Genomic DNA, 288,358 nt, shown 5'->3' with positions numbered 1-288,358 from the left:
AGGAACTAAGAGTTATCTGACAAACTGAGGGACAAGGAAAACAAATATAAAAAATGGAAACTGGGTCATTACTAAAACAGAATACCAGTAAATAGCCTTACTCTGCAGAGATGGAGTCAGGAAAGCTAAGGCTCATAATGAACTAAGACCTGCAACCAAATAAAACAATCAATATGTAAGGAACAAGAAAAAAGTCAAGGAAATGACAGGTCCACTAATGGTGGAAGATGGCAAGAAGATGATGAGCAGCAGGAAGAAAACAGAGTTGTTTAATTCCTTCCTTGTATGTGTCTTTATGCAAAAGGAAAAAAATAGCCCAACTTATGAAAAACAAAATAGTGGGAGACAAAACAGGAATGCAAGTCAAAATAGGTAAGAAATTGGTTTAAAAAACCACCTATCCACTTTAGATGAATTCAAATCACAGGACCAGTTGGTTTACATCCCAGGGTACTAGAAGGTTTGGCAGATGTGGTCTTGGAATTGGAATACCAGAGGACTAGAAAAGAGCTAATCTAATATTTAAATGAGGGTGGGGGAATGGATCTAGGAAACTATAGACCAATCAGCTTGACATCAATGTCTGTAAAAATCCTGGAAAATATAATCAAACACCGGATTTGTGAGAATCTAGAAATAAACAAAGTGATCACTAGAAGGCAGCAAGGGTTTGTTAAAAACAGATCATGCCAGATAAACCTTATTGTCCTTCTTTGATTCTTCTTTACTACCTGTTTTTTTTTTTTTACTGCTTTGTGTAGTGAGAAGCCTTTCTTTAACAAAGTAACTAAATTAGTGGATGAGAAAATGCTGTGGTTATAGTTATTTGGACTTCAATTTCACAAAGTAGACCACAGTTTATTTTGAACAATGTGGGATAAATAGTTTACCATCAGATGGATTCTCACTAGCTGGCCAATCGCATTTGGCATGTAATCCTTAATGGAACTACATCTTCATAGAGGGAAGTGGGATACCTCAAGGTTCTGACTTGAGCTTAGTACCCTTCAACATCTTCATAAATGATCTAGGTAAGAGGATAGAAGGAGAAGTCATCTAATTTACAAATAATACCAAACTGGGGACAATTGCTATCACTTTGGAAGACAGACTCAAGATTCAGAAGGATCTTGACAAACTTGAGTATTGGGCCCTATCCAACAAGACGCAGTGCAGTGGTCGGAAAAGCACTTAGGCAGGGAAAACTGAATGCATAGGTACAGAATAGGTGATACCAGGCTCAACAGTAGTAACTGTGAGAGGGATCTTGATGTCCTAGTGGATGTTCACTTAAATATGAGCCTGCAGTGTGCTGCAGCTGCCAAGAACAACAACAATGCCCTCCTAGGCTGCATCAACAGAGGGATATCATCAAGATCCCAAGAAGTGACAGTACTGCACTATGCTGCATTCAGTTCTGGTTGCCATGATGCAAAAAAGATGCTGGGTCCTAGAAAGAGTGCAGAGAAGAGCAAGAAGATGATGCGGGATCTAAAAAGCTAAACTGTATGATAAATGATTAAAGGAACTAACCTAAGGAAGATTAGGATTAGAAGGAAAATGGTAGTTATCTAGTACTTGAGGGAGTGTCAGAGAGAAGAAAAGCTTGACTTAGTTTCCAAAGCAAGACAAGAAGCAATGGGTAAAAGCTCGTTAAAGAAAAACCCAACCTGGAACTAAAGGAAGCTTACTGACAGTAAAAACAATTAATCAATGGAACAGCTTGCCTCTCTTGAGTTGTAAGTACTCCATCACTGGAAGTCTTCAAGAAAAAATGAGCAGACATTTCTCCAGGATGTAGTAAAGTTCCTTGCCTTGGGCAGGAGTTTGGACTACAAGACCTCTAAGGTTCCTTCCAGCCCTATGATTCTGTGATTCAAAACCTTCAGGGCCAAAAGTTGTTTTGTGAAATACAAGGAAGTAAAAAAAAAAGTGACAAACTAATACCTTTAATCTTGGTGGTTGAACATGGTCAAAATGGATGAAAGAGGTTAAAGCTGAAAACCATGCCAAGCACACCCAAGATCAAGTGGTATGACGACTGCATAAAATATTGTACATTTAATCATCTTATCTGTGCTGGATGTATAACTTAGCCTTGTGATCCAGCTTTTTTATTGTTTGAAAGAAACTAATTATAATAATGCAGGCAATGTTGGAGCCTGAACATTTCAGTTTGAGCTCCAAATACATGTTGTTTCTTTTGTTTGTTGCTGAAGGACCCTTTAAAATTACCAGTGATGTGTTATTCTGGCACCAAAACTTTTTGCCCTTTCTCTCAATTCTGGTCTCTCATAACGTTCTGTGCACATGGGTGTAGAGGTGAAACTCGAAAAATTAGAATATCATGCAAAAGTTCCTTTATTTCAATAATGCAACTTAAAAGGTGAACCTAATATATGAGATAGACTCATTACATGCAAAGCAAGATAGTTCAAGCCATGAAGTGTCATAATTGAGATGATTATGGCTTACAGCTCATGAAAACCCCAAATCTATAATCTCAGAAAATTAGAATATTGTGAAAAGGTTCAATATTCTAGGCTGAAAGTGTCCCACTCTAATCAGCTAATTAAGCCATAACACCTGCAAAGGGTTCCTGAGCCTTTAAATGGTCTCTCAGTCTGGTTTAGTAGGAATCACAATCATGGGAAAGACTGTTGAACTGACAGTTGTGCAGAAAACCATCATTGACATCCTCCATAAGGAGGGTGTTGCGTCACAGGAAAAGAGACTCGAGACCCAGTTGACCTTTTTTCTCTCTTTATTTCCTTCTAGAATCTGAACACAGAGAAACCGTGGCAGCCTTTTTTATAGCCAGCTGCTTGCGGCTTGGGCCAATGATGGCTCTTCAAATCTCCCGCTGCCATGGACCAACCCATCATAGGTAAGTATGCAAATATATAACACCCCTCCCCATGTGGTCCAGTCTAACCAATACAGGCCCTGCCTATATTACATAGTCACATAGGTAGGCGGGGCTCTTATGGTTCCGCCTGCGCAACTGAGTCGTGAGTTTGCCTCTGACCTGTTCGGACGGGGTTGCTGTTTCTCCCGTCCTTTTCTGTGGAGCCTCTTGGAAGGTAGAGTCAGCCATGCTGCTCCCGCCAGGACTTTCCTGGCTGGTTGAGTCAGCTTGGCCGCTCCCACCAGGAGTGGCTTCCTGATGGTTCTTCAAAGCCTGCTCCAGTCTCCCCAAGTTGTTTTCTTCTTCTATGGTTTCAGGTACGTGTTTGCGACTTCCGATCGGGGCTAATGTTAGTATTGGTTGTTGTGTAGTTGTTAGGGTTTGTTTTGTCTATTCTTTTACTTGTGGAGGGTCTCCCCCTCCCCTTCTGTTTGTATCTGAGGGGTCTCCCCCCTCTCTGGTTGGGTTGTTTTTGCAGAGGGTCTCCCCCCCTTCTGTTTGTATCTGAGGGTTCTCCTTCTTCTTCCTGATTGTGTTTGTCAGTGTGGTTCTCGATCTGATTTGGTCTCTGTGTCTCCTCCACTTTTTCCCATCTTCTGTGTCTACCCTGTATGACCAGGGCCCCTTTATTTGGGTTATTTTTGCCAGTATCCACAACGGTTCCCCCGTGAGGTTCTTTGCATATACTAGGTCCCCTGTTTTGAATGTGCGGCACTTACTGGAGGAGTCTGATGGCTTTTCTGGGCTATATGTGGGGTGTAATCTATCTAGGTTTGATCTTAGTTTCCTTCCCCTTAATAATTCTGCTTTATTTGTTGTGGTGTTGGGTGTCATGTGTTGTATACTTAGTAGTTTGTCTATTTTTTCTTGTATATCTCCAGGTCCCAATTTGTGTAGTGTTTCCTTTGTGTAACGAACTATGCATTCTGCCCGTCCATTCGTAGACGGATGTCCCAGCACTGTTAGTGCATGCCTTATCCCTTGTTCTGCCAGGAACCCCTTGAATGTTATTGCCATGAATTGTGGTCCGTTGTTGGATACAACTAAATCCGGCAATCCATGTGTCGTAAAAAGTTTCCTTAGCTGTCTAATAACAGTTTCTGTTGTGGTTGAGTGCATGATGCTTACCTCTAGCCAATTTGAGTAAACATCTATGACTATTAAGAATGTGTGTCCTTTAGTTGGTCCTGCAAAATCAATGTGTATACTAGACCATGGTCCCCTAGGTGTTTCCCATTCGTGTATAGGTGCAGAAGGGGGTGTAGGTCTAGATTTCTGGCATCGTTTACACGTTGCTACGCAGTCTCCTATGTCTTTATCCATCCCTGTCCACCATACATAACTCCTAGCCAGGGATTTCATTCTGACAATACCTGGGTGACTCTCATGTAATAATTCAAGTATTCATTTCCTTAATATGTTTGGTATGACCACCCTATCCCTTTAAGATTGATAGTTCTGTTTGTCTATTTCAAAACGGTTTAACTTAATTGCAAGTCTTGTCACTTGCAATCTCTGGCCACCCTTTATCTACCCAATTTAAAATCCGTGCCAGGTTACTGTCTCTCGCGGTTTCCACAGCAATGTCTGTTGCTGTTATGGGTAGGTTTGCCAACATCTCGATCTGAAGGGTTGATGTGGTTGGTGCAGGATCATCATCTAAGTCGGGTAGGGGGGAACGGCTCAGGGTGTCAGCGTGTGTTATGTTCTTTCCTGGTCGGTAGATCAAGTTGTAGTTATAGGCAGCTAGGAATTCGGACCACCTCGTCATTCGCAGTGACAGTATGTTGGGTGTAGCTTTGTTTCCTGCGAGGATTCCTAGGAGAGGTTTATGATCTGTGACAAGTGAAAAGGGTCTGCCATAGATATACTCGTGGAAGCATTTTATTCCTGTTATTACAGCCGATGCTTCTCTGTCAAGTTGGCTGTAATTCCGCTCCGGTTTAGATAGAGTCTTTGAATAGAATGCGATAGGTACTTCTCTTCTATCAGGTAATACGTGGCTGAGTATGACACCAGTGCCGAATGGTGATGCATCACATATTAGTGTTATTGGAAGGGTCTCGCTGTATTGTATTAGCACACAGTCTGATGTAAGTAAGTTTTTTATTTCCTGGAATGCTATTTCTTATTGTCGTCCCCAGGTCCAGGTAGCTTTCCTGTTAAGCAACCTGTGCAGTGGTTCTGCTATTGTTGCTTTCTGTGGCAAGAATACATTGTAAAAATTAATAAGTCCCAAGAAGGCTTGCAAGTCTGTTTTATTTTGGGGTCTGGGAGCTTCCTTTATTGCTCTGATTTTTTTTCAGTGGGGTGGATCCCTTCTTTGTTATAAGGTATCCCAGGAATTCGAATTTGTCAGTGTCTAATTGGCACTTCTCTTTTTTTACTTTAAGTCCTGTCTCTTTAAACTTTTTAAAGACCTCCCTTAGGCAGTCTTTCAGTTGTTCTTTATCCTTGGCTGATACTAATGCATTGTCAAAGTATGGTACCACCCCCTTTATTCCTTGAAATAGGCATTCCATTAAACTCTGGAATACCCCTGGGGCCACACTAACTCTGAATTGCAGTCTCTTGCATTTGAATGCCCCCCTGTGTGTCACAATTGTTTGTGCTTCTGCTGTTTCTGGGTCAACTGGTAATTGTTGGTATGCTTGCGCAAGGTCCAATTTCGCAAAGATTTTACCTCACCCTATAGAATGTAATAGGTGCTGTACCACTGGGTATGCGCTTTGCTGTAGCACGTGGTTAAGGGTTGCTTTGTAGTCCCCGCACATACATACTGACCCATCTGGTTTAATAGGGGTAACAACTGGAGTTTCCCACCTTGCGTGGTCTGTTGGTTCTAAGGCCCCCTGTGCAAAAAGTTTATCTAATTGTTCATCAATTTTTGGTTTTAATGAGAAAGGGACTCGCCTTGCCTTTAGTCTTATAGGGGCTATATTTGGATTTAAATTAAATGAGATAGGGGACCCCCAGTACTTGCCCAGTTCTCTGTTGAAGATGTCCTGGAATTCTTTCATCAGGTCCTCTTCCCAATCTATCTCAGTAATGCTGTTTATTCTGGTTACTTTGATTCCTAATGGTGAAAACCATTCGAGTCCCAATAGGCTGGGTCAATCCCAGCCGACTATTGTTAATGTGAGGACTTTAGTGTGTTTTTTGAATTTAACTTTGAAGTGTCTGGTACCTACTACAGGAATTCTGTTTTCCTGGTAGTCCTTTAGTGTGAGCATTTGTATTTCGAGTTCGCCCTTGTTTATATCAGGTATTAATCCTTTTAGGGTATTCCACGATACCATTGATAAATACGAGCCTGAGTCCCCCTCCATCTTGCATGGCTGGCCTTCTATGGTGACTTGTACATGTACCTTTTTTGCATTGGTTGAGTTTGAGTGCCCAATTGTTATTGTTTGATGTGTTTCCTCTTTTCTGTTTGCTTCTTTTCCTCGCTTGTTTCTGTTCTCTTGACTCCAACGGCTCCTTATTTGCTTTTCCCTCTCCCTGGGGGTGTTTTCCATCTTTGTCTAGGGCCATAGCTATTTCTTGTTCGGCATGCCCTAGCTATGTGTCCCCGCCATTCACAATATCTGCAAATAGCATCGAAGAAACAGCATTCAGAACATGGATGGTTTCCTCCACATCTGGCACAATGAAATTCTGACCTTCTTTCATTTCACTCCCGTCTACCTTTTTCCGACCGGAGTTGATTTACCTCTTCTTCTTCCTTTTCGTCTTCTGATAGGGATTCAATGTCCTCGTGGTGTGTTGTGGTGGTGAGTTCTTGAGTTTCCTCTAGTGTTTTATTGTGCATTTGATCAGTGGCTCTTTTGGTTTCCTTTGGTATTTTATTCCTTTGTCACATTGTAGCTGCCGATTTCTGTGTGGCTTCAGCTGCGGTGGCTTCTTCTATCGCCTCTTTCTTAGGGCTTAGGGCTTAGGTCTTGTTAGTAGTCAGCCCTGTGGTGTACAGTCCTTTAATCCGAGGAGGGCATGGTCCCTCATGGCTTCATCCATGCTTAAAATTCGCATGCTCCGCCAATGTCTCTTAGTGCTGCAACAAAATCTCCAATACTCTCATCTTCCTTTTGATGGTGCAGATAAAATTCATGTCTTTTGATGAGGCATGAAACGATTGGTGTGTAGTGGGCTCGCAGTAATTTCTCTAGGTCTGTCCATGCCATTGTCTTTACATCAGTGCGTGCCGCTAACGCCTTTGCCATTTTGAATACTGCGGGACCGCAATGGGTGAGGAAAACAGCTCTCTTTCTATTCTCAGATATTTCGTGGAGGTCATGAATGGTTGACGTATGATTCCCAGTCCTCGGTTGTTGGGTTGAATGGTGTGGGTGGAGAGTTGTTCCCAGCCATTTCATCTTGCTTGGTCCTCATTGCCAAGTGCTCAACTGGGCTCCTTTGTCTCAGTATGCCACCTTCGTCGCCAGTGTTGCATTGCGGGAAAAGAGACTCGAGACCCAGTTGACCTTTTTTCTCTCTTTATTTCCTTCTAGAATCTGAAAATGGAGAAACCGCGGCAGCCTTTTTTATAGCCAGCTGCTTGCTGCTCGTGGCCAATGATGGCTCTTCAAATCTCCTGCCACCATGGACAAACCCATCATAGGTAAGTATGCAAATATACAACAGAGGGAAAGCCTCAAAAGGTAATTGCAAAAGAAGTTGGATGTTCCCAAAGTGCTGAATCAAAGCACATTAATAGAAAGTTATGTGGAAGGGAAAAGTGTGGAAGAAAAAGGTGCACAAGCAGCAGGGATGACTACAGCCTGGAGAGGATTGTCAGGAAAAGGCCATTCAAAAGTGTTGGGGACTTTCACAAGGAGTGGACTGAGGTTGGAGTCAGTGCATCAAGAGCCACCACACACAGACGGATCCTGGACATGGGCTTCAAATGTCGTATTCCTCTTGTCAAGCTGCTCCTGAACAACAAACAACATCAGAAGCATCTTACCTGGGCTAAAGAAAAACAGAACTGGTCTGTTGCTCAATGGTCCAAAGTCCTCTTTTCTGATGAGAGCAACTTTTGCATCTGATTTGGAAACCAAGGACCCAGAGTCTGGAGGAAGAATGGAGAGACACACACTGCAAGATGCTTGAAGTCCAGTGTGAAATTTCCACAGTCTGTGTTGATTTGGGGAGCCATGTCATCTGCTGGTGTTGGTCCACTGTGCTTCATTAAGTCCAGGGTCAATGCAGCTGTCTATCAGGATATTTTGGAGCACTTCATGCTTCCTTCCACAGACAAGCTTTATGGGGATGCTGAGTTCATTTTCCAGCAGGACTTGGCACCTGCCCACACTGCTAAAAGCACCAAAACCTGGTTCAATGACCATGGGATTACTGTGCTTGATTGGCCAGCAAACTCGCCTGACCTGAAGCCCATAGAGAATCTATGGGGCATTTCCAAGGGAAAGATGAGAGACATGAGACCGAACAATGCAGAAGAGCTGAAGGCTGCTATTGAAGCATCCTGGTCTTCCATAACACCTCAGCAGTGCCACAGGCTGATAGCTTCCATGCCACACTGCATTGAGGCAGTCATTGCTGCAAAAGGGGCCCAATCCAAGTACTGCATGCTTATACTTTTCAGAGGTCCGATATTGTTCTATGTACAATCCTTGTTTTATTGATTGCATGTAATATTCTAATTTTCTGAGATTGTGGATTTGGGGTTTTCATGAGCTGTAAGCCATAATCATCACAATTATGCCAAATCACGGCTTGAGCTATCTTGCTTTGCATGTAATGAGTCTATCTCATATATTAATTTCACCTTTTAAGTTGCATTATTGAAATAAATGAACTTTTGCATGATATTCTAACTTTTCAAGTTTCACCTGTATTATGTGTTGGTTTTAAAAAAACATATGTTGACATGAGCTTACCACAACATTTAAGCTAGTAAATGCATGTATTCTGTGGTGTTCGAAAAAGACTGAGCTGAAGTCTTCAGTCCGGTCCGTGTTTCCAGCGGGAACACAGACCGTTCCTATTGGCTGATGCCGTTTGACAGTTGGCTATAAAAAGGAGCTGTCAAATGGCATCAGCTGTTGTCCATCAGCTGGCTGCCTTGTTAGTGCGGCAGCCACGGCAACCCTTTATTGTTACAATAAAGTAAAAGCTGAAGTTCGCTCCGTGTTTGCCTCAGGTTGTTCAATCACTTCACAACACTGGCGACGAGGGCAGGATACATATAAGAGGCAACCGGGCAAAGAATCGCTGAGCAAAGTTACTACAAAAAGACTCAAAGTCACTACCAAGCTGTATGTCACTTTAAGAGCTACTGTCACTATTCACGAGCGCGAATTTCAACTTTCCTCAAAAGATCCGGCACTGCTGAGTCGAGATGACTTCGAACCCTGCATTCCTGCCTTTCAGACCGACAGTGGAAACATGGGAATCCTGCAGAAACTGATTTGACTGTTTCCTAGATGCCATAGACTTTGCTGACATTTCCGACCATAGGAAAAAGTCCTACTTTTTAAGTTTTTGTGGAGCCACAGTGTTTGACACTGCTACAGCATTATTGGCTCCACGTTCAATTAAGACTGTTCCATGGGAAGAGTTGCAGGAAATTCTTTCCAACCACTATTTCCCTAAGCCATCCCAAATTGCCAGGCGTCATGCTTTAGGAGATGGATTCAGGCTGAGGGAGAGACTATTAGTGGGTACATAGCCGCCCTACGAACAGCTGCCTTGCATTGTGGGTTTAGAGACTATCTGGAAGACACGTTATTAGACCAACTAGTTTGTGGAGTCAGGGATTTAAGGCTACAAAGGTGTCTATTGGCTAAAGGGGATTTAACCCTTAAATTAGCAATTGAAGAGTCTCAAGCTGCTGAACTATCAGCACTTTCAGCAGCAGAAATTCAGGGAAATCCAATTAACCAGAGTAGCTCAACCATCCATTACAATGAAGCCTCCACAGAAGAAGGCTATGTAGAGGCTAATGATGTAAATAATCTCAGGCAGCAAAAAAACCAGTCAAAGGGAGAACAGGCCAAACCCCAATCTACCTCCATGGCCTCAGCCCATTTGTCTAAGCTGTGGGGGAAACCACCTCAGGGCATCCTGCAAGTTCAGGAATGCCATTTGTCTAAAATGCCAGAGGAAGGGTCATTTAGCCAGGATCTGTCAAGCAGGAAAGACTTTCACCCAAAAGCCTCAGACAACCCAACATTTCCAAAAACAAGTTGAAGACTGTTTTACCTGCTATCAAGCCAAGCTGACTTACAAAGGCTCTAACAAAATCAGTGTTTTTGTTTCTATAGAAGGGAAACCTTGCAGGATGGAGGTTGACCCAGGTTCAGCACTGTCCATCATCTCATGGAGCACCTTGAGACAACTACTTCCCAGAATGGCTAAGAAGAAGCTTCATGGCTGCCAATTAACCCTATGTGACTACCAAGTCATCAGAAAAGTCATCAGAAAAGGCAAGTTTTTCGTTCAATTTCAAAATTTTAAAGGTCACTTGCCTTTAGTGGTAGTGGATGGTGCCCTCCCTAGCCTGTTGGGGTTAAACTGGTTCCCTGCCCTTGGCCTCCATATAAGCAGAATCCACTCTATTACAAATGCTGAAGTGGACACCTAGTTTAATGACTATGCTGATGTGTTCAGCGAGGGGCTGGGCTGTTATTCAGGAACCCCAATATCTTTCAGCTTGGACCCTCAGGCAGTACCAATCTGTTTAAAGCCTCGAAGGGTACCTTTTGCAATCCGGCCCAAATTAGACATGGAGCTTGACAAATTAATTAAACAGGGTGTATTAGAGCCTGTGGACTTCGCAAAATGGAAAACCCCAATAGTGACACCCCTGAAGAAAGATGGTAGTGTAAGAATCTGCGCAGATTACAAGACGTCATTGAATAAATATTTACAAATCAGTGCTTATTCAGTCCCTGTTATCCAGCACCTACTACATTCTTTTGAGCCAGGAACCATTTTCGTGAAATTAGACATGTCACAGGCCTATCAACAGTTCCCTGTTGATGACACAGCCACTGAACAACAAACTATTGTAACGCACAGGGGCACTTTCAAATGTAGGCGCCTCCAATTTGGCGCAAGTGTGGCCCCAGGAATTTTCCAATCCTTAATGGAAAGACTTCTTCAAGGATTACCGGGCATAATTCCGTATTTTGATGACATTTTAATATCTGCCCCTGACAAGTCTCAGTTACTGCAAAGAGTCAGAGGAGTCCTCGATCGTTTCAGAAAGCATGGTCTTAAGTTAAAGAAAGACAAGTGCACAATTGCCACCCCACAGGTAGAATTTTTGGGATACAGAATTGACACCTCTGGTATTCACCCAATCGAATCCAAAGTAAGGGCTATTCACGAGGCACCCACGCCAACTAACAAAACTGAGTTCCAGGCCTTTTTAGGACTTCTTAACTTTTACACTTCATTTTTGCCACATAAAGCTTCCGTTGCAGAACCTCTGCACAGACTCTTGGATAAGCAATCCTCCTGGCACTGGGGACCTAGGGAAGCCCATGCCTTCCATGCTGTCAAATCATTACTTACATCTGATGCTGTCCTGATCCAATTTAATGAGCATTTAACTTTAGTTTTAGCAGCAGATGCTTCTCCTTTTGGCATAGGTGCTGTTTTAAGTCATAGACTGCCTAACGGTTCTGAGGCACCCATTGCCTTTTTCTCCAGAACTTTTTCCTCAGCTGAGCGCAACTACAGCCAAATTGACAAGGAGGGTTTGGCTGCAGTTGCTTCTGTTAAAAAAATCCATGAGTTTCTATATGGACACTATTTCGAGTTGATTACGGATCACAAGCCTATGTTAGGCCTTCTGTCAGGCAAAAGACAAACTCCTCAGATTTTGTCTCCAAGGATGACCAGGTGGACCTTATTTCTGGCTGCCTATTCCTATACACTGGTTTATCGACTTGGCAAAAGTCTATGCCACGCTGATGCTCTTCATCGTTGCCCCCTGCCTGTTCCTGTGGAGGATCCTGCACCAGCTAATGCTGTTTTCCAGATCAACGATCTCAAACTTTCCATCACTGCCCTTGATATTGCTGCCCACTCTGCCAGGGACAAGGTAATCATCCAAGTTCTTGACTGGGTGGGAAGGGGGTGGCTGGCAATTCCTTATGCCCCCGAATTCGTGCCTTTCAAAACTCGCCAGCAAGAACTGTCTTCTTTGCAAGGCTGTTTACTTTGGGGAACTAGGTAGTTATCCCTTCCAAATTGCAAGACTCAGTTTTAAAAGTCCTGCATGAGGGCCATCCCGGCATTGTCAGGATGAAGGCTCTAGCTCGCAGTTATGTATGGTGGCCGGGCATGGATGCTCAGATTACAAGTTGTGTGAATGCTTGTCAGCCATGCCAAGCTACCAGACCTGCTCCACCCACATCCACTCCAGGCAGGTGGGAAGATTCCATGGCCCCTTGGTCCAGGGTGCATATTGATCTGGCTGGCCCCATTCATGGCCGTACATTCCTGGTGATGGTTGATTCTTTTTCTAAATGGTAGAGCTGACCGTGATGACCACAACTTCAGAAGCTGTCACTAAGGCTCTATCAAGCATATTCGCTACCCATGGCCTCTCTGACACCATCGTGTCTGATAATGGCCCCCAGTTTACTTCCTGTAAGTTTGAGGTCTTCCTAGCCAACCTAGGAATAAGGCACACACTTACAGCACCTTTTCATCCTGCCAGTAATGGCCTGGCTGAAAGGGCAGTCAGATCGGTTAAGGAGGCCCTGGCAAGGTTTGGGCCCATAAGTATCTCCTGACCCAGCACACAACTCCCTCTGCCACCGCTAATAGGTCTCTGGCTGAAGTTCTCATGGGTAGACGTTTGAGGACCACCCTAGACAGACTCCATCTGCATTATGCCCCAGTCACGCTCCTCAGGTCAAATAGCCAGGGAAGGGAGTTTGCTGAGAATGACCAGGTCTCTGCCTGGAACTATGTGGGATACCCTTTGTGGATGCCTGGGCAGATTGTGGCGGTAACCAGTCCTAAATCTTACAGGGTCCAACTGCAAGACAGGCGCATCTGGCGCTGCCATATCGATCAACTTAGAAGGCGTTGGAGTTCATCTGCAGATGGCCCTCAAGACATTCCTGCAACAGAGAAACTGCTGGCGCCCAAAGAAACTTCCCACGAATCTGACAGGAATGCAAGCCTACCTGAACAGCCATCTGTCCCTCGCCTAGAGACGCCTGAAGCCAAGACACCAGCTTCATCAGCACCAGAAGTTGCCCAACAAGCAGAAAAGTTCCTTCCAGCAGCAGCTGCATCAGAACTTAGAAGATCTGGCCGCCTGCGCAAGCGCCCGAGCTATCTGAAGGACTATGCATGCTCTGTTCTGGGGGAAAGGAGTGTGGCATTCAGAAAAGACTGAGCTGAAGTCTTCACTCCGGTCTGTGTTTCCAGTGGGAACACAGACCGTTCCTATTGGCTGATGCCGTTTGACAGCCAGCTATAAAAGGGAACTGTCAAACGGCATCAGCTGTTGTCCGCCAGCTGGCTGCCTTGTTAGCGCGGCAGCCCTTTATTGTTACAATAAAGTAAAAGCTGAAGTTTGCTCTGTGTTTGCCTCAGGTTATTCCACTGCTTCACAACATATTCTGTACAAAATGTACTAAGTCCTTAGCGTAAAGGTAGGTTGGATCTGTGGAGGTTATTATTTTAAGGCCCCATGGAATTTTATTATTATATAGTTTTAAGCTTGTATGCCACCCAGAGTCACTGCTGTGAGATTAGTGGTTCTATAAAATGTTTAAATAAATAAACAAAATGTAAGTTGCATGTATGAATTACATGGCAACTAGCTGATACTGTTTTGCTTACAGTGACTCATTGGTGACTCTTTTCTCTATCCCAGCAGGATATACGTCAATGTTTCTTTTCAGCTCCTAAATCTTTATCATGACAAGCTGGCACTTCAAGCCTTAATAATTCTTACTGTTTTTCACTACATGGCTTTATCTCAAAGGGTCTCATTCTCACAAACTCTCCTATTAAAGATTGTTTGGGTTAGGCTTTTGTTTTATAAAGGTCACCCTAAACTCTATGGCTGGAAACACCAATTACTTGTGAGACATGTTGTTGCCTTTACAAAGTCATTTTGTAAAGAAATAATATCAAAACAATGAAAGAGCAGAGATTTTCTAAGGAGATATTCAGGAGGGGGTGGGGAGAAAGCCTCTGGGCCCATGAGTAGGAAACCCGAAAAGCTCTTATAAATATCACTACAAAATGGCTTCCGTAGAACCATTTTATCCATAGTTCACTGAGAATACAATTAAGCCTTCAAAAAGAAAACCAAATGTTTAATCTCTAAATGATTTTGGGCCCTAGAACCGCACCCTGCACTTGCCATTATTAAAGTACTCACTTCTGAATGTGATGATATTCTGAAATAAATCTTTTCCCTAAGCATCCCACCTCTACAAATTAGTTCCTAAGTATGATTGTTGAAATGAGGATTGAGTGGGATGTAAATGTTAGTTTCTTTGTGGGGAGCCATTGTCTTGAATTGACAGCCTTTCTCCAACTCTCCCAGGTTTACAACCAGTTGCGTGTCTCCTTTTTCTTCTAATTTTAAAGGCAATTTCTCTGGAAACAAAGCCTGCTCTCTCCTTCCTTTTTCTTACCATCATTGTGAACTTCTCTGGGTCAATAGATTGGGATCCAAGAAACATTCTGGGGGAAAAAAGAGATAATTAGTGGTTGGAATCCAGGGTCTGTCTCTCAAGTATTAAAAAACAAAGTGATAAAGTCCGAAAGGGCAGGAGGCTTCTGACCTGATGAGGGGGGTGCTGAGGGAGTTGCTAGGGTGCCTGTGTAGGTTTGTCATGGCAGGTCAGGCGAAGCAAACAGAAAGACTGCCCAACTTTGCTACAATCTGGAATTTTCAGGACAGGATACAACTTTGCAAGAGCAGAGACAGCAAATCAGTGCATCATTGGCCAGGGTGTTCGTTTAAGGCTGGCTAAAGCCGTGTTGCTCCTGAATGCAATAAACTCTTACTTAGGATATACAGTATATTGGGATAGTATATATACTATCCCAAGTTTTTTAGACAGCTCAGACAGAAAGTCTCACAAATATTTTTCCTGTTCTTTTGCTGAAAACATCAGTAAGAATCCCTATGCAATGTTTGAAATACGGCCTTTTTGTAGCACCACAGTCCAGGTAGGCATCTTATTTTGCCTAGTCAGCAAGTCAGCTGTGCAACCCTAGTAAGGCATCTGTTCTCAGTTGTGGATTTGCAAAGATGTGCTATTAAAAGGTAGCAATCAAGCAAAATACTGCAAAGTACCCTAAGAAGGAGAAAAAGGACATTTTAATCTCCTGCTTCCTATGTGAGCGTTGCTAATGTTCAGACTGAACATTTAAATATATCACTGGAAATGGCATGCAATCAGAATTGCATGATCCTTCTGACTTTTACCATTATAAAATAACAGTGTATAGCAAGAGAATTGTTTTTCTTCAAGCATGTTGTAGAAATACAATAATTGTCCCATCATAATAATTATTGGAGCTTAATTTCTCCTTACAATCAGAGATGATTCCTCAAAATTAAGTCCCATTAGCTCCAATACCATTTCAGAAAGTATGTTCAGGATTACTGCTTTCAGCAACTATAGTTCAGCAACTGAAAATATTCCAGTGGATTCCTGGGATTATGAAAATAGTGACCTTTTCATACTTTCCTGAATTAGTTTCCTCCTGGCTACCAGCATCCTGTACCTTAATTACTTTTAGTTTCTCACAGTTTCCTTCTGAGTCTTTTACATAATTTATTTCTGCACATCCAGAGAACTGGAAATAAAACACTATTTTAAAAATAATAAATCAAGTCCTTGTTGCCAAGTCTTCTGCTTAAACCTCTAATGGGGAAAAGTGCCTTCTACTATTTAGATTGATACTTGAAAGTCACCTTCTTTTTCTTAGTCATTAAAAGCATTTCTGCTGTCATGATCTCATATAAGCATGATTGTCTAGATGTGTTCCATGCTTTTATTATAGACATTAAGAACAATAATCTGCATAAGTATGGCCAGCAATTATCATGGGTAAGCATAAGAAATTCCTCTGTATACAACTACCTCCTATTTAGAATGCCAATAACTGAACTTTATTACTCATCAGGGAAAATGAATTTAATCTATTGATCTGATGGTAATGACTGACAGTATTCTTCAAGTCTTCCAAAATAGCCATGTGTTGGTTCTTTAATTTGCCTTCTGACCAAGAGCTTGCACCTATTCAAACCTGCCAACCAATTTTCAGCACCATCTTTGTTCCAACATTACATCGGAAACAAATTTCTTGCCCTGTGTATGGTTGCATTAATTGGTAATGCCAATTATTTTTGCAGTAGGTTTTCAAGCTGCCAGGTTTCATTGAGACATTCATGGGGATCATTTCTTGTTTTTCTCCTTAGCAGATTTTCCCCAGTAAAAAAAAGGATCAAAGACAAAAGTAGGAAAATTGGAATGGGTACAATTGGAAGATGGCATTGTCTAGGGCTCTTCTCTTACACAGAAAGAATCACACAGAAAGAAAGAAAAAAACCTCACCTGGAAACACATAAGAATGAAAGGAAGTTTCCAAATAAAGGATTTTAATAGTTGTGTCTGATTAAATTCTATGTTCTAAGTTATATCTCTTAATAGACTATTGCATGCAGGACTATTATCAGAAACACCAATGAACAAAGATATTAGGAAGTATTTCACATTGATACACGTTTCTGTTAATGCAAATAAATGATTTCTGGCAATAATCAGACAATGATAAAAAGATAGGAAATATATTTCTGTACTATTTCAAAATTTTGAAATAAAATAGAAATGGGGAATATGTTACAATAGAACAATAATGAGTATTACTTTAGTGAAAATAGTTAGACATATGGCAATAAAGAAAAATACTAAATATCTCATTAATATTTTATAAAAGGTTTATAATATGAGTTCTGATCAATGTCAGCTACAGCAAGAGCTGGAAGTGAAAAACTTTCTTGTTTATTTAGGCAGTGTCAAGTTATTGGAATTTGCTAAGGAAAGAAAAGTTTTAGATAAGATCAAGGAAATAGCAGGGATAAGAAGGATTTCTTTTAGGCAATGAAGGTTGTCATACATGTTTATTTTGGCTTTGGCTGGAATTGCTCTAAGTGTGCCTTGCAAATCAACAACTACAGCATCCTTGACAGACTGGAACAGCAAAGTTTTATTTAACAAATGGAGAAACCACGGGACAATAATTGTTGCTTTCCCTGGTATATTGTTTTCTAGTGTTAATTAATGTTGCCTACTGCCCATAGTCTTTATGGCATTGGACAACCTTATACATTTGACTAATAAATAAAATAAAAAAGATAGAAGGACAATAGATAAGTATTTATTTACAAAAGTCTAGCATGGATTTCTAAGTTTATAAATACCTGTATTATAATGTTATGAATTCAATTTTTATTTTTTATTTTTATTTATTTATTTGTCAATTGCTTACAAGATAATAGATATAAGTAAAAACATAGTTATGAATACATGGATACATATAAGAAAAATAAAAAATAAAAGAAACAATAGGACAGGGATGGTAGGCACGTTGGTGCGCTTATGCATGCCCCCTACATTTTGCATTAAATTCTAAATTCTGCACAGTTGCAGTAGATTAAAATCTATTTTCTTTTTCAATCACCACAAAACAGATCTGAAAAGCCTAGAAAGACACCTTAGAACAAACTGAATGCACAGTTTGGAAAATTATGTTGTTGATTACTCCATGCAAAAATGAGCATTTTGGATGGCAGATATAAAGGAATACCAGTGGCACCTAGGAAATGCCCTTGTGCCTCTGATGAATGTAACATGTTTTCCCCAAGGTGTAAATTCTATGCAGAGCTGTGCTGTCAGTGCATTTGCTCTCTAATTACACGACTGCCTGGTTACCATATACCTGGATATTTTCTGACAGTATCCTAAAGCCATCTTTTAAATTGCTGAGCTTTTTGCCTTAGGCCTATGGCTACATTGCATCCATATTTATCCAGAAAGGCATCCCATCTATTAAACAGTTATAATGCTATTATATTTTTGGATTGTGCTTGGATTAACTAGAGAAAATGGTCCATGGAAGAATAGTTACTCCTGAGCCAGAGTTCTCAACCCATATGCTCACTCTCACCCACCTTCCCACAATCATTTTTGGTTGCTAAACAGCAAGAGAACAATCTAATCACAGATTTTAGTAATTGTGTTTAATGGCTCTCACAGAAATCTAACCATTAAATGTGAAAGAACTTACTTCCTTTGCTTGAACTTTCATAATACAGTACATTCTTGACAGTCCCAAGGCACATATGGAAGGCTGACAGGAAAGGACATAACTCTTTCCTGATTTTTTTTCCCCCCTCACAGAAACACACATATTTGTGAACCTTGTTTTGTGACCTCAAGAAACTACTACACAGAAAACCTTAAAATCTTGTTTCCGGTTTGCTTGAAGTATAAATTAAGTTCTATTGTATAAGCTTTGTTTCTGATCCAGATTGCATGTATGTCTGCAGGTATCCACGCATACCACATAGTCGGATGTCCCTGGCCAGTTCTTCCGTCCTCTTTTGTACATCCACTGAATGAGAAAAAGAGAATGGAAACTGAGTGTGAAATCCTACCATTGCTGCATTTTTAGTATTATTATTCTTATATTTCACCATTATCTTTTGCACCTCCAGACTGCATCTACAATGCTCCTGCCTCCTTCTTTTGCTTCAACATCAGTCCTGCAAGGTGAGTTGGGCTGAAAGACAGCGACTTGCCAAAAGTCATCCAGCTGGCTTTCATTCCTAAGAGAGGATTAAACCGTATACAATAGCACGTTGTTCAGCACCTTAACCACTGTGCTAAACTTATTTATAATTTAGTTCTTTATAAAACTGGGCTCTCTTATAAGAATCTGGGTAGGCTTCACAATTCTACAGAATTGTGGAATCACAGTCTATAAAATTATGCTGCTGTTCTTTCAAGAAACCTATTTATAGCAGCCTGGGCAGGTGGAATTAGATATTTCTTATCAGCATTATCAATCTTATATATCTAGAGCCATCATACAGGGATGCAGGTACCCATACAGGTGGAGGTAAAAGTGATTCGCTTTTTGAACCCTTTGGTCCTCATGCATCAGAATGCCTTTTCTCTGCCCATAGTTAGGGTAAAGCATGCAAGGTTTATAAAAAAAAAATGCTTATAAAAATGAAGTTAGAAAATTTTAAAACCTTACCTCTAATTCCTAATTAAAATGAAGTACATTTGAAGTGGACTTCCTTCCTTCCTTCATGGTCCTTCTTTCACAATTAAAGTGCTTCTTTTAGTAAAAAAAAAAAAGTATCTCACTTTTAAATATTTATTTAATTAAAAGGTGAATAATTTGTTCTCTGTGAAATGAAATGTGGCTTATCATTGCAATAAGAGTGCAATCACCTGTGTGTCAATTGAGATTACTTCCATGGAATACAAGTTGTTGTCGGGGGAACATAGAAGGAGGAAGGAGTATTATGTATCTTTGCCACCTTGAGTTATTTATAAAAAATAATTAAGGCAAGATAAAAAAATACATAAATTAATAGGCTATTCCCTTCTAGAGACTGATGAGCAGTACTCTTGCAGAGCCTGCAAAGAGTGATAGGCACAGTTGTTGTACACAAGCCTGTCTATTTTTTTCACAGAAAAACAATGATCACTAACATTACAAATCTATTATAAAGATACTGGTCATTCTTCCTGTACTTCAGTCCCAACCTAGCATTTGTCTTGTTAGAATGACCCTGACTGGAAACTTTATCAACCAAAGCCAGATGTAAAAATTAAGCATTTGTCATATGTTTTGACTTATGTTTTACTTTTAGTTATATTAATCATAAAGAAGGCAGGTACTAAATGACCAATTTCATCCTTGTGTTACGATATATTTAGAGTAACCATACTTCCTTAGAAAAAATAAAGGACAAACCTGAAGAAAGAGAAAATCTGAAAGAGATTCATATGAAAAGAAATCTCAAATGTTTAGGTTTATAACTTTGCTTTACAAAGCAAAATTCAAGAAAAAAAACCAAGAAAATCTTTACAAAAATGTATATTTAAATAAAAACATCTAAATCAAGCTTTGTATATTAATATATTTTTAAAAGATAATTCAATCTTTTTTCATGAATGTGAAAGATTGTGATTGAATGATACCATTTATATGATACAAGTTAAATGACTAAAAGAAAAAATGAAAAATGTAAAGAATAAATAAATCTAAAGGACAGCTTTCTGAAAAAAAGGACTATCTTTTAAAATAAAGGAGGTGTAGTCATTGTGGACCAGTGTTTCTCAAATATGGCAACTTGAAAAGGTGTGAACTTCAATTCCCAAAATTCTCAAGCCAGAAGCTGTCTGGAAAATGCAAGTTGTCAAGGTTAGGAAACACTGCTGTAGACATAGTACAGCGTCTGTATTTCTATTGTTTGAGAGCTTAGGAGAAGGTGGGCTGTATGTAACATTCTGATAAATTATATATATATTTCTTCCTGCAGCAATTGAGCACCAGGATCTGGATAAAGCAAATGCGCCGTAATCAATAGAATACAATATAATATGTGCTGTATAAAATCTAAAGTGCAAAGTTCTGTGTGTTCAATTCCTGGTAGAGGGCTTCAACCCTATTGAATAACATTTGACCTCCTCCTTTAAGTCCCAATAAAGATTATTCCTGATAAAAAAAAAACACCACACAGATTATAAATCTGTTTCTAGGAAGGATGTTGGTAGAAGAAATATGTTTAATTTTAACATTATTGTTGTCAGGGACATTGACAATCCAGGCATTATCAGTGTATTGATGATTTCCAATTAACATCTATAATCTCCTTTTAATGTGACTTTCAGCAGAGATGAAATGCCTAAACAAAAATCAAAAGCAGAGCAATTAATTTTATATCCTCTGCTAGTTTATGGCTTCTATTCTATTTCTGAAGTAAGAACAATAGAAAAGGGATAATTGTCTTTACCTCATTTATACATTTTAGAGGCAATGCCAGTGGGTAGGATCCATTATCACTTCAGATGAACTGAAATATTTTGATCTACTGCTGGGAAGGGCAGATTCTTGCTGGTGGAAATGGCATCAGGAAACTAAGTGTTCTTGCTTTAGGGACAGTGACATTCAGTTTCTTCCATTGTTTAGATTTGTTGTCTAAGCAGCAACGCCCCTTTCAGTTTCACGAACAGGGTATATTTGATGTAACTTCCTTTGAATCTGCAGCAAAACAAGGATCACAGCAGTGAACAGGAGAAGGAATATACAACCACCCCAGCATTGTTTAGAAGAATTATCCAGGACAAGCTGGCAGGTAAGAAATGTAAGTCTAGAATTTGTGTATATACTTAATTTGTGAAGAAGTGAAATTTAAAATGGACTGTTCTTGCTGTACCCTTGCTCAGGTTAATACAGACAAGAATGTGACAAGTCTGAGCAGAAAATAAAGAATGGATTAGGGATTTGTGGGAGGTTTAGAGGTTTAGAGCGAAGACATTTAGAGTCTTCACTCAGGAAATCAAGTTTGCAGGTAGCTAAGTGGCTGACATTTGAGGACAAATCAGTAGAGCACATCTCTTCAAAGGCATCCAAAAATCAAAGTTACATGGAAATCAGTCATCTGATATAGATACTTAAAAAAAAAAGAGCTAGATTAGGAACAGAGTAATATTTTTGAGCCTTTCTTTGAATCTGAAACTTGATTGCAACTTTTGTTTTTTGTTTTAAAAAGGGGAGTCTGTGTGCGCATGTGTTTTAAAACTCCAAAATATTTGCAAGTTTTACTTTACTTGGTAATGCCTTTGAAATTATTGCTTTGATTGCATTGATCTCTAAAAATATTCTTATCTTGTAGAATGTTCTTCCAGAATGTTGCAATCTAATTTACTCATAGGTAATATTGGAATTTCCTCCCAATTAGTAGTGCAGTTTTATGTAATTTTACTCAGATTACAGATTGACAGAGTTGGAAGGGACCTTGTAATATAAGCTTCTTTGGTTTTAATGGGTTAACTATGCTTCAAAATGCAGCTGGAGTAATGCGTACAACTGTAGATGAAATAACTAAAATTTAAATGGTGACTTTAAAAAAGTTCATCCTAAGCATCAAAGATTTAGATATTGTTAGAGAAATCCAGATGCTTTGCACTGAGTATGTTGATTGACAGGCAGATAGATAAATGGACAGCATGATTCTTCTTGTCTCTGTGAGTCAAAGATAGACTTTTGTTGATGTTCAATGATCATTGTTTCTAATCATATTTTGATGGCCATAGTTGCCCTTCCTCCATCCCTGTAAAATAATTCATTTGCACAGGCCTGGATTCTATATGAAAATTATTTGTGTTTTAATTGCAGAAAAAAAAATGAAAACAATGACTGGGACGGGAAACTCAGTTATTACTTTCATAGTTTACTGACCATCCATTCAGTTGCATAATTGTTTAACAACTGGGTAAAGATATATGACTATTTGGATTAAAAGGTTAACATTGTGTGAGACACTGGGAAGTTAGCCAGGTAAAACCAGAGGAATTGTGACTTATCACAAAAATTTCCTATTTCCTTTTGAGAAGCATGCCTTTCATTTTAGATGCGTAAAGCCTAAATGTAATAGCTTTGCAGCTCTCAGTCTGCTTCCTGAGGATTTGAGGTAAATAGCTTTTTACTATTTTGGATACTAAACTGAAGGTGCTTCTCAGTACAAGATGTGAAAAATCATGGAAATAGGAATAAATATAAGACTCTGAGGTGGTAACTTTTGACAATACCAGGGACAGAACAGTATTAAGCATATCTCTGAATTAGCTTTCTCCTTCCAGAATGTCAAATCAGAAGCCTATGTGAAGGCTACAAGACCAATCACATTCTCCTATTCCTGAACTAATGGAAAGCCGAAGTTTACTAATTTCAGTACTGGGGTTCGTAGTTAAAAAAAATCATGAATTTATTTGTGTTTGAAAGCCACTTTAAGTAAAGTCCTAGATTCTGTAAACACTTACGGAAGAACAAGTATGTGACCAGACTCTTCCTCATTTCACCTCATTCATCTGAGACACAAGGAACCTTGGTGGCCCACTGGGAATCATGCAGCCTGTTGCAACTAATTTATCAGCTTCATACCTTTCCTGAACAGGGTGGCCTGGCTATAGTGGTTGTGCTCTGTCAATGTTTAGCATATCAGCCTTTTGGGCACCAGGGACTGGTTCCGTGGAAAGAGGTTTTTCTGTGGACTGGAGGAGGCATGGTTTAATGTGCTTCCTGCATCATATGGACGGGACTTCGCTTGTTTGCATGGCCTAGTTACTGGCATGCTCCTGTTGTATATATTTCTGCAAGGACTTTATCGTCTGTTCCTGAAGATGATATAGAGGCTGGACTGATGTTTGAAGGATCCTTTAGATGGTTTTGGACTTTCATACTTAAGTAACATTTTTTCTGCTCTAATATTAAGGTCTACGATGTGGGCAGGAAACTCACCTCAAGGCCTCATAACTGAGCAAAACTCATTATCTGGAAAGGGGAACAAAGCTTTCTCTTTTGAAATACAATGGTTTGAGAATGCCCTTCCTCTTAGCACCAGACTGGCCCCACACCGTTGTTCAACAGTCCCAGATGAATACTTGGTTTTCTGTTTGAGCATTTGTTGAATGTCTCTTGGGAAAATATTTGTGTTTGTGTTGTACTAACTGTTTTACTCCTGGACAGTTTTCCACCCAATCTTTATTGTGTTTGTAAGTACACAAATCTCACCCCATCTCCAAAAGCTCCCATGCTTTGATTACAATGGTTTTCCTTTTTTGCAACATTTTCTGGTTCATAATGCAGTTTCCAACAGACAACAGATCAGGACATAGTCAAAAATCAGTTTGCTCCTAACTTATCTAAGATGATGCAAGAGGGTAGGGGGTCTATGGGGCGATGCTCTGTTTTCTATAAAGGCTAAACATTTGCATGGTCAGCTTCTCTGTGCATGGCTCCCATCTGTTCCTGCATGGACAAAGGCAGTCTACCCAAAATGAAGTAGAAAGCCATTGCTTCCTGACTTGCTCCAATTCTCCATGTGGATTTGCCACCCTGCTTTTTTTCCTTGTTGTAACTGAAAACAAAAGTAGGATAATTGAAAAGGTTGAATATTATTCTCTGAGAGAGCACATTTTATATCAAAATATTTCCCAGTCCCAAAGAAATCCAAACAGCTCTTCTGTATCTTGTGTCTTGCCCTTTTATTGCTTGATCCTCACCTTTCTTTATCTGACTAACTGCATTTGGAGCAGATGCCATTGAAGAGGAAACTATATCCGTCATCCACTTCCTCACAATTGCATCTTCTCATATCACTATGATTTCTTAAGTTAAGTCATCACTGTTTTGTAAATGAACTAAACCCACCTATTCAATATTCCTATAGCACTCTTGAGATTGTTGTTGTAAGCCACTTAGAGTTATGATCTAAGGTGGGAAGCCATACAAAACTATAAAGAAACAAGCAAACAAACAAAAGTGGTCTCCAAACTTTGCCTAGAGGTGGAGCTCATCAATCAGGAGGCTGTGAGTTCCATCCTATGTAGAGGCTAATATTTGGAATAGACCTGTGATGGCGAACCTATGGCATGCGTGCCACAGGTGGCATGCAGAGTCATTTGTGCAGGCATGTGAGCCCCAGCCAAACTTACCTGCACTGCGCATGCACGTGCCTCCCAGCTGGTTTTTGGCCTCCCAGAGGTTCAAGGGAAGCCTCTGCAGCCTTTGGATGCCAAAAAAACAGGCCCGTTTCATCACTTCCAGTATTGGAGGCCAAAAAATGGGCCCGTTTCATCACTTCTGGTATTTGGAGGCCTCAAACGGGCCAAAAATCAGCTGGGAGGCGTGCGCATGCGCAGTGCAGGTAAGGAGGCGGCAGTGTGTGTGTGTGTGTTTCATGGGGGGGCAGGACATATTGCATTGTGGGGGCTGGCACACACGCGCTTTTGGCACACCACAACGAAAAGGTTCGCCATCACTAGAATAGATTCTCCTGCTTGAGAAGGGGGTTGGACTAGATGACTTCCAGGGTCCCTTCCAATTTTGTTATTCTAGAAGCCCGTTGGGAATATGCTACGTATCATTTTCCTCTTGAAGATGGAAATGAAAAGAGGAGCAGACGTCAACTGCATTTTAGTTTAAAGCTCTGGGTGGCTTTTTCTAGGAGTCTATCTTAACAAGCATGGGAATAAGATAGGATGCTTAGGCATCCAACATGGCTACAAGGAAACTTTCTGTTTTAAGTTCTTAAGCACCACTTCCTTCCAGGAAGAAGACAAACTATGAAAAACATCCTTCTGAGGCTTATCCAGACAAAACTACTTATTAATTCTCTGTGACTTGTAAGCCATAGCGCAGCAGTAAAGCCATGAAGTGACTTGTCTGATCCCTGAGCATAAACAACTTTGAAGGGCAGAAATTTATATCAATTTAAGAGATTAAAGAAGCAATTAAGGAACAGATTAAAGAAGAAAATTATAATTGATAGGGTGACTGGCACAGATAGGCTAAAAAATACATAGAAAAGAAACTAGCAGTAACACGATTGAAGATGAAAGAAATTAAAACCACAAAAATAATACCAAATATATGGGAGGAGGAATCTATAATAATACAAAAAGGGAATGGCCTGAAGAAACCTCAAACCTATAAACCAATTTCTTTTTGAGTATTGATTACAAGATGTGCACCGTTGTATTAGCTGAATGTATGAGGAAATACATTCCCCAAGTTATACACAGGGATCCAGTTGTTTATAAAAAGGAAAACAGGGCCTTTTTCATAAATGCACTAGAATTTATCAACATTTTGGGAGAGAAAAAAAAACTGCAGTACTATTTCTGCAGAAAAAAACTTTTGACAATTTGGAATGACTTCTTTTTTTTTAATTGGAGGTTATATATATCCCGGGAAAGAATTCAAAACTTGGAAAGAGAGTACATGCCAACAATAAACCACAAAGATTACAGTGAACAAGAACCTCTATGAAAACTTTTCAATTAGCAGAGTCATAAGGCTAAAGTGTCCACTTGTATTTGGATTTGTAATTGTTCTGGGAGTGTTGGTGAGCACAATCTGGAAAGATAAATATGCAATTTGGATCAAAATTCAAGGACAGGAATAAAGGATGAAATGTTATACAGATGATGTGGTATTAACAATTGTAAAACCACAAAGCTCTATACAATAAAATTACTCAAATAGTTTGTTTGCTTTTCCAGATGAAAAGTCAATGAAAAAAAAAAAAGCCCACAACAAAATAATAAAGCATCTAACTTCCAAAGCGGGGAAAATGTGAAAAAAGTGACCAGCTGTGGGAGAACAAAAAATAATAATAACGGTGAAATGTGTAGAACGTTACATGATTTAAAAAATTGAAAGATTAGCAAAGAACAATTAATATATTTACATGGAATTTGGGGTGGGGGGGTGGGGGGGAGGACCAGGAGTAAATTTCAAAATTTTGCAAGACTTAAAAGAGAGATGGTATAGCTTTTCCCAATCTCAGATTATACAATACAGTAAACTGTCTATAATTAGTAACCGAATGAATAAATATTCCTAAAAACAGAATATCAACTATAAAAGGAGCAGGTTTTGATGATGTATGCATGTATGTATATACATATGTATGTATGTAAAAGAAAGTCTGTTAAAATTTGGAATTCCTTTAAGGTTAGGATAGATATTACCATTTCCCCATTAGCATCACCATCAAATCCTTCTTATTTCAAAGACAATAAGAAGTATTTGGTAACATATGGCAATATGACCCATCTTCTAATTTATCTTATATTACTCCACAAACTTTCTGTCCAATATTTATGTTTATAATTTCAACATATCTTTCTTTCAATGGTGGAATTCAAATTTTGCTACTACCAGTTCTGTGGGTGTGGCTTGGTGAGCGTGACAGTGGAAGGTTACTGCAAAATCCCCATTCCCTCAGCCCACTAACCTGCTTTCCAGCTCCGTTCTCCTGTGCAGGGCAACTAAAGAAGACTCAGCCGATCAGGTGGGACTCAGGAGGCAGAGAATAGATGGGGGCAGGGCCGGTTAGAGGTGGTATTTGCCAGTTCTCTGAACTACTCAAAATTTCTGCTATTGGTTCTCCAGAACTGGTCAGAACCTACTGAATATCACCTCTGCTTTCTTTTTTCTCTTTTTTCTTTTTTTATGTGAATACTATTTTAAAAGAAAGAAAGAAACTGGAATAGCCAAATAACGTAATCTCAGTCTCAGGCAGAAATGTACATGTCGCTCTTGACTTACAACCATTAATTTAGTAATATTCCAAGTTATACCAGTGCTGGAAAAAAAGTGACACAATCATGCATTTTTCATACTTACGACCATTGCAGGATTCCCATGGTCATGTGATCAAAATTCAGACACTTGGCAACTGACGTGTATTTATGACGTTGCAGTGTCCTGAGGTCATGTGATCACTTTTGGTGACCCTCTGCAAGCAAAGTCAATGGGGAAACCAGATTCACTTCATAATTGTGTTATTAACTTCACAACTGCAATGATTCACTTAACGACTGTGGCAAGAAAAGTTGTAAAATGGGGGGGAACTCACTTAACAACTGTTGCTTAGCAACAGAAATTTTGGGCATAATTGTGGTCGTAGGTTGAGGACTACCTGTAATTTGAATAAGTGTCTCTGCCTTGTTCAGTAATCTGATCGTAGAAGTATTATTAGCATTCATAATTCTGGCATACTAGTCTGATCTATCTTGAAGAGCTTATATCAATCATGCAAGTTTGAATGTGCTTTCCCCTTCAGCATCAAGGCAGAACCTCCATAGCTTCATTTAGTAGGCCAAGGGTGGATATATAAAGCTAGGTATCATCAGTGTACTCACCCATTCTCTCACTCAGCAGCTTTACCCGGATGTTAAACCAGAGAGGGAAAAAATAACAAACTGTAAGGCGCTCTACAAAGTAAAGGCCCTCCTCTCCCAGCCAATCAACCATGCCTGGAAGCGCCCCAGCTGAAGGAAGAGGACCAGCACAATAAAGTATCACCCACATCCTATTGGGTGATACACACCCAAACTCACATTGCTGCTAGGTCAGGAAAGCAGATAATAGCAGACAAAGAAAAAAAATGCAATCAACAAAGTCTCTTGGAAAGAAAACTTTCCTGAGTGGTTTTGCTTTCCAAAGAAGCACATTGAAAAGTAGTCAAATTCAGAGAGCCATGTCAGATTTGTCAGCCAGGCCAAGGTCAGAGATTCAAAGAATGACACACCGGAGCAGGAAATCAGACAGTTGTTTCCAATGGAGAAATGTGCTGGTGTTGTGTCTGAAATTAAGCTGCAAGCCAGCCCTCTTTGATTAAGAAAATTACTCCCTTGCTTGGCAAGGAACCTCATTGAGCTTCTTTGCTCGGCTGTCTCCTCTACTTGCCAACTCTGCAAGTTTGGAGACCATACTTCATCAACTGACTGCTCCTGATGGTGCTCAGATATGTTTTATTGTGTTTATTTTGTTTTATTTGGTTTGTCAATTGCTTACAAGATAATAAATAGGTATAAGTAAAAATATAGTTATGAATACATGGATACATATAAGAAAAATAAAAGAAACAATAGGACAGGGATGGTAGGCACGTTGGTACTTTTATGCACACTCCCTACAGACCTCTTAGGAAAGGGGTGAGGTCAATAGTAGACAGTCTAAGGTTAAAGTTTTTGGGGTTTGGGGAAGAAACCACAGAGTCAGGTAGAGTATTCCAGACATTGACCACTCTGTTGCTGAAGTCGTATTTCCTGCAATCAAGTTTGGTGAGGTTAACCTTGAGTTTGTATCTATTGTGTGCTCTTGTGTTGTTATGGTTGAAGCTGAAGTATTCATTGACAGGTAGGACATTGCAATGTATGATTTTATATACTATACTTAGATCGGACCGAAGGCCACGTAGTTCTAGGTTTTCTAGGTCTAGAATTTCAAGTCTGGTGGCATAAAGTATTCTGCAAGGAGTAGAGGAGTGGAGAACTCTTCTTGTGAAATATTCTGAAAGATTCTGGACTTTCTCAACTGTGTTAATATCAGATACGTAATATGGGTTCCAGGCTGATGAGCTGTATTTGAATATTGGTCTAGCAAATGTTTTGTCTGCTCTAGTTATTAGTGTAATATTACCAGAGAAAAAGCTATGTAAGATTAGGTTAACAACTCTTAGTGCCTTTTTGGCTATGTAGTTACAGTGGGCTCTAGCACTTAGGTCATTAGAGATGAGTACTCCAAGGTCCTTGACAGAGTTTGGATCCTCAACAAGGTCTTGACTATTTTATTTTCTGATTTTTTTTGCCAATAGGTAAGACAGAGCATTTATTTGTTGAGATTTGAAGTTGCCATTTGTTTGACCAATCTGATACATAGTCGATGTCTTTTTGAAGAGTAGCAGTATTGTCTGTGCTGTTGAATAGCTTTACCTCGTCAGCAAAGAGAACGCAGTTGCTCTTAATATGATCCCAGAGGTCATTTATGTAGAGTATGAAAAGAGTTGGTCCTAGAACACTGCCTTTGGGGACACCACTGTTGACAGGTACAGGATTTGATAGGACGCTCCCAACTTTGACCATTTGTTGCCTGTTTGACAGAAATGCTTCTATCCAGTTATGCAGGTGTCCAGAGGTACCGTAAGATTTTCGTTTTAGTAGTAGTTTGTCGTGTACCACTGAATCAAAGGCTTTACAGAAGTCTATGTAGATTGCGTCTATTGCTTTGCCCTGATTGAGTTGTGTAGTCCATATTTTTTTTGCAGAGTAAGAGTTGCAGTTTGCAGGATAGTTTTTTTCTTTAACCAAATTGTTTATTAGAGAGTAGGATGTTTGTCTCTAAGTGGAGGATGATGGATTGGATAATAATTGATTCCATGACTTTACAGGTGACGCAGCATAAAGAGATTGGTCTGTAATTTTCAACTAGGCTGGGGTCTCCCTTTTTGAAGATGGGGATGACTATGGCTTGAGACCATAGGTTTGGCAAGGAGCTGGTCCTGAAAGATTTTTCAAAGATTATGCTTAGAGGTTCTGCTATGGCAGTGGGTAGCTTTTTTAAGAAGTAGGCACATATTCCGTCCAGTCCAATAGATAGAGATGGTTTTAGATTGAATAGTGCTTTTTCAACATTGTCTTCTGTAAAATCAATAAGTATTAAATCATTGTTGTTGTCTATGGTTCGACTAGGATATACTGGGCATGATCCATTGCTGTTTACAAATACTGAGCCAAAGAATGTCTTAAAGACGTTGGCTTTAATGATCAGCCTCAGGTGATTCCTGGCTTAGTGTCTCCTGAGGATTCACAAGAAGAGTTCTCCACTCCTCTACTCGTTGTAGAATACCTTATGCCACCAGACTCGAAATTCTAGACCTAGAAAACCTAGAACTACATGGCCTTCGGTCCGATCTAAGTATTGTATATAAAATCATACATTGCAATGTCCTACCTGTCAATGAATACTTCAGCTTCAACCATAACAACACAAGAGCACACAATAGATACAAACTCAAGGTTAACCTCACCAAACTTGATTGCAGGAAATACGACTTCAGCAACAGAGCGGTCAATGTCTGGAATACTCTACCTGACTCTGTGGTTTCTTCCCCAAACCCCAAAAACTTTAACCTTAGACTGTCTACTATTGACCTCACCCCTTTCCTAAGAGGTCTGTAGGGGGCGTGCATAAGTGCACCAACATGCCTACCATCCCTGTCCTGTTGTTTCTTTTGTTTTTTCTTATATGTGCCCATTTCATATATTCATAACTATGTATATACTTATACCTATTATCTTGTAAGCAATTGACAAATCAAAATAAATAAATAAATAAAAATAACATCCCACTGGTTCAGCTGGAATACTTTCTTCAGAGTCTGAGTCCTGGGCCATGACAAGAACTGATCCAGAAGAATACCATGGTTGATGGCATTGAAAACCACTGGGATGTCAAGGATGTATACACTACTTTCAATTTTGTCTACCATCCAAAAATTTGACCTATGCTCTTCCTTTCCATACTCAGGCCTGGATCCAGATTGAAAAGAGTCCAGAAAATTTCTTCATTCAGAATCCTCTGAAGTTGCTGTGCAACCAACTTCTCAGCAACCAACTTCTCAGCAACCTTTCCTAAAAAGGAAAGGAAGGAGGACAAAAATGTGCAAAACAGTCTAGCATTGACTTCTTAAGGGCTGAACCACTGCCTGTTTAAAAGGAAGAGGAATCAGCCCCTTCACTCATGGAAGAATTCACCCTTGCCCACTGTCGACCACATATCACATCCCGAGTGGCCTCAGGTTGTGCATCTAATATGTGGCTCCTAGGCATGAGGTTCCCATCTGCTTCCTCAGTTCCAAAAGAAATCAATTCCTCCTGGATAACTAAGCAAGACTCTAACTAACTAAGCAAGAGGTATCTCCACAGAACCCACTCCAAGACGGGAATCTAAGTGGGAGTAGATCTGAGTGATTTTGTCCAACAGATGCCCAGCATATTCTTAGCCATAAAAAGCCACTAGTTGACCTTTGCTACCATATTCTCTTCAAATAATTGTTTGATGGAGGGGGGAAAAAAGAGGATCAATATTGTGCATTGAGTTCCAATGGCCAAAGCAGGCAATAATAAACAATAATATATAGTAAACACAGGGTGTTTCAAAAGGACAAAGGAGAGTTTCCCATCTTGTAGAAAATAGGGACTGGTGCTGATTCTTAGGAACTTACTTAGGAACTTAGGCCAGTAGTTTACTAATTAACTTTCCCAGCAGGGTTGTTCCGAGAGTAAAAGGTTATAAATTGGAAAATGGTGTGTACTGTATTATTCAGTTTCCCTAAACTTGAAAGGTTTGGGTAAAACAAAAAGTTATTTAAAAAGTGGTTGTATTCATGCTCTTATCTAAGCCAGAATTTGCTTTATTTGGTTTTGCTTTATTGTGTTGCATGCAAGATATGAATAGTTGAAATATAGAGGTTCTTGCAGTTTAATAATCACAGAAAAATGTTTGACTATTGAATAAATCTGAAACATGCATGTAGATGGTGCTATGGAAGGCAACTGAGAATTCTTTTTCTGTGAATAAAAAAACTTGTCAGGAAGCTTCAGAGGCAATCTGGTAGTATTTTTCAAGAGTAATACATTCATGGTAAGGCACAAGCTTTCAAGAGCTACAGCTCAGTTCATCACATGCATGGAGTGGCTTAAATAAGGTAGGATTTAAATATATTGGGATGGAGTGGAGTGGGAAGAGAGAAGAGTTATGCAGATGAAGGTTTCATGACAGATTTCATGTTCCTTATCAATTAACAAATATAATGTGCTACAACTCTTATGTATGTATTTGTTGGGGCCCGTGATGGTGTTGTCGATATATAGTAGATGGGGAGGCAGAATAGACATTTGGGTTTTTACCAATGAAGTTTTATTCCTCATGTTGGTGGTCTATCTTCTATCTAAAAAGTCCTTCCTGAGACTCAGCCTGTATTTGCTGATTTGTTCAGGAAGAGTATATATTTTCGGATACTTAAGCAGTCAGTCAGTTAGTTTAGTTGACCAGCAAAGCAGACCTAATCTATATACCTGGCAGCATGAGTTTATTAAAAAGATATTTGGGCACAAGATTACTAAACTAACACAAGGCAATAAAATTTTAAGCAGAAAAAGCTTCAAGGAAAAGGCACTCAGATACTAAAGGGAAGCTGGCATCAGCTGAATAGGACAAATTTATTTGAGGGATTGATTTCTGATCTGGTCAGTTCCCAGGCCACCTTCAGTTAGGAATCCAGAAAAATGCTAGATTGGATACAGGAGGCGGAAGATGATTTCATATTTAGATATGCTGAAAGAAACACTAGAGGACAAAATGTTATGCTTTCTGGGATCAGAAGGAATTTATTTGCAGACCAATAATTGCTATGCATTGTGAACTGAACAACGTGTACAAGTGGCCTTCAACTTACAACCACAATTATGCCCAACATTTCTGGTGCTAAGCAACAGTTGTTAAGTGAGTTTTCCTCCATTTTACGACTTTTTTTTTGCAACAATCATTAAGCGAATCACTGCAGTTGTTATTATGTTCTTAATCTGGCTCCTTCATTGACATTGCTTGTCAGAAGATCGCAAAAGGTGATCACATGTCCTCAGGACATTACAACCGTCATCAATACAGACCAGCTGCCAAGCATTCAAACTTTGATCATGTGACTTACTTTCAAAAAGTAAGCTTAATTTCTCTGGGTTGACTTTGAGTAAAGAACACAGTGTTTCTTTTTTTTTTTATATAAACATAAATAAAACTTGTTTTCCTTTGGTGCAGCAACAAAACACAGGAAATAATGTTCTTTTGGAGGATAGCCATGTTCAGCGCTCTCATGAGGGTGCACACCTCTTCCCAGATTTCATGGAACTTCATCTTGGACACCTTCATCTATTCATCTGTGAGTACCTATAATGTTCATACTTGCTCTGGCAGAGGATCAGATCTTACACATGACGTAGTAACTTGGAATTCTGAGAATCTATAGTTCTAATTATCTAGAGCAGTGGTGGCTAACCTTTTTGGGCTCCTGTGCCAAAATTTGTGTGTGCACTTGTGCTTGCGCACTCGTGTGCCAGCACCTAGGAAGCAATGTGCGTCCCCCCCCACGCCCCCGGTGCATATCTGTGCAATCCCCCCGCCACCTTCTTACCTGCACTTCGCCTCACAGCTGATTTTTGGATTGGTTTGAGTCCTTTTCGGCCTCCCAGAGGCTTGAAAAAAGCCTCTGCAGGCTTTGCAGGCCGAATAATAGGCCCGTTCCATCACTTCTGGTATTACAGGAAGTGATGAAACAGACCTATTATTCATCCTGCAAAGCCTGCAGAGGTTTTTTTCAAGCCTCTGGGAGGCCGAAAAAGGACTCAAACCAACCCCCAAATCAGCTGTGAGGTGCACGTATGCGCAGTGAGGTAAGTTTGCCTGCGGCTCTCATGCCAGCAGAAATGGCTCTGTGTGCCACCTGTGGCACACGTGCCGTAGGTTCACCATCATGGATCTAGAGGCTACAATAAAAGAAGGTGTCATGTGTCACTGAGCCTCCAAGAAGCAGTTCAGCAGCATCTTGACTTTATGTCTTTCTAAACTGTGTGGCGATTACATTGTCAATATCTTCTCCCGCATAATAGGGAATGCTAGAAGCTCTAACTGCTTGAGGTAGCAAATTCTCAAAAATGGAACAGTCTTTTGAGAATTTGCTACCTTCAACAAGTATAGCTTTGTAGGATCCAATCTGGGTCAGACACTGGGACCAGAGGTTTTATCTTCTGAGCTTTTTGACTCATGATGAAGCCCATCTTCAGGGAACTCATCTCTAGTCTAGGGTGTGGGGGGAGAGAGAGAGAAGTTCCCCAAGGCTGGGCTTGGAAGACAAAACCTCTGGTCCTGTTGACCAACTCAGATTGGGTCCTGCAACTTTATCCTGGGACATGTATGTATATTCACCTTCATTCATGAACTATTATGTAAGTGTTGTCTCCAGAAAGTTGAGTCATCGGGTGGTTGAAATTCCTGGTGGTTGATACACCAGGAATGAATATTTATGGTTCTTCTTGAAAACCCTCCCCCAATGCATAATTATTTTCTTATAAAGAGGAAACTGCCTGTCTTTCAGATTCACAGCAAGTGGGGCAAAATAGAGGAGAACACCACACAATTGGAGTTACACAGACAAAAGCGCCAAGGTGGGTGGATGTCTTTTAACATCTTTTGCTTACCAACAGTAGCTTCAGCTTCAGATACACATCAATTTGTACAATCACTTTGCTTTGGTAAATGATCTGATTTCTGCCTTGCTTGCCAGCTTGCCACAACTGGACTAGACAATTCCATTGTTAACAGAGTGATCATAAAGTAAAATGTCACTTGACCATGCCTGACTTATGACATCAGTTCCAGCTGCAGTTGTGAAGCAAATAAGGTGCAATTGTTAAGCAGAATGTTATAAATACTGATAGAGACTGTTTGTAACCCAGGGTTGAAATGAGTAGTTCTGAGCCAGCTTGTTTTCTTGCAGATATTTTCTTAATAGGTAGAGATGGAGCTTGCCCATTCACAAAAGGATGGCAGTAGTGCATGGTCAATCTCAAGCAAACTGGGCAGAGCATCCCAAAGTCATCAAGGAATGTGTCATTGGGATCCCTGGGCATCACACTGGGAGATGCAGAGATAGGATACAGGGCAGCTCAAAAGCACCAATGCTTGTTGTGGTAAACATACAGTATAACATGTTAAATGGAGTTTAATTCCAAGTTACAGTTGCAATTGGGATCAGTTGCAATTGGGACCAGGACTGCCATCACTAAGTAAGGGGGTCATAAAGTGAAATGTCACATGACCACATTGGTTAGCAAAACCAATCCAGGCAGTCCTGGTTGTTGTTGCAACCCAAGATGTGTGAGTCATTAAGTGGGGAGTGGAGTGAGTCCCAGGTAAGGAATGTTGGGGAAGGGGTAGGGAGGTCCTGAGAGATGATGCAATGTCAGGTCAGGAAGGCCGGGAAAGGAGGGAGCTGATGTGTGTGTTCATGTGTGCAATTGTATGGAAGCTGTTGGAAAAAAAGGACCTGAAGTGCTTGTGATTGCAAGGTGGCCATGGAGAAGGTGCTGGGTGAATGCATTTGTGCGATTGCCAGGAGACCAGGGTGCATGTGTGTGTATGTGTGTGTGTGTGTGTGTGTGCATGTGCTTGCACAATCACAGGAAGACCAAGGAAAGAGGGCAAAAGAAGAATTTGCAGCCAATCTAATCTTTTGGGTGCGTGGGGGGGATGATGTTCCAAAGGATCTGAACCATGATAGAAAAGGCTCTCTTCTTGGCTCTTGGATAAGACCCATAACACGTCAACCTTGATGGGATGGGTAGATGTAACCAGTGAGGGGCAGTCCCTCAAATAACCCAGCCTCATGCCATGAATGGCTTCATAAGTTATTACCACCACCTTGAATTGAACCTGGAAGCAAGCATATTGGCAACCAATGCAGCTGCTGGAACAGAGGTACAACATGCACTGATTGAAAAATGCACATATTTGCTTACATTGCTGCATTCTGTACTAGATGAAACTCGCAAGTTAGTTGACAAGATACGCTCATTGTGAGAGATTTTCTGACTCCTGGGCCTGGGATTTTCTGGCATGGACCGTCATTGAGAAGAAAATAGCAGAACATGGCTGAATCACTCTTATGACATAATTAATCATGACAGATAATTTTTTCTCCCTTGTTAGACATGTTGCCAGAATACACGATTGCTGTGGAGATAAACTTTGTAGACATCTCACTCCGGGAGGACCTCAGAAAATTTTTAAAAAACCTTAGTCTCCCAGTTTCAGTAAACGTCTCTGATTCAGATATAAGCATTTCACAAATTAATATTACTACCAGTAAGTAATCTTTCACCATTTACTATCAACATTTGCTTTTTCTATGTTCAATTTAATTTTGGGGTATTTTGGTGTGTGTGTGTGTTAAAAATAAATAGCTGGATCAAATCTGTGGTACATTCTTAATTGTTTAATTTCAGTACTCCTTTACATTCTTAAAAATTATTGAGGACACTAAACAGTTTTGGTTTGTTGGGTTTATTTATTCATTTAAAAATAACAATAACAAACCCCAAAAACTTTAACCTTAGACTGTCTACTATTGACCTCACCCCTTTCCTAAAAGGTCTGTAGGGGGCGTGCATACGTGCACCAACCTGCCTACCGTTCCTGTCCTATTGTTTCTTTTATATTTTTATTTCTTTTAATTTTCTTATATGTATCCATTTCATGTATCCATAACTATGTTTATACTTATACCTGTTATCTTATCATTGCTTGACAAAATAAATAAATAAAATAAAGAAATAAATAGTAAACCCATTACATGATCACTAACTTTAACCCTAAAACTGAGTTATTCTGAAAACAAACATATTTATATCCTAAACTTGCTACCTTAAAAAATCCTAACAAATATAAGAAAACACAAGCACATATGTTCAGGGTTGGGATCCTACCGTCATAACAACTGCTTCACTTGATGTGCATGCACGCCAAATGCACACTGTGCATGTGTGTGCATTACACTCCCATGCACATTACTTACAAATCACCAGGTCCGGCAAGCATTCAGCTGCTCCAGCTGACGAGTGGCACAGCTGTGCCGCTCAAAGCAGCTGAGGAGGAAAAAGCAGAGAATAAAGGACAGCATAGAGCCCAGGCAGGTGAGTGGGCCAAACAGACAACTAGAAAATTGTTGCAGTGAACCAGTTTGATATCAGCTGCTCTTTGGAGCTACCGGTTCTATAGAACCGGGTCGAACCAGTAACATCCCACCCCTGCATATGTTATTACCCATCAGAGTGATGACTTCACCACTTGTCATGTAGTCCCTAAAAAACTACAGTCTACCTTTATGAGAATAGGAATGGAAAACTTAAATAATATTTTAGTATCGTTATAAAAATAGTTTTATAGACTTTTCAGACTTCCCCCCTTGAAAAGGTCCCAGAGTCCCAGAGTCCACAGAGAACCATTGCTTTAAATAATCACTAAATGTTAGATCATATTACCTTTGCTGGCACCTCACACTTTTGACAGGCCTTGTCCAGGAGCCAAAGGAATAGCTACCAAGAGACTCATCCATTATTTCAAAATGAAACAAAACACATTATATTAATATTTGCTAACACCTGACAGCTCTTCTAATATGAAGAGAAGGGAAGTCTTCTGGGAACACAAGAGCCTCTTTGCGGTATAGGGTGGCTCTTTGCGATTCAACCCAATGGAATTAACTGTTCTCATGTTCCAGGAAGTTAGAAGCACATTTCGTTCACTTAGTTCCTTTCTCCTTTAATGTCCTGATCAGAGGTTGGAGGGTGAATTTCTTTTGGAAGCCATAAAAGGACTCAGAACTAAAAAGTATTTGGGAGAATTAAGATAGGCAGGAAACACTAAAATATTTATAAAAGATTAGCAATACTTCCTGCAATAGATAAAATTCTGTAAAACAATCTGATTTATCAAAACAGTATATTAATCTGTTTAATGTACTTAAACATTTGTCCTCCCTGTTTCTTGACATATTGCTTCAATCCAGTGGAGAAATGTGGGCACTGGATCAATCATATTTGGGTTGTAAAATCTGTAGTTTGACAGTTCAGATTGGATAGTTCTTTTACTGGTTTAAAAATGGTGTAGATTGTTCAGAAAAAATTCACACAACCCTTCCTTGTTCTAAAAAATGACATTTATAGTGGAATCTCTACTTGGGAAGGAGGACTGTAGTGAGTGTTCAGCTCAGCTTAGTCTGAGTGGACAATCATTTAAATATGATCCAGCAGTTCTAGGCTGCATTAACCGAGGGATAGAATCACGATCACATGAAATGTTAATACCACTCTATAACACCTTGGTAAGGCCACACTTAGAATACTGCAGCCAGTTTTGGTCACTATAATGTAAAAAGATTTTGAGACTCTAGAAAGACTGCAGTGAAGAGCAACAAAGATGATTAGGGGACTAGAGGCTAAAGAATGGTTCTGAAATTGGGTATATCTAGAAAAGGACTAGAAATGACATGATAGCAGTGGTCCAATATCTAAGGGGCAGCCACAAAAAAGAGGGAGTCAAACTATTCTCCAAAGCACCTGAGGGCAGGACAAGAAGTAATGGATGGAAACTAATCAAGGAGAGAAGCAACTTAGAACTAAGGAGAAATTTCCTGACAGTTAGAACAATTGGAATGGGATGACTTGCCTCCAGAAATTGTGGGTGCTCCAACACAGGAGGTTTAAAAAAGAAATTAGGCAACAATTTGTCTGAAATGGTATAGGATTTCCTTCTTGTGCAAGGGGTTGGATTAAAAGACCTCCATGGTCCCTTTCAACTCTGTTACTTTGTTTTTTGGTTAGGTTGTTGGCCTCTGTTAAACTCTTTACTTGCAGATATTTATTTATTTGTATCCCACCTTTATTATTTTTACAAATAATTCAAAACATCAAACATATTCAACATACCTTCCTCTCCTATTTTGGTAAGAATCACGTTATACCTGAAACAACTGGAAGCCCTTGGTCTGAAGGTCAACGTTCCTCTTGACATTTGATGTTCTACAAAGTACTCTGTAGGGTTTGAAGGTCACACCCTGAAGTCAATATTATCCAATGTAATGATTTAACTGATTAATATATTCATACATGAACAGATTAACCATACTTAATGTTTGCTAGAGAAATTGAGACTAAGAGACCCAACGCATTACCTTACCTTTGTTACTGCAGATCTGATCCAATATTTTTAATATGGCATGAATCAACCTGTGAGGCTAAAAAAGTGATTTTTAAAATATATTATTAATTTACAATTAACCAATATTCACAGTGTGTTTAGGGTTTAACCTAAAACACTTTTGAAAAGCCAGAACTAAAAAAAATTAAACCCAACCTGGCTAGCTGGGGAATTCTGGGAGCTGAAGTCCATACATGTTCAAGTGGCCAAAGTTGAGAAACACCGGTTTAGGATCTTGGATATTCAACCCTCCAAGTTTGTGTAAGGTTTGAATCATGCATACAGAGTAACCATAATCAATGAGATGAATAACATCAACAAGATACTATGATTTAAGTCTTTTTTTTTTCCCCTCTTTCTCTTTTCTTACATTAGTATGCAACTCAGCTGGCACTAATCATTCTCATTGTTTCTGTGAACCTGATTATGGATGGTCTGCCAAGATCTGTAAAGCATATCCTGTCTGCCCTAATACTACAATGGCAGCGGGAAAGAGCTGCAACTGTATCGCGCAGATTCCTCCTCAAGGGACTTTTTGTGAACTTCAGTCAGAAGGTAAGAGGAGGTGGCACATGAGGATGAGTGGTGACTTAGGGGCAACAGCAAGTCATTCATGAAAAAAATAACTTTTCATGGTAATCTGCCAAAATGGAAGCTTAACGTATTTTCAAATTAGAAAGTTCTGATATATACTCTAGGATAGCAGCTCACAGCCTTTTCAGCCTACATTTTACACCATTGCTATTTGCCAATTCTTCACTTCCTGGAATCTGTCAAATGTCATCTGAATAATGTTTGACTTCTATAATCTATGCAATCAAACACAATCAGAAATCCGTTGTAGATCTTTATCGTCATCCTATGATTTGCAAAATTTGAAAAGCCTCCTACATTTTGCAACTGCATTGATTATATTTTTATTCCACTTATCCTAAATCCCCAATATGGGGTGACCATGGTGCTTCCTGAGTTCTCTGCTACATCTAATTGCATTGGTTTAGAATACTTTGATTTTGAAAATTGAGTGGGAAGCTATCATGTAGAAAATCAAAGCATGGATCTCAAGCATTACCTGCATTTCTCATGGCTATGCCCCCAGCACATAAACTGGAAGCATTCTTAGAAAATAAGAGGATAGGTGGCTGCAACCTTCTGGTAAATGGGTCCTTTATGACTAGCCATATCCACCACTGCAACAATTGTGGGAAAGTGTCTATGGCATTTAATCAACATTCTAAATATGTCAGTTGATCTCGAAGAATGGCTTGGTTTCTCTTGTACACTAGTATACATATAATGGGCATTACCTAAAAATTATCTTTTCACAAAAGAGCCCCTTCTCAGTCATTTCATATTGTTTGTGCTCTGTTCCCATCCTCCATATTTATTAGTTATTTTCTATTTAATTTCTTGTTTTCAAGACAATTTCTTGTTTTTGTTATATTACTGCTCCTACGCCAGCCCTACGATTTTAATCCCTCTATTGTAGGCATTGTTCCATTTGTTCCCATTGCCATATTTCAGATTATTATTTTCATCTTCTCCATGTTGTCATGCAAGCTCCGGTAAAAGAATACATAACTAAATTAATGTGAATTTTAAATGAATGGACTATTAAGCATTTAGCCAAGACTGAGTTTTATGATTAAATGAGGCTTTATTTTCAGATCTTTATTTCAGCTAATAAGAATATTTTTCTTCTTCTTTTTTTTTTTTACCACAGATATGCCTTCAGTGCTCATAACAAAAATGTCTGTCCGACTTGATATACCCTTCAAGGATGCTCTATGGGATTCATCCTCTGTGTTGTTCAAACAATACAAACATGATCTTGAGAAAGCAGTAAGTCTGAGCTGGTTCTTCAGCTAAAACATGGCCAAGATATTTTAAAACTCTTATTACTTAGCTGAAGAGGATTTTTTTTCAAGGTGTCTAGATATTTTGGGTGATAAAAACAAATGCAAGTCCCATTTTGTAGTCTTTTTAGTACCTCAACTAAACTCTTAACTTAAGCCATCCAAATAAGTCCTCCATAGGCCTTTCATATTGCACAGTTTTCACTCCATGTCCATTTACAAGCTGTTACAAAAGAATTTGAAACTGACCTTGGATTATCTTCATTTCTGGTGGCTCAGAACAGGCAATAAGCCAATGTGTTCTCTTTCCAGATGACCAATAGGAGGATTTAAAATTGTTATTGAAATAGCCCCTGAACTGCCACAGCTCCTGGAGCAACAAACATTGGCTTTCTCCCACAACACTGTTGGTTATTGGGTTTTTATTATTGTAAGTGTATATAACTATACTGAAAGTGTGAACATGGTCTCTAGTTGTCTATGGAGAGTCATGTTTGTCCCAAAGCCACTTTTCAAAAGGCAACTGGACTGTCTCAGTTTTTTTCCTTGAAAATGTTTTGTTTCTCATCCATGAAGCATCTTGAATGAGAAGCAAAATGTTTTCAAGGTTAAAAAAGCTGAGACAGTCCAGTTGCATTTTCTGTATAGTTGGGAATGGAACTGATACTTTAAGTGGTCTATGAACAATGCTGCATTTTTATGGGACTGATAGTGGCAAACTTACACAAACAGAAACATATTTTTAATTGAAACACCTATATAACAGAAAGTAATAAATGCTTGCTGATGTATGTGGGTCCCAAGTTCCTAAAATGGAAGATAATCCATACATATATTCAACTAGAGATTATCTGGTGATAGCATAGTGGAAGAGTAGAAGAAGCATTCTATATATATACAGCCTTTAATGTAATAAAGGAAAATATTTGTAGCTCAGAGATGAAATGAGGGCTCCTTGGTGCTCTTTGAGATTGGTTGATTTCTTGCAGATGTTTCATTACCCAAACTACATAACAGCATCACTGCTAGTAGGGAGTTTGTGTCAAGTTATAGTCTAGTGGCTTGCCCTCTCAGTGTTGGTGGGTCTTGGAGGTTCTTTGGATGAGATGTTTACTGTTAGCTTGTTTGGCAAGGAACTGCCAAAGCCTGGGAAACTATTAAGCCTGGGAAAGTATTTATTGAATGGACTTACTTTGATTAAACTCTTTGAATTAAAATTCAGGTTATACTAACCTTCTATCTAATACCTTTCAGATGTTTTAGAACAGCATTCCCCATTTTTTTCAGCTTGGCACTCAATAGAGGTGGCGGGGGTGGGGAGAAAGGATGGCTTTGCATGTGCATGCTCGCCGCTTTCACAAATGAAGCTTCGTGCTCACCCACCACTTCCATGGCCTGGTTCCAAACAGTTTGGGAGCCCTGTTTTACATAACAGTGTTCTTAATTGATAAGTATGCTGATTGGGTGTTATGGGTATTGTAATCCAACGTATCTCTTTGTCCACTTTTAGTATATTATTTCTATATTAGATTCAGCAAAGAATCCTTAGCCCATGAGACCAGGACTGTGAAAATCATATTTACTTGATGTTTCATGAAAGTATGTAAGATGTCTGTAATAGTAAGTGAAATAATGTGGCCTTAATTAATAATAAATACTCTGCAAAATGTATTGCTTTCTTTCAGTTTATTGAGGGCTATTCAGTTTTACCCGGTTTCATAAATGCAACAGTTACAAGATTCAGGTATGAAAACCGTTTTTGTTTCATTTGAAAAAAATATAGGAAAAATGATTTGTTTCAACTTCACATAATGATCCAATTGATAAATGCTAAGCATAAAATGAAAACTAGCTTCAAGTAATGCAAACTTATAATGCAGAGAAAAGCCTTTTTGCAGTAAAATCAGCAAAAAAGCATAATCTATAGATAATACAACCTATATAAATATAATATACAGATAATTGAAAAACAAGTTTGTCATAGTTAAAGATATTGTATTAAGAACAGGAAGCCCCTCGGCATGGAACCCAAATAGGTCAGGGTGGTATTCAGCAGGTTCTGACCAGTTCTGGAGAACCAGTAGCAGAAATTTTGAGTAGTTTGGAGAACCGGCCAATACCCCCTCTGACTGGCTCCACTCCCATCTATTCTCTGCCTCCCGAGTCCCAGCTGATTGGCTGGGTCTTGTTTGGTTGCTCTGCACAGGAGAACAGAGCTGGAAAACAGGCCAGTGGGGTGGAGAGGGAATGGGGATTTTGTAGTATTCTTTCTCTGCCATGCCCACCAAGCCACACCGTGCCCACCAAGCCACGCCCACAGAACCGGTAGTAAAAAAATTTGAATCCCACCACTGAAATGGGTGACTTTGGACTAATCACTGGGTCACCCTGAATTAGGAAGTACCATCCATGAACAAGGTACTAACCAATCACTCTTGAAAAAAATGTTGCCAAGAAAACTGTATAGATCTGTTCATATAGTCACCTGGAGAGTCAAAACTCATTCAAAGAATCATAACACCTGCATGGATATTTGAAGAAAGCAAAATAAAATATATTGGCCATGATAAAAATCCTCAAATCTATTCTAGAGCTATATCTTTGTAGTCATAATGTTGTAATACCTATTTTAAATTTAAGAGATTGTTCCCATCATGATCACCCATCAAGGATTACTTTTTGGCTCCTATACAATTTCTTTTCCTCAATCCTAATCTCCAACTAGCAAAAGATCTCTCAGGGCATTTTCAGTATATTCTGGAGTGTCCATAAGAAAAAGAAATCTTTCTTCCAGTTTTGAAATTTTCATTGTTCTTTTTTTTATAAAAAAGTTTTTTATTTTTATAACAACAACAAACAAGTAAAACCTTTCTGTTCAATAGTGTGTCAGTTGGGTACATATATCTTTGTGCACATAGTAACATTCTCATACATATTTTACTTATATATACTTATAATCGTTCTAATCAATATTTTATATCACATGTATCACTTGTTATATTATCCTTAACATTGTAATTATTGACTTTCAATGATATATTTCACATTCATTTTCTTACTCTATCTAACTCATTTGTTTATCGGTAATGATATATTATACTATACTTACATATTTCAATTTCTTACTCTTTTTTCCAACCATTCATAAAATAAATTCCAAATTTTATAATAATCTTTTTCTTCTTGTTCTCTAATTGCCATTGTCAATCTACTCATTTCTGCACATTCCATTGTTTTCTTATTTCCTCATCCATCGGAATTTTGTCATTTTTCCAATTTTGTGCAAATACAATCCTAGCTGCTGTTAAAACATTGATAATCAAATATGTTAACTCTTTATTGTAACCCTCAGGCAAAATTCCCAATTAAAATGTCTCTGGTTTTAAATCTATATGCTGTTTTATCATTTTCCCCAGCTGCATGTATATTCTAGTCCAATACTTTTTAGCTTCTGTACATGTCCACCACATATGGTAGTATGATCCTGGTGACTTCTGACATTTCCAGCACTTCGCCGACTTATCTTTAAACATCTTGGCAATTCTTGTTGGGGGTAGATGCCACCTGTAAAACATCTTATACAAATTCTCTTTATAGGGTGTTGACATAGTTAATTTATAGCTTCTAGACCATAATATCTGCCATTTATCCAAATCTATTCCATATCTAAAATTTCTCCCCCATGCAATCATTGATTCTTTTACTTGTTTTTCCTCTAATTTCACTCCAAATAAATAACTATATAATTTGTTGATCAACTTCTCTTCAGTGCCTGTTAGGATTTTATCCAATTCAGTCAATTCCTTATAAAACCCAGCCATCTTAATATCTTTTTCATACCTTGTATGTATTTGCAAATACAAATACCAATTTATATTTATCCCTTGTAACCCTAATTCTTGCTTTGTTTTGAGTTCACTCTTTTCATTTAAAATTTCTTCATATCTAATAATGTATTCCTTTCTAAAAAGCTGTGGATATGTAAAAGCTTCTAATGTTGATAACCAGACTGGTATTTTCATATAATGATAGTCTCTTATTTTTTTCTGATACTGTTAATAAAGCATCCCTAATGCAGTGTCTCCTAAAGTATCCATGTACCTTACTTTCTTTGTACCATAAAAATGCATGCCGCCCCAATTGTAAATCATGGCCTTCTAGTGTTTATAATCTGGCATTTTTCAATACAATCCATTCCTTCATCCACTTCAATATTGTTACCTGGTAATATAGTTCCCAATAGGGTAATCCAAACCCCCCTCTCAACCTTGCATCTGGTAGTAATTTTATCTTAAATCTAGTCTTTTTCCCCTGCCAGATAAATTTCAACATCATTTTATTTAAATCTTCAAAGTATTTTTTTTTCAATCTTATTAGAATTGCCTGGAATAAGTATAATATTTCTGGCAATATATTCATTTTAATTGTCACTATTCTACCAATTAAAGATAGTTGTAAATTTTTCCATGAAATTTTCATTGTTCTGATTGTATCATTGAGAAATTTAGCATACAGACACATAGATGCTGTAATATAGGGACAGTAATTGAATTCAATGGGGATATTATATTTCTCTTCATTATAGAATTGCAGAGGTAAACATGCAAACACAATTTAAACACTTAAAACAAAGCAGTGAATATTTTAATTCATCTTTAGAGTCCATTATACAATTCTAGCACTTAAGATACTTTGGGTTTCCCTCAGTAAGGGTATTTTGGTGGGGAGAGGTTCAAGGACAGCATTTACTAGAAAAAACAAGCAAACAAAGAAACAATTGTCAGGAAGATTGGTGGGCCATCTGAAGTAGATTCTGGAGACCTAGGAAGATGGAAAATCTACTGCAGAAGCAGGAGTTCACTGCTGAATAGCCCTTTGTCCTGTTAGCTATAAGCCATCACATTGGACTGTACTGCTATCAGGGTTCCAGAAAAACTGGAAATGCTTTTGAGTAGATAAGGCAGAATTGTAGACAAGAATGATGAAAAAAGTCCACATCTAGTTTTCTTTTCTTTCAGCTACCATGAAAATATAGCTTTAAAAGCCATTTAAAAAAATTAAGGTTTTCTCTATCCAGTCATGTCAAATCCAAGGGAGGTAATGCTCATTTCTGATTCCTAGCCAAGGGAACCAGCATTGTCTGAAGATGCTTTCATGATCATGTGGTCGATATGACTATATGCTGAAGGTGCACAGAATGTTATTACCTTCTCACGAAAGTGGTACCTATTTATCTACTTGCATTGCATGCTTTCAAACTACTAGATTGGCAGAAGAACGATATTGTGTATAATTTATTACATAATGAGCTTGACCTTACTGGACAATATTCTTTTTACATAGGCCTGGAAGCATCGTAGTTAGCTATGAAATAACCTCAGCAAAGCAGATCCCGCTTGAAAATGCACATCCTGATATAGCAGCTCTCTTACGTTACCCCTATCACTTAGCATCCTCCACTTTTTCAACAGAAGTCTTTGGTAATGTTTTTTAATGCCTTTTATTTAAAATGTGTGTCTCTGTTTTGGTGAATACAGTTGCTGTCCTTGGTGGTGAGAAAATATCTTTAGAGTTTTAATTTAATTTTACAACCACAGGCCAAGCTATGATAGTGAAGAATCAATCTTGGAGATTCAGCCTTTAACATGGATTTGTGAAAAGGTGGCCATTGATTGGCACCACTTTGTTTGAAAATGATGTTTGTATTCATTAAGCTAAATTATTGTTAATCACCTTGGAAAATCCCTCATGCAAAATTATCTCACCTCCTGAACCAGAGCTCCTTTGAACTGAATGTTTAAGGCAATTAAGATATCCATTTCAATGTCTTCATTTTGCTAGGTAGTTTCACTGTATTATTTTGTACTCTTTTGAACAAAGCATATTCAGAAGAGTACAAAATAATACTATGAAGTAGCTGATCATTATACAAGCAATACTCTGTATCATATGTTGGTTCACATATGAATATGAATTTTAGAATTCATATTTTGGAAAATTATTAGTTTTTCAGGTTGAAACAGTGTGTCGTCTACGTGTGTGTGATATGTGTATAGATGTATATGTATATGTGGCTTGCTGGATATTTAGAATGAAAGATTAACTATGTATTGAATTATAGGACTATGTAGAGCTTCATTTTCACTCCCCAAAAGAGTCCAAGAGAGTATAAATATAGCATCTGTGTCTTATATCTTAAAATAGCAATTTTCCCTAGACTGAACAGCAATCATTAAATTGTACATTTTACTAAATTATACATGGTAATAATAAATATTTCAGTTCCACCAGTTTTGAAGAATTCTCTTTATGCCATGCTAGGTAAAGTAAATATCTCTACTTCTCCTGAACACATTTTCGAGGGAGATACAGTAAAAATAACCTGCACAACAGAATACATTTCAAGAAAGGTGACCTGGAGTTATAATGTCATCAAGGCTGACAGGCTTATATTTACAGACGAGGTTAAAGATGGAAGCAAGATAGCAACCCTGACAATAACAGACATCAAGTTGAACGAAGCAGGTAATTCTGAATTCCAAATAGAAGGGTGCTGGAGCTGTTGTTTGTGTTGCCCGATAATCAGCAGTCAAAGGGTCTGAACCAATTCTTATAAACACTCCCACCAACATTAGCAGGGTAAGCCATTGTATATAAACAGGGAACAAGCCCCACACTTCCTAGCACTGGTGATATTTCCTAGCCAGGGAACAAAATGTCTGCAAGCAAACAATCAAGTTCAGAGAGCATCAAGAATTCCACAATTCACCCCGAGCTACAGATATTCTCTTCTTATAAACAGTGCTGTAGAAAGGCAGAAAATAGATCCAAAAATTTGTGGCCCTTGCAGTCCATTGTTGGAGCCAACAATGTCCCTTTTTAAACTGGGATTGTTTGAAAATAATATTCCTCGTCGATCTAAAATTTGGCCAAGTATAACCAAACATACTCATTCTATTATGCTGGGAAAACAACATGCCACCACTGTCAAAGTTACTGAAGTAACTAGTTACTGAAGTATGGCATAAAACGTTACTCTTACTTGAACACTGCTGGCCTCCCAACTGTAGACAGAATATACTTAAAGATTGGATCAATGCTGACAAACACCATGGAGCCTGCTCCGATGCATTCCCAATAATAAACTTTCTTCCACCTTCAGCAAATTTCCCTCCATCAGTGGTGAGATTAGCAGTAGGTCTTCTGTGCTCAGAGCTTCAGCTAGTCTCATGTCAGAATATCAGCCCAAACTGTGTGCCAAAATGAAATCAACAAGCAGGAATTCAGTGCAGTGTGTGTTCTGGTCACTATTCCAGGCATCCCTATCCTCCTCTAGTCATTTCCATTTCCACCAGGATCTCCGTTTTTTCCTATCAATCGTTAGTCGGATTCCATGCCTTCAGCAATTCCTCCTTGAATCCCATTTTCCCTTTCCCAAATATATTTTGCCCTTCTGCAAACTTTGAAGGCTGCTGAGATGTTGTTTGTATAGCAGACACACAGCATTGATTGTATTATGCTGGCAAAAGTCAGAAAACAGCTGTCTGGAGGCAGAGGAGGCAGATGGGTGAAGATGACCTTGGTAATGGTCTAGGGTGTGGCTGAAGATTATTTTATGAGTTTCGGTCATCAAAAAACAGTGAATGAGCCATCCTTGTGCCAGGGCAAGCAGCATGTATGGATGAGCTGATAGCTACCTAATAGCATTAGCATGTCCTCTCTCCATTATATCAAAGATCTTGGTCAGCTATTCCAGCAAATGTCTCCAGGTTGTGGTAGGAGACTGTGGAGGTTTTGTTGGGAAACATTATTAACTTTAACGTGAGTCCTTTTGTTTATGGAACCAGCAAAGACCAGAAAGAAATGCATTATGGATAACTCCCTTCTCAGAGCAGGAGATTTAGAACTTAGACCATTCCCAACAAATAGCTGGGGAATCTCTATTTGGGTTTCCAGTGAGGAAAGTGTACCACCCTTCTGGTTAATTGGCTCCATCTACACTTATTGTTAAAAGGTGCTTCCTCATTTTATCTCACAAATTTCATTGTAACTTAAGTCCATCAAATCTAGCCCTGCTCTTCAATATTATTGGTTATATTTATGAAGCAGTTCTTCAGATAACCTATAAAGTGTTGATACATTCTCTCTCAACCTTCTCCTGTCCAGTGTCAATAGACTCGGTCATAAGCACCACACCAGTGTGAGGTTAGTTCAAAATGACAGCAGGCACATAATGAAGACATGTGGAATTTGCCCTTACATATTTGTTTCTCAGCAGTGAATACAAATGTGTGGGTCATAGGCTTTGTGTGCTCTGACATTTGTCTGCCCACTGTGGTTGCCTATGGATCCTGTTTCTGACCAGCTTTCCTCATGCCACCTATTTGATTGATCATTTGGTGGCCTTCTTTGAACCAATGCTAATTTTCCTATCTCATTCTTAAGGTGTGGTGCCTGAAATGATGAAGGCAGGCTATGTTTTGTCACTGTTACATAATTTTTATTGAATAACTTTTTACCAAAACTACCAAAAATTACCCTGCTAGCCTATATTATTGCTGCACTCACAAGTTTGAACAAGATGGTTGGGAAACTCTCAAGAGCACATTTAGGATGGAAAACAAATTCCTGTTGCACAACTAGAGGTATGCTGGCTGGTATGATGTTAGCTGAACTAGTTATTCTATTAAAGCAAAATAATACTGCATTGTAAGTTTTTAACTCACCCTTCTGGTTCATACTCAGTTTGGGACGGACTATTTCTCTGAGATATAGCCTCATGTATTAGAACTGCAGCATACATTTCTTTTATTAGAGAACTGTGATAAGCTTGTTATATTTCAAAAGTGGCTTTTGTTAATGTGTTAAGTGTTAAAAGTATGTTATTTTAGGAAACTATGTTTGCCCATAACATATTTGTCTTTTTGCAGATAATTTTACTTGCAATTTTAAAGATGACACAGGGAAATTGTCCTCAACATACATAGGTGAAGTTAATATAGTGGTCTCTCAAATTAAACTTGTGCCATCAGAAAATGTTTCTATTGTCTGTGATGGTACAGATAGAAGAGAACTAAGCTGCTGCACAGATAGAGACATACAACTTTTCTCTCCTTATTGGAGACCCAATGGAGCAATAAATATTTCAGGTATGTAGCAATATCATCTATACTAAGAGCTGATTATAGCTGATCACTTTACTCTTTCCAGTGCTCTTTATATAGAAAGTGTAGTTGTCTCTCAACATTTGTGTTATTTTATGGATCACAGAATATTGGACACGAATATGGGCCCAGATTCTGACTTTCATACATTTCTCCATCAAAGCAAAATCAAGACCAGAACCTGAAATTGTGTTACTTTCGCTTGCTCCACCATTGTCTAACTTGAACTGGCCTATGTGTTAAGCAAATTCACTGTTTGCTCCCTTCCTAGACCAAAAAGATAATAATCTTTGGTCCTGGAGAGCTCCAATCTCTTGATGTCAGTTGGAAATGTGGGGCAGAAAGCTAAATGCTTTCCTATTTCTGCTTTCTCTTCTCCTTCACAAAACCTAGACTTCCAGATTTGCCTGCAAAGGGGAGAATGAAAGTAATTGACCCGTCAATGGGAAATGTAGCATTCATCAGAAAAATTGAGATCGAAAAATTGACAGGCTGCCACAAAGAAGAGGGAGGGGGATCAACTTATTTTCCAAAGCACCAGAGGGTAGGCCGATGTGTCTCCACTTGGACCCGATCCAGAACTGCAATTGCGAGGCTAAAAAAAGGATCCCCTGCCTACTGTCCCACAGCTTGGCAACACCCAGCAGCCTTTGTTGCTACAGTCATGAGCCCACAGTATATTGATTTAATTATTATATTTATATGCTGGCCATCCCACTATCTAAAGCAACAATGTTTTAGGATGTCTAATTTTTTTACTATTATTTTGAGTAACTTAGGTTGGTTAACTATTATTTTGCATGTACTCAGCCTTTTACTGTGTGTGCAATGAATTCTCAGCTCAACTCATCTCACAGGTTTTTATTGGGGGGAAAATGGAGGGCTGAGCACTATGTACACTTCCTTGAGCTCCTGTAAGAAAGGTGGGATATAAATTTAACAACAACATACAAATTCCTCTTCATTCTTCTTCATAATTCCACTGTGTTGTGGAGCAGCGGACATACGAGGCAGACTCAGAGCGGACAGTTAAAAGCTTTATTCAATGAATAAAGGGTTGCTGCGGTTGCCGAGGCTAACAGGGCAGATCAGCTGGTGGCAAAAGCTGATGCCGTTTGACAGCTCCTTTTATAGCTGGCTGTCAAACGGCATCAGCCAATGGGAGCAATTGGCGCTCCCGCCAGAACTGCGGACCTGAGTAGAGACTGCTGTCAGTTCTGTGAATACCACACTCCTTTCCCCTGGCCAGGAGCATGCATAGTCCTGTAAACAGGCCGGCCTCCTGTGCTGGCGGTTGGACTGCCTGAGTCCCAGAGGATCTCTGGCTTGGGCAGAGTCCTTCGCCCCTTGGATCACCTTGGAAGCTGCAGGAGTGCAAGTTCAATTGTCAGGGACCTTAGTCTGAGTGCCTGGCAGTGTTCCAGGTAGGTTTCTCCATTCGGCATGCTTCGGGCGCATCTTTTGGCTGGGTGGGTAGACCGGGTCATCTGGCTGGGAGTCCTCAGCATTCCCTGGGTAGACTGGGTCGTCTGGTTGGGAGACTTCGGCATTGGCTGGGTAGACCGGACCCTCGCCGTTTGCTGGGTAGACCGTCTGGTTGGGAACCTTCGGCGTTAGCTGGGTAGACCGGACCCTCAGTGTTTGCTGGGTAGACTGGACTCTCGGCGTTCCCTGGGTAGACCGGCCCCTTGGCATTTGATGGGTAGACCAGTTCCTTGGCATTTGACAGGTAGACCGGTTCGCCTGGGTGGGGACTGTTGGTGTCTGCTGGGTAGACCGGGTCACTTGGCTGGATGCGGGAGTCATCAGTAGTCTTTCTCCTATGCCTCCTCAGCTGGTCTACGTGTCGGCGCCACATATGACCGTCGTCCGGGAGGACCCTGTAGGACCTTGGCCTTATAACTGATATAACCTGTCCTGGAACCCATAATGGGTCCCCTGCATAATTCCTGGCATAGACCAGGTCATGCAGGGCGAATTCCCTGGTAAGGCTGTCAGAACCCAAGGGGCTGCCAGGGGTGTAATGGGGGTGCAATCTATCCAAGGTGGTCCTAAGGCGCTGCCCATTAGCAATTCTGCAGGTGATTCGTTAGTCATGGTACAGGGGGTTGTATGCTGGGTCAGAAGGTATCTGGACAGTTTGGAGTGCCAGTCTATCTGGCCAAACCTCGCCAATGCTTCTTTTACTGACCTAATTGCCCTCTCAGCCATCCCGTTGCTTGCAGGGTGAAAAGGGGCTGTGAGGATGTGCCTGATGCCCAGATTGGCTGCGAAAACCTCAAACTCACAAGAGGTGAACTGGGGGCCATTGTTGGATACCAGTGTGTCAGGGAGGCCATGGGTGACAAATACTCTGGTCAGGGCTCTTGTGATGGCCAGTGTGGTTGTGGAAGGAAGAAGAGCCAGGTCAATCCATTTAGAGAAAGAGTACACTAGGACTAGGAAAGTCCGCCCATGCACTGGGCCTGCCAGGTCGATGTGTAGCCGAGACCAAGGGGCTCCAGCATCCTCCCACCGGGTAGGAGTGGCTGCAGGTGTGGCTGGTCTGGTAGCTTGGCATGGCTGGCATGAGCTTACCCAGCTGGAGATCTGGGCATCGATGCCTGGCCACCACACATAGCTGTGGGCCAGGGCCTTCATCCTCACGATGCCCAGGTGGCCTTCATGTAGGACCTTTAAGACTGGCTCTTGTAGTGTGGCAGGGATGACCACCCTTGTCCCCCACAACAAACAACCCTGTAGGAATGACAACTCTTGCCTGTGAATCTTGAATGGTAAAAATTCAGGAGTGTGTTGAATTGCAGGCCACCCCCTTCCCACCCAGTCCAGGACTTGGGCAATTACCTTGTCCCTTTAGGAGTGAGTGGCAATTTCTTCAGCTGTAATAGGCAAGTTGAGTTCATTGACCTCAAAAATGGCATGTATGGGTGCGGGGTCTTCGACTGGCACTGGTAGGGGGCAATGACTGAGGGCATCTGCGTGGCACATGTTCTTTCCCGGGTGATGCACTAGTTTGTATGAATAGGCGGCCAGGAACAGAGTCCACCTGGTCATCCTTGGTGATAGGACCTGTGGGGTTTGCTTGTCCCCTGACAAAAGGCCTAAAAGTGGTTTATGATCTGTTATAAGTTCAAAGTAGTGACCATAAAGGAATTCGTGAAACTTTTTTTAACAGCAGCAACTGCAGCCAAAGCCTCTTTATCAATTTGGCTGTAGTTTCTTTCTGCAGCAGAGAAGGTTCTTGAGAAGAAGGCAATTGGTGCCTCAGAGCCATTAGGGACCCTGTGGGTCAGAACTGCCCCTACACCAAAGGGGGAAGCATCTGCTGCCAGGACTAGGGGCAGCTGCTGATTGAATTGAATTAAAACTGCATTAGATGTGAGCAAGGACTTGACGGATTTGAAGGCATGGGCTTCCCTAGGTCCCCAATGCCAGGGGGATTGTTTATCTAAAAGTCTGTGCAGAGGTTCTGCTATAGATGCTTTATGTGGGAGGAATGCAGCATAGAAATTCAGAAGCCCTAAGAAGGCTTGGAGTTCAGTCTTGTTGGAAGGTGTGGGTGCCTCGTGGATAGTCCTGACTTTGGACTCAATTGGGTGAATACCAGAGGCGTCAATTCTGTAGCCTAGAAAGTCCACTTGCTTAGTGGCGATGGTGTACTTCTCCCTCTTAAGTTTGAGGCCATGCTGCCTAAACCGCTCAAGGACTGTTCTGACCCTCTGTATTAGTTGTGTCTTATCCATAGCTGAAACCAAAATGTAGTCAAAATAGGGGACTACGCCTGGAAGTCCTTGGAGAAGCCTCACCATTAGAGATTGAAAAATTCCAGGGGCTACACTAACACCAAATTGGAGACGTTTGCACTTAAATGCACCCCTATGTGTGACTATGGTTTGTAATTCTGCAGTCTGTTTGTCAACAGGAAACTGTTGGTAGGCCTGGGACATATCTAATTTTGCAAAGATAGTCCCAGGCTCAAAGGTGTGTAAAAGATGTTGGATGACAGGGACAGGGTATGCGCTGACTTGCAGGAAACGATTGAGGGAAGTTTTGTAATCAGTGCAGATTCTCATGCTGCCATCTTTTTTAAGTGGGGTGACTATGGGGGTCTCCCATCTTGCAAAATCTACCGGTTCTAACACCCCTTGCTTTAATAATTTATCTAGCTCTATGTCTAACTTGGGGTGAATAGCAAAAGGTACTCTGCATGGTTTAAGGCGAATGGGAGTTGCCTGTGGGTCTACATTGAATGAAATAGGGGTACCAGAGTAACACCCTAAATCTTTGCTAAATACATCAGAGTAGTCTCTGAATAGGGTGACTACTTCAGAGGTTGAAACAGCGTGGATACCAGTTATGCTGAGGCCAAGAGCAGGGAACCAATCTAGTCCCAGTAAACTAGGGAGGGCACCATCTACTACCACCAAAGGCAAGTGGCCTTTGAAGTTTTGGAATTGGACTAAAAACTTGCCTTTCCCAAGGACAGGGATATTCTTGCCTTGGTAATCACACAGAGTCAGGTGGCAGTTCAGGAACTTCTTCTTGGACATTCTGGGATGCATCTTCTTCAGGGTTTCCCAGGAGATGATTGAAAGTGCAGATCCCATGTCCACCTCCATCCTGCAAGGCTTACCTTCTAAAAAAGCAAAGATACTTATTTTGTTAGAGCCTTTTGAAGTGTGATCTGAGTGGTAGCAGGTATAGCAATCCTCAACTTGCCTTTGAAAATTAGCAGTAGGTTGAGGTCTCTGTGGAAAAGTTATCCCTGCTTGGCAGACTCTAACTAGGTGGCCTTTCTTTTGACAGTTCAGGCAGATTGCATTCCTGAACCTGCAGGATGCCCTAAGATGGGTACCTCCACAGCTCAGGCAGATAGGTTGCTGCCTGGGGGTGAGGTTGGTTTTTTGCCTAGGTCCTTCTAGTGAGGGCTTCTGTTGTCTAAGGCGGTTTACCTCCATTGTGTCTTCAGGATTTTCATCTAGGGAAACTTCCTCAGAGCGAACAGTTGAGCTGCCTTGCCTGATAGGGGTCCCTTGTATTTCAGCTGCTGACAGAGCAGATAGCTCAGCAGCTTGGGCTTCCTCTATAGCTATAGCTAAGGTCAGGTCTCTTTTAGCTAGCAAACATCTTTGAAGCCTCAGGTCCTTGACCCCACAGACAATCTGATCTAGGAGCATGTCTTCTAGGTAATCTCTGAACCCACATTGTAGGGCAGCTGATCGTAAAGCTGCCATATACTCACTAACTGACTCCCCCTCAGACTGCTTCCTCATCCTAAAGGCATGTTGGGAAGGCTTAGGGGAGTAGTGGTTGGAGAGGATCTCTTGAAGCTCCTCCCAGGGGATAGTTCTAATAGAACAAAGAGCAACCAGTGCTGTAGCAGTGTCAAAAACCGCGGCCCCGCAAAAACTAAGGAAGTATGATTTTTTTTGGTGGTCTGTGGTGTCTGTGAGGTCTATCGCATCTAGGAAGCAGAAGAAACGATTTTTGTATGATTCCCACGTCTCAGCAGTCGGCTTGAAAGGTGGGAATGCCGGGCTGGAAGTCATTGTGAGGCAGCAGCATCTGTCTTTTCAGCAAGGGAAGGTTTTGAAAATCGCATTCTTAAAAGAGTGATTGCGGCTGCGCCTGTCAGGCGGCGTCTGTCTCCTCAGCTGTGGAGGCTTTTAAACTTCGTGCTTGTGGAGAGCATCAGCGTCTGCGGCTGTCAGCTCTCGGTGGCTCCGGCTCTTTTTAAGGGACTTAGCTCAGCTTGTTGAACGTCTGGTTGCCTCTTATTGCATCCCACCCTCGTCGCCAGTGTTGTGGAGCGGCGGAGATACGAGGCAGACTCAGAGTGGACAGTTAAAAGCTTTATTCAATGAATAAAGGGTTGCCGCAGCTGCCGAGGCTAACAGGGCAGATCAACTGGTGGCAAAAGCTGATGCCGTTTGACAGCTCCTTTTATAGCCGGCTGTCAAAAGGCATCAGCCAATGGGAGCGATTGGCACTCCCACCAGAACTGCAGACCTTAGTGGGGACTGCCGTCAGTTCTGTGAATACCACACACTGCATGCAATGTGCTATAGGAAGCAGAAACTCAGATATTACATAGCTTTATTTCAAACATTGGCCTTTCTTCAATCTTTTTTCTTCAAATTGATTGCTTTTCTTTGCAGGAAGCACTACATCTATGAACAACTGTACCATCTACTCGCTACAGGCTAGTGAATCTCAGTGCCCAGTAGACAAGTCTGGTACCAGCACTGATTATACATGTGAACTAAACACCACCTATGGTGCTCGTGCCAATAAAATACTCAAAGTGACATATTTTTGTGTGGGTAAGCATCTTTTTGGATACAGTGCCCGTTTTCTGATTGTTGTGGATGGATTCAGTAATCACCTGAGAAAATCTGTAGTACTAGATTTAGAATACAGTATTGAAGCTAGCACTTTTGTGTAAATGCTTCTAGCTAGGCTGCAGTTTAAGGGATGGACTATCAATGAATGTGGACAAAATGAAACTGTACAAAGTTTGTGGCAAAAGACCAGGATCCCAGGAAAGCAAGAAGGGGAGTAGTGTCAGACTTTGATCCATGGAAAGTTTGTTCAGTTCCTCCACTGGGTTCTAAAAGTTCTTCAAACTTTAACTGTTCATTTTAAACTTTGCTGTTAAATTTTGGATATAGGCTTGACTCAAACAATTCTCCATATAGCCTTTCATCTTGTCTCACATTGCTGGCCACACATTGTTTGTAAATATGTGTTGTATCCTCTTTGTCCTTCTGATATTATAGAATGGAGAGTGGGTTTTTTTTCTGCTTTAAAAAAAGGAGATAGAGATAGATAGATAGATAGATAGATAGATAGATAGATAGATAGATAGATAGATAGATAGATAGAGATGAAGGGTGGGGCAATTGCCAATTTTTCTGCTATTGAATCCTTATTAGAGCATGCCTGCCAACTAATGGGCAATCTTCACAGAGTATGGCAAAATTTTCTGGACTGTAGACATCAAAAACCACCCACAGCCATTAACAAGATGGTGTAAACAAATCCAGCTGTTTTAAAAAATACAAGAGGAAATACTTTATTAAACCATGCTAAGGAACACAGCAAATGATGGAAGCAAAACATTTTATGATTGAGAACTACAATGATCAATAAAAGATTAGAACAAGTGTTGTAAGGTAGAACTAATGTCTTGATACATGAGAACTAATCTTTGTATTAAGAAGGCAAATCACACAATTCTCCAATAAGTCTCGTTTGTAATGCTGGTCTCATAATGAAATACTAAATAATGTCTCTTTATTTTGTGTTTCACCAGCAAAAATAACCCTTTCTAGTTCAAAGGACATTGTTTCTGAGGGAGATGCTTTCTTTTTAACATGCCAGAGTGATGTCAGCAATTATGACACGGTCATTTGGAAAATTCAGAATGGCAGGAGTATTAAGCAAATAGATAGTAGGTGGTACACCACCACGAAGACCTTCACAGGTGCCACGTCTGTGCTGAGTGTACCTAGAGCAAACCAGGACTGGACTGGTGAGTCAAGGCATGAATAATTTCACTCAGCCATCCCATTCATGAGAAAAATAATTTTATCAATGAAATAACGTGTTCACTAAAGTGGCTTTTCAATGTTTCTACTTTTTTATTTATTTATTTATTTATTTTTGTCAATTGCTTACAAGATAATAGGTATAAGTAAAAACATAGTTATGAATACATGGATACATATAAGAAAAATAAAAGAAACAATAGGACTGGGACGGTAGGCACGTTGGTGCACTTATGCATATCCCCTACAGACTTCTTAGGAAAGGGGTGAGGTCAATAGTAGACAGTCTAAGGTTAAAGTTTTTGGGGTTTGGGGAAGAAACCACAGAGTCAGGTAGAGTATTCCAAACATTGACCCCTCTGTTGCTGAAGTCGTATTTCCTGCAATCCAGTTTGGTGTGGTTAACCTTGAGTTTGTATCTATTGTGTGCTCTTGTATTGTTATGACTGAAGCTGAAGTATTCATTGATAGGTAGGACATTGCAATGTATGATTTTATATACTATACTTAGATTGGACCGAAGGCAGTATAGTGCTAGGTTTTCTAGGTGTAGAGTTTCAAGTCCGGTGGCATAAGGTATTCTGCAAGGAGTAGAGGAGCGGAAAACTCTTCTTGTGAAATATTTCTGGACTTTCTCAATTGTGTTAATATCAGATACATGATATGGGTTCCAGACTGATGAGCTGTATTCAAGTATAGGTCTTGCAAATGTTTTGTATGCTCTAGTTAGTAGTGTGATATTACCAGAGAAGAAGCTATGTAGGATTAGATTAACAAGTCTTAATGCCTTTTTGGCTATGTAGTTACAGTGGGCTCTAGCACTTAGATCATTAGAGATGAGTACTCCAAGGTCCTTGACAGAGTTTGGATCCTCAACAAGGTCTTGACTATTTTATTTTCTTTCCAATAGGTAAGAGAGAGCATTTATTTCTTGAGATTTGAAGTTGCCATTTGATTGACCATTCTGATACATAGTCAAGGTCTTTTTGAAGGGTAGTAGTATTGTCTATGGTGTTGAATAGCTTTACATCATCAGCAAAGAGAACACAGTTGCTCTTAATATGATCACTGAGGTTATTTATGTAGAGTATGAAAAGAGTTGGTCCTAGAACACTGCCTTGGGGGACACCACTGTTGACAGGTACAGAATTTGATAGGACGCTCCCAATTTTGACCATTTGTTGCCTGTTTGACAGGAATGCTTCTATCCAGTTATGCAGGTGTCCAGAGGTACCATAAGATTTTAGTTTTAGTAGTAGTTTGTCGTGTACCACTGAATCAAAGGCATTACAGAAGTCTATGTAGATTGCGTCTATTGCTTTGCCCTGATCGAGTTGTGTAGTCCATATGTTTTTGCAGTGTAAGAGTTGCAGTTTGCAGGATAGTTTTTTTCTGAAACCAAATTGTTTATTGGAGAGTAGGTTGTTTGTGGAGGATAATGGATTGGTTAATAATTGATTTCATGACTTTATGGGTGACGCAACATAAGGAGATTGGTCTGTAATTTTCAGCAAGGCTGAAGAGGAAGATGGGGATGACCATGGTTTTTTTATTTTAGAGGATTTTAATAGTAGTTGTTGCTGCTTTAAACCTGTCTGTTGTTAATTTCTTTAGAATTGCATTTGTTAAACCTGTTGTTTTATTTTTCTAGGCATCTATACATGCAACTTTTCCCAAAGTTTTTTGAGCAGCTTTGGAAATATAACAATTAAAGTTATTCCTTTGCTCCGGCCTCAAGAGATCATAAGAGATCCCATAGAGACTGTCATTTCTTGTCCATCAACAAGAATTCTAGAATGCTGTACACGACGGATGGAAAATTACATTGTTTATTTGTTTTCTCATGATCACAATATGCCTTTACGCATTAGGGCAGGTAAGTAATCATAGGCTGGATGGAAGAAGAGCTGTTGATGAAAAGCTAGATATCCATTTCTCTTGAAACCTTAATGGGGTTTGGCAAGGTCAAATGCAACCATGAAAATCACAGTTTGCTTCTATATCAGTGTTTCTCAACCTCTGCAGATTTCAGATGTGCAAATCTCAATTCATGCTGGCTGAGAAATTCTGGGAGTTGATGTCCACACATCTTAAAGGGTGAGAAACACTGTACCAGAGCTTTGTAGCAGGGGTTGAATAATCTGAGATTCAGCACCAGTTCCCTTAGTGATCCCCACATTCTTAATTCCCTAATGTTGATTAGTATTGAAGGAATAACCTGTATCAGGTGTCTATGTGAAGGGCTCCTAGGTACTCTCTGAGCTTGGTTGTTTTCTTGCAGATGTTTCATTATCCAAACTAAGTAACATCATCTGTGCTAGTAATCATTCCCATTCCTAACTCGCACCGATGATGTTACCTACTTGGATAATGAAATGTCTGCAAGAAAACAACCAAGCTCAGAGAGCACCAAGGACCCCTCATTTCAACCCAGCTACAAATATTCTCCATTATCAGGAGTCTAAGTTGTAGAAGACAACTGGATAAAAACAGGGTCTAAGCTCTCAGGGTCTCAACTGAAGCTGTCAAGCTATTTACAAACAGTTAAAAAGTTGTTTTCTCAGAGATTTAACACAAAATGTTTTTACCTAACTAGATATGAATACATCTATTTTAATAAACCTGACTAGGATCTAGGTTAAGAATAGGAGCCTAGCTTCTTATTCTGGAGGTTAAAACCTTAACCCCACATTAAATAATTTGTTCCTTTACAGAAAGAAGGGAAAGAAATAATCTCAATTGCTACTATTCCATACAAAGTTTCACAGACATACACTGCAGTTCCAAAGAATATGATCTCCAGGTATATTGTATGTTTATGAATCAGATCAATCATAATGTGACAAGTCCAGCTATGGTCCTACATTTTGTACCAGGTAAGAGAGAATGCCATTGCATAAATCAGTCACTAAATGCATGCAAGTCAATCTTATTATCTCTAGTATGAACAAGTTTGCTTGAAAAATAACTGGAGAACAATAACAGATAATTTGTTCATGCTGGGTCTTTTACATTTTGCATTTTTCTCTGAAGATTGATTTTCACATTATAGAAAAATGGGAGAGATATTTTTTCTGTTCCAAAAATATCTTGTTCTGCACTTCCTCACTGGAAAACAGGAAGTTTAATATGAAGACATACTTACTTCCCTTTTCCTTCCAAATTTGAAGCCCTACATAATTGTGTCCTTAGAAAAGCCTTTAACATCTAAAAGTTTCCATCTGATAAGCACAAATTTCATTAAAATAATGAAGTCATATACTGCAGACTAGGGAACCTGGCAAATATTCATGAGTCCTAAGATAAGACAAAGTGTTATTGTGTGTGTGTGTGTGTGGGATTCTCCGTGATCAACTCTTCACACACTTTAATTGGAATAGATTACAGGATTTTTCAGTTAAAAACAATTTCTTTGTAATGTAGTAAGAAGCAGATGTTTTGTTCATATGTGCAATGGAAGATTTCTTATTCCTGACAAACTGTACCTAGCTTTATAAATATGTAAGTAGACATCTGACTCAGAAAGCAAGATGTAACTTTTAAAAATCTTTTTTTTCCCACAGCAAAAAATGTGGTGTGCAATTCCTCAGACATTGGTGTGGGAGCAAATGAAGCGCAGATCATAAAACCTTGCTTAAATTTCCATGGGACAAGTAACTCTGTGAGAGGAAACATCACTTATAGATGTGATCGTACAAAATGGACTGTTCATAGAAACAACTGCCTGGCTGGTCCCATCAATAACCTTTTGGATTCTGCTGAGGTAATCGTGCTCCAGTCTCCACAGTGAGCCCAGGCCAAGTAGGGGATTTGAGGTCTATTGAAACAAAATGCTCTGAGAATTGAGGTCAATGGATGAGGCCTGAGTGACCTTCCCTTTAGTTCTTCAACCTGGTTGTTAGAACCAAGTGTTTTCTGCCTCATAGGGAGGACTGATTATCTCTTTTACTGATGTTGTCTAGGAAGTGCGAAGTCCCAGTAGCTTTGATTAATGGTCAAGAACATAGATTCATTTTTCCATCTCATTCCACAGTCTTCGAACAGCTGGACAGCACAAGTGGTCCTTGGTTTCTGAATGAGACTGACATTGCCATCACTAACAACATGGCCATAAAGTGTCACATCGCATATGCTGCAACATTTTATATGTTTCTTTGTTCAACAATGTTGTAACTTCGAATGACCACTAAATGAAAGGTCGTAATTCAAGGACTACCTATACTTCAGCAAACTACACAGCAAACTACCTGTGTGTGTGTGTGTGTGTGTGTGTGTGTGTGTGTGTGTGTGTGGATATAGATATAACTACCTATTTCATTAATTTGACTTTAAAATATACACACACACACACATAAGCATACATATACATGCATACATATAAATCAGTAATATATTTACATATATTTGCATATGTCAAGAAATATCACCACTCTCTGGAAGGATATGTAAGAATTCTGTCCTAGATTAGACTATTGTCCAGGTCAGGTTGACAGTCTGGTTCATCAGGTGAGCTCAGCTTTTTCCTTCTGACTCTCTGTAGAATCATTAAAGTTAAAAAGCAGAGTTCCATTATCACACTCTCTCTAGAGGTTAATTAACATGTCATTTTTATTTATTTACATAACTTATATAGCTGCCTATCTTATTAAATGATTCTAGATGTCTCAAAACAAGAAAATAAATATTAAAAACAAAAGCACCCTTCTCTGCAGATGACAGACCAAACCAACCCCCCGGGTTAACCCTCATCCTAACTCAATGATAGAGGAAGGCTAAAAGGATAGGGATCCCTCAGATTGTAGCCACTAACCTTTTAGGATTGGGGTGACCATTGAGAAGGCATGCCGTATCAGATACAACATTTAAGGACTTGAAGCATGCCCTTCCTACCTAATGTAATATGATAGATATATACCTTCAGGATGAGGTACTCCCACAAATAATCTGGCCCTATGTCATGTAAGGCTTTAAAGATGATAACCAGCACTTTGAATTGCACCCGGAAGCAACTGAGAGTCAGTGAAGCTCACACAGCACTGGTGAATTCAGGTGATCTATCAGGCATCCAAAACTATGTGCTGCTACATTCTGGATCTGTTGCAAGTTCTGGATAGTCCTCAAGGGCAATCCCGTGTAGAATGCATTGCAATAAACAAATGGGAGAAGACTAAGGCAGAAATGACCATGAGCAAAACCTCCCAGTCCAGGAATGGGTGAAATTGGTAGGCAATATGAATTTGTTTAAGGGTTTCCCTGGCCCCAACTGCCACCTGCTCTTCTAGCAGAAGCCACAAGACTAGGAAGGCCCCAAAATTGCATATCAGATTCGGGGGGCGTATTACTCCATCCAGAGTCAGAGATACCAATTGTCCTGACTTTAAGGGGCCCAAACTATGTGACCATTCCATCTTTCTGGGATTGAGTTGCAGCCAGTTTCTCTCTTCTCCTCTCAGATTTTTACACAGGCATTGAGCCAGCATCTGAACAGTATTGTCAGGGGGTGGGTGGGGGACGGACCTAATTATTGAGCATAGCTGCACTTAATAACAGTTGAACAGACAGCATACCACAAAAAGTCTCACTTTAGGATTCAGAGGTTTATTAGAATTTAAAGCATAGCAAACACCAAAGACTTACATTAATCATATTGCAATGAAGGTCAATCAGACAAGCAGTCAAATGGGTCAGCTTGAAGCTGATTGGCAGCTTCCTATTTTTCATCTTTGTCTTTTATATCTTAAAACCACAAACCATGTGAGTTTTGGGATCTATCCCTGATGTCATCAAAACCGAGTCAGTTTCTCCTTAATCATGCAATGTTGTTTTACTGCTAACCTCAATCTTATACTGTTGCTCTTTTGCCAACTACAATCTTGCAATGTTATCAGTTGCCTAGTTCCCTATTCCCTAGAACCTCAGTTCCTCATATTCAGTAGAACAGGAACCAAAGGTGCGGGTAAAGAGGAACGATACCTTAAGACATACTTTACAAAGGAAATCACATATTAAGACATGATTCTAAGTGTGCAGATTATTATTCAAGTTTAGTTTTCTTGTAAGTACTCAAGGTTAAATATTCTGTCTTTCTACCCACACTTGTTTTACAAAATGGTCTTTTCATGTTAGCCTATGCTCATGTTGATAAACTAGCAACCCGTGAGACTCCTTAGTCAGGCTCCATAGAAATACCTCAGATTCCATAAACTCTGACCAAAAAGCACCCCCAGGCCCATGACCTCCCATCAGAGACCCATTTTCCTTTTTCAGTATCTTTTGCCTGGCATCAGCACACTGATGATACCAAATTCCAAACTGCCAGATGACCTTTCCTGATGGCTTCATATAGATAAATAGGAGGGGAGAGAAACCCAAGACCTGAGTCACCTCACATAGCAGGAATCTGGGACTGGATCTCTCCTTCACCACCAATACTGTCTGGTACCAGCCACATGGAAAAGGGTACCATTGCCAAGCAGTGCCTCTTACTCCTAATCCCCAGAGCCAGTTAAACAAGATTCTATGTGTTCCGGACTAGCAGGCTCGAAAGCCTGCAACTCTGATTGGCCTGCGAATAGCAGATCATGATTGGTAGCCACAGACTGATCCGATTGGCTAGTAAACGGGCTGCCGCGATTGGCCCAGCCAAGAGCGGCAAACTCAAATCGCCTTCTTTGGCTGCCTAGCCACAGCCAGCCCTATATAAGGGGCTGCTGCGGCTGGGATAGCTTTGCTCAGATCTGAAGTCACTAATAAAGAGCTTTAGTTACTATCTGAGTCTTGCCTCCGTTCTTGAACCATCCTCCCAGATCTAACACTGGCAACGAAGGTGGGATGCGGAGGCAACGAAGTCTATTGAACACAAGCTAATTGAAGGAGCACGTGGCTGACAGAGCGCAACATTGGCGACATGGCCAGCAGCGCTATACCACCCGCCCCATTCAATCCAGCTAGCGAGGACTGGGACTCATATATGGACAGGTTTCAAATGTTCCTAGAGTCCAACAACCTCAAGGATGCCACGCCCAGGAAGAAACGAGCCGTTTTTCTAACGCATTGCGGACCTGCCTTTTTAAAATGGCTAAAGCACTAGCGAAACCAGCTGAAGTTAAAACGATGGACTGGGACACCCTTGTTCCCATCCTTCGCAACCACTATGCCCCAGCAGTACCGACTCTCATTCGCAGGCATGAGTTCTATCAGAGGGACCAGCGTGAAGGTGAGAGCGTCGGGGATTTTGTGGCAGACCTGAGAAACCTGGGTGGTTTATGTGGCTTCGCTAATCTCGAAGAAGCCATGAGAGACAGAATCGTCCTTGGCCTTAGAGATCCAACTGTTCAAAGCAAGATCATGGCCAAAGGAGACATCTCACTTGCAGATTCCATAGAGACGCTACTGCGGCTGAAGCCAGGTGAAAATCAGCAGCACGAATGCGCCGAACCAGCGGGACCAATTGCCAACCCACCAACGATGCTGGGAAACCTTCAGACAAGTACACATCGGCCACCCATCATGATGATATCAAGTCATCCTCAGACAGTGAGGAGGAAGAAGTCCACAGACTCCGGTCAGAACGTGAGCAACGGGACCAGCGGGGTTGTAAATTGAACTACCAATGTGCCGGATGCGGTGGGAACCATCCACGATCCAAGTGCAGATTCCTAGATGCCATTTGTCGTTTTTGCGAAAAACGTGGGCATATTGCTAAAGTATGCAGAAACAAAAGAAGTTCCAGCCCCAGACGGAGAGGGAGCAGTCTGAAAAGAACCGAGGGCAACCCCACCACACAGAGGGACCACCCTAGCAACCAGTGGAACCAGTACAACAGACCCCGAAGGTTTAATGGTATGCCCAGACAAGAAGAGGCTCATCAAACATCACCATTGGCCACGCTTCATCTCTTGACACAAAGAAAATTCGTGTAGAAGTCACCATTGAGAATAAACCGTGCATCATGGAAGTAGACTCCGGGTCTTCCCTATCTATGGTATCCTGGAAAACACTCAAGCAGCTGATTCCCAACATCCGACGCCAAGACCTCAGCAGTCAGAGACTAAAAGATTACCAGGGCAACCGGATTCCAGTTGCAGGTACCAGGCATTTCCAGGTCTCTTTCAAAGGACATACTGCAATACTACCACTCACCATTGTCGATAGAGACCGGCCAAGTCTACTGGGCCTTCAGTGGTTTGCGCCATTAGGAATTGGAATGGCTGGCATCCATCATACTGAAGACGATGACTGGGAAGCGGCCCTCGTCCACAATTTCCAAGAAGTTTTCAGCGAAAACTTAGGCAAGTACAAGGGGTCCCCTATTTCGTTTAATCTTCGCCCTGACATTGCGCCTATTCACCTAAAACCACGCCGAGTTCCTTTTGCTCTCAAACCCAAAATTGATGAGCAACTGAACAAATTAATTGCGCAAGGCGTGTTAGAGCCCATTGACCACGCCCGATGGGAGACACCAATTGTAACCCACATAAAGCCTGACGGGTCCTTGAGAATCTGTGGAGACTACAAGGCCACCCTCAATCACGCACTGCAACAGAGCGCCTAGTTGTTCAGCATCTCCTGCATTCACTTGGGCGTAGCAAAATATTCGCAAAACTAGATCTGGCCCAAGCGTATCAACAGCTGCCAGTTGATCCCGAGACTGCAGAAGCCCAAACTATAGTTACACATCGTGGCGCATTCAAATGTAACAGGCTCCAGTTTGGAGTAAGCATAGCACCAGACATCTTTCAAAGCCTGATGGAGAGACTATTGCAAGGCATAAAAGGGGTTGTGCCCTATTTTGATGACGTAGTAATAGCAGCCCCAATGAAAAGTCAATTAGAGAAATGCCTCAGAACAGTCCTACAAAGGTTCAAAGATGCTGGCCTCAAGGTTAAGAAGGAAAAGTGCCAGTTATGCACAGAAAGGGTAGAATTTCTTGGCTACCTTCTTGATAAACAAGGAATCCACCCTACAGAAAAGAAATTGGCAGCCATCAAAAATGCCCCAAGACCCAAAAACAAAACTGACCTTCAAGCCTTCCTGGGACTCATTAACTTTTATAACATTTTCCTACCCCAGAAGGCAACTGTTGCTGAACCCCTTCATAGACTCCTCGATAAAAGGGCCTCCTAGATTTGGGGACGACAGGAGGAACATGCATTCCAGCAAGTGAAGGACCTTCTCACTTCTGATGCAGTGCTAATACAATATAACGAGACACTTCCATTGACTGTTACTTGTAACACCTCACCTTTTGGGGTGGGGGACATTCTGAGCCACGTCCTACCAAACGGGTCCGAAGCACCAATTGCATTTTTTTCGAGAACTTTGTCAAAGACAGAAAGAAACTATAGCCACCTCGATAAGAAAGCCCTTGCAATTGTTTCTGCGATCAAAAGGTTTCATGAATATGTATATGGGAGATCATTCTCCATTATCACGGATCATAAGCCATTACTTGGCATTCTGGCAGGCGACAAACCTACCCCACACATTCTTTCCCCCAGAATGAAGCAGTGGTCAGAATTCCTAGCTGCCTACGACTATCAACTAAAACATCGCCCTGGAAAATCTATTCCTCACACTGATGCCTTGAGCCACTCTCCACTACCCCAACTGCAAGATGACCCAGCTCCCAATACTACAAATCGAGACAATTCCCTCACCTCCACTAACGGCCCAGGACATCGCCTTTGAAACCAAAAAAGACTCATGTTTGGCACGAGTTCTTGGCTGGGTGGAGAGGGGATGGCCAGAAAACGAGTCCAAGGAAACCTTTAAACCATTTAAAAATAGACAGACAGAGCTTTTCTCGCAAAGAGGGTGCGTATTATGGGGAGACCGAGTCATCATACCAACTAAACTACAAAAAAAAGTCCTTCAAATGTTACACGATGGACACCCGGGCATCGTGCGTATGAAAGCGCTGGCAAGGAGCTATGCCTGGTGGCCAGGTATGGACAAACAAATTGAAACCTGGGTCGCCTCCTGTAACAGATGCCAGGAAAACCACTCAGCCCCACCAAAAGCTCCACCAGCAGAATGGGAAACACCCAGAGGTCCCTGGTCGCGTATTCATATTGACTTTGCGGGAACTACTAAAGGCCACACTTTCTTAATAACTGTAGATGCATATTCTAACTAGCTCGAGGTAAATAAAATGAAAACAACCACTACAGATGCAGTCATCCAGAAATTAAACAGACTCTTTGCCACACACGGCCTACCCGATCTCCTGGTATCCGACAATGGGCCCCAATTTACTGCCTTAGCCTTCGAACAATACCTAGCTGAACAGGGCATCCGACATGCGCTCACATCGCTGGCTCATCCAGTGGCGAATGGTAGAGCTGAATGAATGGTTCAGTTCACAAAGAAAACCCTACAAAAAATGGAACAAGGTAACATCCACGATAAAGTCACTAGGATGCTCCTTCTCCAGCACATCACACCTAACAGCATGACTAACAAGAGCCCAGCTGATTTCCTGATGGCCAGGAAACTCAGATCGCCTCTAGACCGCTTGCACCCTGCCTACACCCTGGAAAAGCTGCTGGGTTCCAGCAGCAACCATCGCGCCTTTAAGGTAGGAGACCTTGTATTTGCAAAAAATTTTTCGGGGGATCCCCTCTGGATTCCTGCTCAAATAACTCAAGTCACGGGCCCCCGCTCCTACCATCTACTAACCACTGATGGCAGAGCATGGAAACACCACATTGACCAGCTATGCTCCAGACTGACCACAACTTCCATCCCTGACCCCAGCCAAGACACCAGAGGGGGAGGGGAAACCGTGAGCCCAGAAATAGAACCAACACCTGTTCCTTCAGAACGAACCCCGAGATCACCACACCATAGCTTGCAATACTCACCAGCTGTAGTTGAACCTGGGCAGATGAACACTTCACCAAGAAGCAGCAGCCAAACAAGTCCAGCGAGCCCGGGGAGCCATAGCAGTAGCAACAAAGCTGAGGACTCAATCACCCCGAGGACATCAGAGGAGAGTCCCAACTATGGCACCGGTTCACCGTTCCAGCTAGATCCAGTAAGCAGTCCATCTGAACCCAAATTTGAACATGGACAATTGGAATTACGTAAGTTGGGTAGACAGGTACAAAGACCTGCCTACCTGCGAGACTATATAACTCCACCCCTTAAATGGAACCGAGAGGGGAGGGGTGTTCCGGACTAGCAGGCTCAAAAGCCTGCAACTCTGATTGGCCCGCGAATAGCAGGTTGTGATTGGTCGCCGCAGACTGATCCGATTGGCTAGTAAACGGGCTGCTGCGATTGGCCCAGCCAAGAGCAGCAAACTCAAATCGCCTTCATTGGCTGCCTAGCTGCAGCCAGCCCTATATAAGGGGCTGCTGTGGACGGGATAGCTTTGCTCAGATCTGAAGTCACTAATAAAGAGCTGTTGTTATCTGAGTCTTGCCTCCGTTCTTGAACCATCCTCCCATGGTTGATGGTATCAAAATCTGCTGAGAGACTCAGGAAAGTCAAGCTAGAGGCACCAGCCCTATCCTGAGTCACAAACACATGTTCTTTTCTCTGTCTTACTTATACTGTAGCCACTCTGGGCAGAAAAGGACTGGACATTATGAGTTATCACTCTCAGTGTTATTACCAACCTGCTTTAGCCAACTCCACCTCCCACCTCCAGCGGTCTCCAAAAGGAAAAACAGTAAATAACTATGGTATCTTCTTCAAAGTTGATTGTCTCTTTAGCTGTGGCAATTGGACATTGTTAACTTGTGAAGACTTAAGGGAATGTGCCTTCATTGTCAGGTCACAAGCAGGGTTCCCAAAATTCAGTACTTTTATTTTCAAGCAGCCAAAGCTGTTTAGTTTAGCTAATGATCCAGCCGTGTCATCTAATTTGTCTTTAACATGTTTAATTCTAATTCTAGTCTTTAGCTTCCAGTCCAGATTCCCAGAAGAAGTTGCCCGCATTCCTTAAAGAACTGAAAGAAACCACCAAGCAGACACAGGAGAAAATAAACAAGTCTGCTGCAAACTTAAATGCTGTTCTTGAAACTCTGACTTTGGTATCAGTAATACCAGTAGAGGCGAATGAAGAGAATATGGCAGTAAGTGGCAAACGGCTTGGGGGTACTTTACTTGTTATATACTTGAAGGGAGTTAATATCAATATCGAAAGCAGAATAAGAAACACAATAGCATTTTTTTTAAACTTGAAAAGTCTTAAGTGTCTACAGAAGGAGTCAATCCTTATGACCTTTTAAACCAACTTTCCCCATCCAGAACTCCTGGACTTCTTTTCAGTATCTTTTTTTTTTTAACAAATTTTATTAATTTTCAAAGACAATACACAGACAAACAAAACATAAAACATAAGAACATAGAACATCTTTTCTAAAAACTGCTTAACAAAACAAATAAAACATCTTATTTAACATAATTCTAAATTATCACGTTTCCATACAAACACAATTTAATACGCATCTTATATATTCAACTTCATATCTTATTACTCTTTTTCCAACTTCTCACTGTTTCTTCCTTTATTTCTGTTCAATTGTATTCATTAAACTTATACTTTCATCTATTTCATATTACTATATTTCGTATTATTACTGTTTCATATGTTCTTATCCAACATCATTAATCCTCAATAAACAAACATAAACAAACAAAATACATAACATAAAGACATAAAACTTCTTTTTAGAAAGCGGCTTAACCCCGGGTTACAACTTTTTGTACAGACATAAATCAAATTCATGCTCACCTTATATACTATTTCATATCTTATTTAACGTTCTATATTTTCCATATGTCTTCTCCCCTCGTTTCACTCTCTTAATTCTATTTTATTTATTTAATCTCAATTTAAATCATTATACTTGTATCTTTTGTCCGTTCTTTTTCAATTATCTATTTATCTTTTCTCTTTAGCACAAACTTTTTCCTGTAATCACTGGTTGAAGTATGACACCTTTCTATCTTTCCCCCAAATTTAACACTTAAAATAATACATAGTTTCTATTCTGATTCGGCTTAGTACATTCTACATAACATTTTAAAATATAAAACATAATGAGCTTATAGTATATTAAAAATAATGTTCCATAACAAATTAATTAATTAAACTCTATTAATTAAATCTTAGACATTTTACACATTCCCTACAATATTCCATTAACACATATGTTATTCCAATTTTCTAACTCTATTTCATATACAAATACTACAAAACAATCTTATATATTTTTGCAGAATCTCTTTTTAGATTATATTTTACCCTTTATCTCTGAAAAAAACCTGTTTATTAACATCTTGTTTTAAGCCTTTATAACTTCCCTTCACTCTTTCCCTTCCTTCCTTGTCAAATCTAGCCTTTTTACCCCCCCCCCCAATCTCCAGCCTTTTAGTTTCCCTCTCTGTTGTATTCCTCTTTTCTGTTGCTTTCTGACATCATATCGATTTTTCACCTTATTTTTTCCTTTCTTGGTTGTTTTTTTAGAACTTAAATTCTCCATTTTCTTTTCCTTTTTACCCTTTTCTTTCTCAATTAAAATCATATGTCCATTAAAGATGGCTTCTTCTTCATCATCCCAGCCTTCTTGTTGTTGCATTTCCTGATAAGTAGAAATCGCCATTTCTAAGAAGCGAAAATAGATCCAAAGGAGCCCTTGCCTTTTTCTTCCTCTTCTTTTAACTTTTCAAATTGCATTTTCAGTTCTTCAACAGATACCATTATGAAAAAATGTTTAAACAATCCAAATGTTTTCTTAGTCTTTCCAAAGATAGTTCACAAAAGTCCCAAAGTCATCAAACAATCAAAGTCAGCACAATCAGCACAGTCTGTTTCATTTAGCACTTTCTTCTACTTTCTCTTCCTGGGGTAGAATTCAATTACACAATTCCAAGGTATTTTGGGGGAGTTTTATTGCAATTTAATCTCTGATCTTATAAAACTCCAAGCAATCTCTTTCAACAAATCTTGGTTTAAATCATTTACCTCTCTTCCTTCCCACTTAAAGCACAAAGATTTTAATTTTTAAATGTCAGTGTTTAGAAATCTAATGTCCCCTTGGCTTTAATTTTCAAAGTTAGTACCTTCTGCTGCCAAAGCGGGTATTTCCGATTTCCATCTGCTGTCTCCGTAGGGAAGGAAAGTGAGGAGAAAAAAAACCCTTTCCCTTTCACTTTCAACTGTAGCTTTACGATCATCTGGGAAACAATGTATCACTTAAAGAGCCAAAGTTCCAGGGTATACAGATGTTGATTGTCATCCCGGTTCAGCCAAAAGCTTTCACTTTCTTCACTTCCTCCTGCACAAAACTTGTCCAGCTGAGAGGTTCTTTGTGGCGGCCATTGCTGACCACCGCTCCACCACCTTCGGAAAAGGGAGTTAAGCCGGCTGGGGAAGGGGGTTGCGATATCCCCAGACCCCTGCCTGGATCTCCCCTCTCTTCAGTTATCCCTACAGGATAACTATAGCCTCCCAATCCAATTGGATCGAAGGCACTCCGGCAGCGAGCGCGGCAGGGATCGCGCACAAACGTGAATTCCTGCCGCCTCCGAAGCCTGACAAACCGGAACTCCTCTTTTCAGTATCTTTGTTCTAACCCAAACCTTGTTCCAAAGAAACAAACACCAGAGGTAAAAGCAAAACATTTTAATGCTTCTCTGCGAATTCCGTTCATTCACAGTTAAAAGGCTATGAAAACTAATTGTCTCTGATAAGAACGAGCCTTGTCAAGGTTGTGCAAGGCTGCCAAGAACACTAGATTAAGTTGCCAGAAAATATTCAAAACAAAAAGTCTCCAAACACAAACCAGGATAGTCCGAACATCCACAAGGCTTGAAGTGCAAGAACATCTTTGCTTCCTGCAAAGAATTCCAGTTTCTCAGGCTGGCTTTTATCTCTTAAGGGAAGGGCCATTACCTTGCAGCCTTATTCCCAAGTCGCCCGTACTTCTGCAGCTGCTTTTTTCTTTGAGCAGCCCTGCGCGCATGCGCACTGGGCACAGGGTCCTCAGGGTCCTCTGCATCACTGCTGCCAGCCTCCACAATCTCCAAAGGCAGCATTCCACTCTCTGATAGTCCTGGCCCCATCCCTGCATTACACACAGACTCCTTATTCAAGCCCTCACTCTCCGAGGCCTCAGCATTCGCATCTGCTGCCGGCGAACCACAACAATTTTCTCCAAAATTTCCTAACTGCTCAGTTGGTCTCTGCCAACACTACTGAAACCCCAACTGATTCCTGGCCAAGCTCTCTTTTGGAGCATTATTTCTGATGATTACATCTGAATGCATATACGTTCATAGAGATACACAAATGGGCCATGCACAAACACATTTTCTTGGGTGGGTCAAAGCTCCCTGACTGGGACTGACTGATGACAAAGTGAGAGCACTGTATAGGATTTTTGTGTTCATACAGTAATTGTTTTCTATTTAATGTTCCTTTTTGAAATACTGTAGGATATTTGAAATTACAATAACTATGACATGATGGTAATTTGGGGAGGATCTTGTTAAATTCATGATAAGCTTGGTGATAACCTTAAAATCAGAGCAAAGTTCCAATTTTGATGGAGAAATGATTAAATATTATTAGGGATCTTACGTGGACCCTTACTCGTAGATGCCCAGCTGCTGCTAATAGAGGTTAATGACTAATCCTTTGTATAATTCGCCACTGTTATAATATACTATCATGTCTGAACTTAATTACATATTTCAAGCGTGAGAGGAATTTTAGACTTCAGCACTAGGATTTTTGTGTGGAAGTTGGTAATTGGATTGATATACACTGACAGGAAGAGGATTTTCCTTTAAAAAAAATTATTATTCTCCCCTCCTCCTTTTTTTTTTTTTTTTTTTTTGCAGAACTTTGGATCTACTGTCGAAACTATTATCACCAGTCCAACAGAAACTTGGAAACATGTGCAGAATGGGAGCTCTCAATTACTTGGCTCAGTAGAACAATTTATAGGATCACTCCAACCAATTAATCAATCTGTTCCTTCAATCATACATGACAGTCTTCAAATCAAAGGAACTGTTCTTGGGGAAAGTAGTCCCTCCATTTATAACAGCAGCTTTGCTTTTCTCCAGTCTGCAGGCCTCCGGGGAAGTGTGCTGATTGAGGATGTAAAATGTGATACTGAGAAATCAATCATGATAGTCAGTGTGGCTTATTCAACACTTCAACGTATCATTCCACAGTATAGAAAGGAAATGGTAAATAGTTTGGTAATGACAACAGTAATAAGTCCCCGAATAAATGAGGATTTCCAGATCAAAATGGCTTTTGCAAAGCGTGAAAAGGCTATGAGCAATCCACAATGTGTCTTCTGGAATTTCAGTTTGGCAGAAGGAGGAAACTGGGATAACACAGGCTGTGAAACTGAAGATGATGGGGACAGTGTCATTTGCTCTTGCAATCATACAACATCCTTTGCCATGCTCATGTCTCCCTATCAGGAAACTTCACTGGATGAATTGACTTATCTCACTTACATTGGCCTGAGCCTTTCTATAGTGAGCCTGATGATTTGCCTTGGAATAGAACTGCTTGTGTGGAAATCAGTCACGAAAACAAGAATTGCATACTTGCGCCATGTTTGTATTCTGAACATTGCAGTTTCTCTCTTGAGTGCAGATATCTGCTTCATTGTTGTTGCTGCAACACATGACCAAAATTATGAAGTGGAGGGGAATCTTTGCATAGTAGCAACTTATTTCATTCACTATTTCTACCTCTGTGTCTTCTTTTGGATGTTCGCTTTGGGACTGATGCTCTTCTATCACTTGGTCTTTCTTCTACACAATGCAAGCAAGACCATCATGAAAACCATTGGCTTCTGCTTGGGATACATCTGTCCTCTAATAATATCAGTCATCACACTAGCCAGCACCCTTCCATATTCCTCTTACACAAGGAAAAAGAGTTGCTTTCTCAACTGGGAGGAAAGCAAAGCCCTCTTGGCCTTAGTGATTCCTGCCATGATCATTGTTGCTATTAATGCTATTGTTACTGCTGTGGTTATAGCAAAAATATCAAGACGTTCAATTGGGGAAAAGTCCATCAATGAAGAAAAAAGTTCTTTGTACCGAATTGCCAAGAGCATTGGTGTATTGACACCGCTATTAGGTCTTACTTGGGGATTTGGACTGGCCACCGTTGTTCCAGGAAGTCCCAAAATATTCCAGATGTTATTTACGATTTTCAATGCCTTTCAGGTAAGCGGATTGATAATATCAGATGTTTGGAATAGTTAGATATCAAAAACGTCATTGACATTTTCTTTGGGTATCTCATTGTGTTATAATACATACTTAATCTAAACTGAGGGGTGATGCAAGCTGCTCTTTCAATAACATGAAATCTAATGATGTCATTGATATCAGCATCCTAGATGAAGATTGTTTTCAAGAACAATCACATTGTTCTTGAAAATGGCAAAGCTAATACCGTGTTTCTCACAAAATAAGGCTGGGCCTTATTTTTTTTTACCCCCGAAAAAACAGCTAGGCCATCTTTTCGGGGTTGACTTAATCCCCCCCACCTTTGCATCCTCAGGTGGGCAGGTGGCGACAGCTTGGATGTTCGGGAGACCTTCCACCACCGTTGCTTTCCCTTCTCCCTTGCTGACACGGCTTCAGGCGCTCCTGTCGCTGTCTTCCCTTAACCTTCGAAGGCAAAGCCAATTCTTTTAAAAATGACACCCTACTACAACAAAGCCTCCCCTGCCCGAGAGGGGAGCCCAACCCCACGTGGGGAGGTGAATCTCCCGGGGCCGCAGCGCAGGATTGGCCCACCTCGGGAGAAGCGCCCAGCCGCCATCCCTGCCTGGCGCTGGGCAGACCGTGAAGAACTCTGCCTCGGGTGCCCAGTGCAGCTGACAGACAGGCCCTCCTTCCTGGTGGCAGAGCTCTCACCAAGGCAGCGAGCGCCTCCCCGCCGGGCCCTCCGCTCATCCCACCAGGGCCGCACCAGAGCTGTGCGGGCTGGGCAGAGCCAGGAAAGTGAGCTGCGAGCGAGGCGCTCGCTGCCTTGGTGAGAGCTCTGCTGCCGGGAAGGAGGTCCCACCTGTCAGCTGCACTGGGTGCCCCAGGCGGAGCTCTTCGCTCTCTGCCCGGTGCCAGGCAGGGATGGCATCTGGGCGCTTCTCCTGAGGTGGGCCGATCCTGTGCTGTGGCCCCGGGAGATTCGCCTCCCCACGTGGGGTTGGGCTGCCCTCTTGGGCAGGGGAGTCTTTGTCGTACCAGTAGTAGGGCGTCATTTTTAAAAGACTTGGCTTTGCCTTCGAAGGTTAAGGGAAGACAGCGACAGGAGCGCCTGAAGCCGAGTGTCTCCTCAGGGCTCCGGTTGCAGGGAGGAGCCCTGGCTGGCCGCACGTTGCTGCACCAAACGCCATGGCATTGCTCTAACGCCTTGGCAGCAAGGGAGAAGGGAAAGCAACGGTGGCGGAAGGTGGAAGGTCTCCCGGTATGAAGTGCCCCACCAATGCAGGCAGCACCATATCCGGGCATGCAACAAAGTACTTCCTAACGGCAAGCCCTCCCTGCCATTCCCCCCCCTCCCCATTTTGCATGTTTAATATGGGCCTTAATTTGGGAGAAGGGGCTTAATTTGATTTTATGCCAATAAAACATGGTGGGGCTTCCTATTGGTGGAGGCCGTATTGTTGGAGAAACACGGTAGTAGTTTTTGCCACCCAGGGATGCTGTATCAGAGAAATAGGTGGCATAAAATTTTAATAATGTTAATAAATCAATAGATTGAATGCATGAATGAGTTCAGTTACCCACTTCTAGAACTTTGGTTTGGCATAGAAATAAGCCAAACTACCTTATGCAGAATAAATAATCATAATTATCTCTGTGGATTTTAATTGGCGTATACTGTTCTAGTCTAAGACCAAATTAAACAAATCACTGAGGGAACTATATGGTATCCAGAATGTATCAAATTAAATAAACAAATAAAGAAGCAATTCTGATCTCTGTCTTGAGAACTGTGGGGAATGCAGGCAGATCTAAGTTACTGTCTCTCCTTGAAACAGACCCTTCTAGACCCAGTGTTAGTAATTTGTTCTTATATTGTCTAGGGGATGGCTCCTCATACATCACTTCTCAGGTTTCCAAATTTTTTTAAAGAGCTGCAACCATCAGAGGAGAACACTGTAATTCCCCTTAGTGAAGTTTTTGGAGACCAAATGTTCATGATTAATTTTCCTATGTTCTTCTTTTGTTGTACTTGTCTGTGACCGCAAATAAAGTATTATTATAAATAAAGAAGCAATTCTGATCTCTGAGTCTTGAGAACTGTGGGGAATTATGTTCTCTTTCCTGATTCCTAGCAACCTGTCCTGAGTCAGTTAGTTGTTTCTGAATATTCCAGACCAGAGAGTGATCAGAACATCCATTTTTTTTTGAAAATTTGAAAATTTATTTCTTGTATGGACCAATGTTTTGTTTATCAGCCCTTTTAAATTTTGTCTTAGATTGCTTGCAATTTCTCTACATTGAAATGGGCTATTTTTCTTCATACTCTTCATATTTCATACTTTTTCCTCTGTAATAATACTAGTTGGAAATCAGACATAGTATATACTTTGTATAGTAGTGTAAGAACTGAAATATGTAATTTCAATCTTTGCATATTTTTCAGGGATTATTCATTCTGTTGGGTGGAACTCTCTGGGATAGGAAGGTAGGAACACAATTTTAGGATATTTACTGTTTTGTATTTATTGTTTTATTTCATAATAAAATTATATGCATACAATTACACGCAACTACAGACATGATTAAATATTAGTATTCATTTTCTTTGAAACACACAGGTACGAGAAGCTCTACTGAATAAATATTCTTGCTCAAGATGGAGTTCACAACACTCAAAGGTAATATTCTTTCTAAATAAAGGACTGGATTTAAACACATCCTTCTAAATGGAGGAAATGACTTGTGTCAATAAAAGGGCCATTCTATGCAGTATCTGGCTTTAGCTAGAGCAGTGCATGGTAGATTTAGATTCAAAGATACCATTCCACCTCTGCAAGTGAATCATGAGAAGAATTTGACACTTTATTTCTGCAATTGGGAGATGAAGAAAACTAATTAATCCATGCTGATTTGAAAATAAAAGCAAGTGTTTTGAGAGAGATTTATTTCTAATTGTGTACATTGTTGGCAAAATGAAAATGTACAAGCATATGTTTTGATAAAACCTCACTACATCTTTTTTATTAATATGTGTTTCCTTTTTGCAGTCAACATCGCAAGGCTTGTCGGCTCCTATGCTTTCCATCAATTCACCTTTTTCAAGAACTTTAAATAATTTGTTTGGTAAAGCAGGTATGTGGTGAAAAAATAGGACAGCAACATTTCCCATTGTTGCTGTTCTGTATTTTTTTTCATCCTCTCAATCCCCAAATATATATTTTATAGGCCAGTCAAATTCCTAACTCTTATACTGTTAAAGAATTCTTAGTTTGTTTATAGAATTGCCTTTAGAAAGATAAAAACTTCATTAAATCATTAAAGATCCAATTAGTCCAACTTTTAAGCTTGGTAACTTTGAAATGTGCATACAATTTGTCTTCTCAGTTATTTATGTAAATACATTCAACATAAATGTTCCTTTTAAATGAACAATCCATTCAGGATCTCTGAGACTTCATTGTCTTATGACTGCAGTCTTCATGTCTGGAAAACAGCTAAAGATGATAAAAATGATTCTCTGGTTTGACTCCTTGGCATGAGGGGCCCTTGGTGCTCTCTGAACTTAGTTGTTTGCTTGCAATATATGTTTTGCTACCCAATTAGGTAACTTCTTCAATGCTAACTCTTCCATTGGTCCTGACGTGCAGCGCATCAGGCCAAATTGTGTGGGTATTTTCATTATCTTTGGGTATTTTCTAAATATGATTGAAAGGCAGGCAATGACACAGGAAAGCAATTTGTAAAAGACTGTTGATTACAGCTGACAGGTTGAGAATTGAAGAGGACTATGCAGAATTTAGAATTTATTTATAAACCTACATATTTTAATTTTGATGGTCTTATGCAGGCTTATTCTTGTTTGCTTTGATTTCCTCTTAAGCTCAGCTAATGTTGAAAGGCAACTAGGCTTAGGAACTATTTTGTGCTTTATACCATAACTAATAATTAAGCAAGACTTTTACCATCTTACTTCTCTACTCTACAGGAAAATACCAAGTCTCTTCTACGGAATCATCAACTGTATTGTCTGAAAGCACTTCGAAGGCACATACTGTACTGACATGAGTTCTTAAATACCTGCATTTTTGAAAGAGCTCAAGTATTTTTCAAATAATAACTACAGAATAAATAGTGAATAATAGAATGTTGACTTTACAGATTGTGGAAAAGAAATGGCTTTTTAATTAACTTTTTTTTTCTGGTATACCAAATAATGAACAGACAAATAATTGAAATCTTTTAAGCTAGACATTCTGTGACTCAGGTTCTAATGCTATTTTACAGCATTATTTATTTTACAGTATCTTTCAATGTAGCCATGTTTGTTCCAATCCAGTGTTAAAAATGGACCGGTGGGAAAGACATATCACAGCCAAGAGCAAACGGTGTGTGTGCTCGTATAAATTGTAGGAGCAATTTATATGAAACAAATTTTCACTGAAGGTGAAAAAATTGCTAGTGCAATCCTAGAGATGTCAGTTCAGAAGTAAATATAATTTTCAGTGGTTCTCTTCATTTCCTGGTACATCCTTTTCTGGGGCAAACTCCAGTATAAACTCACCTGGGAAGAACTCCATTGAATTTAGCAAGACTGGCTTCTGAGTTAGAGCAATGAAATTGCACTGATCATCTTGTAAATAAACTGGAACATTTGTGTTATCAGCCTCTCCAGAAAGAGAAGCACTTTATTTTTATATTATAGAAACATGTCCAGTTCTGCTACTTGTTTTGCTGAGGAAAAACAAAGGGGACCTTTTTTTGTAAATATATATTTATGAGGATATGACTTAATAAAACCTGCTTGTCCAGAATTTTTTAAAGTGTCTTGCTATTCTTTCATGATTATCTTTATGGGCTTCTGCAAGAATTTTCTAGAGAGAGGAAGAGGGGGAAAACTGCAACATAGGATATAATTATAATGTGTGTGTCGGGGGACGGGGGGGCAGGAAGGGTGGCCAATTTTTCTTCTGGGCATGCTTTGTTAGTGTTATATTCCATGATGAGACAAATACAATACAGCAGATGAGGGTGAAGGCTTTTTTCTCCGAGCTTGTGGGTTGGTTTCCGTATGTTTCGTTACCAGGCTAGGTAACATCTTCCATGGAGTTTAGGGGATGTCAGTGTTGGTGTTCCTCTGTCAGGTGAGGGCCTAGTGATGGGTCAGCTGTGAGTCAGCTTGAATGAACCTTCACCCTCATCCTACACCTGAGCTACAGATATTCACCATTATAGCACAGTACAGAAGAATTAGGGAATGCTGGGCATTTTTTTAATGTCCACTATCTTCATAAATCTGACAATTCACCTGTTTTGTCAAAAAAAAGGGGAGGGGGTTTCCATGGTGTCTTTCTCAGTCCCATTTGGAGTGGCTGGAACTTAAGCTCACACTTTTTATATGCAAGGAGAATCTTTCTAAGGTGAGTTTCAGAAACTTGACCTTGAAGCATTGGAGAGCATTCTAGAGAATCTGTGGCAACTGCCTTTGGCAACAAGGATGAGGCCAGGATTTGGAGGTAACCCTGTGCAAATTTCCCAAGTTACAAAAGAGCATTCATATTTTAAATTAATAATATCTCTACACTTGCTCGCTAGTGAAAAGAAGCAAACAAATTCATTTTCAGAATATTAAAAAAACTAAAGAGCATATTTTAAAAAGCTCAATTTTGTGACAGCACCTAGTAAACGTTGTTTGATCTCAAAAAGCTAAGTAAAGTCAGGCCAGTTTAATCTTTGAATGGGGTGTCAGCAGCAGTGGGCTTCAAAAATTTTAGAAAGGGTTCTCTGCTCGGTTGCTGGGTGGGCGTGGCCATGGTGGGAGTGGCTTAGTCGGCCTCCTGCACCATGTCAGGAGAGGCATTTTTGCCCACTCTGGGCTTTGGAGGCTTTTCTCGAGCCTCCGGGAGGCCAAAAACAGCATCCCCGGGCTCTGGAGGCTCTTTGGAAGCTGGAAACGGGCCTATTTCTGGCCTTCCCAAATGTCCAGGAGTCCCGTTTTTCACCCTCTCCAAGCCTTCACACAGACCCTGCATTTACCTGCATCCAAAATGGATTGTGTGGTGAGTCCTGGGAGGGGAGGGGAGGGGTGGACCAGCCAGGAGTGGGATTTGGAGGATCTCCAAACTGCACATAAACTTAGGTAGGGGCTCTCCCAAACTCCTGCAAACCCTCAGCAGCCCACCCCTGGATGTCAGCAGGGCTGTCGGCTAATCTGAAAAGTTGAAAATAAATGTCCCAGAAGAAGGCAATGTCAGTTCATTAGAGATGCATGTCTATGAAGTCTACAGGTGTTGAGCTCACTGTGAAGGATACTTTATCTGTATATTTAAGAAAAGAAAGGACTTATATAACCCATTTTTTTCTCCATGCCTTCATCTAAATAATTTAGATGTTGTGAGATGAGATTAAAAGAAAAATTATTTATTGTACCTATTCTAACCCCTTGCCAGAAAAGACCACAGCAGATCTAGAGGCTTCTTATACAGCAAACAACCCACTGATTATTATATAACTCAGCCTCTTGATTTTTGTGCAAGCCTATGTGCTAGCTATTAATAATGCATCTTCCTGCTCTTTGTTGGCGAGAATGTTTCACCTCCAAGGAACAGCAGCAAAATGATGAACTAGGAAGGATACTCACTGAAATAACACAGCAGCCTGCTCTCTGGAACACAACTAAGCAGAGAAAGTAGCACTGCACTTAATGCCAGGGAAGTAGGCCCTGGGAAAGGAAATTAAATATAATTTATTCTCCACATCCATAGGACTGCAGGCAGCAAATGAGGGATGGAGGTGGACAGGATAGTATAGGAATGGTAGACCAGATACCACCCATCCATCAAAAGGAATATGAAACAGACCCACCAGGCCCATACTATATATTGATGAGGTGATATATGAGGTGATATATGATGACAGTCCCAAAATGTTTCTTGGAGGGGCATTTCTGCCAGCTACTATAGAAACGACTATGATGGTTATTGTAAGATTTCCAGAAACTCCACAGCCAGCAGAAGATTCCAATGGATGGGTACTTCCACACTGTCTAGAGGAAGATTTTGCTTGGGGTGCATTTGGATAAAAATATTTTTAAAAAGGAAGAGAGACATAATTTACAAGAAAACCTGAATATCTGGTCAATGGATTGCTTTTTATTGCAAGTACTGCTCAACATCTTCCTCTACCTTTCCCTTACCATTTTTAAAAAGGGAGTAAGATAAAGATTATGTTTATAGACACAGCACACACTGTTCCTTCACAGAAACACAAAATTAAAACTTGCACTTGTAAACAAACTGGGAAAAAAGTTAATATTTCACATGTCATGAGCACGCATTATATCTGTAATCTATTTTATGGCACATACTTAACTTTATAGCAGCATATTAAACAATTCTTTCTGTTTGCAATTCAGACCTCTATCTAATCAAACAAAAAATCATATCTTGTCATTCTGGGCCTACCAACATAGTATATGCAATAAATTTCCCTGGTAATTGAAAGGTACACTCAGGGGAAAGAAAATAAAAGCAGAAGTGAAAAGCTGAAGGTGCCTAATTTCATAACATTCAGAATATTATTAAAATTGTCAGAGTGACTCTCTAATCCATCACAGCTGCAAGGAAGGCGAAATGCAGCTATTTGTACAGTTGCTGTGTGGTTGCCATTACCTGGCTATGTTTCTCACATCTGATTTTTTTAAAAAAGCTTCATAGTAAATATAATGGTCAATGAATAACACAGTATTGCATGTGCCTGTGTTTAAGATGATGTATTAATCTATTTATTTCACTGGACCATGTCCCTGTAAAAGTATCACATCTAAGAGTAAACATGTAGAGTAAAAGTGCTACAAAATATCCTAAACATGCCATGTCTCAAAGTAGCTTATTGAATTGTTCTTGCAAGAGGATTCTCATAGAAATTCAAAATGAGAAATTTAAAAATGGCATGACCCAAGAGAAAATATCTTGCGTGCTTGCAATTAATTTCCCTTTGATGTTTTCAAAGATGTCATCATTCTCACAGGGATTTGGGTTCAACTCATTTGCTGGTTGGATTACCAGCCTTCTGAGGTGCAGAGTGGGGGGGAATCTCCTCTTTTATTCCAGAGGATTATTTTCACATTTGACAAATACTGGTAGTGTAAAACCAAGTATCAAATGTTGAGTTTATAAAATGGAAGTTGTTTCATTCCTTGCATTTGTGGGTGCATTTGGAGAGATACACTGTATTTTTTTCTTCTTAGGTAGCAACAGAAATCATAGCTTAATTATGTTAAATAGGTACTCAATGAATAGATATTCAGGAATTTCTTTGGTTCCTAAATTCTGATTACCTAGAGAGTTATCTGATGGCTAAATTTTGTGGCAACATCTTTTGTTTTTACAACCTGGCTTTGAGGTGTCTGCCCACTCTGGAAAAGCATGGAATTACATTTCTGCTTTGGAAGAATATAGTGAAACAAAAGCAGTTTTTTTTCTCCGCCACAGCAGCAGCGAAATGTGTAATAGCTATAATTTAATAATTTAATATGTGCTGATAAAAGCATATAACCACTCAACTCACATAACTAAATCAAATCTCTTGTATTTTTAAAGAAATGACTGCACAAAGTTACTCTAGTAATCTTAGATTGATTTGCATAATTACCATGCAAAGTTTCGACTTCCATCAATATTTTTCATCCCCAACCACCACTGGTGACTTCATATTATTTTAAAGAAGAATAGGAGACACTGACATTTGCACTTTGGTTAGAAAATCCAGGACACAAGACATCCACTTCTCTCCCCCACCCCCCAAGCACTGATATTAACATAAATGAAATGGCCAGGTCTGTAGATAAAAATTTTGTCCTACTGAATAACACCTGTACTGTACCTCTTAGATTTGAACGTTACCATTTTTTCACCCTGGGGGTGCCTGCATAGATCTAAGACTCAGGAACCATAATGTTTGCCATCATTAAAATGGATGAATGAATACTATACTTTCTCTCCTTCCATGATGTAAGCTTAACAGGCTTTTGTGCCTATTTAAAGCACTGTAGTCCTTTGTGTTCTTTAGAGAAAATGTTCCTGAATCAAAACGATTAAGCACAATTAATCTGTAAATATTTGTGAACTGCCTCAGTAAAAATTAGGTGAGAATGAAATTCATAACAGATGTTGAAAGTCCTCTATTACCACAGGGATCACAGATCATATTGTATATTACTGAAATATGGCAGTTTTTACTGCATCAGCTTTTTAAAGTGATAATAATTCCTAGGAATCGATAGCTCCAGTCCAGCTCTTTTATTGCTGTTCTGAAGACTGGGTGAGGGAACTGGCACTGACACATACTAACTGGAATTCTCCTGGATTTGGCATTCTCTGTTCATTTTCCTCTCTGGGGTTTCTGTTCAATTTGGTCTCGAAGAGTGTACTTTATGTTGAATTCTCAGGACATACTACAGATGCTTTTATATTCAGCCCACTCTGCTGCCATTTAGTCAGTCTCTTTTTGCTGAAGATGTGGCTCTCATTTAAATGATGAGGACTCTTTACAGATTAACAGAGTTGGAAGGGACCTTGTAAGTCATCTAGTCCAACCCCCTGCCCAAGCAGGAGACCCTACACCATTTCTGACCAATGGCAGTCCAATCTCTTCTTGAAAGTCTCAAGCGATGAAGCTCCCACAACTTCCAAGGGCAAGCTGTTTCATTGGTTGATTGTTCTCACTGTCAGAAAGTTTCTCCTTATTTCCAGGTTAAATCTCTCCTTGTTCAGTTTCCATCTATTGTTCCTTGTCTGGCCTACAGGCGCTTTAGAAAATAGTTTGACCCCTTCCTTTCTGTGGCAGCCCCTCAAATATTGGAAGACTACCATCATGTCTTCCCTGGTCCTTCTCTTCACTAGACTAGCCATGCCCAGTTCCTGTAACCATTCTTCATATGTTTTAGTCTCCAGTCCCCTAATCATCCTGGTTGCTCTTGTCTGCACTTTTTCTAGATGCAGTACTCTAGCTGTGCAATTACTAAGGCTTTATAGAGTAGTATTAGTACCTCGATCTTGATTGTATCCCTCTGTTAATGCACTTTAGGATTGCATTGGCTTTTTTGGCTGCTGCTGCACACTACTGGCTCATATTTAGCTGGTTGTCCACTAAGACTCCAAAATCCCTCTCACAGTTACTGTTTTTAAGCCTGGTTTTACCCAGTCTATATGTGTACTTTTGGTACTCCCAGAATAATTCTTCTAGAAAACCTTATGCATCACACAAACGGCTATTTTCTACTTTGCAGGTGTTCAGTATACTTCTGGACTGTTAATAACTTCTTCTAAAGCTGTTGTCCTTTAATCAACAGAATATTTGGTTTCTAAATTGGTGGAAATGTGGACCTACAAACTAAATGAATACAGCATGGAAGGCAGGGCAGTTAATTAGCTATACCCAAGAATGAAGATGTAACTTTTTTTTAATTTGGCTCCTTAAATGTTGAAAAATAACCTGAACTATGTAAAATACCTTAACTTGCCTAATGACAATAAATTCATTAGCTTCATTGCATCTGACAAACACTGGCCATTGCTTGGCAAGAAGGGCGAAATGATGACAGTGAATATTCATTCATTCTTTTGACTTTATTAGTTTTGTTTTTTTATTAATTAGAATTAAAATTCTTTTATTGGCCAAGTGTGATTGGACACACAAAGAATTTGTCTTGGAGAAAATGCTCTAAGTATACATAAAAGAAAAGATACATTCACCAAGAGTCAAGAATCATAAGGTACAACACTTAATAATAGTCATAGGATACAATAAGCAATCAAATCATACTAGGAAACAGTCAATATAAATCGTAAGGATACAAGCAACAAAGTTACATTCATGCAGTCACAAGTGGGAGGAGATGGGTGATAAGGAATGATAAGAAGATTAATAGTGCAGACTTTGTAAATAAGAGAGAAATGTAGCACGGCTGGCTAGGGGATTCTGGGAGTTATAATCCACATATCCTAAAGTCGCTGAATTTGAGAAGCACTGTTCTAGACTCTTTGGTAGCTAAAATGGTTCTGTTCAAGGCTGGGCTAGCTGCAGAGAGAGCTTTATTGACACTTGGCAGTTAAGTGGTGACTCACAAGTTATCTTTTTGCCCTTATCTTTACTAAAATCTTTGAGTGCAGTCATCACAGGCTTTATGTTGATCTGTCCACTTTATCACATAGAGTCTTGAAGTGGACAGTATTGTCCTGAAAGAGAATTGTACATCCATTCATACTTGAGGATGGTGAGGAAGAGAATTGTAAAAAACAACCCATGAACCCTGAATTTACAGAAATACAGCTTTAATCAGATACCATATGTGGGAAAGATTCTTTTCCAGGATTTCTCCCAAGTGGTGAAATGAATTCTCTTCTGAAACTGAAATTGTCTACACTGGCTGCTTACAAAAGGATGTCAACCCACATCCTTTAAAACTAATTTTTAGCAGTTGTTATTGCTGTGTTTATTACTTCATTAAGTATATTATGGACATAAAGTCGGATGATGAACATGGAGTTTGTCAACATTTCTGCTTTTTATATCTTGGAAAATTTTCTCTTTCTCTCTTTCTTTTTTTATAATAATAAAGGCAACAAACATACATAGTACTGCTTCCTCTTCTTATTTTCTTCACAACAACAACTTTGTGAGATGGGTTGGACTGAGACAGACTATTTGATTTCTAAATATTTTTGAATGTTTAGTTATGCATATGTCATCAGTAGTTATCACAGCTGCACAGGCATATCCTTTAGCCAGATGTACCACTGTACCATTGTTAGAACAAAAATGGGCTTATTAATCTTCTTGTTTATATTTAATTATTAGAAAATCCATCCACATTGTCAAGGAATGACTCTTTTTTCAAAAGCATTAGGAAGGGGAAAATATGTCTGTGGGTTATCTGTAAGCGCAACATAAACTCTCACCACACCAATGTTTTCAATGTTGTTCAAATAGTGGGAGTTACTATTCCATGCTCCAGAAATTCATAGCAATAGATTTGGAACCTCTTTTAATAATTTTAATAAAAGAGGAGAAAAATGTCAACTTGGCACCAAGGTGTTGAGTTTACTATTACAGTGAGAGAATGATCTTGTTCCGGAAGACTGTTTTTTTTAAAGAATTCAGACAGGTCATCTCTTTTTTCCTGAACAAACTCACATATGCTAACTCAAAAAGGCATTGGCCCAAAACAGTAACAGATATTGCTAGGAAAATAATAAAATAAACACTATATTTATCTCCTCTATTTTTAATTTAATAGTTCTATATAAGACTGAATACATGGCTCACGACTGACAGAATAGAAGGAATATTCTTCCTATGTTTGCTTCAGGTTTTCTTCCATCTTTCCTTTATCATTTTCCTACCATAGATTATAGCAGGAGTTAAAACATAGTTAAACATAATTTAACTTCAGGGAAGTGGGATATGTTTTCTCCAAATCTGAAATGTGCCCATGGATTGAGAAGCCAACTAAACTGAAGCCTCTTATCAACCTCTCCTGGATATAATCATGTCTTCTCCCAATCTGGAAATTTGTCAAAGCGGCAAGAGATGTGGGTTGTTTTTTTTTACTAGGGATGTTATCAACTAACCTCTGGACCTGAGAAGAAAGAACCAATAAATACTATGGTTTGGGGATTCTTTAAAGGGTTTATTAGATTGCAATCTTAAATTTATTTAAACATTATATACTACTTAATTTAAATTTATTATGTGAGTGAAGACTTAGGGGCAGTTGCCTAAGCAGTTTCATTTTTCTAGATTAGAAATGCATTTTGGCAGTAATCGTTGTTAAATGTGAGGTTTTAACTGTACTGTATGAAAATGAACCATAGTGAATGATTGATTCATAATCATAGGGAATATATTCAAGTCAGTTTGTTACATATTTCTCAAAGTTGTGCATTTGTTCTGTAAAATGAATAAATACATTATTTCCTGAAATAATATTTTCAAATGAATTCTTGTTCATATAAGACTTGTTCATATAAGACCATTAAGACCAGATCTATTGGTAATGTAAAATTTGATCTAATCATATTTTGTTCATCTTTGTGAACTAATTGATATGAAATTTGTATTGCTTAAATCAAAGATGCAAAAGCATTAAGAGCATGACTATATGCTTGAAGGACCAGTTAAAAGTATTCTGCCTCATTTATTTTGATTTTTCTGAAAAAAAGTAATTGATTAATATATATGAATCTGAATGGGCTAGCTACACAACATAGCTAAGGTACAACTTTAATTAAAAAGCCAAAGTGCGATTGGGCTTTCTACTGATCAATACACTGAAACAATGACTACCCCAACTGTGCTTTTAGTCTGAAATGCAATGTTTAGCAACAACATTTCATTTAAATCTCTTAACGGAAGAATAAATCCTGAATTAATATTTTTCAGTTCCAAAGGAAAACTCATAAAATTGTTTTATCACTGTCAGAATATGTGGGCATGGATTTTGCAAGAAATATTGAGCATGCATCAATCTGAAGTCTGAAAACTTACTGTTTAATTGCTGCCTCACCCACATGAAAAGATATTGACTGACACGCTTCCCTACCTCCTTCAGATTGGTTACAAAATAAGTATATCAGGAGATAAAACCTGCTTGAGTAAGCTTTTCTACTAGGTTAAAACTCACAGAGCCAAGAAAATCAAGTTCATATAAAAGAAGACATTGCAATTTATTTACAATCATTTTAACTGTGGGAAAAGAAATGGTACTTTCCTCTATTACATTCTTGCTAGGCTTTTCCCAAAATAGATATATTCTTATGACATATGAAAATAAGAGCTAAAGGCATCAGTGTTCTACCAATGTTCTATAAACCTGAATCTGAATCTTGGTAAAATGTTGAACTACACTGAACATTTTTTTCATGGCATTCATCTCAACTAAGTATTAGCCAAGCTAAATATAAGCTGTATGATCTCTCCTTACAATATATTTTCCCACTCCAATCCTCTTGTGTTAATATGCCCTCCTCCACTTATTAGAACTTACACTGGGTCATAATTTGCTTCTTGAGAATTGGCAAATAATAAGCAAGAAGTTGAAAAGTCTCTTGTCTACTTGTTCTGTACATATCTCTTCATTCTGCAACTTCTTTGGTTGCCCATGCTTTCTGAGCTAAAAAAAAAAGGCCTCTTTCTTTATGTTTTAATGAAATATTTTCAAATTATTAGAACAGCCACATCTTTTCCAAGTTTGTATTGCTGCTTTATAAATTGGCCTTAGCTGAAAGATTTGAACAGTGCCACAAGATTATTTATGCCGGTGTTTTTCAAACTTGGCAACTTTAAGGTGTGTAGACTTCAACTCCCATGCTGGCTGGGGAATTCTTAAAGTCTCAAGTTTGAAAAACCATGCTGTATGCTATAGCATAATTAGTCCAACTATACTATTAGATAAGCCAAAGTAACCCAAAATTCGGTGCTTCGAACATGGATGCATGGATGGATGTAGAGAGAGAGAGACAGACAGATAGACAGACAGGCAAGTAGGTAGGCAGGAAGGCAGGCAGGCAAACAGACAGACCTTTTGGATGGATGGATGGATGGATGGATGGATGGACGGACAGACAGATAGACAGAATGCGGACAGCGGTGGCACTTTGGGAAAGCGGTGGCAGCGGCTTTTCCCAACGTGCTGCTGCATTCAAGGCACTGGTTCTGGAGCATTACTACAGTCAATGTGTGAACCTGCAGGGCCGGTCCTCGAACGCCCCCCCGCCACCTCTTAGCATCCCCAAGGGGGCCGGAAGAGGGGGGCTAAGAGGCAGCAGGGGGGCGTTGCAGTTTCACCCATTGACTAGCACTGCTCCAATGTGTAAGCGGTGGCATGTTACATGTCGCCACAGCCGCGTTTGATGCGCTGCCCCCCTGCCGCCTCTAAGTGCCCTTCTGCTGGCCCCCTTGGGGATGCTAAGAGGTGGCAGGGGGACGTTCGAGCCGTCGGCCCTGCAGGTTCACCCATTGACTGTAGCACCGCTCTGGACCCTCCTCCTCAATGGGTGAACCTGCAGGGCCGGCTGGCACCTCGAATGTCCCCCTGCTGCCTCTTAGCACCTCTCTGTTGGCCCCCTTGGGGACACTAAGAGGTGGCAGGGGGACAGTACATTGAACACTGCTACGGCGGCACGTAACATGCCACCGCTTCCACATTGGAGGCACCGGCTCTGGAGCAGTGCTACAGTCAATGGGTGAATCTGCAGGACCGGTGCCTTGAACGCCCCCCTGACACCTCTTAGCATTCCCAAGGGGGCCAGCAGAGGGCACTAAGAGGAGGCAGGGGGCAGCACATCGAACGTGGCTGTGGTGGCACGTCACGTGCCACCGCTTCCGCATTGGAGGTGCCGGCTCTGGAGCAGTGCTATAGTCAATGAGTGAACCTGCAGGGCCAGAGCCTTGAACGCCCCCCTGCCGCCTTTTAGCACCCCCCCCTGCCAGCCCCCTTGCCTCTTAGCTCCCCCCTAAGGCATCCCACCACCCCCGGGGGTGGTACCGCCCACTTTGGGAACCACTGGACTAGACTATAGATTCTACAGGCAGGCGGTTGGGCAGCTAAAGCTTGCAAAGACCCAGCTTCCTCCATGTTGTTGCAGAAGTTTATATAGCAGTGGACTAACTTTTGAAGGTGATTTTCTTTCCAGTTCAAGGGAAAAAGTTGCAGAAAGATTTTCATTCCTTCTTGCTCCTATCCTTCTACTCTTCAGCCTGTAGTTGGGGCAAGGTTTTTAAAAAGGGGTAGAGATTGGAGGGTTTAGTTTTAGTGCTTCATTGGCGCTAATTGAAGCTGCCACCTTTTAGGCAAGTGTCGGCTAGCCTCTAGCAAGAGGCAGGAGAGCTTTGCAGAAAGCTCTGAAAGGCTAGGATATTGGCTCTTTTTCCGTTTTTAAACCAGGGGCAGAATTAGGAAAGGCAGCCGTGGCCAGGGTCTTCCTTCCTCATTGTTTTTCTCTCTTTGGCCAGACAGTCAGCTGTGTAGTGGCTGGCATGCCAGGCACCCAAGGGACTAGGTTTTCTTTTACTTGTTGAATATATTCACAGCCGTTCAAAAGATGGGACCTCATAGCTTATGCTAACATTGAAGGAACAGAGGTGTAGAGACAGAGAAAGATGATCTTACAGAAATATGCAGGAAATGTTACTTAGGCAAAAGGGATTGAAGTTTAAATACAGAATGATATATAACATTTGAAAGTGACTAAGGCAAATGCCTGTCCAATTCACTGAACTATAAGGAGGAGGAGGGAAAGCACAATCAGACTTGCAAAGGTTCTGCTATTTTGGCCAGTTTCAATAAAATTATTTATTTTATTTTTATTTATTTTATTTGTTTGTCAATCACTTACAAGATAATAGGTATAAGTATAAACATGAGTAAGAATACAGGAAATAGGCATGAATAAATGGGGACAATAGGACAGGGATGGTCGGCATGGTTGTGCACTTATGCACGCCCCTTACAGGCCTCTTAGGAATGGGGTGAGGTCAATAGTGGTTAGTTTGAGGTTAAAGGAATGGGGGTTAGAGGATATAACAATAACATTCCAGGCATTGAGCACTGTTGCTGAAGTCGTACTTTCTGCAATCAAGTTTGGAGCTGTTTACATTGAGTTTGTATCTGTTGTGTGCTCTTGTATTGTTGTGGTTGAAGCTGAAGTAGTCATTGACTGGTAGGACAGATAATTTAGCAGATAATTTTGGGTGCTATGCTTAAGTCCAACCGTAGGTGACATAGTTCAAGATTGTCCAAGCCCAAAATCTCAAGCCTAGTGATATACGGTATTCTGTTGCAAGCAGAAGAGTGTAGTACTCTTCTCGTGAAATACTGCTGGACTCACTCAATTGTATTAATGTCTGATATTCAGTGCAGATTCCAGACAGATGAGCTGTATTCAAGTATTGGTCTAGCAAAGCTTTTGTATGCCCTAGTTAGCAATTCAGTATTACTAGAGGAGAAGCTTCGTAAGTTTAGATTTACAGCTCTTAATGCCTTTTTGGCAATACCGTTACAGTGAGCTCTGGCGCTTAGGTCGGTTGATATGAGTACTCCAAGGTCCTTGACAGAGGATCGTCAATGAGGTCATATCTGCCTAGTTTGTATTTGGTGTACTGATTTTTTTTACCAATGTGTAGGACAGAACATTTGTTAGTTGAGATTTGGAATTGCCAATTGTTTGACCATTGAGACACATAATCAAGGTCGCTTTGAAGGACAGAAAGATTTTATTTCATGTGGATTAGATTTCATGTGGTCTTGATTTCTTGTTCTGGTCTACCTAATGAGGCTACAGGAGGCAAGTGATAAGCAACTGAGTTGGGACCATAGAATAGCAGAGCTATGCTAGGACTACAAGCACAGCTATGAAACCTTAGATAACTGTTTGATGAATTGAATTGGTCTGTTCAGGTGGCGTCTTTCCTCGCCCCTCATAAAACCCGTGCCACTGGCTGCTTTCTGGGAAGAGTGTATATGGTGACAAAGTCAAAGCTGGGGGAAAAAACCACGCTTAAAGCCTTAAGTCTTCCCTTTACTACCTCTATGACCATTTCCACCCACTGCCTTATTAAAAAGTTTCTAGCTGTTGGTGCTGTTCCTTCGCACCCTTACTGCCCAAAATAGCTTTAGGTTTCATAGTGATTGATGTTACTTGCAAACTGCCATGGTATTATTAGTATCCTGAAAGATGGCATATAAGGAATAGTGATCAATGATAAATAGTTCCCTCTCTTTCAGCTTAGTTTTTCTCTTTGTCTCCCTCTAGCTCCCATGAATACCTTCTGGTCAGAAGGAACTGAATATCCATATATATGCCACTTTTATTTAAACATTTGCTCAGTTATAAAGTGACTAAAATAAGTATAATCTCAATTTCAACAGAATTCTCAGCATTTCTAAAACGAATAAACCAAGTGGCATTGTTTCAACAAGTGACTTAAAAGGGGGATTCCAACTATTTGAATAAATCAGGGATATTGGTGCATCTGCTGCTGAGATAATTGGATATGTTATTTATTGTATTCTTATTTCATCCCCCTTCTCAGCAACTCTGGACTATGTAATGGTTTTGGGGTTTTTTTTAATTCCACAAGCCATCATGAATTCAAGGGGAACACTCATTATAATACCTTCCTGAAATTCCGAATTACATTTCTGAAAGAACAGCTTGTCCCAATCTAGTAGAAGGCGAGGGGAAAGAGAGAATGGAAAGGAAGTATTTTAAGAGGGCAAAAAGGAAAGGAGAAGGATTCCTGAAAGAGAAAGATGTTGCCCTGTCTAAGACTTGCTCCAGTACAATCTGTCACCAGCATATGTTTACTTTCCAAAAACGTTTGAAAACAAAGTTAATTCTTGCTCTCTATATTACAGCAGATTAGTTTATCCTATTACACAGTACTGCAGACTGCTGGCTAGATGCACACTCCCCTCCTGAAGAAAATATGCCTTTTTCAGACACATGTGGAATAATATACCACAGCTGCTTTCTCAGGAGTAAAAAGAAAAGGACTGGTCCTTTCAAAACTAGAAACTTAAGAGAAGTTGTACTATAAAGCAGGGGACACAGCCATGTTCCTTATATCATCTGAATAATATTCAGAAGTTCTAAGACGCTGAGATAGTTAACTGAACCATAGAACATTTGTTCAAAACATGCTATTTCTTTAAAATTAGGTAGGGCAATTAACTAGGAATCATGGAGTTTCATTTTTATATTCTGTGTATTTTATATTCTGTGTATTCTATATTGTTCTGGTGAACTAGGAATATATCTAACTCTATCCAAATTTAAGGCTAGACTTGAAGATATTTTTTATTTTTGTGATCTGAAATAATTTGAACTCTGCTGCAATCTCTTTATAGACATTATAGACAAAATAGTGCAGCAGATCATTGCCATCTTGTGGTCTTAACAAAACACTGCAGTTTTATTTTGGATTTCCTTTCAACTAATTTGCAGAGGTGCATGGGGTACTTTGATATGAATAGCCCTGCAATTTATCTCCTTCAACACAGAAGATTTTTGATTACTTGAAATTAAGGTTTACATTTTTATTTCTTTTTAATTTCTCCATAGTTGGAATATTTTTACAAGCAATAAATAAAACCAATCTTCCAAAACGGAAAAGAAGGGTTGAATCCTCTACCCATATGTCTATAAAGTGAGATAGAACTTTATAGAGCTTTTTTTCAACTTCCATATACTGATTTCCTAATTGTCAGAAAGGCAACACCTGTTGTGACCATCTCTCTCATACATCAAGGCGTCTCATGGAAGACACCTTGGGGCAAAATAGGAGGAGGGAAGGTTTGAAACCTCCATTCTTACATCATATGGAGTCAGCTATATTACACTGACAAAGATGCATTGTGATTGACCTGGGATACTTTAATAATGAGAAGAACACTCTGAAAATAAAATATTTTGAAGAGTTGAGTTTCCACTTTTGAACAACTGGTTGGGTTGTGAAAAATAATAATAACATTAAGAAAATGTTCTTTAGTCTGAAGAAGAGACTGAATAAACAAAAGTTAATATGAAGTAAGCTTCTTTGTTGCTCTAGAGCATGGGTGACAAGCTCACAGTGCCATTTTGTGCCATTTTTCCCATTTGTGGAGGTGGGGTGGGCATGACCTGCACATGATGCATCTGGCCCATAGGCCGCCAGTTTGACACCCGTGTGTCTAGAACAGGGGTGTCAAACTCAAGTTCATTGAGGGCAGGATCAGGGCTGTGGTTGACCTCAGAGGGCTGGGCGGGTGTGGCCGACTGAATGGGCATGGCCAGCTTGATGAAACTCCCCAAACTGATGGTATGTTTCCTCTTTGCGTTGGGTAGACTGGGTCAAAGCTATGCTGGCCCAATCTTTCCGCTTCGCACTGGGTAGACCAGGATGGTCCTGTGGGCCAAATCCAGCCTTTGGGCCTTGAGTTTGACACCCCTGGTCTAGAGCAATTCTCAATTGCATTATAGCAGTAGTAGTCCACTCTATCAAAGAACCTAAAGCTTACTCTAGTACAAAAATATCATTTGTATAATATATCTAATATTTAAATAAATTTAGAAGTGACTATGCTATACTTTACCTGGACTATAAATCCAATCTATGGTATGCATGCAACTGTTTGTGAGCCACTGTTCTAGAGTGTATAGCTAGAACTGGGTAGATATTGGAAGAAGCTAAGAAAGTCGTTGATGTAATAGGCTGCCTTGGTAATAACCAGATTCTTAACGAGATGGAGAGATTTCTGTCAGGGACACTGTTAGAACATCTTGCATTGGTTTGGTTTAGTTAATCCCCAGCATGTCTGGAGATCTTCCAAGCACCTCCCAAAATATTTTTGAACTAACATTTAATGGATTATAAAAAATGTATTAGATACTTATTAACTGGGTTTAGTTAATTAAATTAAGAGCGAAGTTTATGTTTAACATGCCGCTAAAATGTTAAGTGTGATCCTGAGTTCAAGAACAGTCGGCTATCCTGATCTACAGTCCTAAAGGTGCTTTCTCAGCTCAAGCTGAAGAAGCTTCTTGGATGAGAAGTGAAATGTCTTCAAAGAAAAACAAGAAAGTCCAGTTGCCTCTTGAAAAAGCACCTTTGAGACAACTGTGACCTGGATGACTAAGAATCTCCATAGACACCTGATTGACAGAATTACAATGGAAACATAGAATCTGCCATCTGAGATAACATCTAGCAGGCAAAAATCCTGATCTTATGTTTGATACTAAATGGAGGGCATTACTTCAGTAAATCTCTAGATGTACCTTTGTTTTTCTTCAGACGTCTCCTTCTTTCATGCCTGCATGTTTGTTCATTGAATTTATTTTTATTTAGGGATCTGCAAAAACAGCTGACCCCAAATAAAACTTATTTTAATTCCAACATAAGTCTATACTATCTTCAGAAATACTTAATGAAGAACTGAATTGCTAATGTAATGTAATTATAATAATTTTCTCTATTAGATATTTCAACTGTTAGTTGTTTGCAGGTTATATGATTTAAAATACACTATTCTATTTTTGACACATACAACGTGTGGACTAGGACAGTTATAAACAACATTTGAAGAATTGTAGACTGAGATATATCCTTGTCTCCTTTTGACAAAAGATATTAAGACCAACACATGAAACAGTGCATTTTATTTTTTATTATTATATTTTCCACCTCGGTTTTCAAGAGAGCAGGGCCAGTAAATGTGAATCCACAGGAAATTAGTTGGGATAACTGATGGAAGCAGAGGAGACGTACATTTCTTTGTCAAGAATTCCAAGGATTTATAAAACATTACCTGGATCATGAATAACTGTAGATATGACCAGAAGGGGGGGAAAAGAAAAAGAACAAAGCTTTTAATTATAATTGTCAGCAAGAAGCAGAAAGATAAATTACATAATCTTTGAACTTGAGAAATAAAGCTGATAAAGTTTTTCTGCCCAATAGGAGGAACTTTCATGTAAAAATAGAAGTTTAATCATGCAACTGACCCAGATGCAGATGTACACCCAGAGAGCTACAAGGTTACCATAGTCTATATTTTATCTTACAATGAAACCCAAATAGTTCCCAGATTTTTTTCTGCATGCATCCAAATAAAATAAGTTTAAATGTGTGTGGTCATCACAAGGCCAGCATAACATATATAGTTCCTGTATGCATCTCACTTGATCACGGCAACTATGACATTTTATCCACATTGTCTGTTGTTTGTTGTTGAGTTAATAGTCAGACTGGCAAATTATCCTGACTAACTTTCTTGTCCTCTCACCCTAGCATTTCCCTTGATCTTTGATTTTGCACTGAGGACTCCACACATTGTGCTGAGCACTTTTTGAGCTTGTCTTTAGCAAGAACACAGTTCTTTGTGAGATTCCCTTCACCCCTCATATTAGTTACATCAAAAATGTATGCAATTCATCCTCCTCCTATTCTGCCTCTTGTTCCGATTTGCTCCTTCGCATCTGATACCTACTGTATCTGAGTTATATAACAATCTGATTACATAAAACCTAAAAATGACAACAGGGTTCTTATCTACTCTTTCTGCTTAAAACACCTGCCAAACCACCATAGGAACCTACCTTCAAAATTTGAAAAAATGATGAGATTGTCATTTTTAACAAAATTTCTCCGGTACATTTCACTATATGGCAAGATGTAATGCCATCCCCATCCTGGGCCTATATGGGTGTTATAGGAAGGATCAAAAGTTCCAGTAATGTCAGCCTTATCCCAAAAAGGTTTCCCATCTGTCAAGCAAAATAAAAAAAATAACCATTAAAAAATGAGGTGGATCAACATTTTATATGTATAGCTGCCAACATTTTTAGTAGCTATATAAGATTCAAATAATCAGACAACATTTCCATCCAACATTTTTTACAGAAAAAGTATTTAGAATATAAGATAATTTTGCCTTGGTAGTGAGGATGGTTGGGGAAGGGAATGTTGTCCTCCCTACATTATTTTATAAAATCTGTGTTAATAAGCTTTCTCATTCTCCAGGAGAATTCCTGCAAAAAAAATCTAATTAACATAACTTTCATTATAATTAGCTTCACATGTCTCAGAGTATCTGAAAAATGGAGACTTGGCTTAGATACATCTTGCTTATGACTGTTTCTGCATTATATTTTGCCAATGAATACAGATGTAGTTAGATGCTTTCAGAGACATACTGTAATTTAAAATGCTACTGATAAACTTTAGAGAATCATGTTATGAATGCATCTGCTCTCCCGAATGGGGCAGCTGGGGGAATTATCCAAGTAGCCTTGACTTCTGGAATATTATTTGTAGATACATTTCCAGGTCCCTAACATTTTGTTTTCTTTTCAGCTGCAAACTACAAATACTTTTATGCCTGATTTTTGTTTATACTTTATTATCACCTGAATTTGTCATAGGTTCTAGAGATTGTCTCAAATTTAACACCAAACCAAGAATTTTTAGCACTTCCAGATTGGATTTCACTAAGTCACTTAGAAATGGGGGGAAAGGTATAAAATAAATAGTTAATTCAATTCTGCAAAAAATTAGACCTGCTTCTTGATGCTAACCTAACCTTCCAAAACTAAAAGTTCTGTCCTATTGATGCTACACTATCTTCAACAATTCTATGATTTTTAACATATAAAATTTGATTCTAATCTATCCAGTCATAGGGAGTATTTCAGATCAATTTTTTTAGCAGCTGTAGAATTATGTTTCTAAACAAGAAAGGAAGCTGTCAGTTCTGCACAACCCAAACCCCCTTTAGACTTACTGTAACGCTGGTTGGGGTCTGTAACAAAACTTCGGCTTGCTGACATCCTTTGGGTGATGTCAGGATCTTGATCCACTATGGTGAATGTCACTTGCCTGTTCACAGCTGGCCATTCTAATGCTCCATCATTCTGGCCACTACACAAAGAAAACATGATTCCTAGGTAATCTCCATTTGAGTTGGCTGGACCCCGGGGATAGAGACTGAGCACAAAGCAGTAGCCTTCAGAGTTATAAAAGATAGGGCTTGCCAGATAATCTCCTTTTGAGGTACTCTTTAAAATGGAAGTGAAGTTTCTTATCTGCCAAACACTGGTAGGACATTCCGTTTCAGTCAGAGTGATATCATCAAGGTGAATTCCACCTTTGGAATTCTGTGGGTCTCCTTTAAGGCCATGAAAAACATAGCGGAATTTGGTCCGGGTGTTGAAAGGAATGTTTGCAAAGTTCCACTGCTTCTCTCCATCACCTGAAAGGGGAGAGGGAGAAATCTAATATTTGATTCATTTACATATTCAACCCATTTTATGCCGCTTTCCCTGCGAGGATCTGAAAGCTATATTTAGCAGACGCTAAGTGAGGAAGACATGAGGATGAAATTACTTCTTTTGAAAGAAGATTGGCTTGTGCTCATTCTTTAGATTTATTCTTTCTGATCTCATATATGAAAGACTAACCTGAGATGTATTTTAACAGAGCAGGATTTCTCAACTTTGGTAACTGTCAGTTATGTGGATTACAATCCAGGGGTGGGATTCTACCGGTCTGGACAGGTTGTAATGATTCTGCACAGTTTGGAGAACCGGCAAATCATGCCCATGGCTGGCCACACCTCTCTCCGCACGCCCCTCCCCTCCCTACCCAGTCAGTCTTTATTGTGCATGTGCAACATCATGCCCATGGCCGACATCGCTGACTGCATTCTATCTGGCCCAGTCACTCCTTAAGATATGATCAGCTGTGCCGGGATCCCCCTCACTGTCTTACTGCTTCACCCAGGAGGCTTCTCTGAGGCCCAGGAGGCCCCAAAATGGAGTGCTGGGGGGTGCTGCGAGCACCCCCTGCGCTCTGTTTTTTGCCTTCCTAAGCCCCAGGGAAGCTTCCTGGAAGCAAAAAATGCCCCCCCCCCGAGGCCCAGGAGGCCAGAAAATCAGGTGAGGGGGTTGCTAAAAAAAAAAAAGAGAAGTCACGCCCACCCAGCTATACGGCCATGCCCATCTAGCCACACCTTCAGAACCGTTGTTAAAAAATTTGAATCTCACCCCTGCTTCAATCCCAGAATTGGAGTGGCTCTCTGACTGGGGAATTCTGGGAACTGAATTCTACACATCTTAAAAGTCCACACACCCATACACACCCACAGCCTTAACAGAATCCCCAAAAGAGGAGAGCTGTGTGGCTTGGTCTGTCTCAGGAGAAAGCTTCTGAGTTAGTTAGCTGGACGAGGGGGAAGGCTTGTCTCAAAATGTGGAAGCTCACAGATGCTGCACCAATAGACTTTCAGCGTGGCATGAAAGGAGAAACCAGAGCGATTCTTATTCCCTCTATACAAATGGCTGCAAAGTTTTTCTGGGTTTATTACACACCCCAATTAGGTATTGGATATGAGAAGGCAAAGATAACTGATGCTCTCTTTAGGAGATAAAGTATAATCCTGCATGCCTCATTGTAATTAAATCCTCAAGGGTTACCTGAGAACTCACCACGGATGCTCTTCACTTTTATTGACTTCCTAATGTTTCCAGTACCATCATCAGTTTTAAGCCACACAATCAGCTCATCTTTTGGACTGCCATCAAATTTGTAAAAAAATTGTAGGCACTTCTCATTTCTTCTTGGATAAAGAATGCGGGACTCCAAAATGGCTGTTTCACCTGAAAGGCCTTTGGTGGTATCGAAGCTCATAATGTATCCTTTCTCTGTAAAGTAGATGAAGATGATTTAATGTCCTATGAAGCATGGTTCACTTGGGACAATTGTGCAGGATTTCACTGGGCACTCATGAAAATGTGCTACTGTAATCTTATAATAAAAGTAATATTAGCATTCATAACTGGTTTTCTAGCCCTGTCTACTTCAAAGGGCTGGCATCAGTTTTGCAGGTCTGGATATGCTTCCCTCTCCTTCCCTCTTCCCATTATCTTTCTGAAACCTGGGAAGTGTCAATTCTGAGACACTTTCTCAAATTACTTTTGTGGCACAGACCAGATTTCTTTTGTTTGACCATTGCCTCGGTTGTGGGTCTTCCTCCTGATCTTCAAGGCTTTTCCTTCTGCCCACAACACACTCACAGACACACACACACACACACTATATAGATATAGATATAATCATTAGGAGATTTTAATTGCTGATTATTTGTCACATATTGACACTTCGGGTACAATTAACATTACAATTAATTCTCTCTTTTTTCATATGCTATATCCTTCCTATTGGCTTTGATTACTAAATGATTTCCAGTTGTATAGCCACTTTCTCAACCATTTAAATTACACGTTAATATGTTACCTAAGCAGCGGTTGTTGTTATCCCTGGTTGTAGTCAAGGTATGTTCCCAGTCCTTGTCGTCTCTTCCATTTTGCACCATGCCACAGATATTGATGGACTCAAATGAACATTGGTCAAGGATAGTAAGACTGGAAGCTGCAGGAAATACCCCCCACACACACACACATTTCAGATTAAAGTAATCTAAATAGAAATTAGACAGATCTCTTCCTAAATTAATGACAGGTGCTGTTCTCTTCCCAAATTAATGTTGTGCTCCTTCGGAGAATTAAAACATCATCAAAACTACCTTGTTAAGGCAAAGACAGTTTGAGAACCATTCCCAGCTCCATATGAGTATTAGTGTAGCATGATGTCCTATAAGTGTTCTGAATGAATAGTTGAGTCAATTTTACACAATATTTTATAGACCAAGAGATGCAATGAAGTAGCTGGGAGGCCATAAATGATCAGAGGGTGCTGACGGCAATTAGTGGGGACTAGTAGCTCCATGTGTGCCTCAGATTTGGATTGATCCCTCCTATTGTATGGTCTTGGGAAAAGACATGCAAGATATGCAAGACATGCAAGGCTCAAGAAGTTGCAATTGGGTATGTGTGCATTCTGATGGACCCCCAAAACACCTTTGTGCTTTCAGTTCTGTAGTTTCCATAGAGATATTCCTAATGATAGACTAAGTTGTTAAGGAATATTTAAGATGTAAGTCCCAAAGTTGAGCTGAAGAAGCTTCTTGGATGAAAAGTGAAATGTCTTCAAAAAAAATAAGGAAGTCCAATTGCCTCTTGAAAAAGCTCCTTTGGGACAACAATGACCTGAATGACTGAGACTCTCCATAGACATTTTAAGATGTAAGGTTACTATTACTATAGCATGAAAATTGAGTAAAATAGAATAAACTTACCACAATGGTACATGCGGTTAAGCCTTTCTAGATCTATCTTGCTCATGTCCTGGCTTTGCCCAATGACATTGTTGAACTCTGGAATTTTTGTTGTAATTGAAGGGACGGAACTGTTCTTATTGAATGAATAAGGTCCATAATGCAAGACAGATTCATAATCATATGGGGTGTTTAAATCAGAAATGAAACTGTCATCATATTTGTCAAAGTTATATGCCTGACCTAGGAAAGAAAATACCCAAGTTTTTAGGCTAATTTGAAAATTAATGATTTAATATTTTATTAAACAATTAGATAAGACAATCAATTATAACAGATCTAATTTGTACAATTTGCATAGTCCCTAATACATTACTTAATACATTATTTACTTTGTAACATATTTTCTGTCCTTTCCACTTACCATCAATGATTGCATTCCACCAAATCTTAACATAGTCATCTCGATCAGTGCGTGACTGTTCATGGTAAAATCCAAGGGCATGCAAGAGTTCATGCTCCACAGTGTCTTTATATTCACAACGTGATCCAATAGAAACGACTTGGCCATTCTGAAGATCTCCCACATAAGACCAGCATCTGTTATACCATGATATGTTCATTCATTCAAAATAGATGATTTAATATCACATCTAATATAAATACATAACCATTTAGTCTAGAAGAGCCAAATGAGAGCAGAATGAGAGCTTCCCATCTACCACATAGGATACCATCTTATTTTTCTAAGCTACCCATTTATATTATATAACGTCACTACAACTTTAAAAGCACAACTATAATGATGTGGGAAAATACCCAACACACACACACACACACACACACACACATGCACATGCACACTGATGCTGTTTTATATCATACAAATGCAAATCTTGGATGATACCTATTCTCATACTTCTTAATAGACAAAAGATCATAGGGCTATTCAGATCTTAATAAACAGGCCTTATATCAAACGTTCATGAATTTTGCAAAAATGCACAAAGGTACTGAAGAATGTGTAGAAATCGTACAGAGGGGAAAATGTAGTCACGTACAGAAAATCTGTCTACATTTTTTCAGAAAGAAGGCCGGTCGATGGAGAAACTGTCTACTTTGTGCTTTATACAAGGTTTCAATAAAGAACAAGGGAAGGAATACAGTATCGTTTTGTGCATTTGAACTATGGGCAATAATTATCTAAATGCAACAGCTTTCTATCATAGCGTTAGCTTGTCTGTTTGAATAAATTTACCCATCCAGCTTTTCAAATTGGAGGTAGGACTTCTCTCCTTCATAGGGTTTAAAGTCAATGCAAGATTTGAGTCGAAACATCTCAAATGCTTGAAATATGACACCCTTGGTATTCAGGTCTGAAAGAAAAGAATGCGTATTTTATATTCTTATCCAGTCTGTAGACAAATGAGAGATTCACAACTTGCTCTTAAATAAAGCATGTCAGATATTTTTACATGGCTTTGAGGATACCATAGTCACCTACAAAAGCATTATATACTTCGTCAACAATATCAGAAGTAATAAATTAGATAAAAATGGAGTGCTACTAGAAGGATTCTCCCAGTAGTCATTTGCTTTTTGTACCCATCACTGAATCAACCAATGATCTGGAGCAGGGATAAAGAAAATGGCTTGCAAAGCTACTTCCTTGAGTAGTTATTATTGGAGCAGTATATTACTTAGTCCTTGAATAAAAGTGTTTGGTTCTCAACAGTACTGCCTCTTGACAATGATTTAGCACTCCATTGTGACTCATAACTTACAGTGGGGAAGGCGGGGGGAAGGAAACCTATGGAAATCTCTTTAAATCAGAAGTAATATTTTTAAAAATGACTTCCTAAAAATGTGTTTCATTACCAGAACCCTTGTTCTGACTCAGTGTTCCTTCCTCTCTATCAGGGCTTGACTAGAAACATCCTGGAAGAAAGCAAACCACTTTCATTACGTCAGGAAAGTTACATGGAGGGAGCTAATGGGTCAAACTCAAGGAGAGTTTGTCTTTACTAAAAACCCTGAAATCTGGAAGAGCTGGCTGGAAACATTGAAACTGAAGCCCAAGAGGAAGTGAGCACTCAGTTAAGGAAGGGAACTCTGAAGGAACATTTTAAGGGAGTTGAAAGGGGAAGAGGGCAGATGATCCACTCAATTTGCCTTCTACTGGAATTTACTGCTTAATCCATTGTATCCATCAAACTAATGATCAATCTAGTGTTCTAGAGCAGAAAATGTCTTCTTACCTATACTGGCACCCATTTTGTACGGAATTGGCAGTTTCCATCTATAGGAGTCATTTCTCAGTGCATTCCTTTCATGCTGTTAAAAAAATTAAACTATGTTTTTTAAAAAGTTCATTTTGTAACTTCTTTATAAATAAATAGATCAACTTTACATACCGGCATGATAATGTCGCCTTCAAAGAACTTCTTTCCTGTTGCTAAATTTGGAATGAACAATAGTTAAGGGCAAAGCATTATTTAAGAAATTATTATAGGTTTTTGTTCTCAAAATCTTAGACATATAGATAAAAAACAACATTTGATATATTTTTCCTGTTTACTATTTAACCTGTCCATATCAAGGTCTGGGAGTCAGTCTGGATTTTTGCTGCATTGTTATGCACATTTAGCTTGAACATTTTTTTTACTGGACACAACAGAGTGAATAGCATGTACTGGATGTCATTAGATATACACCAATGTAGGTACTTTATTTTAAATGGTCTTTGTTTTCCTTCATACCCACTACCTTAGTAAAATAATTGTGATTATGAGGGAGATATGGTCAGTGGAGAAGGGAGAGAAGAAATAAAGGAAGCAAGTCAATTTTTGTTTGTTTCTCCAAAATTGTCCTCAGAGAACAAATCAGATCTTCATCTATGTGACATCCCTTCATAAACTTGAAGAATGCAGTCATAGGTCCTTTAAAGTTTTCTTCTCCAAACTAAACATTTCCAATATTCTCATTCTCTTATACAGCTTCGATTTTATTTTATTTTTTTGGCAGTAGTGGAACTTACTCAGATTCAGTGCTGTAGTACTCAAAGCTTCCAATCAAACCAGATAGTCTTTCCAGGCCTCACCACCAAGAATGGCTGAAGCCAACATGCTATCTTGATTGGTTCTTTGTTTTGATGTTCTGTAGCCCTACTCTTTTCTATTGATATCAGTGGATCTCAAGTAAATATCTTTTTTCAATTTATATTCATAAATATACAATAGAATATTGTTCTCCAATGGATTTGCTTACCTGCATTGATTTCAGGGATGCCTTGCCTAGGTTTTCCTTCATCTAAGGAGTTCCCTTCAGGATAAATGAATACATACATTAGTATCAAATATGTACTTCTTTACAGATAATTACTTCAGACTATATGCTCCCACTTTAAAAAAAGATACTTCTTTCATTTTGAGTTCTTTTGATTTACCTTCATGTTGTGCTGTTCTCCTGATCTGCAATGACAATTGGACAATTTTAGAAACTGAAGCAAAGAAAATAAATTAGTGTTGTATCAAATCTAGAAGCATCTAGGAAAGTATCATACCGTAAAGGTGGAAGAGACAGTCAGGAGTGCTGCCAGGCACAGGAGCCGAGGTGAAGACATTTTGGAGTGCCCGTGAATGACTGATGGCGTGGCATAAATAATGTTTAAACATTCTGGACTTTGTATTCAGTGTCAGAGAAATTTATTAATAATTAGGCAATCACAAGCTAATATTTAAGCCATCTTATTATTTCCTAATTATACCCTAAGGATCAATAAACTCATTTTTTCTCTATATAGTTTTCCCTTCTTTCTCTAGAGACATCAGAAATAATGATATTGACATTGTTGCTTATTTAGATGCTTAAAGAACATTCCATAAATTCCATGAACAAAACACCCATGTATATGAAACCATGTAAGTATTAATAAATAAGAGAATGATCTGGCCATTCTCTCATTTATTAATAAATAATACATATTATTTTTTGTATTATTTATATATTAGGTATTTATCCATAGAAAACAGATGAAGGACCAAATGAATGAAATGAATGAAATGAATGGAATAGGCAAATATCCCTAGGGATTTGAAATATCCCTTTCAAAAGAGGAGGAAATAAGAACTAAGGAATTACAGGCTGTCAATCTAGCAGTTATATTTGTGTCAATTCTAGAACAAATCATAAAGATATCCATCAGTAAGCACCTTGAAAATAATATGACAGTTACCAGAAGTGAACATGAATTTGTCAAGAACATATATTTCCAGATTAACTGTACCCCATTTTTGACCAGATAATTTACTTAGTAGATTGATGATATATTGTATTTGATTTGACAAAGTATCCAGTGACATTAACAAACTCGCTAGTCTGGAAATTGCTGGAACGTATGTGTCCGGCCAAAAACCAAAGAGAACAGACAAGTGGCTATCTGATGAAACCATCAAAATAGCTGATCAGTATAGGGCAGCCAAAGCCAAAGCTAAGAAGGATGAAGTTAACAGGCTGAATGTGATTTTCCAATATAATGCCAGGAAAGACAAAAAGAGGCAGTGGGACAAGTAGTGTCAACAACTGGAAGCAGCTAACAGGACAGGACATACCAAGGTCATGTTTGCCTTAGTGAAAATGATGCGATCCAGCTTTTCAGAAGATTGGAGGAAGAACCATAAATAATTCAAAGTAGATGATATACTTTGGCTGAAAAATAAGGAAGATCCTGAAAAAGATCTTGAATTTTTTTGGCAACAGCTGCATATGGACATGAGATGTTTAAAATCAGCAAGGAGAAAATTGAAGTAGTTTGAGAATTTATCAACGGATCAAGAATTGTTCAAGATGTCAATTTTACTCTGAAATCAAACACAGGATAATTTTAGGCAATGGTTAACATGAATAAGATCTGAAAAAGCAGAGGTATTGATATAAATACAGGAAAATTACTTAGAGCAATAGTGTTCCTTATAATGATGTATTGGTGTGAGAGTTGGACACTGTTCAATGGCTGTTCAAAGAAGAATTCATGCCTTTGAACTGTGGTGCTGGCATAAATTATTGTGGATAGCCAAATGGATAGCCAAAACAACCAAAAGAGAGGCACTGAATCCTATAAAACCAGAAACACCACTAGAAGCCAAAAATCACAAGACTACATTTGATTTTCTTTGGCCATGTCATACAAATTCATTGGAAAAGCAAGGATGCTAGGAATGATTAGTGGATCAAAAAGAATGGGCAAACAAATAATTTTCTGGCTTGATATCATTAAAGCTGATACAAAGATTGAACACCCAACTACCAAAAGAAGCTGTGCTTGACCGGGTAGCACGGAAAGTACTTGCCTATAAAGTCATCAAAAGTCGGACCAACTGAAAGATTAAGACTAATTATAGAATGGATATGGATATAGAATAGAGGTTACCTGGCTTGGCAAGTATTAAGATACTGGGACAATTATTAATTAAAAGTGAATATAAGTCTGCTATGTGATATAGCTGCCAAAAACGGCAAAAGGAATTATAAGTTGCTTCAATAGGAATATGATTTCTACATTGTGGAATTTTTTTTTTTTACTGTATTGTGTATCGTGCAGAGGAAGGTAGAAAAAAACAAGTTTAACCACAAGACCTTGAAATAATCTTTTTTTTTATGAGCGCAGAAATAGCAATAGCATAGATAGTGCAACTTAATGGCTTCTAATTAGAAAATAGTTGGAAGGAGTGCCAGAAGTGTCTGACTCAGGGCTTTGCAAAGCACTTATTTTCTTCCTCTTCTTAACCTGCTAATCTTGCAAAGTATCTAATCACAAATTGGCAAAAGCATAACAATAGGCTTTGGCAACACAGAGACTCCTTGACTTATTCATTTAGCGACCGTTGAACAGCATTGAAAAAAGTGACTTAAAACTGGTTCTTGCACTATCAAGTGGTGCAGTGTCCTCACAGTCACATGATCAAAATTCAGGCACCTGGCAACCAGCATGTATGTACAGTGGCTGCAGCATCCCAGGATCATGTGATCACCATTTGTGACCTTCCCAGCCAACTCCAAACAAGCAAAATTAATTTGGGGGTGGGTGGGTGGGAAGCTTAACAATCTCACAACAATTGCATTAATTCATTTAGCAACTACCTCACTTAGCACCAGAAATTCTGGTCCCTCTCGTGGTCATAGGTTCTGGACCATCTATATAAAGTGATTTTTGCTATTTCCCTCCATAATATATATTTTAAACATATAAGATGGTAATACATGGTAATACACATCTCTGTACGCCAGCTGGAAATTTTGAGAGGTTAAGACTGTTTTAAATGAAAAATAAAACTCATTTTTCATATTATAGTTCATCCTCGACTTATGACCCAAAATGTCTGTTCCTAAGCAAGACAGTTATTGAATGAGTTTTGTCCCATTTTACTTTTTTGCTACACTAAATCACTGCAGTTATTATAAATACATGCCAGTTGCCAAGCATCAGAATTTTGAACACTTGACCATGGGAATGCTGCAATGGTTGCAAGTGTGAAAAAAGGTCATAAGTCACTTTTTGCAGAACCACTGTAACTTTGAGCTGTCACTAAATCAAGGACTGCCTGTATTTAAAGCCATCTTACTCTCCAAAATAATACCCTGGCTTTCCAGAGATGAAGTATCATCATGCTTTTTGTACCGTGTATATTTTAAAAAATTCAATTCTCCTACTTTTAAGAAAATCTTCACTCATTACATTAGCATAAGATCCTCCCTTACTATGTCAGCAAGGGATCTCCAGCACTTTTGGCCTTGGGCAAGTATTTCACCATTATTTAGAATCTCTAAGTCTTCCATCAATGTACTTTGCTAGTATTTTGAGGGCATCCACTTGCTAATTTGGCATTGTGGGGAGTTCCATCTTCATTGCCATTTTGGATGCATGCAACAATGTTGCGTATTTTTCCAGAGAAACTGTTTTAGAGCACTTCTTCATTAGTAATAACGAATCTTTAGGCATCTTTGTTGGAAGACATCAAGTCTCCTGTTAATACTTGCCGATGCCTTCCAAGTCTTACCGACACAAATGGGATTGCTATAGAAGTGAGCAAATGGACTTTTTAAATTTCAGTGATATAGATGAAGAGGACCAAGTTTTATTCATTCTCTGGAAAACAGCTGTTGTTTTGCCAATGCAGCCCTTGATATCCACCTCTCTATCGCCATTTCAGGTGATTACGCTGCCTAAATAGGTAAACCTTTCTATTTCCTCAAATGGTTGTGATCCAAGTGTGATTCCCTGTATCTGTGCGGTGGAGCTCACATACATGATCTACATGATTCCTCCACACTTATCCTGGGGTCAGTTTTGGTTTTGCTTCTTCATCAAAGACAGTCGTCACTTGTATTTTCATACCATCTTCCTCAATTAGGAAAATATCATCTGCCACTCATTACATAGGACAGCAATATTTTGACTACATTCATTTTTAGTTTGTTGCAAAGATTAAGTTAAAAACTAGTCCCAAAATCTTACTGGTAATATTTATCTTTACATGGCATCACTAGAATGTACTCTGGAACATATAGTCATTATGGCATCTACTAATAGTAAACTCCTGTATTTAGGACAGTCATGTTTGGTTCACACATGTCTTATGCACCCAGCCATGAGTGATCTTTACCATGAAGTCAATCAGAAGTGTTATTTTACTTGGATTCTATTTTTTGTGACTCTGTCCTTGGCAAATAAACTCCCTTAAAATTGTGGAGCATGCTGACAGATTTTGATAGAGTTAAAATACTCCAAATTGCTAAGTTTTCATATTAATGTGGAAAATTAGGAGCAAAGGTGTCATTTGGACACAGGAGGGACTTTGCTACATATATCACCTATAACTGCTGACAACATCTTCTGTGCAATAGCAGATAGCAATGTCCTATAAACAGTATATGATCCACAGTTTACTGTTTTTACGGCCCAGCAAGCAACTAAATTGCTGACCTACAATTTTATAATAGAGTTAGAAGCAATAAAAATGCTAACTCTCATTTAAACTAAAGCTACAGTAGCATTTTAATCAGTAAGTCCATTATCGTGATCTATATTTATGAAAAATTATAAAAAATGTACAAGAAAAAAATGTGCTTTTAATGGGTTTTTTTATATAAAAACACAAAGTGTATTTAAAAGGAGTGAATTTTAACAGTAGTTCTACTTATTTTTAATAACTGCATCCTGTGAATTATTCTACAATGCTGTCAGTTTTTCTACTGCACAGAGTTCCTTAGCAATAGTGCAGTGTTCTTCAAACTTGGCAACTTTAAGACATGTGGACTTTAGCTCCAAGAATCCTGGTTGGGAATTCTGGGAGTTGAAGTCCATACATCTTAAAGTTGTCAAGTTAAAAAACATGCAACAGACTGTCCTAACTCGCCTATGTTACTATGCAAAACTACCAAAGAATTATTTAGATTAGCAGATAGAATGGGACCTAGGAGGTCTTCTAGTCTAACCTCTTGGTCAAGCAGGACATCTTATACCACTATACATATTTCCATGTAGCACAGAAGTCTTGTTACATAGCAACTCATTCTATAACAGGACATGGATGACCCCTCAGTCACCTTCTGTATTGTGTAATTTACCTTTGACTTGATACAATCACATTCTTAAGAGGAAACTAAATGCAAGCTGGATGCTTGTGGTTAGCACATCATGGCTTTGGGCTACAGCAAAATAACCAGAATTATTCTCCACAGACTCATGGTGGATTTGTCTTATGACTCCATGTGTAAGCAATCTATCCAATATACGTATGTCCCCTCTACCTGATCTGATCTGATACACCAAATCAAACTCCATCTTAGAAGAACCATATTGAAATGCAGGATCAGGATTGATAATGAAGATTTGGTTGAGTTTACAAAAGCAAGAAGGGAGAAACGTACAGTCGTCCAAAGCTCATGATAAAGCTGATGTTCATTCAAGGCAATTTACCTTAAGAAAAAAAATCATTGTCTGTTTTGTTTAGTAATGAAAAGGAAAAGCAATTAAACCAATAGTCACTGAATGCTAAAAGAATGTTATGAAGTGGCAATTCTTACTTGATTGTTAACCCACAAGTGGGTGAATAGTTCTAGGTTTCAGATGAGCTGTTGGAATGGAATTGAAAAGAGCCATGCTCTAATCCAACCTCAGCTGAAATCTACCAGGTAACTTTGGCTCAGCCATTCCTTTATTTGGTGCATTGCACTAGATGGAGGGGGAAATGGGAGAAATGAGTGTGGTGGATGCCAAACTGAGTTGGACAATATACTGTAAATTGAATACATACATACACATATGCATGTGGGGATATGCAGTTAAGGAAATATGTAATGCAATCATTTATTTCCATACTAAAAAAAGCAAGGCTATGTGAAATATGTTACCATCATAAATAATACAGTAAGCAAAGGGGCAAAGTTCCAAGAATGGCTAGGCTTTCATGGTTAGCCATAAGAAGCTTGGATTTCTTAGCTGTTGAGGTTGTTATTGGTCTAGTGATTAAGGTACCAGGTTCGGAACGGAGAGACTGTAATTTCTAGTCCCACTTTAGCCATGAAAGCCAGTTGGGTGACTTTGAGCCAGTCACTCCCTCTCAGCCCAAAGGGTTGCTGTGGTAGGGAAAACAGGAGGAGAAAGGTGTGTTGGATATGTTAATCACCTTGAATTATTTATAAAAATAAAAGTGGGAAATAAATGAAGTCCCTGAATGTTTTCATAGTTATACTGAAGTGACACAGGAAATTGAAATCCATTTATTAATTCTTGATAGCACTAGGATCTCTAGTTTTTTCTTCTATATGGTGTCATCCACTTATTAATGCTATTTTTTTTTCTCCAGAGCAATAAAAAATAGTGTCTCTGGTGATGTGTGATGGTCTTCAAAACAGAACTGTGAAGCTCACAAGCAAACTTGGATTTATCTTCCTAAAAATTAAGATTGGGCCCACTCCTACTAAATATGTTCCATAAGGCAGAGCCACCAATGAAAATGCTGAAATTCAAACCGGACAGGGTGATTTTCCCAAGGCATTCTCTCATAAAAACTGGTGCCTCCCCCACACCCCTAGTCACAGCTTTCATGCATTTATGTCAAACACAGAAAGCTGTCAATCCAGCTTCTAATGTGTACTTTAGAACTTCTCTGCCTTCCCATGAACTCTATTGTGCCAAGACTAACTGACACCACTCAAGGCTTTCCACAGTGACTATACAAAGTTGATAAATCTGTAGAACATTGGAACATGTCCTTCATGCTAGCTTTTTCCATTGATATAGAGCCATCTTCTTAATTGCTATCCACACAGTAAAACCCAAGTTCTTCATACTTCAGTAGGTTTCGAATGTTTGGAATATAATTCAATTTTACCTGATTATCATAGACATTTTTTATCCAAGCACCTTGTTTATAAGGCTGTAAGTTATAAAAGCAATATGACATCAACACAGATCAGACCCTATCATATTAACTTCCAACATGCAGTAACCCAGCCCTTGCCATCTTCACTGTCAGTAATCCTAATGTAAAAAGAGAGAATATGTTATCAATATAATATAATGGTAATATCCCTAATTTAAAATTTTTAAAACCCTAACCTAGCACCTTGTTAATGCACAACATTCCAAACTATCTGCATCTTTCTCATGTTTATCTTCAAACAATTTGTTAACAGTGAATATAACTGTAAGGTTTCTTTATATAAAAAGCAAGAGAAATAATTTTTATCTGCATTTAGTGTACCTTTGTTTCACACTTTGGCTATTGTGGCAGCATGTTCTAATTAAAACATGGTCAAAACTTTAATAAAATAAAATAATGAATATTAATATTCCCCTTAATGTTAATAAAATATTAAGAAAATATTACAGCAAAGCTATACATAGTGTAGTCATAAAGCACAAAACTTTATTAAATTGGAGGAAAGCCTAAAAATATGAATATATTATACAAAACTGTGTGCAAAAGTACTTTATCAGGTAAAATGCATATAAAAATAGTATTTTTCAGGTATGTTTTTAAAAAATTCTTAAACTTAGATGGTGACTAATTAGTTCAAAATAAGAAAAATAGTAAATGAAATAGATGAGTTGCAATGACTACAAAGTTAAGGTAGCTGTGACCCTCTGTTCTACCTTATCTGTAATATACCATTCTTCTCACTGTTTTCTAGAAGGAACTTTCACTCCACCCTTTCCGTGCGTTTTGTGCTTCGTATGTTTCTTTGGAGAGAAGGGTTTACTTTTCAAAAGTTCTTCCTTCTTAAGCTCCCAAGCTTCATCCTTCTCATCCAGTTGGATTCCCTTTGATTTTGCCGTCTGGCAATATGCCCTGTATTCCATTTCAGCTCTAGATCAAAAGGAAAGAGGAAACGGTTTTGGATAAGCTGCTATCAATGGCGGATCACGACTTGAAAGGGAGCATTTCCATTTGGAAAGCTGGGGGATATTGCATCCACGTTGACCTAAGTTCTAAAACTAATTAAAAGCAAAACAGCTTTGGCTTTGCTTTCTCAAAGTCTAGAGCAGTGGTGGCTAACCTTTTTGGTCTCCTGTGCCAAAAACTGTGTGTGCGCTGGCACTCGCATGCCAGCACCCAGAAGGCAATGCGTGCCCCTTCATGCCCCCTGCGCATGCACGTGAAATTCCAGGAAGTGACGAAACGGGCCTATTCAGCCTGCAGAAGCTTTTTTCAAGCCCCTGGAAGGCTGAAAAAGGCCTCAAACCAGCAGAAAATCAGCTGTGAAGCACGTGCATGCACAGTGAGGTAACTTTGTCTGTGGCTCATGTGCCGACACAAATGGCTGTGTGTGCCACGTGTGGCACGCATGCCATAGGTTTGCCATCACGGGCCTACAGGATACTAATGCAACAAAATATGGGGAAATTCCTTAAATACATATAGATGCTTTAGTATGACTGCAGTTCAGCTTTACAGAGAAAAATTGTTTTAACACCAATGAAGGCAACTTCACCAAATGCTTATTTAGGCAAAGAGAAAGCAGGAGGCAAGTCACTCTTATAAAGATTTGCTAATACGATTACTATCCTCAATCCAACTGGATTATATTTTACTTCCTTGAACAGAGTTGTGGATTTTACAGCTGTGCAGAGTTCCTTGTAGAACAGAGTATGTGGAGAGGATGCATCAGACAGGAAGGTGTCAAACATGAGGAAGAAGGGGCTTGGTGGGGGAGGGGAGAGGATGACATAAAAAGGCATACAGGTACTCCTCCACTTCCAACCATTCGGTTAATGACTGTTCTGAGTTACCATGGCACTGAGAAAATTTTCCCCTGGACTGTAGTAAGCCTCTTTGCTCGATCACAAATTAGCATTAAGAATAGTACAAGGTCACCTGCCTTAATTCTTTTTCATGCTTACATTTCTAAGAATTTGACGCAGGCTTTGTGCCCATAGATTTCTGCAATTCTTCTTGGGACATCTCCATAGAGATCTGGGGCGTCCATCGGTGCGTGCAAGGAGTGCAGTGTTCTCAACACGCCCAGTTGCCCTGATTCTGCAGCAAAATGAACTGGAGTCCAACCTGCCTCTGTTCGCAAAACCAGGCGAGCACCGTGTTCCACAAGCAGCTTTACTATCTTTGAGTGGCCTGTTGCAAATGCAAACAGAAGGTTAGAATGACAAGGATGACAACAAAACTTTCCCATTAACAGAGAAGTAAGACCAGCCTCTGGAATCTCTTGTTTAGCGAAGTGTTTTTGTTATGTTTTTTAATTCTGAGAATTAGGTCTTATTGTGACTCTTCAAATTATTAATTGGAGAACTTTTTCACATTCTGCATTGGCTGAAATTTTTCTGAATTATCTGGGTGGATATCAGGTACTCCATTTTTTACAAAATGTCTATTTATACCAGTAGTGTCAAACTCGGTTTCATTGAAGGCCACATCAGGGTGTGTTTGACCTCGGAGGGCCGGGGGGTACCGGGTGAGGCTGGGGATACATGGACATGGTGGGCATGGCTGTGGGTGCGGATGGCTATGGTGGGAGTGACATGGGACTCATGTTGGGGGCACTTGTGGTGGCCAAGTGCTAAGGCAGGACTTCCCTGAGACCCTCCCTCATTCTCCTTATCATCTCCTTCCTTCCTTCCTTCCTTCCTTCCTTCCTTCCTTCCTTCCTTCCTTCCTTCCTTCTTTTGCCTTCCCTCTCCTTTCTTCTTCCTTCCCCTCTTTCCTTATTGTTCCTTCCTTGCTTAGTTTGCTTTGATAGCCCTCTGCCAGCGAAAATGGATGTTCCATTTTCAGCCATGTCCCATTTTCGGCCTCAACAGCTTCCTGCAACACCATGGGCTAGTCCTCTGCTGTTTCCAGGCCAGCCCTGTGGCCAGATCTAAGCATCCAGCAGGCCGGATACAGCCTGCGGGCCTTGAGTTTGACACCCTTGATTTATACCATAATTGCATGGTATATAAAGTAAAATATCACTTGGCATTACCTTGTAACACCATATTGGACATTCATGGTTCACATATTCTAATTTATTTATTTACTTATCTGAATGATGTACAAAGTTAAAAGAACACAAAAAACAACACTCCCCCCAAACCACAGAACAACCATTATAAAGACAAAAAAACATAAAAAGACGCATCCATTCCAAAGCCCTTGCAGGCACCACCACATCCAGGTCTCGGTTTGCCTCTGGAGGCACATATCCCCTTTGAATCTTTTATTGGTTTCGAACAACAAATGAAGGATATTCAAAGACTAGGTTTTTTGATGGGCTTTAAATAGGGCAAAGCAGATCTAGTAGGGAACGAGGAGAAGCAACTGCATCCCTGGCCCCCCCCCAATCTTATCGCGAAGACCCAGCTAGCCTGGGCAGACCACCCGACCTCTGCCACACTGTGGAAAGAAGCCCGAGGAACCTTCTGCGGAAAGGGGCCGCCTGGCGGTTGTCGGGTAGCTGTTCCTACTTCACAAAGTTTAATTTCAATTAAGTCAATATTCTTTTATGTTATTTTATTTTAATCTGGATGGCAGTCTATCTCAAAAACACGATTCTGGGTGGCTAAGAACAATTTTTAAAAAGAAGACCAAAGCAAGAACCCATTCCCAGCATCCCAAGGTCGTTTCCATTGAGGACTTAGGCCAGGAGATGGGCAGGGAGTGAGCGGGACATGCTTGGAACACAGGATCCCCATCCAGCTGCTTCTTCTATGTAGGTTCTGCTCCTGACCATGTCCTCTCATAGGATGACAGTTTCTGTCCTTTTCGCTGCCAGGGGAAGCACTTGTAAGGAACACAACAGTACCTCATTTGGACAATCCATGAAAGATCAGTGGTGAAAATGGGAGTGAAAAGGAAGACAGCTCCGGCGGAGTTCCTGCTCTCATTCTTCTGCCTCGTGCAACGTGGAATACATACAGAGTATTGCGTTCTGAGACTTTGCTGAGCAGTTCTCACTCAGGTCCGCATTTCCAGCCGGACCATGGACCACTCCTATTGGCTGATGCCGTTTGACAGCGGACTATAAAAGGGAGCTGTCAAACGGCATCAGCTGTTGCCTGTCAGCCGGCTGCCCTGTTAGCTTGCGGCAGCCGCAGCATCCCTTTATTTTTAAATAAAGTTTCTGCTGAATGTTGCTCTGCGTTGCCTCCGTTCTTCCCACCGCCTGTTTAATAGATCGTCCCCGTCAAATTGTTCCTTTACTGACGCAGAGCAAAGGAAGGATCGCCGGGCGCCTCTCCTTCCAATTTTATTATGCTACTGGGTACCTAAACTGGGATAGCCAAAGGCCTCGCTAATAACCTTCCATATGCTAATCAGCCACAGCACCGATTCCAGAATCTTAAAAGGGAGGCAGCCTTCTTGCCTGTTGCTCCTGACTGTCTCGACCTCTGCTTTTGCCGAACTTTTACCCCGCTTTTGATTACTGTTACACCGGGGAAATATCTATGTTTGCTCACCGATCGGAGCGGCTTGCGTGCTTGCTCCGATCAGGACGCGGAGAAGGGCCGGGGATATATGCCAGCTGCAACCCGAACGCTTGTAACTTGCCTCCAAGGCCACTCGCATTACGCCAGTCCCCCAGTATCCTCCTGGCGCATGCGCGTCCCCCCAGGCGACGGCTTACCGTTTGCTGCCGCCCAGTGGAGGGGCGTCCGGTCGCTCCAGTCCGCATCTTTGCAATTTGGGTCCGCGAGCTCCCTCTGGAGGATTTCTTCCGCTAAGTCGTAGTTACCCAAAGCCACCGCTTCGTGCAGCTCCGTCATGCTTGCCTTTAGCCAAGCTCTTGACTTGAACCCGCAGCTAAGGCTTCAGGCAAAACCTCTCACAGACCCGGTTTCTGTCTTCAAGAGAGCCGTGTCAGATACGCGAAGAGATCGTTCCTTTCTGCTGCCGCCGCCGCCATGCGCCCCAATCGCTCCAAGGGCTGCTAAGGGCAACATAAACAAAAGAGTTCCCATTCCCCTCCCCGCCCTTCCTGCGATTAGGACCGAGCGGCCTCCCGCCTGCTGCTGCTTGTTTCGTAGAGAACCGGGCTCCTCCTGCTGGGAAGCCTGCGAGATGCCCCCGGCAGCCCTCCGTTCCCAGCGGTGGGCAGGAGGGCGACTCCGACAGGAGGAATATTGTGAAGTGTTGGTGTTTTCTGGTGGCCGAGCGTTGCTTGAGCGGGAGGAAGCCCTGTTTGAAGGGCAGCGAAGAGGCAAAGCTGCCCTTCAAAGCGGCCAGTTGGTCTCGGCTGGCAAAAGCGGGGGTCGCTTTGCAGAAATATTGCACACAATAGATATTGCACACAATAGATACAAACTCAAGGTTAACCGCACCAAACTGGATTGCAGGAAATGCGACTTCAGCAACAGAGGGGTCAATGTCTGGAATACTCCACCTGACTGTGATTTCTTCCCCAAACCCCCAAAACTTTAACCTTAGACCGTCTACTATTGACCTCACCCCTTTCCTAAGAGGTTTATAGGGGGTATGCATAAACGCACCAACATGCCTACCATCCCTGTCCTATTGTTTCTTTTATTTTTTTCTTATATGTACCCATTTCATATATTCAAAACTATGTTTATTCTTATACCTGTATATTGTAAGCGATTGACAAATCAAAATAAATAAATAAATAAACCGGGGAAAGGTTTGGGGGGGTGTTAATTTCTGCAGCTGCTTCGGGCACGAGCTCTGCCTCCCCAAACAGCCGCTGATCTTCCCAGGCGATTGTCCGCCAGCCCTTCTTTCTTTCTCTCTCTCTCCCATTGTTTTGTGCTTCTGGTCCTACCAAATGGCGGCGTCGAATCCCCTTTCGATTTATAATAAACGGATCGGCAGGACAATCTTCTCTTTTCTGCCCCTAAAAATCGGGCATCCAAACCAGGCTTTTCTTAGTTACTTCCTTATGCTTAACGTTTTCCAGTTCACCGCCTGTACCTTTCTTACTCAACGCAAACACTTTAGTTTTAAAGGTCAGAACTTTTTTCCTAGCTACTTAAAAAATGCATTGGGGGAAATAGGAACAGGGAGGAAAAATCGCTGAGTATTAATTTTCTTACAATTCACTTGAATTTTTTTTTATGGGATGTCATCTCTCGGCTCACCAGCAGCAGCATCTAATTAATATAACCAACCGTGGTGCATTTCTAGAACTGAAGTACAAATTTCTTCATTCTGAATCCCCAAGAAAGCAAGAAAAAGCAACATATTTTGCCAAGGAGGTTTCAGTGAATTTTTGGGCTTACCATTTCAATCTTCTTGGCTGTAAAATCTATGGGGAGAATGGACTTCCAGACTTGTAAGATTTCTGTTAATATAACCTTACAGTAAAATTACTTAATCAGGATTCTAAGCAGGAATTGAGAAATCGGGAAAGTAGTATTAATTAGTAATAAGTAAGTAAATAAATAAATCTGACTTAAATTTAATGCAATACAGGAAGTTAGTGGCACAAAGACCTAGGTCTGATATGGCTGTTAAACAGGGCCAGTGTTGGCTACCCAAGCAAATGGCCCTGTCCACCAATATCTAGGGACCCAGCAACCACAACCAGACCAATAATTTGTCTTTGTAAATCTTATCAATATTTGCCTCTTGCTTCTTTGGCAGTAAAAAATTCTGATAACAATATATTAAGCAATAGCTATTTGCTGCTTTTTCTGATAGTTAATAATCCCTCGGACAGCTGTTTGTCTGTTTCCACATAATGGATGATCTCTCTAGCTAGTCTAGAAGAGTATTTCAGGAAGCCTTCAGTCTTCTAAATCCGGATCTCTTTTTTTCAGCCCAACTTCATTTAACTTCAGTGTTCTGTTGGTAGAAATATTCATAAATTTTTAAGCATTCTGCTGTGTTTCTATTTAAATATTAGTTTTCATGATGTATGTAATCTGAACCTCTTTAGAAGAACATGTAGAACTCAATCCCTTCTGTGTCATGTATCACAGCCACAGTTAGGTGTAGCAAGACTTCAAGTTAGATGCGTGATGGAGATAGTTGTAATTCTTGACTTCAAATTTCTCATTCCGACAAATGCTTATTCACCACTTGTGCCTAAAATCTTTGCTTATTATACAAAGCAAGAATGAGCAACATATAGAAAACAAATACAAATGAAACATCTGAAAACTATGGGATTTTCCTCTTTTTTGAGTGGCCAAGTAGGGATACAAATCATGGAAACACTTTGCAGGTAGTTTTGCAGTTTTCCTACATAAATCTCAGATTCAAAATGTTTGGGTTCTCATATTCTACTAGGAAAATTTGTAAGAATGATTATCATGTTAATCTGTTGCACTGAAGTTTATAGTCCATCAGTCTGAGAAGTGTTGGATATTATATGACAAATTGATTAGAATCACAGAATGGGAGAGAACTCAGAAGTCATCTAGACCAGGGATCGCCAACCTTTTGGGCCTCAGGGATCACCAAACTCATAATTTTAAATCCCAGGGACCACTAACCGGTTCTGTGGGCGTGGCCTAGTTTGTGGGTGTGACTTGGTGGCCCTGTGACTGGCTGGGTATGGCTTGTATATAAATATAAATATTTATATAAATATTGATATTTTTTTTAAAAAAAGAGCAACTTTTACCCAAAAGCAGGCAGGCAGATTGAGTTGCTCACAGAAGCACAGATTCATTCAGAGATCTATCTGCCATCGGCTAGCTCAGTCTGACACATAAAATTTGCTTGCAAGCAAACTCACAAAATTAACTCACAACACACACCATGTATGTAAATATTGGATTTTTTTATTAAAAAAAGAGCAACTTTTACCCAAAATCAGGCAAAGCAGGCAGGTAGATTGAATTGCTCACAGAATCATTCAGTGATCTATCTGACATTGGCTAGCTCAGTCTGTCACATGTGAGTCTGCACTGAATAATAGAACTTTCAGTCCTAAGGGAGGTTTGGCTGTGCTTAAAAGCAAAGTCGAAGATCTAAAGACTAGCTAGAAAGCAAGAAATCCAACCATTTTCTGCTTCCTAGCTAATCTAAATCTCCTGGCACAGCAGAACAGCTGATGGTCAGAAAAAGGAAAAATAGCAACTTAGCAAGCAAGTTTGCCAGGTAAGGAGTGAGTGGGCAGGGAGGGGAGTTCCTGATTCTTGTCCTGCCCTGTAGACAGTGACAGAGATTAAGTCCATGTCTCCCATCTATGACAGTATCTGGGAATAGTCGCCATATCTCCCATCTGTGATTTTTTTTCTTCAGACAAAATATTCCTAGTTCCTTTAACTTCCATTCTATTGAATCTGCAAAATACACCTTGCTTTTGAATTGTTAAGTTCTATCTATTGCGGTATCTTTAGTAATTCCCTTCAAAATAAGATTCTACAATTCCTATCTTTTAGTCGCTCTCAAACATCAAAAGCTGCTTTTCTAAACCGATTAATTCAGATTACCTGTTAACTTCCTGCTTTAGCATTCCAATCCCCTATGATGAAAAGGACATTTTGGGGGGGTGGGGTGTTCTAGAAGGTGGTGTAGATCTTTATAGAACTGGTCAGCTTTAGTCTCTTTAGAGTCAATTGTTGGGGCATAGACTTAGATTACTGTGATATTGAATGGTTTGCCTTGGTTTCAAACCAAGAACATTATATCATTCTTGAGAGTGTACCCCAGTACTGCTTTTCCCACTGTTTTATTGACTATGAGGGCTACTGCATTTCTTCTTCTAAGAGATTCTTGTCCACAGTAGTAGGCATAATGGTCATCAGAATTAACTTTGTTTATTGCTGTCTACTTTAGCTCACTAATTCTAAAGATGTTGGTGTTTAATTTTGCCAGCTCAAGTTTAACTACATCCAACTTACTTTGATTCAAACAGCTGGATTCCCAAATAAAACCTACTTTTATTCAAATATAAATCTATACTGTCTTCTGATATGTTATAAATAATTTTCACTATTGGCTATTTCAATGGTTTATATGGTGTGATTAAGATATTGGACTTGTCAGCCGGAAGATAAGAGTTCAAAATCCAAGTACCACATGATGGAGTGAGCTTCAGATACTTGCCCCAGCTCCTGTCCAGGTAGGAGTTTGAAAGCATGCAAATGTGAGTAGATAAATAGGTACCACTTTGGTGAGAAGATAACAGAGTTCCGTGTGCTTCGGCATATAGTCATGCTGGCCACATGACCACAGAAATACCTTCAAACAACACTGGCTCCCGCTGCTAAGAAACAGAAATGAGCACCACATCCTAGTCAGACATGACTGGATTTTACATTTTTTATGAGTTAAAAAGTCATTTTGGGGGGCAAATACCACATGTGAACTACGCCACAGTTATAAACAACATTTGAAGAATTGTAGACTGAGATATATCCTTGCCTTCTTTTGACAAAAGATATTCAGACCAACACATGAAACAGTGCGTTTTATTTTTTATTATTATATTTTCCACCTCGGTTTTCAAGGGAACAGGGCTGGTAAATGTGAATCCACAGGAAATTGTGTCAATTATTCGGGGTAGCTGGTGGAAGTGGAGGAGACATACATTTCTTTGTCAAAAATTCCAAGGATTTATAAAACACTACCTGGATTATGAATAACTGCAGATATGACCAGAAAGGGGGAAAAGAAAAAGATAAAGCTTTTAATTATAATTGTCAGCAAGAAGCAGAAATATAAATTACATAATCTTTGAACTTGAGAAATAAAGCTGATAAAGTTTTTCTGCCCAATAGGAGGAACTTTCATGTAAAAATAGAAGTTTAATCATGCAACTGACCCAGATGCAGATGTACACCCAGAGAGCTACAAGGTTACCATAGTCTATATTTTATCTTACAATGAAACCCAAATAGTTCTCAGATTTTTTTCTGCATGCATCCAAATAAAATAAGTTTAAATGTGTGTGGTCATCACAAGGCCAGCATAACACATATAGTTCCTGTATGCATCTCACTTGATCACGGCAACTATGACATTTTATCCACATTGTCTGTTGTTTGTTGTTGAGTTAATAGTCAGACTGGCAAATTATCCTGACTAACTTTCTTGTCCTCTCACCCTAGCATTTCCCTTGATCTTTGATTTTGCACTGAGGACTCCACACATTGTGCTGAGCACTTTTTGAGCTTGTCTTTAGTAACAACACAGTTCTTTGTGAGATTCCCTTCACCCGGGGGTGGGATTTTACCAGTTCGCACCTATTCGCTAGAACCGGTTGTTAGAAGAAATTACTGGCCTAATCCTGTAAGGAAGGCAGGAAGGAAACATTCTGGTATTGCTTACAGAAACTGCCTCTCCGTTAACCCTTATTACATTCTTGGCAGAACTAGACTTCCTGTCTTAGGAAAATCTCTAGAGTTTTTTCCCCCTCCTTTGCTGGTTCTTTGCTTGTGTGGAGTGACCATTCAAAGTTACAGTGGCACTGAAAAAAGTGACTTACGACCATTTTTCACACTTACGGCTGTTACAGCATCCCCACAGTCATGAGAGGCCAGGCAAGGAGATGCGTGCCTCGATGTGAGTGATATTGAGTTGGCCACGCCCACCAACTAAGCCACGCCCACAGAACCGGTTGTTAAAAAAATTGAATCCCACCCCTGCTTCACGCCTCATATTAGTTCCATCAAAAGTGTATGCAATTCATCCTCCTATTCTGCCTCTTGCTCTGATTTGCTCCTTCACATCTGATATCTATCTGAGTTATTGTTCTGCCCCATCCCGATTGTTCTGTCCTGATATGTGGCTGGCCTTGTGCAGTCCCAAAACCTGTTTCTTCTACCTGGTAAATGTAGCCTTAGCTACCTTCTCTAACTGGGCTAAGACCTTTAAAATGAATCAATTATCTTCCAGCCTTAAAAAGCAAACCATATATTAAAAAGGTGTACACCCTTTTCAAACAATATCTCAATAAAAACTACCTCTTAAATGAGGGTGGGAGAAGTAGGCAAACCAGCGACAATTCAAACTCATGTGAAACAACTCTGGTTCAATTATTTTAAATCTTCCTGTGTAGAGCTAACTTTGCAAAGACCTCATTAAAATAAAATATTTTGAACCTACTTTCAAAATTTGCCAAAATGATGAGATTGCCATTTTTAAGAAAATTCCTCCGGCACAATTCTCTGTGTGGTAAGAAGTAACGCCATCCATACCATGGGCCTATGTGGGTGTTATAGAAAGGATGGAAAACTCCAGTAATGTCGGCCTTATCCCAAAGAAGTTTCCCATCTGTCAAGCAAAATAAACAAGCAACCATAAATAAACTGAAATATTTTAACGAAGCTCAATATTTTAAATATACAACTTCCAATATTTTTAGTAGGCTATATATGATTCAAATAACCAGGCACAACATAGCTCAGACATAGTATCTTGTTTATGACTGTGTCCGCATTATATTTTGCCAGTGAATATAGATGTGGCAAGATGCTAATTTATTTTCAGAGACATTTAAAATGCTACTTATAAACCTTGAAGAGTCAAATGATGGTATACAAAATTATTGCTATTGTCTGAATGACCTACTTTTTCCAAATGAAGGAGATGAGGGAATTAATAAAGTAGCCTGAAATATTATTAGTAGATTCATTTTCAGGTGCCTAACATTTTCTTTTCATATCAGGTGCCAACTACTTTTATGCCTGATATTTTTTACACTTATTGTCACCTGAATTTGTCATATGTTCTAGTGGTTGTCTCACATTTACCACCAACCCAAGAATTTGTGGCATTTCCAGATTGGATTTCATTCAATGAATCAGAAATGGAGTAAGAGGTATAGAACATAAAAATTGTGTTCTATTCTACACAAAATTAGACTTGCTTCTTAGGCTAACCTTAAAACAGTGATGGGATTCAAATTGTTTTTACTACCGGTTCTGTGGGGGTGGCTTGGTGGGCATAGCAGAGGAAGGATACTGTAAAATCTCCAGTCAGAGGTGGGATTTACTGGTTCTCCGGACTACTCAAAATTTCCACTACTGGTTCTCCAGAACTGGTCAGTACCTGCTGAATACCACCTCTGTCTTAAAATTTATGTTGTGTCCCATTAATGCTACAGTATCTTATATAATTCTGTGATTCCCAACATATTTTAATCTACCCAATCATAGGGATTATTTCAAACTCTGGCACAGCAGGCGTTGTTTGATAAAACTGTCATTTCAGTTCAAAAATAGTATAGAATATTGGAAGACAGTTTGAATACATTGTCTTAGATATATTCTAATTATTAATCATAACCTTGAAGATTTAGTAAGGTTGTCTGATTCATTGATGGAGCTACTTGTGAAATTGTCCAGATTTGATCTTCAGTTGCATGTTAACAGAATCATTTTAGATGATCTCACTTACCAATAGCATCTCTGCATCACACTTGAAAAAGAATCCGCTAAGGAGCCTTAGAATTATGTTGCTAAAAAAGAAAGCAGTCAGTTCTGCACAATCTCCAATCCCCCTTTAGACTTACTGTAATGCTGGTTGGGGTCTGTAACAAAACTTCGGCTTGCTGACATCCTTTGGGTGATGTCAGGATCTTGATCCACTATGGTGAATGTCACTTGCCTGTTCGCAGCTGGCCATTCTAATGCTCCATCATTCTGGCTACTACATAAAGAAAACATGATTCCTAGGTAATCTCCATTTGAGTTGGCTGGACCCCGGGGATAGAGATTGAGCACAAAGCAGTAGCCTTCTGAGTTATAAAAGATAGGGCTTGCCAGATAATCTCCTTTTGAGGAACTCTTTAAAATGGAAGTGAAGTTTCTTATCTGCCAAACACTGGTAGGACATTGCATTTCAGTCAGAGTGATATCATCAAGGTGAATTCCTCCTTTGGAATTCTGTGGGTCTCCTTTAAGGCCTTGAAAAACATAGCGGAATTTGGTCCGGGTGTTGAAAGGAATGTTTGCAAAGTTCCACTGCTTCTTTCCATCACCTGAAAAGAGAGGGGGGGAATCTAACATTTGATTCATTTACATATTCAACCCATTTTATGCCGCTTTCCCTGCGAGGATCTGAAAGCTATATTTAGCAGATGTTAAGTGAGGAAGATAGGAGGACAAAATAACTATGACTTAAAAGAGTTAATGAAACAATTGCATTTTAAAAAGCTGGAAAGCGCTCTGCCATAGGATTGTATTCCACCGACCCCATGAATAATGTTTGAGGTCCTTTACGTGACCACAGAGAAGCAACAGTTTTGTCAAGGTGTGTTCCAAACTTTGCTTAATAGTAAAGATAAAACCTGAATGTCTTTTGAAAGAAGACTGGTTTGTGCTCATTCTTTAGATGTAATCTTTCTGATATCAGCTGGTCACATATATGAAAGACTAGCCTGACTTGTAGTATAACAAAACAGGATTTCTCAACTTTGACAACTTTCAGTTATGTCGACTTCAATCCCAGAATTGGAGTGGCTCTCTGACTGGGGAATTCTGGGAACTGAATTCTACACATCTTAAAAGTCCACACACCTATACACACCCACAGCCTTAACAGAATCCCCGAAAGAGGAAAGCTGTGTGGCTTGGTTTGCCTCCGGAGATAGCTTCTGAGTTAGTTAGCTGGATGAGGGAGAAGGCTTCTCCCTTGTCTCAAAATGTGGAAGCTCACAGATGCTGCACCAATAGGCTTTCAGTGTGGCATGAAAGGAGAAGTCAGGGCGATTCTCATTCCCTCTCTGCAAAAGGCCACCAATCAAAAAAAAAAAGTTTTTCTGGGTTTATTACACACCCCAATTAGGTATTGGATATGAGAAGGCAAAGATATCTGATGCTCTCTTTAGGAGATAAAGTATAATCCTGCATGACTCACTGTAATAAAATCCTCAAGGGTTACTTGAGAACTCACCATGGATGCTCTTCACTTTTATTGACTTCCTAATGTTTCCAGTACCATCATCAGTTTTAAGCCACACAATCAGCTCATCTTTTGGACTGCCATCAAATTTGTAAAAAAATTGTAGACACTTCTCATTTCTTCTTGGATAAAGAATGCGGGACTCCAAAATGGCTGTTTCACCTGAAAGGCCTTTGGTGGTATCGAAGCTCATAACGTATTCTTTCTCTGTAAAGTAGATGAAGATGATTTAATGTCCTATAAAGCATGGTTCAGTTGGGACAATTGTTTCAGGATTTCACTGGGCTTAAACTGAGGTAATCATGAAAATGTGCTACTGTAATCTTATAATAAAAGTAATATTAGCATTCATAACTGGTTTTCTAGCCCTGTCTACTTCAAAGGGCTGGCATCAGTTTTGCAGGTCTGGATATGCTTCCCTCTCCTTCCCTCTTCCCATTATCTTTCTGAAACCTGGGAAGTGTCAATTCTGAGACACTTTCTCAAATTACTTTTGTGCCACAGACCAGATTTCTTTTGTTTGACCATTGCCTCGGTTGTGGGTCTTCCTCCTGATCTTCAAGGTTTTTCCTTCCGCCCACAGCATATAATCTGTTAATGCCCATATATTTGTAAGAGGAACATATATAAAGGAGATTTTCATTGCGGATTATTTTTTCACATATTGACACTTTGGATATAATTTAATGTTTTTAATTCTCTTTTTTTCATATGCTATATCTTTTCTATTGGCTTTGATTACTAAATGATTTCCAGTTGTACAGCCACTTTCTCGTCCATTTAAATTACACATTTGTATGTTACCTAAGCAGTGGTTGTTGTTTTCCCCAGTTGTAGTCAAGGTATGTTCCCAGTCCTTGATATCTTTTCCATTTTGCACCATGCCACAGATATCGATGGACTCAAATGAACATTGGTCAAGGATAGTAAGACTGGAAGCTGCAGGAAATACCGACCCCCCCCCCCCCAACATTTCAGATTAAAGTAATCTAAACAGAAATTAGACAGGTCTCTTCCTAAATTAATGACAGGTGCTGCTCTCTTCCCAAATTAATGTTGTGCTCCTTCGGAGAATTAAAACATCGTCAAAACCACCTTGTTAAGGCAACCTAGGACAGTCTGAGGACCATTCCCAGCTCCATATGAGTGATTATTAGTGTAGCATGATGTGCTATAAGTGTTCTGAATAGAATAGTTGAGTCAATTTTACACAAAATTTTACAGACCAAGCAATGCAATGAAGTAGCTGGGAGACCATAAATGATCAGAGGGTGCTGAAGAAAATTAATGGGGACTAATAGTAGTTTGATCCCTTCTGCTTCAGGGTCACAGGCAGTCTTAGGCCACAGTTGTGTATTATGTAAGGTTGGTGGTTGTTGAATGAAACAATGTGAATGTTACTTCCTTGGTTAATTTAATTTCCTCATTGCAACTGGTCCTTTTCAGAGGTGATAGTTTGTTTAGGATAATTCATGCTTAGAAGCTTTTGAAAGATTCCCTGGGAAAAGACATGTTGTATGATGTTGTATAATCTTGGGAGATGACATGCAAGGCTTAAGAAGTTGCAATGGGTATGTCTGCATTCAGACAAACCCCCAAAACACATTTGTGCATAATTCTGTAGTTTCTAGAGACATGTTCCTAATCTAATATAAGGCGATAGACTTAGTGATTAACTATTCTTTGTTGTTAAGGAATATTTCAGATGTAAGGTTTCACCATTACTGTAGCATTAGAAAGTGGAGTAAAATAGAATAAACTTACCACAATGGTACATACGGTTAAGCCTTTCTACATCTATCTTGCTCATGTCCTGGCTTTGCCCAATGACGTTGTTGAATTCTGGAATTTTTGTTGTAATTGTTCTTACTGACTTGTTCTTACTGAATGAATAAGGTCCATAATGCATGACAGATTCATAATCATATGGAGTGTTTAAATCAGAAATTAAACTCTCATTATATTTCTCAAAGTTATATGCCTGACCTAGGAAATAAAATACCAAAGCTGTCAGGCAAGTTTGACAATTAATGCTTTAATATTTTATTAAACAATTAGAGGAAGCAATCATTTATAACAGCTATAACTTGTACAACTTCATCCCTAATACATTATTTAACAGTTGATTTCATCACATCCCTTATATTTTATTTAATATTTATAAGAATCCAGTAGAAATTGCTTTGCAATTTTGAATGAATTAATTTGTTGTTGCATTTTAAGTTCCAAAGAACAGACAGAGTTCAGTAATGGGTTGGTTTTTTGTTTAATAACTGAAAGCTGGAGCAGTTAAATATGTTGAGTTTACCAAAGAGACATTTGATCCAAAGAGTAGTAGACCATTATGCCATGCATGATTTTATATCTCTCTTAGAAAATAAGATTTAAAATTTGGGAATAGTCCTCAATATGCAGGATATTTTTTTCTTGAATTATTAAGTGGTAAAAAAAATTATATACATAACATAGATTTGTGGATTGGTCTATACTTAATGCATACTTAACGCATGACATTGTTGCATTATATTACTGCTGTTTGGGACTTTACTTCAATCTGCTTTTTGTGCATCATTAGTCCTGTGGCCCTGTGGCTTTCTTTTTCTCCCTATTAATTGAAACAGAGATTGAAAAATCTCTGTCATATTTAGGAGTTGTCTTTTAGATAAGAAAAACACAGATTTGTTCATCCTGTCTTAAAGCAAGCAGGAGGCCCAAAATACACAGGTCAGTTTTTTTCCTTGCCTGAGACATGTAGCATTACTGCATTATGATAGGATTAATATCTTTTTTAATAATAATAAGGTAAGTAACACTTTCTAAAGTCAAATTGAGTGAGATGATTTCTAGGTCAAATTTATCTGAAATAATAAGAATCCAAAATGGGCACAAAAGATTTGAAAGGCGCCAAATCTTCCTAGTATCTTTTTGGTCCCTTCCACTTACCTTCAGTGATTTCATTCCACCAAATCTTAACATAGTCATCTCGATCAGTGCGTGACTGTTCATGAAAAAATCCAAGGGCATGCAAGACTTCATGCTCCACAATGTCTTTATGTTCACAGCCTGGTCCAATAGAAACGACCTGGCCAGTCTGAAGATTTCCCACATAAGACCAGCATCTGTTATACCATGATATATTTATTCATTCAAAACAGCTGATTTAATACGACAACTATTATAAACACAAAGCCACGTAGCTTAAAAGAGCCAAACGATAGCAGAGAGCTCCCCATCTACCACATAGGATACCATCTTATTTTTCTAAGTTATCCATTAAAATAAATAAATAAACTGATACTGCTTTATATCAACCAAATGCAAACCCTGGGTAGTGCCTATTCGTATAGCTCTTAACAGTCAGAAAATCACAAGTCTATTCAGGTCTTAATAAACAGGACTTATAGCGAACAATCACAAGTTTTGCAGAAATGTCTGTATTCAAAGACTTCTTTGCTGTAGACATTAGTCTCATATAGATGGGACTAATGTCTACCAAGGAAGGATGATGTGATGTCGTGTGAACAGAATTGGTCAACAGGAGTTTCTAACTTGGATCCCTTCTCATTCAGGTATCAAGATAAACAGGTTTACTAACATATATATTCATGTTTATTAATAATCCATGTGATCCAGTGGCAGGGGATGGGAAAGGACTATTTATTGCATGTCCCTAAATCAAGATCTTGCAGAAGGCCTGAGTTTGTTTATAAAAACAAACATTGCAGCTTGTTTGCAGATGGAGTTATCATATTTACTTGGGGGTGTGATGAATTATTTATGCTAAGCAACCTAGGCTGCAATATCATTGAACAGAAAAGAATTTCCCAGAGCACTGCATTTTTACTGAATAATCATTAAAAAATGTATAGAAAACAGATTGCAGACATATACAGAAAATCTACATAGAGAGAGGGAGGGTGGATGAGAGAAATTGCTGTATGCTCACCAGGGTGATATGGTAACCCTTTACTTCAGACTATAAGCAACCTGTGTGTCTTATACAGGGATAAAACCTTATAGAATGCTAGCATGTCAAGAATTCTAGAAATTCCTCCATGATACTTAGGATTTATTTACATATTTTCCTAATAAAGCAGTGTGCAGCTCCAAATTAGAGATTCTGTGTGCAGTAAGCTAACTGTGGGTCTAGTGATCTCAACTGGAGTTGCAATATGCAAGCTGGGGAAGATGAAGAGGAAATCTATCACTCCTTCTGGCAACAAGCAGGGAATACATTTCCTTGAATACACTGACTTCTTAAAAGGCTGTACTGCAAACTAAATGACACTTCAAAGGGAAACATGCCAGGAGATGCAAATAATAAGTGGAGAATATCCAGAGGACAAGAAGGGCATGCAAGGGCTACCTCCTCTTGCTGGTAATAAACCATGTCAGAGAAATCAAGGAAACACAACCTGATCCAGCCTTGAAATATGGTAGTAAGAGGCAAAAGCCTAGTTTGTGCTTTATACTAGGTTTCAATAAAGAACGAAGGAAGGAATACAGTATCATTTTGTTTACTTCAACTATGAGCAATAATTATTTAAATGCTATAGTTTTCAATCATAGTGTTAATTTGTCTGTTTGAATAAATTTACCCATCCAGCTTTTCAAATTGGAGGTAGGAATTCTCTCCTTCATAGGGTTTAAAGTCAATGCAAGATTTGAGTCGAAACATCTCAAATGCTTGAAATATGACACCCTTGGTATTCAGGTCTGAAAGAAAAGAATGCGTATTTTATATTCTTATCCAGTCTGTAGACAAATGAGATGACTTATTTAGAAATATTGCATCTTTCTGTAGAGATTCTCATTCATCCAGGTCATGGTTGTCCCAAAGGTGCTTTTTTTAGGAAGCAACTGGACTTTCTTGTTTCTTCTTTTGAAGATGTTTTGGTTCTCATCCAAAAAGCTTCTTCAGCTCTGACAGGATAGTGGGGAATGATTTATATTCCTTGCAAACAGCTCATCATTTGCATCTTTTAGAGGGCAACTGCAGACTACTGGAACCAGGAGCATTACTCAGGTGACCCTGAGGACACTAATAAACCTCCAAGTGCTTCAATGACTCTCTAAATGATGCAAATGACCAGCTGTCTGCAAGGAATATAAATCCTTCCATTCCCCACTCTCCTGTCAGAGCTGAAGAAGCTTCTTGGGTGAGAAACAAAATATCTTCAAAAGAAAAAAAACAAGGAAGTCCAGCTGCCTCCTGAAAAAGCACCTTTGGGATATTGCATCTTTCATTGCTAGAACCCTCTTTCTCACTCAGTGTTCCTTCCTCTCTATCAGGGCTTGATTAGAAACATCCTGGAAGAAAGCAAACCACTTTCACATTGGGTCAGGAAGGTTACATGGAGGGAGCTAATGGGTCAAACTCAAGGAGACTTTGTCTTCATCTATTAAAGAGCCTGAAATATGGAAGAGCTGGCTGGAAACATTGAAACTGAAGCCCAAGAGGAAGTGAGCACTCAAGTTAAAGAAGGGAATGTTGCAGGAACATTTTTAGGGAGTTGAAAGGCGAAGAGGGTAGATGATCCACACAATTTGCCTTCTACTGGAATTTACTGCTTAATCCATTGTATTTATCAAACTAGTGTTCTAGAGCAGAAAACGTCTTGTTACCTATACTGGTGCCCATTTTGTATGGAATTGGCAGCTTCCATCTATAGGATTCATTCCTCAGTGCATTTCTGTCAAGCTGTTAAGAAAATTAAACTCTGTTTTTTTTAAAGTTTATTTCTAATCTCTTTATAAAAAGTAGATTCACTTTACATACCAGCATAATAATGTCACCTTCAAAGAACTTCTTTCCAGTTGCTAAATTTGGAATGAACAATAGTTAAGGGCAAAGTATTATTTAAGAAATTATTATAGGTTTTTGTCCTCAAAATCTTAGACACATAGATAAAAAATAGCATTTAATAGATTTTTTTTCCTGTTTACTATTTAACATGTCCATATCAAGGTCTGGGAGTCAGTCTGGATTTTTGCTGCATTGTTATGCACATTTAGCTTGAACATTTTTTTTTACTGGACACAACAGAATGAATAGTATATATTGGATGTCATTAGATATACACCGATGTAGGTCCTTTATTCTAAACAGTCCTTATTTTCCTTCATACCTACTACCTTAGTGGGTATGAAGTGAAATAATTGTGATTATGAGGGAGATATGATCAGTGGAGAAGGGAGAGAAGAAATAAAAGAAGCAAGCCAAGGTTTTTTTGTTTCTCCAAAATTGTCCTCAAAGAACAAATCAGGTCTTCATCTATGTGACATCCCTTCATAAACTTGAATAATTCAATCATAGGTCTTTCAAAGTTTTCTTCTCCAAACTAAACATTTCCAATATTCTCATTCTCTTATACTGCTTCTATTTTATTTTATTTTTTTGGCAGTAGTGGAACTTACTCAGATTCAGTGCTGTAGTACTCAAAGCTTCCAATCAAACCAGATAATCTTTCCAGACCTCACCATCAAGAATGCCTGAAGCCAACATGCTATCTTGATTAGTTCTTTGTTTTGATGTTCTGTAGCCCTACTCTTTTCTATTGATATCAGTGGATCCCAAGTAAATATCTTTTTTCAATTTATATTCATGAATATACAATACAATATTTCTCTCCAGTGGATTTGCTTACCTGCATTGATTTCAGGGATGCCTTGCCTAGGTTTCCCTTCATCTAAGGAGTACCCTTCGGGATGAATAAATGAATACATACATTAGTATCAAATATGTACTTCTTTACAGATAATTACTTCAGATTATATGCTTCCCATCTTAGAAAAAGATACTGATTTCATTTTGAGTTTGTTTTGATTTACCTTCATGTTCTGCTGTCCTCCTGATCTGCAATGGCAATTGGACAATTTTAGAAACTGAAGCAAAGAAAATAAATTAGTGTTGTATCAAATCTAGAAACATCTAGGAAAGTATCATACCGTAAAGGTGGAAGAGACAGTCAGGAGTGCTGCCAGGCACAGGAGCCGAGGTGAAGACATTTTGGAGTGCCTGTGAATGATTGATGGGGTGGCATAAATAACATGTAAATTTCCGGCCTTTTTATGCAGTGTCAGAGAAAATCTTTAAGAATTAAGCAGCTGTAGGTCAATATTTAATTCATCTTATTGTTTCCTGTTTTTACTCTTGAGAAGAAAATCAGTTTAAACAATTATTTTATTTATACACTCCCTGTCAACTTCTTGAATCAATAAAATGTAACTTGTCAATAGCTCAGAGGAACAATGGATAAGACAGAATAATTAACGAAGAGCCCATGAACATGTCAGTCAGTTACTGTAAGAGCCAGGCTGAAACTCACAAAGGGCATTCCTCTGAAAGAATGGGGAACCAGACAAACCCTTTAGGATTTGGGGCTTTAAGAACACAGAGGATACCTACATGCACACATATATCTAAAGATAACTTGAAAGATTTTGATGAGGCATCTCTATCTCATAGTTGTACAATTGTAGGAAATAAATACTTCAAAACACATTTATACAAAGATTCGCTTTCTCTATAAATACCTCTACCTGGGAATTCTGAAATTGAAAGAAGAGATATTTGTAGCACAGGGTTGAACTGTGGGAGCCTTGGTGTTCTCTGAACTTGGTGCTTTTTCTTGCAGACCTTTCATTACCAAGTTAGGTGACCTAATCAATGCTAGGAGGCAGTGGGATTTTCTCTCTTTTTATATACTCCTGGCTTGTTCTGTTGGTGGTGGAAATGTTTTGGGTGGTTTCTTGACTAGGCTCTTCTTTACTGTTAGATTGTTTGGTAGTTCCTTGATTAGGGTTTGTTCATTTAACAGAATAATGGGGACTTTGGAAGGGACCTCAGAGATCTCCTAGTCCAACACCCTGCTCAAGCAGGTGACCCTATATCATTTCAGACAAATGGCTCTCCAGTCTCCTTTTAAGTCTGCAGTGATGGAGCAACTAACCCACAACTTCTGAAGGCAAGATATTCCACTGGTTTATTGTTCTGTCAGGAAATTTCTCCTTAATTCTGGGTTGCTTCTCTTAGTTAGTTTCCAACCATTGCTTATTGTCTTGCCTTATGGTGCTTTGGAAAATAGGTTGGCCCCCTCTTCTTTGTGACAGCCCCTCAATTATTAGAACACTGCAGTTATGTTGCCCCTAGTCCTTCTTTTCAGTTGAATAGACATACCCAATTCCTGCAATCATTCTTCATATGTTTTAGCCTCCAGTCCCCTATTCATCTTTGTTGCTCTTCTCTGCACTCTTTCCAGAGTCTCAACAACTTTTTTATATTGTGGTGACCAAAACTGGACGCAGTATTCCAAGTGTGGTCTTATCAAGTCCTTATAACTCCTACTAACACTTCATTGATTTTGATTCTATCACTCTGTTAATCCAGTTGAGGATTTCATTGGTTCTTTTTGTGGCTGCAGCACACAGGTGGCTCACATTGAAGTACTTGTCCACTAGGATTCCAATTGCAGTTACTGCTATTGAGCCAAGTTTCACCTAAATTGTTTCATTTTGGCAATGAAATATACAGTATAAGAAGATCCAGGTATATGGAACTATTGAAGTATTAATAAATGAGAAAGTGGTCTTTATACATTATCTCTGGGAACTCCTAGAGAATTGACGAAGGGCCAAATGAATGGAATAGGCAAATATCCCTATCTTTCAAAAGAGAAGGAAATAAGAACTAGGGAACTATAAGCCATTCAGTCTAATAGCTATATTTGTGGCAATTCCAGAACAGATCATAAAGGCAGCCATATTGAAAATTATATAACAATTACCAGAAGTGAACATATCTTTCCAGATTAACTATCCCATATTTTGACCAGATAACTTACTTCATAGATTGAAGGAATGTTGCAGTCATAATATACTGTATTTTATTTGACAAAGTATCCAGTGACATTCTTGGTTAAAAAAAGAAGTTAACTATGAGCTGGATTCAAATGACCATTAAACTGTCCTAAAAGCTAGGTTTATCAATGATTCTTCAACAAATTGGAGAGGAATATTGAATTTCGTTTTAATCTCACACTCCCAAAGGTGCTTTTCCAAAAGGCGACTGGACCTTCTTGGGTTTTTTCCTTAAAAACATGTCACTTTTCATCCAAGGAGCTTCTTCAATTCAGTTCTCTGAAAAAGTTTCTTGGATGAGAAGTGAAATGCTTTCAAGGGAAAAAAAAAAAGACCCAAGAAAGTCCAGTTGCCTTTTGAAAAGCACCTTGGAGACAACCAGGACCTGGATGAGTGAGAATCTCCATAGACTTGCATTTTTCAACATTAATGATGCATGAGAAGATTTATCAGTCTTGTTGATGACACAAAACAGATAGGATACTATTCCCTATATCCCCCGAAGACAAAAATAAGATTCAAAACAATCTTGATAGGTTAGACAATTATGATAAATTGAACAATGATTAAAGCAAATATATTGTATACAAGCAGGAAACAGAATTCAAATGATTATAGAATGATATGGATATAGAATGGATATAGAATGAAACTTATCTGGCATGGCAAGAATGTGTAAAAAGTTATTGAGACAGTCATTAATTAAAATTGAATATGAGTCAGCCATGTGATATGGTTCTTTTATCAACAGAGCAGCTTTCCTGAGACTTGACAATCTTAGGATGTGTGGTCTTCAAGTCCCAGAATTCCCAATTAAGATTCTAGGACATGAAGTCCACGCATCTTAAAGTTGACACGTTTTTTAAAAAAAGACATTGCAAAGTTTTGGCTTGACTATGTTATTATGCCAAATCACAACAGCTTTCCTGGTAGCACAGGAGAAATAGAATATGGAAAAACAGATGGAAGAGACCTTGGAGGTTTTCTAGTTCAACCCTCTTCTCAAGCAAGAGACCCTATACAATTCTGGACAAATGACTATCCAAACCACTCCAAACTCCATTGCAGAAAATACGACTTCAGCAACTGAGTGGTCAATGCCTGGAATGCCCTACCCGACTCCGTTGTTACAGCCTCAACCCCTCACAACTTCAACTTTGAACTTTCTACCATGGACCTCACCCCATTCTTAAGAGGTCTTTAAAGGGGGCTTGCATAAGCGCACCAGCATGCCTACTGTCCCTGTCATACTGTCCTGTCTTTATGTGTATTTACTTCCTTTGTTCTTGTTCATACTTATATTTGTTATCTTGTACATGTTTGACAAACAAATAAAATAAATAAAATCTCTTCTTTATAAGCAGTGAGAGAGCACCCACAAATTCTAGAAGCAACCTGTCAAGTCAAACAGAGGGCTGTGAAAATATTTACAGACCCCTCACATCCCGGACATAAACTGTTTTAACTCCTACCCTCAAAACGATGCTATAAAGCATTGCACACCAGAACAACCAGACACAAGGACAGTTTTTCCCCGAACGTCATCACTCTGCTAAACAAATAATTCCCTCAACACTGTCCAACTATTTACAAAGTCTGCATTACTATTACTATTAATCTTCTCATCACTCCTTATCACCCATCCCCTCCCACTTGTGACTGTATGACGGTAACTTTGTCACTTGTATCCTTGTGATCTATATTGACTATTTCGTAGTATGATTTGATTATTGTACCCTATGACAATTATTAAGTGTGGTACCTGATGATTCTTGACTCTTGACAAATATATCTTTTATGTACACTGAAATCATTTGCACCAAGACATATTCCTTGGGTATCCAACCACACTTGGCCAATAAAGAATTCTATTCTATTCTATTCTATTCCACTGTTTAATTGTTCCCACTGTCAAACAACTCCTTAGTTTTAGGCTGGATCTCTCTTTGTTAAGCTTTCATCCATTACATCTTGTCTTGCCCTCAGGTGCTTTGGATAATAAGTCAATCCCTTAATCTCTGTGACAGCCTTTCAAATATTAAAAGACTGATATCATATCACCTCTAGTGTTTCTCTTCATTAGATTAGAAATACCAAATTCCTGCAACTGGTCATCGTATGATTTAACTTCCAGTCCTATAATCATCTTTGTTGCTGTTCTCTTCACTCTTTTAGAATCTCAACACCATTTTTTGTATCATATTGATCAAACTGGATGCAGAGTTCCATGATATGTAGAACTCATTTGATGACCTTCTGTATTGCGTAATTTACCTTTAATCTTGGCCATTCACATTCGTAAGAAGAAACTAAATGCAACCTGGATGCTCATGGTTAGCAGACCATATCTTTGGTGAGAGCAAAATAACCAGTTACTATCCACAGACTCATGGTGGATTTCTTTTACAACTCTACGTGTAAGCAATCTACCCAATATATATCCCCTCTATCTGATCTAATCAGAGACACCAAATCAAACTCAAGCTCAGAAGAATCATGTTGAAATGTAGGATCAGGATTGATAATGAAGATTTGGTTGAGTTTACAAAAGCAAGAAGGGAGAAATGAACAGTCATCCAAAGCTGATGTTCACTTGAGGCAACTTCTCTTAAAATAAAGTTTATTCTCTGTTTCATTTAGTAATGAAAAGAAAAAGCAATTAAATCAATAGTCAGTGAATGCCAGAAGAATGTTATGAAGTGGCAATTCTTACTTAATTGTTAACCCACAAGTGGGTGAATATTTCTAGGTTTTGGATGAGCTGTTGGAATGGAATTGGAAAGACCTCAGCTGAAATCTACTAGGTAACTTTGGTTCAGCAATTCCTTTATTTGATGCATTTCACTAGATGGAGGGAGAAATGGGAGAAATGAGTGTGATGGATGCCAAACTGAGTTGAGCAAAATCCTGCTGATGTGTAAGCCTGTTCAATTTCTATCTATTCTGCAACAGTCGGTGACAACCTTTATAGTTAAAACATCTATCACACTTTTTTCCCCTTTGTTTTCTCTGTGGAGGCGTACTCATTTCTGATGATCACAGAATTCATTAATTTTGTTGCACAAAACATAATCACCAAACCGGTAGTAACACCAGTTGAATCCCACCCCTGGATATAATTAAACTTTACCTTATTATGAATGGACCCTTATTTCTTACCCAAGCACCTTGTTTATAAGGTGGTAAGTGTTAAAGCAATATGACATCAACACAAAGCAGACCTATCATCCTTCTGAAGTATTAATTTCCAACATGCAGTAACCCAGTCCTTGCTATCTTCACTGTAAGGTATCCTATATACTAAAAAATAGAGAATATGTTATTGAAATAATCTAATATTCCTAATTTAAATATTTTGAAATCCTAACCTAGCATGTTGTTAAAGTACAATATCCCAACTATGCATTTTCTCATGTTTATCTTCAGACAATTTGTTAACAATGAATACACATTTTATACACACATATGTATATATATATATATATACACATACGTACACACACACATACACATACATACATTATAAAGTGTATGAAAAAGAATTTTCATCTGCATTTAGTGCAACTTTGATTCACACTTTGGTTATTGTGGCAGCATCTTCCAATTAAAACATGGCAAAATACCTAATAAAATAAAATAATGAATATTAATATTCCCCCTAATGTTAATAAAAATATTAAGAGAGTATTACAGAAAAGATATACATAAAGCACAAACCTTTATTAAATTAGAGAAAAGCTTAAAAATATCAATATATTATACAAAAGTGCACAAAATTAGTTTATCAGGCAAAATGTATATAAAAATAGTATTTTTCATGCATGTATTAAAAAATTTCTTAAACTGAGATGGTGACTAGTTCAGCACTGTCAAACTCCTGGCCCGCAGGCTGGATGTGTCACATCCTGGCTACGCCCATGCCTGATATGTCACATGACGCTGCTGTGATGACATGAGTTTGACACTCCTGAAGTAGTTCAAAATAAGAAAAATAGTAAATGAAATAGATGAGTTGCAATGACTACAAAGTTAAGGTAGCTGTGACCCTCTGTTCTACCTTATCTGTAATATACCATTCTTCTCACTGTTTTCTAGAAGGAACTTTCACTCCACCCTTTCCGTGCATTTTGTGCTTCATACATTTCTTTGGAGAGAAGGGTTTATTTTTCAAAAGTTCTTCCTTCTTAAGCTCCCAAGCTTCATCCTTCTCATCCAGTTGGATTCCCTTTGATTTTGCCGTCTGGCAATATGCCCTGTATTCCATTTCAGCTCTAGATCAAAAGGAAAGAGGAAACGGTTTTGGATAAGCTGCTATCAATGGCGGATCACGACTTGAAAGGGAGCATTTCCATTTGGAAAGCTGGGGGATATTGCATCCACGTTGACCTAAGTTCTAAAACTAATTAAAAGCAAAACAGCTTTGGCTTTGCTTTCTCAAAGTCTAGAGCAGTGGTGGCTAACCTTTTTGGTCTCCTGTGCCAAAAATTGTGTGTGCGCTGGCGCTCGCATGCCAGCACCCAGAAGGCAATGTGCGCCCCCTCATGCCCCCTGCGCATGCACGTGAAATTCCAGGAAGTGACGAAACGGGCCTACTCGGCCTGCGGAGGCTTTTTTCAAGTCCCCTGGAAGGCTGAAAAAGGCCTCAAACCAGCCGAAAATCAGCTGTGAAGCACGTACATGCGCAGTGAGGTAACTCTGTCTGTGGCTCGTGTGCCGACACAAATGGCTGTGTGCCACGTGTGGCACACATGCCATAGGTTTGCCATCACGGGCCTACAGGATACTAATGCAACAAAATATGGGGAAATTCCTTAAATACATATAGATGCTTTAGTACAGGGGTGTCCAACCTTTCACCTTCCCTGGGCCACATTAGAAGATGAAAATTTGGTTTGGGCCGCACATAAAATAAAATAACAGTAACGATACCCAATCATCCCCAAAAACCATAGAAAACATAGTTAACATATTAAATTTATTTGGAAATAAAGTTAGTGAGATGTTTTTATTATTTATTTAAAATTATTTATTTAAAATTATTTATTTTTTATCACCGTTTTTTTTATCACAGTTTATTTTCCGGCCAAATTTTGCAGGGGGAGAGCTCGCCTGCCTCACGCCTACCTCTCCTCCTGCAAATAGCCGGGCTGGATGAGGCAGGACTGAAGGCAGAAGCAGCAGCAGCGGCGGCGGGGGCAGAAGCAGTGGCGGGGGAAGGCTTCTGCCCCGCCGCCGCTTCTTCCCCGCCCCGCTGCTGCTTCTGCCGCTGCCGCTTCTGCCCCCCACCATCCCCGCCGCCGCCGCTTCTTCCCCGCCCGCTGCTGCTTCTGCCGCCGCCATTTCTGCCGCCGCCACCATCCCCGCCGCCGCTGCCGCTTCTGCCGCCTGCCACTTCTTCCCCGCCCCGCTGCTGCTTCTGCCGCCACCATTTCTGCCCCCGCCATATCGCCACCGCCGCGCTTCTTCCGCCCGGGGCAGCAGGGGCGGGACAGAAGCAGCAGCGGTGGCGGTAACAGCAGGAGGTGGCGTTCTGACGGCGCCCGCCTTTTCTCTTGCTGCTTGGCCTGGCGCCGCCGCCCGCCTCGCGCCTGCCTCTCTTCCTCCTTCTCGCTGGCTGTGGCACGATGGTTGGGATGGGCATTGGGCCGCATTACGAGGCGACCTGGGCCGCGGGCTGGACAAGCCTGCTTTAGTATGACTGCAGTTCAGCTTTACAGAGAAAAATTGTTTTAACACCAAGGAAGGCAACTTCACCAAATGCTTATTTAGGCAAAGAGAAAGCAGGAGGCAAGTCACTCTTATAAAGATTTGCTAGTACGATTACTATCCTCAATCCAACTGGATTATATTTTACTTCCTTGAACAGAGTTGTGGATTTTACAGCTGTGCAGAGTTCCTTGTAGAACAGAGTATGTGGAGAGGATGCATCAAACAGGAAGGTGTCAAACATGAGGAAGAGGGGGCTTGGTGGGTGGGAAGAAAATGACATAAAAAGGCATAAAAGTACTCCTCCACTTCCAACCATTCGGTTAATGACTGTTCCGAGTTACCATGGCACTGAGAAAATTTTCCCCTGGACTGTAGTAAGCCCCTTTGCTCGATCACAAATTAGCATTAAGAATAGTACAAGGTCACCTGCCTTAATTCTTTTTCATGCTTACATTTCTAAGAATTTGACGCAGGCTTTGTGCCCATAGATTTCTGCAATTCTTCTTGGGACATCTCCATAGAGATCTGGGGCGTCCATCGGTACGTGCAAGGAGTGCAGTGTTCTCAACACGCCCAGTTGCCCTGATTCTGCAGCAAAATGAACTGGAGTCCAACCTGCCTCCGTTCGCAAAACCAGGCGAGCACCGTGTTCCACAAGCAGCTTTACTATCTTTGTGTGGCCTGTTGCAAATACAAACATTGCATTTTTCACATTGGCTGAAATTTTTCTGAATTATCTGGGTGGATATCAGGTACTCCATTTTTAAAAAAATGTCTATTCATACAAATACATGGTATAAAGTTACATGTCACTTTGCATTACCTTGCAACCACAACATATTGGAGATTCATGATTCACATGGTCTAATTTATTTATATACTTATCTGAACAGTACACAAAGTTAAATGAACACAGGGCAACCATTATGAAGACCATTAAAAACATTAAAAAGTAATCTGCAGGGAAACACACTCTGTTCCCTAGTAATTTTGTTGTTGTTGTTAGTTGCAGAGTCGTTTCTAATAATAAAGCTTTGTATTTGCGCAATGCTGGAAAAATGAAGAAACACCGCGAGATGAAGAAATAATTAAAATATTAGAGTGTGCAGAAATGGATAGACTGACATTAAAAATGAAACAGAAAGAAGATACATAATATTATCAAACATGGGAACTATTTTATCAGTGGTTGGAAAAAAGGAGGGGAGGCAAAGGCAAAAAAATACTGGACAAAAATACACACTTGAATAGAAAAAATGATAAAAGAACACATAGACTTAAAACTGGAAATATTTCTGTTGGGTATACCAGAAAAAGATAATAAAGGGATTATTATCAATATTATGATGATACATCATTGTTACTATATGATTGGTAGTGTTATGGATGCTATTGTTATTATGAGGATGATTATTGTTCAAAATAACTATACCCAGACAACACTCTTTATATAGACATTGAAATTTTTGTTCTTTTTATATTTAGTAAAAATAATAATAATTTAAAAAAGGAAAAAAGGGTGGAGATTAAGAATGTAATATGTATTGTTAAGCAAATTAAATACCTAGACAACACAATGTTTATTAAGCACTAAGAAATGTAACTAATAAAAATTGATCAAAATAAATAAAAACATTACAAAATAATCTGCAGGAAAACACACCTGTTTCTATATGTAGAAAGTTGGCACCCTCCTGGAAGAATGAAATATCCTACGAAATATTAAAAAGGCAGAATATTATACCTTCCTGGATGAGAAAAGGAGATACATACTCTTGGAAAGCAACCCCCACCTTTGTTAATAGCCCCAGAAAGACTGGGCCATCTATCTACAAGACAAAAAGCTGGGCCAGCTTATCTGCAACACAAAAGACTTTCACCCTCAGGACATAATAGGATTAGCCCTCTCACCACATGGCACCTGGGAAGATTGCATCATCCAGCAAGATTCAACCAGGCCTGGGACTCAAGACAACCTTCAAAGTTACCCCTGCATGGTCCCATGGGAGTTTGACAACCAGAATGCATTTCTTTCACAAGAGAAAGAGAGGGTATAGGTATATATCTCTCTCCTCTTGCGGCCCAGAATCACACTATTGGTTCTGCTTCACTATTAAACCATCCTTCCAAGCAATCTCCATGTTTCCAGTGTCTTTTTCCCACTTGGAACTGAACTCAGACGGCCATTTCTTCCAACACCTATTAATACAGCTTCTTTGAAGGAACTACATCCACATCCCAGGATCTGGGGAGGGGGGGGTTGTCCTTCCAGAGAGCTGACATATTCCCTCTTTTGAAATCTTTATACTTATTGGTTTCATGAAAACACAATGGAGGTATTATTTACTAATAAATATCCAAGTTATTTGTGATGAATATTTTCTTTTTGTGAATTTAAATAGGTGTGTAAAATAGGTAAATTCTTAGCAGGGGAATGGAAGGAGATAGCATAGTGACATTTCCTACTGGCTACCTTCCTTCCCCCAAAATCTGTATTTTTAATATCTGGCTAACGCTTTGGAGCACATCCAGCCACTTCTTCCATGCATGTTCTGCTGCAAACCATGTCCTCTCAAACCCAAATATAGGATGCACTTCTCGCTGCCGTGGGAGGGCACTTCTAAGGCACCTCATTTGAATCCAGGGAAAACTCATAAAAGATCAGTGGTGAAAATGGATGTGAAAAGATAGCTCCCGCTCTCATTCTTCGGCCTCGTGCAACGTTGGATTGCACGTGCAATCGCGCCCGTCAAATCAGTTTCTTTACTGATGCAGAGCAAAGAGGAAAACTCCTGACCGTCTCGACCTCTGTTTTTGTCGAACTTTTACCCCGCTTTTGATTACTGTTACACCGGGGAAATATCTATGTTTGCTCACCGATCGGAGCGGCTTGCGTGCTTGCTCCGATCAGGACGCGGAGAAGGGCCGGGGATATATGCCAGCTAACTTGCCTCCACGGACACTCACATTACGCCCATCCCCCAGTGTCCTCCTGGCGCATGCGCGTCCCCCCAAGCGACGGCTTACCGTTTGCTGCCGCCCAGTGGAGGGGCGTCCGGTCGCTCCAGTCCGCATCTTTGCAATTTGGGTCCGCGAGCTCCCTCTGGAGGATTTCTTCCGCTAAGTCGTAGTTACCCAAAGCCACCGCTTCGTGCAGCTCCGTCATGCTGCCTTTGGCCAAGCTCTTGACTTGAACCCGCAGCTAAGGCTTCAGGCAAAACCTCTCAGACCCGGTTTCTGTCTTCAAAGAGAGCCGCGTCAGATACGCTTTCTGCTGCCGCTGACGCCATGCGCCCCAATCGCTCCAAGGGCTGCTAAGAGCAACATAAACAAAAGAGTTCCCATTCCTCTCCCCGCCCTTCCTGCGATTAGGACCGAGCGGCCTCCCGCCTGTTGCTGCTTGTTTCGTAGAGAACCGGGCTCCTCCTGCTGGGAAGCCTGCGAGATGCCCCCGGCAGCCCTCCGTTCCCAGCGGTGGGCAGGAGGGCGACTCCGACACCAGGAATAGTGTGAAGTGTTGGTGTTTTCTGGTGGCCGGGCGTTGCTTGAGCGGGAGGAAGCCCTGGTTGAAGGGCAGCGAAAGGGCAAAGCTGCCCTTCAAAGCGGCCAGTTGGTCTCTGCCGGAAAAAGCGGGGGTCGCTTTGCAGAAATCGGGCAAAGTTTCGGCACCTGCTGCTTCGGGCACGAGCTCTGCCTCCCCAAACAGCCGCTGATCCTCCCAGGCATCCGGGTAGGGTCAGCCAGCCCTTCTCTCTCTTTCGTGTTTTTTTGGTTTTTTTTTTTTTTGTGTGTGCTTCTGGTCCTGCCAAATGGCGGTGTCGAATCCCCTTTCGATTTATAATAATGGGCTGTCGGGACAACCTTCTCTTTTCTGCCCCTAAATACCGGGCATCCGAACCAGGCTTCTTAGTTGCTTCTGTACAGAGTTCACCGCCTGTAGCTTTCTTAAGACAACGCAAACATTTTAGTTTTGAAGGGACAGAAGTTGCACTGCAAGGTTGCATTTACTTCTCTTAAATAAAGTCCACAAAGACAGGTGCTATCCAGTAAAAAAGTACTTCCATAAAATTCAGGAAAAAAAAGCACTGGATAAATCGATTACTTTGTCTTCTCAAATAAAGCATTGAATCCTGAAAATGAAATACATATACAGGGTGGCTTTTTGGTGCTGGGGGCAAAGTCAAATTCTGCTCTTACACCTCCCCCCACATACTCCCATTTTGTTAGGAATTTCAAAAGACAATTTTCTTTCCTTTTTTTTTCTTCTAGCTTTACAGTTTAAATTTTTTTTACAGTTTAAATTTTCAGCCCCGGACAATTTTTTTTCTTAGACATTTTCTCCCTACTTACATTACATTAAGGTATTTTAAATCACCTCAGCTGTCATTGTTATCATATAGCAACAATTCTACTACTAAAACTCTTGTTCCTTTAACCTTTAACAAGGTGAAGTGGTGCATCATAGAGCAAGGCGTTTTCAACTCAGGTACCTCAAATGGGCTAACTTACATAATGTGTCCAAAATCTGGGATCTCTGACTTCAGTGGAATTGAAATTTAGCAAATTTCATAGAACATTTTATTACATAGAATTCTTCATAAAATGGCTTATGACATATTAAATGAACTCTGGGATACTTTATTTATAGGCAATTAATCTCCCAACTTGACTTTTCAAGGCTTCCAATGGTGCACCCGTTGTCACTGTAATTGAGTCCATCCAGTCTCTGCTGATTATCCTCTTCTTCCATTTCATTTCTCCCAGCCTTAAAGTCTCCTCAAGTGAGCTGTGAACATCTTGTGCTCAAAATTTGAGCAGGTAGTAAGTTAAAAATGAGTAAACATTTCAACTTTATTTTTTGGTGGGAGGGGTCTTCTGACAGATATATACGCACATATAACTGCAATATGCACACATTAATTGAGGGGCTGAGGATTTCAAGATTGGTTTTAGCTGGTGTTAGCCTCCTTTGGTTGATAAGATAGAAAAGCTAGCTGTGCACAAGACTTTGGACTGTATTGATAATTAAGAGAGTAGATTATTTGTAGCTCTATAGTTGAGTCTTGGGTGCTCTCTGACTTTGCTTCCTTGTTAATCTGCAGGTATTTCTTTACCAGACTAGGTAATATATTCAGCATAAGCGCACCAATGTGCCTACCGTCCCTGTCCTATTGTTCCTTTTTATTTTTCTTATATGTATCCATTTCATGTATTCATAACTATGTTTATACTTATACCTATTATCTTGTAAGCGGTTGACAAATAAATAAATGTTGGTAATTATTTTCTCTATTCTATCTTTATGGAAGAGGGGAGGTCAGTTTAAATTACAGGTTCCCTTCCTTTGGGGTAAATACTATATATTCTAGCTTCATAACTAAGCATAATGTAAAGACCAACGAAAGTACAAACATTTCTTTTAAAAAACCTGTGTTTTCCTAGTTTTCGGCTAGTGCCATAGATGAGCATGTGGCTTTAATGACTGTAAATCCATTATTGGAAATACTGAGTGCAGTATCTCATCGTTGCTATCACCATCACCCATTCACTAGTCTTGATGTGTTCATTGCTATGGCTGTTATTGCCCTAAATTCTTGCGCAGGACATTTAAACTAAGTGAAAAAGTGGGACTAAAAAACACCAGAAGATTATACTCTTCATATCGCTTTCCATGGGGAAGAAATACTGTGCAGTTGGTTCACAGGGGTTGCACAATCGTTGTTAATGGTTACATTAGAATGATGTCACAATGCTTCTGTAGGAAAGCATGACATTTTTCTTGAACTTATATCCATTGAGAATGTATAATAATGATATGCATATAGGAGTAGGAAGGTACTTTATTAGCTATAAATGTAGGAAATTACTTCAATAAGGGTTGTAGACAAAACAAAAACAGCTGCAGATATGACACAGGATAAAAAAGAGAAGATTGGCATCAAAACTAATAGTAATCAAGCTAAAACAAAAACCTGTGATCAAAGGACCAAAAAGAAACTTTCTACCACTCTTTTGTAAGTATATCTTTACATTGACCCAAGGAGAGGGAAGCATCCCTGGTTACTGTTGGACTTCACCTTTCTTGGGCATTTGCCACTTTGAGACTGCATCTAATTCAGTAGGGGGGCCTAAAGGAAGCCCCATCTCCTTTCACTGCAATCCAGATTGAAGGATGTTATTAAATTAGGGCTCACATGCTTGGAAAATACAATATATGTTCACATGCTTGGAAAACACAATAGGCAGACAAGGAGTTTGCTCTGGTGTCCCTTGCTGTTGCAAAGATCATCTTACCCTGAACTTCTGCTTGCATTAGGAAAACAATCTCAGTTTATGTAGCAACTTTTGGGAGAGTGAAAATTTTCTCTGGAACTATGGCAAGGATTTAAAAGGCTGAACTCCCCATTGCTCATGGTAGTCATTTATGCATCCATGTGGTTGCTATTTGCAAAGGCTATTTCTTTCTCTTAGCCCCTTGAGATGTACATAATTTAAATGAATGAATGAATAGAAAGATACATATATAAAAACTTGGATTTTTGCAGGAGCCTTTTGGACACTGAGGATGAACTTTCTAGTATCCGGTGGGATTCAGTACCTATGGACGTAAAGGAGTGGTTAACAGGCACTTTTGCAAGGAAAAAAGAGGCATACAGACTGCAGCCTGATGAAATAACAAGCTTTCGGAGTATTTCATATGCTTTAGAGAATGGCGTTGTGGTAGAAAGGCAAGCATAGACCGCATAGCAAATTATGAGCTTTTCAGAATATGACCTAAATGATGTAGTTGATAATTAGAAAAATGAATTCCAGAATCAGAGCTAGAATTGACCAAAGTTGTTGTTATGAGAAAAGAGGAGGAAGGAGTATATGAATGTTTACAGTCTAATAAATAAATCTACAGTAACAAAGAAATAAAAATAAAGATCATCTAGTACAGACATTAATAAACTATTTCTGCTTTAGGTAGGAATGTTAGGGACTAGATCCCCAAAATGATTGGTCACGTTTTTATACCTATGGCACTATAAATATAGGCTATAATAATCACTGGGGCCATGTAATTCCTGCAACTGTGAACCTTGTGAACAGAAAATTCAAAATGAAAATGCAAGTCTAGCTCCTTATATGTGTGTCTTTGAAGTATATAAAAACTAACGTGTTCTTGCTTGCTATTCCTTTCTTTCTATACTTTTGTTTGGCAAGGAATTTATGGTGGCCTTTGCGCTGGATAAAACAATCTCTTTGTTTTTCTGTTGTATGATGTAGAAGATGATCAGGCTGAACCTGAGAGAGGGGACTAATGCATCCTTAGTCATGAACTCCTTCGCATCCGCAAGAGATCTAAGTCCAGCCCACCTTGAATCCCTTTGATTCTTTTTTTTTAAATATATTTTTATTAATTTTCTTTTTTCTTTTTTACATCATGGTATCAACAACGTTCTTGGCATCTATACAAGATTTTGGTTTAAATATCATAATACATTATATTGCGTTTGCTATTAAATAATATCTTTAGCTATAATTATTCTTATATCTTTTTATAGTTTACAAAATTTTATTTTACTTTCTTAAGGGTTGTTTCAATTAACATTTTTGTCTCACTTCTTTGAATTCCTTTGATTCTTATCTACCGCCAATTTCCTTTGACTATTAGTAGTTCAGGTTCTTGTTGCTTTACCTTGCAATAAATCTTCATATTCATTTGAACTGCCTGGATTTCCTGATTTTCTGGGCACGTGACATAATCTCTCTTACCAATGTCATGCTCATCTCCAATTTCAGGGTGTGTTGTATCCCTTGAGCCATTCATCACTTCCATTAAGAAGACTGCAGGTAGTCCTTGACTTACGACCATTCATTTAGTGATTGTTCAAAGTTACAACGGCACTGAAAAAAGTGACACTTACTGTTTTTCACATTTACGACCATTGCAACATCCCCATGGTCGTGTGATCAAAATTTGGGCACTTGGAAACAGTGATGGGATTCAAAAAATTTTTACTACCGGTTCTGTGGGCGTGGCTTGGTGGGCGTGGCAGGGGAAGGACACTGTAAAATCTCCAGTCAGCGGTGGGATTTGCCGGTTCTCCGAACTACTCAAAATTTCAGGTACCGGTTCTCCAGAACTGGTCAGAATCTGCTGAATACCACCTCTGCTTGGAAACTGGCATATATTTATGATGGTTGCAGCATCCTGGGGTCATTTGATCACCCTTTGTGACCTTCCCAGCTGGCTTCCAACAACAAAGTCAATGGGGGAAGCCAGATTCGCTTCACAACCATGGCAGAAAAGGTCATGAGGTACAACTCACTTAACAACTGCCTTGCTTAGCAATGAAAATTTTGGATTCAATTATGGTCATAAGTCAAGGACTACCTGTAATAAAGCTGCAGTATTGGAAAACATCTGGTTCAGCATTGACACAATCTCCCCTTAAAAATCATCCAAGCAGGAGGGGAGAAAAGGGATATTGCAGGAAAACAATGTAAGATCTTGAATGGCCTGCATGTAATCCTGGGACAAAGCTCTGTATTATTGGAAAATCTTGGGAGCAGGTTTTATACATTCACTCTGGGTAATTTATAAAACTACTAGAAATTTACAGAATATGATTGTGTGTAACCATCCATTGATTCCTGTTAAGTGCATTTATAAAAGTCTGACTAATTTCTTTGATATATTCTGTTGTCTGTCATCCAAGCATGGCAGAACAAATTAGTTTTTAGGATATTTATTTAACCATTATAGTTGGCTGTGTAAAACATTATAAATAATAAAATGCAGTGCTATGGTACCAGTTAATTTTTCTCACATGTCAAAAGAGAATGTGTATAGATCATTTCAAGAAGACCAAGAAACAGAGAGACATCAGTCAGAAAGAGAGAAAGGGAAGAAAAATGAGCGGATCTGAAGGTTCCATGTGGAACAAAACCATTCTGGACCATCCAACTCATGGAGGATGGGTGATTCTTTACTCAAAAGGAAATTGATGAGAATTTTTCAGAAGAAGGAACGAATGAACAAACGAACGAATGAAGGAATGAAGGAAGGAAAGAAGGAAGGAAGGAAACTATATATACTATATATCCTTCCTTCCTCCCTCCCTCCCTCCCTTCCTATACATATGTATATAAAACCAGAAGCTGACAGCAGACAAAACTCATACAGAGATGAGTCAAAGCAGGGAAAAATACCCTGATGTGGCTGGAAGTGAAGAGGACAGCAAAGAAATACTTGTTCAAGTTCAATTAGGCCAGGAATTGTCTCGCTTCAGAACTTCAGTTGCGTTCCAGTTTCTTTGTCTTTCCCAGTGCATTGTTTTGCCATTATATTTTTGTTTTGCCTAATAAATTTATAGCTGATGGAAGGAAAAGGAGGAGGAAAGTAGAGAAGATTCCTAGTGTCGGACTGTAGATTGAACCACATTTTCTCCAGTAAACATTAATTACTATGTCTGGTCCGGCAGTGGATTTCTTCAAGATGCATAATTAAAAAATGACGCTCTTGGTGAACAAGAGTGAAATTGTCCAATTGAAACTGTCCAAAATACAGCACCTTAGCTTTCATCCTGTAGGAAATGATAATCCAGATACTTTTAACATAATTTTTAATTGTTCTTAAAATTAACCTCTATACAATTTCTTTTTCAACCGAATTCTCATATTTACTTCATTACAAATTCCCCTGTCATGGATCAACTCTTTAACTAAAAAACTAAGTGAAATAAAATGAACTTAGTATTTACCAAGATGGTGAGTATCAACAGGATTTTTTTCTCTCTTGATGACAGACAGCTGGTTTCACTACTAACATTGGCTTTTTGACAGCAAGTCCCATGGTTATGAACTGAAGCTACTAGGAATGACTTAAGATGACTCTTGGATGACCATGGTCTACCTGAGAAAAAGACTTAGAAGATAACAATTCTAGGTGGGACTGGTCAGAAAGCCAAGTCTCCTTTTTCCTTTCCACTGTCTGAAGAATGCATAAATTTTAACTGTACATTTTGATATGGTTTTTTTTATGTCTACTTTTAAATGTTAATCTACAGGTTTACTGCTGATTCAATTTTTAGATTTTAAAGTGTTTTTTAAATGTTCTTTTCATGGTTATAATAGCTACCATAAACCAGTTCTATCTCTTCTGCATGGCAGGTACGGCAACTTTGCATTGTGAAAGAGATCTGTTTTGATTTCAGTTAGTATTGAACTTTCATTACAGTGATTTTTGTATTTTATAAATTTATCAAGAAAATTCTTGTCTTAATTTTTTTTAAACTTCTGGAAAAAATCTCTCTCATTGAAACCTCACTGGGTTAATCATTGGGTTAATCATTAACCTCACTGAATTTAATCCATTATGGTACTCTTGTTGTCTCTGTGACTTTAAAATCATCAATATTTATGAAAATGTGTATTTTTCTGCTCAGGTGAGCTATAATGGAATGAGTTGATGATTTGCCTATTACCTGGATGAAAGATTGAAATATTATCATGGACTTGGATGAGTCAACATGCTCTCAATATTGATGTTGCAGTGCTCTTTGTATGATGAGCTAAAAGGGAATTTTTATGTAGGCCATAAGCTTATTTGCATCCAGTGTTGCATTTCTTGTAAAATACATACACATACAGAGTGGATGATACAGATCATACATACACTAGTTAGTTGTTTTTCAGTAAGAAAAAGGCTGGCAAAACTTTTGAAGGAGCTGTGCATTAACAAGCTTCTTAAAACTGGCACACTGTGTTTAATAATTTCCTCCATCAATATTGGGAAGAATTGATATTAACATTAGTGCCCTATGGGAATCTAGGGCAACATATAAAATTAGAGTCATGACTTTCAGAATAGAGATAGATAGATGTATAAAGTCCAAATTTTGTGTTCTGGAAAAAAAAGCTTTTCCTGGTCCAACACTAACCCCTAAACCATCTGGTATAGCAGCTTCATAACTGAATTTGGCCAACTCTGTATATGGGATTGTAACCTTAGTAAATAAGCTGGTTTACATGTATTTAATTTGTTCTCCTAGGGAGTTCCGTACAGCCACTACTTCAATGGGCATGGCTTACAAATTGGAAGTAATACAAGCTATGAAGGTGAAATCTTTATTATTGTTGTCTTTCAATAAAATACCGTGTTTCTCATATAATAAGGCCGGGTCTTATTTTTTTTGAGCCCCCCCAAAATGGTTAGGCCGTCTTTTTGGGGGTGACTTAATTTCCCCCCTTGCATCTTCAGGCGGGCGGGCAGTGATGGCTTGGATGTTGACCTCGGCATTGGTGGGGCACTTCATATTGGGGTCAACGCAGGCAGCACCATATATCCGGGTGTGCAACAAAAGTACTTCCTAATGGCAACCCCCCCCATTCCCCCCCATTTCGCATGTTTTAATATAGGCCTTAATTTGGGGGGAGGAGCTTAATTTCATTTCATGCCTATAAAACATGCTGGGACTTCCTATTGGGGGAGGCCATATTGTTGGAGGGTAATAGGATAAATGTTTCAGAAACAGCAGTTTTAAAGAGGACGACTAAGATAGAATCTACTTAGGTTAAATGATTAGAAAACTATATGGTAAATTCCATGACCATTATGACCAATAGTGAGGGATATTAGGAATTATGGTTTGATATAATATTGTAGATGAAGGAGCACCTCCTGCACCTTATTGTTCCTTACTGCTGTTGTCGAAAGACATAACATATGCTTTGCTTAGATTTTTAACTGGTGGTATGAGGATATCTTTGCCAAAATATTTATGATTATAAAGAATAAGAAAACATGGACAGATATCTTGCTAATATACAGGGGAAACTGCAGTACAGTATTGTCACAGACACAGACTTACACAGAGTTCATCATTTCTCCCTTTTCCTCATAAAGATCTCCATAAGAATGCTGTATGAAAGTCTCCATAACATATGCATGCATAAGCACCAAAATAGTGATAGCTGTTTCCTATGGGCTGACATTAGCTACTTCTTGCTTTCCCCAGGCAATCGACAGATGTGCTTGGCAGGAATCCTGACATATCATACTCCTTTTCTCCAGCATTTTCTTTCTGAAAATGTTACTTGTATGTTTACACAATCAAAAGCTTTTTCCCTGTCTCATTTTTTTTAATCAGTATTTTCAGATGTTCAAATAAATTTTGGCATGGCGGTGGATAATACTTTCATGCTTGCCAATTAATTAATACTTTGCCCGGCTGATTTTTGTGCAAAAATCTGCCTTTCCCATTTTTGACCCCGAAAAATCTATTCATTCAGATAGCCTGGCCTGGATGCATTTCCTGTATTTAAGTGACAGTTCACTCTAAATTCTCTTGAAATGCAGTAAAACATGAGCAGGATTCTTAATTAAAAAAACATATTCCTTTCTTTTGTTTTTCATACCAGAGCTGTGGCTTCTTCCTCCTCCCTTCCCCAAAATGCATATGCACCACTGAACGTTTTGACCATATTTTAGATTATTGATTGCCTTAGCTTGATGTTGATATATAATTAGCAGACAGACAGACAGACACACCCCTACATAGAAGAGTGTAAGGATTTGTGCCAGGTCCAGCAGTAACTTTGATACTTGCATAGCGGGCTCAACTTTCAGCCTGGCTCCTTTTTCGTCCTCTTCCCCTTGTCGGGCCAGCATCAGACAGATGCTGCTGCAAAAGAACTTTGCTGGCAAGTCTGTGGTTGGCTCTATTATCAGGAACGATTCCAGGACCATCAATTTGAATTTATGAAAAACTCACATCCAACTTGGATGGCATGAAATTACAGTATATTAACATGATAGGTCTTTCTATAAGGGGTCATTTTATGCCACAAGTCCTGTTTTTTACATCTATATATTTAAGAACTGCTCTGTCTGTCTGGGCCACATCTAAGACTTTGTGAGTATATACAGTAGAGTGGTACTATGGATTTTATTCATATTACTCAAATGAAACTTGCACATTTATACTGCACATGTTCTTGAATTCTGTTCTGACCCTGTTAGTATAAAATATGACCAGTTTTGGAAAATTAAAATACTTGTATGTATGTTTTAGCTTAAATTTTACAGTTCTTGTGGCCAATTCTGGCTAAAAATATTTGCTTATTTACATATGTTTTTATTATTGACAGACAATCGATAAATGGGATTTTAATGTGTTTACCTTAGATGAAGCTGCTGAAGGACACTGCTTAAAATTTATGATCTGCGAAATATTCGCCAAATATGATCTTTTGACACGTTTCCAGGTCAGGAGCTAAATATCAAACAAAACCGTAATATGTTAAATCCCCTCCCCCCCCGCCCCGGTGTGTGTGTGTGTGTGTGTGTGTGTGTGTGTGTGTGTGTATCAGGAAATACAGAAGTCCAAATTCTTAACAGGCTTAATACAAAGCACAAACAGTATTAAGACATGATCATCAAGTTGACTTAGTCTGTAAAGTTCATCAGGAGCAAAATAAGATGCTTTGATATATCTCACCCTTAGGACTTAAGAGAAAAATTTAGCAAATTTCTGAACAGATGAGGAATTGAGCTGCTCCTCTTGACTTTCTAAAAAAAAGAAAGGTCTTTTCATGGTGCCCCAGTATTAGCATTGTTTTGGTTCTAATCCATGTATAATTTAAACCCTCCAGTGACATTGAATACTGAAAATCAGTAGTTGAAAGAATGGTATCTTGTTTGATCTTGTTAATAGCTATTGTGCACTCAATTCTTGTCTCCACAGATACCAATTACCATTCTAATCTCCTTTGCAAAAGCTTTGGAAGCTGGTTACAGTAAACACAAAAATCCATATCACAATTCACTCCATGCTGCAGATGTTACTCAAACTGTGCATGCCATTATGATTCATACTGGAATGCTGGTAAGAAATGACACAATACCCCAGAGAGATAAATTCTCTCTTTAAGAGGTCTTGGACATAAGTCACATATGATAGTTGTATGCCACACCTGGCAACTACCTACTACCCATAAATTAATAATGTACTTTGTGTACTCAGTGGAAAAGTAAAGTTTCCAGTGGCAGAAAAAGCTCTGCTGGTTTAAAGTCTATTTGCCTTCTCTGTGAAGTAAAGAAGCAGGTCTGGATGCACCTATAAGGTTGTATCTGTCTCTATGAAATAATAGATAATAAACAACCTAATGGTGCAGACCAACATTCCACAAAATGTAACCCAGATTCTATTGTCTCTCCAGTTGTTGTTATTATTATCTTCCCATTCTCTCCCTGTGATGAATTCCTTGATAATATTTACACTGTACACTCATTGGGACAAAAAACCCAAACCAACTCAGTAATACTACAGGTATAGAAAAATAATGGAATCAAATTGCATTTTACGCATGGACAATGAAGCACCATTGGAGTGCTATAAAGGCAAGCAAATCTTTGATACTTTGATCCTTCAGATAAAATTAGAAATTTGCTTTTAGTGCTTTTATTGACTTTAAGTTCCCCTTTCCAGTTCCTATTATAGCTGCTCGACACTTTATTTCAGTCACGTCCAGTATTTTCCCTCATGTTTCTTCCAAACTGTAAGTTCTCCACCTGTTTCTGGTGCGGAAGCCCATATTTCTAGATCTCAAGAGTATCTTGGATGCCTGGCATAAAAGGGAGAAGTTTCAGATGAAACCTTCATTGGCGGGGTAAATGTCACCTGGAACCTGCCAGAGGGACTTCTGATTTACTGTCTTTTGATTTTCCCTGTGCCTCCCAGAGAAAGTTGTGAACTAATAAATTAGCTAAAGTTGTCAGGATGGATATTCTAACCAAATGTACAACATTTACTTTTATTTGCATAAAAATGAGAAAAGCCATTTACTTTTATTTGCATAAAAATGAGAAAAGCATGTGGTTCGACAGATGTTGCTAACACAGTTTCCAACATTCACCACCACTGACATCATGGTGCACTTTGCAATGATTTTTGAGTTACTGTAGTTTGTGCTGTTGTGTCTATGTTTATCAGAGAATCTTACATATGAAGATGCAGGAGGAAGAAGTCACTGGACTTCAAGCTAAAGTACTTGATAACCCACTTAATATCCACCTGAAGCTGCCATTTATTGCCTATGAGAGGACATTTGTTTTAGTAAAAATCCTTTCCTCCCATTCCCCATCTATTTTGTAAACCAAGAGATAGCATTTACATTTATTTACTGTACACTTCATATTTTATTGTACTAAGGAACATCATGGGCTTCTAATTCTTTCCACTAGCAATGGTTCACTGACTTGGAGATCTTAGCTATTTTTTTTAGCAGCATCATCCATGATTATGAGCACACCGGAACCACAAACCATTTCCACATAGAGACAAGGTAAACCATCTGTCCTATTCAACCTGTTGCCAAAATGGAAAGGTTTAATGAATTATGGCTGATACACAATATGTGTACTTAAGTTCAGCAAATCAAGCAGTCCCTGCCTGTGCCTTCCTCTGAGATAGGGAATTATTACTCCTTCTGAGACAAGGACTGACAAACAAGTAGTTGCATGATGACTCAGAGCTTGAGATAAATCTTTCACTCCCCAGTTCCTACAGTTGATATCATCCAGCCATAGAAGTGTGGGAGCTAATGTGATTTAGTGTTTGATTTATTTCCCATTAACGGTAGTTGTAGAGTAGCTGAAGCCCAAAGCATTCATTCATACCCCTGTATTTCATGACAGTGAACTTTGCTGTTCATGACAATACATTTCTCAACTGTTTGACGTTTCCACTAATAATTTTTTTAAATGAAAATACAATATAATCTACTTCATTTGCTTGCAAAGACTCAATTTTTAAATTTCTCTTTAAAATGTTGAGCAAGGGGACCAAGATACATAGTTCTCTGTCAGCCAACCCTAAAGTTGCTGCTAAATAACCTCTATTCAGATAGACATTTATGAAACTGTTATTCTAAAAAGTAAACATAAAGGGCCTGTCTGTCCGTCCGTCTATCTAATCTATCTGTCTATCTGTCTGTCTATCTATCTATCTATCTGTCTCTCTCTCTCTCTCTCTCTCTCTCTCTCTCTCTCTCTCTCTCTCTCTCTCTCTCTCTCTCTCTCTCCATCAATTTAACACAAACATTCTTTGGACTTCTGCACTAGGTCAAAAGCTGCTCTTTTGTACAATGATAGATCAGTTCTTGAAAACCATCACCTGAGTGCTGCTTTCCGCCTGCTACAAGACAAAGATACAAATATCTTAGGCAACTTAACCAAAGATGAGTGGAGGTGAGGCTATCTAAATATTGATATGTAGCTAAGCTGTTTCAAAATATATTAATTGCCAATTACTTTTGGATTTGGTGTTCTTTCTTTTGCTTTCAGAATTGTCTTTAAGGAACTATATTAAAACTTCCACATATGTCTCCTTGTCATATATGACAGCTATAACCTGTACATGAGACAGGTGGCCAAGCAAATGTAGGCTAATAGCTTTGCATTCACTTTGCAAAGCTGCTATGAAGGTTTTACCATTTTATTTACTTCTTGTTTTCAGATTTACAACTATCATAGTAAATCAGAAAATTGATTAAATCATAAGATCCATCACCTAATGCACAGTTTAAATGCTAAGGTTAATATTTAAAATAATTTAACTATTAATTAAAATGAAATAATTTGGCATTTGATACGGCAGCATTAGTTGCCATTAATTTCTGAAGGCCTTCGGGAAGAGCTATTTTTCAACCTATTTTTAGAAGGCCACAAGATTGGGGCACCCTTGTTTCTTAGGGAAGCACTTGCAAAAAAAGTGAAGTACAGATAGTCCTTGACTTACAACAGTTAAATGCTCAAAGTTACGATGACACTGAAAAAAAGTGACTTATGACCATTTTCACCCTTTCAACCATTGCAGTATTCCCATGGTCACGTGATCGATATTCAGATGGATGGCAACTGACTCATATTTATGACAGTTGCAGTGTCCTGGGGTCATAGGATCCCCTTTTTCTGACAAGCAAAATAAATGGGAAAGTCAGATTCACTTAAAAACCATGTTGCTAACTGAACTAATTGCAGTGATTCACTGAACAACTGTGGCAAGGAAGGTTGTAAAATGGGGCAAAATTCATTTAACAACTGTCTCACTTAGCAACAGAAATTTTAAGCTTGCCAAGTTGAGGACTACCTGTAGTCAAATCGTGTAAGTTGCTACAGTGTAAAATACCAATGGTTTTCTATAACTCTTTGAATTTACCCTAAAGTTGTTTCCCTGCTTCTTTCATGTTGGGAATGTGATGACTACTTGAAACAGTTCTCAGATGTTCAAATGCGGAAGTTAATTTGTTCACATTTGGAGATGGCCCAGGGACTTCTTTCCATGCAAACTTCACTGAAGCAGAACAGTTTAGAACAAGCAGTGAAGGCATGCAGTGAATGGCTTATACAGATGGAAATAGATAAAAAAAATCCCAAAGCCATACAAGTGCCTGCAAATTGTTTTTCCCAAGTAGAAGATAGGATAAAGTGCCTTTTAGGCAGGGGTGGGATCCGACAGGGTCAACTACCAGTTCGGTGATTTATGATGTGCTTCCCTACACGCTGCGCGCGTATGTAAATCTTCGTCAGCTTGCTGCCTGGACAGCTGAGCAGCGCTGCGTGCAGGGAAGCAACATTTGAAAAAGCACTTCTCCTCTGCTTTTTCAACTGCAGTTGTGCCTCGCACGGCAGCTGAGGTTGAAAAAGCAGGAAATAAAGATTAGGTAAAAGCTCGGGCGGGCGGGTGGGCCAAAACAGCAGCAGACATAGAACCGGTTATATGTCTGCTGCTCTTCAGAGCTACCAGTTCTATAGAGCCAGGCAGAACCAGTAGCATCCCACCCCTGCTTTTAGGGCTTGGTAATATTTGGACATTCTTATTTTGACAACACCTAGAATAAAATGTTTCTGTCTGCTTTCAGGGAACTGCGTCGCATGGTTATTAATGTAGTTTTATCTACAGATATGTCACATCATTTCCAGCAGATGAAAATCATAAAACATATTTCACAGTGTCTCCAGCTATCTGACAGGTTAGTTGTATTGGAAAGAGAAGCTGTCCTCACTCTGAATAGGGAGCAGGAGGGGGGCATGGAGAGTGGCTAAGAGTTCTAAAGATTTTCTGGCTAAAAAAAAAAAGTGGTTCCTTTTTTTGTTTGATGATCAGAATCTTAATTTGACAGGACACACAAGGATAAAATCATGTCTTTTCTGGTACACATAGCTGATATCAGCCATCCAGCAAAGCCTTGGGAACTGCACCATCAATGGTCAGAAGCATTACTGGAAGAATTCTTTGAACAGGTGCTGAATTTAAAAGTCTAAGCATATATTATAGGTCTGTGCAACAATTCAGATTCAAAGGTAAAAGGCTGTTTCAGAGCATACAGAATGCAAATTTAGTACCTGTCTGCAGCTTCTTATATGTCTTTAAGGACTTTTGGGTCTCTTCCTCATCCCTGCCTTCCTTCAGTACTCGCCAACTTTGCTATGGAGCATATGGAAAAAAGGCAGGGGAGAGGGATAGTTTAGCATATTTACAGTGTCAATTGTACTGATGGAAAGAAATTTCAGGGTAAAATCTTCTGATACCTTGTGTGGCTCTAGGTATTTTTGCTAAAATGTATGTTTCTTTCTTCCTGTTTTAGAAAGCGCATTTTCAAAATACTGTTTTTAACTGTTTTCATAGTATAGCAACTTTAAAGCATCACCTGTTCAGAATAGCTCATGCTTGTGTGAATTCCTTCCTCCAACGCTAGGGAGACAAAGAGGCTGAAATGGGACTTCCAATTTCTTCGCTCTGTGATCGCAAGACAACCAATATTGCAGAATCCCAAATAGGTGAAGCTCATTTAAAAGGAGGGAGGCAATCTTTGTTTCCCCCCACTCTTTTTACTTCTGACATTGTTGGTTCTTCTTCCTAACTATCCTCCAAACAATGATTGTTCTTTATGTAAAGCTTCTTCTTTTTTTAAGCTTCCCTTGGCAGTAACAACTAGTATACAGAGAGGGGTCTTGGTAACAAGTCAGATTGCAGTTATGATTTAATTAAATTACAATGTCATATTTTCCTCTTTTAGTGCAGATTTTTCCCTCATCAGTCACATTGGGAGTAATTCTTTTAAGTGTAGCAAAACAACAATCAGAACAAAGAATGATTCCCTTTTCCTTAGGTAATGCAATGCATACATCACATGAAGCCACGGTTTCGATAAAGGACAGTATTTGTAGCTCAGGGCTGAAATGAGGGGTCTTTGGTGCTCTCTGAGCTTGGCTGTTTTCTTGAAGACGTTTCATTACTCAAACTAGGTAACATGATGCTGTTACCTAGTATGAGTCATGAAACATCTGCAAGGAAACAGCCAAGCCCACAGAGCACCAGAGAGCTACACTGATGTTTTGTTGAATCACACTGATATAGTTTACATATAACATTTAGCTGGAAAAATTGTTTCCAGCTTAATGTTATATGTAACCTAAACATGCCTTTCAGTGGAAAGAAATTCTGCTTCCATCTGCTTTTTGGAAAGAGATCAAAGATTAAAAGTAATGCTTCTGCACACAATATGTATAACCAAGCAATGTTTTGCTGCAGAAAACCCCACCAGGTTAGCAAGTGGGACATTGTGAGTTCAAGTCCTGCCTTAGCCATGAAAGCCACCTGCATGACTTTAGGCCACTCACTCCTCTCAGCTCAAACCACCTCACAGGTTTGTTGTTGTGGGGAAAATAGGAGGCGGAAGATCTATTGGATATATCCACTGCCTTGAGTTATTTGTAAAATAATAAAGGCAGGATACAAATAAATAAAGAACCCTATTAATAATGCTATGCATTTCATAAATTAATGACTTGCTCTTTGTCATGAACAGCCTTCCCAAACATGGTCTCCTCCAGATGTGTTAGACTACAACTGCCCTAAATTCTAGCCTGCAAAGCTGATTTGGTAAGGGTATATGGGAATAACCTTGGGAAACAGGGCAAAGTGACACAACCAAATAAAAGCCCACAGCAATACTGTGGGTGGAGTCACAGGCTCAGAAGAGATTCTAGTTTTGGCTCTGTAAAAGGAATGGGGGAAGAGAAGTACTGCTGGATTTGCAAGATTCTGTTAATGTAACCTTACAATAATGTATAATTAAGTGCTTGGTTGTGCTTCCTGTCTGGTCTACCTTATAAGGCTAACAGTTTTGGAGTGTAGAACTAATAATTTTAGGGCAGCTTTGTCTAAGGAGCTACTAAGTGACAGTTAAAGAGAGCATTTTATCAGACTTTTGGCCATTGATACACTCAGCTGAACTTGAGTAAAGCTTATTTGTTCAGTTTTAAACCACTAATTGTGTTTTGATTTTTTTTCTTTCTTTGTTCTTTTAGGTTTTATTGATGTTATAGTAAAACCAGCATTTGGTCTTCTATTTGAAACTGTGGAAAAATCATCTACTCCTGTTACATCTGAAGTTGCTAATTCTCCATATGAAAAACTGAGGTGTGAACATCCTTGTTTATTTCGGTTATCTTTGACTCCAAAATAATGTTTCAGCTCTCCTTTAAGAAATTTCTTGAAATAACTTTACCAAGCTAGAAATTATAATGTCATGTTCTAAACACTTCATAGGTAAGGCAAACAGCAACTCTTCTTTCCATTCATTGTTTCCAGCCCTGGGAACATGCACATACATTTTCTTTCTACTCTTCCAAATATTCTTTTCCAGTTAATTTTAATATATTTGTGAGTCTCTAGAAAATTTGGCAGAGGAAGAAAAGAGACTGAAGAAATGCACAGAAGGTTTGGGGCAGTTTCACAACTGGAGAAATTAACAGTTTTAACTCCATCAGTTAGCAACTCTTGCAACAATGGTGACACACTGTAAGGCATATTTTATAGGTAGCCTTCAAGTGATGACCACAACTGAGCCCAAAATTTATGTTGAAACATTTGTTAAGTGGGTTTGCCCCATTTTACAACTTTTCTTGCCACAGTTGTTAAGTGAGCCATTGCATTTGTTAACAACACATTTGTTAAGTGAATCTGGATTCACCATTGACTTTGTTTGTCAGATCTCAGAAGCTGATCACATGACTCTAGGACACTGCAACCATCCTAAATATGAACCACTTGCCAAGCACCTGAATTTTGATCATTTGACCATGGGGATGCTGCAATGGTCATAAGTGGTGGAAAACAGTCGTAAGACACTTTTTTCAGTGCCATTGTAAATTTGAACGGTCACTAAATGAACTGTTGTAAGTCAAGGACTCTCTGTAGTATTCTGTGCCAGCCTTTCTCAATGGCATTAAGGGAAGTAGTTGTTATAGATGTGGGTGGAGGTGATAACTTTGCTTTTCCATTGTATGTTTGGGAGGAAACTAAATAAGAGTTTACTTTCACAGGTATATCTATCTTCAGAATTCTTTTTTTGCAAGTCATGCAAAAGTGGCTTCCACATTAAGTTTACATTATAAGATAATAGTAGTATCTCATAGTACTGTTTTGTTTGCTGAGTCATGGCAGTAATTAGTTGAATCTCATAATACCTCTATAACATACTGTATGCATAAAACATATATTATCTATTTGTCATTGAATTGAGAAATAATAACAGGTTAGTGCAGAGGTGGTATTCAGCAGGTTCTGACCAGTTCTAGAGAAACGGTAGCGGAAATTTTGAGTAGTTTGGAGAACTGGCAAATACCACCTCTGACTGGAGATTTTACAGTATCCTTCCCCTGCCACGCCCACCAAACCACACCCCACAGAACTGGTAGTAAAAAAAATTGAATCCCACCACTGGGTTAGTGCCTGTTCTTTGAAGCCTGGTGAGCAGATATAAGATTATGTAGTAACCCCTGATCTTTGTGTCATGTATTCTGTCTCATTTATTCCAGCACTTATTCTCTCCAGTTTCCACAAATTAAGTGCAACAGTCTGAAGAACTGTCCTCACATTTGCTCCCACATGTATACAGTCATGTTCAGACTTTCTCGTGGAGAGTGGGGTGGAATGTTAATCAAAGGTTGGAGCAGAGGACTACAGTACAGACACATTCAATTCTTTTCATATAATTTGCACATCTGAACAGGATTCATTTCATAACCAGACCTCTAGGTCATATTATTTTTCAGTTCATTGCTTTTCCTATAATTATTTCAGTGCTTGCTCCACATTTAAGATGTGATGCTTGCTTTGTTTTGGGAGTTTTACAGCTTTATCTTTTTTTTCTTTTTAAAGATGAATATTTATTTATTTATTAGATTTGTATTGCCGCCTGTTTACCACGGCGACTCAAGGCAGCTTACAACATTCTGCTTTAGGAGCTGTACAATTTGAATAATATAAATCTCCCAAAGAAATTGCTTATCTGAAAAGCAGAATTTATGATAACAAGTCCATGTTGCTGTAAATATTTATTAAATGCTTTATACAGAAATATAAACAACACTATGTAAACTGAAATTAGTTCTTTTGAATGCTTTTCAAACAAACATATTCTTTTTGGGAGGTATAGAAGAACTGGTAAACTTGAGACAATTATCTGTCCGAAATCTCCATGTTGCATCTTATAGAGATGTAATAAAATACCTTAATTACTTGATTCAGAAACTCCAATTACAGAACCTAAATATTACTTTCTACTAATCAACTCAAAATGGAATTAAATAAAAAATTCACATATTGCTAATATGGGATTGTCTTTGCTATGATTAAGTTACTTCTTTTAACTTTTACTTTGCCCATGCTATTACAGTATGGATCAGGACTTAAGATCAACATTTTAATAATCTTTTGATTGGCCACTTTTACTTCCCAAGTGACTGTTTCTGTACTGGGTGGTGTCATGCCCTTGTTGGAGTCTGATTCTGAAGACGAGATTGAGCAGCTGACAGGGAATGGGAGTATGGCTCCAGTGGCTGTGGAGAAGGGAGCAATGTGGCTTACGGGATAGGAAAAGGCCTGATCCCTTTCATTAGTTGCAGCTGGGAGAACAGGATATAAGAAGGGAGTTTGCACACAGCACCTTGCGTGCATTCTTTCTGGAGGCTTATCTGGGTTTTGGCGTCCTCCCAACTGTGGGTGCTTCATTATCTTTTGGAAGCCTGCAATTTATTATCCTGGCCATGTTAATTACTTCAGTGAGGTTTGTGTTGGGTTTTTTTATTTCTACTTCATCTGTACTTTGGGTTCGTACTACATTTCTTCCCTTTGTAGACTGTTTTTGGAAGAGTTTGATCTCCAGTCGAGGATACCTGGACATTGGGGGCCAAGTTGGAGGTATTAAAGGGACTTTACCTATTTTTGTGACTTTGTTATTTTTGTGCCACGCCCTGAGTTATCACAGGTGGAATGGAATACTGAACTTCAGAAGACAGTATCTAAAGCAAAATAGTACCCACACGCAGGAGAAACATATAGTCAGCAACTCATCTCAACCTCCAGAAATGCCCCATATTGGAGAACCTCAAAGCAGCCTAAGTGGGGGTGTGCATGCTCAGCATTGTAGCATATTGCTTGATTGTAAAAGAGTAAGTGATAGCTATAAGAGGAAATGGAATGGAATAGTTATAAACATACTCATGAAAATGATCCATCCAAGTAAAACGATAACGAAATTAAACTTAGGGTGAAAAATAGGGACTTCTGATTTTTGTGGTTTTCATCTCCCATAAAAGTTGTTTATTAAGTGCATAGCATACAGTCAATGAACTACAGTACTAAGTGTTATTACAAGGTCTTCCTTAAGTGTATTATTTATTGGATTTTTATCCTACCTTTATTACTTTATAAATAATTCAAGGCAGCAAATATGCATAATACTTCCTTCTCCTGTTGGACTGAGAGAGTGATTCACTGTAATCATTTCTAATTGTAGAACTATCCTGGTTATTACAGGTAGTCCTTAACTTACAACCATTCATTTGGTGGACTGTTCAAAGTTACAATGAAAAACGTGACTTATGACCAGTGGTGGGATTCAAATTTTTTTACTACCGGTTCTTTGGGCGTGGCAGGGAAAGGATACTGTAAAATCGCCATTCCCTCCCCACTGCAAAATCCCATTCCCTCCCCACCCCACTAACCTGCTTTCCAGCTCTGTTCTCCTGTCCAGGGCAACAAAAGAAAACCCACCCAATCAACTAGGATTCGGGAGGCAAAGAATAGATAGGGGTGGGGCCAGTCAGAGGTGGTATTTGCCAGTTCTCCGAACTATTCAAAATTTCCACTACCGGTTATCCAGAACTGGTCAGAACCTGCTGAATACCACCTCTGGTTCTGACCATTTTCTACACTGTTGCAGCACCCTGTAATCACATGCTCAAAATCCAGACACTTGGCAATGGGCTTGTATTTATCATGGCTGCAGTAAGGTCATATGATCACCTTTTGTGACCTGACAAATAAAGCCAATGGGGAAGCCAGATTTATTTAACAACCGTTTTACTAACTTAACTGCAGTGACTCCCTTAACAACTATGGCAAGAAAGGTCATACAATCTGACAAAATTCACTTAACAACTGCCTTCCTTGGCAATGGAAATTTTGGGATCAATTGTGGTTGTTAAGTCAAGAAATACTTGTATTAATCACAAACCTACTGTCTCCTGTTAATTTGCTGTTTCAGGTTCACTTTAAAATGTAATTTACATTTAAATACAGTCTACATTAATCCAATGACAAAATAGAATTATATGATTAAAACAATCATGTTAACAATTCCTTCCTTCTTGCCTGACTGCCTGCCTGCTTGCTTGTGTGACAGCCTTCCTAGCAAAGAACAACCCATGGAGAATAATGAAGTAAATCCCAGTGGAAACAGTGTCCCTAAAGATTATGCGATTTGCTTAGAAAAACAGAAATTAAGCCTATTAAACTTGAGGGACCAAATTCTGCAGAATATTGAAGCAAATAGAAACAAATGGAAGGATAGTAAAGAAGCTGTTAACAAAGGTATGGATAGTATATACTTGGGTTTGATCTTAATGCAGATATTCATAGAAACAAAATTTTATATATATGTGTGTGTGTGTGTGTATTTATATATGTGTGTGTGTATCTATATCTATCTACCTATCTACCTACCTACCTACCTACCTATCTGAGAGATAATTTGAGATAAAGGAGTGCCAATAAAAATTTCTATACTTTCTATAATGTGGTTTATAAAATCAGTATAAAATCTATACTGTGGTTTACAAAATAACCTCCCCTGAAAATTCATGACTCTACAGAAATTGATACTTTCTTCTCCTTCCTTCTTTCCTGAGTGCAGAGTTCCTCCTTCATTTTCTTAATAATTTGGGGGACTAATATGTTGTCCAAGAGCTGCAAAGGTCAGACAGTAAATATTGTGGGTAGAGCTGCAATGATCAGATTCTCAAAGCAGAAATCAATTTTTAAAGGTATTTTTGACTTGTACCAATCAATTCAAAACAGAAAACCAAGCAAAAACAAATTTAATTTCTTTACTGCTGAGGCATAAACTTCCCGAGAGTAGCTGGAAACTAAATAAACATGATACAATATTGGAATAAAAATAAACAGTATGCAGGGGTGATAGAGGGATCTTTGATGGGATGAGGGGGCTTTCAGATGACAAAAGAGCTTTGTGCTGTTGTACTAAAAGTCCCATTCTTGTGACATATGAAAGAAGCAAAACTTGCATTGCAACAGTTTGATTCAGTTTGATTGGACAGCCATTTGTTTAGAATGGCATAGGGATTCCTGCTTGAGCAAGGGGTTGGACTAGAAGACCTCCAAGGTCCCTTCCAACTCTGTTAGTCAGTTCTGTTCTGAATCTGCATATGCTATTTGGTTGAAATCATTGGATCTCTTGAGGATTCAAATATATCAATAAAACGTGAGAATTAAACAAGGAAATTTTTATATGAGTGTCAGTCTAAACTCATGAGATATAAACACACAACATAAACATAAGCGTTTTTTTTTTAAAAAATGACTAAAATAAACATAGGTAACCATTTAAATACCCCAAATTATTCTACCCACAAAGAATTGATTATGGAGAGAGAGAGAAAGAAAGTGGTCGTAGTTCTAGTTGGTGCCTAGGACATAAAAGAAGATGAAAGTTCAAATTTAATTTATATTCAGGTGGAAAAATTGCTATGGAAGTCTAAAAGATGTAGCTCCAAAATAAGGGTTCTGATTTAAAAAAATATCAAATTGACAGGGAAAATAAAAAGAGCAAATTCTTTGTATACCTTTGAGATTACTCAAGCCATTATATTAAAAATTCCCCTGGAATATAACACGTATCAGGAAAAACGCCACTAAACCCAAGAAGTAAAAAAAAATGCTTAATAAGCATTGTCAAGCAAGATTCTAGAAGGAAAGAAAGGCTTCATCTGCAAATGGGTCTTTTCCAAAATAGAATAAAAAATAAAGCAAGCTTCCATAAAAGAGATGCAGGCAAGGAAAAAGAGCATGTTTCCAGGATCAAAATGCTGAAAGAATTCTTGGTGTCAGCTTTTTCACTGCAGAAATTGTAGGGCATTAAATTGAACTGACATTAAATTTTCCAGAACGGAGACTAGGGAGTTTAACCAATTAGTATTAAAAAGTATTTTAAAAAGTATAAAGAAGTAGTATTATTGTTAATTGGAGCTCCTGATATAAAAAACGTTGTCCATCCTTATGTCTATACTTGCAGCTTATTTCTCCTTTGTAAGTGGGAGCTCTGTGCTATTTCTTAGCTTTCTGCATATGCAAAAATACACTAAAATGAGAAAAATGTACAACCGAGATAGGAAAATTGTAAGAACAAATTCAATGAAAAAGAAAAAGCACTCTAGGAAAATTCACAAGTGCTGCATAATAGATTATTTTAACAATCTTTCTTCCTATAAGCTTAGAGGTTTTTTTTTAAAAAAAACTTTTTAACACTGTTTGAACATTCACTTTTCAGGAGAACCACAAGATAAGGAAAGCAACAAGGCTAAAAAACAAGTCACAATTAAATCTAAAGGACAGAAAGGAAAATCTCAGAAAACAACGAAGGAAACATCCCCGCTTTCTAGCCCAAAGGATTACTGTACTGCAGCACAAAATCCTTCAACTTGCCGCTGTCAACTTTGTATCAGCAAAGCATTTGAACCAATGGAGGTCAGCTTCATAGTTTATAATGCAAACTCATCAGAATTGTCACAACCACAGCAGGATACTGAAGTCATGGATGTCACGGAATCATATGGTATGAAAAGCTCTCTTCTATCACAATTGTTGCCTCTGTGGAGTCATTCTTTTTGTCATGCAAAATGCAGTTCATTATGAATTCAGGTAAGGGGGGAAAAATCTTTGTTATTCATATACATAATTTTTTTTACCCATTGTTCTAGAAAACTATAGATAAAATAGATTTAAAAGGTAAAGGTTCCCCTCGCACATACGTGCTAGTCGTTTCTGGCTCTGGGGCGCGGTGCTCATCTCAGTTACAAAGCCGAAGAGCCAGTGCTGTCTGAAGACATCTCCGTGGTCATGTGGCCGGCATTATTAAACACCGAAGGCACACGGAACACTGTTACCTTCCCACCAAAGTGGTCCCCATTTTTCCACTTGCATTTTTACATGCTTTCGAATTGCTAGGTTGGCAGAAGCTGGGACAAGTAACGGGAGGTCACTCCGTTACGCAGCGCTAGGAATTCGAACCGCCAAACTGCCAACCTTTCTGATCGACAAACAGCCACTGAGCCACCGCGTCCCTTACAAACCAGCAAATCTATGATGCAAATGAAAATACATAATACTGTAACAAATCCAGAATTCTACTTTTGCAATATTTAAAAAATATGTGTAAAGATATACCTGTAAAATTCAAGCAAACTCCAAGTGGTTGTGTCTTCCAAGCATTAGAAATCCAATAGAAATTTCTGTTAACAGGGTATGGCATGTTTCTTCCCTGTAGATGCCTATTGCTTCATGATGAGTCCAATTGAAACTTCCACTTCACCAAATTCTCTTTGCATCTTTTCCCTGCTGTCAGAGCCATTCCAAACATGAGTTACCACATTTGACAAATCCTACCTTGCTCTATCAAATTAAATATTTTGATTAATAATTAGGCAATTTTCTTTTGCTGAATGCTCAGCTGTAAATTTGAATTGATGCGGACTTTGTCTATCATCTGTAACTTCCTTCAGATAATTAATCTTTCTAAATCAGAGGTCTCCAAACTTGGCAACTTTAGGACTTGTGGACTTCAACTCCCAGGATTCTCCAGTCAGCTAAATATCTTAAAGTTGCTAAGTTTGGGGACCCCTGTTCTAAACATTCCATCACTGAATGCCAGATATATTATATTTTCACATCTTGATTACATCAGCTAATTCAGATTATGAATTCAGCTAGTGTTTAGTTAATGGAGATCATTATAAGAAAATGAAGTGGCTTATTCTAACTTTCTAAAGTCTAACAAAATGTAGGTTTTAAGCATAAATCATCTCTGAATATACATGTATATTTTCATCTTGATCAGTATAATAGTTACTGTAACTTACATCTAGCTGTCTGCATATTGCTAATCCATTAGTACCTTTTTGCTGGATTGCTTTTAAATTCTTTTGTAAAATTGTCCTAATGATACATTTTATAAATATAAGCTTACAATTTTTGATCAAAAATTGACCTTCATTTTTTTTCTAATATAAGATACAGCATTACTTTCCATACAAAATGACTTAATTGAATATTTCTTTTTATGCATTATTTTCTAGAGGAACTAGTAGATAAAGAAAGTTCTTGGAGGAAAACTGCAAATCAGAATATAGATGAAAGCATACAAGAGATGAGAAACATGATTCCCAAAACAAAACCTCTGCATCCTGATGAAAGTGATGATGTCATCATTGAGGAATTTGTACCAAATGATCCAGAGCCTCCCAAAACTACTAAACCACCTGATGACATTGCTCCAATGGATTTCCAGCAATTACCTAACCTTGGATTTTTAAGGACAAATTTAACCAAAAGTGACCTGGAAATTTTTTCACTGTGGAATGGTAATCTGCTGCTTTATGGATAATACCTGGGGAAATTGGGATAATTGTTTGTGAAATCTATTAGCCAGGAAAAATTACATACAGAAACCAGAAATCAGGAAATATCACAATAAATATACACATTGTGTGTGAACTTTACAAAATCTTAACTAGGACAATCCAATTTCAATTGTAAAAAATGAGAAATAGTGAGAAAACCATGCAACTAATTATTTTATAATTTGTTTTCCAAATGGTAAAGCACTGAAAAAGTTACTGTAAGGCATCAGTTTTGTTACTTTTGCCTTTGAAATGTGAAAATGTGAAAATGCAAACAACCAGAACCAGAACCAATGAGCAATCATGAAAAAGGAAGCATTTCTACTGATACATCACTTTAGAGTTCCTAGACTGAGTACAGACACTAGGTAGTATTTCAGAATACTAAGATGCTATTCTTACTGCATTAAAAAGGTGGATATCTCCCCCAGTTAAGACCAGTTTTGGGGAATATCCTATTTTGCATGGCAGTTTTAAACTGTGTCCTTGCTATAGCCAGCTGGAAATAAAGACAAGTTTTAAAAAATTGCTGCCCAGATCCAATTTGTTTTTTACTTGGCAATGAAGCTAGTCAGGGCCTCTGTCCAGAAGGCAGTTATCATAGTCTCTGCCTCTAATTGGCAGATTTCTCAATTAAAAAAAAAAACTGGTAAAAATTTTGGCAGTTTCTTCTGTTTAAAACATGTACTCTATTTCATAAAACAAAAAGAAAACCTAGCCTTTCATTGGTCTATCGTGAAAAAAGGAGGAGGAAGAGGGTCTTTCAGAAGGGGGCCAAAAACTCAGTAGCTTAGTGTGAAACAGGTAAAAAGGGGAGCCCTCCAGTCAAAACACCCAGGAGCCAACTGGAGCTGAGGCAATTGCCTAGGATTAAAAGAACTGAAGTTGGCATACATCACAAAGAACTACTTTCGATGTAGAACAAGAAAATACGGGTGGAAATTGCCTTCATGGTGAGCTGGAGGTGAGTTGAAGACAGTATCAGATTAAAAGAGTTAGAAGGGATCTTATAGGTCATCTAGTCCAACCCCCCGCCCAGCCAGGAGACCCTACACCATTTCTGACAAATGGCAATCTAGTCTCTTCTTGAAAGCTTCTAGTGGTGAAGCTCCTACAATTTCTGAGGACAAGTTGCTCCATTAATTGATTGTTCTGTCAGAAAATTTATCCTTATTTCCAGGTTGAATCACTCCTTGTTCAGTTTCCATCCATTATTCCTTGTTGGGCCTTCAGGTGCTTTGGAAAATAGTTTGACCCCCTCCTCTCTGTGGCAGCCCCTCAAATATTGGAAGACTGCTATCATGTCTCCCCTGGTCCTTCTCTTCACTAGACTAGCCATGCCTAGTTCCTGCAAAGTTCATTGTATGTTTTAGCCTCCAGTCCCCTAATCATCTTGGTTGTTCTTCTCTGCACTCTTTCTAGAGTCTCAACATCTTTTTTATAGTGTGGTGACCAAAACGGTGTGTCCCTTGAGGGACCATCCTTCTGCCAGGAGAGCAGGACATGTGGATCATCTTATATATATGCTTTCTTCTTGTCAATGCCATGGAAGTGACTTGCCATGTTTACATCCAGAATTTTTTTTTTTGCAACCTTCAGGCCTAGCATATCACATTTTCCTAGAAAATCCAGTAGCAACTAGAAGCAATGCTTTTTATTTCCAAGATGAAGCAGTGTCAAAAAGGTGCTGCCATCTTCTAAAAATTCTATGACTTATTCATAAAATACTACATTTTCTACAGGGAGAATATATATTAGAAAGATGCATATAATTAGAAACTTGTTACTTCATAGAAAAGTTCTGATTAGTACACATAAACTTGAGAAAAAAATGTGAAAGTAAAAAGGTGTAGAAGAATATGAAACTATGTCATGTGACCAGCTATGTATCATTTTCATAGCACTCGGGAATCATAATTTTTAAAAATCAAAATAGCATCTGCAGTGACAATCACAACACATTCTATGCACTTTTACAAATATTGCTGGCTCTCAAATGCTAATTATTTCAAGATGTTACTTTCTCTCTCTATAGAAGAAGTTATGAGGCGTGCAACTGAGCTGCAGAAAAAAAAAATGACTGACACAACCGTACAAGTGGCAGCGCAATTGGTGCAAAATGAACAATGTCAAGGAAGTGGGAAAACTCCTGCTCAAAACCCTGAAACGTTTATCTTACAAGTAATCTCCATTGACTCTCCTGCAACATGCCAAGATCACACGGGAGCAAACTGTAACCCATATCAACAGGGCGTTGCCAGCACTCCCGCCCCCACCAACGCTCCTGTACCAGCATCAAATGTCTCCCAAGCAAACGAAGCAAACCCGTGTGGAGCTGCAGCTGTATCTGTCACATCCCTGAGTTATGGGGTCTTTAAAATCCCCTAGTAACTTGTTCACTTGCAGAGTTGGGTTGCTCTGTCTTCAAGCAGAATAGGCACTGGTATCATATACAAGGCCAGTTGACCCAAATAAATAGATCTTTTGCCTGCTGGTTGTTCAATTTTCAATGCAGAAAACATTCATGTTGTAGCCTAAAAACAATTATTTTAGTGAGGCACAGGGTATGTATGAAATCTAAAGAAATTCCAATGTATTTTCAAAGTGTGCATAGTTTTTATTATTTAACTTAATGTGGGGAAGGGGGTGCCATGGGAATTGCTATGGACACCCTGGCAACCATAGACCACATTGCTGATTTTTTGTTTTTGTTTAGTAACATGTAGCCACTATTTTTTGTTCAACAAAATGCAATATTCAAAATCTTCACCAATACTTGTGAGCTTTGCCATGAAGAACAAAGTCCCTTTTACAACTTAGTTTTAAGTAAATGGTGCCACAGCTCTCCTAATTTTCATATCTTGTTTTATTTATATGAAAACTTTGCTAGACATCTTAGTTTTCTTAGAGATTTAAGCAGCTTTCTGAATTTAAAATCTGAATAGAAAAATATTAGGTTAGGTGCCATTGAATCATGCTTGACTTATGGCAACAGCTTTGTGTATAGTATATTACTCTTCCAAGGAGGTCCCGTATTAATTTTTCTACTTGCTCCCACTAGATGGCAGCAAAGATGTCGTTTCTTGTGGCATTTGTTTTCAACTAGAAATAATCAGGGGTGTCAAACTGGCGGCCGTGGGCCAGATGCATCACGTGTAGGCCACACTCTCCCCAGCTCCACAAAGGGAAAAAATGTCAGGATACATCATGTGTCAGCAACATGACATGGTGAGTTTGACACCTGTGAATTACATCAACTCCTAGAATAGAGCCACCATAGCTGAGCAGCAAAAGTTCAGATGACCAGTAGATGGCAGCAAAACTATACAATAGTAGAATTCTATCTTTGCTGCCACCTAATAGCCATCTAGGCCAGATAAGGTTATCATTACACAATACCTAAAAAATTCTAAAATTAAATGCAATTGTTACAAAGCAGAGGTGATATTCAGCAGGATCTGACCAGTTCTGGAGAATTGGTAGCAGAAATTTTGAGTAGTTTGGAGAACCAACAAATACCACCTCTTTCCAGTATCCTTTCTCTGCCACACCCACCAACCCACAACCACAGAACTGGTAGTAAAAAAAATTTGAATCTCACCACTGATTACAAAGGCTTTCTTTTGAAGGTACCTTGCACCTTGCACAAATTTACAGAGATGAACAATATACACTAACAAAAATGAGTCTGACATTGTTTTACAAAATGATCATATTTTACTTAATTTGTTTCATGACAATTCATGTTATCATCCCAGATCTATCCTAGAATCATTTTGTAGATATAATAAGAAAAGAATACATCTTTATATATTTATTATTTTCTAAAAGTCTACATATTTCATTACTATATTTTATTGTCTAACCACTGATAGAATAGATCCCAAATTTTATAAAATTGTTTATCATCTTGTTCTCTAATTTCAAATGTCAATCTACTCATTTCAGCACATTCTAATATTTTCTTAATGATTTCCTCCTGTGATGGTATTTTCTCATTTTTCCAGTTTTTAGCAAATACAATCCTAGCCGCTGTTAATACATTTACAATCAGGTATTTCAAGTCTTTACTATATATTTCAGGTAAAATTCCCAATAAAAATATCTCTGGTTTCAAATCTATATTTTTTTGTCATTTTTTCCAACCATGTGTGGATTTTAGTCCAGTATTTTTTAGCATCTGCACAAGTCCACCACATATGGTAATATGAGCCAGGTGTCTGATGACATTTCCAACATTTTTTGGATTTATTCTTGAACATTCTTGCTATTCTTGTCAGGGAAAAATGCCACCTGTAAAACATCTTATACAAATGTTCTTTATATGCTGTTGACATTGTCATTATATAATTTTGAGACCACAATTTGTGCCATTTCTCTAAATCAATACTATATCCAAAATTCTTCCCTCAAGCAGTTTCTTTAACTTGTTCTTCTTCTAGTTTAATTTCTAATAAATATCCATACAATTTTTTAATCACCTTTTCATCACTACCTGTCAAAATCTTATCTAAGTCAGTCAGTTTATCATAGAAACTTCTGTTTTAGAATCTTTATCATACCTTGAATGTATTTGCGCATATGAAAACCAATTCATCTTTATACCTTGTTCCTCTAGTTTTTGTATAGATTTAAGTTCACCCTTTTCATTCAATATTTCATCATACCTAACTGTTCCTTTTTGTATATTATAGGATAAGAAAATGCTTCAATAGTTGATAGCCAGACTGGAATTTTCAAATAATATTGTCTTTTAATTGTCTCCCAGTTTAACCACAGAGACTCCCGTATATAATGTCTTCTAAAATATCCCTGTATTTTAGTTCCTTTATACCATAGAAAAGCATGCCACCCCAACAACAGATCGTGTCCTTCTAATCTCAACAATCTAGTATTTCTTAATGTTATCCATTCCTCAACCCACATCAAATTTGTAGCTTGGTAATACAACTCCCATTTAGGCAAACCAAATCCTCCTCTTATTCTAGCATCTTGCAAAAGTTTTAACTTTATTCTCGCTTTCTTACCTTGCCATATATATTTCAACACAATTTTATTTAAATCTTCAAAGTAGTCTTTTCCAAGCCTAATTGAAACAAATATAAAATTCTGGGTAATATATTCATCTTGATTGTTGATATTCTCCCTATTAATGACAGTTGTAAATTTTCCCATTTCGCCAAATCTAGCACTATCTGCTGTTTAAGTTTAAGTTTGATATAATTATTCTCTTTTAGTGTACTGCATCTTGCTGTCAAGTATATCCCCAAGTACTTGATCTTATTCATAACCTGAATTTTCAGTAGGTTTGCCAGTTCTTCCTTTTGTCTTGATAGCATATTCTTTGTCAAGATCTTTGTCTTATCTTTATTTATTTTCAAACCAGCCACCTTTCCATATGTCTCTATCTTTTCTATCAATTTTGATGCTGTTTCTAGTGGGTCTTCTAAGATGAAAACCAGATCATCTGCAAATGCTTGCAACTTAAATTCATTCCTTTTTAATTTTCATCCCTTTTATATTCTTTTCCTCTCTAATATTTCTATTTAGCACTTCCCAAGTTAACACAAACAACAGAGGTGACAGTGGGCACCCTGTCTTGTTCCTTTTCTTATATCGATAGAGTCTGTCAGTTCTCCCTCTATCATTACCTTTGCCATTTGCTTATGATATATAGCTTCTATTGCTTGAATAAATTTTCTAGCAAAGCCCATCTGTTCCAGCAGTAATAACATGAATTGCCAATTCACATTATCAAAGGTATCAAGTATAGTCAAATGATTAATAATGATATTAATGTATTTAATATTTGATTGAAAATATGAGATTATATACAATGTAATTATAACTGAAGACTATGAAATGGAAGCACAAAACAATTTGTAAACCAACTGGCACACTGTATGTACATATATGGAAGATGACTTGATGTTTTTATATTTTGTTTGTTTATGTTTGTTTTAAAAACCAATAAAAAAAATTTTTTTTAAAAAAACGAGTCTGACATTAAGGTGATAGCTCTTTTTATTAAAAAGATATATGTAATTTGCTTGATTTGCTAAAGATGACAGAATCTAATAATAATGACTATATTTTTTAAATTACTTTGACAGCTAATGAAAATAGAAAAATGAGAATCAGTTGACAAAGTATTGATATAAAGTAGTGACTAAATGTGCAACTACATAAGACATATTAATATGCATTGTGCAAACTATGAAAAAGTATTTGGCAGCAATCTTCAAAGTAGGATCAAATTGATCTGATAGTAGCAATTTGAGATAGAAAAATTAAATATCTATAGACTTAAATGCTTAAAGCAAGCTCATTTCACAGAAGTTTCCTCAATGGGTTAGAGTTGCCAAAAAGTAGAAGCAAAATCATGGTTGTCTGTCTCCCTCTTGATAAACACAATTTGTAAGGAGATAATGTTAGCATATACTTTATAACTAGCCACACTTTTATCTAGACACATAGCCTTGGTAATAAAAAATATGACCTAGGCATTTTAAATATTGTCCAGATTTTTCAGTTTTCTCTCTGTTGAAAGCCGCTCCCCCCCATTCCAGAAGAATGAAATATTTTAGGGAATATTAAAAGAGGCAGAATATTGTATTTTCCCAAATGAAGAAAAATGCTCTTAGAGGCAGAAAGCAACCCCAATTTAAATTGTCTGAAATCCTTAAGAGGTAGATATTTTGTGCCCATTAAGAAATCCAGGCCATCCTATTCACAAATAAAACACGGCCATCTGCAGCGATGGGATTAAAATTTACATCCCCCCCCCCCCACTCAAATTCTAAGGACAGGGCATGATCTTTCAGGACATAATAGGATTAATCCACCACCATTAGAATATCAAAAGACACAAGGCTCACTACATTGCACAACCCCCAGCAGCATTTTAGAAACTATACAAAAATCCTTGCACCCATCAATAGCAATAGCACTTAGACTTATATACTGCTTTACAGTGCTTTATAGCCCCCTCTAAGTGGTTTACAGAGTCAACATATTGCACCTAACAATCTGGGTCCTCATTTTACCAACCTCGGAAGGATAGAAGGCTGAGTCAACCTTGAGCCTGACGAGATTTGAACTGCCAAATTGCATTCAACCAGCAGTCAGCAGAAAGCAGTAGCCTGCAGTAGTAGCCTGCAGTACTGCACTCTAACCACTGTGCCACATCAAGCTAATTTCTTAGCTGTCCCAGAACCACATGCTGGTTCTGCTCAACAATAAACAGAATCTTTCTTTCCAACCAGCCTACATTTTATTTTCAGCACCTTTCTCCCTGCTTGGAACTGAACCAGACAGATTTTTCTTCTTACATCTGGTTTTAGTTTTTCTGCTGATAATATTTAAAATCCTGGAACCGATGTAAAAGAAGTATTATTTTAAACAAAACAAACAAACAAACAAAAAAACACCCTCTATGACTAGCTGGTTGAGAATGTTACTCATGGAAAGGACCAGCTCCTGATTCTCCTTTACCCATCATTGTGAATGGTAGAGACATCCATTCCATTTCCTCCAGTTCCAGTACATCTTTGGCCCCCTTCTGACTTTAGAATGGCTTCACAATGCTTAAAAGGTCCAAACTTTCCCTTGCAATGCTGAGCTCAACTTGCCCCCAATCCTATCTTCAGTCTGACATGGCTTTAAGGTATATAAAACTGATGAGTCATTATTATTATTTTTTAAACAAATTTTATTAAGTTTTACAAAACAATACACAAACAAAGCATATAATATAATAACATAAGAGATCCCTTCTGAGGAAATCAATAGAACACCTCAATAAAACACCTTATTTAAAGACAGAATAATTCCAAATTATCACATTTCCATACAAGCACAATTTAACATATATATTTGCCCCAAACTGATGAGTCATTATTGTAAGGGACCTTGTTAGGGTAGGACCAGAGAGCAATGTTCATATCCACCCTGTTTGGCCTCTCAATTGATATTATGCTTCCTATTTTTTTTCCCATTCTGGTTTTTCAAATTAATTTATCTCTAGGCTTCCAAGCAGATAGAAAAGACTGCAGACCATACATTTGTATTTAAACTTGTTGTTTTGCTCAAGACAGAAACTAAGCATATTTGTGCAATTCTGTGTAATTCTGAACACTCGCCTAGCTTGCTCTTCCTCATTGCAGCCTTCTGAAAATAACAAGAAATGATGAAGTGGGATTTCATGACTGGCCTGTTTCTCTATACTCCTAATTTTTACGGATTTCCCCAGCTCCCTGCAGTAAGAGACAAGCTCACCCAACTGGCCAAAGCTGTTAGTCAAGCCAGCCTACCTACCAGGGAGGGACTGGCTCCTTCCTCCCCCACCCCGCAATTTCTATCTTCTGAGGATATTAATTACACTTGTCCAAATTAGAAACCTTTTGGTATTTTAAACGTTTTTTTAGACCCGCTTCTATAACTGGGAGATGCCTCCCTGCTTTTCTTTTCACATTGTTTTAAACTGGGTGCAATGCTTAAATGTGGCTTGGGAGAGAGAGGGAAAGTCAATGCAATAGGGAGAAGATTCCCAAGCAGAGTCCTGAGATTAAGGAATTTGTGCAACGACAACAGATGCGCCCTAATTGCGCGGTGACCCTCTTTGGTGCGAGAGCTGGGTTACCGGAGAGCGGTCCAACCCTTCTCCAGGGGGAACAGGAGAGTTCCCTCAACCGCGGTACGTCCAGCCCGGAGAAGCCGTCTTCCTCCAGCCTCAACGCAGGAGCTCAGCTCCCCCCCTCCCCCCGCCGCTTTCCCGCCTTTCCCGGCGTGCTACGAGAGGGCGTTGCAACAGCAATAGGGCGGGGGGGACAAGGAAGGCCGGGGGAAAGCCAGGGAGGGGGACGGGACTGCGGAGGTCGTCGTTCTTAAAAGAGCTCGCACTCCCCGTTAGCATCTCGCAGCAAGCAGCGCGCAAGTCCGACGCGGAGGCTCTGAGGGAAGAGGCGGCAGCTGATTCGGGGAGGGCATCCGATTGAAGCGGCGTTCGCTTCTGTCTCCGCAGTGCAAGGGGAGGTTGGTGCCTTCTTGGGGAATTAATCTTTCTCCGCTTGTCTAACGGGGATGCTTCAATTGACTTATATTCTCGCGTTTTTCTCCTCCGCAATTCACGCCGTTTCCTCTATGGCGGTTTGCTTCCAAAATGTATTGGAGGAGCGTCATTATTTCTATCCTTGAGCCTGTTCTGTTTAGTTTCTGGAAACGTTGTGAGTGATTTCTGTTTATTTAGAGCATGGAGGCGCTACCAGGAGACAGGCCAGTACATCAGGAGACGTGGAGAAGGCCATAGGAGGGCAACAACCCAGCATCAGGACCACTACCTCTGCCTTTGTGTAAGGAGGGACAGGAGGAGCACTGCCAGAGCCCTGCAAAACGACCTCCAGCGGGCCACAAATGTGCATGAGGCTGTTCAAACGGTCAGAATCAGAAACAGACTCCATGAGGGTGGTATGAGGGCCCGATGTCCACAGGTGGGGGTTGTGCTTACAGTCCAACACCGTGCAGAATGTTTGGCATTTGCCAGAGAACACCAAGATTGGCAAATTCGCCACTGGCACCCTGTGTTCTTCACAGATGAAAGCAGGTTCACACTGAGCACATGTGACAGACGTGACAAGGTCTGGAGACGCCATGGAGAATGTTCTGCTGCCTGCAACATCCTCCAGCATGACTGGTTTGGCAGTGGCTCAGTAATGGTGTGGGGTGTCATTTATTTAGGGGACTGCACAGCCCTCCATGTGCTTGCCAGAGGTAGCCTGACTGCCATTAGGTACCGAGATGAGATCCTCAGAGCCCTTGTGAGACCATATGCTGGTGCGGTTGGCCCTGGGTTCCTCCTAATGAACGACAATGCTAGACCTCATGTGGCTGGAGTGTGTCAGCAGTTCCTGAAAGACAAAGGCATTGATGCTATCGACTGGCCTGCCCATTCCCCAGACCTGAATCCAATTGAGCACATCTGGGACATCATGTCTCGCCCTATCCACCAATGCCACATTGCACCATAGACTATCTAGGAGTTGGGGGATGCTTTAGTCCAGGTGTGGGATGAGATCCCTTAGGAGACCATCCGCCACTTCATCAGGAGCATTCCCAGGCATTGTAGGGAGGTCATACAGGCACATGGAGGCCACACACACTACTGAGCCTCATTTTGACTTGTTTTAAGGACATTACATCAAAATTGGATCAGCCTGTAGAGTTTTTTTCCACTTTAATTTTGAGTGTAACTCCAAATCCAGACCTCCATGGGTTGCTAAATTTGATTTCCATTGATAATTTTTGTGTGATTTTGTTGTCAGCACATTCAGCTATGTAATGAATGAAGTATTTAATAAGAATATTTCATTCATTCAGATCTAGGATGTCTTATTTTTGTGTTCCCTTTATTTTTTTGAGCAGTGTATAATCTGAGGTTGTTCTTGAAAATTATACTTAGATTGCCGAACACCTGCTAACCACATTTAACACACTATTCAATTTCCTTTATTGTTCCATTGAGATCTGTTGACTTAAGGTATTTATAGTGGTCTACTACATCTTGTTCTTCTCCAGATACATTTTTTTTTTCATTCTTTGGTGAATTTATTAAACATGACCTGGCTCTTTTTCAGGTTTATTTTAAGCCAAACGGTTCTCCTGCTTTGTGCAGCTTTTGTATGTATCTTTGTAACTCTTTCTTGTGAGAAGAGAACAACATCATCTGCAAATCTTAAGTGACTTAAATAGGTGTTATTGATTTTTGTTCTATCTTTTGCCCAGTCGAGTTTGTAAAATATTACTTCAAGACAGACTGGGAAAAGGATAGGTGATAGGGCATATTAAAGCAAATTGTCACCATTGTTTTTTCATATATTGATTGTAGCAAGTTTATTTAAACAATGTCTATGCTTTGATTAAGCAATGCATTGGTTATTGCTTGCTAGAATACTGAATCAAGAACCTTTTTTTAGTCAATAGAAACTATGAACAGAGGCATGATGTACTCATTGTGCCTTTCAATGACTTGTTGAACAACCTGGCTGGGCATCATTTAATGTTCTCAATATTCTTTTTGCTATTATCTTGGTGAAAATCTTGTCGATGACTTTAAAGGCTTATTGGGTAATAGTTCTTGGGCCACTTTCTTGTGCATAAGAATCACTTCAGGATTTTTCCATGCATTGGATATTATTTCTTCTCTGAGGTATCTTGAGTATAGTTTTGCTGGTATCTTGTTTTCAGCATTTCAACCGTAACAGTCATTTCCTGAAGATTTGTCATTTCTCAATGATTTTATGGCACTTGATACTTTGTGTACTAGATGTCTGACATTTCCTCTTTCATGGGTGTTGTTACTTTTGAGTGATCTTGATCTTTATATAGCTCTGAATAGAATTTTCCAATTACTTCTAACATTTCCTGTTTTGTTCTATACCCAGAGCCCTCTTCATGTTTTAATGCAAAAAGCTTTCTTGTATTTATATAAGCTTGCATTTTGCTTGATTAATTCCTTTCTTTTCTTCAATTGCCTTTTTCACAAGTTTCATGTTAAACGGACATGTTTCTTCTTGGATGTTTTCTAATGGTCTTGCAAAACTCAACATATTCCAGTTTATTAGTAAAACTTAAAAGTATTCTTCATTGTCTATTTTTTCATTAAATCAATAATTTTATTAGAGATTTTTGATTGTACGAAGTGTTTTTCCAGTAGTGCTATAGATACAGTACATCAAGGACATTTTTGACTATTTGTTCATTTTGATCCGTAATATTTATCTCTTCCAAATCTTGAAAATAGAGCGAAGTAGTTTGATAAATTAATCTCAAAATTGCTGCTCTTCTCTAGCAGCCTATCACTCCTAATTTTCATTTTTGTGACATTTTTATTATTTTCATATGCTCTTTTCAACAGTTTATCTTCACTTTAGCTTGACCCATTCTATGGTCACTTCCAATCAAATTTCAGAGATATTTAGAGATTTAGCAGATATTCCAAATCTGCAAAACCAGTGCCCATGAGCCTCTCTTACTCTGCAATAGTGTAGGTAGCAAATTCTCCTGGAATATATATAGAGTCATCTCTAGTGTGATGGCTAGCATACAAGTTTAATCAAGAAGCCAAAACTGATTTGGAAAGTTTTTCCTGAAGTCAAGCCATCAAGGGCTTTAAGGATAAAAAACAGCATTTTGAACTGCCAAAAGAAAAAAATATTTGTAGGTCAGAGTTGAACTTCTGTGCTTGGTTGTTGTTGTTGTTTTTAACAGACATTTTATTAACTGATCAGCAACATCATCAGTGCTACGACTAATCATATTACCAATTGGATAATAAAACTTCTGCAAGAAAACAACCAAGTTCAGAGACCACCAAGGACCCCACATTTTGGATTTCATTTAGGGAGACAGTGCAAGGCTAAATCACTGTGGTTTCATGGGCTTGTACCAGTACGTATCAGCTAATAGCTAGATCATTGTATTTTAGACTAGTTGAGAGTTCTGGATGATTTTCAAAGGCAGACCAGATCTAGGCAGAACAAATTGCAGTAGTCTAGCCAAATAATAGTGAGATTGTGAGTCACTGTTGTGAGTTCCCCAACTAAATATTAAGATATGCACAAGGCTTAATTAATTGTACTAATGGCAAATAGATTAACAGTAGAGACTTTCAAATTTCTAGGTCCTACTACATCACATGACCTAAAATGGACACCTAACATCAAAAACGTCATCAAAAAAAGCACAACAAAGAATGTTCTTTCTGTGCCAACTCAGAAATCTCAAACCTCCCAAGGAGCTACTGATACAGTTCTACAGAGGAATTATTGAGTCTATCATCTGCACCTCTATAACTGTCTGGTTGTTCTGCAACCCAACAATACAGACACAGACTTCAGAGAGTAATTAGGACTGCAGAAAAAACCATTACTACCAACCTGCCTTCCATCGAGGACCTATATACTTCACAAGTCAAAAAGAGGGCTGTGAAAATATTTACAGACTCCTCATTTCCTGGACATAAACTGTTTCAACTCCTTCCCTCAAAACGATGCCATAGAGCACTGCACATCAGAACAACTAGATACAAGAACAGTTTTTTCCCAAAAGCCATCACTGCTAAACAAGTAATTCCCTCAACCCTGTTCAACTATTACAAAGTCTGCACTACTATTACTGTTAATCTTCTCATCACTCCTTATCATCCATCCCCTGTCACTTGTGACTGTATAACTGTTGCTTGTATACTTATGATTTATATTGACTGTTTCCTAGTATGACTTGATTGCTTATTGTACCCTATGACTATCATTAAGTGTCGTACCTTATGATTCTCGACTCTTGACGAATGTATGTTTTCTTTTATGAGGGTATTTACACCAAGACAAATTCCTTGTGTGCTCAATCACACTTGGCCAATAAAGTATTCTATTCTATTCTATTCTATTCTATTCTACAGATACATATAGATTTCGGGTTTCTAACATATCTAGCTTGCTAAAACTTCCCATTTTCTAAACAATCCTTGAAATACCTAAAATCAATAATACCTCAAAGTATGTGAAAATATGGCTGAAAAATTAATACAACAATAATGGAACCTTTTGAAAAACAAATGTAGCCAGATTTGGTCATTATTGCTAAACTATAACTATGTGTTTCGCACAACTTTATGAATTAATCTGTGATAAAATTGTTCTCCCTGCATTTAATTCTACACCTCAGGCTTCTACTAGCTTTTGAAATACCAGTGTGTAAACAATGTACATTTATTTTGTGTGTGCGCGCGCGTGTGTGTCTGTTTTATGACAAACATTTATGAAAACATAATCTACAATGTTATTTGTATAGGACAGTCCCCTTTTGAGTTCTTTCAGTAGCAGTTAATTCATAAATGGATGTTGTTAAACATCTTTCCCCAGCTAATTTCTACAGTCACAAAGGAAGGGAAGGAAAGTAATAATTATATGCATATTATAATAGTTCCTTACAAAGCTTTTCTGCATCAGTAATAATATTATATCAGTAATATCAGTAATCATAACAGGAAGAGATAAGAAATGTATAAAGTAGTTGGCATTAATTAATAATTAAATCTAAGTTTAACTTTAAGTCTCATTTTGAATTTTCAGTGTGTTTCTCATCTGGACAAACCCATTGTAATATTTAACTTTGTTGTTGCATTGTTTAACTTAGTATACTTCCCATACTTTTATCCATTTCCTTGTTTTTCAGATTTGTGTGCAAAGAAAATGGGCATGGAAATTCCTGAAGGGAAAGGCCCTTATTCTGTGGGAAGTACAGACCTAATGACTGATTATGGTATTCGGGTACATATAACTGCTATTATTAATACAGCCAATTTTACATTAGTAAGAATGCCAAATAGCTTGCATGAAAACAAAACCAATCCAAAATATAAAATCGTTTAGCCTATTATCCATCTAACATTATTGTTTTCAGGGTAGAAGTTTTATTAGTTACTGCAGTCAGATAACTGGCAGAATGTCACTTCCAAACAAAGCGAGTGTCATCAAGGTACCTGAGCCAATCACTTTCTCCATTCCTCCCGTCAGTTATGCATTATGTATTTTGAACCACTCATGATACAATCCTACTATTGTCCCATTCAGAAGTCTAACTTGTTACACGAATACTTAGCTTTATTTATTAAATTTCTATGTCGCCCATCTTGCTGAGACACCCCTTGGTGGCTTATTGTTGCTATTCTCTTTTCTTTTTATAATTGTAAAAACAACTTGGCTTTTATTTAAAAAGCTTTTATGGAAAACCTCCATAACAAATCCATGTTTTGGATTCATTCACAAACTCTCATTCATTTTGTGAGAAATAAGGAAGGTGTTCATTCTATTCAAGCCAATTTTAAGGCAATTTTATATACACACTATAATAGTGGGATATAAAAAGAGATTTCAAGTTGTTTTGTGATTAAAAAAAAAATTATGTGTATAAAGTAGATATAGAATTGCAGACTGCAATGAAGTGCAAAGTTTCACCATTTGACTTTGCTGATGCCGTAAATCAGCAGATGCAGATAATGATACCATCCAGATTCTACTTTGGTTATGACCAACATGGATATTTTTTAAGCTAATTCAATTTGAAACACTACTTTTAAGCAAATGTTTGTCACTGGCAATGTTTAAAATAACTTTGGATTAAGGGTAAGAACAGTTCTTATTAATTCATGCTTTTTTTAAAAAAAAAATTAACATTTAGAAACAGCTTTCAGTAATTAATTTTATTATTTTATACCAGGGCACTTTTTTGCGTCTGTATTATCCTTCCCAAAATTATATGAATTATGAAAATACAAAATGGATTCCCAATAAAGAATATTATAAAGGACTCTCTAGTTTTCTTAACATTTCTTGGATAGTTGGAAAGTTCATTCTACCACAATTTTTTGGTAAGTTTCAGAGGGGTTATGAATTATAGCACCAGCCCATTGTGAGCATATTCTTTGCAGATATGTTTTCAGTCTCCAGCTCTCAAGTGTATGCATTTTCTAAATCTGATTCTTAGAAAAGTAATTATGTAGATATCAGCAATATTCTGATTAATGCTATTAGAGAAATAGACTCTTATAGGTTGAGATAATGACCCTTGTTTGTTACTGCTTATTACTTATTACAGGTAGTCCTCAACTAACCGTTCAAAGTTACAATGGCACTGAAAAAAGTGACTTATGGCCATTTTTCACACTTATGACAGTTGCAGCATCCCCATGGTCACATGAACAAATTCAGACACGTATTTATGACAATATTTATACGAACTACTATCAAGTAAAGTCAATGGGGAAGGCAGATTTACTTGGCAACCATGTTACTAACTTAACTGCAGTGATTCATTTAACAGCTGTGGCAAGAAAGGTTGTAAAATGGGGAAAATTCACCTAAATACGGTCTCACTTAGCAACAGACATTTTGGGCTCAATTGTTGCTATAAATCGAGGACTACCTCTATTTGTATAAGAATGTTACAATACTATGAAAGGAATGTAAATCACTTTTATCTTAGTCCAGGAGTCAGCTGGAGCTGCATGTGGCTCTTTCATCCCTCTGCTGCAGCTCCCTGTCACTCAAAATATGCATCACAACTGTCAATGTGTGACATCCACTGGCACGTGATTTATTGAGCTTTTTGACCCCCGGTCCAACACACTATAGTTTTTTATACATAGCATAAAGATAAAAAAATGATATTTGCAGTGTTATCTTCATTTTAGATGTCAAAAGGGTTTTGTGGCTCCCAGTGTTTTCTTTTCTGTAGGAAACAAGTCCAAATGGCTGTTTGAGTGTTTAAGGTTGCCGACCCCTGTCCTAGTCCCATCCAAAGTTAATTTGGATAGAAAAATATACACTGAAAGATAGAAACAAATTCCAAAAACTATTTCAAATTATAATAATTTAAGGCAGTGGTGGCTAACCTTATTGGGCTCCTGTGCTGAAAATTGCACACGTGTGCCAGCACCCAGAAGGCAATGCATGCAGCCCCACCCCCCACACCTGTGCATGCGGGTAGTTCCTCTCTGCCACCCCTTTACTTGCACTGCGCATGTGCGCACCTCCCAGCTGATTTTTGGCCCGTTTGAGGCCTTTTTCAGCCTCCCAGAGGCTTGAAAGAAGCCTCTGCAGCCTTTGGAGGCCGAAAAATGGGCCTGTTTCATCACTTCCAGTATTTCTGGGCCTGTCAACATAGTATGATAGACTTATAGGGCCGGTGCATTGTGCAACAAGGTCACATAGTGTAATAAGATTGGGACTGGGTTAGGGACTTCTGCCCTCACTGTGAGTTGTATTGGAGGGGAGGGTGCACAAAGGGAGTCTCAGCCAATCTCATAGTACACATGTTGTACTCTGACAATAAAGGTAATAGTAATAATAGTAGTAGTAGTAGTAGTAATAGTAATAATAATATCTAGACAAATTGCTGAAGCTTATATATGAATTCTGGGTGCAAAGTGGCAATATTTTTTGTTCAGTTCCAATTATGTCCCACTGAGGAAGTTGAGCTTAGATTGCTTTATTGCAGGGGTCTTCAAACTTGAAAGCTTTAAGACTTGTGGACTTCAAACCCCAGAATTCCTCCTCCAGTCATATTAGCTCAGGAATTCTGGGAGTTGAAGTCCACAAGTCTTAGACTTGCCAAGTTTGAAGACCCTTGCTTTATTGTGTTCAATTTCAATGATTACAAACATTGTGCAAACACTAAAATGGTTATCTCCTGATTAGTTAGCCCACAGCACAAGAACAATTTGTACTACCAGAATTCTGAAAATAACTTTCTAAAATATATATAGGGACAGCACCATTCAGGATTTAAAAAATTAATATTTTGCATTAAGTGTTTCTTGTGTTATTCTTTAAAAGCTAGTTTAAGGATGCAACGCTGTTTTTAAAAATGAGTTTAATTTCAGTTTAGTGAAACCATTTAAAAAAACAGAAAAAATAACAAGATTTGTTTTCTTCTTTCCAGACAAAGTTACGTCTCCTGCAAAGTGGAATGCTGAATTCAAGACTGGAGAAAAATATCCCCTAATTATTTTTTCCCATGGACTTGGAGGATTTAGGTAATACTGCCTTTTTACATATCTGATATCTCTGAAAAAGCAAGTCTGGTTTACCATGAATGTTTGCACTCATTGAAGACAGTCCAATATGATATCCTCATTTTTTTCCTGGAGTGGCTTCACCTTATATATGTCATCAGTCAGAATTATGGCAAAATGGGCAAAAATATATCCGGAAATAAGTTCCATTATTATTTAACCATTTGATAACTGCTATATTAATATTTATAGTTTGGAAGATGATAATTAAGATGATGAAGATGGTTATAATAAAAACTAACATAGTTCCATACCAAGAGCCACCTTGGGCCATGCTGACTACATTAGCTGTGGTCAGACATACCTGGAGGAACCCAGATGAAACTAGAGCTTCTAAGTTTTGGCCATGTGTGAGCTGTCCCATGTTCATTCATGCACCTATAACTAGGGGCAATTCATTTAGCCTTTGTTTTTCTGATTGTTAAAATGGAATTCTCTCAGGCCTGCCTATTTGTACAATTCCCATGTTGCATTTTCTTCATAACAGCCTTATGTATTTTATTTTATTTATTTATTAAACTTTTATGTCACCTATCTCCCCTACAATTTGACTCTGGGCAGCTTTTTTTTTTTCATCATCCAGCTCCTCCCCAATCTTTACCGTTCAACACACTCCACCTTATTGTCTTTGTTCATTCTATCTGCCCTGCACATTTTCTAATTACCTGCTGACGCAGCTGCTTCTCTAGCTAATCATAGCTGCACATTTTCCCTGTCCTGAGCTGTGCTCTTTTCCCAGTTAGCAGTTGTCCAAAAGGGGCTCCTCCTTTCTTTCTTTTTCTCAGTATCATCCTTGTCTAGAATGTGTAAAACCCAAGAACGATGTATGGCATGAAGATGGTTAGGGAGGATGGCTAAAACGTTTTGCAGTATATTTTCCATGCCCCTAATTGTTTACAGATGTAAATAGAATCTGGGGAAGGGAAACAAACAGCCTAAAAACTACCTTGGCCTCTTTTGGGTTTTGTGACTATGGGCACAACCAAGAAATATTTCCCACAATGCAGAAAGGGAACTGGAAAACTAGCAGAATGTTCTTCAACATAGGATGTGTATATTTCCCAGATCCATTCTCTTTCATTTTTTTATATTTATACATTTTACCCTATAAATATGTTGATGAGGACATGTTTAATCTTTTTAAAAATCTAGGAATCGAGATTGTTTAATGACCTATGTCAATGGTAACAAAGGAAATGTAGCATGCAAATGATTTTAAAGACTGACTTAATTTCCAAACTTGTATTTATTTTACTAGGACAATGTATTCTGCAATTTGCATTGAAATGGCATCTCGGGGGTTTATTGTTGCTTCTGTGGAACATAGGTATGCTCATTTCTCAATTTTTAATTGACTGAGGTAGAAATTTGTACATAGAATCTAATAAAGGACTTTGTACTTACTATAAATTGAAAATACCAAAGAATTTCACTCAACCAATCACTGAGATCCACTATGGAATAACTGTAGGGATTCAGTTGCCTATGGGCTGATGCTGAGCCACTTAACTAATTTTTATTTGTTTGTTTATTTGTTTATATTTTGCCTTTATTATTTTTATAAATAACTCAAGATAGCAAGCATATCTAATACTCCTTCTTCCCCCATTTTCTCCTTAACAACAACCCTGTGAGGTAGTTTGGATTGAGAGAGACTGAATGGCCTGAAGTCATCCAGCTGGGTGATGGAACTAGAATTCAAGGTCTCTTTCTTTCTAGCTGCCTTATCCATTAGACAGACAGGCTTTTACAATGCTTAGGGATGATGGGCAAGTTATAATATTTATGATCACAGTTGATTTTCCTGTGGAGATAAATACTGTATTATCGCTAGGCAAAGAATTGAATGCTCTCCAAAATTAGAATTATTGTGTTTATTTACCAAATCATAACCCTAAAATAAATTGATTATAAATTTCCCCCCAAAATTCACTATCAAAAGTCTTTCACACGTTCAGAAATTCTCAACTCCTTTTATCAATTACTAAATCAGTCTATTAATTAAAACGGTAATGTTTTAGATGTAAACTTGAGTGGCATGGTGGTCTAATGGTGAAGACGCTTGCTTCCCATTTGGAAGTTTGAGAGTTGAAGTGGCAGATGTTTCTCTCTAGAGTGCAAAGGAAAAAAAAATCTGCTGTGAATTCAGAGTGGCATCAGGAAGGGTATCCGGCCAGTAAACAGTTAGCTCCATCCAGTTGCCTCAACTCTCCTCTAAATTAAGCAATTACAGGGTTGTAAAAAGAAAGGGTTTTGGTTTTTTTTTAGATGTAAACTCATTATTTTGCCATCTGTACATATAATCTTAGTAATCTTTGACATTTACATACCAAGTTTTCTTCAATGTTATATTCTGGTACTAAATTAGGAAAGAGTTCTAATGTACATATTAATACAACATTTATTTTAAACATTCATAAGGCATTGTATGAGCTTTGAGGGGGGAAAGTGTTGCTGTCTCAAAGCACAGATGTAGTGTTTTTTTCCATTAGAGACCAGTCCTCTTCAGCTACATATTACTATAAAGAAAAACCCACCATAGGAGACAAAAGAAAATGCCCAGCATTACAAGAGGAGTGGATATTCTATAGAAAATTAAAACCAAATGAAAATGAACATTTGCTGAGGCGGCAACAGGTATTCATGCAAATCTTCTAAATCCTAATGCATTACAGAAGCATCATCGATTCAGTCTCAGGAGCCCCTATATTTTAAATCAATGTGCCTAGTCATATACTCTATAGCTGAAGTAGATATAATAATGTCATCCAATTTATTTATTTATTTATTCAAGCGATTATAAGATAACAGGTATAAGTATAAACATAGTTATGAATATATGAAATGGATACATATAAGAAAAATAAAACAAAAAATAAAAGAAACAATAGGACAGGGATGGTAGGCATGTTGGTGCGCTTATGCACACCCCTCTTAGGAAAGGGGTGAGGTCAATAGTAGACCGTCTAAGGTTAAAGTTTTTGGGGTTTGGGGAAGAAACCACAGAGTCAGGTAGAGTATTCCAGACATTGACCACTCTGTTGCTGAAGTCGTATTTCCTGCAATCAAGTTTGGTGCGATTAACCTTGAGTTTGTATCTATTGTTTGTTCTTGTGTTGTTATGGTTGAAGCTGAAGTATTCATTGACAGGCAGTACATTACAATGTATAATTTTATATACTATACTTAGATTGGACTGAAGGCGGCGTAATTCTAGGTTTTCTAGGTCTAGAATTTCAAGTCTGATGGCATAAGGTACTCTGCAACAAGTAGAGGAGTGGAGAATTCTTCTTGTGAATCTTTTAGAATCCAGTGGCTGATGACTCAGACCTCGATAATTACTATGGCATGAATCTTGAGGAATGATGTAGCATAATAGTAGAGGATTGAACTAAATCTTTCCCAGCATATGCTTCTGGAATTGACTGTCAGCATAGGATCAGAGCCATGTAACCCAAAATCTTATGCACCCCGGAGGTTGGTGGTATTAAAAAAGCATTGAAAAATCTAAGGGAAGGAACATGGTTATATTTTCCACATTCTCTCAGCATAAGGTGACCAAGGAATTTTTCATTCCAAAATGAAACCATATGGCCTAATTAGTGCCCCCTTTAAAGGTAAACCCCTAGCTTAGAAAAATCCTAATCACACATTTTATGATATAGATAGAAGCCATAGATACACAGGCATCTTTTTCAGATTGCTAAATTATATACTGAAAGTGTTTTTTTGTCTCTTCTTCATGTAGGTACAGCAGAGGGCAGATGAATGCATTAGAGCTCTTGACCTTTTGCTCGAAATTAATTCTGGAAAGCCCGATAAGAACATTTTGCCTTTAATTTTCAACTGGAAATTATTAAAGGTAAATGAAGTAGAAGATTCCCCTAATTAAGTGGAAATTCACAATTTGGTATGTTGTATCATGTATTTCAGACTGGCACTTTGTTTACTGAAGTGCTGTTGTAAAACAGTTAAACTTTCATTTTTATCCCATTGTGATATTGGATGAATCTGATTTTGTGTTTCTCTAAAGGTTCAAATGGTACCAGAAAATCAAATAGATTAATATAATAATTGCCCTTTGAACATATATTTCTTTTGAGGCAACTGAACAGTGCCCAGACTTGTTATTTTATAGTTAAGCAATATAAAATCCCTGATTGCTTCTAAAATAGTGCAGTATCTTTCTAGGCAAAGTGCATCATTCAGGAGTTTCCTTGATTAGATGAAAAACATTGGCTTTAACACTTCATTGACTAGCCTGCTTTTTTGTATGTTTTTACTTTCACCACAGCTGGGGTTTCTCACATGACATCAATCTTCCTGTGTCATCTGATTTCTTACATGTTAAAACATATTAATTAATTTATCTGAGAATCTCCTGAGACACCCAATGAATTCTGTGTTCAAGTGCAGCCCTGAAGCAGAATCATCTGAACATAGACAAACCTGAACATAGATCTAGGTCCTAGATCTCACAGCTGCGCATCTAATTCTTTGCAGCAGATCTATTATGTCCCTGGTACTGATCTGTATGTGTTTTACCCTATGAAGCTCTTTAATAAGGCTGTTATGAATATTCACCATTTCTAATTAGTGCTAAGCACTGTTTAAGACAAAGATTATTTGTGATCTTTATTCCTGTGAATGTTATCCAGAAATAGTGTCACGTTGTAGATTTAATGTTAAAGCAGGGGTCTCCAGTCTTGGCAATTTTACGACTGGTGGACTTCAACTCCCAGAATTCCTCAGCAGGCTGGCTAAGGAATTCTGTGAGTTGAAGTCCACAAGTCATCAAATTGCCATGGTTGGAGACCCCTGTGTTAAAGGATGTGCTGGACATGGTTATGAAATTGTGATGGACTTCCCTTCATGCTAATCACCTGCAGCAGTTTAATTTTAAGAAAAGCTGTAATGATTGATTTCTAAAATAGTCGGAGGGCACTAAATCAATTCTTGATTTAGAGGAATCAGGATCCTCAGTATAGGATGAATTAAAATAGAATCATCAGATTGAAAACAAAAGGAAATATCATTCAATATCATTTTTTTTTCAGAATTCTATTTACTTACAGAAGATAGCAATAATGGGACATTCTTTTGGTGGTGCCACAGTCATAGAAACGCTTAGCAAAGATCCACGATTCAAGTAAGAACTAGTAAACAAAAACCTTAGTTGTTGTTTTTCTTTGCAGTAACATTTGTTTTACAGATAGTCCTTGAGTTATGGCGATTTGTTCAGACTCTTATGGTGGCCCTAAACAATGGTACTTCAACAATTCATCCCCAAAGATATGACCATTTCAGACTCCTCCTCCAATAGTCACATGATCAAGAGTTGGGCACTTGGCAACTTACCTGTACAACTGTTGGGGCATCTTTACACTGCCGCACCCCCCAACTCTACCTGCGCAAGGCTTCCAGGATCTCCACTACCCACCTCTGTCCACTCCACTATCCTCCTGCCCCATGCTCCTTACCTTAGACTCTCCCCGCTTAGCGACCTGTACATCTGGAGTTATAATGGCAACTGGGACTGTTGGGATTGCCATTGCTAAGCAATCCAGTCACATAAATCACTCTTCATGATCATATTGCTCATCAGTGGAAATTCCAGTCCCAATTATGGTCTTAAGTTGAGGACTATCTGAATTTGTAAAGGTTAAGGAAGTTGGGGTTTATGCATAATATTAAGAGAAGAATTATGTGAATTGAATTACATTGATTGCTTAATTGCTTGATTATATGCCATCAAGTCATTGACAGTTTTTAATATAGATTTATTTTTTCCATTACGACCTGTCCCTAACCTGGTTCTTCAGCCGTGTAGTAATCACTTCTGTAACTATCCACCTTGATCCTGGCCGTCCTCTTCTTCTCTTTCTTTCCACCTTTCCCAGCATTAGAATCTTCTCAGGAGAGAGCTAGATCTTCCATAAATATGTCCAAAGTAGGAGCATGTGATAAAGCTTGCATTAAAACCTTGTTTAACTTTAATAATTGGCACCTGAAATTTCTTGCTTTGTTCTTCTTCTCCATTCCATTTTCCTTTTATACTGTATGCAACTCTATTTGATAGTAAGCCTATGGATATACAGGTAGGGATACCTTTTTGGGACTGCAAAGATTCATACAGCCATTAAATAGTTAAAAGAGAGAGAAAATAAAAGAATTTCTGGCTTTCAGCTGACATCTAATGGCCATTTTGTAAAACCATATATTGTTCTTATCAGATAAATATAAATAATTTTGAAAGCTTCATTTCTGAAGTGGTATCTCCATAAAGATCCAGTTTGGTATAGTGGTTAAGGTGCCAGGCTACAACCCAGGAGTCTATGGATTCTAGTTCCACTTTAGTCATGAAGCCAAATGAGTGACCTTGGGCCAGTTCCTCTCTCTCAGCTCTAGAAAGCAGACAATCTTAAACTGTCTTTGAAATCTTGACAAGAAAACTGCAGGGGTCAACACTGGCTAGAAGGCATTCTCTCTCTCTCTCTCTCTCTCTCTCTCTCTCTCTCTCTCTCTCTGGTTCCTCCCTCCTTCCATAATTGCTACATAAATTCATGGAACAGGTGAACAATGCACAATGATTTCTGCCAAATTTTAAAGTGTATGAGGATGTATTATTGAATAATTATTGCTGTCTCCATTCCTCAATTCTGATCATTTTTTGTGACACTGTGGCTTTGCTAGCCAAACAAGAGTCAATGAATTGTTTTTGTTATGTTTCTCTTAAAGACTTCCGAACTAGAGGCCCTCATCTAATTGTATGATTCTTTTTATTTGCTTATAGATTCACTTTTCTAATTACTATTTGTTGGTTTAACTACTGATCTACTCTTGGATTGACTATTGGTAGGAAATTATATTCTACATATAATCTGAGACTAAATAGAGTAAACTAATCTGAAACTAAAGAGAGATAATCCCTCTTTAATCTGAATTAAAAGTAGGAAATCCTCCATTGTAATGGGTATAAATTGTTTTCGTACCAAAGAGTGGAACATTCTACCAATTTGTGAATCTTTCCTTAATAAAGGCATATAAATGCATAGGTGTAGGACTGATTGGTAAATAGATGTGTATGCTACTTTCTATAGATTCAAGGTAGTTTGCCTCATAGAACAATAAATATAAACGTACAATGACAGTAAAGAAAATTATTACACACTATTATATTGGCCAGTTCCAAGCACTTCCACTAAAGTGATGTCAGCTTTATAGTACGCTCCTTTCCAAGGATTCATCTTGAAATCCACAGCCCAGTGTTCACGGAAAGGTCTGTAACTCAGGATAGCCCTAGAGTATTCCATGACAAATTCCTTTTGCTTTTCAATCGTTATTAAACAATTTATTGTTACAAGAGCCCACTGCCTCTTAACATTGAACATATCTTACAGAAAATTTCTCGTAATGGAACCCAATAAAATGTATCTGTGTGATTTATAGCATCTATGTTTACTTTAGGATGTCCAAGATGAGGATGTGCAAACTGGTACTGACATGTTATAGAACTTTTTTTTCTCAATAGATGTGGAGTTGCTCTTGATGCTTGGATGCTTCCCCTATCTGATGAAGTATATCCCAAAGTGCACCAGCCATTGCTGTTTATTAACTCAGAAAAGTACCAGTGGGCCTCGAATATCCTAGAGATGAAGAAACTTAACATCGAAGGCAGAAAAAGAAAAATGATAACTATTATGTGAGTGGCAAATATCAGTAGCCTTAATTTCTTTAGAATGGGGTTTAGAGGTATGGGATTATAGAGTGTTAAATTTATATAGTTTAAAACTAATCGGATATAGCTGAGATAAGCACCCATATTACCTGCAAGTGGTGTCCAAATTATTATTTTTAAATCTTAAATGGTAAAAATCTCATAAGGCTAAAATATGACAAAATCCCAGGTATGATATTGACAAAAGCAAGATTTGATAATCCCATAACATTGTTATTGGTCTCTCTAAATTTTAGTTATCCCACAGGGAGCCTGGATTACATAACCTATCATCCAAGATTGAGCAGTGAAGTAATTCAAGTAATTCAAAACAGTAATTCATTCGTTTTCCTCAGGCTGCCTGAGATTCTTTTCCTGGGATTAATTTTCCATCCTGAAAATATTGTTAAGAGTACTTCTCTTTCAAGGTCTAAATATTCTGTGTTCTTATTGATAAGAAATATGTGTGTATGTAATGGGATGGGAGCTCCTATAGCTATAATACCTATGTCTCCTGTTTGAGCAGGGGTTGGGCTAGAAGACCTCCAAGATCCCTTCCAACTCTATTATTCTGTATAGGTTAATCTCCAGATCCTCTGTTAAATAGCAATAGGACTTAGATTTATATACCGCTTTATACTGCTTTATACAGCCCTCATATACTAGGCAATGTATTGGTCATATCTAACTGCACCATTAATTACACAATTTTCATATTTGGGTAATTTTGGTTGCTGGAAAAGAATGTAGAGCTGCTCTTGGAAAGAGGAAAGGAATTATTGAACCATAATGGGACAACTTTCAGAAAAAAAAAATCATTTTGAGAAAAGGGAAGTGTAAAAGAAGGAATTTTGGACAGATTTTCAAGATTTCTGGTTTCCTACCCTACAACAAAGTGTGAGAGTCACCTTTTAGGAGAGATGGGTGGCATAGAAATGTTTTAAAACGTTAAATTTATTTTTAAAAAAATAAATAAGGTCACTTCGTGGAATCCTTGCTGTTTCTGTTTCTTTTCCTACTTTGAAGGGCTGACAACACTGCTGCCTAAGCAGCTAGAGTCACTCGATTGTGAGATGGGTAGCATATAAATTTAATAAATGAACTAATATAACTAGGGCCTGCAAGTCACTATGTCATAACTAAAGCCTCTGCCAATGTTCCAACATTCCGTGTTCTATTCCAAATGAAAAACAGCAGTTAATATACAATACATGATTGGTTAAGATTGCCGATGTCTTTCTTTCTTGAAAGATTCCTCTATGGGGCTGAGTCAAATGCAAACTTAATAGGTCTACATAAAGACATTTCAGCCACACGCTGTACCTATAATGCTTTATCACCCATAGAGCATGTTTTCTTAAAACCTGCTTGCTTTTCTGCAGTTCTTCCTTATTTAAACCAGATTAAGGGCAATTTATTATGGCAGAGGCTTCTTTATTCCCTTTTCTAAAAATGGGGATTATTATAACTAAATCCCAGACCTTTGGAATGTTTGCTGTTCGGTCAGTGATATGAGTAGGAGGTTGGGATTAATAACCACCAATTAGTATTTTCCTTTAGCACTTCCATTGGAATAAAATCACATCCATGGCCCTACAAAGGCATCCTTTCTAAATGAGATCAAATTTTCCTTTTGCACTGTTTTAAAGGTGGACATATTTCTCTCCCTCCCTCCCTCGGTTCATTTACAGCATTACTGAGTGATCAGTAGGTAGTTTAGCAAAATACAGAGATTGTGTAGGATAGCTCTTAACTATTGTATCTTTGCTATATACGTGACTAAAATAATCTGTTTGATCTAATTTCAATAATCAAACATGAATAGTAATTGTACAACAGGGACCGAGTTTTAACTCATGTTTTAATTGTAGTTGCCTTCCTTTGATCTCCAAAGAAAAGGTTTTTTGAATGTATTTTATTATTATAATAAAACAATTCTAACTTATTCTTATTACCAGTGAGAAAAAAATGAATAAAGACATAGAATATTACCACCATCACCAAAACCCTTGGAACAAACATGTGGAGATATAAAGAAAACAAAAATTTTCAGAACCAAAAATATTGAATTAGGTTCCATGTGCTTCATCAGCGTTTGTAAATATTCCCTCTTGTAGGCAGACTTGTTTGGTTACTTGTTAGTCTTATCCTTTTGCATTTTTGCTGTTTTCAGAGGATCAGTACATCAGAGTTTTCCTGACTTCACATTCCTTAGCGGAAACACAATTGCGAAGTATTTTGAACTGAAAGGAAGTATAGATCCCCAAACAGCTATTGATATTACCAACCAAGCTTCACTGGCCTTCTTACAGAAACATTTGCGTAAGTTGCTGTATTGTGTTTATATTTAACTTTTTTAACAACCTGTATCACTACATGTTGATAAGGTGATATGTTAAAGACAACATCTTTCCACCTATGGATCACAAAATTTGATGCAACTTTAGTGTTTTGATCACTAAAGCGACCTGAAAATATAATGCATATATGCATATAAAATTGGAACATGTTACATGTTCAGAGAGAGAAGGAGAGAGACACACAGACAGAAAGTTTTGGTGTAGGGGTTAAGACTAAAAATCAGGAGACCGTGAATCCTATTTTTTAAGCAAAAAGCCAACTGGGTGACCTTGAGCCAGTCACCTTCTCTCAGCCCTGGGACATGGGCAATGGCAAACCATTTATGAAATCTTGGCAAGAAAATTGCAGGGACTTGCCCAGTCAGTCATCAGGAATCAAAAACTGACTCAAAGGACCCCAAAAGTGTGGTGTATCCTCCAATTACATTGACTACCAGAAGGCATCAGATGATTAGTTTCGTCCTTATTGGAACTCCTGAGACACAGGTAGTTTTTCTATGAGGTTGGAACCCTCTCTTGGAAAATGAGCTTTAGATGACTACTATATACAGTGCACTAACTTTAGAGACTATGCAGATTCTAATACTCAGTGGTTGCAATAAGTTGTATTTAAAGACTGTCAGACTGGTATATATACAGTCCAACTTCCCTTAAGCTCTCAGAGCAAAGAACGGCAATTGCTAAATTGTCATTCTTCAAGTATGCAGTTTAGCATGACTTCCAACTGGTTATACCCTCTTGGTGATCAGTGTAACTGAAAATACCATACTTCAAGAAGAGTATGGGGAATGGTAGTCATACACCATTTGTGTCTGCTCTGAGAGCTTAAGGGAAGATGGGCAGTTTATTGCAGCGATGGCAAATCTTTTGGGCTCAGCATGTAAAAAAAAACAGAAAATGCCTAACTTGACTCTGTGGATGTATCTCCTATACACACACACACCGGAAAAAAAAAGAGAGAATGCAGTCCAATCATGTGAGAGGTCTTTCTCTAAGACCTGCTGTGTTCCACTTACCTTTAGGCTCTTTCTCTTTTTATTGACAGACCTCTGCAGCCCACAGGAAGCAACTGTGCTTGCACAAGGCATTTAAGTGGCTTCAGAGAATGCCATTCTATGGCCTCTGAAAACACTGCAAAAGCACAACCTGTTCTCATGTGATTTTCACAGACTCCAGAAGCCGTGCAAGAGCATACATCTCACACACCAGTTTCAGAGTCTGGACACCCAAATTCTCACATAGTCTATGCAACCTTCGAAAATCACATGATAATGGGATCTGCTTTCAAGAATAATTGCTATTGGGTGTCAGTGAATGCTGGTGTGTCATCCAAATGTTGTGGTGTCACCTTTGAAACATGTCTCATAGGTTTGCCACCACTGGTCTATACCATTCAGATTAATCTCCCAAGCACCTGAATCTTTTAAATACTACAAGAACAAAAGTAGTGTTTCTTTTAAAGCTGAACTAAAGAACCAATCATATTAATACACTTCTTTAGCATGAGCATTTTTAATATATATAAAAAGGTTTAGGTTACATGTCTGTATTCACTGACTAGAGAGTAAATTAGAGTAAATTTAAGCCACTGAGACATATGAGAAAGCAAATAGTTGGCGCACCAGTTGGCTTGGGACCGAAATACCTGAATGATTTATATCAAACTGGTTATGTACTGAAATATATTTAGATGCTTTCCTCCAAGTAACCCCTTTATTACAGATTACCTTGCAAACAGCAGAACCTTACCTGTAGAATTTCTTCCCTGAAGATGTGAACATTGCTAGTGGTTAACTTTTTAGTGCCAGGCATTTAGCTATTTCTCCTAATGTTTTTAATATGTATGTTCTATATTGTATATAAGTTTCTACCTCCTCTGGAAGTTTTATTGAAAGGTGGAATATATTTTTCAAGTAAACATGCTTTAAATTATATTGACCTTGCAACTCAGTTTAAAAAGGGGTCTTTCCAGATTTTATAAATGAATAGACTTACAATATGCTGTTTAGATTTATCACTATGACTTTTCTGTTTTCAGCATGTCAATTTTAGAACATCAAAACAAGCTTAATTTTAATATATTGTAACTTAGAAACGTTCATAATTTCTCTGAATACAACTGAATATTTTCATGTATTTATATGTGCCATCTGATTTGAATTTATCTTATCTAGGTCTCTCTAAAGATTTTAACCAATGGAATCCTCTTTTAAATGGTAAAGGACCTCATGTCATTCCAGATACCAATGTTGACTTAACTCCAGGAGCACGTCAGTGAAAATAAACATGAATTGTCCCTGACTAAATGCTGCTTGTTTTATGATAGCTCCATTGAAAAGAGTGTATTTTAGAACAGTGGTCGCCAACCAGTGGGCCGGGGAACACTGGTGGTCCGCAAGAAAATTTTGGTGGGCCGTAGAGAAATGTCCCCCCCCAAAGCAGTCCTCCCAAAGCAATTAATCCAGGCTGCACAGGCTATGCTACCCACATGGCCCGCCCACCTGCTGGCCCCACCCTTTGGCCGAGCACAAACCTTGAGTAGAGCCACGTGAGCTGGAACTGGAAGTAAGACCAATGGCGGGGAAGGGAAATCTGTCCCTGGGTGGCTTGCTGACATTGGTGGGAAAGTCGGTTCCATATTCCAGAACTGCAGTAGTCACAGGACTGGCCCTTTGGTCATCCCAGAGCAACTCCTCCAGTCCATGGCAGGCCGGTGCACCCGGGTGGAGGAGCAGCTGCTCCCAGAGGACCAAAGGGCCAGTCCTGTGACTACTGCAGCCCTGGAATATGGAACCGACTTTCCCACCGTCAGCAAGCCACCGTCAGTCAAAATTCGTATTAGTGGTATGCGGGATTTAAAATTATGAGTTTGGTGTCCCTGATGTCCAAAAGATTGGCGACCCGCTTTAGAACATTTGAACAAAGATGGTTCTCATTTAACAAGACTCATTCAGTAGCCATTCAAAATTACAACGCTGCTGAATAGGAGTTACAACTGGCCCTTAGAAGTTCCAGATATCGCAGTACCACCACAGTCACATGATTGTGACTTGAGCACTTGATAACTGGCAGAGATTTCATCCATCACAGCACACCATATTTGTGTGATAATAATTTGTGATCTTTCCTGCTGGCTTACCACAAGCAAAGTCAAGGAAGAACCCGGCAGGAAGTCAGAAGTCCCAAATATATGAAATCCTCAGTTAATGACAGTAATTGGGGACAGTGGAATGCCATTGCTAAGCAGCCTGATCACATAATGTTGCATTTTATGATCACATTGCTTGGTGATGGAAATTCCAGGCCCAATTAATATCACTAAGCAAGGACTGCTTATACCGAGTTGATTTCTAATGTTAACAAAAGAAAGAATCCAAGTGAACATGGGTTATTAAAATTTCTTTTCATAGAGATGCTTCAGACATGATATTCCTACCATTACATGGATTTTTAAAAGCTGAGTCTGACAGTGTTACTATCCTTGCAAATAAAATACTGTCTGGATTTCTAAACCCCAAAAACTTTAACCATAGACTGTCTACTATTGACCTCACCCCTTTCTTAAGAGGTCTGTAGGGGGCGTGCATAAGCGCACAAACGTGCCTACCATACCTGTCCTATTGATTCTTTTTATTTTTCTTATATGTATCCATTTCATGTATTCATAATTATGCTTATACCCATTATCTTGCAAGCGATTGACAGACCAACGAACGGGCTGGTACTGTAGTTCCCAGGAGTTAAACTGAGAGTGGGATGTCATGAGAAACTAGAGATAACCTTTTGGCTTATCCCTATAGTTCAAAGTTAGAAGTTGCTTCTGTAGGAGTATAATAGTCATTATCTTCATTTACTCATCTGAAACATAAATTATCATCTGGCAATGGATTCTTTCGGTCCACTAAGTGATGGAACCAGGAAAGTAGTTTATTTGCATATATATTTGATCCTAGTAGGCTAAAGTTTTTTGCCTTCTCCAAATTAGGATGTCCGGTCCTCCTTTTGAATTTAAATGTACTGTTTATTTATGCCACCCATCTTGCTATTATACAATTCCTAGCGGTTTACAATATGGCTTACTATTACTTCTACAAGTCATGTTTAGTGGCACTGTATAGGGTAAATTGAGCTGCTACTACTATAGCTTAATGAATCAAAGTGAAACAGAGAGAGATAACATGCCTGCTATGGGTAACAAATATGGTCATTTGCCACTGTACATCATGATGGACCCCTGAGTTCTTTTTGCATTACTTCAGCAACCGGAAGACAAATATGGCCATTAATTAGATTTTCCAATATCTGGATCCTTGCTGTGCCATAACTAATGGAAACTAAAACTAAGAGAAACTGTTTCTATATTTAATGCACTCTGAATATATAATTATCCATTTTCTCAGACACTCCATATTGCTAGTACCTCAGCTATGCAGTGCATACATATAATTTGGTTTTTCATACAATGTTGGATCCAGAAATATTCAGCATCATTTTTGTTGGAAGCAAGCTAAAATCAAATATTGGCATGAGGTTTATTTCTGCTTACATTTAGAATCCATGTTTGTCACCAAGAATCAAAAGAATACCTGGTATCCATCTAGCATAGCACAGAGATATAGAATACCAGCTGGAGCATGACATAGTGACTATTTCAGTTATTACTTAGGTGCATAATTTGGCAATTTTGAATTTGGCTAAGTGGCTCTCAGCTGATCAGGAAAGTGAGATAGATAGAGGACTATCTTCAAAACCAAAATACTTCTGCAGCAGTATTTTCATGTTTTTCCCCTTTCACCACTACAGGGGTTATTTTGAAAATGAAAGGACTTGATATAGGATTAGCCTTACTTATCCCAGATATATGGCTTGGATTTTGATCAGGCCATTTCTGGCTTCCCACTTCCATAAAGTAGAAATAACAAAGTAACCCCAAAACAACCGAAAGCAGATCTGCTCTGGCAAAAAAAGAGCCAAGATCATGTCAGAAGTTGGTAAGTTAGTTCCCCATTGTGATTAACAGTAAGCATACCTAGCATGTCATGTGAATGCAATTGCTACATTTGGTTTCCCCCTTTTTGAAAGGCTAGAATTTAGATAAAAGCTAGTTTTGAAAATCAATTGATCTCTCTGAGGGAGATGGGTGGTTCAGAAATGTGAAAAATTCAATAAAAATAAAATAAAGAGTTTTCAAGATAACAGTTATCCTTTGGAGTGCAATTCAAGTGAACAACTTTGAATACTTTTACTGATTTCTTAATGTATTTTTATTATAACAATATTTTGAACAGTATTTTAACAGAAAAGTAGAACACAAGCAAAATTGGAAAGATATATTTAAAACTGGCAACCAGTTATGTTGTTACTTTCATACAATCTGTACTCCAAATCAGCTATCTTTTTGAGCTCTTGTTATCACAGCTTTGGTGATACATCTAGGTTTCAGATTCTGAGAGTTTTACCATGACTGAAAGACATCTTCTATTTCTCAGTCCTACTGCACGAACACTGCTGCTTCGTTGATTAACCATTTGGAATAAACCTTCTATGCTATCTTATACTGAGGACCTAAAAGGGAACTTTCAGTTATATTTCTTTAATTTTTAACACAGGTTCCCTGAAATAATATAAACTCTTACTACTAACTTTAACATTGAATAAAGCATAGATGAAATTATGATTAACACATAGATCAAAATGATGAAAAAATTCAATATATGGTCAGCTACATCACTATGATCATAAATTTTCCAAATGCAAGATATGAAACAACAGAATGAATAGCTCAAGTATGTTTGATTTCTTTCATTAACAAAAAGAAAATTAACAAGCAAAACCTTTTCATATTGCCACACCATTTTGAAAGTAAGCTCAAAATATGAAAAAATATATAATCCCCCCTGCAAACTAGCCCCCAAATTTAAATACTCTTAGATTATGAACAGCAATACAAGTCTAAAACCTTGTTCCTGACTCTTAACAAGGAGCATCACACAAAAAATGGCAAACATTCCTGAAGGATATGAGGGAATAAAAACTCCTGTAAGCTACTAGTTTGGACAGGACATGCCTCTTGGTTTCAGTTAGAGAAAATTTGAATGTAAAATGATTTAGTATTGCTCAGTTGTACTCTCAGTGCTGTCACAACTCAAATGAATTGATGTATTGTCATCTGAATCATGAGTCATTTCTTCCACTATAAGAAATAAAATAAGTTTATTTTAAATTAAAATAAGTTTATTTAAAACAACCATAACTGTTCGTATATGGCTAAATTAAAATTCTAACTAAATTTACTCACCTTCATGGGCCATACTAATGAAATATACAAAAGTTCTATTCTTTCCTCACTTCTTGCTCAAATTCTAAAAGGATTTATGGTAATTAATGCGACTAGGTTCAATAACTGGCAATTTTCTTCAGGAAAAAGGAAGTTAATTCTGCTTAATGGAAGGTTAAGTATACAAGTAGTCCATGACTTATGAGCAGTTATTAACAACCATTCACAATCATGATGACCCTGGAACGGGTACTTTATAGCCCATAAAGCACTTCCAGCTGCGGTAAACTATTGTGCCAAGGCCTCCCTGGTCATATGACTACATTTCACACAGTTTGTATTTACAACCAGCTACCATTGGCAATGTTCTTAGCTGGCTTCCCAGGTTGCAAGTGGAGGAAACACTGGATTTGAGGTTCATTTCCCCAGCATGCTAAGGTATCTCCCCTCCCCGATGTTTAGTGACAGAAAATCCTGCAAGTTAAAGAAACAGACCTGAAATATCATGCAAACACTAGCATCTATGGAGATTCTTAGTCATCCAGGCCATGGTTGTCCTAATAAAGGTGGTTTTTCAAGAGGCAATTGGACTTTGTTTTTATTTGAAGATTAAAAACAAAATCCAGTTGCCTCTTGAAAAAGGAACTTTGGGACAAACACCACTGGTTTTGTGATTTTTCTCGTTGGTGGGTAGGGTGTTAGGCCCTCTATGGTCTATTTAATGACCTCAACTGAAAGAGCTGGGGTGTTGGTTGTTGAGCAAAGCAGGCACACACTGCAGCTCATGTTGAAAGCATTCCTGGAGAAGGGTTTCAACAATGGGTGGAGGCCAGTCCAACATTGACAGAGCCTACCTAGGGCCCTCTCCTTGTTTGGCCCAGCCTTTCTGTTGCAAAGCCTTGGAAGCGGTGAACAGATTCCAACCTGAGCTGCAGAGCATGTCCTACTCCTCCAGGTTGTTCTCACGACTCTGTAGGCTGAATGCAAGACTAAGGTGCCACATCCTGTCAGCTAGTCCTGTTGCATTCTCCAGTTTCTGGGCTGGCAGTGGAAAGACAAGGCTCCACCAACCATGCCATTCTGCTTCGTCTGACACTTCTATCCTGCTGCCTATCCCCTGGCCAGGCCTGTTGAACTCCTTCCACAGAGGAGGCTCTGTCACCCTGCCATGTGTATTCAGGGGCTGCACCCTTGCCAGCACCAGGATCCTGGGCCAACAATGGGAGGAAGAAGACAGCAAAAGTAGCTAGAAGTGCGGAGATAGCAGAGGGAATAGGCAAAGGTGGATACTGTGTAGGATAGTAAAAAGGGTAGAGATGGACGAGGCAGAGGGAGGGGAGTTGAAAAACAGGCAGTTCATGTAGGAAAATATGCTGCATTATTTATAAATGTGGGCAGGGTGCCAAGCAATCACATTTTGATCACACGACCGCAAGAATGCTGCAACAGCCAGAACTTTTGAGGATTGGTCATAAGTTCCATTCATTCAGTGATCTACAGTATTTCATCCAAAATACATAAAAGATAGCCCTTTACAGCTACAATTGGGCTCAGAATTTTGTGGTTGTAAGTTGAGGCATCCATGTAACTAGACTCGATTATACTATTGTTTTTACAGCGGTTATTAGCAAATCACACAGTCGTAAATCTGAATCTATTCTCCTGAATGGGCATTTTATTTTGCCAGAAACCGATTGCACATTGCAAGCGGTCATAAATGTGAACCAATTGCTAAGCACCCAAATCATTAAACAACCAATCCTAAGTCGAGGATTGTACTAAAGTACTGAATACTTTAGTTCTTCAAATAGTAATAGAGTTGTATCTGGAATCCACTCAGGGAGTTGAGTTGTACACTGAATCCATCCAGAGCACCAGTAAACAAAGACTGCAAACTTTAATATTCCAAAATTTACAACTATAATTGTATGCAGTTATGGTCATGTTATAAAGCAGGTCATGATGTGACCGACTGAATAATGACCTTTTTCTCTAGTGATTGTTCAGCAAACACCACAGAGGAACCGCGAACAGACATAAAAGCAGCCAATTGCCAAAAATGTAGTTACATGACCATGGGGGCAGGTGTGTGTGTGGCATAACAACTTCAGAGATGAGTCATAAATAATGTTGGGGGTAGGTATATATTGTAACTTCAAATAAGCAAATTGCTAAGCAAACGGGCGCATATCCAGGACTACCCATATACTTTTTGCAACTACATTTCTCAATTTAAGATCAGTCACACAGGTATTTTTGGCAATAATAATTTACCATTACTGATTGGAAAACTTAATTCATTTAGGAGGAAATCCAATAAGCTTTCAAGGAACCAGAGAAGTCATCAAAAATAATTTGGAGGATATTCAGTTAATATAGGATACCGGGAAAAGTGGGACTGGTAATAAACAGCAAACTCCTTTTTAGTTTTCAGCCTTTTTTCATCCTTGCTTCTTTGAAATTTCAGACGCTGGTAAAAGAGCAGCCTACTTTTGCTGCACAAACTGATACTAAGGCTACTATCAATGAGCCTAGAGCAGGGGTGTCAAACTTGCGTCATCATGGTGCTGTCAAGTGATGTATTGGGAGTTCCCCCCCTTTGCTAAACGGCATGGGCGTGGTCAGCACGTGACACATCCAATCCATGAGCTGCGAGTTTGACAGCCCTGGCCTAGAGAATTCATATAACTACCATTAATAATAGCCATTTTTTGTCAGAGTAAATAATCTTTATACCCCAGATGTTTTAATACTATAATCTCCATAGTCCTTTGGCTGGGACAGAGATAACTGAAATCCAAATATCTGTCGAAAATCCTTATCTAACAGCCTCTTGAAATCTGTCCAGCCATCCAATTTCTTGATCATTGGTACATCACAACCATTTTATTCTACATTGCAACAGCATAAATTGGCATCTCTACAAATTAACCATAATTAAATTCCATCAATATGCATATAGGGCTTTATATAATACTGATCCCTGTCCTGAGAACTGAAAATTCAAACATGGGAGAAGCAGGAGAGCAAATGAAAAACTAAAGCAAGCAATGCACAACTGTTAAATTGCACACAGGTCCAATTACATATAAAATAATTTCAGGTACTTTCAACTTTGATATTTAAAAAATGCCCTTGGCAGTACCACAAAATGACTGTTTCCCAATTCATTCCTATGCCAATCACAAAACAGAAAGCACTGAAATTTGTGTACAACATTCAAATGCAAATTTGAGTTGCCTTAGTTACTGATTTGATGTTTCTCCTCACTGTCACAAACTTCACAATTTGTCCTTCCAATTTCTCATAGTTATAGGAAAACAGCTGAATTACTGCTTGTCATTTTGCAATCATCACAAAACTTCTTGAGATTGTCAAGAAACTTTTGTAAGATCCTGCAGTAGCTATTTCATAGCTAGAAAGGGCATTCTGCAGACACTGCCCTGTAGATCACGATAGAGCAGGAAATGCATTTTCTTGTAGCCATAGATTTGACTTTTTTTTGTCTTCAAGAAAAAATATATTAATTTCCCACAAATGGGAAGTAGCCTAATTTACGATGAAATGACTTTAAGGGTTGGTACCTGCAATAGCCCTTAAACCACCACCAATTCCATGGAAATTTGCGGGCCATCTATCTAGGATAGCAAAAGGAATGCTATAGAGCAGCATGCATCCTGCAAGCCACTGGCTGCCAACTACTAGGAAAAAGGAGATACTTTGAAAAGAAAGAATTTTAACAATAAATAATTGTATGCAGATTTGGGGAGGCAATTTCAAATATACAGAATAGCTGGGGCAGAGATTTTTGGAGGAAAACCAGATCTATTTGCAACATTATAAAGACAGAAGTGGGGCTGAACATTCTTTTTATGAAATTGGTAATATTTCTACTCAGCTGAGAACTGTTACAACTTAAAACATGTAGAGTATAAACACATTTTATTTCTATTCTCATAAATTCTGGAAAATTATGATTGATTTACTTGTATATTTGGCCAAGTAGGAAAAATACACTTGAAAAAGAATTGTGAGTAAATAGATTGAATGAAATAATACACATGGTAAAAGGCACAGAGCAGTACATATATAAAATGTGTAGTACAAATTCACATTCATCTTATTTTTTAACCTACCTTCCATTGCCAAGATAGTTGCTGGCACAGAGTGCAAATCTGTTTTATTATTGGACATTGTCTAAGAGGAAAAAGAAAAATAATTTCTAAAAGAACTCACAAAACAGAACAATACTCAATGAGTACCCTATGTTTATTGTTGGGTAGAATACTAACATTCATTGCTTTTAAACTGTTACTTCCTCTGTATGTAATAAGTCCAAAAACACTCCATATTGCATCTTGTTAGGCTTCTGTTCCAGAACTGAAATATTAGCCATCCTTATTAGAAAATGGCATGAGTGGGAATAATTACAAAATAAATATTTAATCATTAATTTTATTTCAAGTGTGTCAGGACTGGTAGGGTATGGTGGCCTAGCGGTTAAGATGCTGGGCTTATCAACTGGAACGCCCGCAGTTCAAGACCCAAGTACCACGTGACGAGGTGAACTCCTGGTCCTGCTCCAGCTCCTGCCAACCTAGGCAGTCAAAAGCATACAACTGCAAATAGATAAATAGGTATCACTTCAGTGGGAAGGTACCATGTTCCATGTGCCTTGGCATATAGTCATTATGGCCAAATGACTACAGATAGGTTTTTGGACAACACTGGCCCCCTCAGTTAAGAAACAGAGATGAGCACTGCCCATTAGAGTCAAATACGATGAGACAGGGGAAACCTTTACTTTATTGGGACTGAAATGCATCACAAAAAATGGAAAAGTTTAATTCTTTGCATCTTAGTACCAATTCCTAACAAAATTATTTGCTTCCAATGTCTGCACACTATGGCAGCTAGTTGTTGAATCAAGTTCATATCAATGCCATCCCTACCCTTTTCTCCCACCTTAACAGCATAATTGGAGAAAGGTACATCAGGAATTCAGCTGAGAGAGATTTACAGTAGGTCTTACTTCCTTGCATAGCACAGTCACATTGTTAAGCTATGCATGGGCTGCTTGTATGGGCTGCTTAAAGACATAACCATAATGAAACCATTTTGGGGGAGAAAAGAACCTACCAGAAGCCCTGTTATAATTACAATATGCTTTATTAAGGAAGATTTATTTTTTTAAAACATACAACCTGGCTACCAATATCAGAATCTCTGTTAGACCTTACTACTATAAAAATATGTGGGTGATGAAGCAGCAGCAAGAATAAGCATGTGTTCTTACATAAATTAAGGTAATTCTGCATAGGATTTTATTAAAAAGACATCTTCGTTCGGTATTTTTCTAATTTCTTTATAGGAGCCATTTCAGTTTTTTGTTTGCTAACTAGGCTTATTCTTAAAACACTTGTTTGCATGGAAAGCTTTTAAAACAGTTCTCGTGGCTAATAGGAGGAGTCATAATGAAATTATGATAATTTCCTATTGATTATCTGTATTAAACATACACATATGTAATGACAGAAAAGAATAACTAACTCAGGGTTAGGTCTAAGAATTTCATTGGTTAGTGATACACATATCACAATTCTTAAATAAAGGCCAACAAGTGAGCTGTTACTTGCATTATCTCTCAGCCAATAAACCAGGGGTGGGATGCTACTGGTTCAGCCCAGTTCTATAGAACCGGTAGCTGCGAAGAGCAGCTGACACTGAACTGGTTCGGTGTTTGGCCCAACCACCTGTCCAGGCTCTTCGCTGTCCTTTATTCCCTGCTTTTCCCTCCTCAGCTGCTTTGCGCAGCACAGCTGAGGTTGAAAATGCAGGAAACAAGAGGATTTTCAAACGCTGCGCACCCACGTGCAGCACTTGTCAGCTGTCCAGGGGGCACAGCTGATGATTTCTTGCAAACACCAGACATATGTGTGTTATGATTGTCCGCAGTTCAGAGAATCAGCAAATCCCTCCACTAGCTGGCCCCTCCCCCTCCCTCCTCCCTCCTTACCTGCCATGCAAGCCATCCAACTTGCCTGGTTTGGTAAGTTGCTTTTTTCCTTTTTTTCCCCCGACCATCAGCTGTTCTGCTCTGCCCCGCGATTTAGGTTAGCTAGAAAGCAGGAAATCCTTGGATTTCTTGCTTTCTAGCTAATCTAAAAGCAGAACCAAACGTTCCCTAGGACTGAAGCTTCTACTTTTCAGTGCAGACTTAGGTAACTGATGGAAGATAGATCTCTAAGTGAATCTGTGATTCTGTGAGCAACTCAATCTGCCTGCCTGCTTTTGGGTAAAAGTTGCTCTTTTTTAAAATAAAAAATTCAATATTTACATACATGGTGTGTTGTGAGTTAATTTTGTGAGTTTGCTTGCAAGCACATTTTATGAGTTTGCTTGCAAGCAAATTTTATGTGACAGACTCAGGTAGCAGATTGCAGATAGATTGATCTCTAAGTGAATCTGTAATTCTGTGAGCAACTCAATCTGCCTGCCTGCTTTGCCTGATTTTGGGGAAAAGTTGCTCTTTTTTAATAAAAAAATCAATATTTACATCAATATTTATAATATTTACAAACAAGCCATGCCCACCCAGTCACATGACCACCAAGCCACTCACAAATTAGGCCACACCCACAGAACCAGTTAAGAAATTTGAATCCCACCCCTGCAATAGACTAGGAGTATTAGTTACACACTGACCACAGGATGGAAATCAGTTTTATCTTTTATCTCTATGACCTTCAAAATATCAACAATAGTTTGTTATGTTGACTGGAACAGGTGAGATTTATTCTTCAAAATCTAGGAGGGTTGTCAGTTTTATATCTGTCTTAAGCAAATGATAATAATGCATTCCCCTAAATTCCCCCCCCCAAAAAAAATTTTTTTTAGAAAAAAATGTTAGTATTCATTATTTTTTACCAGTTTTGTTTTTATTTCTTGCCACTACCAACTTTAAATCCTGTATGGAATCTGTTCCTAATTTACTAAATGGAAGGAAAAATTAATCACAACAGATCAGAGAAAAATAGTGCGCAAATATCCATAACACAATTGCTTTTTACTATTTTGGAAAATATACCTGAGTAAGATCTGAATCCAATTCAGGAATCCCATTCCAAACATGTATAGGATTGACTATCTCTTCATTTCCATTTGAAAGATTCAAAACCTTCATTTATAAATAACACAAGATTTAAATATTAATGCCTACAGAAAATTAGAAGACATTGATTTATATAGTAGAAACATAATTAAAGTAACATGAACCAGGACACTGAATATATTCAGGATTCCTTACCTTTGTACCTTCAGGAAATATGCCTAAAATCTCAGCCTTGTACCACTGAGTACCAGATCGTACCATGCATTGGGAACCAACATCAAATCCCATTAGGTTGCAAATATTTTCTTTTTTTTCTGCAAGAAATAACACATTGTTTATTTATATTATCCATTCTATGTACTATAGATGGGGCAATGAGATTGGCAGCTGCAGTTTACACTGGCAATCCCTACTGATACAAGTAAACTTTGACTTACAACCATTCATTTAGCAACTGTTCCAAGTTACAATGGCACTGAAAAAAGTAAGTTACAACTGTTGTAGTTTACAGTTGATGAAAATTAGGGCACCTGGCAACTGGCATGTATTTATGAAGATTGCAGCATCCCCATCTGCAAGTTCCCAGCTAGCTTCCAACAAGCAAAGCCAATGGAGGAAGCCAGATTCCTTATGAATTGTGACATTTACTTTACAACTGCAACGATTTGCTTAACAACCATTGGTGGGGAGGGGGGAATTATAAAATCAGGTGTAACTCACTTAACAATTGCCTTGCTTAGCAACAGAAATTTGGGTCCCAATTGTGTTTATAAGTTGAAAACTACCTGTAGAGCTCTAAGATTGGACTTGATTTTATTTAGTTTTATATTATTTGTGATGACACTGCAAGAAGGCAAGGCTACATGCTTTTAACCATTTCATTACATGTTTGAAAAATATCTATAATTTTCAGTTAGAACACTGCATTCCAGAAAAGTCAAGCAGCTGATATTTAAAACAACATCTTTTAAATTCAATTGTAGTGTTAACCATGTTGGTTCTAGACTGTAATTTCAAGAAAAATTACACTATTTTGAATTTGTGCCCTAAAACAAATTGGGAGTTAATATCAACACCTCTTGGGTGAAATATGCTCAGTCCTAAAATGAACGTCTGGGAACCTACCAATAAGGGCGGTTTTTAACCAATATAAGTTCTTCCTTCATGATTGATAGACTCTGAATATGTAAGTATTTTTAAAAGGAGTTCTCTTGCCTACCTTAATAACTGGATAGGCTTACACTGAAATACAAATGGTTATGTCATAAGATAAATTTAAAGTTTCTGTTTACAATTTTCAATTTTTGAAAAAGCAAACATCACTGCAGTTTTTTAAATACAGAATCCCAATAAAATATCATGCACTGGGCAGCAAACATTTATACTTCCAACACTTTTCAAGTATAGACTCATGCTGCGATTGTCTGATTTAACTATGTGGTCTCATTTCCTGGTCTTACCAGTTTAGGAATGGGTCTAATTTTCACTCTAGACATAATCATAAAAATATACAGATCTCTTCCAGAAGTTATGACACATTGTGGAACCCAATGTGACAAGCCTTTCTCCTTTTGGGAGCTCATTCAGATAGGAGAGACAGGAAAATAGGGAGCCCATAAAGATACTATGACTTACAGTACTAAAGTTGCTGAAACATCAAGTGGAATTATTAGGGCAACACTCCCAGCCATTTAATTAATTAATCATTCTTCAGCTGGATCTGGAAACTACATTCTTAAATGAGAGCTATGCTTTATATTGGGACAGTTATGTAGTTTTTACTCAATCTTTTGAAAAATAATTGTAAACCCCTCTCCAAGAAATTAAGTTACCATTATTTTTTGCCCAGTGTTGTCTCAATGATTTTTTCCACTTAACTTTGCCAATCTGAATTTGCTAACTGAACAAGATTGCAAAATCCCAAATCAACTTTGTCACTCAAGGGTCTACATTAATGCCTTACCTGTATCATGTATTAAGGTTTCATCCAGTTCACTTAGATGTATATTTGTTAAATAATCTTTTTCAACACAAATACTGTCTTTAAAACTTCCATGAGTGCTCTTCTGCATTTCTTCATAATTCTTTCCTAATGCAGTTTGCCCTTCTGTAAAATTGAGCTTTTTATCACTTCTTCCAAGTTTACACTCTTCAAGGCCTTCAATGGAACAGAATTCTTGTGGCTTAACTTTTATTTCTAAAAATGACTGGATTTTATTATCTTCAGGAACAGACAAAGCAGGCTGTTGCAAAGAGAGCGTATTATTGCTGGCTTTCTCAGTCAGTAAAGGAGAAGCTTCAGGTGCCATCATTTCTATTACATTTTTGTTCATTAGTGAAGTATTTTCTTCTACTTTGTGTACTAACTGTCCTTCCACATGTTGTGGTTCAAATACATGCAATTCTGATTTATTTTGTGCTTCATCGTAAGTTTTTATTCCTATTGTCTTTGGCTGTAGCATGTCTTCCAACAAGGACATTTTTAACTTCTCTTTTTCTGGCATGTTCTTTACATTATTTAATTGGGAAAACACTTGCAAGGGCTCAAAGTCTGACAATTTCTTTGTATCATCCAAAGGCAACTGAATTTCAGGAGAATCTAGCATTAATATTTCTTTGTCTTCTGCTCCTCCCCGAGATTCAAGTGTATCATATTCAATTTCATAAGTAGAAAGCTGTATTTCAGAAAGACCTATAGAATCTGTTATGTTTTTTCTGTTTCCAAATGCAGAATGGCTTGTTTCATTATTACATGTATCAAATGTGGTCTGCTGGTTCCCTGTATGAAATATTTCATGGGTGATAAAGTGGTGCTTGATTTGATTTTTTGATGGCTGTGCAGATGTTTCTGATAAAATCCTGTCTCTGACACCAAAACACTTGTCTACTGACTGTAATAGATTTGGACAACAGAATACATCTTCCAAACTACTATTTTGGGGGGTTATTGTTGTACACATAGAAATTTCTGTTTCAAATGGAACTGATTTTGAATTCTCTTTTTCTGGATTTCTAATCTGCTCTTCAAGGTTGTAATTATTTGCAATAGTGGAATCATCACTTTCAGTATTGTGTTTCCAAAAGTATTTCACTTGTTCATTGATGCTTATATTTTGACATTCCAATTTAACTACAAACAAGGGAATTTCAAGAGAACCATAGTTCAGTTTGTCCATAATTGTAATCTCTAATGGAAGATCAGCTATCATATCATAGAAAATTTCATTTATTCCTTCAGCCCATGAACCTTTTTCAGAATTAAAGCCGAAGAGACAACACAAAAATGCTTGTGGTGGAATTATTAACAGTTCATCAGGAATTTGCCTGATCACGTCTATGCTGACAAGTTTCTCAATTCCATAATCAATGTTGATTACTGTCAAGGAACTTTCCTCTATATGACTAACAACTGCTCGGTGAAATAAATTATCATTAGACTTTGCTAGACAAGGACTGCCATTTTTAAGATCATCAACATGGATTTTTGCATGTTCTTCAGCTTCCTGAAGTTTTATTTCAATTGAACTAATATCATTTTCAGTGAACTGACACCAAAAATATCCTGGATTCTTTGGAACTAATGAAAAGGCTCTTATAGTTTCACCTATCTTAGGTGTCTTCCAGAGAAATGATTTGCTAACTGAACGTCTACTGTGCTCATCAGAAAGAATATCTTCAAATAAGCTTACTTTGCCTATCTTATCAGATACTTTGCCAGATGTCTCTATCAGGTCATATTTTTTATATTCAAGGCAACTATTAATCATATCAACCATTATATCACCTTTTTCATCACTGAGTGTTATTTCCCATTTGCCTTCTACTTTCTCAACAAATTGACTGTTCATCTGAACCTCACTTGTCTTTTGGGAGAAGTACACCACTGCTTTTTGTGTCCGCTCTGAAATCTCTGACATCTTAATACTACCCAGGGTACAATGGATGCTCATTACAGGGAAAGATAAACAGTCTTCAACAAGTTTGCATGTTTTATGAATGCTAACTACCGCAGTATTGCCATAATCAATATACTGTACCTCTACCATTTCACTAGTGGACTCTGTAATAATTACAGCTCGATACCATAAGCCATCTTCTGAATAAATCGCACATATTAAATCTCCTACATTAAGCTGTTGCCCCACTAAGCTTGAAACTGTTTTAGAGCTGTTTATTTTCTCTGATATATTATCAAGGATAGGCTCATCTTCTACAAACTGTACATAAAAGTCAGAAAGATTATTTATGTGAGAAACATACACTAAAGATTTAAGACCAGGTTTTATGCTTTTTTGAGGTAGTTCATATATATTTTTAGAAGAATATGTTACTGATTTGGATTTATTTCTAATATCACATATCTCTCCATTCTTATGAAGGTCTAAACATTTCATGTCCCTCCAAGCTGCCACATAATTACTTTTGCTAGAGCCTTCTGTGATTCCTAGGAATTTTCTTGCTACCTCTTTTTTAGTTTTCTGCTGCAATTGGCATGTTTCTTCAAAAACAGCACTAGATCTAATATTTTCCTCAAGGACAGGTTTGACAAAATCTACCAAACCTAGCTCCCTTTCACTGTTTTCTTCCGTATTAACTGAGTATTGGGAAGACAGAGTGCAGTTTTCTGTGTTTTCAGTGATCTCTTTGCTAGCCTGCAAACCTAAGCTTTGTTTCAATTTTGCATTGATCTGCACTTTACCATCATACAGTTCAATTATCAATGTTCCATCAGGATCTTTTGCTACAATCAAAGCTTTTAAGGGCTTATCTACCACTGCCTTTTCAAACCACTCAGTAGCATCTTTTGGTGGATCAACAATATCAGATAGAGAACATTTTATAGCCTGCATAGGCAAAAGCATTAACTCGTAAGCATCATTTGGTACTACAATCAGGTCTTCATTTTTTAATAATTGTGTATTCCCAAAATCTACAAAAAAAACTTCTTTGCTATCATTTTTTGAAGTTACTACAGCCCTATACCAGCAGTCATCAGTATACTTTGCAAGATACAAATTTCTAGAGGTGGGTGAAGTTTGCAAATTGTACATTTTGCTTAGTTTACTAATGTTACTAGTTAAATTTTCAAGAGCATTTGAATTCCTAGCAAGTTGGCAGAAAAAAAAACATGGACTATTAACATGTGTGACATAAACAATCTCTTCATTTCCTCTTTTGATATTGTGGGTTGAATAATAGTATGACAGAAGTTGAACAGATGATACCAAGGGTTTCTCTCTTTGTACAAATGTGGCTAGACCCTTTCTTATTAAAAAATGGCAAGCACTTTCGAAAGGAGTAATAAGGTCAACAATATTAAAAAGTTCTGTACCATTCAATGCTGCTAAAGCAAATATAATACATTTCAGTGACACTTTAGATCCTGAATCCACAAATTCATGAAACGTTTGGATGGCTTTTTTATCCCAAACAAAAGGATTTGTAAGTTTTGGCTCAATTAAATTGTAAAGGCTACATCTGAAAGCTTGAGCTTTTAGTTTCAGAAACTCTGCTGTAGTTGCACGAATATTTTTCAGTGAAACATGCTTTTTCTTTCCATAATCAACATAAGCAACTTCAACCTCTGCTGGGTAATGAACCTTATTAATGATAACAGCTCTGTACCATTTTTTATCCTCAGGACACTTAGCCAAACATACCGAATTTGGCCATTCATGAAGCTCTGCTGAATGTATACAATAATCCTGAATTTTAGCCATAAGTATATTCAGTTCATGGGAATTCTTAAATAATCGACACCAAAAATGACTAGGATTTTCTATGTGTGTTACAATCACATCAACTGTACTTCCAAATTCAAGCTGTTCTTCACCTGCCTTTATTTCAGAATAGTTCTGTATCTCACATGATGAATTATCACTGTCATCCAGAGCTGATGAAGAATAAAAAGTTCCCTGACTGGAGTGGTGTTCATTTCTCAACATTTCAATTGCAGAAGAGGCTGAAGAATCACGTTGTTGTGGATATTTTACTTCATCTGTCACTGGTATTTTTTTCACAGGTCTTAACCTCACAGGTTTACGTTCAGGGTCTCCTGCCAATAGCTTGTCTGATATTGCCTGGAGATTTTCTAGTACTTCATGGTGCTTTATGTACTTTCTCTGGGACATGATTTTAGCCAAATTTTTTTCTCCCACTAGAGAATTATCAAACAGTTCAACTATATAAACATCTCCTTGCATGCCTAGAACTTTGATCATCAATTCCTTGTTTAGCACAGATTTCCTAAAATAATCAACAGCTTCTGGGTTCCACGCCTGACCTGGGAAAGGATTATCCACTGCACACCGGACTGCCACAGCAGGAAGTTCCCTGAATTGGGGAAGCAACTTCTTCACTTTATACAGGTCAACTACCTCAGTGTTTCCCCAATCCACTAAATACACCACAATTCCTTTTCCTTGAACTTTAGTAACAAGGCCACGATGATAAGAGTTTTCCTTCAACATGACACAACAGAGGGATCCTACCTTAGGCTCAAGTAGAATACATTCTAGTTTCTTACTCCGAGAATAAAAATCTCTTAAATTTCGCCGTAGGTGACAAAGTGGCTGTTTAAGTTTCTGCAACTGCACCCAGAATTCTGAAGGGCCATGAAGAAATGACACCTGAACATTATGGTATTCACCTGCCTTCAGACGCACAACAAAAAATGGGGTAGCAGCAATAGTAGGCAATATCTCTGACAAAGCAGCAAATTCCTTTTGGACTGAGACACCCAAGCTTTCTGATTCAGTAATTAAACCAGAGATGCATTCTTGATTACTGTGCAGGAGATTTTGAGCCAGGCAATGTGCCTGCACCCCATACAGGCAGTTAAGGTTGAGACCATCTTCCCCATATAGGGTAATGTAATAGATATGCTCAAAGGGACAGTAAGCTTCAATGTGAGCTTGTACTACCTTGCCTAAGAGCAATGTTTTAAGTTGATTAATTTGTGAATGGGTCCAGCCACAACCTCCATCGGTAATACCTTGCAGTGAGCAAGGGTAGGTGACTACTGGCATGCGGAAATATTCAACAGGTAAGTTGCGCAGATGTCTCTTTGTTACAAACTCTTTCCTGCCATAATCCACACAAATGACTTGTGCCACTGCCTCTGGTTGATCCTCTTGATCATTTGCTGGGTATGTTTCTAATAACAAAGTTCGATACCAGCATCCATCTATACCTTGGGCTGCACAGGGAAAGCCTGGGGTGGGTAAAGCCTCTTCTACAAATTTTCCCTTTGATACCTCAAAAGCTTGGCACATAGCATCTGAAAGTAGTTGGATTTCTTTAGAAAGACTACGTAGCTGGCAATATATTCTATATGGATCAGAGATTTGAGTCACCACCACAGGAACAGTCACATTCAACTCCAGTTGAGGATAGAAGAAATCCATTATGGCATGACCCTTCTTGGACTGGGCAGCAGAAGTAAGGACTGGGGGTTGGGACAAAGTGGAAGTTGTCTCTAATGGGACAGAAGCAATCTCAGGAACTTCTAAGATAGCACTTAGTAGGGTGCCAAAAGCAGTAGAGGTAAGACTGGCAAGGCCAAGATGGCGCATCTGTGTCAGCAACCAGGACACTTCCAGCACCACAAGGCACTGCGAGATCAGCACTTTTCGGATGACCCCCGACAGCTCTTTGCCATGTAGGAAACCCAAAAAGTCGATTGCCTCAGCCCCCCATTGTAAATCCAGTGTCTGGGATCCTAGCGGGGTCTTTGAGCCCCTAAGAGTGGTGGCCAAGGATGCCCCGAAATGGCCGGGAGGGAGCAAGTCTGCAACGATGCATCCCATGACTTCGGACGGCAAGTGGAAGAGTTCGCTGCGGCCCCGCGCCAAATAGTAGGAGCTGGCGCTCACCGTGCGGCCCTCGTCCAGCAGAAAGACGCGGTAGTTTTGCCCCGGCTTAGGCCGGCAACTGACGATACGGCAGCGGTGCCACCGCCCGCCCAGCTCCACCAGGCACAGGTCACCCAGAGCCAGGGCTTCGCCCTCGTTGTCGCCGTCGCCTCGGCCCCCGCGGTCCCCGGGAGCGTTCGCCAAGCGGGGCCCCACTTTGACTTGGAGGTCCTTCATCAGCCGCAAATATTCCTCTCTGCGTTCGCCGGGCAGCCCCCATAGCCTCACTAGCGGCACGTTAGGGTGGACTTCGACGAAGGAGACACGAAAGGTAAACGGGCTGCCAGGGATGAGCAGCGGGGAACACATGTCTGGCTCGCTCCTCTTCCCTCCTTTCAAACCGCCCAGGAAACGCCAAGCGGCGGTCGACGGCCGCGCTACATAGAAGCGCCTGACCCCGCCCCTCTTGCCCGCGAGCGTTGCCTGGCCGGAGGAGGGCTTCTGGCCTCGCAACACCTGGGACGCGTGAGGTAAACAAGAGCGTTGGGGGGCGTGAGTCGGCAGAACTTCAAGGCGAACTTTTCAGAGGCGCCACGCGCCCGAGGTCACGTGCTGACTGCCGCCCAGTGCGCAAGCGCAGATTTCTTTAAAAAAAAAAAAAAAAAATCAAACGGCCCCACGGCTGACGAGCATTTGCGGGGAAAGGAGGCGGAATGCCGAGTTTCGCCTTTTTGTTCTTTAATACTTGAAAGCAGAGGCGGTCTCTACAAGGATTTTATAAAAGGGGCTAAAAGTCATTCAGACGTTTTGTCCAGTGCGCTCAGGGAAGGAAGATGAGTCTCTGGTACCAAGGATACTGAAACCAAGAACCTGAATAATATAAAGAGCCCATCAAATCAATAAGCCAAAACAAATCCTGGAAAAAAAAAGTTCAATTCTGGGTTGATAACGTTTGAAGAGGTGATGCTTTCTATCTCCATATTCTTCTGAATGGGCTATACAAGTCTGCCCACAGCATTTGTATTGTATGGTCTCATCAGGGTCAACTAGTAGAGTTCTTTGGTCAAAATAACTTTATATAGGCAGACCTTGACTTAAAAGAGTTTGTTTAGTGACTGTTCAAAGTTACAACGGCACTGTAAAACATCACTTATTATCATTTTTCATATTTAGTGACTGTTGCAGCATCCCCATAGTCATGGCAAGAAAGGTCATAAAATGGGGCAAAATTCATTTAACAAATATCTCACTTAGCAACAAAATTTTTGGGCTCAATTGTAAGGACTTCCTGTACTGGACTTTTTTTTTTTAAGAAGCAACTTTCATTTTTCAATCTTCCAATTACAATTAAAGCTTCTCCAAACCAATATGTTAATGACTGATACATGACAGCTTCTAATAGTATATACAGACATAATGTATCACAGAAAGAGGGCTGTGAAAATATTTACAGACCCCTCACATCCTGGTCATAAACTGTTTCAACTTCTTCCCTCAAAACAACGCTACAGAGCACTGCACACCAGAACAACTAGACACAAGGACAGTTTTTCCGGAATGCCATCACTCTGCTAAACAAATAATTCCTCAACATTGTCCAACTATTTACAAATTCTGCATTACTATTACTATCACTCCTTATCACTCCTCCCCTCCCCTCCCACTTGTGACTGTATGATTGTAACTTTGTTGCTTGTATCCTTACGATTTATATTGACTTTTTTAGTATGATTTGATTGCTTATTGTACCCTATTACCATTATTAAGTGTTGTACCTCTTGATGATGAATGTATGTTTTCTTTTATGTACACTGAGAGCATATGCACCAAGACAAATTCCTTGTGTGTCCAATCACACTTGGCCAATAAAGAATTCGATTCAATTGCATGCTTTGAGCAGACATATTAGCAATAGTTTGTAAAATCTGTTTATACTTGTACAGCATGTTGTATGTATAGAAATGTATCAGTTTCCTCAAAAGCTGTCCAAGACTTAGATGCTGGTTGAAGTTTTATTTGCTGAGAATTAGTATAGGATGACATTGAGCAAACACTGAAACATAATAATAAACAATCTTAAAATGTCAATTACAGGTTCAAGCACTTATTAAGTATGATAATTTATATGATTTATATGCATATGATTCCCAATTGGGTTTTCTAAGAAATACCAATCAAGGTCTCGATGTCAATTCATTTTATTCCATTTTTATGCAAATAAAATAATAAAATTTCATATTTAGATTATGAAACTTATATTTGTACATGTGTGTTGAAGAAATGTGATAAAAGACCTAGCCTGAAGGATAAACCATATGCTTTTTTTTTTTTTTTTATAAATTTTTATTATTTTTTTAACATAAAAAACACAACAACAAAACATAAAAGTATCAGCTCCCCCATATTTTTGTACACACCGTAAGTCGGTTGGTCCATCGGTTTTGTGCATTCACCTCATAGTCACAATTACAGTTACTTTATATAATACTCTTATCAATACAAATTTATAAATCCTAGTATCGCTATTAAAGAAAAAAAAAAATTTGACTAAACTTTTATTCGGTCATGCCTTTATGAGATAACTATATTTTAAATATTTTATTCTAAAACAAATCTTATAATCATACCAATTCTATCCCAAATATGAAAAAGAAAGAAACAAAGAAAACTATTATATAGATATAGTATCAAAAACCAATAAAAGGAAAGAGAAAATAAAGTCATTATTATTCCTTATTATCTAACTTTTATATTTTAATATTTCATCATTCAACCATTGATAGAAAAGATCCCAAACTAAATAAAATTGTTTATCTTCTTGCTCTCTAATTTCAAAAGTCAATCTACTCATCTCAGCACATTCCAAAATTTTCTTTACAACTTCTTCTTGCAATGGAATTTTTCTCATTTTTCCAATTTTTTGCAAATACAATCCTAGCAGCAGTCAATACATTTACAATCAAATATTTCAACTCTTTACTATAAGTATCTGGTAGTATTCCCAATAGAAAAAACTCCGGTTTCAAGTCTATATGCTTCTTTGTCATTTTTCCAGCCACATGTGGATTTTAGTCCAATATTTTCTAGCATCCTCACAAGTCCACCACATGTGATAGTATGAACCAGGTTTCTGATGACATTTCAGCATTTTTCGGATTTGTTCTTGAACATTCTTGCTATCCTTGTCGGGGAAATGCCACCTGTAAAACATCTTATACAAGTTTTCTTTATAGGCTGTAGACATTGTCATTTTATAATTTTGCGACCATAATTTCTGCCATTTCTCTAAATCAATCCCATATCCAAAATTCCTCCCCACGCAATCATAGTTTCTTTAACTTGTTCTTCCTCAAGCTTAATTTGCAATAAATAACCATACAATTTTTAATCACCTTTTCATCAGTACCCATCAAAATCTTATCCAAGTCAGTTTGCTTATCATAAAATCCCTCTGCTTTGGAATCCTCATAGTACTTTGAATGTATTTGCAAATATGAAAACCAATTCATCCGTATACCTTGTTCTTCCAATTTTTGCATCGATTTAAGTTCACCCTTTTCATCTAATAATTCCCCATAGTTAACTGTTTGTTCCTTTTTATAAATTATAGGATAAGAAAACGCTTCTATCGTCGATAACCAAACTGGAATTTTCAAATAACACTGTTTTTTTATCTTCTCCCAATTCAACCACAGAGACTCCCGTATATAATGCCTTCTAAAATACCCCTGTGTTTTAGTTCCTTGTACCATAAAAAGCATGCCAGCCCAACAACAAATCATGACCTTCTAATGTCAACAATCTGGTTTTCCTTAATGTTATCCATTCTTTAACCCACGTCAAATTTGCAGCTTGGTAGTACAACTCCCAATTAGGCAGTCCAAACCCTCCTCTAAATCTAGCATCCTGTAAAAGCTTTAACTTTATTCTTGCTTTCTTGCCTTGCCATATATACTTCAAAACAATTTTATTTAAATCCTCAAAATATTCTTTTCCAAGCCTAATTGGTATTGTTTGAAACAAAAATAAGACTCTGGGTAAAATGTTCATCTTGATTGTTGAAATCCTTCCTATTAATGACAATTGTAAGTTCTCCCATTTTTTCAAATCTTGAGCTATCTGTTGTTTAAGTTTAATATAATTATTCTCCTTCAATGTACTACATCTTGATGTCAAATATATCCCCAGATACTTAACCTTGTTTGTAACTTGAATTTTTAACAGTTCTGCCAACTCTTCCCTTTGTTTCAGCAACATATTCTTTGACAAAATCTTTGTTTTATCTCTATTTATTTTCAAACCAGCCACCTCCCCATAGACCTCTATCTTTTCCAACAGTTTCGAGGCTGTTTCTATAGGGTCTTCCAAGATAAAGACTAGGTCATCTGCAAAGGCTTGTAGTTTAAATTCTTCCTTTTAATTTTCATTCCTTTTATAGTTTTATCTTCTCTGATATTTCTATTCAACACTTCCAAAGTCAATACAAATATCAAGGGAGAAAGAGGGCAACCTTGTCTTGTGCCTTTTCTTATATTAATAGGATCTGTAAATTCTCCCTCCATCATTACCTTAGCTGTTTGTTCATTATAAATTGCTTCTATTGCCTGAATAAATCTTCTAGCAAAGCCCATCTGTTCCATTAAAAGTAACATAAATCTCCAATTCACGTTATCAAATGCCTTTTGAGCATCTAAAAATATCAAAGCCATTTGCTTTTCAGGATGTGCCTCATAGTATTCCAGGGTGTCCAGAATTACTCTCATATTGTCTCTGATTTGTCGCTTTGGCAAAAACCCATTTTGGTCTGGGTGGATAAAGTTATTCAAGTACTTTTTAAGTCTTTCTGCTAATATTGAAGCAAAAATTTTATAATCTGCATTTAGTAAAGAAATCGGTCTATAATTCTTGATTTGCAGTAGGTCCGCCTCCTCTTTTTTGGAATAAGTGTAATGTAAGCCTCTGACCATGTTTTAGGTATCATCTTTTTAACATAACTTCATTCATAACTTCTAACAGTGGAATACACAGTGATTCTTGAAAGATTTTATAAAATTCTACAGGAAACCCGTCTGGACCTGGTGCCTTTCCATTATTTTGTTTCTTAAGTGCTTGACTTAACTCCATCATTGTTATATTACTTTCTAACATTTCTTCAATCTCTTTAGGTATCTTAGGTAGATTTGCATTCTGTAGGTATTGTTTAACTTTCTCCTCATCAATGTCTTCTTTCTTATACAAATGCTTATAAAAATCATAAATAATCTTTTTTTTTTCTTTGCTGCCATAACAAATTTTACCTTGGTCGTCTATTAACTGCGGTATTTTCCTCGACTCTTTCTCCTTTCTCAATTTGTATGCTAGCCATCTACCTGGCTTATTTGCATCCTCAAAATAATTCTGTTTAGCATTCCTAATTTTCTGTGCCAGTTCTTCTTTCTCTATTAAATCCATTTTATGTTTAGTTATATCCAGTTTCATTTTAACATCTTTTCTGTGTGGCATTTTCTGTAATTCTTTTTCAAGTCCCTTATATTCATCATCCAAGGCTTTAAGAGTTCGCCTTTTCCTGTTGTTCTTTTTCTTGTATAGTCTATTATCAAGCCTCTAACATAGGCCTTCATTGTGTCCCAAACATTCTGTATTGAGGTGTCTTCTTTTCTGTTCTCTTTAAAGAAGAAGGCCAATTCTTTCTCCATCCATTATATAAATTCCTTATCCTTTAAAATAGAATTATTTAATGTCCATCTCGATCTTTTCCTTTGTCCCTTCCATTCAATTGTCAATGGGTTATGGTCAGCCCAAGTACTTGTTTCAATATTTACTTCTTGAATACTAGACATTAAATCTGTTGAGATCCAAATCATATCCAGTCTGGACCATGATAGATGCCTATTTGAATAGAACGTAAATTGCTTAGATTTATCATTTCTTTCTCTCCATATGTCTTTTAAAGTTAATTCATCTATCATTTTAAAAAGGATTTAGGAAGAGTTTTCCTGTTATGCTTTACTGTTGTTGCAATATAGTCAAGTCTATTATCCACAATTCCATTAAAGTCTCCCATCATAATTACATTAGCATAGTCAAGTTCGGCAGTCTTAGTATGTAATTTTCTATAGAATTCTTCCTGTTTATCATTCGGTGCATAAATTGCAATCAAAAGTATCTTTCTATTATTGTCCATTATTTCTACCATTAATATTCTCCCATCATCATCTGTATAAATCATTTTTGCTGGAATGGCCTCTTTAATATATAAACCACCCCTCTTTTCTTGGATTGTGTCAAAGAGGTAAACAATTTCCTAATTTTGGTTGTAATAACAATTGTTCATGTTGCTTTTTAATATGAACTTCTTGTAAACAAATTATGTCGAACCTTAATTTCATTAATTTATGGAAAATCTTCCTTCTCTTAGCAGCTGAATTCAGTCCAACCATATGCTTTTTTTTAAGAAGTGTGAATATTGTCTTTTCACTTTATAAAGTGGATTGAATCCAGAATCCTTATATATATTGATCAGTTTGCCTTGTGTCATAAATGCATTTCAAAAGTAACTAATTTCAAAGGGTAACTGGAGGCTAACTGTAATATACTGTATTTATTTCTTAAATGTGTAGGTATGTTCATATCAGATTCACAAATGAGTGATACAACAAAATCGTACATTGTCAAATGTGTTTCTGTATACAGGTGAAACTCAAAAAATTAGTATATCATGCAAAAGTTCATTTATTTCAGTAATGCAACTTAAAAGGTGAACCTAATATATGAGATAGACTCATTACATGCAAAGCAAGATAGTTCAAGCCATGATGTGTCATAATTGAGATGATTATGGCTTACAGCTCATGAAAACCCCAAATCCCCAATCTCAGAAAATTAGAATATTGTGAACAGGTTCAATATTCTAGGCTCAAAGTGTCCCACTCTAATCAGCTAGTTAAGCCATAACACCTGCAAAGGGTTCCTGAGCCTTTAAATGGTCTCTTAGTCTGGTTTAGTAGGAATCACAATCATAGGAAAAATTGCTGACCTGACAGAAAACCATCACTGACACCCTCCATAAGGAGGGAAAGCCTCAAAAGGAAATTGCAAAAGAAGTTGGATGTTCCCAAAGTGCTGTATCAAAGCCCATTAATAGAAAGTTATGTGGAAGGGAAAAGTGTGGAAGAAAAAGGTGCACAAGCAGCAGGGATGACCGCAGCCTGGAGAGAATTGTTAGGAAAAGGCCATTCAAAAGTGTTAGGGACTTTCACAAGGAGTGGACTGAGGCTGGACTGAGTGCATCAAGAGCCACCATACACAGATGGATCCTGGACATGGGCTTCAAACATCATATTCCTCTTGTCAAGCCGCTCCTGAACAACAAACAACATCAGAAGCGTCTTACCTGGGCTAAAGAAAAATAGAACTGGTCTGTTGCTCAGTGGTCCAAAGAGCAACTTTTGCATCTCGTTTGGAAACCAAGGACCCAGAGTCTGGAGGAAGAATAGAGAGGCACATACTGCAAGATGCTTGAAGTCCAGTGTGAAGTTTCTACAGTCTGTGTTGATTTGGGGAGCCATGTCATCTGCTGGTGTTGGTCCACTGTGCTTCATTAAGTCCAGGGTCAATGCAGCTGTCTATCAGGAGATTTTAGAGCACTTCATGCTTTCTTCCACAGACAAGCTTTATGGGATGCTGACTTCATTTTCCAGCAGGACTTGGCACCTGCCCACACTGCCAAAAGCACCAAAACCTGGTTCAATGACTGTGGGATTACTGTTCTTGATTGGCCAGCAAACTCACCTGACCTGAAGCCCATAGAGAATATATGGGGCATTGCTAAGAGAAAGATGAGAGACATGAGACCGAACAATGCAGAAGAGCTGAAGGCTGCTATTGAAGCATCCTGGTCTTCCATAACACCTCAGCAGTGCCACAGGCTGATAGCTTCCATGCCACGCCACATTGAGGCAGTAATTGCTACAAAAGGGGCCCAATCCAAGTACTGCATGCTTATACTTTTCAGAGGTCCGATATTGTTCTATGTACAATCCTTGTTTTATTGATTGCATGTAATATTCTAATTTTCTGAGATTGTGGATTTGGGGTTTTCATGAGCTGTAAGCATCATGAATCATAATCATCATAATCATCTCAATTATGCCAAATCACAGCTTGAACTATCTTGCTTTGCATGTAATTTAGTCTATCTCATACATTAGTTTCAACTTTTAAGTTGCATTACTGAAATAAATGAACTTTTGTACGATATTCTAATTTTTCGAGTTTCACCTGTAGAAACAGAGTGCCCTTGAAGGATTTTGGAATAACTGTTGCTCTCTGGAGCTTGCAACTTATCTTCATACTGCAGTTTTGCATAGGTCAGGCTGATAACAGTTTTTATATCTTAGAGGGTGAGGAAGGAGTGCTCAGCTTTCTTCCTGACACAGCAGAATTTGGCCTTCTCAAAGAGGAAGGAACACTGAGGAGAAAAATAAGGCTGCAGTGCAGGATATCATCACCTGCAAAAGAGTATCGCATTAAAGGGACATTTTTTATTTGAGTTTACATGGAAAATAAATTTACTGTTATACTGACTCAGAAAAGAACATAGACATGAAGGGAAGTAACTCTGTTGACATTCATTATATACTTGGATTTTCAAAATTCTGTTTTGATTTTTTTTTCTTTTGGGGCAGCCACTGACTAGTAGATAATGGCAGAGTATGTAATCAGAATCAAGGAGTATATTTTTAAAATCAAAACCATAATAGACAGCATAAGTCTTTTAGAAACTGAATACAATTACGCCCCAAAAGTCAGTGGAAAATTACATAATATTTAACAGCAAGTTTTTCCATTTTTCTTGAAACAATTTCAATATAAAGGTAAATGAAAACAAACTTTGCCTAAACTTTTAATGGAGTATTTTTAAAATGTACCCTAAGCAAAGCAATACATGAAAAGTGACACTGATGTTAATATTGCATTGTGTGTTCATTGGCCAGTTCTGAAGATAATGAAGATGTTGTATTGCCTAACTAAACAGCCTAAGCCACTAATTGTTTTTCCTTAACAAAAATACAGACTCTTGGTCAGCCCATCCACTACTGTATATCAATGCATTCAAATTAGACTATTTGAATAGTGTAGGAATTGCTTGGGGGCGGGGGGGTGAAAATAGCTGCAACAATTATTCAGGTCTTGCTCTCGATAGGCTAGAAAGTCTGTGGGCATTTCTATATGGTTACTGTGCGGTTTCAAAAAATCAGCCCTCGACTAGGTTAATACTATGTTGTCATCTTGTTTCTTTGCCACTTACTTCTGGCTCAGCTGAGGAAAACATACTAAAGGGAATCTTTTCATCTGAATTGACCATATGCTTGTTGGCAGAATCCCTTCTTTACGCCTCTCCCCAGTTCCTGGGCTTTAGCCAGCATCTTATAGTAGCAGTTCAGACATCATAGCAGGATGCCAAGATATTATTTCATAGACGTTTTGAAGGTAACCAAGGGATTTTGCAACGCCTTCTTGTAGTAACTACATGTATTCTGATTGATTGACTGATTTCAGATTATTTCCCAGCATCAACAACTTCAAAACAGTGAGAAAGGACAGGATGCCAATTGAATTATGGCTTCTATTAGTCAGCTGGAAAGAGGATTGATTTGAGATCAGCGACAGCAAAGATTATGGTGACATGGCTTCAAACTGTTGTGAGGAATTTAGGAGTGGAAAAAGTAACAGTGTGGAAGAATTCTGTAAGTATTTGAAATGAAATGAAATTACATCTTTATGGGAGATTTTGTGGGGTTTATCATGCCGCTGAGAGAGATAAATCTATTCTTTGGACTCAGTGGATGATACTGGAACAATGGAAGTGAGTGGTTATGATCGGCTAAGAGCACTGATGTAAAATGGAGCAATAACATGAGAGTTCCTTTATAAAATTTAAATTTACACACAGGACTTCCCACTAGGCACAATTTATTTTCTCTGAAGTTTGCGCCAAGCCCGGCAAATATAATTCTGTATTTTGATTCCACTTCATCTTACAATTACCCATTCTTGTTTTGACTATCTCCTTTCTCAAAAGAGAGAGGTACTTATGTGGGCTAGAAAAGATATATTAATATGTTATGCTGGTTTATGATCATCAATATTTGATTTAATATATTGGAAACCTAAATACTTGAACTAAATTACCTCTTTTGTCTAAAAGAAGAGAACAATGTAAATTCTTGTAAAAGAAGAGAAAAATATGAATAGAAATGAGAGATTCTATTAGGATTCAATGCTAAATGGAGATGACCACCTGAGAAGAGACATGGCAACAAGGACAGGAAACAGACTGCCTCAATGTTGATTATGATTGAAATCCTGTAATCACATGGGTTGGCTCGGGGATGTCTATTTAAGCAGAGACCAAAACTTAAAACTTCAAGTACTGGAAAAGTATAGTACTAAGAATAGAAGTAAAACTATTGATATTGCTAAATTGGAATATGATCTTAAACATAGAACTATACTGTAAACATTAAATATGAAAGCATGAGGGTTTTTTAAAAAAAATCAGCCATTTAAATGTAGGCACAGAAGACTATTGGCTTTATTTGACCAAAAGGTTTTTGTGATGACCCATAGTCTCTCAAAATAACCCCAAACCCAAAACATATATTAAAGTCCGGTAAAGCCTTCAACTTAAGTTCACTGTTTTATTAGGCACAGTTTAAAGTCACAAAAGTAAATAAGGAGGCAAACAGAAAACCAAAACAAACTGCATTGATGAGAGTTCTGAAGCAAGCCGAGATAACTAATTATAAACTCCAGGAAAATAACCGAGAAAAGTCCATGGGAAGAACGCCAGCAAAGATAAGCCTCTTTCAAGGTGAACACTAATTGACTTCAGCAATTCTAACTGCACAGTTGCAAACTTATATACATAGCTCCCACCTGCAAGCCACAAGAAGGATCATGGTAATCTCCTCTTGAGTAGACCTCGCTTTTCCCTGATCCTCTCCTCCCTGCGTGACCTAGGATGGATAGGGGATGGGCCTGGATCCTCCTCTGACTGCTCAGCCAGCTTCTGCCCTTCCCCAGCCTCCTCCACCACCTCTGGAGCCACACTCCCACTCCCTGTTGGCTGTTCCTCCTCTTCCCCAGAGTCAGACTCCAACAGAGGCATGACAGTTTTGAGCCATAAGAAAGCTGAACTTTGTAAACTATGTTCAGTTACAATTTTTCAAAATTCAGCACCTAGGAGTTTTGCATCCCCTAATATTTGCAATCAAATATTTGCCCATTTCTAAATAAACACATCTTTCTGGTGTTTCTGAAAAATAATAATGAAGTTCCAGGTATCTGCAGCAAGTATTAATTGGTGAAGAACTATGAAGAAATAACTCTCTACAAATCAGTAACATGTAGGATAACAGTATATTTGTAAAGATTACAGATTGATTTATTGGAGTTGTTAAATATGTTGCCGGTTGTTTTTCAGGTTTTTTATGTATTAAACAATTCTATTAATTTGTTGTGCTAGGGTTAGTGACATATAATGCTTCTCCAGCTACATTTCCAATACATGTTTATATTGGATATATTTCTCCATCTAGGAGGAATATAGACACACATACAGCCAGCCAATGCCTAAGCAATTCATTTAATGTGGCATCCTTAGAAATGTACCATAACACCCTGTTAAAATATACCTGGATCAGGTGAATGTAGAGGTAGCAAGCCTCTATACAGGTAGTTTTTGGCCTACAATCATTTGTTTGGTGACCATTTGAAGTTACAACAGCAAACCGTCTTATCATTTTTCACACTTACAAAAGGGTTGCAGTATCCTTAAGTTCACATGATTAAAATTCAGATGTTTGGCAGCTGGGGTGTATTTATGATGGTTGCAATGTCCTGGAATATGAGGCGCAGTGGCTCGGTGGCTTCATAGTCTCTACTCCAGTGGTTCGAATACTAGCACTGCATGGTAGGGTGAGCTCCTGTCATTCGCCTCAGCTTTTGTCCACCTAACAATTTGAAAGCATGTTCTATGCAAGTAGATAGATAGGTACCACTTTAGTGGAGAGATGAACTGATGCTCTGTGCAGTCAGTCAGATTCCTGACAGCTCTGAACCTTCCTGGTTGTGGTACCTGTTAGTGTTTTGGGGATAAACCCCCAAGCAGAGTATGCAGCAGCAGTCAAGCCAGGCAGGCAAATGAGAGAGAGAGTGGGCCCAAGAGTATACACACACTGGAGACAAAAATACTGTTTGTAGTTTTAAAATAGTTATTTAATTCACACAGAGATTAAGAAGTGTCATTCAGTCCATATATCATTATCCAGTATATCCATCCAGTTATCAAGTCCATTAACAGTAAATACAATGTCCTTATCTGCTTGTAAATCTTCTCCTCCCGATACCTTTCTCTCAAAGACAACGCTGAATCTTCAGCTCACCAAGCAAACAGTCTTTGTGTTCAGTTGAAATGGTATCTGGCACAGTAGCCTCCAAAAGCAAGCAGATAGACGTTCCAGCAGGCAGCAGACCAGGAACAGAACCAGGTGCATCCAGAAGCCGGGTCTATTACGTTTCCCTTCCTACCTTTATTACTGCCTGCAACCGCACCCACAATGACATTGCAGTTTCTTGTGCTTAAAGCTACATAGACACTTAATCCTAGGTTTACATATTTATTCAACCCAAACCTGGTTGGTGTATCCATATACCCAACATTCTCCCCTTTTGGGTGATATAAATATGTAATGCCTTTACATTCTAAACCCATATTTTTCACAACTCTCTAGATGCTTAATGGCACCTTGGGCTTTAGTAAAATGATCAGCTACATTGTCCTCCGACATGCAGTATTCCAGCTGTATCAATTTACTCTGTACAGACTGTCTTACATTAAGATACCTCAAATCTGTATGTTTACTTCTCGTTTTAACTGCAATATTAGTGGCCATTTGAATTGCTGCCTGATTATCTTCATGTACAACTACAGGGTAATTTACAGTTATACTCATATCCTTCAACATTTGTTTGTACATACTTAACTCAGTACACAATAAAGATAAACAGGAGAATTCTGCCTCCATAGTAGACAAACTTATATGCTGTTGCCTTATTGACTTCCAGCCTATTAACGTCTTACCCAGCATTATGGCTGTTCCTGAAGTCGACTTTCTAGTATCTCTTTCTGCTGCAAAACTAGCATCTGCATAAGCACTCAATATGAGATCACCTTTTGGTTCTAAATACAGTGCATGGTGTAATGTACCTTTAAGATACCTTAAGATTCTTCTCAATGCTATCCAGTGACATTGAAGCGGATCATTAATGTGTCGTGCCAGCTGATTAATACTAAAAGCAATATCTGGCCTTGACCAATTGCTAATATATGATAAGCTACCAATGAAAGATTGATACAGTTCCTTATCACATTTGGGACTTTGTGTATCCATTTTGCAAATATCCTGACTCATTGGAGTCTTTGCAGGCTTACAAAGTTCCATCTTATAATCTATTAGCAATTTAGATATCTTATCTTCCTGAGATATCCTAAAACCTTTCTGTGTTTTCAGTATATTCAATCCTAGATATCTCTTTATCTCCCCTAATTGCTTGATTTTTATTTTCTTGGCTAATGATGTTATTATTTCATTTGCTTCATCATTAGTTTTAGTTATCAGAGCAATATCATCATAAACAACAATAATAATGATATCTCCCCATTCTTTTCTCTCTTAAATAGACATGGGTCAGCTAAACCAGCTTTAAACCCTATATTGGTCAGTTCCTTTACAATATACTGGTTCCATTCATAGCCCGATTGTTTAAGACCATAGAGGCTCTTCTTTAATAACCAACAATCATTATTATTGTCTCCTTTAAATCCATTAGGCCTTTTCATATACACAGTATGTCTTAGTGGAGCGTGCAAGTAAGCAGTTTCCACATCAAAATGGTTAACTATATATTGCTTGCTTGCTGCCCACACTAATGCTGCCCTTAAAGTTGCTGCTTTCAGACTAGGTGCAAATACTTCATCATAGTCTTTTGCACTTTGTCTAAAGCCTTGGGCTACTAACCTTGCCTTATGGATTGAGTTTCCATCCTTATCAGTCTTTATTTTAAAAATCCATTTGCAGCCAATGGGTTTTTCATTACTAGGTAATCTCACGTTTTCATACACTTTCATATCCTTCAGAGACTTCAATTCTTTATTGATTGCTGCATACCAATTTTCTTTCTCTTTAGAAGGATATCTTCTAATCTCATCCACAGTACTTGGGATTCTATTTTCCTGGCACACTGTATTAGCCTGGTATCTATCAGGCGGTCTAGAAATACGTGTAGTCCTTCTGGGTATTACTGGGCTTGGTTGAGTTACTACCTGTTCCTCATCTTCAGCTATTTCTTCCTCTAGGGGCTGTACTTCTTCCTGTACTTCTTCCTGTACTTCTTTCTTTACATTATTTTTAAAGTTACAGGGATACTTAATGGGATTTCTGTATGATTCAATAATCACCTCGTTATTGTTATCCTGTTCTAACTTATCCCATCCTACGTGCTCTAGAAATTGGGCATTAGCACTACATAACACCTTAGATGTGCCTTTCTCCCAAAATCTATATGCCCTATGGTTAGCTTGATAACCAACAAAGAAAAATTGTTTAGCTCTGTGTTGCCCTTTACGCCTGAGTTGTGTAGGGATATGCACCCATGCTGGTGCACCAAATGTGTGCAGGTAACTCAGATCAGGCTTCCTGCCATGCCACATGGTGAATGGTATTTCACCAGTAGTTGAGTTAACCACATTATTTAATAAATGATTAGCACACATTGTGGCCTCCCCCCACAAAGAATCAGGTAACCCAGAATCAGTTAACATAGTACGGGTCATTGCCTGCAATGTTTGGCCTCGCCTTTCAACATATGCATTGTGCTGTGGTCTGTATGGTGCAGATGTCTTATGAGCTATTCCAGCTGCCTTTAACCTATTCTGGAATTTGCTATTAACAAATTCCATGCCATTATCTGTCACCAGGGTTATAATTTGCCGTTTGGTTTTTCTTTCAGCAAACCTTAACCAATTGAAGAAATGTTGATATGTTTCAGTTTTGCTTTTCATTAGGTAGCAAAACCCATATCTAGAGTAATGGTCCATAATGCTCAGTATATATCGAGCACCCCCCATACTGGGTTTCTTTGGACCAATAATGTCTGCAAATACTACTTCTAAAGGTTCTGTAGTTTTGAAACCATTTAGCCTATTTGCAGGCATTGTTTTACTCTTATCTTCACAACAGACATTACAACGCAAATACTTATCACAGGGTTTTAACCTTATCCCTTCAGATAACTCTACTGTACGTTTTAGCATTTTAAAATTTACATGCCCCAAACGCCTATGCAATAAATGGATACATTCATCATGAGGCTTGATATTATTAAATACAGTTTGTGCCTCCCCTTTCTTACTATCATGTAAGACATACAATGCTCCATTTAAAGCTGCAGTTACCTTTTTGTTATCCCTTTCCAGTATGCACTTATTATTCTTAAATGTAACCACATATCCTAGTTTATCTAATTCTCTTACAGAAAGTAAGTTCATTTTTAACTGTGGTACATATAACATGTTTATATTCTGGTTTAAACATGGACAATATGCAATACCTTCACCCTTGGCCTTGAGATGCCAACCGTTAGCGAGTGATATATGCTGAGAGCTTGTAGACATTTTTATAAACTTTTTCTTATCTCTCGTGATGCAGTGGGATGCTCCACTGTCCACCACCCATAAATCATTCTTCATATCACAATTGCCAAACATGGCCAGTTCAAAGGATTTCTTTGGCTTCTTTACATTCTGGCTTTTTCCTTTTCTGCAGAATCTTGCCAAATGTCCTCTGCCTCCACAATTAAAACACCTTTTAATTGTGTATGCCGTCGAAGATAAATTCTCTTCTTCCGGGTGCTTTACTTTACACAGCTGGTTTCTTTCCAGCCTTGAAGATCATTTCTCTTCTTTATTAGGCTTATCTTCTCTCAGCTGGTCACGTTCAAACCTTCTTCTGGCTTCTTCTAATAGCCTGCCGGTAATCTCAGTTACTGATAAACTGTCTTTTGGCAATACCTCTAATGCAGTCACAAAATCATCATAGCTTCGATCCAAAGAAGACAATATGATGTATACTTGTTGCAACTCATTAAAAATAAGCTCTTTTTCTTGCAATTCTTGAAAAATGCTTTTCATACAGTTTAAATGAGTTAGCATGTCTCCATTCCTCTCAAGATGTGTTCTAAACAGCTTCCGTGTAAGATTGATATGAGCTCCTACACTGTCTCGAACATAAATCTTTTTGAGATTCTCCCAGCAGTCTGCAGCATTTTCCACTCCACGGATATGAATGAGTTGCTGATCAGACAGAGTGAGACCTATGATGCACAAAGCCTGTTCATTCTTTCGTTCATAATCCTGTATCAGTTTATAATCCTCTTCATCATTTGGATTTAAATTAGATACATCTGGTGGGTTTGTTATTATGTTCCACAAACCTTCTCTTCGTAGAAGTAAACTACATTTCATTGACCATGAAACATAGTTTGTTCCATCTAGTCTGGCTATCATGGACAGACTTGGCAAATTTACTTGTGCCATTGCTCTTGTGAAAAATAACTATTTAACAAACAGTTTGTATTTACAGTAATGTGCAACTCCCACCAGCTCTCACTGCTATATCCTGGTTAGTTAGACTGTGCTCACTGCTGGGCCCATAACCAATGTTAGTGTTTTGGGGATAAACCCCCAAGCAGAGTATGCAGCAGCAGTCAAGCCAGGCAGGCAAATGAGAGAGAGAGTGGGCCCAAGAGTATACACACACTGGAGACAAAAACACTGTTTGTAGTTTTAAAATAGTTATTTAATTCACACAGAGATTAAGAAGTGTCATTCAGTCCATATATCATTATCCAGTATATCCATCCAGTTATCAAGTCCATTAACAGTAAATACAATGTCCTTATCTGCTTGTAAATCTTCTCCTCCCGATACCTTTCTCTCAAAGACAACGCTGAATCTTCAGCTCACCAAGCAAACAGTCTTTGTGTTCAGTTGAAATGGTATCTGGCACAGTAGCCTCCAAAAGCAAGCAGATAGACGTTCCAGCAGGCAGCAGACCAGGAACAGAACCAGGTGCATCCAGAAGCCGGGTCTATTACGTTTCCCTTCCTACCTTTATTACTGCCTGCAACCGCACCCACAATGACATTGCAGTTTCTTGTGCTTAAAGCTACATAGACACTTAATCCTAGGTTTACATATTTATTCAACCCAAACCTGGTTGGTGTATCCATATACCCAACAGTACCAACTTGTGAGCTGGGTGCTGTGGGGTGGGAAGTGAGCAGGCCTTGGGAGGAAGGGCCACTCATCTTTGGTGCGAAGCCAATTTGCACTCCTGTAGTATACCTTGGAAAGCAAACAAGTGTGTCCTCTAACACAGTGGTCTCCAACCTTGGCAACTTTAAGACTTATGGACTTCAGCTCCCAGAGTTCCTCAGCCAGCAATTCTGCAATTGCATTGTGGTCTCCTGGCTACTGTAATGACAACAACAATAATAATAATCACTATTGCGGGGGAAAAAGTCTGGTTCACTGATATTCCAATATCAAGTGATGCATGAATTGAAGAAAAACAACTAGAAACAATAACGAAATACTGCAATCTGCAGATTGAAGCTAAGTGATTGTGGAGGATGAAATCAATGGTTGTACCAATAGTAATAGGAGCCCTTGGAACAATACCCAAAGGGTTGCCTAGATACATAGAAATTTTGAACTTATCAGACCTGAATATTCTGACTTTGTAAAAACCACCTTACTTGGAACTGTCTGTATACTCAGATGTTACCTTAACAACTCTTAGGTCCTTGGTTAGGACTTGAACTTTTTAAAGTTTTACCAGTCCCAGACTGTGAATCAAATTGAAGATTAAAATTAGGATGAGGATGATGATAGTTGTCAAAAATGAGAAGGTAAAGATCTTGTAGGACTTTCAAATACAGATGGGATTGTCATTTGGAACACAACCCTGCCAGATATTATAGTTGTCAAAAACCGAAACATATAATTTATTGATATCGCTGTACCAGAAGATGCCAGAGTCAAAGAAAAAGAACTGGAAAAAAATCACAAAATATCATGACCTGCCCATCAAAATTACGTGATTATGGATGAAACATGTAACAGTAATACCCATTGTCATCGGAGTACTTGGTACTATGTCCAAGAATTAAAAAAAATACATCAAGAATTTGCAGGTTCCTACAATAACACCAGTGGAACTGCAAAAAACTGCGCTACTTGGAACATCATACATCTTAAGAAGATACTTGGTTGATACCTAGGATGCTGGCAGCAGCAACCCATATCAACCATCAGCGCTAGTCAATGATATTTGTGATACATTTTTAAATGTTCAGTTGACTGAGTTTCCTGAGTTTCAAACCATGAATAAAAGAGAAATGATGATGATGATGATGATGTCCTGGGGTCATGTGATCCCCTTTCCTAACAAGCAACATATATGGGGAAGCAAGAGTCATTTAAATAACAACCGTGTTACTGACTTAACAGTTCCAGTGATTCACTTAACAACTGTGATAAGAAAGTGTAAGGAGCCTCACCTCCCCAAAAAGGAAAATCACCTGGGGAGCAGTTTCCCCACAATAGGAAGAAAGCTCCTCTGAAATAAAAGCTAATTCTCATCCTCTCGCAAACAGGGAAATAGCCTGAAACAGCTTTTCACAACAAGCTGAGTGCCTGTGAATGAGATACATTTGTATTCAAAGGCAGAATGCTCCATGTGAATTCATATTCAGGATCCAGACAGTTCCATTCATAAGTGCTGCCGGCTACAGCTTTTGCAAGGAGCCAAAACTGAGCAGATTAAGGATACAAAAACAATGACACTTAAGTTTGCACTTCCCCACACAGCCTCAAGGACAGGACATGATCTCTCAGACACAATGGGAGTCAGTCAACTATAATTAGAATACTAACACTCAAGCACAGATTAAAGTGCATACAAGGGACCTGGGTGTTTAAATCATAAAGCCCTAAAACCATATGAAAACCCATCCACTCACCAGCCTGTTTTGTCAGCTATCCTAGAACTGATTATTGCTGGAGTTGCTTCTGATCACCAATAAAGAAAATCTTATTTTCAAGCATCTGGCTTCTCTCTTCATTTGGTGGCACCCTCGTTTCTCCCAGCTGGAGACTCGAGCCAATTCTTCCTACAAAAGGTCATAAAAATGGGGCAAAATTTGCTTAACTGTCTCGCTTAGCAATAGTAATTTGGGGCTCAATTGTGATTGTAAGTCAAAGATTCCCTGTATACCAATCCAGTGGCCTGTCCATCCCATTGTTATGTCTCTAATATTCAAAAAGCCCCCCTTATTCACTGAGGAAGAGCCACCAAGGTCTATGCAGTCTGAAAATGCAATGAAGACATGCCTAGTGGACAACCTATATGTTTCAGATTGTCCAGCATAGCCACCTCCTAATCCATTGCCATGTTGACAATTGCCTTTATCTAAGGAATACCTCCTTATAAAATCTTTGCTTTTCTCTTGGTGCAACATGTATGTGGCCTTATTCTCCATGAAGGCAGTGCAGGTTACCAACATAGTGTTAGGATCTTTACCATCTTTTTGAAGATGTTTATTTGTACACCTCATTTCTCTCTCTCTCTCTTCCATTCTGTCCTCAAGGGAAAGCTTGTTCTATGAGAATCAGGAAAGCTTGTTCTATGAGAATCATTGTATCAGGTACTCGTGCTGATTTATGTCCAGTAGGGAGGATAGCACCGTGATGGAGGCCATGTGATCTTTTTTTTTTAAATTGTTAAAGGACATGAATTCTATCAGACAAAAATAGCAGTAACTATAATGCTAAGCATGACAGGACAAGCAGCAAGTATTTAGCTGTTCCTTTCTCCTTTTCCAAAAGAAAGATATTTATTGTACAATATGTGGCTGCTGAATTTTAATTCTCAAGGCAAACTTAAACACAGAATTAATTTTTTGCCAACAAATCACTTGGCTGACATAGCTATGATGACTCAGGTGCTGATTAGGTTTGCCATAATTGATTTAGTCTGGGTTCAGATGAAACACATAATCATGTCCTGCTTGCACTAGAGATGATACAGCAGAGAGAGCAAAGAGTTGGGGGGGGAACTGAGCTGATGTCAGTCTATGTGGTGATGTCATTGCAATGAGAAATAGATTTGGCCAGTGCTAGGCTTTGCTTATTTAGCTGGAGGTTGAATTAGGCAGGGACCAGGGACAATAGAAAAGCTGGTGCCTTCCTCCTTCCCTCCCCCCTCCCTTCCTTCCTCTCTTTCTGTTTTGAAGTAGCATCCTGACCAGCTAGGAGTAAAAAAGCTCTTTTATTTTCTTGACTCTGGAGCTACCTAAGCTCTTGATTTATGTCAGGAAGGAGATGCCAGCCCATGACATGGACTGTGATGTCTCTTCTCTAGTTGCCTGTGTAGTGGATATAGAGGTATTTACCAACCAAGATGTTAAGGTATGTGCATGCTTTCATTCTGCAGAGCTATTTCTGACAAGGACACTTGCAAGATGACAAGAACGTTTGATGTCCTGCAAAAAAGCAGATCACATTGTCATGATTATTACCATAACAACCAGAATATTAGGAGTCTTGTATGAAAAGATTAGGGAGCTATTTCTTTATCTTGTTTTTAAAATGGATTTGTGATCTAATAAATCTAAGAGTTGCATCACAAATGAAACCCTAATTAAATAGTAAATTCTCAGTTTTCTCAGTCTGATGCCTTACACAAATGACCTGTCTTTTAAAAGTAAATTAAGGAATAAATTGTAAATGCATGTGGATGTATGTTCTCTGAGTACTGTGCTGAAGCTGTGTTGACCTTCAGGTGTTTGTATGTGAATGTATTATTTAACTGAAAAAATATATGTGACTTTGCACTGCATAGGTGATAATGTGAGTGATTCACCTGAGTTAAAGGATTATTTCAGCCAAAGTTGGACAGTTTTACTTTTTTACATACAATTTTGAAAACTTGAACTGCATTACTTTGATTTTATCTTGATTTGTTGTGTACATTAATAATAGTGGTTTTCCCCCAAAAAGTTGCCAAACATCTTAAAAATTAAGAAGAATATTGTGAAAACTATTGGTGTACCTAGTCAGAAAAGCTTTCCTTTTAAGTGATATTTGTAAAGAGCACAATGTATTGCAACTGTCCATCTCACTACAGCAACATAAGGGAAAAGAAAGCTCTGAAGCAGCAGGCAAAAATCATTGCTGCAAATTATTTTATTTTCTGTAAATTATATTGTTTCTGTGGCAGAGGATAGATGAAATATATTATCAGTTTGTTTTTGTTTTTTTAAAAAAACAAGTAAAATTCTGAATACAGTAACAGCTAGTATTTTATATTCACATTAGGAGCATGTGATAAGATGAAACTCTCCAGGGCTCCTGAATTTCTTTCTCTGCATTTGGGGGTTGGAGAAGAACGTGTGTGTGTGTGTGTGTGTGTGTGTGTGTGTGTGTGTGTGTGTGTGAGAGAGAGAGAGAGGGGGGGGGCAGGATGGAGGGAAGGAGAGAGGGAGAGAGAGAGAGAGATGGGGGTTATGCATGCAGTATCTTCTGTTTGATGCAATCTGAGAGTTTGATGTAGTCTGTATAATGTAAAGATTAGAGTGTAATCAAATACTAGAAATATATTGGAATACTTAACAGTATCTCAATCAAAGAGAAGCATCTCAATCAAAGAGAAGCATCTCAATCAATATTTAACTATCGTTTTTCTTTTAAGACAAACCTAGAATCTAAAGCCATGGTCAAAGTCACTGCAGTATATAATGGTACTCCAAATATAGCCAGACTAGGAAAAAGCAAGAGGATGATCACCAGATTCAGTTTTCTGGCAGTTTTCAATGAAATACTTCCTCCTGATGGCAGGGGGTGCTCATTGTTATATATGTGGAAAATGAGTCTCCTTTTCTTAAATTCTTGTTCTCTCACACACAAAAATTGCTCCATTCAGGCTTCTTTCAAAACAAGCCACCAAGGAGAAGGAGTGAACAGCTATAATGTTACTCATATAGTTGATGCCACATAAATGAAGACAGGATGAATGAATGAAGACAGGAAAAAAAAGAAAGAGTTGGAAAATGTTGGGAATGTTTGTTGGTAGCTTATAGCCAGGAGAACTGGGTTTGGATCTTGTAAATCCATTCCAAAGCATAGGTTCAGGGACAAAAGTTGCAGAGATCCACCCAAGGGAAAGAGAGAACTGCAGCAATGATTTCCAAGGAGAACCATTTGGGGTGTCCACATGGACTAGGGGAGACTTTCTTAGCAAAAATACCAGGAGACATTGGGAAGGGGGAAGAAAAAGGAGAGACGGAATTTAGTCTCCATTGCCAGGAAGCTACCAAATTCTTCAAAGGCTGCCATTAGAAAGAGTCCTCTCTACTTTTCATCCGGAGCGCTAGTGGTACTCTTGGGCCTGTGCAGTGAATTTTTTGCCCACTGATAGCTTTTCCCTTTTGACCTCCCCTGTTAGAGAAGCAGAGGACAGACCTCCTTTGCTCCTCCCATTTGTGAAATGATCTAGATAAGATATAATATCTAGAAGCAGCAGTGGCAACTGCTTTGGCTGCTTGCTCATTCTCCTGTGCAGGGAGGTAGAGCAAAGGGCAACAACAGGGTTGAGAAGAGGCAGCGGCGACCCATATCTGCATTTGGGAGGGCAGTTGTTAGGAAAGGAAGGAGAAGCCACTACCAGTACTATTTTACATAGTCAAGTTAATGGGCATGTTGCTGAACACCTCCCCACACCCACCCCAATGGGCAAAATCTTGAACAAATGCAACAGGTGATCTCTCCACCTTTCTCTCTCTCTCTTTCTTTTAAAAAATAGTTTTTTTCACAAGTTATACTGATAAACCGTTTAGATATTGGCAATGAGGCTATACTGCTTCTATTTTACAATTTCAATTTTCTTTGTTAGCAGCATAACTATTATCTATCTATCTATCTATCTATCTATCTATCCATCCATTCATCCATCTGTCCATCCATCCATTTCCATCTATCCTTCCTTCCATCCATCCATCCATTCACCCAGTGGAAGAGTGATGGAGAGAGAGTGGGAAATGATATTTAGTTTAATTTATATTATCTGTTTTGTTCCTCCTATTGCCAAGGAAATCTAAAATGGATTAAAGAAAAAAATCACTCAGTTTATCAAAGTTCTCATGCAAGCGACTGTAACAATAATGGATGATTCATTAGCCATATCATATTTATAATAAAATATATGCCTAACATAATTTATGAATATTACTAAATTCAATGGATTTGTACTGGTACTTCTATAGACAAATTTACAAAATATTAGTGTACCAGTTACAGTAAAAAAATAACTTGTACTATACATTTCTAGAACACTGACATAAAATACATCAAAGCAAATGAAAGAACTACAATGCATTTGATGTAGATTGAATGCCAGTACCCTCCAGAAGAAGAATTATATTGCCCTCATGACTTAGTTGTGGATTTCCTGGAACTAGAATAGGCCTATTGTCTGAACCAGCAAAATTCCTCAATTGTGCTCACATTGAATATAATGGCACAAATCACGAGAAACTATACAATCATGGAACCAGAGCAACTGACTTGAGAGCAGGTCATAAGGTAGAGTGCTACATCAATATTATGGTTTTATTTCTTGCTGTCTTTGATTTTTACCTTTCTACTTTTTTTCTTTCAAATCAAATCTTTATTGTGGTCAAAGACCAGCAGCATTAAAGGGTGGGTTGCAGCCAATCAAAAAGCATAGGAAAAAACATCAGAATCTAAACAATAAATATAAAAAGCCAAAAGATATAAAATAGAAGTGTGTGTGTGTATATATATATATATATATATATATATGTGTGTGTGTGTGTGTGTGTGTGGATCTTTGGTTGTTCGGGTTTTCTCGCGTAAGATTCGAGTATCTAGGGCAACGTTTGATGAAGTCTCATTCATCATCTTCAGGCTTCTGAGTGAGAAGCAAGAGCCGAAGACAGAAGCCTGAAGATGATGAATGAGACTTCATCAAACGTTGCCTAGATACTTCAATCTTACGCGAGAAAACCCAACAACCAAAGATCCATATACAAATACCCGAGAACCTCAGAAAAAATATATATATATATAACAAAATCAAGAATCTTTTAGCTTTTTATAATTACTATTTTTAATCTGGTATATTTAATTGATTGTATTATGCTTCCTTATGCTGGTCTTTGACCATAATAAATATTTGATTTGACCTTGCTGATTTGATTTGATTTGATCTTGCTTTCCACAGACAAATTCTGCTTCCACTCAGCAGCTTTGTCTCTGAGGCAAGGTGACCAAGCATCTCTCCAGTACTGATGGCACGGCTGTTAGGCTTTGCCTTCTCCTTGTGTCAAGGTTGGCTTTAATAAAACTGTCACTCTAACCCACCATTCCTCAAGTGTGCAGTATGGTGTAATTTGCTCTAGAATGTGTTTCTCCTGAAAACAAAGGTGTCAAAGGAATTCATCCCTCCCTTCCTCCCTCATGCTTAATCTCCATGTGCTGATTAAAACAGGGTTCCTCATCTAGGTTGCAATATGGATTTATAGCGTATAAAATTCATACTAAACTTCTGACTTATTTCCTCCCCCTCCCATTGATCATTTCTTTCCCAAACATTTATCATTCTTTGTCTGCTTGGATTGAAAGCCAACACCTGAGCTTAAACTGAGATTTTAAAGAGAGGAGCAGCATGTTTTCTTCTCAGCAACTTCATTCTGCGGGTGATTGCTAGATGACCACTAAAAGTGAAAACAAAAGGAAGGGTGAAAAATGCCTCTCTCTTTTGCTACAGGTGAGAAGCATGCCTATTTCACAAGAAAATTTGGAACATTTTAGTCTCTTTCCAGCAAGGAGGCCTGCATGTTCTTCTCTTGGTATTATTTTGTGTTTCTTATTGATGCTATGCACTGGCCTGTAATAAGAACTCATTGCCCCATTCCAGGAATCCATAGAGAGGATTCTTTGGTCAAGCATATCAACATGGCAATCTGCTTTTATACACTTTCCCAACACCATGGACAAAGTTATGGCTACTGTCTTCTGCTACAAATTCCAGTTCCTTGTCTTGAAGGGATTTTATAATTCGACTTCAACAAACTTCAAAAGTGTAATCATATCTTCAGGGATGGTCAATGACATCAGAGTAGTGAGCACAAACAGGAAACTGAAGCCCTGTCTTTTTTGTATATTTTAAATGCATGTCTGAAAGGAATGGGTCTTCAATTCCTGGTCTTGTCCACCATTCTGACTCTTGCTAGGGTCATCCCTGATCTTATGTCATCAGCAAAGTCTTACTTCACATTCTCAGCTCTGAAGAGGAATGAGGCTTTATAATCTAGCAAAATTGCCCAAACTGGCATGGAATAATCTTTCTGGTCTAGCTTCCTGCTCCCAGTACAGAATTGGTACTTCTAGGCACCAATTCCACCCGCGCTTTCTACAATTTTGTAAACAACAAACTAAAAGACTCAAGGTTCATCCCACCTCTGAAAGGACCTAATGGTAAAGACTGTAATGATGACACTATTAAAGCCAACCTCTTTAACACAGTCTTTGGCTCACTATTTGTAAACAGCAATGGATCATGCCCAATATTTCCTAGTTGAACCACGGATAACTACAATGATCTAATACATATCAATTTTACAGAAGACAATGTTGAAAAAGCACTATGCAGTCTAAAACCATCTCTATCTATTGGACCAGACGGAATATGTGCCTACTTCTTTAAAAAGCTATCCACTGCCATAGCTGAACCTCTAAGCATAATCTTTGAAAAATCTTTCAGGACCAGTCCTTGCCAAAACTATGGTCACAAGCCACGGTCATGCCCATCTTCAAACAGGGAGACCCCAGCCTAGTTGAAAATTACAGACCAATCTCTTTATGCTGCGTCACCTGTAAAGTCATGAAATCAATTATTAATCAATCTATCATCCTCCAGTTAGAAACAAACAACCTACTCTCTAATAAACAATTTGGTTTCAGGAAAAAAACTATCATGTATTCTGCAACTCTTACACTGCAAAAACATATGGACTACACAACTCAATCAGGGCAAAGCAATAGATGCAATCTACATAGACTTCTGTAAAGCCTTTGATTCAGTGGTACACAACAAACTGCTCCTAAAACTAAAATCTTATGGTATCTCTGGACACCTGCATAACTGGATAGAAGCATTCCTGTCAAACAGGCAACAAATGGTCAAAATTGGGAGCGTCCTATGAAATCCTGTACTTGTCAACAGTGGTGTCCTCCAAGGCAGTGTTCTAGAACCAACTCTTTTCATACTCTACATAAATGACCTCTGTGATGATATCAAGAGCAACTGCGTTCTCTTCGCTGATGTTGTAAAGCTATTCAACACCACAGACAATACTGTTACCCTTCAAAAAGACCTTGACTATGTATCAGAATGGTCAAGCAAATGGCAACTTCAAATCTCAACAAATATGTCTTACATATTGGCAAAAAAAATCAGAAAATAAAATACAAACTGAATAGTCAAGACCTTGTTGATGATCCAAACTCTGTCAAGGATCTTGGAGTACTCATCTCTAATGACCTAAGTGCTAGAGCCTACTGTAACTACATAGCCAAAAAGGCTTTAAAGAGTTGTTAACCTAATCTTACGTAGCTTTTTCTCTGGTAATGTAGAGCATACAAAACACTTACTAGACCAATACATGAATACATCTCATCAGTCTGGAACCCATATCAGGTATCTGATATTAACACAGTTGAGAAAGTCCAGAAATATTTCACAAGAAGAGTTCTCCCCGCCTCTACTTGTTGAAGAATACCTTATGCCACCAGACTCGAAATTCTAGACCTAGAAAACCTACAAATACGTTTCCTTCAGTCCGATCTAATATATAAAATCATACATTGCAATGTCCTACCTGTCAATGAATAATTCAGCTTCAACCATAACAACACAAGAACAAACAATAGATACAAACTCAAGGTTAATCGCACCAAACTTGATTGCAGGAAATACAACTTCAGCAAAAGAGGGGTCAATGTCTGGAATACTCTACCTGGCTCTGTGGTTTCTTCCCCAAATCCCAAAAACTTTAACCTTAGACTGTCTACTATTGACCTCACCCCTTTCCTAAGAAGTCTGTAGGGGACATGCATAAGCGCACCAATGTGCCTACCGTCCCAGTCCTATTGTTTCTTTTATTTTTCTTATATGTCTCCATGTATTCATAACTATGTTTTTACTTATACCTATTGTCTTGTAAGCAATTGACAAAAATAAATAAATAAATAAAAAATAAACACCCAGCAAAGCTAATGTATTGTCTTCCACAGGTAGTCCTCATTTAATGACTGCCTTGTTGCAGTGATGAAAAAGTAATTTTGTGACTTGTCCCAGGGGTGGGATTCAACCAGCATTACTACTGGTTTGGTAATTATGTTTTGTGCGCACATGCACGCTTTGCACGCGTGAAATAAAACTAAAGCTGTGCTGCCTAGACAGCTGATAAGCACTATGCGCAGGTGTGGAACACTCGAGAAACGCCTTTTTTCCTGCTTTTTCAACCTCAGTTGTGCCGCACAAAGCAGTTGAGGTTGAAAAAGCAGGAAATAAAGGTCAGGTAAGAGCCCGGGCGGGCGGGTGGGCCAAAACAGCAGCAGACATAGAACCGGTTCTATGTTTGCTGCTCTTCTGAGCTACCGCTTCTGTATTGCCGGCAGAACTGGTAGCATCCCACCCCTGACTAGTCCTCACATTTACTATTTTTTCTGGCCTTTAAAGGAGATAATGGCTGAAGGAAGCACAGACACTTAGCAATCACATCCCATAATAACTAAGTTGGTCCCAATTGTGGTTGCTAAAGGAGAACTACCTATTCAATCAAAGAACACTTGCTCCAGCAAATAACGAGATTGATCCATTGAGCTGACACATTGCAGGTTCCATCAGCCAAGGATTGATATTTGGTGGGTCTCAGGAGATGTGCCTTCTCTGGCATGGCAGCCGCCTTATGGAACATCCTTTCCTCTGAAATTATATTAATTCCATCTCTTTGGATATTCCAAAAAGCTCTCAAAACCTGGTTATGTTATTAGGCCTGGAGTTCCCAGGGTGCTGGAGATTTGCTGAGATGCGTCAATTGTTGAGGTGGCTATTTTTACTTTTCTTATTGCCTCATGTTTCTATTTTGGGTTTTTATATTAATATAGATTTTTACATTTGATATATGCAGTTTTTACACTATTGTTTTACCTGATTGTTGTGTGCACCCAGAGCTGCTTTTGGTTAGATGGGTGGCTATATAATTTTGATTAATATTTAAAAAAATAAATTAAATCTTATTGCTACTTTCTTGCTTCAATTAAAAGTCAACTGCTGTAATAATTGAGAATGCATCTCCTGGTATTAACTACTATTAGGAAGGACTGCTCATTTAGATAGCTGATAATTGACATGTGTTTTTGCTGAAATCCTTACTATTATGCACCACAAATAAATAAAACTTAGCTGAAACAGCATGATGGCTTATGCAAGCAACATTTGCCCTGAACCAAATATTTCCTGGAAGACTGAACTCTGATTTTAGCTGCATGAATTAGGATTCAATCAAGAGCATATTTAAAAGCCCTCTCTGAAAATTTTGTTATTAAAGGTTTATGGCACATAGAATTAAGAATTCTATATACCTTTCCTCTAATGAAACAAATTAGATACAGGATCAAGCCCACAAGTATTCAACATTGGTAAAACCAGTCCAATTTACTCAATTCTCTAGAATATGCAACACAATTTGTCTTAGTTCACTGAATGCCTAATGCACAAACCAAAATTACCTTCTAGCTGTTGATATCAAGACTGTAATATTTCTTTATTTCTGCTAGGCTAAGACAATTATGTGATTCTGTGTCAAGAAATAAATAAGAGTTATTTTCTTCCTGATTTCAGAGCTGAAAAGCCATTTCATTTGTCTCCAAAATTAGATATAAACTACTGTAAAACCAATACCAAGGGCCAGTGTAGTGGTTAAAAGCATCAGGCTGGAAACTGGTAGGTCAGGAGTTTTATGTCTGCTTTAGCCATGAAGCCTTCTGGAGTAGGAGTCACCAACCTTTTGGACCTCGGGGACTACCAAACTCATAATTTTAATTCCCACAGACCAGAGATCCTGGGAAAATCCCCCCAAAAGTCTGTAGGAAAATTTCCCACCCTGTTTTCCTACTGATCGATCATTCTTTATTTGGGATTGCAGGATACCATCTCCAGCTCTGTTCTCAGGGGAAGAGAGAGAGAGATAGAGAGAGAGGGAGGGAAGGAGGGAGGGAGAGACTTTTGGCTTCATGAAAGGAAAGCAGAAGAAGCAGCAGAAGTCTTTCTTTCTCTCACCCAAACTCCACCAGAAATGAGTCTCTGTGAGGCACAGCCTCTTGGAATAGGATGCCTTGCAGGGTCCCAAAGACTAATTTCTGGCAGAGTTTGGTGGAGGGAAAGAAAGACTTTTGCTGCTTTCTTTGCATGCAGCCAAAAGCAGAAGAAGAAAGAAGTGGAAAGAAGCAGCCCAGTGGCCAGGAGAGGCACATGGGGCAAGTTTCCCCCTCTGCACTTTCCCCCCTCCCTTCACTATGTCTTGTTATTCGCAATACAAGCGACACTAGCCTTGTGTTCCCACAGGCCATGTGGGTGGCGCAGCCTGGATTAATTGCTTTGTGGGGTGCTTTGTGGGTGACATTTCTCTGCAGACTACAATTTTTTTTTCGTGGACCACCAGTGGTCCCCAGCCCACTGGTTGGCGACCACTGGTCTGGATAACTTTGGGCCAATTACTCACTCTCAGCCCTAGGAAGGAGGCAATGGCAAACTACTTCTAAATTGCTTCTGAAAAGCTTGCCAACACTCTTTTTGTGTTAGCCAAAACTGTGAAGGTTGGAATCCTTTGCAGTCAATTTAGTTCTTTTCTCTATTTTAGGAATTACCTAATGATAATTACATGTTTATATATAATAAATGGTCATTCATCATTATTAAAATGCCCGATTGTGCAGACAGTGAAATGTCAGCTTTTTGGATCTTTCTGCAATGAACTTTGCATACAGTGGTTCAAGTTCTGTGGTGATTTGCATCTTTTGCACCTATTTATGTATTTATGCAATATGTCATTTGCATAATTCTAAATTTATATTTGTGTAATCTGTTTCACTGATATAATGAACTCATCACATAAATAATGTTGCTTCTGTCATGTGGATCACTGCAATTATATGCTCTTTGATTTATCACACATGGGAATGATCAAACTCCTTTCTGCAACTATATTAAAATTGGGCTTCACTTCATTTAGATGTCTGCAGCTCCTACTTTGCTGTAATATTGATTAATCAGTTTACTAGGTTAAAGAATAGCAATAAAGAGTTTTGCAGTATGTTAAGATTAATATGTTAGCTTCTGTGCCCCATAGCCTACTTTGGCAGATAAAATTAGAAAGAGGAAACAATTAAGGCAGAAGGAAATGTAATACAGAAGATACAAACAGAATTATTTTCTGATGTAATTATTTATGATTAAGTACAGGACAGGTATTCTTGCACTAGACAACTTAATACATATATCTATGGAGATTCTCAGCAGTCCAGGTCATGATTGTCCCAAAGGTGCTTTCTTTCAAAAGGTAACTGGTCATCCTTGCCTTGCTAGAAGACCTTTTGCTTCTCATCCAAGAAACTTCTTCAGTTCTGACTGAATGGTGGAGAATGGAAGGATTGATATTCCTTGTAGTGATGAGGTTGTTAGCCCTCTTTGGGAGAATCATTGAGGTCACTTGGAGGTTTATCTGTGCCCTTAGGGTCACTTCAAGGTTGACTCAGCCTTCCATCCTTCTGAGGTTGGTAAAATGAGGACCCAGATTGTTGGGGGCAATATGCTGACTCTGTAAACCACTTAGAGAGGGCTATAAAGCACTGTAAAGCGGTATATAAGTCTAAGTGCTATTGCTATAATACATACCATGTGATAAGAATCTATGATCTACTCACCCATGTTAGAAAGTCTGTGACACACAGTTTTGTAAATAGCTATTGTTGAAAAGGTTGTATTGTTCCCATTTGCTCCCTTGAGCACTGATGGTGCAGTGGTTAGAATATAGTATTGCAGGAAAACTCCGGCCATAGGCTGGAGTTTGATCCTGATGGACTCAAGATTGACTCAACATTCCATCCTTCAGATGTCAGTAAAATGAGAACCCAGATTGTTGAGGGCAACATGCTAACTCTATAAACCGCTTAGAGAGGGCTGTAAAGCACTGTGAAGTGGCATATACCAGTAAGTCTAAGTGCTATTGCCATTACTCCCATTTGTATATTGTATGACCATGACAATGTTTTCTAGTCCTTTGAGATATGATTACTTTGAGCCCTGGGAAAGAGGCAAGGGCAAACCACCTCTGAAAAACCTTGCTAAGAAAACTGCAGAGACTCACCTAGGGTCAAAAGGCACGCAGAGATACACACAAGTAGGATACTGTACCATGTACCAAAAGTACCATGTCATCGACACAAGTTCCTTGCCCAAGACAGCCACTATTTTTAGATGACCTATAGTTTCAGTCTGCCTGTCAACTCACTACTCAAGCTGGCTGAAGTTGGATTGATGTTAGGAACATTTTCCATCCAAAATGGAAGATTTCCTAAGGAGACATTCAGTGTGACTTGGGAGTGTTTGGGGGAGAGTTGTCGATCTGCTAGGCTCTAACTGATCCAAAGCACAACTTTCCCCTCCTATCTTCCTTTGGGGTGGGGAAATCTATGCTTCAGTAGCTATTCACGTCCAGGCCAACCAGAAGAAATTGACCCTTGCTGGTTTAACTCTTTCCTTTTCTTTATTTTTCTTGTGATTCAGTGATGGATATTGACCTTTGGCAAGCAGGTATGCAAAAGTGCCACCAACAACAGATTGATGTGATGGGGATTCTTGGGCACAAAGGATGCAATAAGAATATGAATTAGATCGTGAAAATATGTGAAAAGTTTATCAGTCCCTTGGAAGGCAGTGAGATTGGAGTGAAAATGAGTAAAATAAATTGCAAGGACGGGATTAGAATTAATTCAGATTATGCAGTTCCAAAATCTTGTATGGCTTTTTAGCATAATCACAGTAAACTATTCCTCAACCCTCACCCTCACCCCACTTGTCAGATTGATATATGTGTTGATTATTGTTTTACTACATGTACTTTCTTTATATGGTTTCATATTATGTATGAATTTGTGTACTATGATATAAAATCAATAAAGGAAAGAGTGTGGGTATATAAAGATAGTTTAGTCCTAAAATTAAATTCTCATCATTATTTTCTTATATTTATCACATTTACAGGGGTACAATGGACTTTCAGGATAACCAGATAACTTTTTTTACCATTACAGGAGAAATTTGAGAGCTTGTTCCGTGCTTATGATGATTGTGTGACATTTCAACTGTTTAAAAGTTTTCGACGCATAAAAATTAACTTCAACAACCCCAAATCAGCTGCTAATGCTAGAACAGAACTTCATGAAACACAGTTCCAAGGGAAGAAACTAAAGCTTTACTTTGCAAAGGTAAGATTCTTTTTTACCCAAGCATTTTCTTCACCCAGATGCAGGTGAGGTAATTTAAATTTTTGAGCATGTTAATGTCAGACAAGAGACCAGAACTAATCCCTAATGTGTGTATGAGTAAAGTGGACAAAATATGAATCAATCAGAATAGAGCTGAAAGGGACCCTGGGGGGATCTTCTAGTCCAACTCCTACTCAAGCAGGAGATACTATACAATTTGAGACAAGTAGCTGTCCAGCCTCTTCTTTAAAACTTCCATTGATGAAGCACCCACGATTTCTGAAGGCAAGCTGTTCCACTGGTTAATTGTCTTCACTGTTAGGAAGTTTCTTCTTAATTCCAGATTGCTTCTCTCCTTGATGAGTTTCCATCCATTGTTTCTTGTCCTGCCTTCAGGTGCTTTGGAAAATAAATTGATCCCTTCCTCTTTGTGGCATCTCTCAAATACTGGAATACTGGAGAGTTAACTTTAGTCTGAGAGTCAGTTTGATATAGTGGCTAAGATACCAGGCTAGGCTAGAAACTGGGGGACTGTGAGTTCTAGTCAGCCAGCTGGTTACATTTGAGCCAGTCACTTTCTCTCAGCCCTAGGAAAGAGGCAATGGCAAACCACTTCTGAAAAACCTTGTCAAGAAATGTTTAGGGACTAGTCTGGGCAGTCTCTGGAATTGAGCATGATTGCATGGAAGAAATCTCACTCTTTGTTTTGCTCCAAAATAATTCAAGCCAAAAGAGCATCCACCTGCTAGTCTGAACTAAAATGGAAAAACATTTTGGTACCTTTGTCGTGTTATGATCTATCTTTTCTTTATAGTATCACTTAAAACAGTTTCATCTTGTCATATTGCAGGACCAACCAAATTTACATAGCGACAACATGAATTAATGTAGCTGCTGATGAATTCACTATTCACTATTTCTAAATATATCACTATTGATATCACTATTTCTAAATATATTTCTAAATATGATAAATAAATGACTTAGAAGCATGGGTTAGAACTTCATTGTTCTCAGGGTCTAGTGTATTTCCCACTTTATATACAGTATGAAACCATGGGGAACATTTTTAACAGAATAACAGAATAAGAGAGTTGGGAGGGGTCTTGGAGGTCTTCTAGTCCATCCCCCTACTCAAGCAGGAAATCGTATACCATTTCAGACAAATTGTTGTCTAATCTGTTCTTAAAAATCTCCAATGTTGAAGCACTCACAACTTCTGAAGGCAAGCCGTTCCACTGATTAATTGTTGTAACCATCAGGAAATGTCTCCTTATTTCTAAGTTGATTCTTTCCTTCCTTTGTTTCCATCCATTGCTTCTTGTCCTGCCTTCAAGTGCTTTGGAGACTAGATTGACCCCCTCTTTCTTGTGGCAGCCCCTCAAATATTGGAACACTGCTATCATGTTACCCCAGTCCTTCTTTACACTAGACCAGACATATGTTTTAGGTGGGATTCAAATTTTTTTACTACTGGTTCTATGGACATGGCTTGGTCGGCGTGGCTTGGTCGGCGTGGCAGGGGAAGGATACTGTAAAATCTCCATTCCCTCCCCACTCCTGGGGGAAGGTTCAAAATCCCATTCCCTCCCCACTCCACTAACCTGCTTTCCAGCTCCGTTCTCCTGTGTAGGGCAACCAAAGAAGACCCAGACGATCAGCTGGGACTCGGGAGGCAGAGAATAGATGGGGGCAGGGCCAGTCAGAGGTGGTATTTGCTGGTTCTCCGAACTACTTGAAATTTCCACTACTATTTCTCCAGAACTAGTCAGAACCTGCTGAATACCACCTCTGGTTTTAGCCTCCAGTGAAGTCCCCTTTTTAATAATCAAAGCATCCATAGTTGTCTGATGTTTATATTCATGCTGCCCAGAATCACTCTATTTGAGTTGGGTGGCTCTTTACCTCTATTCAATATATAAATAAACAAATATCAATTTGGGTTGGGCAATCTCCATATAGCTGAAAAATCTGTGCACTGCAGCAGACAAGAAGAACAATTCTTCTTCCTTTAAACAACAGACAAAAATCATGATGGCAAACCTATGGCATTGCATGCCGGAAGTGGCACACAGAGCCATCTCTCTGGGCATGCCAACCGTCACCCATTGCTCTTCCCAGTTCCGGTGCTGCCAGCCAACTTGGTCTTTGTGTATGCGGGAGCACCAGAAACTGGAAGAGCAGCTCCTGGTGCACGAATGCATGGCAGCCAACTGGTCTTCTGGTTTCTAACACGCATGCACGCATGGAGACCAGCTGGCCAGCGTGCATGCTTGTTAGAAGCCAAAAAGATCAGGTGGCTGGTGCGTGCCAGGAGCCGCTCTTCCAGTTTTCAGCACGCACACGCATATATGCGCACATGCGTGCATTTCAGCACTTGGTTTCTTTTCGGTGCATGCATGTTCTCGTTTCAACACTTAGTACCGAAAAAGCAAAACAGGTGCTGAAACACCACTTTACTAGATATGAGCAATATTGCTTTGATAGTCTAACCCAGCAGACATGGCACCGTGTGCCAATAAGCTTTCCACATCTCCAAAGCAGGGGTGGGATTCTACCAGTTGGCACCTATTTGCTAGAACTGGTTGTTAACATTCTAAGCAGTTTGGAGAACCGGTTGTTAGAAGAAATTACTGGCCTAATCCTGTAAGGAAGGCAGAAAGGAAACATTCTGGTGTTGCTTACAGAAACTGCCTCTCCGTTAACCCTTTTTACATTCTTGACAGGATTAGACTTCCTGTCTCAGGAACTTCTCTGGAATTTTTTCCCCTCCTTTCCTGGTACTTTGCTTGTGTGGAGTGACCATTCAAAGTTACAATGGCACTGAAAAAAGTGACTTATGACCATTTTTCACACTTAAAACTGTTGCAGCATCCCCACAGTCATGAGAGGCCAGGCGAGGAGATGCGTGCCTCGATGTGAGTGATATTAAGTTGGCCACGCCCAGCCAACAACATGACCACCAAGCCATGTCCACCCAGTCACATGACCACCAAGCCATGTCCACCACCTAAGCCATACCCACAGAACTGGTTGTTAAAAATTTGAATCCCACCCCTGCTCCAAAGTAACCAAGTCACACATTTTAAAGAAAGAAGAACTCACAGCACTGTTTCACCACTCATGCAACAGAAGACTGGAAATCAGGATGCAATCACCCATCTAAGAAAAACTAGAAGACATAGAATCTGCAGCACATGGGGAGGGGGTGGGATAGAATGCCACAGTCAATCAGGGGTCCTATATTAGTCTTACCTTAAAGACAGCACCTGTCAGTAATTTATTGTGATTACTAGACTAGGAATGTATGCATGTAGACAAAGTTTTGGGATCAGTGGGCATTGTTTGGAAATATATGGAGGCTTTGCCTATTTAGTATAATGGCGGGGCCAGTCACAAAATATTCTTTGCCAGAATACAAATCAGAGAAGATTCTCCTTCACACCCTCTAGCTTCCTTGGTGTTGACTATCACTGCAGCTTTCTTTGTCTTTTTTCCTAGGTAAGTGGGCACATCCTGGGCAAAGCTGTGGGCCACAGCTACCTCCCATTTTTAACTTTTAAGAAGGCCTGTTGGCTCTTTCTGGGACCTGGGATATTATTGCCAATTAAGATAATGTTAGAGGTTGCTCCATATTGCAGTGTGTAAGATTTCCATTTCTTTTTTCCTTTTTCTTAAATAGTCAGGCATATTGTATAAATTAGCTGAAGCAAGGAATCTTCTGAATGCTTAGACATCACCTTTTCTGCCCTTCGGCTATAGGATTTCTACAGAGAGCCAAGTAATTCCTTTGTTTTCTTTGCAGATCAAGTGTGGCGCCGGTTGTCAGAAAGACAGATTTAGCTTGTTTCCATTGGCCTTACAGACAGCTACATTAGCCCATCCCTTTGGAAAGAGGAACACAGTTATGGGTGTAACTCAGTACTACCTGAAAATAGCAGAGCATTTATTTATGAATACACTTTCTGACCTTTACTGCAGCCTTCTTTTCCATTTTGATGCCTTCCAGATCAGTTGAGACTGAAACCAACAATCCTCGGGAAATTGGTTCCAAAAATAGGGGGTGGCTATTGGACCGAACATAATTGTTTTATTCTTCTGTCCTTATTCTCTTGAAGCAATACTCTGTTTTGCCCCTCATCTCTATAAAGGTCCAGACTCTGGATAATGATGGAGAGGCCTTCCACTTGGCTCCACCCCAGCCATCCAAGCAATTCGTCATCTCACCTCCAGCCTCTCCTCCTGTAGGTTGGCAGTCAAAAACTGATGATACACCAGTCATCAATTATGACCTCCTGTATGCTGTTTCTAAACTGGGACCAGGTCAGTTTCATGATTCTTCTTATTTTCAAGGTTAGGAAGTGAAGACCAGAAAATAAAGAGCAGACATAATGAATGCTTACGTCTACTAGTATTGTTAAACTCACCAGTCTTCTTTCCAGTTGCATAAGAGTGATCAGATGTGGCAGTATTTTGGGGCTGCAGGAATGATAGGTGTTGATGGAGGGGCACAGGAGAGTGGCCAGAGCCAGTATTCCCAGAGTCTTTCCCTTTCTTTCTTGTGTTCATTATATACATGATCTCACTACTGTTTTTCTCATTTCTCTCACACTGTAGCTTTTCTCCATCCAACTTTTTTCATTTTCATTCTTCCTCTCTCTCTTTATCTGCCCAGCCCCCTAAATTAGGATCCCTTTCTGCATTCTTTTCTCCTGCTTAGTTTTTCTTCTTTGTTGCTCCTTACTGTATAGCAGGAGGCCTCTTGAATCTTTCCTTCCTTCCTTCCTTCCTTCCTTCCTTCCTTCCTTCCTTCCTTCCTTCCTTCCTTCCTTCCTTCCTTCCTTCCTTCCTTCCTTCCTTCCTTCCTTCCTTCCTTCCTTCTTTCCTCCCACCCACCCTCCCTCCCTCCCTCGGCAAAACCCACCTTTGGAATAAAAAAGAAAGAGCATTGTATGAAGGTCAATATAACTGTTACAAAATTCCCAGGGTCTAATCTGAGCACCCTTATTTTTAAATTGAAATGTAAGAATGGCTGCAATCAATACCAACATCGAAAGATTTGGGATCTCATACAATAGAAGAAACGAGACTGCAGGAGCAAGACAGAGCCCATGAGAATCGAACTGCCGAACTGCTGGCAGCCAGCAGTCGGCAGAAGTAGCCTGCAGTACTGCATTCTAACCACTGCCCCACCACAGATCTATTTTGTAGGAGAACTATGTTAATCTCTGGTGGCAAAAAATCAGGAGGAGTGTGGCAGCAACTTTTCTGGTGAATTCATTTTATCAAAAGACACAAGCTTTTTGTGTTAGTCTGAAAAAAAGTTACCAGATTCCAATTTTGGTTTTAGAACAATACATCTTCTATTGGTAAAAATTGATGTCTGCCCGTGAGCACAAATGGTATCTTGGATCATTTATAAGGTATTAAGCTTCTACATAAGAAAATTTTAAATTATAAGTTAAAATCCAAATTGTTATTTTACTGATATTCTGATACCCTAGTACTTTGAGTTACTTTAAGGACTCTTGTTTCATTGAAGTGGTTCTGCATTATCATACATTGTAGCACTATCTGGTAACAGTAACTGATTTTAAAAAAATCTGAATTGGATGTTCTTGGATGAGAGACCATCAGAAAATATGAAGGATGTGACCCGCCCCAGGAAATCATAATCAGAATAACAAGCTGAACAAATTGCAGTTCCAACACAGGAGCATGGATAGACCCATGTGTCAGGCACTTTGATAGTTCAGTTGAGAGGTTTGACTGGTCACACTTGCCAAGGATCTTTGGCAGAACTGGGATGGAACAGCGGTGCATCTGGTACTCCTTGATCTCTCAATAGTTTTTAATACACTTGGTCACAGGGTCTTTCTGGACTGGCTATGCAGGTTAGGAGCCGGGTGCACTGTGTTGCAGTGGTTCATTTCCTTTCTTAGTGTGGTCAGTTTCAGTCAATGCTGCTGGGGTCAGGGGGTCAGGTCATTTCCACAGTCCCCCATTTTTGGAGTATCTCAAGGCTCGATCCTTTCCCCTCTCATGTTTAACAACATGAGACATGAAACAACTGGTTAAAATCCTCTGTCAGTTTGGAATTTGACATCATCATGACACTAACATCTCAACTCTGAGCTGTGCTAGAGAAGTTATCGATGTACTTACCCAGTCTTTCCAGGGCCTGGTGAGGCAGAATAGATTTCAGCTCAATCCAGCCAAGACTGAGCTGTGACTATTTGACCACACAGGGCCAGGGATGTTTCCGCCATTGGTCTTGGATGGAACTGCACCTGCTCATTCTTGGGGGCCTTTCTACTTAAAGAGCAAGTGGCAGCTGTAGTCATCTTTTGCACAAGTTGATCTGTATGTCAGTTGTGCCCTTCAGGTCCTTCTGATAGTTACTCATACCTTAGTCATCTTGTCACTGAAATATGCTATACGTGGGGTTGCCCTTGGAGATGATCCAGAAGTTACAATTGGTACAAAATCACTGTTTTTTCTTCTTTGTTGCTCCTTACTGTATTGCAGGAGGCCTCTGGAATTCTTCCTTCCTTCCTTCCTTCCTTCCTTCCTTCCTTCCTTCCTTCCTTCCTTCCTTCCTTCCTTCCTTCCTTCAGAAAAATCCACCTTTGGAATAAAAAAGAAAGAGCATTGTATGAAGGTCAATATAATTGTTATAAAATTCCTTCAGGTCCTTCTGATTGTTACTCATGCCTTAGTCCTCTTGTCATTGAAATATGCTATACATGGGGGTGCCCTTGGAGATGATCCAGAAGTTACAATTGGTAAAAAATGCAGTGCTGGGAGCAGTTATTGGACACTTTTCATTGTGCCCATATATCATTGCTGCTGTACGAGTTGCATTGATTGTCAATCAGCTTCTAGGTACATTTCAAGGTGCTGCTGTAAAAGGCACCTAGGGCCTGAATATCTGAGAGACTGCCTATTTACGACTGTTTCTGCCAGCTATTACAGGTGAAACTCAAAATATTAGAATATTGTGCAAAAGTTCATTCATTTCAGTAATGCAACTTAAAAGTGAAACTAATATATGAGATAGACTCATTACATGCAAAGCAAGATAGTTCAAGCCATGATGTGTCATAATTGAGATGATTATGGCTTACAGCTCATGAAAACCCCAAATCCCCAATCTCAGAAAATTAGAATTTTGTGAACAGGTTCAATATTCTAGGCTCAAAGTGTCCCACTCTAATCAGCTAGTTAAGCCATAACACCTGCAAAGGGTTCCTGAGCCTTTAAATGGTCTCTCAGTCTGGTTCAGTAGGAATCACAATCATGGGAAAGACTGCGAACCTGACAGAAAACCATCATTGACACCCTCCATAAGGAGGGAAAGCCTCAAAAGGTAATTGCAAAAGAAGTTGGATGTTCCCAAAGTGCTGTATCAAAGCCCATTAATAGAAAGTTATGTGGAAGGGAAAAGTGTGGAAGAAAAAGGTGCACAAGCAGCAGGGATGACCGCAGCCTGGAGAGGATTGTCAGGAAAAGGCCATTCAAAAGTGTTGGGGACTTTCACAAGGAGTGGACTGAGGCTGGAGTCAGTGTATCAAGAGCCACCACAAATAGACATGGGCTTCAAATGTCGTATTCCTCTTGTCAAGCAGCTCCTGAACAACAAACAACATCAGAAGTGTTATGTCCTGAGGACTCAAGGAGTTCTCACTCAGGTCCACTCACTTGTGTGGGCGTTATTCCCCCCATTCCCATTGGTCAGTTCTCCCCAGCAGCCAGCTATAAAAGCAGGCTGCGGGGTCCAACTGGCTGCTGATTGCTGCAGAGCCAGTTCCAGTTCTTGGCAAGCACGGTCAGCCCTCTTATTTGTAAATAAAGTACTGTTGCACTCATGCTCTGGTTCAGCCTCTCATTGCTCAAGTCCTGGGTCAACGTAGCCGTCTACCAGGAGATTTTGGAGCACTTCATGCTTCCTTCTGCAGATGAGCTTTATGGGGATGCTGAATTCATTTTCCAGCAGGACTTGGCATCTGCCCACACTGCCAAAAGCACCAAAACCTGGTTCAATGACCATGAGATTACTGTGCTTGATTGGCCAGCAAACTCACCTGACCTGAACCCCATAGAGAATCTATGGGGCATTGCCAAGAGAAAGATGAGACATGAGACTGAACAATGCAGAAGAGCTGAAGGCCGCTATTGAAGCATCCTGGTCTTCCATAACACCTCAGCAGTGCCACAGGCTGATAGCTTCCATGCCACACCGCACTGAGGTAATAATTGCTGCAAAAGGGGCCCAAACCAAGTACTGAGTACATATGCATGCTTATACTTTTCAGAGGTCCGAAACTGTTCTATGTACAATCCTTGTTTTATTGATTGCATGTAATATTCTAATTTTCTGAGATTGTGGATTTGGGGTTTTCATGAGCTGTAAGCCATAATCATCTCAATTATGACAAATCACGGCTTGAACTATCTTGCTTTGCATGTAATGAGTCTATCTCATATATTAGTTTCACCTTTTAAGTTGCATTCCTGAAATAAATGAACTTTTCCACGATATTCTAATTTTTCGAGTTTCACCTGTATGTTCTAGCAGAGTAAGAATGCTTCAGATCCCTACTATTACATGTTGTTGCCTTATGGGTCCAAGAAAGTGTGCCTTCTCTGCTGTGGCTCCTGCCCTCTGGAGCAGCATCCCTGCAGAGATATGAACATTGCCCGCTTCCTTTGGATTCCAAGAAGCACTTAAGATCTAGTGTTGGTATCAGGTCTGCGATTGATGTGTTTGTGGGGTCTCTCATTTGATTTGATTTTTTTGTTGTGTGATTGTTTTAATCCATGTTTCAGGCGTCGCCCATCCGCCACCCAGCCACATCGCACCCAGTGACCAGTCTACGCCAGCAGTCTGCGTTCGGTCAGCCCAAACCCGGACAACAGCGCCCAGAGAGTTGATCAACCGGATCCAACCCACGAGAGTTTGACTCCAGAAACCAACCCGGTGGTTTCCGAGGATGCCCAGTCCAGAGAGAGTGTTGGCGACACTATGCCAGCTCAACTGTCACAGACTGATGCCGAACAGTCAGAAAATGTTCCCGAGTTGCGCCGCTCCGGCGCCAACACAAACCCCCATCTACCTCAAGGACTATGCGTGTTCGCATCTGGGGGAAGGGGTGTTATGTCCTGAGGACTCAAGGAGTTCTCACTCAGGTCCACTCACTTGTGTGGGCGTTATTCCCCCCATTCCCATTGGTCAGTTCTCCCCAGCAGCCAGCTATAAAAGCAGGCTGCGGGGTCCAACTGGCTGCTGATTGCTGCGAGCCAGTTCCAGTTCTTGGCAAGCACCGTCAGCCCTTTATTTGTAAATAAAGTACTGTTGCACTCATGCTCTGGTTCAGCCTCTCATTGCTCAAACGTAACAAGAAGCGTCTTACCTGGGCTAAAGAAAAACAGAACTGGTCTGTTGCTCAGTGGTCCAAAATCCTCTTTTCTGGTGAGAGCAACTTTTGCATCTCATTTGGAAACCAAGGACCCAGAGTCTGGAGGAAGAATGGAGAGGCACACACTGCAAAATGCTTGAAGTCCAGTGTGAAGTTTCCATACTCTTTGTTGATTTGGGGAGCCATGTCATCTGCTGGTGTTGATGCTTCATTAAGTCCTGGGTCAACGTAGCCATCTACCAGGAGGTTTTGGAGCACTTCATGATTCCTTTCGCAGATGAGCTTTATGGGGATGCTGAATTCATTTTCCAGCAGGACTTGGCATCTGCCCACACTGCCAAAAGCACCAAAACCTGGTTCAATGACCATGAGATTACTGTGCTTGATTGGCCAGCAAACTCACCTGACCTGAACCCCATAGAGAATATATGGGGCATTGCTAAGAGAAAGATGAGAGACATGAGACCGAACAATGCAGAAGAGCTGAAGGCTGCTATTGAAGCATCCTGGTCTTCCATAACACCTCAGCAGTGCCACAGGCTGATAGCTTCCATGCCACGCCACATTGAGGCAGTAATTGCTACAAAAGGGGCCCAATCCAAGTACTGCATGCTTATACTTTTCAGAGGTCCGATATTGTTCTATGTACAATCCTTGTTTTATTGATTGCATGTAATATTCTAATTTTCTGAGATTGTGGATTTGGGGTTTTTATGAGCTGTAAGCCATAATCATCTCAATTATGACAAATCACGGCTTGAACTATCTTGCTTTGCATGTAATTTAGTCTATCTCATACATTAGTTTCAACTTTTAAGTTGCATTACTGAAATAAATGAACTTTTGTACGATATTCTAATTTTTCGAGTTTCACCTGTAGAAACAGAGTGCCCTTGAAGGATTTTGGAATAACTGTTGCTCTCTGGAGCTTGCAACTTATCTTCATAATTTTTCAAGTTTCACCTGTATGTTCTAGCAGAGTAAGAATGCTTCAGATCCCTACTATTACATGTTGTTGTCTTATGGGTCCAAGAAAGTGTGCCTTCTCTGCTGTGGCTCCTGCCCTCTGGAGCAGCATCCCTGCAGAGATATGAACATTGCCCGCTTCCTTTGGATTCCAAGAAGCACTTAAGATCTAGTGTTGGTATCAGGTCTGCGATTGATGTGTTTGTGGGGTCTCTCATTTGATTTGATTTTTTTGTTGTGTGATTGTTTTAATCCATGTTGTCTGTAGGGCTGCGTGATTTATCTTTTTTTATTAATTTGTATTTGTAAGTAACTCAGAGTCTACTGGAATGGGTGACTATAAAATAAATGTAAAATATTTTTCTTGACTTCTAGGTGAGAAATATGAACTACATGCAGGTACTGACTCCACTCCAAGTGTTGTTGTGCACATCTGTGACAGCCATGAAGAGGAGGGCCCAAACAATATACCAAAGCCACAAATTATGCAGACTCGACGTCCTAGCCTACCATCCTCTATATGTAGTTGATTTGCCCCAAGAACATACCTTCTTTTCTTTTCTCCTAGTAGAAGTCAGCCATGTCTTTCTGTGTAATCCAGTGTTTAGTTTCTTAGCATATTCCTTGTGTGGTAATGGAGCGTAAGTGACAACAGGGCTCAGAATGTGCTCTTTGTAACCATTTTATGTCACATTCCTGTAGAACAGAAGGAGAAGAGGGGATTAGAGGTAGAGGGATTTTCCAAACTTCTTAAGGCTGCAACCTGGGATAGAGTCAGCAAGCCTTTCTTTTAAGGAAACATATATCAGATTTCAGTGCACAAAGTAAGATTCTTTATAAATGCTATTCGTTAAATGGGAGTAATAAACTTGGTTGTGTTATTCTGATCAATAGTCCCATGTTCCAAAACATATTTCTATAAATAGGTTTTTCTCCTAATGCTTACTATGCAGTATAGCTTTCTTCTCTGGGCTTGTAATACCTTGGAGAGCAGAACTGTGGAAGGTTCCATCTGTAAACCCTTGAACAGCCATTCTCAGAATAAACAACAGAAACAACCTATGTTCTCTGACATTGGAAAGTCAGAAATCAGCCCTTAGTTGTGCACAGACTAACTTAGCTTGTTTGCTTGTTTTATAAAAATTCTTTTTAATGCATAAATGCAAGTAGCGTGGAGTAATTCAGCTACTACCAGTACCTGAATTCATATGAAGGAAGTTCAACCACTTACTGAAATTAACATTATCCTAGTGATTTTATGGGTTTAAGGTAAATTATTTGATGTGTATCCTTATTTCCTTTAACAATGAATTCAGATAGTTGAGTGACAATCACTTTTGAGACTAAAAGATAGGACTATTCCAAATAAGACACAGGCTTCTTCAATATTTCAGCACATGGTTTTACATATGTAAAATTATATAACAGCGAAGTACATTTTCAAATGATTCTCTCCTCTCCAAAAGGTTGTGTTTTCTTTCTTTTTAATATTAATGAAATTGCTATGCTTCAGAGAAAGCCTGAATGAATCAATCAGTTATATCTGTAGCTAAAATCAAAGAACAATTACATAAATAAATCAGAAGGCAAACATAATGATGAAAGTAATTATTTATCCTCCTGTTAACATAGGGCATGTTTTTGCCATTCCTCTAAACCACGGGTGTCAAAATCACACCACGTGATGTATCGCATCGTTTTTCCCCTTGGTGGAGCTGGGGTGAGTTGGCCTGCACATGACACATCCGACCCGCAGGCCACCAGTTTGACACCCCTCCTCTAAATCACGTCAGCGCTTATGTTTTGCAGCCGTGATCATGCCTACAGTATCTAGCTCTCTTGCATTGTTACTCGTTACAACAAAGGTCAGTCTTTCTGTTTGCAGCGATATGGTTCTGACATTTCCAAAACCAGATCAAAGTGTTAGTTATAACCCCTAAAGACCATATCACTGTTTCAGATTATCCTAGGGACTATTCCCTTCTGTTGGAATCTGCCCAGTCTTTACATTTAGAAGAAAGGGGTTGGTTACAGTCTTGCCCCACAAGATAACAAAGGATGAACCAGAAGATATGTTTCTGTAGCAGGCCACTACACTACTCAGAACCCGTTATCCTTGGACATGTGTCAGGTACCCTCCGGATTTACTTTGGTGACTTGATGGTGATGGAGGTTTGGTTTGGGGTGGTACTCTTCTGTTATCTTTTGTTCCTGATATAGGTATTGGTTTTTATGTCTGTAAATCATCTGATTGACAATGAAGACACTAAAGTGGCAGATAGGTTTTACCCTTTTAAGATCAATCATCAATGGTAAAAGAAATATGTTGCAGACTAACACTTGGTAGAGTAGCCATGAAGACCTTGGAAAATATATTTAAATGCTTGACGTGTCTATACCTACAAAGATCAGAACTGCTTCGGCCATAATATTCCCTAGTGACACCTTGCAAATCAAAAGGTGGACTTTGAAAAAGTCAGGTAGAAAGTCTAGCGATGTTTTTGAACTTTAATGTTAGAGAAGACTTCTGAGAATACTACAGACAACATTAAAAACCCCAAACAAATCAACCCAGATTTCTCGTTTGAGACACAAAAGAGATACTCAAACTATCATACTTAGGCCACATTATGCAGAAGAAGATGACCAGTAGCAAGATGAATGGATTCAGTAATAGTGATGATGGAAGACCTGAAAGACCAGATTAAGTACAGATAATCACAGGAAAAAAAACACCCTGTGGTTGTACAATTGGACATCAAATTAATGGCACAGAATCAGTCATATCATCTGGCCAGATCGACGTCACTTATCAAGGCTCTGCTTTTGGCTGCAATGGCCTCCTGCAAACCTCTGCCAGTTAAAATGGAGCTCAGAAGGGCTGTGCGTGGCTGGCCTGGGCTCTATTTTCACTGGCATAGGGCTGCAGGAGGCCGTTGTGGCTGAAAACGGAGCCTGGGAGGGCCACGCGTCGCCCTCCTGAGCTCTGTTTCACTGGCAGAGGGCCCCCAGTCCCATTCTTTGCTGCTTCTAGGGTGGACCCGCGGGCCATATCTAAACACCCCATGGGCCGGATTTGGTCTCTGGGCCTTGAGTTTGACACCGTTGATTTAAGAGTGTGTGTCCTGCCTGCTCTGTTTTTTTTCCAAAATTTGCTGGGTGAAGATGGCAATATGTATCTCCTGTCCGCAAACTCATGCTCCCTCAATCTTATGACAGAGTTGTCAGCTCTGAGATTGGCAGTCAGGAAGGCCTGTGGGCGGTGTGACAAAATCTATTATTTCTTCCTATTCCTCAGATTTACCCATCTTGGAGAGATCAAGCTCAGGACTGCAAGGCTTCCGTGCAAGGTTATTTATATTGATTAGTTGTATACTGTAGTAAATGGTTGAATGTCTTCTGTTGCAAGACTGATTTTTTTGGTATGCTTAATTTTCACTGCTTTACTAATTGTAGCAGGGGTGTCAAACTCATGTCATCACGACAGCATCACATGATATATCGGGACTTCCACCCCCCTTTGCTAAACCGAGCATGGGCACCATGTGATGGCTCTGGCCCACAGGCTGGGAGTTTGACAGCCCTGAACTATAGCAACTATGACTTGGTAAGGATTCAATTTTGTTAGAGGTAATATTTATCATTCAGATCTGCAAAAACCTCAGGTTTCCAGCTAGAGGGACCATGAGCATTTAATCTGTTTTAAGACTGTAGTGTTTAAGATGTAGCTAATGTCCACTTTGAATAAAATACTTCCTAAGCAACTCTAATGGTTTCTTAGAAATTTGTCTCAAATAAATGCTACAAATAAAATTCAAGAGACTTCTTTTTTTTTCTAATAGCGTCACCATAGCACCATATACTTCTGCTATAACTGAAATGCAGCACAGGTAATCCTCAACGTACAACCACAATTGAGCCCAAAATTTCTGTTACTGAGATATTTGTTAAGTAGGTTTTACCCCATTTTAAGACCTTTCTTGCCAGAGTTAAGTTAGTAACTTAACTGAGTTGTTAGTTAAGTGAATCTGTCCCCCCCCCCCCCATCCTCCCCCATTGACTTTGTTTCTCAGGTCGCAAAAGGTGATCAGGACACTGCAACTACCCCATAAGTCAGTTGCCAAGTGTTTGAATTCTGATTATGTGACCATGGGGATGCCATAACATTTGTGTGAAAAACAGTCATAAGTCAGATTTCAGTGCTGTTGGAATGGTCTTTAAATGAACTGTTTATGTCAAGGACTAGCTGGACAATTGGGTTCTAGCGCTTCTTCCTTGGATCTCATCATAGAACACAGCACAAAACGAGTAAAGAATATTAGACAAAATCATGGATGATAAATCTATTAATATTTGCTGTAAGCACAGTATATTAGCCTAAGAAGCAGTCTTTTCACTTCTAGGAATTATGGACGAGGTTATGTAATGGTTTTGATTGATTTCTCTGGGACTAGAGGGCTTGCCTTTATCCTGCAGATTTTTGTAGGTAATGATAAACAACTGGTCCATCTAACTTTTTCTTTGGGTGGGGGGCGTCTTTAGGTCAGTACCTACACAAGACTCTCAAGGTTGTTTTTTTTTTTTGCAAAGATTTCAAAGTAGTTTGCCCTTTCTTGCTTCCTTGCTGAGAGAAAATGACTGGCCTTAGATCACCCAGTTTTTAAAAAAACCCTTTTCCACGAATGAAACAGTGCCTTCTGGTGAATCCATAGCACATACCATTTAAAAGGTATATGATGAAGAAAAAAAAAAAAAGGGACTTTCCAGCTTTGTTATCTGACGTTTCATTTGCTGTATAGAACAGAATCTATTTCTGTGACATAAGCTGGAAACCACATAGAATTCTTTATTGGCCATGTGTGATTCTTCGCTGTGAATAGAAAATAGTACCAAGCAATCAATCAGAACAGAGCTGGAAGTGACCTTAGAGGTCTTCTAGTCCAACCCCCTGCTGAAGTAGGAGACCCAGATGGCTGTCCAGTCTTGTCTTAAAAGTCTCCAGAGATGAAGCAGCCACTTCTTTTTAAAAAACAAGTTTTATTCATTTTTCCAAAACAACATAAAAAAGAGCTCTTTTCAGTGTACAACATAATTCCGAGTCGCCACTTTTACTGCGAATATGACAGTGATTATACAGTATATTCATTTTTACATTCAACATTGTCTTGTCCATTTTTAACTTAATTCTATTATTACTTATCCATTTCAACTTTTACATAAGAAAATCCATTTCAACTTTTACATAAGAAAACACTGTTCCTGTTAAGTGATATTACTTTCATTCTATACATCTTCTCAATTCATTTCAATTTATTTCAAATATATCTCTTAAACATTAACATTTCTTTTAAGTGTGGCCTTTTCCAAAGTACTCTTTTCTCATTTTACCTCACAACTTTTACATAAGAAAAATTATTTAATCAAATTAATCCTATTCATTAATATTACTTTCATTCTAAACATCTGTTTATTTCAATTTATTTCAAGCGTATTTCTTAAGCATTAACGTTTTTAAGCCTAGCCTTTTCCAAAGTACTCTTTTCTCATTTAAATCACTAATAGTTCCCATACCTTCATACTTATTCCCTTTTCATTCTTTTATCTTGTCAAATTTGCAATTCCATCGCATATTCTTTTCATAAAGTCTAAATTAATACAACCCTTTTCACATAAAACAAAACATAAATTTCCCCTCCCCTTTTACTAGTTTGGGGGTGTCACCTCAGTGGTTTAAATATGCCTTAATTCCCTCATCTGTAATTCCCAATTAAACATCTATTATAGTTATAGTAATAATCATTCCCTAGAAAAATAAACTACTTTACACTGTACTTTTCAGTCAGATTCCCCAATGTATTTTCTTCCTTTACTTCCATAAAATTTTATTTGTATAAAAAATAGAAGAGAAAAAAACAATTAATCCATTTTGCTATTCCTGGTCACTGATATTAATCTCATTTTTAAACCTCCTCACGATTCATTTCAATAATTTCAATATATACAATAGACATTAACCTTTCTTGTAACAATAAAAATAAGTACATTCATCTTCTAAAAAGATATCAGTGCCCCTCCCTCCTCTCAATAGACATATTCTATAATTTATAATTGCAAAGTACATTATTATTATCCCTCATATCAATGCAGAATCCCCTTTCTTAATTCATTAACCATTATCCCTATTCTAGGTAAAGAAAATTTTTCCTTTATTTTACAATTCCCATATTTCTTTCTTTCTTGTTCCTGTTCATTACCTCTTCCCTTTAGTTTTTCCAAGTCTTTTCTCCCTCTGATTTATATCCCTCTCTCTATATGTATTTTCCTTGCTGTTTCTTTCTGTCTTTCCGATTTTTACAAGTATTCCCCATTTTAGTTACTTTTTTGAATCTCCCATTTTAACCCCCCTTCTTTTTCTTCTTCTTTGTGGTGTTGTGTTGTCTATTTAAGATGGCTTCTTCTTGAACTAACTCCTCCATCTCTGAGGTTTCTTCTTCATATTCTTCAATCGCCATTTCCATAGCTTTTAACTCAGAGGCAAGTGATTCACCTCTTGCATGTAGCAGTTCTTCCAAATTTTTAAGTTCCATTTTTAGATCCCAGAGATATCATTGTTGCACACTCTTATATCTTATAGTCATTAAAATCCACAAATCAGCTTTTCTTTTTTCTGCTTCTAACTTTCTATATTGACAACTATTCCAGAACTGGGTTTATAGCAAAATTACCAATCAGTCCAACTATCCATATTTTTTCTTTTATTCTAATTCAATTTTCACTTTTTAGGGTACTTGTTACATTGTTTCAATATTTCCTTTTCAGTGTATTAAATCAGATTCATAGAGAAATAGGAACTTTCCCTTTTTCAGCTTAAATTTTTGTCCACCAGATGGCACTCTCCGTTATACAATGTTCTCACCTTTCCCACGTTTTATTGTTCAGGGCTTTCCAAACCTTGGTATTCCAAACCAATCAAATCTTCAATTTAAATATTTCTCCCTTCTTTTTGAAAGCTCCTAAGTCCAGCTTTAAATTGTGCCTGTTTGTTGCCAATGTATTTTAATTCAATTTGTTTGGGTATCTTGTTCCGGCTTCTTCCTATCCCAGTTCAAAGCCCCACTCAGCTGTCAAAAATATTTTCACTTTTTTTCCTTTCCCTTTATAAATCCGCCACTTTCTTATTTTCATTAAAATTCTTAAAATATCCATCATGGGGTACCTTTTAATTAATTGTTGCGCCAAGTTGTCCCAGTTCTTATGTTGTCCACCTCCTTCTTCTCTCCTGCATGAATCTTAGTCCAGCTAAGTCCTCCTCTTCAGGGTGGCCATTTTAGACCACCACTTGGTCATCTTCAGGGGGAAAAATTGCCGAGCCCAGGGAGGGGAAATGCGGCTCCCCGCAACCTGGCTGGTGGCTTCCCCTTACTCCGCCACCCCTCCGAGGCAACTTCAGCCCCTAATCACAATGATTGGGGCTCTCCAACAAGAGAGCACAGACCGAAGCTGAGGACAGTCGCAGTCCCCGGTCCATCAACGAGGAGGGTTTAACCCGGAAGTCAAAGCAGCCACTTCTGAAGGCACTGGTTAACTGTCCTGTTAGGAAGTTTCTCCTTAATTCCAGATTCCTTCTCTCCTTGATTAGTTTCCAATGTCCTGCCCTCTGGTGTTTTGGGAAATATGTTGACCCTGTCCTTTGTGGCAGCCTCTCAAATACTGGAATACTGCTATCATGTCCCCTAGTCCTTTTGTCTAGACTAGCCAAACCCAAATCCTGCAACTGTTCTTCCTGTTTTAGTCTCCAGGCCTTTAATCATCCGTTACTCTTCTTTGCACTTTTTCCAAAGTCTCAACATCTTTTTTGCAATGTGGTGATCAAAACTGGATGCAGTATACCAGGTGTGGACTTAAGGTTTTAGTGGTATTAATACTTCCATGTGATTTTGATTTTATGCCTCAGTTTATACAAAATTGTATTAGCTTCTTTGGTTGCTGCTGCACATTGCTAGTTCATATTTAAGTGATCTTCCAGGACTCCAAGGCCCTCCCCCCCCCCCAAGTTACTGTTTTTGAGCCAGGTTTTGCCTGTACTTGTACCTTTTTCCTTCCTAAGTGTAAAAACTTTGCTTTTCTCCACATTAAATTTCATTTTGTTGGATAGGGCCCATTGTTCAAGTCTGACAAGATCTTTTTGAATCCTGAGCCTATCATCTGGGATGTTTGCTATTCCTCCCAGCTTAGTGTCTTCTGCAAATTTGATGACTTCCCCTCCCCTCCAACATTTTTGAAGATATTGAAGAGTACTGTACCCCACTGCTTACTTCCCTCCATGTAAACATAGTAACATTAAGAACTACTTGTCAAGTACGGTCTGTTAAGCCAGTTACAAATCCATCTGGTGGTAATGGTATTAAACTCAAGGAGATCTCACATATTCCAGTTATAAAAGCAGATATATCAATTAAAATATCTTAAAATAAATTCTTTAGCAAGCCAATTCTGAGCCTAAAAAAATTCAGACAAACCCTCCACATAATTGAAGTCATATGCAATTTCCTCCTGGTAAATCCACAGGCCACTTAAGTCAATCTCTGGTTTGAACTAAGATCTTCTTCAAATCTGTACCAAAGGGAATCTTGTGTTTAGCATATACCTCAATATAGAACCTCAGACAGGAGTGTACTTTTTTTTTTGTTAAAACCTATATTGTGACTAAGACAATAGAAATGGTTTGTCCAACAGTCAACTTAAATAGTTTTGGGAATAGCTCAGAAAAATGATATATGCAGTATACACCTAGAGTCACAATTCAAAAGATCTACAGAAGTCAGTATCATGAAGTTAAATAGGAACTTTTATTATGCAATTTTAAGTTTTTAGGAAGGAAGAGAGAGAATAGCAAGAAAAAATAATGGCTGTTCTGAATGTTAGCATTATTTTGACTGGCAAGAATTTTAGAATAAATGAAAAAACACTTGAACCTAAAAGTAACAAAGCATAAACCTTAATACTGAAATATAAATTGAATGTGTAACAGCCTCTTTAATCAAAATCAATGAAGACTGTCCAAAATCCTCAATTACAAAGATATCCCAATAAATACAGTCTCTTAAAAAATATAACATAGTTCATTACTGAATTTTCCCAGTATAAATTTATCCCTGATAATTAGAGATAACAAAGTAGGTAACATTTTCGGTAACAGTAGCCAGTGGTCTTGAGATGAAGGATGAAGAATGTATTGGGACAGATTTTCCCCATTAATTCACCTTTTCCTTGATGAACTATTTGCTACTTTAGGCTAAACAAATAATGGATCTCATCATTTAAAGAAGTTTTAAGCTGTTTAAAGTTTTGCATAATTGCTCTATTTACTCTATGTTACAAGAGAATCAAAATCTGGAAGAGTCCCTGAGATATTAAATTTGTGTAGAACAGTTAGAAAAATAGCTGTTATCAGACAAGTACGATTGTATCTTCATAGTGTTACAGATTATAAAGGATTCCACTATCATTTTATGAAGAAGACAAGCAAAGCAACTGAAGTTAAATTTGGAACATTTGAAATACCAAGGAAAATTATGTGTCCTACGCATTAAGTATATATTACCCTTGAATTCTAACTTTCAGAATGAAACAAACACAAATGGTATCGCATATTATTTGCCTATTACAAATGCTCTACTTTAAATCAAGCAATTATTAGGAATTAAAAAAACTGAATAATCATTTCTGAACATAAATTGTCAATTAATTGAATATACAATACAGAATCTTATTAATCATATACAAACTGCAAGCAGCAGAAAGTCTTTTTAACTGCCTCCTTTGCCTTCCAAATCCCTTTTCTTCTTATAAAATATAATTTCTTTTGCAGATTCATTAAAATATATGTATTATGCAATCAAGTTGTTAATTCAAACACATGAAACATCTGAAAACCTAACAAAATGGATTGAAAACTCCGTACCTGTCTCAATGAAGACACATTAAACTATGTTTAGAATCAGTCCACATCTTATAGTTATAGAAGAAATTATTTGATATAATCTATCTGTAGTCTGGCATGCTATTTTTTTTGCTCAGTGTAGCTTGAAGATGTACCTGCAAATAGTTTTCCAACAGCTTAAAATAAAGGAAACATCCAGTTTGCAGAGATTGACATGGAGTGCACAATGCTCTAGAATTGTAAGTCCCAGCTATTAACAGCTACTAAGTTAAACTGTTATAGCAACTATTCCCCAATAATGAAAACAAATCTGGATTATTTTCACAATTATAATCTTCTTTATAAAGAATTTCATAATGGTTTATATTTTTTTCAACCAGTTTCAAGGGCATCTGAAATGACAAATCTCTGGCTTCAAAAGGGCAGGAATGTCTGAGCAATCAAAGAATTGTGCACATCAGAATGGGCAGGGCCTTGATTGCCTAGTTTATCCTGCCTTTTAAAGCTGTGATCCTTGTTGAACAGGCTCCTGTCCAATTTCAGGAAATGTCACAATATCTCTAAGGAGTTGCCCATGAAATATATGCAAGAAGATTCACTCACAAATAATTGTATTCCTTATCACTTAGAATTAAATAAGTTTTACTACTATTAATTTTCTATTAGTTCATATTAGAAAATAAATTCTAGTCAAGATTTCTTTTTCAGAGAAACAATGTTCTTCTGTAGTTTTGATGGATATTTATTAAAGTGCATCATATTATTCGCCAACATAACTTAAATCTCTGTTATTGTCTTTTCAAAACAGAAGTCAGAACAGGGATCTTATCCTATTAAGGGATCATCATCATCTTCCTGAAGCTGAAGTCTTGAAAATGGACGTAGAGGAGGAGTTCTGTTCTTGGTGATTATTATAAGGCACATCAGAGTAGTTAATATCATAAAGACACCAATAACTATTCCAATTGCTTCAGGAACATTTATGCACCATTGGTCAACTAACAAACACTTAGAATTGCTCAAAGTGCCATTATTAGGCTGGGATTTCAATCCTAAAATATGGCACATCATTGGATAAATATCAATAGTACGGATTGAATTCAGTCTGTAATTTTTGCGGAAGGCAGGTCCATGAGCTGCCAAAAATGGCTGCATACTTGGAAGAGTATCATCATAGCCATGGTCTCCTACTGAAAAATAAAGAAGCCAAGAATTGTTAATGCATTACAAAGATTTAGCTAAGTTATTTTACCTAGTAAATATAATCCTGCCATTACAGAATTATAGCTTAACTGTTTTTTTCAATAAACTATTGTTTTCTGCTTTGTTAAAAATCCAAGCAGATTATTTAAATTTGATATTTCAGTTCATTGAACTGTTAAAATTACATAATGTTCACCAAAAGTATTTCCAATAAAATCAATGTAATATTTAAGATTATGATAAATACATTAACTCCAAGGATGAAGAAAGTAGTTTAACATTATCTCCTATTAAAACAATCTGTTTGTCAAGCGAAGAGTTTCTGCTTTCTGTTATATAATGTATGAGAATACCCCTTGTTGTCTCTCATCTCCTGTTTCTAACCCCATAGAATAGTCCCATCACACAAATATGTTTCAGGATATTTTTACATGGCTCTCTAAGAATCTAATATTCTGTGGACATCCCAATGTGCTGGACTTTCCCCCCCTTTTCCTATTTTAGCAAATCTTGGGATTTCCTGATATGACAATATCAATCTCTTGTTTCTCAATGGCCTATTTTGACTGCGTAAGCATAGTAAAACATGTGAGTTTTCTGTTGATGCTTATGATATGTAATTCTTTTTTAGTTACGAAACTATGTAAAAAACTTTATATGTTAAATTCTAAATTTCATTAAAAAGGAATTCAAACCAATAATTAAGTTTTAAAAAAGGATAAACCTCTTTGTCTCCCTATTGGATTTTAAATGGTTCTCGTCTTACATCGCTAGCTAAGCTAATTGGCTATTTCTATAGTTTAGTTGAAGCCAATTGATGAAATATCTCCTTCCCAATAGTCACAATCAATATTCTGTGACTGCAGATATCTGTAACTTTCCCCCCATCAGAATTAAGTTTTCAGTCATGAAGGGGTGTAACTGAAGGATACTATGCTAAGAAAGTGTTGTCCAGATTCACCCCAAAATTTCCTGCTGTTAAATTTTGTATCTGTCTAACAGGAGTGTCTGTACATCGTTTCTCGTCACAATCCTTAGTTTATAAAGCTGGTGATTGTGCTCCAAATTCTAAATGAGATGCTACCTGATTTATAACTGCTTATCATTTTTCTGAAGGGATTTTTTTGGTCAAACATTCCTTTTTAAATGTTAATACCATTTCCAGCTTGACTACATGCAGCAGTTATGAAAAACAGATGGTTTTGTCCATCACTCCCATATCCAAGTATGCCCTCTGTATTTAGTTAGAAAAGGTGACTTTAGGACTTTATATTTTTGCAAATAGGGCAATCCAGTTTAATACTGTGCTGAATTTCTGAATACACAGAATTAAGAAAAATATATAAGAATCTAATCCTTGATGCTTTCAGATATTTTCAAAAGGTTTCTTATTCCAATTTCATTTTAAATTGTATTTTATTTCAAACTCATTTTAAATTGTTTTTATTGGGTTTTAGCAATAATTTGTGTTTGGAACCCTGCACTTTGGTATGGCCTAAACTCAAACTCAAAAGGTTTTAATTCTTCTATGCCCTAAATAACTTTACCCCCCCCCCCCAATCAAAAAGGGAATTATGTATTTTAATTAATGTTTAAAAAATAACTTACATCTGGGAAGAGACCCATTCTGTACAATTGTCCAGCCTTCATCTGCAACCAAAATTATTGGCTGAATGCGCTTATTGTGATGGTAATGATATCGCTCTGGAATTTCTTCTTTAAGATAAACCTTCATATTAGGGCTGCAGTTTTTCAATAAATCATAAACATGTGTCACATCTAAAAAACAAAGTATAAATAAGTTGGGTCATTTATTTGTCTATAAAATTTGTTACTGCAAATATAAAAAAACTGGATTCTATTTCTTAAGATCTCAAAGTTTAATGTGGATCTGATCTACTTCTATTTTAATATACTTACTTTCAGAAGTAAAAATATATTTCTTAAAGAGTCAAATCATTCTACATTTTAAGAATGCAACTAGGGGCAGTGTAAACCCCAAATATTCTGCACCTGAAATGCCGCATCCAAATATTTTATGCTCAGAGTAAAAGAATGAGTTTTGTCCCAAGCTCAAACATCTTAAAATTCTTAAACACTGTGGTGTTACATTGCTTTTCAGCATGGCCAACAGAACAGCAGAGCCAGTCCTATTTCTGCTCTTATTGGTGGAGGAGAAAGACAGATAGGACCAATACATCAGAATCAGATGCTGATTTGCTTGCATAAGGTATTTCTTGATGGGTTATCATATACTTATCATATATATATCATATACATATATAAGAGGAGCCTCTGTGGCGCAGTGGTTAGAGTGCAGTATTGCAAGCTACTTCTGCAGCCAGCTGCCTGCAATTTGGCAGATCGAATCTCACGAGGCTCAAGGTTGACTCAGCCTTCCATCCTTCGGAGGTGGGTAAAATGACGACCCAGATTGTAGGGGGCTTAGAGAGGGCTGCAAAGCACTATAAAGCGGTATATAAGTCTAAGTGCTATTGCTTATATACTTAAGACAGCATAAAGACTGTCTGCCTCCAAAGTAGATAAATTTTAGGCTTTAAAAAATGATTATGGATTGATATACAAGCGAGCAAATAAAGCTTTAGAAAAAAATTAAAGGTTTATGTTTTTAGAATGATGAATTTTTAAATTCAAAATACAAATGTTGAGTTTTAGTGCATTGCTCTATGTATGCTCTTGCTTCATGCCAAATACAAAGGCAATGTCACTCTGTATTATATATTGTTGCTGGCAAATAATCTCATTGTATTTTTGCATTTTTGAACGTACTAAAGAGAATTGTGCTACAGGTTTACTTTCTACTAGGCCTCTGTGGCTATTTGTAATAGACAGAACATATTTTTAAAAAAGTTAATCTACTTTCTGGCCTGTGAGAATTTTTAAAGTTTAAAAAATATCTCATCAGCATATTAATAAGTATGGTGGTAGTTAATATGGACTATCATCTCACCTTTTATCACCCTAGAATGAGATAGCAAGTGATTTGTTTCAATTGCTCTAGACCTCTATAATAACAGACTCAAATGTTTGATATTTGTTATATGTGTAACATATATTCAAATCATGATGAATTTGTACTGATGACGTTGTGAACTTTTTGAAGTTTGGCTGAGCTCAGGACAAAATAGCTTTTTTATTTCAAGGACTTTTCTATATGCATTAACAAATTTCAACTAAGATACTACTAATCAGCTTTGTTTATATATTGACCTTAACTAATATTACATGTAAAATTATTTCTCAGTTGAAAAAAAAAAACACTATAAAGGAAAGTTCCTTATGCAGTATTTTTCTGATCACAATCAGTAAATATTCAGCAGAGATATTGGAGACTTACTTATGAAATTACATTGAGAATAACATTGAGAATAATACTGTTAAAAGCACAACAGTAATAGACATTATTAAGAATATACTTACTATTTGGCAATATGGCAGCAACTGGGCTTCTGTCTATTAGCTTATAGCTGCTAGAATCAATGCAACGATCCAGTTTGATTAATCTCTCCGGGGAGCACTGTGCCATGCCATGATCACTTGTAATGATAACATTTATTTCCTCCCACAACTTTGAAACTTTAAGCTTCTCAACAAGAAGGCCAATATGGTTATCTACTTCGTGTAATACTTTAGCCATGTTCTTAGTATCTTCTGGTCCATACTTGTGTCCACTTGCATCTGGTTCTTCCCAATAAAGAGTAGCAAAAGTAACTAATGGATTAGAACTATTCAACCATTCAATAATCTTTTCTACACGTTCACTGAAGCTTACTGAATAATTGTATTTCATAAAAAAATGAGGAAGAGTATCATGAATTTTGACATCTGTGCCAGGCCACATTGCAGAAGCACTTGTTTTGTTCTCCTGCCATTCATTGCTTACCCAAATAGGAATTGCTTCATCCCACCAGAAAGAATCGGTATCATTAAACTGTGAAAATTTTTTCTGTGTATCGTTGTCAAACATTTCATTTGCTACAATACCATGGCTTTCTTCATACAAGCCTGTGACTATACTGTAGTGGTTTGGAAAAGTTTTTGTGATGAAAGCATTGGTAACATGCTCTACTAATACACCAGCCTTAATAAAATCCTGGAGATGTGGAAGTTCATATTTCTTCAAATAATCAGCCCTGAAGCCGTCAAAAGACACCAGAAGTAATCTTGGCACTGACTTGCTAACAGATTTACCATCGGAGTAAGAAATTATTCCATTAAAGAGTAATACTATTACTAAAAAAAGCATTCTGGATAAGATTTCAACATGCACAGGAAACAAAGGTACCTGAAAGGAGAAGAAAAAAATGAAATCCCAATTAATAATTTCAAGCCAAATAATTATTTTCATTCTAGCCAAGCAATGAATTCAATTTATACTCTACTTAGAAGAGTTGCTAATTATTATAACCATACAGTTCCACATATTTTTCAACCATGTTTTACATAGAGATTGGCAACCCAGCTGCCTTGGTTTCTACAAGACCAAATCTACAGTAGTATGAAATCATAGAAATCTAACAAAATTTCAGTCAATTCTAATATTCTTACGTGAGATTGCCTATGGAGGGTAGGAAAATCATACTATCAGTATTTCAAGAGCTCAACCCATTATTGTTAAGTAATACAGAATCTGATTTAAGTTCAGTAACAGTTAAAAATTAACAATTCAAAAGTTGAGATATGGGCCATTACTTTTTTACACCCATTTTTCTTTTATGTTAATCTGATCTGATTGCTATATATTCATCTCTCGCAAAGGCACTGACAATTAAGTCTCCATATTTTTTTAGGCATACAAAGTTGTTCTTTCTATAAGACTATTTTCAATCTATTCATTCCTCTTTTTGTCAATTTCAAATTAGAAATTATGCATAAAGTTCTGAACAACTACTACTTACATATGGCTAGAGTACAGAAATGTAACTTGATTTAACAGAAAAATTGGTGTGGTCATGTTACCCCACAGGATTGCTGCTGCAGGGAAAATAGGAGATAGGAATATTATGTATGCCACCTGGAGTTTTATAAAAATAAACGTTAATAAAGTGATTTTGTTTTAGCTTTCTTCATAAGTTAGGGTATTTCTACTTTTTAAAAGATTTAGTTTAAATATATCGCTGATATATTATTTATATAATATAGAAATTATATTTATACTGTATTACAGACATAATGCTGCTATCACATGCCAAAACAAACAGACACAAAGACAGTTTTTCCCCCCCTGTGCCATCACTTTCCTAATTACCACAGTACTGTTTTATGTCTAAGGATATTTACCCATGTAGTATTGTGTTACTATTATCCCTCTTATCTTTTCTACTACCTTTTCCTATTGGTATCTTATGAATATATTATTTTGTTGTTTTATGTATAGTGAGAGCTTATGCACTGGAGACAAATTCTTGTGTCCAACCACAGTTGGCCAATAAAGTATAGTATAATGTAGAGTAGTATAGTGCAGTGCAGTGTAGCATAGTATTCAACTCTAGTCTCGTCTTGTCTATAGTATCACTGAAACACAAATGGGACAAACTATAGGTAATCCTCAACTTATAACCAGTTGCTTAACCACTGTTCAAAGATACAGCACACTTTTAAAAAGCTACTTAAATATCTTCAAAATTATGACAATACTCTGCAATCAAATGATATGGTTTTGTAATGTAATGTAAAAAAGGGCATAAAATCAAGTCAGGTCACAATGGTAATCCACTTAATGACCACGACTTGCAATCATAATTCCAAGCCCAATTGCGGTTGTAAGTTGAAGACCTATATATCCTCACTTAATATACTGACATTAATACATATTCTTTCAAAAATGTTTGTATCCAAAGCAAAACCTGTAGTTTTTGATAGCATAAGAAATCCCTATCCCAAGCCAGCAAACACTTTCAAGAGGTATCTGCTCAATAAAGAAAATTAGATAGTGACTATAAAGCAGGGGTGTCAAGGCCTGCAGGCCGGATCTGGCCTGTGAAGTGCTTAAATCTGCTCCATGGGACCAGCCTGGAAATATCAAAGGACCGGCCCGTGGTACCTCTGGTGGCTAAAATGTACTGCGTGCAGCCCCCTACACTTCATGGCCTCCTGCAGCACTCTACCATCCAAAACTGGCCTGGAAATAGCCCAAAACCTGGCCTGGAAACAGGCCGTGTGGCCTGTTTTTGGCCAGCAGAGTGCTGCAGGAGGCATCTGCCCCACCCCCTCCTGCTCCCCATGGCACGTGGAAAACTACAATGCTGATCGACCCCTCGAAGAAATCCAGTTTGACACCCCTGTTGTAAAGCATGTAGTTGATCGACTGTATGCTAAATGGCATATACTAATATGGCAGTTTTGTTTAATTTTGTTTTGAATGAACAGTAGAATTCTTGAATTCATCCCACGTGTACTCTTGAAACTGAATTAAAGGCTGCCCTGAAGACCAGAAATGTGACAAATGGCTATTTGTAATGCCAGTGTATTTGTCTATTATATGCTATGAAATCAAATAATGATGTACCATGGGTCTTTGTTCTCTTAAGACTATTTGCTCATGCTCGAAAAGACTATTTGCTCATGCTTCTTATGGTCCTGCAAATCACAAAATGTAAAACACAGATGTCTAGCATATAGTCTGTGGATAATGTATAGCAAACTAATTTATTATTTACAGCTTGCAAAATCTATCACCATTTTTTACAAAACTGGAATATCAGCCACACACAGCAATTCTATCTGACTAGATGTAGGGCCTCTGAAAAGGCACTTTGATCAGAGCACTGGCAATCATAAGGGAAGGGCTTGTATGACACTGAAGGATCTTCACCCCGAAAAAGAAATGTAACTACCAAATGTTTAAAAGTGGGATGTAATTCTTGTTTACAAAACATTTAATAATTTCTATAAGAGTAACATTGTGTTTTAGATAAATTAGAATATGACATAAAAAATGCATGAGTATTATAACGCTGTATTTTTCCTAAATGTAAAGGAATTAAAACTTTAATCCACTGCAGGTAGTTTATGGAGTTAGGATAAGAATACAACCATAGTGGCGCAAAGGTTAGAATGCAGTACTGCAGGCTACTTCTGCTGCCTGCCGGTTGCCTGTAATTTGGCAGTTCAAATCTGACCAGGCTCAAGGTTGATGCAACCTTCCATCCTTTCAAGGTGGGTAAAATGAGGACCCAGACTGTTGGGGGCAATGTGCTGACTTTGTAAACCGCTTAGAGAGGACTGTAAAGCGGCACATGTCTAAGTGGTATTGCTATGATTTATAAAAGAATGGAAAAGGCAATTGCAGTAAAAACACTATACAGGAACATTTAAAAATAAACTGCTTCATTTTATAGGAATACTGTTTTCCTTCTTACTCTTACAATTTTTTTTTGCCTACACAAGTGTTTTTGCAGATGAGTCTGTCATCAGCACCTCTATAACTGTTTGGTTTGGTTCTGCAACCCAACAAGACAGACTTCAAAGAGTAATTAGGACTGCAGAAAAAATCATTACTACCAACCTGCCTTCCATCAAGGACCTGTATACTGCACAAGTCAAAAAGAGGGCTGTGAAAATATTTACAGACCCCTCACATCCCGGACATAAACTGTTTCAACTCCTACCCTCAAAACAACATTATAGAGCACTGCACACCAGAACTAGACACAAGGACAGTTTTTCCCCAATGCCATCACTCTGCTAAACAAATAATTCCCTCAACACTGTCCAACTATTTACAAAGTCAGCACTACTATTATTGTTAATCTTCTCATCACTCCTTATCATTCCTCCCCTCCCACTTGTGACTGTATGACTGTTTCCTAGTATGATTTGATTGTTTATTGTACCCTATGACTATCATTAAGTGTTGTACCTTATGATTCTTGATGAATGTATCTTTTCTTTTATGTACACCGAGAGCATTTGCACCAAGACAAATTCCTTGTGTGTCCAATCACACTTGGCCAATAAAGAATTCTAATTCTTCTACAGAAGTTTTACTCTTTCTAATTTACAATAATATATCAAGAATAAACTATTTTATACTTGGCTTACAATATATAATACACTGGGCTCCAAATTCCCAACATGAAAGTAAACCTATTTTCAACAAGTCGCCTTCATCTCAAGATAAACAAAATAATGCCCAAACTACAGGCGCAGTATCATCTTCATGTCGGATCAGCATCACTTACAAACCATGTTAGGAAGAGGCCCTGGGAAAAAAAAAGTCCTCTGCCATTTGGTCTCTGGCGTTTGCTGGAGCTCAGCACTGTAATGCCCACCAATTGCAGACATATGAAAATATGGACTCTCCCACTTCTTAACGGAACAAGTATTTCAGGTGTGTTCGATACCAAATCGTTTCAACTTGGACCCAACCTCAAAAAACTCCATTTTTTGACCAGTGCGTGCAGTGGCAACTCTCTCCTTTGCCCCATCTATAGCGATCCCTGCCAGGAAGGGAGTCTCCCCCGCGAATGGGGGAGGCAGGATGAGGTCACGGCCACTCCCCCAGATAACGAACCGCAGAAAAGAGGGGGACCTGAGCTCTTTGAAGCTCTCCTCTTACCAGAAAACAATACCCCACACCCACCCACGGGGCAAGAGGCAAATACTACCGCAAGGGAAGGAAGCGCCCCGCCGCTCCTCGTTCCTTCCTTACTCGTAATAAGAAGGTCAAACACTTTTCCAAACTCACGGTGAGGCGCGCACGCGCAGTTAAATACCCGCCGTGAACCAGCAAACAGCCGACGGGTTTTTGCCATAGTTACCTCGGACGGCGACGGAAAGAACGGGCCGCCCTTGGCTTAGTCTGAGGATTCTCTTCTACCGAGCTCTCTGATTGGTCACTTGGCGCCGTTTGAGTCGGAGAAGCAGGTGCACGGCGCCTCGGGCCTTGGCACTCGCGAAGGACGGAACTGCTGGCGGGGGAGGTGCTTGCAGAAAGAGGCGGGACAAACAATAAGGAAAAACTGTTGCGATCCCGCAAACCGGGATTGCGTAGTGGCGTTGTAGCGACGTCAGGAGTAGGGAAGGGAAATAAAAACGGGGTTCGGGGGGGAGGGGTGAAATTCCGGCTGAGTCCTCGGGCCAGTCCACTGTGTTACATTCCCCTCTCCCCCCATGGCCGAGAATGCTGTTTTTCCTTAACGGAACTGCCCCTGCGGTTATTAATATTTCAGCAAGTTTCCTTGTATCGTTTGGCTTCCTAAGGAATGGAACGCCGAGCTGAGATTGCTAGTGAAATTTTACATGTCACAATAAATGTAACTCTGCTCTGGATTTCAAGAGGTTTTTATCAACATATTGCCTTCCTGCTTGAGGAAAGAAAACTCCATTTGCAGAGAAAAAAAATTAAGCTCCATTTCCATAATAGATGTTAATGTCAAAATAATCATTTGGGTAAAATGATTACGTGAAACCCATATTTTGGCATTGGAGTTAGATTGATAAAGTCACTATTTTTTAGCTACAGCTAGAAAAAAAGCTTTGTCCCTTGTGATGACTACTTGTCTAAGCTTTCGCCAATAGTATAACACCAGTTTCCACATGTTGTAAGTATGGCAGGAAGCCAAATTACAATCTTAGATAAGATGCTGGCATGAATTTGGGTACAAGACTCCTATAATACCTCTCAAAATGCAATTTTGTAAGAAGTTTAATAATTCATTGGTAATCACTGTTCCCCAAACCACTATCCCAAACAAGATATTGCTCACAATCAATCTAAGCATAAGTTCTACCTATCACCTCCACTCCTGAACCAGTACTTAGTCCATCTGTTATTTCATACATTTTCTTTTTTTATAGCATTTATTTGTGGCAAACAGGACTTCAAGCTAGTAAATTGAATTCCCCCAAACAATTAAATTGCTTAATTGGCTCAGTTGGATTCTTGCTTCTGCAATAAATTGTTTGCCTCCCTATCTCCAAAGCTAGAACTTTTTTTTTCTGCTGTAGTAAATAGACAAGTTTTCCTACTGCTGATATTTAGTAGGAAAAAGACTTCTGGTTGATGAAAATCAAAAGTATCATTTATAGATTAATTATGGCAAGATCTGGAAGATTCATGATTGGGGATAGAGATTAGACATTAATTAGTTCTTAATGCTGAAGTCAAATGTTATCAACTATATGAGCCCCTTTAGATTTTATATCAATAAAATCTCTTGTAAACTTAGTAAATTGTTCATTCTTGTAATTAGCCCCCTCTTCTTATTTAAGAAGCAATAGTTGCACTTACTTCCTTGGTAATTTTTACAAAATCAGTTCCACTCTTTTCTATTTTGGTATTTAAATTTCCATCTTAGATAAAAGAAGCCATCCTCTTTCCCAATACCAACATTAAAATTGCTTGTTCTTTTGTAGTGTTGAAATTAGTTGCAAGGAGCACAGCTGCTTGGGAAAACTGAGCTCCTGTTTGGACAATGCAAGAATGCAACCAGTTTGCAGCAATACTTCCGAGAGCACCTAGGCTTTCCAGATAAAATATAAACACTTTTTTTCATGAATCAACTTCTGCTGCTATTTATCTTTAAAATTAAAGGACAAGGAGATCACCTAAGGGTTAAGTTTATTAAGTGACTTTGGAATTCTCAGAACCTGGGAAAGAGAAGGATAGTTTGCTGAGAATTACAGGTTAAAAATATTTGTACTGTACTCCTCTACCAATGGTCATCTCTTAGTAGTATCAACAGGTATCAGGGAAACTGTCTGAACATACTGTGCTACTAAAATAAACTTAACCAGTTGCAAGATCAGCAGGAAACCTGTAGCAGTGAAACATCACTTTGGCATCCCGTGGCAGTGAAAAGAATAACTGAGTTCCATTTGTGCCATTTATACAAGTATACAGGTAATCCTCAATTTATGACCACAATCAAGCCCAAAATTTCTGTTGCTAAGTGAAACAGTTGCTAAGTGAGTTTTGTCCCATTTTATGACGTTTCCTGCCACAGTTAACTGAATCACTGTAGTTAAGTTAATAACATGTTGTTAAATGAATCTGACTTTCCCGTTGACTTTGCTTGTCAGAAGATTGCAAAAGATGATCACATAACTCCAAGACACTGCAACTGTCATAAGTATGAGTCAGTTGCCAAGCATCTGGATTTTGATTATTTGACCATAGGGATGTTGCAATGGTCGTAAGTATAAAAAACATTCGTAAGTAACTTTTTTCAGTGCCATAACTTTAAACAGTAACTAAATGATTGGTTGTAAATTGAGGACTTATTTGTATTATGTCTGGGTCCAAAATTGGAGTAGATAGATGTTTTAATGCTATCTGTCTCACTGAAATATATCATGAAGTTGAGAACTGTATAGGAAAATTAGGCCGCTATACTAATTTTTGAATGAGTCAAACATAAGACAGGCAAAAATGTTTACCTACCTCCTCCGTTCAAAGTAGTCTGTTCCCATGCACATTTTCTCTTTATTTTGCTAGTATTTATTCAGTGTTCTTTTAAGAAGCATATTATAATGACTTGTATGTGTGTCTACTTTTACCCAGAGTAGTGTTTTAATCAAATCAGACTTTCAAATTACAGCGTCATGTCAGAAATATTTGTAAATGCTAACAATCAAATTCATAAGTCACCCCAGTCTGAAATTCCCAAAATGATGCTCAATCTTTGTTATTTGGTTGATAGTTGTCCAACTTGTTTCCCCCAAAATATTGCAGCCAGAAGCTCTGGTGTCTTCTTGGCTTCCTTAAAAAATACAAGCAATAGACGGTGTTTCAAGCATCAAAGGTGTACGCAGGTAGTTAAAATTCTTCAGCATGGGAAAAAAACCAGTCATTTGGCTTTTGCTTGCCTTTCTATTTTATTTTTTAATTTAAAGTTAATATTTTGCTATTTTAATATTAATTTATTCTTAAATGATAATGTAGATCAGATATCATAATATTTTTTACTAGAGTTATGGTCTACATTTTTCTGAAGATACTGTACATAGCATTTCTCTCATAAGTATTCAGCACAACAACCTAGTGAAATAGGTTAATGTAGAGGGAAAGTGACTGGTCCAGCTTCTGTGATTGAGGATAGACTAGAAAGCCAGGTCTCTCAGTTCTTGGTCCAACATTTCACCACTATAATACACAATAATCATTTTTCAGTTTCTTCACAAAATCTAGAATAAATTTTCTGACAGAACAATCAACCAATGGAACAGCTTGCCTTCGGAAGTTGCAGGAGTTTCATCACTGGAGGCTTTCAAGAAGAGATTGGACTGCCATTGTCAGAAATGGTATAGGATCTCCTGCTTGGGTGGGAGTTGGACTAGATGACCTACAAGGTCGCTTCTAACTGTTAATCTGACATGTTCATCTGGCTGATGCTTTATAAGGTCAGGGAGGATGGGTAGCTTGGGCATCGTGTCTGATTTTAAGCACTTCAATGGACCAATTCCGTATCTTTTAATCTTACATTGGTTACTTTTCTTGTTTTATGTTCTGTCTAGTATCTGCTTTGATAGTGTCTCACCACTGTGGTTTTGGTGACTTGTTTCTTTTAGTATTTCTGATTCAAACATAACTGTCCTTTCCGGTGAGTGTGATCACATGACATGGCCAAAGTAAGTAGAGCGGAGTTCTGTGATTTTTTGCCTTGCAGCTATATGTCAGGTTTTTTACATTCCTATACTTGTTTGTTTGCCACCTTCTGTCCAAGGAATGTGCATCTGCATTTAGTTGCTGGCAGATACCCTTACTTTACCATATTCATTCATGCTCATCAACGCTGTGCAACTCAGTGCAATTTGACAGTTTATTTCTGGACTACATACTTCTTTGATCAATCTGCGATCCACACACTCATTTGATCTCTTCACTGCAAATTATTTTTATATTTCCATTCTTTACAGTGGTCATGAACTTGGTCTTTTTGATGTTCAGAAAGAGACTGAATTTCTCAGTTTCTTTAATCTTTTGATCAGATGTCTCTTGGACTTATTCAGCGCTAAATATTAACAAAGAGATATGCTAGATCCTGTGACTGTGCTTCTCAGAAAAAAAGCCCCCTATAGGGAAGGAAACTCATGCTATGACTTTACAGCTAAAGATAAAACACTGGCCGAGGATCAAACCCACTGAAACATGAACTTTGTACAAGGTATCAAATTATGAGCTAGGTAACCAAGGAAAACATGCCAACTATGAAACAATGAAGGTAGTGAGAAACTGAAGTGGGACGTTTCCACCAGTGTAAATAAATAAAATAAGCAAAGCAATGTTATTTTATGACAGAACTATCTGTCAGATGAAATGGACTGGTGGCATAGTTGCATAACAATTTACAAACGAGTTACCTGATACTGAGCCAGACAGACATCCAAATGTACTGATATATCTCCATCTACTGGTCAAATATAGTATGTAACACAGTTTGTTTGCCGTTGCCTTACTTGGTTCCTCTGCTATCCAGCCAAAATCTATAACTTTCTAGTCTACCATCCAGTACGTTAAATTCAGAAATAAATTGGTCATCAAGACCAAAGTTAATCATGCCATGAGTCAGAAGAGGACATCATTTTTCTCTGGCAGGGTTCTGGGTAGAGAAAAGTTTCTCCAGTGTCATATATGCTAGTTGGACTTTAGATTCTTGATCCAGAGAGCTATTAAATCTTCTCCATTTTGTGTCCTAGTTTTTTTCCCCTTTCATTTTTTTATAAGGTTGTGCTAAATCAGGAGTGCCGTGATGATGTGGGTTTGACATCCCTATGTTAAGTCTTCCATGGCCAGGAGAAGTTTAATCCTATGGAGAGTTGAACTGAAGAGCATAACATTTCTGTGGGTACCTGTGCACATCTAAGATCACTGGGTAATCAATTATGTTCTAGTATCTTGAAAATCGTCCTCTGTAACCAGCGTGGTTGCCAACCTCTCCCTCTCCCAGCCTGTGTTATTGAACTATAATTTGTATCTTCCCTCATTGATGCTTATTCTGTCTTCAGGCACATCTTTCTTCAACTATCTGGTGGGTGACTATTGCTTATCCCTTGTCTATTCCTATCTCCAATTAGCACCTCACACTTAAGTTCATTTAAACTAGCCTTGGCAAAGGAATATGTCAAGAGTAATGCCATTATCTTTAAACATATTTAACATTCATTTATGCTAAGCTTAGTATCTTATACAAGTATTTGTACAATTTTTCTCCTGAATTTTTCAATCACTCAAGGCTAGTATACCAACACTGAGGATAGCTTTTCATGATTTGCTCTAAATTTAACAATCTGTTGCTGTTACGGTTCAGTTCACCCATTCCCCTGAATTCAGAATCCTTTTCTAAAAAGTTATTGCTTTGCTCTTATCCTAAACTTCCTCTTCCTACTTTTGTATTATGCTTATATTAAGGCACTTTGATCCCTTTTTATCACCTTCCTGCACCTCTATCAGGATTGTACTTTAATCCATAAAGTATTCTATAATTCTTATGAAAACTTTATAACTGTAGGTCATACCCCAAACTCCCAGATTACCACAGATTTTGCAGAAAAAATCTTTTGGTTTTTGCTTTGAAACAAAATTTATCCCTTTGCCTTTCCAGTCTTCTTGGTTTCTTCTCATTGTTAACTGCAAAAATTGGTATATCAGAACCTGTAAATCATGTTTTTTAATTTAGTTCCTCTGTATAGTTCAAAAACCACATTATTTGTGTCTTTGTCCAATTCCTTGTGTCATATCATTTCCTTAATTAAACCTGCCCATTCTCCCTCTACCTAAACTCTTAATTACTTTACTCTGTACTATGAAAATCTTCTATAATTATCAGCTGTACAGAATACATGTAGATTTTATTATAGTACTTTGCTCTAGTTACTAATTTTCCAATTAAGGGAGCCCAATTTAAAGCTAACTCCAATTTGTACATTTTAATTAATTTTGCTATAAGTCTTGATATTTTGCATGCATGCAGATTAAACATTTGGCTGAGGATGAACAACAGCAAGAGTCTTTTTCCCAACTGAAAAGGTGCCACATTGAAACAGCAATATTAACAGCTTTTAGTCCCTCAAATCTTACATTTCATAGCTGTTGGAGGCACATAGATAATAATAGCCAACCCAATTCCTAGTCAAGTTTGTATATCAGAAAAATACTATAACATATTAGGAAATCAGTGACTCTATCCCTAGCAATGAATGACAACCTTTATAAACAGAAGGTTCTTCATCCAAGCCAGATGCTCTGGTACTTGATTTTGTTCTCTCAAATGGACAGTGACAAAAGTGTGTGTGTGTGTGTATAAAAGTAGAAACTTTAAAAACTTCATTTTTGTATCAGTGATCTCTCCAAAATTTATGCAGTGAAAAATATTTCTGAAAGATAGGTCTTAAATTCCTAGGAAATTATTTTGATGGCTAAATATGAGTCA

At 38.6% G+C, this 288,358-nt stretch overlaps 10 protein-coding genes across 17 annotated transcripts; 4 read left to right on the top strand and 6 right to left on the bottom strand.

Annotated features, from left to right (window-relative positions):
- Nucleotides 1–21,173: 21,173 nt before the first annotated feature.
- On the top strand, nucleotides 21,174–79,912 carry ADGRF5 (adhesion G protein-coupled receptor F5). Of its 2 annotated transcripts, none has more exons than XM_026707712.2 (21): nucleotides 21,174–21,299; nucleotides 33,335–33,455; nucleotides 34,668–34,737; nucleotides 36,281–36,436; nucleotides 39,704–39,883; nucleotides 41,052–41,170; nucleotides 42,870–42,928; nucleotides 46,528–46,664; nucleotides 47,506–47,709; nucleotides 50,115–50,333; nucleotides 56,507–56,671; nucleotides 57,664–57,882; nucleotides 59,550–59,774; nucleotides 60,613–60,774; nucleotides 61,462–61,661; nucleotides 69,802–69,981; nucleotides 73,757–75,112; nucleotides 77,547–77,588; nucleotides 77,722–77,781; nucleotides 78,151–78,235; nucleotides 79,089–79,912. In XM_026707712.2, the coding sequence occupies exons 2-21, from the start codon at nucleotides 33,354–33,356 to the stop codon at nucleotides 79,166–79,168; spliced, it is 4,020 nt and encodes a 1,339-aa protein (XP_026563497.2). In that variant the 5' UTR covers nucleotides 21,174–21,299; nucleotides 33,335–33,353; the 3' UTR covers nucleotides 79,169–79,912. The 2 variants fall into 2 exon arrangements, with proteins under 2 accessions (XP_026563497.2, XP_026563498.2); XM_026707713.2 differs by having other exon boundaries at nucleotides 21,183–21,308.
- Nucleotides 79,913–96,341: 16,429 nt separating this feature from the next.
- MEP1A (meprin A subunit alpha) lies at nucleotides 96,342–105,764 on the bottom strand. Its single transcript, XM_087919411.1, has 14 exons — nucleotides 105,376–105,764; nucleotides 105,259–105,283; nucleotides 105,171–105,178; nucleotides 105,081–105,129; nucleotides 104,228–104,268; nucleotides 104,072–104,147; nucleotides 103,072–103,189; nucleotides 102,238–102,413; nucleotides 101,835–102,056; nucleotides 100,934–101,068; nucleotides 100,126–100,341; nucleotides 98,424–98,891; nucleotides 97,240–97,407; nucleotides 96,342–96,464 (listed from the first exon to the last, which is right to left on the bottom strand). The coding sequence occupies exons 1-14, from the start codon at nucleotides 105,433–105,435 to the stop codon at nucleotides 96,436–96,438; spliced, it is 1,791 nt and encodes a 596-aa protein (XP_087775537.1). The 5' UTR covers nucleotides 105,436–105,764; the 3' UTR covers nucleotides 96,342–96,435.
- Nucleotides 105,765–112,725: 6,961 nt separating this feature from the next.
- On the bottom strand, nucleotides 112,726–117,516 carry LOC113453341 (ankyrin repeat domain-containing protein 66-like). 2 transcript variants are annotated; one of them, XM_087922278.1, is made up of 3 exons: nucleotides 116,937–117,516; nucleotides 114,220–114,448; nucleotides 112,726–113,185 (listed from the first exon to the last, which is right to left on the bottom strand). In XM_087922278.1, exons 1-3 carry the CDS (start codon nucleotides 117,073–117,075, stop codon nucleotides 112,996–112,998), a joined length of 558 nt encoding a protein of 185 aa, XP_087778404.1. In that variant the 5' UTR covers nucleotides 117,076–117,516; the 3' UTR covers nucleotides 112,726–112,995. The 2 variants fall into 2 exon arrangements, with proteins under 2 accessions (XP_087778404.1, XP_087778409.1); XM_087922283.1 differs by lacking the exon at nucleotides 116,937–117,516 and adding an exon at nucleotides 116,770–116,893 and having other exon boundaries at nucleotides 112,761–113,185.
- Nucleotides 117,517–121,674: 4,158 nt separating this feature from the next.
- LOC113453207 (meprin A subunit alpha-like) lies at nucleotides 121,675–133,316 on the bottom strand. Its single transcript, XM_087919410.1, has 13 exons — nucleotides 133,073–133,316; nucleotides 132,956–132,980; nucleotides 132,772–132,825; nucleotides 131,904–131,944; nucleotides 131,750–131,825; nucleotides 130,723–130,840; nucleotides 129,068–129,243; nucleotides 127,889–128,110; nucleotides 126,929–127,063; nucleotides 126,116–126,331; nucleotides 124,734–125,201; nucleotides 123,326–123,493; nucleotides 121,675–121,863 (listed from the first exon to the last, which is right to left on the bottom strand). Exons 1-13 carry the CDS (start codon nucleotides 133,130–133,132, stop codon nucleotides 121,835–121,837), a joined length of 1,788 nt encoding a protein of 595 aa, XP_087775536.1. The 5' UTR covers nucleotides 133,133–133,316; the 3' UTR covers nucleotides 121,675–121,834.
- Nucleotides 133,317–138,685: 5,369 nt separating this feature from the next.
- On the bottom strand, nucleotides 138,686–143,989 carry LOC113454437 (ankyrin repeat domain-containing protein 66-like). Its single transcript, XM_087922293.1, has 3 exons — nucleotides 143,720–143,989; nucleotides 141,145–141,373; nucleotides 138,686–139,254 (listed from the first exon to the last, which is right to left on the bottom strand). Exons 1-3 carry the CDS (start codon nucleotides 143,856–143,858, stop codon nucleotides 139,065–139,067), a joined length of 558 nt encoding a protein of 185 aa, XP_087778419.1. The 5' UTR covers nucleotides 143,859–143,989; the 3' UTR covers nucleotides 138,686–139,064.
- A 2,610-nt stretch (nucleotides 143,990–146,599) lies between these two features.
- On the top strand, nucleotides 146,600–172,115 carry LOC113440923 (dual specificity calcium/calmodulin-dependent 3',5'-cyclic nucleotide phosphodiesterase 1A-like). Its single transcript, XM_087922266.1, has 15 exons — nucleotides 146,600–146,706; nucleotides 147,238–147,420; nucleotides 151,732–151,798; nucleotides 153,830–153,946; nucleotides 154,426–154,566; nucleotides 155,925–156,025; nucleotides 156,804–156,929; nucleotides 158,603–158,713; nucleotides 158,864–158,984; nucleotides 159,440–159,521; nucleotides 161,055–161,166; nucleotides 165,446–165,624; nucleotides 167,600–167,884; nucleotides 169,404–169,688; nucleotides 171,763–172,115. Exons 1-15 carry the CDS (start codon nucleotides 146,600–146,602, stop codon nucleotides 172,113–172,115), a joined length of 2,370 nt encoding a protein of 789 aa, XP_087778392.1.
- Nucleotides 172,116–178,548: 6,433 nt separating this feature from the next.
- Nucleotides 178,549–199,739, top strand: PLA2G7 (phospholipase A2 group VII). Its single transcript, XM_026707716.2, has 11 exons — nucleotides 178,549–178,760; nucleotides 183,957–184,051; nucleotides 185,001–185,151; nucleotides 187,224–187,317; nucleotides 188,615–188,683; nucleotides 189,849–189,993; nucleotides 191,105–191,218; nucleotides 192,414–192,505; nucleotides 194,888–195,058; nucleotides 197,247–197,395; nucleotides 199,608–199,739. Exons 2-11 carry the CDS (start codon nucleotides 183,974–183,976, stop codon nucleotides 199,709–199,711), a joined length of 1,167 nt encoding a protein of 388 aa, XP_026563501.2. The 5' UTR covers nucleotides 178,549–178,760; nucleotides 183,957–183,973; the 3' UTR covers nucleotides 199,712–199,739.
- Nucleotides 199,740–202,331: 2,592 nt separating this feature from the next.
- Nucleotides 202,332–219,439, bottom strand: TDRD6 (tudor domain containing 6). The gene is made up of 5 exons (XM_087919414.1): nucleotides 212,785–219,439; nucleotides 211,017–211,135; nucleotides 210,798–210,887; nucleotides 207,847–207,907; nucleotides 202,332–203,626 (listed from the first exon to the last, which is right to left on the bottom strand). Exons 1-5 carry the CDS (start codon nucleotides 219,041–219,043, stop codon nucleotides 203,541–203,543), a joined length of 6,615 nt encoding a protein of 2,204 aa, XP_087775540.1. The 5' UTR covers nucleotides 219,044–219,439; the 3' UTR covers nucleotides 202,332–203,540.
- An 8,845-nt stretch (nucleotides 219,440–228,284) lies between these two features.
- Nucleotides 228,285–265,582, top strand: RCAN2 (regulator of calcineurin 2). Of its 2 annotated transcripts, none has more exons than XM_087919417.1 (4): nucleotides 228,285–228,423; nucleotides 251,259–251,432; nucleotides 255,584–255,755; nucleotides 262,193–265,582. In XM_087919417.1, the coding sequence occupies exons 1-4, from the start codon at nucleotides 228,355–228,357 to the stop codon at nucleotides 262,345–262,347; spliced, it is 570 nt and encodes a 189-aa protein (XP_087775543.1). In that variant the 5' UTR covers nucleotides 228,285–228,354; the 3' UTR covers nucleotides 262,348–265,582. The 2 variants fall into 2 exon arrangements, with proteins under 2 accessions (XP_087775543.1, XP_026563404.2); XM_026707619.2 differs by lacking the exon at nucleotides 228,285–228,423 and adding an exon at nucleotides 238,956–239,270.
- A 5,065-nt stretch (nucleotides 265,583–270,647) lies between these two features.
- Nucleotides 270,648–281,931, bottom strand: LOC113440986 (bis(5'-adenosyl)-triphosphatase ENPP4-like). 5 transcript variants are annotated; one of them, XM_087919407.1, is made up of 5 exons: nucleotides 281,545–281,642; nucleotides 277,883–277,958; nucleotides 276,405–277,269; nucleotides 274,572–274,742; nucleotides 270,648–272,950 (listed from the first exon to the last, which is right to left on the bottom strand). In XM_087919407.1, the coding sequence occupies exons 3-5, from the start codon at nucleotides 277,228–277,230 to the stop codon at nucleotides 272,586–272,588; spliced, it is 1,362 nt and encodes a 453-aa protein (XP_087775533.1). In that variant the 5' UTR covers nucleotides 277,231–277,269; nucleotides 277,883–277,958; nucleotides 281,545–281,642; the 3' UTR covers nucleotides 270,648–272,585. The 5 variants fall into 5 exon arrangements, with proteins under 5 accessions (XP_087775533.1, XP_026563511.1, XP_087775534.1 ...); XM_026707726.2 differs by lacking the exons at nucleotides 277,883–277,958; nucleotides 281,545–281,642 and adding an exon at nucleotides 281,747–281,931; XM_087919408.1 differs by lacking the exons at nucleotides 277,883–277,958; nucleotides 281,545–281,642 and adding an exon at nucleotides 281,674–281,789.
- Between the last annotated feature and the right edge of the window lie 6,427 nt (nucleotides 281,932–288,358).

This window comes from Pseudonaja textilis, chromosome 1 (genome assembly GCF_049901715.1).
Source record: "Pseudonaja textilis isolate UNSWEBS1 chromosome 1, rPseTex1.2, whole genome shotgun sequence".
NCBI classification, from domain to species: Eukaryota; Metazoa; Chordata; class Lepidosauria; order Squamata; family Elapidae; genus Pseudonaja; species Pseudonaja textilis.
Note: the sequence above shows the minus strand (reverse complement) of the source record. Positions and strands in the feature narration are given on the sequence as shown.

Bases quoted from the DNA above. Each gene is read 5' to 3' on its own strand.
- LOC113440923 (XM_087922266.1), top strand. From the start codon at position 146,600: ATGACACAGGATAAAAAAGAGAAGATTGGCATCAAAACTAATAGTAAT. The intron at 165,625-167,599 runs GTATGGATAGTA...TTCACTTTTCAG, and splicing joins TAAAGAAGCTGTTAACAAAG to GAGAACCACAAGATAAGGAA. The intron at 169,689-171,762 runs GTAATCTGCTGC...CTCTCTCTATAG, and splicing joins AATTTTTTCACTGTGGAATG to AAGAAGTTATGAGGCGTGCA.
- LOC113440986 (XM_026707724.2), bottom strand. From the start codon at position 281,740: ATGGCAAAAACCCGTCGGCTGTTTGCTGGTTCACGGCGGGTATTTAAC. The intron at 277,270-281,593 runs GTAGTATTTGCC...TTCTCCTTTCAG, and splicing joins GGGCGCTTCCTTCCCTTGCG to GTACCTTTGTTTCCTGTGCA. The intron at 272,951-274,571 runs GTAAGTTATTTT...TTTATTTTTCAG, and splicing joins GAATGGGTCTCTTCCCAGAT to TAGGAGACCATGGCTATGAT.
- ADGRF5 (XM_026707712.2), top strand. From the start codon at position 33,354: ATGTTCTTTTGGAGGATAGCCATGTTCAGCGCTCTCATGAGGGTGCAC. The intron at 60,775-61,461 runs GTAAGAGAGAAT...TTTTTCCCACAG, and splicing joins GGTCCTACATTTTGTACCAG to CAAAAAATGTGGTGTGCAAT. The intron at 69,982-73,756 runs GTAAGTGGCAAA...TTTTTTTTGCAG, and splicing joins CGAATGAAGAGAATATGGCA to AACTTTGGATCTACTGTCGA.
- LOC113453341 (XM_087922278.1), bottom strand. From the start codon at position 117,075: ATGACGGAGCTGCACGAAGCGGTGGCTTTGGGTAACTACGACTTAGCG. The intron at 114,449-116,936 runs GTAAGCCGTCGC...CATTTGCAACAG, and splicing joins CCACTGGGCGGCAGCAAACG to GCCACTCAAAGATAGTAAAG. The intron at 113,186-114,219 runs GTAAGCATGAAA...CTTTTGATCTAG, and splicing joins TGCGTCAAATTCTTAGAAAT to AGCTGAAATGGAATACAGGG.
- TDRD6 (XM_087919414.1), bottom strand. From the start codon at position 219,043: ATGTGTTCCCCGCTGCTCATCCCTGGCAGCCCGTTTACCTTTCGTGTC. The intron at 210,888-211,016 runs GTAAGGAATCCT...TTATAAATGAAG, and splicing joins TATTTCCTGAAGGTACAAAG to GTTTTGAATCTTTCAAATGG. The intron at 203,627-207,846 runs GTAGGTTAAAAA...TATTTCTTATAG, and splicing joins AACTATCTTGGCAATGGAAG to TGGAAGAAATGACTCATGAT.
- LOC113453207 (XM_087919410.1), bottom strand. From the start codon at position 133,132: ATGTCTTCACCTCGGCTCCTGTGCCTGGCAGCACTCCTGACTGTCTCT. The intron at 131,945-132,771 runs GTAAGCAAATCC...TTCCAAATTTAG, and splicing joins CATCCCTGAAATCAATGCAG to CAACTGGAAAGAAGTTCTTT. The intron at 125,202-126,115 runs GTGAGTTCTCAA...CTCTCTTTTCAG, and splicing joins AAAAGTGAAGAGCATCCATG to GTGATGGAAAGAAGCAGTGG.
- PLA2G7 (XM_026707716.2), top strand. From the start codon at position 183,974: ATGGGCATGGAAATTCCTGAAGGGAAAGGCCCTTATTCTGTGGGAAGT. The intron at 188,684-189,848 runs GTATGCTCATTT...TTTTTCCATTAG, and splicing joins GTTGCTTCTGTGGAACATAG to AGACCAGTCCTCTTCAGCTA. The intron at 191,219-192,413 runs GTAAATGAAGTA...TTTTTTTTTCAG, and splicing joins TCAACTGGAAATTATTAAAG to AATTCTATTTACTTACAGAA.
- LOC113454437 (XM_087922293.1), bottom strand. From the start codon at position 143,858: ATGACGGAGCTGCACGAAGCGGTGGCTTTGGGTAACTACGACTTAGCG. The intron at 141,374-143,719 runs GTAAGCCGTCGC...TATTTGCAACAG, and splicing joins CCACTGGGCGGCAGCAAACG to GCCACACAAAGATAGTAAAG. The intron at 139,255-141,144 runs GTAAGCATGAAA...CTTTTGATCTAG, and splicing joins TGCGTCAAATTCTTAGAAAT to AGCTGAAATGGAATACAGGG.
- MEP1A (XM_087919411.1), bottom strand. From the start codon at position 105,435: ATGTCTTCACCTCGGCTCCTGTGCCTGGCAGCACTCCTGACTGTCTCT. The intron at 104,269-105,080 runs GTAAGCAAATCC...TTCCAAATTTAG, and splicing joins CATCCCTGAAATCAATGCAG to CAACAGGAAAGAAGTTCTTT. The intron at 97,408-98,423 runs GTAAGTCTAAAG...TTTGCTTGACAG, and splicing joins AGACCCCAACCAGCGTTACA to ATGGGAAACCTTTTTGGGAT.
- RCAN2 (XM_026707619.2), top strand. From the start codon at position 239,184: ATGCCAGCCCATGACATGGACTGTGATGTCTCTTCTCTAGTTGCCTGT. The intron at 239,271-251,258 runs GTATGTGCATGC...TTACCATTACAG, and splicing joins TTACCAACCAAGATGTTAAG to GAGAAATTTGAGAGCTTGTT. The intron at 251,433-255,583 runs GTAAGATTCTTT...ATCTCTATAAAG, and splicing joins TAAAGCTTTACTTTGCAAAG to GTCCAGACTCTGGATAATGA.